Raw genomic sequence first — 288,358 nt, 5'->3', positions numbered from 1 at the left:
GCAAAAATGACAAGCACATAACCGAATGCTGAAAAATCCAGCAATTCGAAAACCGATTGCTGGTTTCCAGCAAAAATTTGGATTGCTGAACGTTTCCAGCAAATTTTTTTGCTGGAAATCGAGGCAAAAATTTACAGTGTAGGAATTCGGGTTTAAACCGGCTGTTTAGACTACGGATATAGGTGCTCTTAGAATGTTCAGTCAGTTACCAGCTGGCCAGGTATATCCGTGGAATACCTGTAAGGTCGAATTCACAGTGAGCGCGAAGCGAAGTGCGAAGCGGATTTCCAATTCGCGCGAAAAACCGCTTCTCATTGAAACACGTTGAAAAAAACATCGACCGGCCACAGTGCAAGCGAATTTTCGTGCGAAGACCCGGCTGGATCGCGTGAATTCATCCTGTTCATCCGGACATACACTGAAAATATTCTCTCGGATATTTTTTATCGTAAAATGATTTATCAAAAAAATCTTTTTTCAAAGTTTATTTATTTAATTATTATTGTCGTTTCTGTGTTGGTGAGGAAAAATGCATGGTTTTTAGCGGAGATTTTCGAAAAAAAAAACGTGGTTTCAGTCTTTTTCAATTGAAACAAATTCTAACTAGCAATAAACGACCGGTGGCATGAAAGCCCCAAAATATGTGTATAGAGTGAAGGGGCTGAACGGATAGAAGTTGGAATTTGTTATCCGACGCCATCTTGAAATCCAATTTGGCCCCTTCCTTTCAACTTTAAAATGCTGGAAGTGACTGAAAAGCATATGAAACTCCCACAATATGGGTATTGGATGAAAGTACTCAATAAGTAGAAGTCGATATGGTGCCCGACGCCATTTTGAAATAAAAGATGGCGGTTTCCGCTTAATTCAAAATGCAATAAATAACTGAAAATCGTATGGTCCATCCACAATATAAAAAATGAGTAAAAGGGATCAAAAAGTAGATGAAAAATTACTGACAAAAATTTAACAAAAATATTGAGAACACTGCAAAAAGCACTGACAAAAATCTATCAAAACTGTGGGAAAACAGGAATAAATATGACAAAAAAAATAGTGACAAATGACAAAACTTTGAATAAAACACGCCAAATGTGGTAAAATAATTATGCTTAAAAAAAAATATTACAAAATTAGACAAAAATATGAGAAAAAATTCACAGAAATGGCAAAACTATGACAAATCAGAAAAAAAAATTATGACAAAATTATAATCCAAATTTTACAATAAAACGACCTGACAGAACTAATATAAGAACCAATATTTGACAACAAATTTACAAAAATGACAAAATAATAACAACAAATTTACAATAAAATCACAGAAATCTGACAAAAAATAAGGCAAATGGGCTTAAATATGACAAGTTCTGCAAAAAATATGACAAACATTTGTCAAAAATAATGACAATAATCTGACAAAATTATGAAAAACGAGATAAAAATATAACAAAAAACTTTCAAATATATGTAAGAAAAATGACAAAATATGACAAATACGACATAAAAATCACAAAATTAAAAAAAAAATGACAAATCCGAACATATAATGATAAATATGATAAAAATATATCGCAAATACGACGAAAAAATGACAGAATCTAAACAAATCTATGGGCTTGTGATATGTGTAACTCAGTTGGCAAGTTAGTTCCCTTCTAAGCCAATGTCCGTGAGTTCAAATACAAGAGTAATCATCGAATGCAGTTGTACTGGATAAGACTTTCAGTATAAAGAGAAGATGGTAAAACGACTATAATCGAACGAAAAAAGACAAAACTATAAAAAAAAACTTACAATCAAATGAACAAAAATCTTACAGAACTATGACAAAAATACGCAAAATGAAAACATGGCCTAATTATGACAAAAATTAAAATAAAATGACAAGAATCTTACAGTACTATAACAACCTTTGTCATTCCATCCCAGTCGCTTGGCAAGTGCGGATGTATTTTCGTTTCGCTACATATCGGTGCTTTATACACGCAGAAGTGAAAAAAAAAGTTTAAAGTTTCCACAAGATAAATCCTGCATCATTCGGTCGTCAATTGCCGAATCCATTCAGCAACGGAAGTGACAAGCTGTGTTTCCCCCGGCAGCGCTGGTGCGCAATCCCCAAATCTGGCTGGAAAATCAGGTTGCCTTGCCGTCACCATCAGCACCAGGACCATCAGCAGAGGAGTGCAAATTGTTTCCTCCCAATCCAGGTTTGATTACTGTGTGGGCGGTTGTCCGATAGATCCGGTAATAATAGCCGTAATCGGATAACGGAAACATAGCACGAGTCTGAATCCGATTGGTCATTCTCTCCCGGTGAATCGAACCATCATCAATCAACCGAGGAAAAAAAAACATCATTGCTGTCGTCATCGCCAGGGCCAGCTGCGATCAACAGAAGAACACGTGGTTGTGTACCAAGAAAAAACACTCAAGAAAATTAGCTTACTAAGAAGTGCTTGAAAAAATTGTAAGTTCTTTTTTCATTCTTTTTCACTTTTTCTTTTACTATCTATTTATCTTTATTTCGACCATTGTTTGCTTCGTTCATATTTTAACATTGGACATTCGTGTTCGTGTGAAGAAATATGAGCGAAGGCGGGGGGTTGATCCCCTCAACTGAGGATGACGAAGATAGCGTCTATGAGGATGAGGAGCATTTAGAGGATTCGGTTGTTGCGGGTCCTTCTAATGATTTTCATTCTCCAATGGATGATAATTCTGAGTCATCCTCAGTTGAAAGTAAAGCATCCCGACTCCGAGTTTACACAGAGAGCCCAACTTTCACTGGTCCTTGGGTGGTTTTCATCCGGCCCAAAAAGAATGGAAAGCAGTTGAATGTGGTTCAGATCACAAGAGATCTGGCAAGGTGGTCCTCCGTAACCTGCATTAAAAAGGTGCGACCAAACAAATTGCGAGTTGAAGTGGCCAACCGGAAAGCCGCAAATGAAATCGCTGTCAGCAATTTTATAAACTTAGAGTACCACGTGTACATTCCGTCTCGAGACGTAGAGATCGAGGGCGTGATTACAGAAATGAGTTTGAAGGCAGATTACGTGAAATCCAACGGCGTTGGTAAGTTTAAGAGCCTCGGTTCGGCTTCGGTCGAAATCTTGGATTGCCGCCAACTCAGAACTGCCACCGTCGTAAATGGAGTCAAAGGGTACTCACCTTCAGGCTCATTTCGTGTGACCTTTGCGGGAACCGCCCTCCCTCATTACGTCTTGATTGACGGAATTTTGAGGCTGCCTGTGCGACTCTTTGTTCCTCGCCCCATGGATTGCAAGAATTGCAATAAGTTGGGACACACTGCGTCGCACTGCTGTAACAAGCCACGGTGTCCCAAATGCGGGGAGAATCATGGGGCTGGAGCGTGCTCAGCAATAGAGCAGAAATGTGTCTATTGCGGGGGCTCACCCCATGAAATCTCCTCGTGCGAGGCATATAAGAGTCGCTGGGATAGCCAAAAGCGCTCTTTGAAGGAACGCTCAAAACGGTCTTATGCCGCCATTTTGAAAAGCGCGGCGCCTCCGATCCAACCTCATTCAAGTAACATTTTTACTGCGCTGTCAGTTGTAGACAATGTAGAATCAGATTCTACCGACGAAGAACACCCGGTCATCTTTGTAGCCAACTCGCGAAAACGATCAAAACCAGCACCGAAGACCCCCAAAATTCCAGCAAAAATCCCAACATTTAGTCCCTCAATTGGTATTAAGCAAAAACCGACACCTATAGTGAAAGAAAAACAAGTCCCTCCTGGATTCCGTATGAATATGACATCTCAGAATACTCCAAACATTGCGGAAACTGCTAAGTCTTTCATTCCTAACGTTATTTCGCCAGAATCAACATCACAATCTGGAATTTTTAAATTGTCCGACATTTTAAATGGGATATTTACTTTTTTCAACGTCTCGGAATCGATCAGGAGTATTGTTACCTCTATGCTCCCTGTAGTAAAGACATTTTTGAAGCAATTGATGCAAACTTGGCCCCTTCTTTCAGCGTTTATCTCTCTCGATGGCTAATTTAAGCCGAGAGGTCGGAGATATCACTGTGTTACAGTGGAATTGTCGTAGCCTAATCCCTAAACTGGATCCGTTCAAATTTCTTCTTCATGAAACTAGTTGCGATATTTTTGCCCTTTCTGAAACATGGCTTTCTTCTCAATCAAACATCTCATTCCACGAATTTAACATCATTCGTTTGGATCGCAATGATTCTTATGGAGGGGTGCTTTTAGGGATCAATTAGCGCCACTCTTTCTATAGAATCCACCTCCCTTTGTCAGGAGGAATTGAAGCTGTTGCTTGTCATACAACTATAAGGGGTAAGGACTTATGTGTTGTCAGTTTATACTGGCCTCAGAGAGTTGCAGTGAACCAAAGCCACCTAGAGGACCTGTGCTCAGTGCTACCTGAACCAAGGTTGATCCTGGGTGACTTTAATTCACATGGGACTGTGTGGGGGGAGCAAACTGACGATAGTCGTTCTACTCTTATCTATGACATTTGCGACAGTTTCAATTTAACAGTTTTGAACACGGGTGATAAAACACGGGTACCTAAACCTCCTGCTAGACAAAGTGCAATTGACCTCTCACTCTGCTCAAATTCACTATCATTGGATTGCCAGTGGAAGGTAATCCCTGATCCCAATGGTAGTGATCACCTGCCTATCAAAATTACAATCACCAATGGGGTTAACGCTTCAAATTCAACAAATATGGTATATGACCTCACAAGACACATCGACTGGAAAAAGTACTCGGACGCAATTGTTTCAGCCATCCATTCTGTGGAAGTGTTACCTCCGTTGGAGGAATATACCTTCCTTGCTTGCTTGATCCATGATAGTGCAATTAAATCTCAAACGAAACCCATCCCAGATCCATCTGTTCGCCGAAGGCCTCCCAATCCATGGTGGGACAGTCAGTGTACTAAACTTTACGTGGACAAATCGAACGCTTTTAAAGTTTTTCGGAAACACGGAACCCTGGATAACTTCAACGCGTATTTTTCTCTTGAGCAGCAATTTAAAAACTTGATCAAGGGGAAAAAACGTGCGCATTGGCGTAATTTTGTGGGAGGTTTGTCGCGGGAAACATCCTTAAGCACTTTGTGGAATGTGGCACGCAGCATGCGTAATCGTTCTCACACGAACGAGAGTGAAGAACATTCGCATAAATGGATTTTCAATTTCGCACGGAAAATCTGTCCAGATTCCACACCAGTGCAAAAAATCATCCGAAGTGTGTCTCCGAACAGATGCGATCTGGATTCCAGCTTTTCAATGATGGAACTCTCACTTGCTCTCCTCTCTTGTAACAATTCAGCTCCGGGAGTTGATAAAATCAAATTTAACTTGTTGAAAAACCTTCCGGATGCCGCCAAATTTCGCTTGTTGAATTTATTTAATCAATTCTTGGAGCATAACATTGTTCCCGAAGATTGGAGACAAGTGAGAGTTATTGCCATCCAAAAGCCTGGGAAACCAGCTTCCGATTTTAATTCTTACCGTCCAATAGCGATGTTGTCTTGCATTCGGAAATTGATGGAGAAAATGATTTTGTTCCGATTGGATAAATGGGTGGAAACAAATGGTCTTCTTTCAGATACTCAATTTGGGTTTCGAAGGGGCAAAGGGACAAACGATTGTCTTGCTTTGCTGTCTTCAGAGATACAAATGGCGTACGCAAAACGTGAGCAAATGGCTTCAGTGTTTCTAGACATAAAGGGAGCTTTTGATGCAGTCTCAATAGAGGTTTTGTCTGACAAGTTGCACTCCCGGGGTCTGCCTCCCCTATTGAACAACATCTTATACAGCTTGCTTTGTGAGAAACATCTGAACTTTGCTCACGGAGATATTTCAATTAGAAGGACCTCTTACATGGGCCTCCCGCAAGGTTCATGTTTGAGTCCTCTTTTGTACAATTTTTACGTAAGTGACATCGACAGTTGTATCTCCGAAGGTTGCACACTAAGACAACTTGCAGATGACGGCGTAGTGTCTGTCACAGGATCTACTGAGTCTCATCTGCACAGACCTTTACAAGATACTTTAGACAGATTGTCAACCTGGGCTTTGGGGCTTGGGATTGAGTTTTCTCCACAGAAAACGGAGATGGTTGTTTTCTCTAAGAAGCGTAGACCTGCTCAACCTAAGCTTCATCTCCTAGGCAGAACGATCACTCAATCGAGGTGTTTTAAGTATCTTGGGGTTTGGTTTGATTCCAAGTGTACCTGGAGAGCCCACATTGAGTATCTGAAAGGAAAATGCCAACAAAGAATCAATTTTCTCCGATCAATCACTGGCACTTGGTGGGGAGCTCACCCAGAAGATCTTTTAAAATTGTATCAAACAACAATTCTCTCAGTTATGGAATATGGTAGCTTCTGTTTCCAGTCAGCTGCTAAAACTCATCTCATCAAACTCGAGCGTATCCAATATCGTTGTCTCCGCATCGCTTTGGGCTGTATGCCTTCTACGCATAATATGAGTCTTGAAGTTTTGGCAGGCATACTCCCACTAAAAGATCGATTCAATTTGTTATCACTCCGGTTCCTCATCAGGTGTGAGGTCATGAACCCATTGGTGACCGCAAATTTTGAAAGGCTTCTTGAGCAAAATCTTCAAACCAGATTTATGTCTATATACCATGTCTTCATGTCCATGCAGGTTAATCCTTCTTCATATTCTCCAACTCGTGTTTACATCCCAGACTACGACAACTCTTCTGTCCAGTTTGATTTGTCTATGCAGCAAGAAATTCGTGGAATCCCTGATTCACATCGTCCACTTCTGATTCCAAGAATTTTCGATGCTAAATATAGACACGTCGATGCTGACAAAATGTACTTTACAGATGGGTCGCTTATAGAGGAATCAACGGGATTTGGAGTTTTTAACGAAATAGCTACTGCCTCATATAACCTCCATCCACCATGCTCGGTATACATCGCAGAATTAGGAGCCATTTACTGGGCGTTGGACAGCGTCGTTTCAAGGCCAGTAGGACACTACTATATTATAACGGACAGCCTCAGTTCTGTTGAAGCAATCCGTTCAATAAGACCAGGAAAGCACTCACCGTATTTCCTCGGGAAGATACGGGAAACTCTGAGTGCTTTATCAAGACGTTGCTTTGCCATCACCTTCGTTTGGGTCCCCTCACATTGCTCGATATTGGGTAATGAGAGGGCGGACTCTCTGGCAAAGGTGGGGGCGATGGAAGGCGACACATATCACCGTGAAATCGTCTTCAACGAATTTTACTTCATAGTTCGAAGGAACTCTCTTGTCAACTGGCAGCGCAAATGGGACGAGGATGAGTTGGGTCGATGGCTCCACTCGATTATCCCAAAGGTAAGCCTCAAACCCTGGTTTAATAGATTGGACCTGAGTCGAGATTTTATTCGTTTATTTTCCCGTCTCATGTCCAATCATTATTCCTTAGACGCGGTATCGTTTGAATATTGCTAGCAGCAATTTGTGTAGTTGCGGCCAAGGTTACCATGACATCGAGCATATTGTTTGGTCGTGCGAGGTCCATCTTGTCGCTAGAACGAATTTGATAGACTCCCTTCGGGCCCGAGGAAAACCACCCTATGTTCCAGTGAGAGATGTGCTGGGTGTGAGAGACTTGGACTACATGTTCGAAATATATCTTTTCCTAAAAGCTATTGATCTTCGTCTATAATTTCTTCTTATTTTCATATTTCCCTATCTATCTTCTTTTTTCTTTAAAAGTGATCTAGATATAAGCACACAATTGTTATCAAACAAAACGAGTTTGGCTCCTTAAAGCCTAAAGGTATGAGCCGTTTCAAATAAAGAATTTACAAAAAAAAAAACAACCTTTGTCAACTGTTTGTCATAGTTTTTATCGTAGTTTTATTACATTTTTATCATATTTTTTTCATAGCTTTGTTGTTTTAATTACATTTGTAACATTTTTGTCATAGTATCGCCAGATTTATGTTAATTTATTGCAAAATTTGGTCATATTTGTACATTTTGATTAGTTATTATATTTGTCATATTATTATTTCAATTTTCATATTTTCCATAATGTTGTACAATATTTGTAAAAGTTTTTTTTTCGAGTTTTGGAATTATTGTTAATTTTTTGTTATTATTCAGTAAATTTTATTAATTTTTGTCAGATTTTTTTAAAATTTGGTTAAGGTTTTGCCATTTTAATGTCAAATTTATCAAAGATTTGGTATATTTTTATCATATTGTTGTAATATTTTTGTCACCTTTGCCATATTTATATCAAAGTTTTGTCAGCGTTTCGTAATTTTTGTTGTTAATATATTATAAATTTTTTTCATTATTTTGTTATTTTTTTGTCATAGTTTTGGTAGTTTTTTTTCTTGCGATTTTCAGTCATTTAAAATATTTTAAAGTTGAGTGGAATCCGCCGTATTGGATTTTAAGATGGCGTTTCATAGCGTCAGACTGAAAATTTCGACTTTTTCTAATTGATTCCTCTCACCTAATATCCATATAATGCTTGTTTTATACGATTTTCAGTCACTTAAAGCATTTTGGCGTTAGGCTGAAGCCGCCATATAGGATTTGGGTGTGAAAAATCTATTCTCCGACGTACTCATAAAGTCCAGGCACCGAGTATTCATGACTTTAAGATTCCTTTTCATAATCCCTGCGGTCCTAGAACGAGCAAGGTTTTTTTCCACGGTTCTCCGGAATTAACGTGGTTTTTCGGAATTAACGCGGATTAATTTTTTTTGGCGCGGTACGTATCCCTCGCTCACAGTTTTGATTCTGCAAATTAATTTGCAAAGATTTTTTCACGAGTGATTAATTTTTGCAAAACACCGAAGGTTTTTTTCAGTGTTGAACCGCTTCGCAATTCGCTTACACTGTGGCCGGCCTTCAAAAACGAACTTGCGAAATTCATCCGGTGAATGAATATTTCGCTTCGCGCTCACTGTGTTCGTACCCTAAGGCTGATGTCATGCTGAGGCTTCAAGCAGCGCTTTGGTGAGCAACACGTTCACGCGACATACCTGCTTTCATTTGATCTCCATGGAAAAAGTGTAGACCTGTCGAACTGAGCGCTTTGTAAAGCGCGACAAAGCTTATGCCAGTGTGTTTTGAAGCGCGTCAAATAGGAAATCCAATGGAAATATTGTTTTTTCTCGGGTTGAAGCAGTGATTCCGGGTTTTAAGCACAATAGTTCGAAGATCCGTCCGAACTTGTGATAATAAACTAAAAAATATCTTAATCGGCGAGAAAATTTTAATGAATTCTAAGTTCCGGCAAAAAACAAGAAATTTTGTCGATTCAAATTTCGGCATTCTTGCAATCCGGGCATGATTTTATGAGTTTTTAATGGTTCCCGATAGAAAGGAGACGCTTCCAAGCATTATCAGATGTAGAGAAGTGATGATTTGTAGTGAATTTCAAAGCGACATGACGCGCCAGTATGTCATTCCAATGCGTTGCATTGCTTTCTTATTGGAACGTAGAAGGCAAAGCGCTGCTTTGTCGCCTCAGCATGATATCAGCCTAAGTAAACTAGCCCACACTGAACCCAAATTCACTCTTAAAATACACATGATTTTTTACTTTAAATCAAGGATCCAGCTACCTTCCTCCATTCAAGTGCGACATACACATTTCACTTGGCAGTCAATTAAATTTCAAGTGAATTCATCCACATACACTTCAGTCTTCACTTGAATTTGAAGTGAGAAAAAATATTCACTTATCCATCACTTGAATTTCAAGTGAATGTCGGGTTGTAATTTCGTTTATTTTCAGAGTTCAAAATGGCAAATTCTAAAGAACAGCATTTAAAGCTTTTGCTGGATTTGGATTTTTCCAATTATTTACTAGGCGATTTTGGCGGTATTTAGTTTGTGTTAAACGTGATGTAAGAAAAAGTTATTTAAAGGTGTTATCATGTTTCAGCTTGTGGGTTGGACTGACAGATTTTCTGGTTTGCAGCAGGGAAGATTTAGAAGTCGCACTATCCGCAGTAATCGATCTGCCTTGGGATTACGATGGAATTTCCCTATCAATAAATTTAAGACGAAAGCGTAATGTAAGTATTTGAAATCGAAGTTGTGTTCTATAAATGATCTTTTATTAAAAACGCGAGAGATAATTAACTTGAAACTTACTTAGAAATTCAGATAAATTTCACTCAAACGTCATAGTGTAATTCACTTGACCGGTCACTTAAAATTACGTATGGCGAGAATTTACTACAGATGTCACTTACTTTTTAAGTGAAAATTATTTGTTCTTCCAAAATAAACCTACATAAACACAAAACATTCACTCCAAAACAGTTCATACGAAGCCATGGGGTCCGAGTATGGTGCACGCGCGCTGCATTGGAGATTTGTCAAACTTAACCCTTCACTTCAATTTTTTTTTCTTGAAAAAAAAAATAACAATAGTGCGCAATGATGAGTACATTTGGGGAAAAATAATGAAAAAATATTATTTTCACATACATATGTATTTCGAGTATTTAGCCAAAATATGAATTGTTGCAAATTTGCAACAACATGAAACAGGCGCGGTCCTATGGGAGGGGTGATCAACCCCCCCAAGCGGCAAAAAAACCGTTACAAAATACTCGCGAACGCTAGAATTTCTACAAAATCTTAGAACTTTTCCTAGAATGAGTACTTTTAAATTTTCAAAATTTTCCACTCCGTGGGGTGTCTGTTAAATAAAAGAATATAAAAACTAAATACTTAAAGGCTTACAATCTTCTAATATATAAAGATGAGTTGGGCTATATATGTTTGTATATATATGCACCTTATACAAATCCACGCCGCTACACAGAAAAAAATTTAACTATTACGTGTCACTGAAAACTGCAACCTTTAAAATAAATCACCTGTAATTAACGAAACCTGTAATTTTAAATTGTTTTCCTTGATAGTTAACGAAGATTCGTTTATTATTACAGCAAATGTCCTGTATAAAAGTTGTACACTAAAAATTATATGTCACGTAATCATGTTCTCGACCTGTAAAATTGCGGTAAATATCCTGCTCCTTTTTGTTACAGGACATTTGCGTAATTTTACAGGAAATAATTTTTGCTGTGTAAACCGATCAGCTTAAAATTTGGTACAGTGATGCAAACGGACATGAGAAAGGTCGAGGTAATAGTTTTGGGCCCATCCCACCAAAGAAAAGGGACTCTCCCATTCAACTTACGTTTTTATTCCCATGAACTAAAAGTCATGGCACCCATTTGTCAACCGATTTTCGTTTCCTTTGGCGGGATTGTTTTCACCATCACCATGCAATGAGGTACCGTAAACTGGGGGAACTTTGATCACTTTTTTCTTTCATTTTCGAATATTTTGGAAGGGGTTGCTCTTTCGTAATACCTCAAAGCTTTCAAACCCTTACTGAGGTGAGGAGTATTAAACATGATCATTGATTGCAGTAAATTCAAACGACATTGGTGGTTATAATTAAATGAATGTTACAAAACCAGATTTCGAGTTTCGGGGTAATTTTGATCTCTCTGGTTTTTACGTATCTCAACAAAATCAAATTTATTGTTTTGATGCCATTAAGCACAGAAGGCTCAAAACATTGATAGCTGTATTTTTTTGTTTGGACTCAATTGAATTTTTCAACGTTTTCTTTCAAAAACTGCATACATGTTGCATGTTGCTGCATACATTTAGGGGCAAAAATTATAAACCTTTCCTAATATTTTTTGGCCTCAAAAACAAAAAAAAATTTACCTTCATGCAATTCCCCAAGTCCTCGTACTATTTCCATGTTCTTTATTTCTTCAAAATGAACCATTTGATAGGGGTTTTAGCCATTTTTTCTATTCGGGCTTTTTCATGGAAAATGATCGTTCGTTTTGAACATCCAAAAATTATCATCAAATGACCATAAAAACACCACTTAAACTAAACCTATACCAAGAAAAAAGTTGAACTTTCACATAAAACAACCCATTTGCTCCTAAATGCTTAAATTTGATCAGGAGAGATGTTTGTTTGTAAGCCTTCAAAAAACCAGATATTCCAAGATTTTAAAATGATTTTTTAAGTAATATAAAAAATCTCCTAATAAAAACCAAATTTAGGTTATTGGTAACTCAATTTACAGGCTTTCAAACGTAGTAAACAGTTTTTAGATATTTGAACTTTATACATAGTTAATGATATTATCTGCAAAAAAGTTTCCCCAGTTTACGGTACTCTTTCCACCACATTGATCACCATGGGCCAGACATTAGAAACGACCATCCAAAGTTCACGTGTACTCGAAAGCACATCAAAGCTTGCTGAGAATAAAAAATTTGAAAGGAGAAATTTTGGCGGGTGTTTTTTCCTTCTTTCTACTGTTCAAAGCACGTGGTACCGGTGCGAGACATTTGATTGCAATAATAAGCCTTCATCTTATATATAAAAATGGAGGCGTTTTCTTTGTAAGGGCTGTCCCAACGGTGTATGCAAAACACGGTTTTCGACCACGCTAAAACAGTCCGTCCGGCACCGGTGTCGTAAATTGATGTTTTAGCACAGTTATCGATTTCTAAATTCCCAACAGTTATACGCTTTTGTTCCAAATTCATGCAAATTTGGAACAGGATTTCGAAATATATGACAGACCGATTTAGACGTTTGGGGTTCACGTTGAGAAAATTTTAGCCAATGATGATTATTTTCACTCATGTTTGGATAGTATGGGTATAATAATTGTTTCTTTTTGCGAAATTATTTGAATGTTTTTTCCCGCCAAACCGGTCAATACGTAACATAAATTGATAAAACATGTTAACAAAAACCATATCAAGTATAAAAAATTTATGTCACACTATTCTTGACTTTATATTTTAATAAATAGATTTTGGACTCAACGATTAGTGAGCCCAGTCAGCGTTTCTCTAGTTCAAACGTTATGAATAAGAAAAGGAAAATAACAGAAGCATCCTAATGAAATTAACGCAAAACAACAATAAACTTTAAAAAAAATTAAAAAATTTGAATATCAGTGTAATGACCGATTTTTGTCAAAAGTTGTTAGCAATATTTATAATCTACACGAACAATATATCATTGACTAAACTGACATGATTCTTAGAAAAACTTCCTTTCAATTTCTGGCTCAAAAAGCCGTCTGCTACATTACAAACTACTGATAATCATGAAAATTTTACTTAAGAATACATAAAAGGAGCATGTTTGCCAATCTTTTTAGTTTGCCCAAACAAAAGCGAAAAAATGTTTAATGATTTTTTACCTATTTTCAAAAGGTTTCTCGAAAACAACAACTGGTTAATTAAATTAATATTTGGAATCAGCACCCCAAAATGAGTCAATTATTAAAAGAAAAATGTTTTTTTTGTTTCAATTAATGTTTTCAAAAATGTTTTTTTTTGTTTCAATTAAGCTTTTTTTCTCGCTGCGTACAGTCATTTAGGCTTTTAAAGCTTCAATCAATCATAGATAAAAATCGGTTTCAACTGGTTTCTGCCAACTGGTAGTTGTCAATGAGCCAATTTTTTGGTCGAAACTAGTCAGGTCGTTGTCAATGAAGCAAGTTGAAACTAGTCAAAATGGTGAAAACCGATCCATGTTACGTCCTGGAAGAAATCTGTCGAAGTCAATTGGACCCCCGAAGAAGTCATAGGGGTCAAGTGTTAATCACGTGCACATCTGTATCGCCGGCTTCAGCAGTCGACAACAGTCTTCAGACTAATCCAACTGCTACAAAATTGTTAATAAATAAATAAATAAAAAAAAAAAGAAAGGTATTCAATCATCAATCCATTTCTACTTGTTTCGAACAAACTTAATTAAGAAGACTTTAAGGGGGGAGTGGGGTCTAACACTTTCAAAAAATCGATTTATTTTCTTTTATTTTCTTATTGTAAAACATTTCGAGAATGTTGTGTCAAACTTTCATGTCAATCAAAGCAAAACTGTAGAAATTATAGGCCTTTATCTCCTATTATCTAATACTGCAAAATAAAACAAGCAGAAACTTCAAACGCGTTTTTCTCGAAAGCACATTTTTAAAGTCAGTGGACATCATCATTTGAAAACTACTTAGGGGCCGTCCATAAATGATGTCACGCAAAATTTGGAAAAAATCTACCCCCCCCTCCCCTCTCTGTCACATATTGTCACAACTTCCGTACCCCCCTTATTGTATTACGTCACGTTTTCCTAACCCCCCTCCCCCCCCCCCTCAGTCCCCATGGAGTAAATTTTTCAACCCTTCAGAAATTTGATAAAAACTGTTGCTATTTTAATATCATCATTTTTATTCAAAGAATTGAAAAAAAGTTAACAACTTTTAACAAGCCTTCAATAATTGCTTAAAACACATTTCAATCCTGAGTCCAAGAATTATGTTGATGACTTTCCGTATCAATGACCGGGAAAGTCGAGGCAGTAGCTGCAGCATCAGCGACGATGTCGAAACCATCCAAATCTGTTTCTTTTTCTCAATGCATTCGCAATCCATATCTTCTCCACCCACAGGTTAGAATAGCTAAGCAATCCTGTTCACGTTTTGCCACAATTTTAGTGGGACGGACTTTCCTGAGTGTTGCAGTGGAAGTGTTGTTGTGATCTTTCTTATGCTCATAAAATTTACCAAAAGTGATTACGTGAGTATTATTGTTCATGAAATGAATGATGCAAGTATAACTTTATCGAATTCAGGATAATATTATTTGTTATTGATTTGCTGTTTTCTATTTTTTTTGTAATGATAAGTGATGTCACGCTCAACCTTAACCCTCCCTCCCTCACATGTCACAAATTGTCACAAAAATCGAAACACCCCCTCCCCCTCAAACGCGTGACATCATTAATGGACGGCCCCTTATTAAAAAAAAACGCTTAAGAACAATAATTATTTAAAAATTTGCGTACAGTGATCGTTTATTTTTAAGATAATAAAACACAAAATAAATTAGACAAATAGAATAGTAGAGGCTTATTTGACAGTGTGGAATTCAGATCGATAAAACAATGCGCATTATGCGGATTGAAGTAAATTCAGCTTTTTAATCTTTTTTATCAGTCTCTCTTTTATTGTGTTCTTGGTGAGTTCCTTCTTCGTCTCATGTCTCATGTCTCAAGTCTCATGTCTCAAGTCCCATGTCTCATGTCTCATGTCTCATGTCTCAGGTCTCATGGCTCATGACTCAGGGCTCATGTCTCATGTCTCAGGTCTAAAGTATCAGGTCTCATGTCTCGTGTCTCAGATCTTAGGTCTCATATTTCAGATCACAAGTCTCAGGTCTCAAGTCTCAGGTCTCAAGTCTCAGATCTCAGGTCCCATGTATCACGTTCTTAGTCTCAGAGCTAAGATTTTCCCAACTACAAAATGATTCAAAGTGTTTTCCTTTGAAAAAGATTAGAATATTTTCTTTAAAAACCGTCTTAATTCGCGAATCCGTGTAAAAAAAACCGTGTTAATTCGAAAATCCGCGTTAAAAAAACCGCGCTAATTCGAAAATCCGCGTAAAAAAGTCGCGTAGAAAAACCTCAGTGTATGTCAAATTGACACAGACAGATGGGTAAAAAAATCTGAGACGGATTAGGGTTAAAGGGTGATTTTAGGCGGTCAATGGTGTCTGGCTATTTGATAATAAATGTGAGTCAGTAATACCCAAATAGCCTTCTTTGTCTCAATCAGTGTTCTGAATATCACTCATTTTCAATGAATGTTTCTGATTGCACTTCGCACCTGAACGTACAGCGGTCGGGTTTCGTTATTGATTGCTACTGGACCTACCCGATCATCGATCGTTCAATTCATCGCTAAAATACAGATCACCTCGCACGATGCTTGCTGTCAAAACAGTGCAGCACCATCATCAAATTGGAATATCACCAATGCGCAATGCATATGGCGAATCTTGTTGGTCTTCGATCAGGAGTGAATGGATCAGGCAGTGAGTGAATGATACATGAAGCCGATCATTAGCGTATTTTGTTTGATTTGATATAAAGCAAATTAATAAATTTATTTGTTGTTATAACGTTTTTTAACATCAGTATGATCAAAATCAAATTGCAGTTGTGTTTGTGAGGGAAAGATGTTCACTTTCGCCGTGTTTTTCAATTTTCACAAGTTCTCTTATTAAAATGTCGTACGTCACGTTAAAACTACTGAGAATTTATGGTGTCCCACACAACTGTTTGATTTTTCTCGTCCTGCAAAAAATAATTTTGAATTTCATATAATTCAGGCAGATACTGAGTGAGCTACATTCAGAATGGATCAGTTTGTATCTCACTCATCTCCGATATGCGATGTTTGCTGAACCGATGATTCTGAATGATGCGACTCGGTTTGCATAGCTGATAGGAGCGCTGATCGAGATTGCATACCAGCCAGGCGAAGCAGTAGCGAGAGGCGCTATCCCATTATACAATCGGAATGTTTCCAACAGGAAACGCATCCTGAGTGTTTGTTTTGATTGATTTTCGGACCATTGGTCTCAATCCTTTATTAGATCATGATAATCCTTTCATAGATGTTCGCAGAAGCTGTACAAAAAATGCATTGAATGAGAATAATTTTCAACATCAAATGATTTTCCTCGGTTACACAGAGACTTGAACAAATGTGCAGAAGATATAAAAACATTGTCATTCAACACATGATCAAGTGATAAAACTCTAAAATGGAAAGTATGTTCAAACAGATACCAAATTATAAGATAAACGCAATGGTATAAATAAATAAATTTTTCTTCGAGCTCCATCAGTCGCATCTTATCAAGTCAATAGAATGAAGTTGATAGGGTTCACATTTTTGGCCCTATTTTGGGCAACAGCTTATGCAGCAACCTGTAATTTGTGCGGATGTCCGGTGGACTCTAGATGTCCAGCATCTGACGGAACACACGCGTTACACTTGCCTCATCTGACAAACTGTTCCAAGTTCATCACTTGTAACGCAGGAACAGGATGTGAAATGGATTGCCCCCCTGGGCTTCACTTCAGCACTCTAACACGAAATTGCGATTTACCCGCATTGGCCTGCTGTGATGCTACAATTCAATGTCAAAATAGAGATGACGGTAATTGTGAAAGTTATGTCGACCCTCGATGCTCCATTGTCAATATTTTTGACCATCCGAACTGCGCAAAATTCTATCAGTGTAATGAAGCAGGAAAGCCATGCGTACAAGATTGTCCAGCTGGATTACATTTCAACAAAGATAAGGGAGTTTGTGACTGGCCATTCCTCGCATGTTGTGATTCATCAGTCGTATGTAGGGAGCCATGTATTCCAGGAGTAACTTGTCCACCTGGACCGACACCAGCTCCTCCAACACCAGCTCCGCCAACTCCTGCTCCGCCAACTCCTGCTCCACCAACACCGGCACCACCTACTCCCGCGCCACCAACCCCAGCACCACCAACTCAAGCACCACCACCAGGGGGTAAGTTTTCCGGATCCGCATATGGATCCAAAAATGAACCTTCGTCTTCTACTAGACTAAGCTTTACTTTATCCATGGTTGCCTTTTTGCAGATTGCGTTCTCTGTCCAGAGTACTGCACACCAAATGCCTTGTGCCCCGCGGTCAATCCTCAGAAACCGGTACTTCTGCCCCACCACCGCTGTGATTTGTTCTACAAGTGTAACTCCGGAAGAGCATGTGAGGTCGAATGTCCACCAGGGCTACATTTCAACGAGAAACAAGGTGTCTGTGATTGGCCATGGTACGCTTGCTGTGATTCTTCTGTAACATGTGTAACACCATGCATCCCAGGAGTCACCTGCCCGCCAACTGGCTAGGAAGCGCTCCTTTACGCTCGTTACGCCTAAATTTGTTGAACTAGCATATAAGGTTTATTTTTGAAATGTGTGCTTTGTTTTAAACATTAGAATGTTCAAATTACAAGTGGAAGGTTAAAATGCTTATTATTCTCGTCTACCGAATGTTGAATAGGCTGAAATAAAATGGTCCTTTTTCATAAACTGTAGCTAGTTGGTTTTTTTTTCACACGATGGGTTAGGGCTAGTCAAATATGGAGGGGTTGTCTAATCAGATGAAAACACATCTTTATTTTAAAGCATGAAGCACGATAAATCTGGACGCACTGTTTATTATACTATAGTGCTCCTAGTTGTCAGATCTGGAATGTTTTGACAGTACTTTGTTTTGGTATGTGTCCTCTATCAATGTTGAAAATTTCATTACGATTCGTTTTGTTTCTAAAAAGTTACAAAACGGATTCATAAATCGCGAAATCGTTAAAAATGGTCAAATCAACCACGGTTGCAGCGTTCTCAAACGTTTCCGTGAGATGCATACTATCATGCCAAGCGTCATAGTGGAATTAAGGATCGAAAACTGCATTTGAAGGTGTTGAGAACGATCAAGGCAAACACAGGGTAGTCAGACTACGACATCGCCAAGAAATTCAACGCCGACCGGTGCACCGTCAGAAGGATTCGTCTGCGCGAAGGAATACGATCCTATCGGGCCAGTAAGCAACCAAACCGGACATTGAAGCAGAATTTAGTAGCCAAAGGACGTGCCCGGAAGTTATACAACAAAATTCCAACGAAGTACGACGGATGCACCCTCATGGATGACGAAACGTACGTGAAGCAGAATTTTGGGCAGCTTCCAGGCAAAAATTTTATAAAGTCACTGCAGTGGTGCACTGCACTGGTCGGGGTGATGTCCCCGGCAAGTTTGAATTCGTTTTTGCCGATGAGTTTGCAAGAAAGTGTCTGATCTGGCAAGGTATTTGCAGCTGCGGGCAAAAAACCCCAGTTTTTGTGAAAAACATGACCATGGATTCCAAAATGTACAAGGAGGAGTGCCTGAAAAACGTTTTTTTTTTCGTACATTAGATCTCACAAAGGACCAGTCAAGTTTTCGCCAGATTTGGCCAACGGGTGGATTTTGTCGAAAAGGACATCAACCCACCCAACTGCCCTCAATTCCGCCCTATCGGAAAATTTTGGGCAATTGCCAAGCTAAAGATGAAGAAGAAGGGATGCAACAGAGATGAAGAGATTGTGGAACATAGTGGCAGCTGAGCTCAGCGAAAAGGGTGTCCAAACTATGATGAGTGGTACTCGGCGAAAAGTTCGAAAATTCATCAAAACATTATCTGAATATATTTTTTTTTATTTTTCCTTTAAAGTGCAATAGAAACCCTACATTTTAAGTACAAAACATTTTTATTTCGTTTATATAGCTCCGGATAGACCCGTTTTAATGCGTCTAGATCTATCGTGATCCATGCTTTAGTATATGAACCTTATTCGTAAATTCATTGACTACAACTCTGCTCAAGACTGTATAGCGTTTCATTGTAAACATTGTAAAAGCCTTTTTCTTCATAGTTGCATGATTTGAAAGGACAACACAGAAAAAAAATCTGAATCCTTAACAACACTGAAATTGGAAATCTTTAATGTTACATGACATGGAACGCGATTTATTAATGTAAATTTACAGAATAAAACAAGATTGAATCCTTAACAGCACTGAATTCTAATGGCATAAATATTACTTGACACGGAACGCGATTATTTGATGGAAATTTACATCACATATGATGTAAATAAAAAGAAGCATCACATATGATGGAATTTTCAGTGCGAATTGAATATTACACGTCTTTGATATTTTACATGTCTTTCAAATTCCACACGCCTGTAGATGTTTACAGGCTTGTAATATTCAACTCGCACTGAAAATTCCGTCACATGTGATGTTTTTTTTTATTTACATCATATGTGATGTAATTTTACAACTTTTTTCTGGTCACACAGAATTCTTAACAGCACTGAGATAGAAATTTCTTAAAATTACACGACATGGAATGTTATAGGACATTGAATTAATATTCAATGAATATTTTAAAACACTGAAAGCGTTAATGTCATGTAAAAATACAGACTATCGAAAACAGGCACACACAAATGTCAACAAAGTGTTAAGTCAAGTCGTGCACCATATATAATATTTTATAATTTTTTATTGAAGCAGTTTTCCCGCGAGTGAGTTTATCGATCTTGCTGGTTGCTGGAGATCTTTGATGCGGATCTGGAAGTGGCTCCATGTTATTAAATTTAGGATCCGGTACTTCGGGGAAGAAAAGAAAAGTATGGATGTAACTCCTAAAGACAAACAAAATTTGTGAGATAAAAAATTTTGCCGTTTAATAAAATGAATTATATTAATTACAGAAAGATTTTATTTTTTATTAGGAAATGAGAAAATTCCATTATTGAATCATATTAACGATAAATTAAATAAAACAAATTCCAATTGGAAAGTTTTTATTCCAGTATTCAGTGATTTTATAATTTACATCATTTTGATTTGACACGTTGCAAAATTTTACATCACTTTTATTTTACACGTTGCAAAATTTTACTGGCGTGTAATTTCCAACTAGCACTGAAAATTCCGTCATATATGATGCTTCTTTTTATTTACATCACATGTGATGTGATTTTACAGATTTTTTTCGTTGTGTGAAGATTACAAGAACCTAAAACTACTGGTAGAATCTGTCATTGTTGGTTATTTTCAGGTAGTCCTAGAGCTCACCGATGGGGAGAAATCTCTTGTTCTATTTTTCAGAATCATTCATGTTATTAAAACCTTTGATATAAAACTTGCTGGTTTTGGTCCCGCTGACTTTCCAGCAATTTAAATAGCTGAAAACTATACAGAAAAAAATCTGAATCCTTAACATCACTGAAATTGATAACCTTTAATATTACATGACATTGAAATCGATTTAATAATGTAATAATTTATAGATTGAACAAAAGTTGAATCCTTAACAGCACTGAATTCTAATGACATGAATATTACTCGCCATGGAACGCGATTATATGACTTAATTTCATTCACATATGATGTAAATAAAAAGAAGCATCACATATGACGGAATTTTCAGTGCGAATTAAGTATTACACGTCTTGAATAATTTACATGTCTTTTCAAATCCACACGTCTGTTGAAGTTCCTGACGTGTAATATTTAATTCGCACTGAAAATTTCGTCATACGTGATGCTTTTTTTTATTTACATCATATGTGATGTAATTTTACAAAAATTTTTGGTCACACACAATTCTAAACAACACTGAATAAAAAATTTCGTGAAATTACATTTCATGGAATGTGATGAGGACATTGAATTTGAATTCAATCAATATTACAATACACTGAACGTGATAATGTCATGTTAAATTATAAACTGTCAAGCAGTCTTCCGAAAATCACTCGGAAGAAACGCTCATGATAGGTTTCTAGTTGGAAACATTCAAAGCCGATTGCTGCTGCCTGTTGTTCCCTAGAGAATCGGCAGAGCGACAATGCGAAGTCAATGTAAACAAGATTCAAATGCGAGAGCGGACTCGCATCTAAGTCGATCTCTCAAGCTCACTACCTGGTGTATCAGAAGTGATTGAGACACTGACTGATACAAGATCCAATTCGAAAATCCACTCACTCACTCACTCAAACTCAATCAATGCGGCCTTGCATCGGTTCATACTGCCTGCGTGCTTTCTGGCAAAGCGGCAGAAACATATGTTCATACGTACTGCCTGCGTGTTTGAATGACTATTTTAATCCTCCCCAACAACAGCAACAACAAAGCAAGATGTATCAGGCAGACAGCATTCGATCATCGATCAGTAAACGAGTGAGTGAGTGAGTGATTGAGCAAGAAAAGTTATTGACTGAAAAAAGAAACTGAAAATCAGGTAGCTCCTCACTCAGTTGAGAATTCCAACTGGAGAAGAAACGTCTCTCCTCAAATTTTATTTCTTTGATTCTCGGAGCAGCGCTGTCGAACACAATTTTTGCCCCACTGGGAGATAAACCAACCGACAATTTAGGTTTTGCTTTCGCTGTTGAAAACGTTTCAGTGTCTCTCATGAGAATTGAGTGATATTCGGAACACTGCTGTCAAGAACAAGAACAGACAAATGTAAACAAAGTGTTATGTCAAGTCGTGCACCAAAGTATTTTGTTTAAGCACTTTTCCCACGAAAGGTTTCTCGAGATCTTCGTGAAGCAGGATGTGGTTCTGAAAGCGGCTCCAAGTTACTCTACTTTAGATCCGGTACTTCGAGCAAGAAAATAAAAGTGTGAATGTGACTCCTGATAAAAAAGTGGGATAAAACAAATATTGTGATTAAATAAAATAAATTAGGGGAGATGAGGGCATAACGAGCACCCAGGGCATAATGAGCACTCCTTTTTTCTACATAAGTACGTATTTTCTTAAGCAAGTTTTCATAAGGACTTGTTTCGTACTACCCATAGTATTAATTTTTCACCACAAAAGAAATATCCTTTTCATCTTTACAGAAATATTAAATAGTAACCAGCTAGGTTCTCAAGTGATGAAAATATTATAATTTTTGAGCACCACCAAATAAGCTTTTATGACCTTTAAATCATCTTGATCTGAAATGTACGCACTGCAATATGATCTACACATTGTTTCTCAATTTTCAACATCATAAAATTTTTGATTTTTCACTTAAATCAATTTTAAAACGCTTTTTTACTTTAATTTGTTCACTAGAGGCGAACAGAGCAATATCAATGAAGGCATAATGAGCATTTTCTGCCGGGGAATCTAGCAACGAATTCAACTGAATAATAGAGCTACAGCTTGGCTTGTTTCGTCTGCCGATTTGGCCTATTGGTAAGGTGTCGGAGAGGTAATCAGTAGGCTCGAGTTCGATTCCTGTTCGAGGGGATTTTTTTTTGGCACATACCATTCATGATTGACTTTTTTATTGTTACATTATACGGCTAATAGCATCAAAGCATCATCCGTCAAACAAAACACCAGAAACATAATGTATGAGCATGTGTTAATTCTTTGAATTCTACAAACAGACCTAGATTATTTCGTTATTGCTTTGTTTGATGAATCTACGCCTCACCGTTTAGTGCAATCATGATCATGAATGATAAATGAAAAAAAAATCACTTCCACCAGGAATCGAACTCGAGCCTACTGATTACATCTCCGACATCTTTCCAATAGGCCAAATCCTCAGACCATACAAGTCAAGGTCTATTACTCAGTTGACTTCATCAAGTCGAATTTGCAGCTAGAATCCCCGGCAGAAATCGCTCATCATGCCTTCATTAATGGTGCTCATACTACCTCGGGGGGTTTCTCATTATGCCTCTACAGTGATTGGTTTTCAGCTTACGGTTCTCTATGGTTAAATAAGCGTTTTGCTTAAGGTGGCCATTATGCCCCCATCTCCCCTAAATTAATTATAAAATGGTTTTATTTTTATGAGGGGATGAGATAATTCCATTATTAAACCACAAATAACAATAAATAAAACAAAAAAGATCCAATTGGAAAGCATTTCTTTCAATATTCAGTGACTTTATAATTTAAACATTTTTATTTTACACGTTGCCAAATTTTACATCATTTTTTATTTTACAAGTTGAAAAATTTTACTGACGTGTAATTTCCAAATAGCACTGAAAATTCCGTCATATATGATGCTTCTTTTTATTTACATCACATGTAATGTGATTTTTTTTCGTAGTGTGTACAGCAAAATCAATAGCCAGAAACTAGTTATCTGAATTGCTGGAAATCATTTTTTTTTTCAAAAACACTACCGGAAATTATTAGAAGTTCGTTTGTTCATTTTTCTTGAACTTCAGTTATTTAAATTTTTAAAATCAAATAAAATGATATCTGCCAGTGGGTTGACCACTTTTGGTCAAGTTCTGGACATCAAGCTCCATCTAAAATAAATATAAAATAATTAATTTCATTATGAATCACTTTATCTCTTCAAATAAGTTTCATTACTCATACTGATGCATATTGTTATCGTTTGTCGGTTTTATAATTACCCGTTTTAATGTGTTTTTCGTTCGTTTAAATATCGAAGTCTAACTCTTCTCTTAGAGAAATCTCTATTAAACTCGGATAAAATCGAATGCTCGTGTTTAACAAAAAAACAAAGTGATAATTCGTGTTGAAGTTACTGGGAGTGCTATCAGTTCGTTTTGTTTACACTAAAGACGCTTAAGTAAACACCCGGATCGTTTTATTCCTACGGTTGCGACATCTTACATCAAAAATTAGAACCTTGCATCGCATCCGTATAAAGCTTTGGTCAACAATTTTTCATTGTATACCTGTAGGCGCAATGGAGCCTAACTGCTCGAAATCCAACGAAGGAATCACTGGAATCGAGCACATCGCTTGCAAGGGCGTCTGCAATAAGCGATTCCATATTGCGTGTACGGGCTTAACAAAAAGCATGGCTAGGCAAATGGACACGTTTTCCAAAAATTCCTTTTGGTTTTGCGATGACTGTGCTGCATTGGTTTCGAATGCTAACTATCGTTCGGTGGCATTTGGCGCTCCGCCAGAAAATAACGCTCTTATGCTGCTTACGAATGCAATCACGGAACTAAGATCTGACATTCAACAGATAGCCCGTAAACCGATTCGTGCCCCATTGTGGGACAAATCGACGCCTACGCCTGAGCTGAGACGACCTTTGAAGCGTACTCGGATCCCTAGTGCAGCATCCACCGGACCTTGCAAATTGGGTTCCAAACATGCTTCAGAAAACATCGTATCCATCCCACTCTGCGACGACGATAATCCTAAATTATTTTGGATTTATCTGTCGCGGATTAAACCTGACGTCTCCGAAGACGCCGTTCGGGCCATGGTTCAAACCAACCTTGGAATTGAAGAGGCCAACATCGTGAAACTGGTTCCCAGAGGAAGTGATATAAGTTCCTACCGGTTTATATCATTTAAAGTTGGGATTTCGCAAGACGCCAAGCAACAAGCGTTAGATCCTGAATCGTGGCCAAAGGGAATGTACTTCCGTGAGTTTACGGATTATAATTCCAGACAATTTCGTGGCCCTCAATAGTGACCAATTTCAACCACCTCATTATTGGACATCGGGACGCAACAACCATGCCAATTCGGAAGTTCTCTTCTCTGACCACCAACGACCGTTCGTTCCTGCCGCAAGTCGTCCCGTTTATCGGTCAGGTGGTTCAGGGGGAGACTTCCAACTGCCATGCCATGGCAAGTATTCAGCTGTTTATTGTTTTTCCCCGAGTCACGCACCTCTGCCTTCCAGCCCCGCACCATATGCCTCAACTCAGCCTCATTTTACCCGTTATGTTGCACATTTCACCACGGATGTCAACTCTTTGCCACTACCTGCTGCTTACGATGCTTTGAACACAGAAACCAATCTGGCAAATCTCTTCTGGATGTCGGGACGCACCAATCAAGGCAATTTGGAAGTTCTTTTTCCTGGCCACCAACGACCGATGCGATCTTTTTGCCCGGAAATTTTCAAATATTTTCACTACAGCTTCCACATCCCCAGAGCATTTGGCTAGTGTTATCAGGAATATTTCGCCACTGGGCTTTTCATTGAACGGTATTGCAATCGAGGATGCAATCATCTCAAAGGCAGCGTCGAAGCTCAAGAATTCCTTTTCTACGGGTCCGGACGGGATACCAGCTTCGTTTCTAAAAAGTTTCATGCCTGTTTTGTTGACTCCTATTCGTCTTAGTTTTCAAGCTTCGCTGGACAGAGCTACCTTTCCGCTACTGTGGAAAGAAGTTTATATGTTCCCGGTCCACAAAAAAGGTGATAGACGAGATGTCAACAACTACCGTGGAATCTCAGCCTTATGTTCGATAGCCAAACTATTCGAATTGGTGGTCCTGGATCCCATCTGCTCGTTTTGTAAGAATTACATTTCTAATGACCATTACGGATTCATGCCTAAACGCTCTACGACAAGCAACTTGTTAACGTTCACTTCTTTTGTGCACAAAAGCTTTGCTGCAAAATCTCAAACTGATGCCATATACACCGATCTGTCCGCTGCATTCGACAAGGTGAACCACGAAATTGCCATAGGGAAACTTGGACGCTTGGGGTTCGGTGGTACTTTACTTGGCTGGTTTCGCAGTTATTTGACTGGGCGCAAACTGACTGTTCGGACTGGTGATACCTTTTCCAAGCAGTTTTCTGCCTCCTCCGGTGTGCCACAAGGAAGCCATTTAGGACCGATTATTTTGCTAATGTATTTTAACGACGTGCTTTCACTCCTTGACAGCCCAAAACTTTGCTATGCTGATGACCTCAAACTGTTTTACACCGTAAACGACTACGACGATATTAATTTTCTGCAAAATCAGTTCAACCTCTTCGCTCATTGGTGCGACATCAATTGCTTGCCATTGAATCGTAACAAATTCGCAGTTATCAGTTTTTCTCGTAAGCGGCAGCCTTTGATTGCGGAATACTTCCTTGAAGAACAGCCCATCGCACGCATGGACCATATTAACGATCTGGGCGTCATCCTCGATAAGCGACTGGAATTCAAGACACATACAAACTACGTAGTCAACAAAGCATCCAGAAGTCTTGGTTTCATTTTTAGAGTAGCGAAGGACTTCAAGGACGTGTATTGCCTGAAAAGCCTATATTGCAGCATTGTTCGTTCCATTCTTGAATACGCATCTGCCGTCTGGTGCCCCTACTACCAGAACGGTGCTGAACGTCTCGAGGCTATCCAGCGGCGCTTTTTACGATACGCCCTTAGGCATCTGAACTGGCAAGACCCTTTCCGCTTACCAAGCTACGAAAATCGATGCCGCTTTATAGACATTGACACTCTTCAAGCCCGTAGACATGCAACCCGTGCATCTTTCGTTGCTGATCTCCTGACATCGCGAATCGACTGTCCCACTCTACTGGAAGCTATTCCACTAAGTGTGCGACCTCGTGGTATTAGAAATCAGGATCTTCAATTGTATGTTCCCATCCGAATGAACAATTATGGAGCAAACAGCGCCCTCATCGGTGCAATGAAATCGTTTAACCGCTTTTCCGAGCATTTTGACTTCGACGTTTCGAGGGATGTTTCCAAAGAAAAGTTCTAAGTGCGCTGAGAAGCCCGTAGCTAGACCTAAGTGTTTTGTTTTAATTTAATTTTAATTTTAATTTTAAGTCATCATTTGGATCTATATGTGATCTGTTAATCAGAATAAATAAATAAATAAATGAATAAAAAATTTACCTTTGGTTAAAAAACTTCATCGCTGGAATATAGAAAGAAATAAAATTCGATGTCTTCGACGAAATATGTGTCTTCGTTGCATACACGAGAAACAAACAAACATATTTCGCGAGCAACGAAAAATAACTAGCTGGAAATTGATGCAAAAATTTGCTGTGTATTATGATTGAATTAAAACAAAAACAAAAAGATACGATTTGTGATTACTAAAAAAATAAAACGTTTTAAAAGAATGGGTTTATGCATAAACAAGCAAAGATTAAGTTTTTTTTTATTTAAATTCATAGGAATTCTACTCTTTACCGAGCGGGAAAAAACAAAAATGAGACTTATGCAACGTTTTTCTCTGAACTCAATAAATATTTCCAGAGTCTTCAAAAAGTCTTGTTATTGAAAATCTTTGATTTCAATATCTTAGATACATACTTGAAAATTGACAGTTTTTTTTTACAAATTTCTCGAATAGATGTTTCCTGTTTTTTATTTTTTAATAAATGGTTGCATCTCAAAGACCGCACATGTCCGTGTTGCATGGTTAAAAATCAAATAGTTGTTGAATTGAAGGTCCTTGGTATACATATGTGATGAATGAGATGAGATGAAAGTATCAATGGATGCATGAGAGAAATATCATCATCGAATTTCATAATTGACCATAACAATACATTTTGTTATTTGTTCAAAACATGAGCTGCGCAAAGAAATCCGCTAAATCGGTTTGACTCAAACCTTTATTTCCAGATTTTTATATTTTCTTAATAGATAATCGTTTGAAACAGTTGGAAATGTGGGTGTACAAAAAATTATAAAAAAAGAATTTTAACTATTTTTACACAAAAACTATTAAAATTTGTTACTTTTTGAACTGCAGGGCTAAGGGTGCGTTATCTTGATAATCGGCATTGGCAGAAAGACTATGCCAATAAACTTGCGTTTGATATCGGACTAACAAGATAAAATGAGATGTTCCAGTGAGTTCGATTCTCACTATATTTTTGATGAATTATTCATACCAGAAAATATTTTTCTTGTTTCGCTTGAATATAGTTGTCATGCATAATTTGTTTAGCTTGGGAGCTAGAGTATTTATGCTGTAGTGCTTTTCCAATCATATCATCTTTGGTACAGTACTCTGTTCAGCACATTTATGGTACAGAGATTTGCTAAATAGGCATTGGATTTTTGCAACCTCTTCTATGGGTGTACAATAAAATGTTTGGTTCACGCTTGTGTGGTACACAAGTATGCTGTCAGATGCGTACTGTATGGATGCTCCCTTATGTAAAGCGCCACGCACACTAACTGGACTAGGTGCTATCCTTCACATATGCGAGCATCGTTCCTGTCATTCGTGCGTCGGCATTCGACTGACAAAGTCGTGCGAACTGGTGGTGTGCGCTCCTCATGCCAAGGGTGATTTCCTGGTAGCGAAATAGACATTGCACATCGGCGACCTAGATAGGACGAAAATTCCTGCTCCAGCTCCAAACAAAGATGAATTTAACTAGGAAATCACCCTGACACGAGGAGCAAATTGTGTGCGATTAGTGATTCGGGCGTTTTTTTTTCTTCGTGATGGGCAAAGGCATTCTCATGTGTATGTAAGTATAAATTTTAATGGTGACTGAATTCATAGCGTGCTTATGAAATTCAGGGGAAAAAGTACAGTTGTGAGCGAGTTGAGAGTCCGCTTATTCGACGAAAGCGCGCTGAGAGTCCGCTTGTCGAAGATGCGTGCTGGGAGTCCGCATTCGACTGAAAACATCAATATCAAGTGCGTTGAGAGTCCACTTGTTATGATGCAATGAAAAAGCGCGCTGAGAGTCCGCTTATCGGAAATGCGTGCTGGGAGTCCGCATTCGACTGGAAAATATCAATATCAAGTGCGTTGAGAGTCCACTTATTATGAGGCAATAAAAAAGCGCGCTGATAGTCCGCTTGTTCAAAATGCGTGCTTGGAGTCCGCATTCGACTGAATATAATCGATAACAAGTGCGTTGAGAGTCCACTTGTTAAGGTGCAAAAAAAGCGCGCTGAAAGTCCGCGTTTGACACCTCAACAATTCGGGCTGAGAGCTTGGCCGTTGGAATGCGTGCCGGTGGTACGCATTCTAAAAAAAAAACAAAAGAAAGAGAAAAGAAAAAATCAATAATAAGAAACATGACAGAGAACCGAGAGTTCAATTATGAATCGAGGGAAAGTGTTCAGTGGAAGAACTGAAAAAAATTTAAAGGAAGTTGAAAATCCACTTCTTAAAAAAAGTGCGTTCAGAGTCAACTTAATATGAAAATATAATGGATAAAATTTGAAAAAAAAAGAAATAAAAAAAACACAAAAAGCATCCTGGAAGTCTATTGCTATTCTTAGTTTTTGAAAAGAGATCGGAATGAGCAGATCAGCTTTCACAGTATGCACAAATGTTTAGATGAAGGTACTTGATCATAAGCTTCCTTGGGAAAAGCGTTAAATTTTCAAGAGAAAAATGAAAGAAAGAACGAAATGTAAAGGAAATAAGCGGAGAATAACATTACATGCCAGAAAATGTACAAGGGTAAAGAACACAAAGGTACAAATTGTTAATTTGCCTAAAGATAACAAAAACGATGAGGTAACTTTCTGAATCAGTTGATCTATCCCAAACAAAGAGTTGTTTTTGACATTTCGTACGCACACTTACCGGCGGCGGCTCACTGGCGGGTACGAATAAGAAAGGGAATATTAACATCCAAAAATGGCAGTGTAAAAAAAATCGGGCAGCCAGTCGACAAACACGGTTATTTTAAAGATTATTTTTCCGAAAATTAAACAAAGAACACCTTGATTATGATACGAATGCTACTAGCGGCAAATAGGACTATATCCTCCATCGATCCCACGAATCTACGCGCAGCTTTTTTGTGCTCGTGAGGTGATGTGTAGATTAGATACAGTGAAAGTAATACTAGCATGAAAGTGTCGATAGTAACATGAAGCTTTATGTGTTGCTAAATGAGAACATATCGGTAGCAAATTTAGAATAGGGCGAAAGCGCCAAATGTAAATAAACTGAGTTATCAGTTGGATATAAAAGTACGTTCAAAGGCCTACATCTTGATTGTACAAAGTTATCTAAAGGATATTTGGTTTTTGAGAAATAAAGGAAACAAAATAATATTTTTGCTGGGAGCTTCTGGAGCTGTCAAACTTTGAACGCGTTTTTCTTGAAACAGCGATGTTGGCACATTCGCCGTATTCAAAATTCGAACCGATTCTCTTGCTTTTCGGGAACCAAGCCAGGGTTTAGGATTGGCAAAAAGGGGCGAATTAACATCGCATCGAAGAATTATGTATGTATTTGATTACCTTATTAAATTGTTGTTTGGCTACTGATTGAATTAGATCACACGAGGGAATACATAAAGCATCAGGTAACCCTTTGAAATCGAGCTAAATTACGTTGTTGGAAGAAGGAAGTTGAATATAATTTAAAAGTATTTTATAAGTTCTGATTTCGATTTCCAACTTAAATTAACTATCCTTGTTTATGAAGAGTGCATGACACCGCAAGTGGAACATTTGCACAATATTTGACACGTTTGTAGAAGTGCTAAAAAAAAAACAGGACAGCAGAGGATAGGAAAAAATAAAACCATTAAATATTTAATATCTCTACTTCGGTCTTGGGACAAATATTGAAACCACGACAATCCGAACGTTTGTATTATTCTCAGAGAGAAGAAGAGAGCTCACTGCTAGGTCAGTGATTGAAAGAGATGGTTTGATCGAACCAAACACAATTACCACCATTGGGCTGTGCACATTGTTAAATTTATGGCACATGGTTTATAATACAGTTTTTTCCACTGAAGCACCGATGTATGAGGGTCCTTGCTAAGTGCGACGTGGACGAAACATAAGCATTCAATAATACATCCCCTCTCGAAAAGCATCCTTATCCGAGAGACATGATACGTTTGCTTGCACTAGGAATGTATGTGTCCCTCCTACCAAAAGCTCTAAAGTAAAAATGACCAGACATATTGAATTGCGTTTGTGTTGGTTACTCGAAGCGGCCGGTGGAAACGGTGGACGTGAAGCGTGAAGCACATGAAGAAAGTTTGTGGTAACGTTGTGTTGGACGTGTAGCTATTTATTGTTCAGAGAGGAGTAGAGGGAATGACACGGAAAACGTTGAGAGTTTCTATCGTTGGCTTTATTGATGATGCGCTGCATCTGAACCATATGCGCACTAATTTTATAAAATTTAGTGAGGTAAGGTTATCTAATTCTTGATTATAAAATAATATAAAAAACTGTTGTAAGAAAATCAGAAAACGGAATAGAACGAAATTTATTGAGTTTCCCCTCGATTTACTTAGAGTCACTGACTAGTTATCACAAAAATTGATATATAGTATTGACTTTGATGAAAGCGAGATAAGATTAGGAAATAGAAGCCGACAGTTTTGTGATAGATTACTCTGAAAGCCATTAAATTAGCACATGAGTATTCAAATAAAATGTTTCAGGAGTTATGATTTGAGCTATGGATTGTAAAAAAAGTACCAAAAAAAGAAAATATCTATGACCATAAGTATTATATTATCAATGCAGTTGAAATCTGATTACACTGTGATTGTGCAAATGTTCGATGAACACATAAAATGAAATCTGTTATCGAATAAATACACATATTTACTGTACTAAGGACTTATCAAAACGTGGTTGCGTGATTGGCATGTTTTAGTAAAGTTTCAGTATCAATGAGTAACTGACTGAGTTGAGTCTCATTTATGGCGATGTAAGTCACACTAGACGTGTGCTTCATCCTGAATAACTGATCTTATTTACTTTCCATTGAAAACTTGCAGACATGACATACTGCGAAGCAAAGCGAATAACTTTGTTGGTTGTATTAACCTTTTGAGAAAAAGGCTCCCGAATGAAAGGGAAAATCACAAGCAATAGCATGTTAGAAAAGTTAAATTATGAAGCAGAATCATGTCATCAACCTTAGTCGTGTTAGAGCCATGGAAAAGTTCAAAAGAAAGTCACCACAACTAAATTCGCCTCCGATTTTACAGGTTTACGATTTTACAAGAAGATGGAACATTACGAATACATTGACTGATGATAAATGTTTAAAGCAGCCAAATATCTCATGCAGAATATACATATCATTCAGATCTGGTAATAATTGTACGAGCGACAGATAAGAAGAATTTAGCACAACATACAAGATAGTCTATTGAATAAGTTATATGGAATATGAATGCAGGATTGTTCATCCCCACCATAAATTGGTGAGTTGTTCCAAGGAAAGTACGTAAGCATTCTTTCTTGTAACTATTGAATATTTAAGAATGAAGGGAAATGAGCGGAACTATGGAAATGCTTGTTATCGCGATAGATCTGAAATAAATAGTAATTTGCCCCATTGACGGTTGGTTTTATTTTGGATTAAAAAGTGGTCGTATTGTGTGGTCAACTTAGAGGTTATAAGTAATTGAACCGCCTCGAACCCAACATGAATTATGATAGCGGAGGAATTTTTTTTTTCTTCGTTTTCTTTAGAGAAGAAGGAAGATGTGTGGTACACAAGTATTTTTTTTTTTTTTTTTTAGTTGGTAACCACAGGTGGTAAATCCCGGTTTACGGATTGTATTCCAAGGCACGGCGAGCCACCGCGTCCCCCCAGTTTGCTACTCTGGGTCCATGGGTACAATGGGCAGACTCATGATATACTCCGTGTATACCCCCTACTCCCTAAACTCCACCTGGGGCCGCAGACCTGGTTCCCACCTCGAACTGTTTAGTACACTATGCTTCAATAGTGGGAGGTCTATTCGCGCTAATGCGCTCAAAGGCAATACTCATTAACGAGACCACTTTCAGCAAAACCTCTCATCCTTACGACTCGACGCCTGAACTCTCCTCTAACGACTTGAGAACCGACATCTCCTCGCAATGACTCGAGATTCCCACACAAACCTCTCCTCTTCGCGACTTGAGGCCTGATCTCTCCTCTGACGACTTGAGATCCGACCCCTCCTCGCATCGACTCGAGGTTTACCTCTCCTCTGCACGATTCAAGGCCCGATCTCTCCTCTAACGACTTGAAATCTGACCTCTCCTCGTAATGACTCGAGGTGACCACTTGTATCCCTCCTCTTGTTGGTAAGGGGCCAGATCCCTCCTCTTACGACTCGGGACCCGACCTCCTATCATAAAGACTCGGGGTTGACCACACAAACCTCTCCGCCTGAAGGTTTGAGGCCTGACCTCTCCTCTAACGACTCGAAGCCCGACCTCTTATCTTCAGGGTTCGAAGTTTGCCACCTTGCCCGTCGTGTGCCAGATCGAGAGCAGCTTATCCTGGACTCGCGCCTGTCACGGCACACGCGCGGGACTTAACGCAGATGCGTACTGTATGGATGCTCCCTTATGTAAAGCGCCACGCACACTAACTGGACTAGGTGCTATCCTTCACATATGCGAGCATCGTTCCTGTCATTCGTGCGTCGGCATTCGACTGACAAAGTCGTGCGAACTGGTGGTGTGCGCTCCTCATGCCAAGGGTGATTTCCTGGTAGCGAAATAGACATTGCACAACGCTATTGACGCTTGCTTTGAAAAGATGTTAATCAAAAAAAAATCTTCTATTCCAAGTTACACAAAAGTTCTTTCGTTCTGGCGACTAACACTAATGTCTGAAATCAATAAAAAAAATGGAAAGCCTGAAATTCTTGTCAGCAACCAAGAAACTGTGTAAAAAAGTGATGATTGTGGTGAAAGCTGTGGTGAAAGTTCCTCATATCTCATTCAGATCTATATAGGTACATGTAAGTATGCATGTAAAAACAACCGTCCTTAAAGTTAGCCGTTTATCGAGGCCTAGAGGATAACTATAAAGTCTTCTTAGCCAGAGGTCATAAGATCGAATCTAGGTCACGACATCTGTGTAGTTACTTGGATTTTTTTTTTCGACGCCAGACGCCAGCTTATTATATGATATTTCTCGCCGCCTTAGTGGTGCAAGGACTAATGCAAGAATGCCGCTGAAAGACCGAGCTGCTGACAGATCGAACAGATCAGCTCAAGCGTTGGACTGAGCATTTTGGACAACTTTTCCGAGTTACAAATAGCAACAGAACCCGCAGCTCGAGGCGCCCACAGTAAGTCGCATAAATGGCGTCAACTCGGAAGCGCCCTCGCTGGCTGAAATAGAAGCGGCAATCAAGGACATGAAATACAACAAAGCGCCTGGAATCGACTGCATTCCTGCTGAAATGCTCAAAGCCGACCCTGCCTTGTCAGCACAAATGTTGCACCGTCTTTTCGCTGACATTTGGGATACTGCAACATTCCCGGCCGACTAGAAAGGAGAGCTGACAGAGTGCGGTAACTGGCGTGGCATAACTTTGATCTGTACAACCCTCAAAGTACTCTGCAAAGTGATCCTGAACAGGATCGAAGCACAGTACGAGGCATTTTCGTGCAAGGTCTTGCACGACGGTGTCTTGTCCGAACCAATCCCGGTAACTGCTGGAGTGAGACAAGGATGTATTTGTCACCGCTGCTTTTCTCATCGTTATGGATGAGATCTTGACTGGATCGATAAACTGTAGACCAAACCGAGGATTGCCGTGGAATACGACTTTGACCTGCCAGACGATATTGTTTTGCTCGCCCAAACACAACAAGATATGCAGAGCAAACTCGGCGACCTCACCGAAAGCTCCAAGGCAGCAGGTCTCAAAATCATTGTCGGAAAGACCAAGTCGATGGAAATCAACACATAAAATCGTTTCGTGGTAGCTGGACAACAGGTTGAGAAAGTGGAGTGCTTCCAGTATCTTGGTAGCCAGATTACGCCTGATGGTGGTATCAAGAAGGACATCGAAACCCGGATCAGAAAAGTCCGATTTGCGTTTGCGAGTCTCTGAAACATCGGGCGCTCACGCCAGATCTCTCTACGAATTAAGATCCGAATCTTCAACTCAAATCCGTATTGCTGTACGGGTGCGAAACTTGGTGCACATATGCGGTGACGACGTGAAAACTGCAAGTTTTTGTGTACCGCTGCCTGCGGAACATCATCCGCGCTTGGTGGCCTGGCAACTGGATCTCAAACGTTGAACTTCATCGCCGGTGTCATCAAAAGGCGCTAGAAATCGGGATTCGGAAACGTAAGTGGAGATGGATTGGGCACACGCTGCGAAGAGATGAAAACGAGATTTGCAGAGAGGCGCTTGACTGGAATCCAGATGGGCATCGAAGAAGAGGCAGGCCCAAAAGCTCGTGGCGGCGAAGTCTAGCCGCTGAAATCCGCACAGTTGACGAGAACCTTGGCTGGCAGCAAGTGAAGACGCTGGCTCCGGATCGCCAGCAGTGAAGATCTTTTATCTCAGCCCTATGAGCTGGTCAATTGGCGCCGGACCCTTAGGTAGGTAGGTAGGTAGACGCCAGCAAGAAGCGAAGTTGCTTCTTGACCGTTGGTCGTTTGCGGGAAAGGAATTGGTTTGTTTTTGTAAAGGCACGAGTCTGCAACGTTATACACCCCTTGTGACAAACATCTCACAGATTCAAGCTTTTTCGATCAGATTTAAGCTTTTCAGGTGTTTATAAGCTTTCAGCTCCAATACTATCAAAGCAAAAAAGCTTATATCTGTTAAAAATGCATAAAAATGAGAATCACTAACACTTAACAAAATGATGTTGGTCGCGCGTTTTTATAGAGTAATCGTGCAACGTTGCATACCTACTCTACTACACGTGGTTTGCTGGTTGTTTGGCAGTTAATCTGGTGATGGGATATCGAACGTTCGGACGCCGTTTCATCGAAAAAGGTGACCTGCACTGTCACTTGCAGCCGAGCAAGTGACTTAATTACCCCAAAAGAATACCAAAAACTGTCACTCAAAGTGACTGACTGGCTTAGTCACAATGTAAAGGAATAGCCCCATAGTCTTCCAAAAATTTTTTCATTACAGGAACTTAAATGGTATCAGTTGGTATAGATTTTTTCATAAAACATCCATTTTATCAGAAACATAAAAAAATCGTGGTGAAAATTGTGCTCATTCTAATTTTTGTAACCGACTGTAAGAAGTCAAATGGAAAGTCTTGTTTCTTAAATGATTTTCTACTCGTTAGGCTAAGAACACATTGTTCTATATTATTCAGTGCAAATCAACGACATAGTTAGGTTGATTACTTTTACAAAACGCATCTTGCACGGAAAGGATAATCGCACCAGTTGTTTTCCACGCTCCAGTGCTGACCGGCGGGACAATACTTCTCCACGGTTCCTCCACCAACGCAGACCAAATACTTGGAGCAATCCCTGGTGTGCGGCAAGATGATAGGGTTGTCAGGATCAGCACGGATCAAGCAACGGACGTCCGGATTAATAACTGGATTGTAGGGTTGAAACTCTTGACCGGAGACGGTTTCTTGTGGCGGAATGATGACGGAATGTTCAGGCATCGGCAGAGGTTGTTGAGGTGGGACAATTGGCACTACGGGAATCTGCGGCATGTTGATGGGAGTTTCCCATTGAGGCCGATTAAATCCGTTCTGCTCTTGGTGAGGTTTTTCCACAGGGGAGTTCGATTCAGTCAGATAGGGTTGCTGGCAAATCAGTTCAGTTTCGAAATCACATTTCTGGTTGTGAACATCGTAGGCCAAACCCTCTGGACATCTAAGAGCGATGGCTCTGTTTTGGATGCAAATGATATAAGAGTGACAATCGTTCCTCTGGGGTAAAGTTGTTCCGGACGGAAGATCAGCACAGGCCTGTAAAAGTAATCAAACAAGTATTCAGATTAGCTTCGTTCAATTAGGGTCATATAGACCCGGGTTTTTCTGGATCACCACACTTACAAGAGCATTAGCGTCAGTGGCAAGTTCGGGGCTCTCTACTTCCGGTTTAACTGGCTTGACCTCCGGTTGAACGGGCTTGATCTCTGGTATGAACTCTGGTAATGCGGGCTTGACGATTGGAAATTTGTTGTTGAATTCAGGCTCGATCGGTTTTACGATTGGAACTTCTGGCAGCACTGGCTTGACAACGGGGACTCGGTTGTTTACTTCCGGCTGCACAGGTCTAATGACCGGGATGTATCCCATTCCAGAACAACTCGAATCATCGAACGAGCAAACTCCCTCGGCAACGCTGTAGAAGGTGTTCGGGGGACATTGCATTTCCATAGCATTTCCAACCATGTCACACATGTAGAATTTGGAACAATCGGATCTGTGAGGAAGCGTTTTCGCCTCTGAGTTAGAGCTATATTGAGTGCATCGTGGATCTTTGACGGCAGAAGCCGATGCGATCAAAAGCGGCAACAGTACCAGCAACATGTTCTTCACCATGACAAAGGTGTCTATTAAGATACTGAACCGTTGCTAACTATATGCGTTCTATTTATACTTGTTCAAAATGATGAAACGGTTCATATCTTAATGGAAATCACTTTTCAGTACAAATCGCTTAATTCAAATGTTAACTGAACAAGCTAGATCAATTAGCGATACAACACTTGCGCTAATGGCTTATCTGGAGAGGCGTAGAAAAATGTAGCTTTTTATAACAACTTTCATTGTGCTGTTTCTAAGATAATGGCAAAGTTTGATGCCACGATTCATTGTCAAGGTCGATGATGAAAATGTTCAATCATTTACAAATACCTTTAAAAGTCCTCAACTATGCAAACACTGCACTGTGGTCCGAAAGGGCAGAAAGTGGAACTTTTTTTTGTAACGCCTCTGTCTTTCTTCTTATTTCTTAAGTAACATTTGCTTCTTCAAACATGCTTCATAACTTGAAAACATCAAAAATTAGTCGAAGTTCACTATAAAAAAATTGAAAATTTTTACTTTTTTATTTCAATAGATAAAGCTTTTCTTTGTAAAACAAAGTTGTAGAATTTGTAAAAATATGAAACTTTGTTGAATTCATCAAAACTCTATTTCTTTTCAGAGCAGAGTTATAAAGTTTTTATTATGAAAGTTATTTAAAAGTTAGTTTTTTAAACTTAACTATAGTTAGATAAGGATTTTACTGAATAAGGTGTTCTAAACATTTGTTGGGGCATCAAAATCACACGTTTTGCACAAGATTTCAACATTATATGACGTTTCCTAGCCAACTTATTGTAACTTAAAGTTTTATTTTTACTCAACTTCACGAGCGTTTATTGCAAAAACGTGCAAGTGGAATTTTAAAACTAATAAACCACATTGAAGCTTGAACTTAGTGCAAAAAATTAGTGTTGGCGCCATTTGTCTCCACGCGCTTATATTTGAACACAACAAGCATATATTTGATATGTTTTACGTGTTTCCATACTCTAAGAAATCGTTTTGTAACGCAACATCTGAACATTTCCAAAGAGATATTTGATTTTTTTTATTTAGCAAATAATCTGAACAAACTCGGGTAAAATCCAGAAAGAATAGAAGAATATCTGGCCATCCCGGACAGATTTAAATTTTTTCGATTTTTCTATAGAATTTATGGGCAAGCAAGAAAATTTGGAATAAACGATTAACAAAATACATATAAAGCTATCTACAGTGAAAGATACACGGATACAACTTATTTTTTACTGAAACCATAAATTGTTGATAATTTTGAAGGATTTTCAACCTTATCTTTTAAGAACTATCCAATATCTGTTGAAAATTTTTAAAAGTTTATCATTGAATAAGTTTAAAAAAAGAAAGATTCGGCCTATTCGGCCCAATACTTAGCTCGACTAAATATTCTGTGAGCGAATAATCGGCACAGCCAATTTTTGGCCCTATTTGGAGCCGAATATTCGCACACCGAGTATTCGGTACATCTCTAATTGCATTTGCATTTGTCTGAAAGAAACCAAATAAAACATATCTCAAATCCTATCAAAGATAAAGCCAAATAGATACAATCAACCAAGGCTGCAAATCTTGATTTGATTTCTTGTGATCATTTTCTTGCACTCGTTCACAGTTATTCAAAATCATACTAACAAGGAAATCAAATCCCTTCGAAAGAAAATGAAGTGAGCACCAAAATCAATCAAGTTTGCTCATGCTCACACATCATCACAACTGGTCGTGATGGTCGGTGAGCGGATTTTTTTCGAGCTTGATTTCGATTTAAAAAAAATCCTGGTGAGCTCGATTCAAATCAAATCAGCTCGATTTTTGTTCAACAATTTCAAATGGGCTTCCGTCGCATGCCAAGATTTTTTCTTTAGAAGGAACAATGAAAGAAGTAGGTATAATATGATTCATTTTATTTTGTTTAAATGCCGATGCTAATATGTACATACCATCGGTGATTCTTAGTTTAAAAAAGGTAAATTTTTATTTGCTAAGGATTTTCGTACCTACATTTGTTATTACCACAAATGTTTACAATATGAATGTTCAATTTCTGAATTAAAACTCAAGATCAGAATTTTTAATATGAGCCTTTGCATTCATCATTTAAATTACCGGTTAGTGAATCTGAATTTCATTATGAAATTCAAATAAAGAATCTTATTCTGTTTTTTTTTTTACTTCGGGATCGCCATTTTAAAGCTTGGTTTTGTTTCAATTCTAAATAAGAATTTAGTTTAAGAAATTCGAATTTGAAAAAAAAAATAAAAACTCAGAATTTTGTTTAACGTTCTTGTTTCATATTTGGAAAATTATTATCTAGATGTTGAAAATGCATTTAAGTTATGAAAATCATGAATCAAATTTGGAACGAAACTCAAAATCAAATTTGAACCAGAGTTTAAATATAGCTTTTCGTTTCTTTTTTCAAATGATGATTCGAACTATAAATTATGAATCCTGAACTGGATACAGAATACTAACTATGAAAACAAAAGTTCAACTTAGATTTTGGTATAACGGAGCCAAAACTTCCTAAATGAGTTGAACCTCATTTCTAAATTAATATTCGAAACTGCGATTCCATCAACAAGTGAGAAAATTTAAAAAAAAATCATAACAGAACGTGTTTGATTTTATTAAGCAATAATTAAAACGTAATCCAATTTGATTTTCGAATTAAAAACCCATATCACTAAAATTGTCAGATTGCCCGGTTTTATACGGGATTGTCCGGATACAAAATTTGACAAAAGTCCGGTCCGGTCCGGTTGCACGGATTTCATTGACAATAGCCTGGATTTTGCCCGGATTTATTCACTTCATTTGCCAAAACAAACAAACAAAGAAATTGTGTTAAAAAATTTGTCATTTATGCTTCCAAAACGAAATTTAAAGCAAGTTTTATAAAAATAATCATGAAAAGTTTTTTAAAAGCCTTAAATACGATTTAGATGGAAATTTTCACAGAAATTAGAAATTAGAATTTATTCGACGCGAAGGCGAAACGCCGAAACCAATAAAAACAATGTTCGATTCGAGTTTCCTCATCATACTACCTCAGAAACCATGTGGATGATGTTAGATCCATGATTGAAAATCAAGCAGTCGATGACCGTTTTCAAATTCTGATCACGGTTCGATCACTATTTTATCTATATATGACCAATTCCAGCGTGACGTCACAACGTTTGCAAAACATTTTTTTGGTATATTGTATGTAAGATTTACAGGACATTTCTCACATTGTTAAAAATTTTACATTATAGGGTCAAAATTTAATTCTCTACAATTTGAAACCAAAAGTATTTGTATAGAATAAATAGTTAACAAAATATAAGCAAAAGGAATCGTGACGTCACAACTCGCCTCTTTTCCCACTTTTCAGTTTTTTTTACAACGCCGCAATTTTCTGCTCTTCTATTTTATCAAATATTATGAAAATTTCAGGAAAGTATCGATTCATTACAATCAACAAATCGCTGTTTTTGATTTTTTCAAATTTTGATTTCAATTTATTTTAGAGCGATTCAGTTTCGTGACGTCACAACGCACGATTTTTTTAAAGCAGGGTTTTGCAAAGCGTTGTGACGTCACGAAATTTTATGGTTAGCTACATGAAATAAATCAAAGTATAATCTTAAAATGAATGCTTGATTTACCTAAAATGCTTAAAAACTTAATAAATAATGTGATTTGGTGATGAAATCGATCCATTTATTCCCAAAAATTAAAAGGAATAAAATCTCAAAGGCCCATATAAGCAGATAAGGTTTGCAACACTGCTCACATCAATTTTATTCGAAGTTTTTTTGTGCGATCATGTGAATATTATATAGGACAAAACTAAAACTAGGAAATATTTATTCGTAAAAGCGTTGAAATGTGTTTCTGCATCTTTTTAATCATTAATTGCAAAGGAAAGGAAAAATAAATGATAATTTCAAAGCCTTCGATCTTTTCAAAGACAATTAATCGACACTAGAGTGCCTAAATCAGCCATCTAATGAAAAGCTTATAAGTTGCAAGCTTAAATAGATCCTAGGCCTAACACAAAGTCCAGTGCCAAATTTGAGGATTGGCCCAAGGAAATAGAGGGCACAATGAGCCTAAAATTTGTATGGTATTATGAGAAATTGGGTTTGGAAGGACATTAAAACCAAGTTATGCACCAATTTCTGAAGTCCCTATCGGCTGATTTGTTTTAATTATAGTCGTTCACAAAACTTTCATTATGACAAAAAGTTGATCTCAAGATCCCATTTCGACAATGGTTTAGTTAAAAATGTTAACTAGCTTCTGATGGGTCAAATACAAAAAATACCTGAATGGTCGTTAATCGAAGCTAATTTTGAACGTTATAGCTGTTTTATGATAACTCTAATCGAAACGCGTTCCTCAGATGAAATATTGTCATAATCAAAGCTTTAAAATACTCAAATTAAAAGAAAAATTGGTTGATAAAGACCTAAATTATTGACGAAAAACGGTTTTTTTATCATGCCGAACAAAATCTACATAATTCCATACAAACTTCAGGTGCGTTGCGCAACCCCTTCCCTTAGAATAATCTAACTCAAATTTTGCATGAGACCTTGTGCTAGTGCACATTTGAATTTATTTAATTTTGTAATTCAGTTCAAAGTTTCTTTTGTGAGATTTTATGTGAACACGGGGTTCGATTTGGATTTTCTAGTGACATTCTTTGAGATGGAAATTTCAATAAAAGCAGTTTTCTATTAAAATAATTTGATTTATTTTATTAATTAATTTTCTATGAAAATCTTATGAATTGTTAAAAAAAAGGTAATCTATTAAATTTACCATGTTCAAAGATTTTTTGAATCTCATTACATTTATTTCATGGAACTTATGTTGTTTGAACATAATGTCAGAAAGAAATAGAAGCTACTAGCGGAGTTTTTCATTCCAACATAGATATATGAAGAACTTGATCTTTTGCAAGATTTTTATTCAAATCACAGATAACTACTTGTTTTATGATTCACAAATATTCTCTTATAAAATCGATGAGGATTTCATTTGTTTGATAGTTTGTTTATTCTTGAATCAAGCGTTTTTAAGCGCTGTTTTATATGTTTTATTAGAAATGTTTAAAAACAACTAAATTAATGCAAAAAAAAATTTAGTTTTTTTAAAAACTTGATAATAGAATTAGTTTATTGAAGCACATTGTTGTGTTGAACTTGTATTGAAGAAATACTATCATAGTGTTGAAGTAAAAAGTCTTGAATGTTTTCGAAAAAAAGTAAATAAATTTTCGTGACGTCACAACGCATTCTTTACCCGGGTGCAACTCACAACCTGCTAAACCGATTTTCAATCTAAAAATTGCATTAAATTTCACTCAAAAACTTTGAAGAGACCTCCAATTTTCGACAATATGTGAAATTTCAGTAAATCATCAATTTAAAAACAGTAGAATTTTCGTGACGTCACAACGCTTAAAAATAGATACCTTTATCAACGATTCTAGAGCGTAAACTTGCAATAACTGTTATTTATCTTATATCATGCTTAAAAGATGGATTTTCTACCATCATTTTGCAGTAATTTTTTTTGACGTAGCTAGATTTTTGACAAAGTTATGTTATAAATAAAGAATATTTGCAAAAATCAATTTAATTTCATACTAAAATTTTTAAATTTCAACGTTAACATACTCAATTCTAAAAAAAGGTAGCTGAAAATCTTTTAATGGAAAATGACACTCAAGAAATAACCTTTCTAACGCTATGTAATTTATTTTTGGATAATGAAAAATAAAAATCGGTTCTCCAGTTGAGGGGTGCTTGGAATGGGTCATATATAAAAATGAATTTCTGTCTGTCTTTCTGTCTGTCTGTTTGTTCCCTATAGACTCGGAAACTACTGAACCGATTTGCGTGAAACTTGGTAGGTGGGGGTATTGGAGCCCGGGGAAGGTTCCTATTGTGGTTTGAGACCACCATTGTGGTTTGAGGTTTCTCCCTTTCTCATGAAGGGGGGGAGGGGTCTCCCAAACAAAAGACAATTTTTTGCATAACTCGAGAACCCATCAAGCAAATGGTATCATATTTGGCATGGAGTGGTATTTGGGAACGAGGAATATTTCTATGAATATTTGGTACCCCTCCTTCCTTTCAGTGGCGTGATAGGAAAGGAGGAGGGGGGCTACCTTACAATTTTTCATATAACTCGAGAACTAATCAAGAGATTGGATCCAAATTTGGCATGTGAAGGTATTTGGATACGAAAAATATTTCAATAATTATTTGAGACCCCTCCCTCTTTCCAGTTGAAAGGGAGAGGGGCCTCTTTCATATTTTTTTTATATAGTTCAAAAACTAATAAAGCAATTTGAACCAAATTTGGCATGGGAGGGTATTTGGATACGAAAAATATTTCTATGATAATTTGAGACCCCTCCCTCTTTCCAGTAGGGAGATATAAAGGGGGAGGGACCTCTTTTATAGTTTTCAACATAACTAAGAGAGTAATTAAGCAAATGGAACCAAACTTGGCATGGGCGGGTATTTGGGAACGTGACATGTTCTAATGATTGTTTGAAACCCCTTCTGTCTTACAGCGGGGAGGAAGGAAAGAGGGAGGGGAGTTTCATACAATTTTTACTGCATAACTCAAGAACTAAAACAGCAAATGGAACCAAATTTGGCATGGAACGATATTTGGGTACGAGAAATGCTTCTATGAATATTTGGTATCCCTCACTCTTTCGAAGAGGTGGATGAAAAGGGGGAGGCGAGGTCTCCCTTACAATTTTCAGTATAACTGGAGAGCTGATCAAGCAAATTGAACCATATTTGACATGTGAGTGTATTTGGATACGAGAAATGTTTCTATTATAAATTGAAGCCGTACTTTTTAAGCGGTAAGATATAAAGGAAGAAGGGGAGGTTTCCATTTTTTTCCATAACTCGAGAATTAATCGAGCAAATGAAACCAAATTTGGCATCAAAAAGTATTTGAGTACGAAAAATACTTTTATGAATATTAAGTTATCACCCCTCTATTGAAAGAAGAGAACGGAAAGGGGGATGGTACTCCCTTTCAAGTTTATACAAAACTCAAAAATTTACTACGTAAATTAAACCAAATTTGGCATGGCATGGAATATAGAAAGGGAAGAGGGAAGCTTACATTTAACTTTTATTTTACAAAATCCGAGAAATGGACAATACTTAACATGGAAAATCATTTTGGTATGACTCTATGATTATTTGACACATCATCCTCCTTTCAGTGAGAAGGTACATAGGAGGAGGGAGGTGAGCCCAATACAATTTTGTTAGCATATGTTCTCAATTTATGCTTACGAAGCCATCAAATGGAAACAAATATGGCATGGAAAGGTACTTGGTTACGAGATATGTTTCTACGATTGTTATAGACTCTTATGCTTTACAGTGTAGAGAGGGAAAGAAAGAAAGGGGCTCCATAAAATTTTTGTGGTAAAGCTTAAATACTTATCAACCAATGGAACTATATTTGATATAAGAGGATTTTTGGGAACTAAAAAAATATTTATTACAGATTACAATCTCCATTCAGCAGGGGGTGAAGGGAAGGACAGGGGGGGCTCTCTAATCAGTTTTTTAGCATAAATCCAGAACATATCAAGCAAAAACAACCATACTTTATAAGTTAGATTATTTACGAAAGATTAATTTGGGACCCTTATTTTTTAGGGCGAAACTTAAGGAAACAGATGAAAACTATCAGATCTTTAAAACAAATTTATAAATCAAGATTCAGAATATAAGTTATGGTTTGTGTTGCAATTTGAAACTCCAGCTGAAGCTCTCATTTTATAGTGGTTGCTTATTAATTTCGTCATAATTTGATTTAAAATAATACCAAAAACAATAAAAATTTGTATGATTTCTGAAAATATCATTTGATTCTGAAAGGTGTAGCAAAGCACACCGGGTCAGCTAGTTATGAAATAAAAATGAGAGAAAAAAACCGCTCACTAAGCAATCGCATGATTTGTTTTGTTATGATTTAGATTTTTTCTGTGAGCGATTTGCTAGATGTCATGCATGATCATAGTACATGGAAAATAACAGGTAGGCCATTGCGCTTAACCTCACTTGAAAGCTCCGTGTATGTACACAGCATGCTTGCATACCAACAAAAATAGTTATGAAAATTTGGCAGTTTTATATAGAATGGCAATCAAAATTATTAATTTCTCCGTCAATAGCCATTCGATTCCTTTGAAAAGGGCCTCAGATTAAAGATTGATTCTTCAGGCACATCGGAAACTATTTTTTGCTTTGGATTTTCGGATCTGAACCATAAATAATCAGCATTCAAAAGAAATTTTCATCACCGTCCCTCTTTTTTGAGGGCAAACAATTAAATATTTTCTTCTGTCTATGATCAAAATTTGATAAAGATGTAAAATACTTCATATTTCTGTGATAAAAAATCAATTTGTTTGAATTTTTGTTCAAACTGCACAAGAAAAAGACCACACAAGGAAAAATAATCACCAAATTTTAGTTTTAAATCAACCAAAAGCCCGTTGCATATTACTTTTAGCGATTTTGAAAAGCCAAATATTGTTCGTTGCATTAAAATGCATCAATTCATATTTTTCTAATAATTTTGATGATTGTCAATTTTAAGAAAAAATTGATTTTCTGAAAAATTCCATACATTTGCCAGTTTTTTCCATAACTATTTTTGGGGCCTCTTACCAATACGTTAAAAGAGAGCGGAATAGCCTACCTTGTATATTTCAAAGTACTATGATGCATGATGAAGTTTTCGAAGTGATCAAAATTAGAGTGCCTATAAGAGGAGTGACGCCAACTGTCAAAATTGGAATAGCGATGAGCTGTCAGTGTCATTCCAAACGAACAAATAACCTGTCAAATTCAGCCTGAGAAGCAAAGTTCTTCGAAATAACAGGTTACCTCATCCGCCATATTGGTTGGCAGGTTTCCAGAATGATGACGTAGTTGTTATGAAAAATGACGAGCATTGTATTGAATTCTAAAGTTTTTCCAAAAAAAAAATATTTTTGATGACAGTAATTTGTACGCCACTGTCCTCAAATGCATAAATTCGACTTCCCAGATTTATGAGCTTCCTTAAACAATACGATTTGGTTTGCGGTTCTGCATAAAATGCGAATTAACCTCGGAAATATCCAAATTTTGGTAGAAATTGTAATTATTGGAAACTATTTCCAAGCATATTGTAAGCTTAAAAATGGAAAATATTGCATGAAAACACATCTAATAGTCCTAATAAATCATTTAACACGCAAATTTCGAGTTTATTAACAGTTAAAAAAAATTAATTTATAAATCATCTTTTCTCGTATCTATTTTCTTATTCGAGTTTTGGAATGATTCCAAGCTCTTTATCTATCTATCTATATCTATATATATAAAAATGAATTTCTGTCTGTCTGTCTGTCTGTCTGTCTGTCTGTCTGTCTGTCTGTCTGTTCCCTATAGACTCGAAAACTACCGATCCGATTTGCGTGAAACTTGGCAGATGGGGTATTGGAGCCCGGGGAAGGTTCCTATAATAGTTTGGGACCCCTCCCTCTTCCTGGAAGGGGGGAGGGGGTCATATAAATAAAAGTGATAAGTCTTCATAACTCGAGAACTGATCATGCAAATGGTACCAAATTTGACATGGTAGTGCATTTCGGTACGAGGAATGTTTCTATGATGGTTTGGTACCCCTCCCTCCTCTCAGTGGGAAATAGGAAGGGGGAGGGGGCCTACCTTACAAATTTTTACATATCTCGAGAACTAATCAAGCAAATGGAAACAAATTTGGCATGGGAGGGTAGTGGAATACGAGAAATAGTTTAATGATTATTTCACACCCCTCCCTTTATCCAGTGGAGATTCATGAAGGTGGGGAGGGGCCTTTAACCCCTTTTTTATTATATAACTTGAAAACTATTCGAGCAAATAAAATTACTAAACCGATTATCGTGAAACTTGGCAGGTGGGGTTATTTGAGGCCGGGGAAGGTTCCTATTATGATTTGAGACCCCCCCCCCCCTAACATAAAGGGGGGAAGGGAGTCTCCCAAGCAAAAGACTGATGATTGTATAACTGGAAAACCGACCAAGCAAATGGTACCAAACTTGACATGGGGTGGTATTTGGATACAAACAATATTTTTATGATTATTTGAGACCCCTCCCTCTTTCCAGTAGGGATATATAAAGGGGGGAGGGAGCCTATTTTTTAATTTTTCACGTAATTTAAAAACTAATTAAGCAAATGGAAAAAATATTTCTCTGATTATTCGAGGCCCCTCCCTCTTTCCAGTAGAAAGGGGGAGGAGGCCTCTTACAAATTTTGTTGCCTGACTCAAAAACTAACAAAGCAAATGGAACTAAATTTGGCATGGGAGGGTATTTGCATACGAAAAATATTTCTATGATTATTTCAGAACCCTCCATCTTTCCAGTAGAAAGAGATGAAGGGGGAAGGGGACTGCTTCTATAAATTTTCAAATAACTGGAAAACTTATTAACCAATGGAACCAAATTTGACATAAAGGGGGACGAGAAATGGCTCTATGATAAATTGAAGCTCAACCTTTTTTCAGTGGAAAGTTATAAAGAGGGAAAGGAGGGCTTCCATCCAAATTTTTTGCATAATTCGCATTTTTTGCATAAATTATTTGAGCAAATGTAACCAAATTTGAGATCAAATCGTATTTGAGTACGAAATATACTTCTATGAATATTAAGTTCTCACCCCTCCATTCAATGGGGAGAATGAAAAGGGGGATGGTACTATTACTTTTATTTTATTAACTTCTTCTCGACTTCGATCTCTGGAACAAGAGACCCCTCGAGCTGGGTCTGAGGGTCTGCCTGCTACTAGGTAACTGTGAGGACGTCGCGGACTTTCGAATGTTCACCTTACTAAGTTGGGCTATTGCAATTAATTGAAAACTGTTTATTGAGGAAAACTATGATTTTATTGAAGAAAATGAAAAAAGACCAAAACTATTTCTACTTAACTGTGTTTATTGTAAAGTGTATGTGTGTGGGGTGTGTTTGCGCAAACTTTTGGTACGTACCGCTGCTCCTGATGACTACGATGACGCTGCTTTCATTCAAAATGGCGAGCTCGTCAGCTCCTATGCCACTCTGACGTGCACCGACGGAAATCTGTGCACCGGAACGATGGGTGGGAATGACCAGTCCGATAATAACGGTTGGACCAGGTCGCGTGGAGTTCTGCTATGCTAGGCGCTTCTCTCATAAGCGTAATCGACTGACCCAGGCTGGCCCGATTGGTCAAGCCGAGAGAGGCCCTCCTTGGGAATTAGGACCCTTTTTGGTCCGAGGGAATCCTCCTTAATAATTATGGCCCGCAGACCAGAGGATGTCGATGATCCTTTACGGGTTAGACGTAACGGAAGCAAAGTTGGACGTAACGGAAGGCCGTGGGAGTGTGACGGGTGAGTTAATTCAATATTTAACCTTCCAAAGCCGTTCGCTAAATATCCGTTTCGGGGAAATATGCGTTGTAATTTGATTTCGTTCTCCTGGCTGTAAATGTTAACCGATTATGATGTTATTATATTCATTGTGTAGGTAATTTATTCTTATAACTCATCATTTCAAAATAAAGTCGATATGTATTACCAGGATTTCAGAAACTGGTTCAGAAAGTTAAAAGTCCGAAAAATCAATTTTATTTTTAAAATACTCATAACTTCTGACAGCTTTTCTGTATTTAATTATTTCATTGATGTTTGAAATTGTCAAGAATCCATCTATCCGACAATGTATAAATATGTTGGGGTCCAATGAAAGTTTTTACCGCTATGACAGATTTTCCGGTAGAAAAAAGTCTTACTTAAAAAAAACGACATCCAGTTTTTGCTTTGCTTAGCTGTATTTCATTTCTCAATGAACCGATTTTAAAAACTCAAATTTTAGTTTTTTGACGTTAATTTGATCATTATTTTCATAGAACATACTTGGTCTGTCAAAACTACCAGTTCATCAGTATATTGAAATGATGATAAAGATGTTTGAAATGTGCGCTTCGGGTCATATTGACCCGAACGGCTTTGGAGGGTTAAGAACAACCAAAGGTCCTCTAGACGTATAAAAAAAACCGTTACCAAATCGCATAAACGCTGCGGCAACTTTCCAGCATACTAATGCTTCTTGCAAAGGCCTACCTGAATGCTTTCAACAGCCCGCAACTTCCAAAATCACTTCCACCTTTCAAAAAGACTTTGAGAATTTTTCAACTCACAACTCCACTTTAACGTTTTGTCACACTCGCCGCCTAGATTCAAATGGCTGAGTATAGCCAGGGAAAACCGCCAATTTTTAAATCAAAATGGGGAGTTGATAATGCAGAGTAAAATATATTCCACACCCATGTTCCACACCTTTTCTTACTCCGACAATTTTCCTAAGTCCCACATGTGTTCTTGTGTACAGTGTGTTGACAATTTTCAGTGTGTTGAACATTAATTAAAATTACAATTCCCAAACTAAACTAATAACACTATTGACATTCTAATTAACAAATTTTAGCAATGTGAACGTTCACTCAATTATTTAAACGGCACCAACAAAAAAAACATAAAGTTTTTGTAACGAACGGTTACAGTACTTCCTTTCAAGTTTATGCATAACTCAAAATTTACTACGCAAATATTACCAAATTTGGCATGGGATGGTATTTCAATACGACAAATATTTCTATGCGAAACCATTCCTTTCTTGCATTAGGAGGATAGAATTTAGAATATAAAAAAGGAAGAGGAGGCTAACATTTAACTTTTTTTTTTACAAAATCCGAGAAATGGACAAAACAAAATGGACAATGGACAAATTTGGTATGATTTTATGATTATTTACACAATCCTCCTTCCATTGAGTGGGTACATAGGAGAAGAAATGTGAGCCAATACAATTTTGTTAGCAATTTATGCTAACGAAGCCAACACATGGAAACAAATATGGCATGGAAAGGTATTTGGTTAAGAGATATGTTTCTGAGATTGTTATAGACCCTCACGCTTAACAGTGTAGAGAGAGGAAGAAAGGAGGGGGCTCCATATAAATTTTGTTGTAAAGCTTGAAAACTCATCAACCAATGGAACTATATTTGATATAAGCGGATTTTTGGGTACGATGAAAATGGGTATGATTATTAAAGACCACGACCTCCGTTCAGCAGGAGGTGATGGGCAGGACATTTGGGCTCTCTTTTCAGTTTTTTAGCATAAATCCAGAACATATCAAGCAAAAACAACCATGTTTCATAAGTTAGAATGTTTGCGAATGATTAATTTGAGACCCTCCTTTTCCAGGGCAAAGCATAAAGAAACAGATTAAAACAATCAGATCTTTAATACAAATTTAAAGATCAGGATTAAGAAAATAAGTTTAAGTCATCTTTGTATTTCAGTTCGAAACTCTAGCTGCAGCTCTCATTTCATAGCAGTTGCTTTTGAATTATGTTATTAATTGATTTGAAATGACGCCAACAAAAAATTAAAAGTTTGAATAATTTCTGAAAATAACAATTATTTTTGAAAGGTGTAAAAAAGCACACCGGGTCAGCTAGTTTAATATATTTCATACTGAAATCAATTGATTCAACGCTAACTTTAGTTCCTTAACACCAATCACTGAACTTTTTAATGCAAATGACAAAAAACGTAGATTTAATTTTTTTCCTTTGGAATGTATGGAGAATCTCATAACAACTACGTCATCATGCCCGGCTTGGGGTACGTTCACGCATGATTACGGTACCCTATAATTCAAATACTCTGCCTGAGAAGGCTGAATTTGACAGGTCATTTGTTCGTTTGGAATGACACTGACAGCTCATCGCTATTCCAATTTTGACAGTTGGCGTCACTCTTCTTAAAGGCACTCTAATTAAAATGTGTTGATGGAGTCCGACCGGGCTATTACACATGATTCAAATTTGAGCGATTTTTTCTTAAATGATTTGATTTTTTGCAGCCTTGCAATCAATCCGCAAGGATAAGGGAGATAAGGGCATAACGAGCACCCAGGACGTAATAAGCATTCCTTTTTTCTACATAAGTACGTATTTTCGTAAGGATTTTTTTTTTGCACATACCATTCATGATTGATTTTTTTGATTGTAACTATACGGCTGATAGCATCAAAGCATCATCCGTCAAACAAAACATCAGAAACATAATGTATGAGCATGTGTTCATTCTTTGAATTCTACAAACAGACCTACATAGATTATTTTGTTATTGCTTTGTTTGATGAATCTACGCCTCACCGTTTAGTGCAGTCTTGATCATGAATGAGAAATGAAAAAAAAAATCACCTCGACCAGGAATCGAACTCGAGCCTTCCGATTACCTTTCCGGCATCTAACCAATAGGTCAAATCGTCAGACAATACAAGTTAAGCTGTAGCTCCATTACTCAGTTGACTTCATCGAGTCGAATTCGCTGATGGATTAATTATGCCTCTACAGTGTCTGGTTTTCATCTTTCGGCAAAATTTTTTAAATTGCATTTTTAAACGTTTTTATCTACTTTTTCAAGTTTCATCAAATTAGGCAATAAACTATTTGAGTTTCTAAACACGAAACAATGATGTAATTCACATATTACAGCTGTTCTCTATGGTTAAATAAGCGTTTTCCTTAAGGTGGCCATTTTGCCCTTATCTCCACAATTGTCGAATAATGTACCGAGCGCGACGTGTCGCTAGTAGGCAAGGCTGCTTTGGTTATTAGCGATCATATTTTGGTTTTTATCTACATGTAAACACATATGTTGAACGGCATTAAACAAAAATTCTTTGTTTCCAACTGACGCGATGGCAAAAAAAACCCAGCCAAGATGAGCTGTGCGTATGTATATGTAAACTGATCGGCAATAGATAACAGTTGCTTGTTTCCCATTCCCACCGAAAAACACCGACAAAACGGCAAGCGTCCAATGCAGTGCGCTTTTTTGGTATTCTGCAGTGGCAGAAACACTATGACAAAAAAAAACTAATTTTTTTGGGATGCATTATCCAATATGATGAAAGTCCCTTACAATGTTTTTCCTTGTTTCGCTTGAATGTAAGGCATGCATCATTTTGCTTGGGAGCTCGAGTATTTATGCCAGTAGTGCTTTTCCTATCATACCATCTTTGGTATACCTAATACATGGTACAGAAATTTTTAAAACAGACATTGGACCATTTGCAACCTGTATGTACATTTGACACTATTAGAGCACCTGTATCCATGATTCAAACAGGAATCTCATCAATAAATACATTCTGAACATAACAGGTTTTTTTTAAGATAAGCACTCATATTAATAGTCAAGCAAATCAGCAAATCAACGACAAAGGTTTTTAAAATCATTTCCCCCACAAATAAAACGTAGACATAGGTTTATAATAAGGAATATGGATACGTCCACATCCACATAATTCAAACTATTTTCCATCACCAAAAGACTCTTATTTTCGAAACATAATCATCCTTCATCTACCATGTTCGAATGAAATCAATTTACAAACGCTTTTAAACCTTAACCAAGAACATCAATCGTGCCTCATGAGGAATGTGGAATCTAATTGTCGTTTATTGTCAATCAGATGGCTTATCTTTTAATTCACAAATTTGTTTCTTGTTATCGGCAGATATTATAAATTAGCGAGTTAATCTATCGTAAGTCTTATCGGTCTAGAGTTGTTTTGCCAATTAAGGGCATGAGTAGCAGGTGTACTTGGTTGAGCTGGGGTAGTTTCGAAGCACTATGGCAGAGAAGGGACAGTGGGAACTCCCTCAGTCGGTACAGTTGGGACACCAACAGTTGTTGTAGTGATGGCTTCCGTTGTGGTTGTGACGCCGGGTGTTGGCGCCGTGGGTATTGAAGGTGCCGGGGTTGGAGCTGTCGGGACGACAATGGTGGTTGTGGTAGGTGCTAGGGTAGTCGTCGTTGTTGGTTCAGGTGTCGGTGCTGGTGTTGGCGCTGGTGTCGGAGCCGGTGTAGGAGCCGGTGTTGGTGCTGTTGGTGCTGGTGTAGGCGCAGGTGTAGGAGCTGGTGTAGGTGCTGGTGTAGGTGCTGGGGTATCAGCAGGGGCAGGTGTGGGAGCAGGTGTTGGAGCCGGTGTAGGAACAGGTGCGATTGTAGTTGTTGGCGCTGGAGTAGGAGCCGGAGTACTGCATCCACTACATGTTTGCACCGGAAGAGAACACTGTGCAGTCCACGGGAATTCACATCTTCTCAGAGCGACCGAAAAATGTTGACCAGCAGGACAACACATCAACCAAGCTAGTCCTCTGTCACATTTATAGAACAAACAGCACTCCGTTTCATGCGCCAGATGCGTTGGATTATTCGGGTTCTCGTTAGCTGGACAATCTGCTCGCTGCACTGGATTTGCACTGGTTAGCGCTAATACGCACGCTACTAAAAGGACGTAACACTTCATGTCAAACAAATTCAATATTCACTGCCTTTTATGACTTCTGTACTACTAAATTGGAAATAAGCATTTTTCTGAGTCAATTCCTATTATATAGGCTGATTTAAGACGTCCAGATAAACTTATCACATAAACCGCTCGATAAGAATTATCAGAAGTTTTTAATTGCCCTATAATCTGGAAATTCAAAATCGCAAAATTTCACGAAAATGAATGAAACAACCGATCACCAAATACCGCTAGTATATCATACGGAGCGTGCTTGTTAATAAAAAGATGAATGCATCCTTCATTTCTGCAATATACATTTTTGCACTCCTTGTAGCGATAAGGATTCGGAGTTTCCTGTTTTCCTGTCCTCTTCTTAATGTAGGTACTTTTTACGATTACAGTTGAAGCTGCAAAAGTTCTCTAACGACCAAAGAATCTTACCAAATTCAAATTTTAGTGCATATTTATACCAATGACCATATTTATACTATTAGGCATTAGAACTAAAGTTAACGGAAGGTTTTCGCGAAACTTTCAATTAATAGTAGAACTTGCTTGTTATTTAACTTCTTCGATGTTGCTCTTTGTAACTCACATCAATATTTCAAAGTAACACTGCATGATGTATTACTTTAATTTTATTTACTTCTCGACTTCGATCTCTGGCACAAGAGACCCCTCAAGCTGGGTCTGAGGGTCTGCCTGCTACTAGGTAACTGTGAGGACGTCGCGGACTTTCGAATGTTCACCTTACTAAGTTGGGCTATTGCAATTAATTGAAAACTATTTATTGAGGAAAACTATGATTTTATTAAAGAAAATGAAAAAAGACCAAAACTATTTCTATTTAACTGTGTTTATTGTAAAGTGAATGTGTGTGGGGTGTGTTTGCGCAAACTTTTCTTGGTACCGTAATCCGGGGTAAGATTGATCACTTTTTTTCAATATTTTTCGATTATTTTTTCTGTTAAGGGGAATATGGCATGTTTTATATTTTTAAAACCAGTACTGGACTCCTACGAACGTAAAACATAAATGCAAAAATTTAATAGAGGGTGATTTGCCAATCGTTGTCCCCTTACCCATTGTTGCACAGAATGACTCAAATTGTCAATATTTCAGCTGTTTTTCAACTTTTTCCCAAAAATAAAACTGAATCATGTTAATTGGAATGTTTACGGGTGAAATCATGCTTTGGCGATATTGTCGGCTGTAATGTATGCATCTAACGACAGTTTTAATTTTTCTTGTTTTTTCGCGCTTTATTTGTACTATTTATTAAACAAAACCTTAAGATTCCTTGAATGTTTCAACAAGCAAAGCCTGTAATTTTACAATACTTTTCAATTCCCTTTTTTTGTTTTTTGTTTTTTGTTTCGATTATAGTCGTTTCACAATCTTAATATATAACTTTTTTCGCGAAATACTTTCCTTCTTCTCATGTTGGCAAAAAAAGAAGCGTAAGGTTTGGTAAAATCAATATCTAATCGAAGACAAACTTTATTTCTACCTTATTTGAATTTTCTGAAAGATTTCAAAAGCAAAAGTTTCTTCTTTCACAGAAATTTCCATTCAAAATTGAACACGTTTTTTGATAACATGCAACTGAAAAAAGAACTCGGATTGTCTTTTAATATGACATGTTTGTTTTTTTTTTGCTAAATACTGGATATTTACGTTTAACTTTTAATTTTAGTAATTTCTGTGCTCTTATAAACTGTTTCCCACTCAGAATGATTATATTCTATGCACTCAATGTTGATTTTTAATAATTAAACCATTTTTCAATGACACTTCATATTTCTATAAATATATTTTATCCATCTTTAAGTATTAAAATTGAAGTTTTGAGATTATTAAACTCGTTGAAAAGCATATCTTTGTATTAAAAAGTCAGGCAACTTGCAACGTCTAAAAAATGTCAAAGTTACTTAAACTGCTTTGGTTCTAAGGGATTCTTTTTTAATCAGATTGATTTTGAAATCCTTTATTCCGACCATTTTTCTTAAAAAAAACCTTGTTTCTCAAATTTAGAGACGACAAATCTTAAAGTACTGTGTTTCATGTCAACAGCGAACCCTTTGATTTTGATAATAATCTTGTCAAAACATTTTACAGAAGGAAAACTTCGCCCTTAAATCCCAAAAACTCGAAGTCCAAGGTTTGAAGATCCGAAATATTACTCATCATGTGCAATTTTATCAGAAATTCAAATCTGCCGTCGAGCTAGACCCAAAACATTTGAGTGAAGCTTCATTGGCTGTTTTTATTCAGAAAAATAAACAGTCATAGCTTCGTGAAACTTAATTTGATCAAAAAAGTTTTTTGGCTGGAAAATTTTAGGGGAAGATTTCAATGTGAAATATCGGCAAATAAGTTCAAATAACACTTCACTCAGTTGACTCAGGTTAAATTCAGAGTCTTATTTCAGTTTCTAAGGAAATTTCACGTGTGATAAATGCGATTCCAGATACTCAAACCAGCGGCTTCGTGTTTCTTTTTTATTTTTTATTTTGGGTCCGAATTTTCTTATTGAGCTTGGGACGGTTTATATGGAAGACCCCCCTCAAGAGGGGCCGTCTCTAAATTAGATTTCATTTGAACTAGAAGTTCACATAATAAACTTCCGTAACAAATTCCGTAATAAGCCTGTTTGAACTCATGGTGGCTGAGCCTTAAGAAGATTTTTGAAATGTGCAACCATTGGAAAAAATCAGACAGCATTAGGTACAAAATAAAATTTGCCTGTGCAACTATTGGGCACAGACAAGCTGTTTTAAATGATTTTTTAAATTTTCACTTCACTTTTTTTGAACATTTGAACTGTTGGATGTTGTTGACCAATCCTGTATGAGTGCAATCGACAAAAAAATCGAGTGAATTCGGTTGAAATGACTAAAATACAGCACAAAAACCAAAATGATGTGCTTAGCTGTTCAACGATTGGCAAATCACCCTACTTACAATTTGATTTAAAAGTCGATTTCGTCTCTGTTCAGAATTTGATACTTTGGGGTGACATTGATCAGTCTCTGTTCTGACGGGTTTAAAGAGTTTTCTTGATCATAAAAGATACAAAACGACTTCATAATATTTACATATGCTAATTTATCAATATACTTTGATTTTTAACGTTTTATTTTAAAAATAATTAAAATCGAAAAAAGAACCATGATGTTGCCTACATTTAGGGGCAAATATTATAAAAATGCTAAATAGTTTGAGCTTCAAAATACAAATGAAATTTCACCTTCACACGTTCTCCTAGATCAACCCACTATTACCTTTTTCCTTTTTTTCTTGAAAGTTACCCATTTGATAGGGTTCCTATCCATTTTTACAAAGGGAGCTTACTCTTGGAAAACGTCCTTTATTTTTAAACATAAAAAATTTATCATTAAATGACTATAAAAATAGCACTTTAAATACACATATACAAAGAAAAAAAGTTGTTCTTTCACATTAAAAAACTCGTTTGCTTCTAAATGCTTTTTGATATCATTTGGAGAGCTGTTTGTTTGTTATTGATGATTATTTGGCACAACTCCATGTTGATCAAAGCTACCCCGGTGATCAATGTTACCCCGTTTTACGGTACGTACCGCTGCTCCTGATGACTACGATGACTCTGCTCCTCTGTCGTTCAAAATGGCGAACTCGTCAGCTCCTATGCCACTCTGATGTGCACTGACGGAAATCAATGCACCGGAACGATGGGTGGGAATGACCAGTCCGGTAGTAACGGTCGGACCTGGTCGCGTGGAGTTCTGCTTTGCTAGGCGCTTCTCTCATAAACGCAATCGACTGACCCGGGCTGGCCCGATTGGTCAAGCCGAGAGAGGCCCTTCTGGAGAATTAGGACCCTTTTTCGGTCCGAGGGATTCCTCCTTAATAATTATGGCCCGCAGACCAGAGGATGTCGATGATCCTTTACGGGTTAGACGTAACGGAAGTAAAGTCCGTTAGGCCGTGGGAGTGTGACGGGTGAGTTTATTGAGCTTGAGCTTGAGCTTGAGCTTAGATAAACCGTACATTTCAGTAGTTGCTACTCCGTGATTGACGAGAACCATCAAAATTGCACATAGATCCAAATAAATGGGGCTTGGGATTAGCTTACCATTTTCTGTGTGCACGTTTCGAAGGTTCCTTATCTTATATGGTCAATAACGGCGCCGGCCACGTCCTTACAGTTCATCGGGGAAAGGGAAGGATTGTTAGTTCGACTTCCGTTGCTACTAGAGACCGAATACACCTCTAAATCTCCACGGTCGTCACAGGAAGGGTGGTTTGTTAGTGGGGAGGGTAAATAAGATCTGGATTCCCTTTGGGAAGGGATGTGATCAAAGCAAAGTTAAAAATCGTCGCGTCGCACACTATCGAGTCCTAACGTGGCATTGTCATACCCGTGCAATGTTCTTAGCACCGGTGCAACTCACCGAATTTTACCGCGCGCTTATAACGAGAAGAGCAAAACATCCTAACGTGCATTGGCATACACATTTAGCACCGATGCGATTCACCGAATTTTATCACGAGTAAAAACGTTCTAACGCATTATGCAAACGGGGAGAAGAAGAGAAATAAAAAAACGAACGGAATTTAACCGCATTGGAAAATTTTTATATTGAAATCATCATACACGTACAAAACACTTTTATCGCGCGCTGTAAACCACGAGAAAATATGTCCAAACGCGGCTTTGCAATGTACGTACGAAATAAAACGCGGAAAAATTATCCATCATCAAACGCTGTACAAGCCTTCGATTTCACGGCGGATAAGCGTTCTACGTACCTAACAATTCACTTCTAACAACTAACTGCCGAACTTAATATCTCTCGAAATCGTAGCAAGAAAATTTAATCTGTCAGATTCACATATTTTAAGCAATTAATTAATAATATGGTTCGAGTTTGAATTGAAATGAAAAAAAAAATACTTATCTTAGTATCCAGTTGTAAGACTTTCCTTAACTTCTGTGGGCAACGGTATCGGGTGAAAATACGCCACTCGTCGTCATCAAAAAGCCATAAGGATCATCAAATTTTCATGAACTGGCAGCACAAAAATATTGAGCTTTCTTCAAAAGCGCTGTAGATGTGCCATCTCCATTTGAAATTGATGAGTTTTCGGAAACCCATAACAGCGCCATCTCGGGAAGAAAATCTCTTGAGAAAAAAAGGCCTAACAGCGCCATCTTATATCAAAAAATTACTAGCTACTTTTCTAAAGGCTTTTCGAACTGCGGCCATTTTCGCTTCTCACAAAGAAAACAAATCATACACATATTAAAACATAAATTGCGCTTCACAGATAACACTTTTCACTGGAACTTCACAACTCTTCTGAACACAATATCTTCAAAAATAGCTCCAACAAATAAAACTCAACGAAAAACAATAACTTCACCGTAAAATCAACCTTTTTTCTTCCTCTTGTGGGAAGTAACGCCATCAACACAGGGTCGGAAATCAACTCCTGTGACGGGTGAGTTTATTTTATAAAAACAACCAAAGGTCCTGTGGATGTACAGAAAAAATTACCAAATTGCGTACACGTTGCAGCAATTTGCAGCATATCACTGTTGCTTTTCGCAAGGCATACCTGGATAGCTTCGACAGCCTGCTACTTCCAAAAGATTTCCATCTTCAAACAAACTTTCTACAATGAACTCACAACTCCACTCTAATGTATTGTCACACTCACCGCCTAGATTCAAATGGCCGAATCTGGCCAGGGAAAACCGCCAATTTTTAAATTCAAAATGGGGAATTGATGAAGCAGGGTTGAATAGTTCCCACACCCATGTTCCACACCTTTTTCCTTACTCCGACATTTTTCCTAAGTCCCACTTATGTTATGTGTACAGTGTGTTGACAAATTTCGGTGTGTTGACGATTAATTAAAATTACAATTCCCAAACTAAACTAATAACAATATTCACAACATAACTAACAAATTTCAGCAATGTGAACGTTCACTCAATTATTTAAACGGCATTAACAAAAAAAAACATAAAGATTTTGTAACGAACGGTTACAGATGATATCGTTTATGTGCTTGGTTACCCGTGCATAAGAAGTAAACCTTAATTATGTCTTGGATAGGCGTCTACTCTGACGTCACTTCCTTTCATCACATCGTAGTCGATTGCGATACCATCTTGAAAGCGACTTCTAAGCTAAAACACAGTCATTCAGCACGTCCGGATGGCATACCAGCGACTTTCCTAAAGCGAATCTCCTATGAAACGAACCTTCCAAGCATCGTTCACGGATTCCACGTTCCCTTCCTTCCATTTGGAAAGAGGCTTTTCCGGGTCACAAAAAAGATGACAGGAAGATTGTTAACAGTTATCACGGAATTGCCGACTAATGTGCGATTGCAAAACTGTTTTAGCTGGTGGTATTAGATACATTTTTCTCGTATTGCAAATTTTATTTCTGTAAAGAACAACATGGGTTCATGCCTAAGCGCTCCACGACAACAAACCTGTTGACAACTAGATAGGGTGAGTGCTCCTACTTTGGACCTAGAGCCTACTTTAGTCCTAAAATGTCGAAAATTGTAAATAGTTCTTTTTGCTAACATAGAAATAATATATTCCTATGCACAAAATGAACTCTTATTCTTCCTGAATCCAACCATTCCGTTTTTTGACATTAAAAGTCTTCCTGATGAAATTTTCAACGTTTTTATAAATGTACCCCCACATCAGTAGTAAATCAGACAGCACATTTAGTGGTGCGCGTTTTAAGAAGTTAGAGTGTTTAAGGAAAAATCACATTTTTTTACTGTCCAAGCCAAAGTTTTAAGGAAAATTCTTTCACTGTGAAGAATATGAACCATCCTACCCATTTTTCTTAAAATTCATGAATAACAATGAAAAACTCGGAAAATTTGCAACGGGTCCAAATGTAGGAAACTTTCGACTTTGATGTTCCATGTTTGGACCTAACATCACCAAAATTTTGTATCAATACCAACAAATCAACAAAGGTGCGAATTTTAGATTGAGGCATAATTCTGAACCGATATTGAATATTTCTAACAGTTTTTGCCACCTTTACGTACATAAACTGCAAGTAAGTAGACACAAACAAGTTTCAGCTAATGTTCTGCTGATAGAGCTCACGGGGAATGAAAGTGTTTGTGATATTCATAACAGAAATTATTTTTAAAAAAGTTTTTTTTAAATGTTATAAAGGTGTAATACTTTTGTATGATAATAATTGATTGAAGATTACATTTTCAATAAATTTGTTTATTTATTTTCGAAAAATCATACTTTTATATGAATTTTAGTACTAGGTCCATTTAAAGGAACCGGTTCAGTACCGAAATAGGAACAGTAGGTTCAATGTTGGAACTTTGGATCATCCTTATCTTTGCAAATCTCTCAATAACGGCGAAACCTATGTTGAAAATTTTCTGTAAAACTTGCAGATAAGATCATGACTTATAAATGAATTCCCTAGAAGATATAAATGCCCAGCCCATTTTAGAGAAAATCATGATTATTTAAAAACCACCGCTTAAAGGGTCCAAAGTAGGGCAACTAACCCTAGTATTGGCATTTGCGGCTCTTTACTGGAATGGTTTCGTGACAACCTCGTAGGATGGAAATGGAACATAATGTACGAAAAGTTGAATCATTTTCCAATCAATGGATCACTAGGAAAAGCTAATTTCCGAGTGGAATCGCCACTAGCGCTCAGAGCTGTCAAACCATGATCTAAGTAGCATAGAAAACACAGAAATATCAATGAAACATGGCACTGTGTTGCACTATGAGAGATCACGCGGACAAAAATCGAAAAAAATCATCTTAATATTTCATAAAAGGAGACACTTTGTAAGAAAAGCTTAAATTTTAGAACTTTCCTCTTGGTAATATATTGTAAAACGAAGAAAAACTACACAAATATATATGTTGAAAAAAAACTAAAAAAGCACACTTCTGCGTATAATATATTGTTGTTAACGTTAATCTTTATAAAAATTAAGCGTTGAATGGCTTCAGAGTCATTGATAAGAAGATAAAGCATGAGTGAATCAGAAAGTTTTCGGATGGGATCATTTGAGTCCGGCTAATGGGTTACCTATATTGTCCTAACTATTCAAACGTGTTTTTTTTTATAATTAGAGCTGGCTAGGAGTGTTTAAGCCACCGGAAGGTAGGGGCCTGAGTTCCGCACAAATACATGCAGGATTCCCCTCATTTTTATAAACATACTAGCTGATCCCATACAAACTCCGTTTCGCTTCATCTTGGAATATTTCATGAACAGTTTGTATGAAAGTCAATTGCCAAGCATTTTCCATAAGCACTTGCGAATCCATTGTTAAGTAATAATTGCAAAAATATTAGACGATCACTTTTTTCTGTCGTCCCGCATGATCAAATATGATACGCTGAATCTTAAGTATTATTTCGTTCTGATTACCTGAATAGTAACGTTTCACATTGTGTTTTGGCTAAATGTGCCTTCGCTAATATGGATAAAATATCATTTCGGAAAGATACGGTTAATACTTTAAGGAAATTGATTATTTTTGCAACACGTCGATATGATAAAAAAATATTCAGGAAAGATAAGATTAATCATTTTGGAAATAAAAGATTTTTTTTGCAACGCGCATCGTATTTTCTGCTGTTACGTCAACAAACATGACCACATTTTCACCAATTTTTTTCCTGTTCCGGAATTGTGGGAGCTAGCGTACGGAACCTCCGAAGACTACGCGGAAGCCGCCGGGGATGACGATAGGTGCAAGTGATGAAGGTAAAATAAAAATCTTTTTATTTAGAGGGAAATATATTAGTTGAATCCATTCTCTCCCACCAATAGAATTCGGCAAAGAAGGAATACCGGAAGCTGTGTGGCAAGCTGAATTCAGACCAAGCACAGCTTATGGAACATTTAGAAGGCGAAACGGTGAACATCTGGAGAATGCTTGCAATTTCAGGCGAAGACGATGGAACCACGGCTGCAGGTGACCTCAAGACAAAACCGGCAAAAGTTCAGAGGAGGAAGACGTTCGCGGACTTATAGGCGAAAGTTACAATGTGGACAATCCAACAATCCGGTTTATCTACCTCCGCCACCATATAAACATCAGGAGCAGTAGCACACGCAATCATCGCATATTAAAGGATTTTTATTTAAAAAAGGTGATAATTGTTTAGTAAAAGTTTAGTGAGTGTAAAATAATATGAAAAATAAAAGTGTATAAAGCTTATTTTGGATATTAATTTTTATCTTTTTATCAATACAACAAGATATGTTGTATCGTTCTTTTTCTTATGAGACGATCATTCACTAAAGATTCCACGTATGATCCAACTCGCTTCAGAACGAGTAGAAAAAAGCAAAAAAAATGAATGGTTACTCTACTTAACGACCCGTTCGCTGTATCGTAAAGTGCGTCCAAACGATTCCATTTCATGGAAAAAAGACTACCCTTATCGTACATTAATAATCCAAAACTATAAAGCTAATCTTTCGTGTGTCTTAGGAAGAAGATAATGAAAATCGTTACTGTATAATACTGATTCATGCGGGGTCTACTACTAAATTTAAAATCAGGAATCATTTGACCGTCCAAAAAACGCCGTGTATAACTTTTAACTCGATCGTTGCATATCAAAACAATTATTGCCAAAAAGTTAAACTCCTTTCGGTGGCCTCTTATACAATCTTTGATATTTTAAATCGATTATCCGTTCCTTCAAAACTCCCATGTGCAAATTTTCAAAGCAATCCATTGCATCATAGCGTCAATATAGCTAAAAACAGGGAAAAATTAATTAATATGGACGGCCCCTTCCGTCGAACCCTGGCAAAACATTTGACATTTGAAATCAATTGCCCGTCCCTGAAAACTACCGTGTGCAAATTTTCATTCCAATCCGATGTATAATAACGACAACATCGCAAAAATATTGGAAAGATAATATGGACGACCCCTTTCGACGGCCCCTTAAACTAAATTTGATGCCTCAAATCTATTGCATGTCACTCAAAACTATCGTGTACCAATTTTCACCTCCATAAGATGTATTATAACGTAAATATCACAAAAACAGCGAATAGTTAATATAGACGACCCCTTTGGCTGACCCCTAACACAAAATTTGACACATGCAATCGATTACTCGTCTTTCAAACCCCTCATGTTCAAATTTTTAACGCCATCCGACGAAAAATAACGTCAATATCGAGAGAACAATATTTGTCTTCTATGGACGACCCCCTTCAGAAGGGGTCATCCGGAAATCGGAAAACATTTTTCATCTTTCCTGGTCCTAATGAGCATCCGTGCCAAATTTCAGACCTCTAGCTCTTAAGATGGCTGAGTCTATAGAGGACAAACAAACAAACATACAGAAACTGCTTTTTATATATGGGTCATTCCATGTCAAGTGTGCACAGCGAGAAAAAAAACTTATCGAAAATTCACCAAACTTAGCCGAATGACTTTCTGAGGCCTACAAAACAAATCCTCAATTTTTAAGAAACATCCACTCACCTTTCGTTCCAGGACCCTCCCATCTTTTTACAAGATTTTGAAAAATTCATCATTTTTTAAATACAATATCTCTGGACTGAAAAATCATACAAAAATGACAAAATATGCGTTGTATAGATTTTGTTAAAATCTATCGATTGATGTTATTCATTTTTCGAATAAGTGAAGTTTTAAACGTCAAAACACAGCTCTAAAAATAAAACGTTAATTTTCTCAAGGAGGGGCACCGCTTTAAATAAATTAACTTCAAATCAAATCTATTTCATTTCAGAATAACCGACCTAAGGCGGATCGCAGAGCGTCAGCAAAAAAAAACTTTTTTTTAACACTGTCACGTTTTTTAACCAACGAAATCGTGAATAACTGGCCTAACATCCGGCGCAGTTTTATGTTAACAGTTTTAAAATGGCCGACCGTTCAAAACACACGGATGCAACACATTTTAGTTCGGGGCCCATTGTCTGTTCTCTGAGATTTAAGTCCCGTACATATAAATGCACTTTTGCAACTTTAAAATTTAATTAAGGAGTACATATATTTCACTCTTGATAGTTGGGTAAAATAAGTCTCCTACAACTTACATATTTATAAATCATTTTTGCAATTTTCAAGTTGATCAATGAGTGTATACAATTTACTCAAGGGAACAGGGCAGTTGTTTCTCTCAAAATGTAACTTACAAAGCCTTCATTTAAGAAAATATGTGACTTTTGGTTGATTGAGATTGCGCTTAACTTGTTTAATGTATTTTTCTATAACCCAAGTTCTGTGTATGTAATTGAATTTAAAGTCTGTAGGTAAAACATTTCGATGATTTCAATTCAGAATAACACCAACGCACAGTGGGGCAGGACCTATGAAAGCTTGGCCAAAACCCCTTTTTTGTAAATTTCAAAAATTCATCATAAATTTATGCTTTTCAGAAACTGGACATTACACCGATCACAAATCTGTGAAACAAATTTTAAAATTCGTTGTTTCATACAATTATTTACGTAGGTGAAGTTGGGGTATGATGCTGTTGGATTTTATCGCAAAAACAAAAAAATATTTTCAATACTCCACTAAAATTTTATTTCTTGAAGAAATAAAAAAAAAATAACATGTATGTGTTTAGAATAATATGAAATTTATTTATTTGAGGTTGAAGAGTTGAAAAAAAATCTTAATTTTTTTTACGAGCATAAACGTATAATGTTAAAAAATTACGAATTTTCATCATATTGGGACATCTGGAAAACATGTTACCCCACGTTACCCCACTCTCATTTCTACTCGAACATTTAAATGGAAGTCTCAGCTATCCAAAAAAACAAAAAGTAGTTGCCACTTTTTGCCTATTCAAAAGTTATTCACGTTTTGGTGAAACATGTTTTTGGACAATTATCGTACTTGTGGAATTGCTTTTGATAATGGTTTTTGCTAGAATAACTTGAACTCAATCGAATTTGAAATTTTAAAATTTATTTTTTTTCTAAATTTATTTTCCTCTTAGTTTGAAAATACTTTATCGGTTTTTTTAAAGTTATATTTATCTACAGACAAGCAGATCAGATTCTTTGGAATATGAACTTTCTATAACCTTCTCAAATCCTTTTCGGTCAGATGTTTAGTACCTATCTGTTAACTAACTTTTATTCAAAAAACTTTTCTGTTAAATGTAGAGATTTTAAAGTTTTACTCAAAAATTAAATATAAATTTTCACACACTGAATGTTTGGATATTTAAAAAAAAACAATGCAACCATGTTTTTTGCTGTCATATTGAGTAACAGCCTACTTGATCCATATGCTACTTATATAAGGTACCAATATGAGTTTATGGCTTTATTATATGAACTTATTTGTTCTATTACCACTGATCACACTGACATGACCCTTAGAACAAAATTCCGTTCATATTTTTCATATTTAATTTGTATAGAAGCATTCGTTTCATAGATGGAATGAGTTTTGAGCCATCATAATTAACGATTTGTCGTATCCCGAAATCCTCAGAGGTCAGATTCGGTTAAATTTGTTTCAATTTGCTTGTTTGTTCCTTGTCAGGTTCCTACCAGTTGTTATATCTTTTGTGGTTGCTTGGTTAGTTTTTTAAAATGTAGAAATTTGGTACCATTTCTATGAAATTTTCTTCTTCCAGAAAAGAGATTGGTCTCAAACTAGCGTTAAAATAACATGCATTTCTTTCTTGAAAAATTTGGGTCCATTTGCAATATTTATTCAAGAGTTTTGTAGATATTCAGGTAACATTTGTATGGGGACCCCCATTCTTGTGAGGGGAGGGATCTTAGAGCATCATTTAACTTATTAACGGTCCTAAAAACCCCTACATGATCATTTTCACGCCGATCGACTGAGTAGCTTTCAAGTTGATAAGGAAAATCTGCTGAACAAAGTTATCTAGATCAAATTTTACAACACCCAGATGAAAAAAAATTACATCAAATTACAGATTTCGATCAGATGAACAACTTTTCAGAAGACTTCAAACCAGTAGGATTTCATTTAAAAAAGTTATGAGGTTTTGACCATCGATTGGTCAGGTCTGCCCCACTGTGCAACGTTTGAAATTAAATGTAAAGCCCGGTTTACAGTTCTTCACACTCATTTGGCGCAACACCTTAAACTTGTAAAATTGACCCATTATTGCGAACAGCCGAGATCTGTCAAAAAAAGTGTCGTTTCATCGAGTCAATTTTACACATTATTTAGAAAAGCTGGCTTACTAAATAAAGGGTAGTCTTCTAACTTGTCATTCTATCCGAGAGTGATGGTATATACGGTTTGCATTGTGGATTAAGCAATAAGTTTAAAAGTTGTGTTTGAGTTTAAATGTGAGTTGTTGAAATGGAATCGCTAAAACCTATATTTTATAACACCAGCATGAAAATAAATAAATGACCAGCATGAATAAAGAAATTCAAAATCAGTTTTATTTTTATTATTTTCTTTCCATCCTTCTGACACTTTAAAGGGCTAACATCAAAGGGCTGACATCGCCATGCTGAGCGGGCTTCCAAAATAATGTGTAGATTTTACATGTTTACATTACTAATTTTCACCTCTGTTTGACGTACAAGCTGTGTACACTATAAAGGGTACAAGGCCTTTACATGAAAAAGGAGTTAACCCAGTCTTTTCCGATAACGGGTCAAAACTACATTATAAGGGGTTGCGCCAGATGAGTGTGTTGTGAACTCGAACTCGAACGTGAACGTGAACTCACCACAGTGAAAAAATATTCCGCAGTGAAATGTCAAATCGGTCAAATCTTCAAAATTAGTAAGAGGTTTGTTCAACTGCGGGTAGAAATTGATTTCGATCGGAAAATGACAGATCATTCAACCAATATTTTGATCGATACTTGTCGAACCAATGCTCAAATTTAAATTCAAATTTCTCAAAAAAACATATCGTTCTTCTTCAAAACATATTCAGCTTTGAAAACGATTGATTTAATCAAATAATCCCAAAGTTCTTATCTTTGAATACAATGAATTTAAATTAAATTTTATGAATTTAAAGTACTCCCAAGAAGTATTTATCGATCAAGGAGTAACGAGCTTTAGCGATTCGTTCCTTTTGAAAAACTTATTGAAAGGACGTTATGAATATAACTTCTACAAAATAGCCATTTTTTTCTTGATTAAAAATTGACAAACAAAAATTTCAAAATTACTTTTAATAAGTGAAACAATTGAAAAGGTTTTTATTTAATTAAAATGCATCAGTACTCTTTTGTTTGATAATTTTTCTGCTTTTCAGTTCTCCTTAAAACACATTATTTTTGAATGATTTTATAAATTTTTATAATTATTTCCATACCTTTTCTGAAACACACATTTGAACAAAGCGGAATCTATTTTTTTATTTCAATGGAATCTGGCCATTCGATGATCTTCGTTTACATTTATTCGTTGAGAAGCTCTTCCAACAGGTACATTTATTCGTCGAGAAACTCTTCCAACAGGTGCAATTAAATGATGCCCAAGCGGGTTTTAAAGTGAAAAAAAAATTTCGTATGCGTTTCATTTCAAACTCGTAGTATTTTTTTTTTCTTTATTTCGTTTGTTTTGTGGCAAAGAAGCTTAAAAAACTGTTGCAGCCACCACACTAGTGCATTATTACAAGTGCAAGTATCTTATACATTAATTCTATACAATTTAAATAACTAGCGAAATTCAATTTTCATTTTAACAAACTGTGCATCATAACAAAATTCAAAAAATATATAAGTTGCAATCAGAGAATGTTTCCACTATTCAATTATGATTTGGCAAATCTTGAATGTCAGTTATTTTTAAAGCTTTAGATTTTTCATCTTTTTTAAGAAACACAAATCCGTTTGAGAACCACACAAATTTGTAATGGTGATCTGTTTTAAATTTTCTCGCTATTCCTAGGAGACGTTGATTTAAGTGCGTCAGTCGTTGGTTGAAGTAAATCCGTTGATCGATGTTTAGTCCAATGTCAATGCAGCTCAGTGGTTTTTTCCGCGCCATTCTTATTATTTTATCCTTAAGTGCTATGTTCATGAAGCGGACCAGGATCGGAGATAGACCTCTGCCATTCGATGAAGACAGTCGCGTGATACCAATAATGTCATAAGAATTGCAGGATATTCCCAGACTACTTAATATGTTGTTTAACAGATGAACAAGATCCTCGTTTATAAGCTGCACCACATTCGAAATGAGCAGGTGACCCTCCATTGAAGATTGTTTGATCATATTAACTTCGAAGTTCAATTCTTCAATGTACTGTCGATTTTCTGTTTGATCATTCTTAAGTTCAGCTATCTCATTTTTCATAGATGAAACAATAGATTTATGATCATCTAGTGAAACTTTCATTTGTTCGAATTCGTTCGAAATAAATTGTTGAGAAACTTTCACCTCCTCAACCTCATGTTGTAGCTTTTCAATTGATTTATTTATATTTTCCGCAATGTTATCTATTCTTATATTTGTTGAGCTGCTAGCATTTAAAATGTCGTTTTTGATCATTTGGTGCAATTCTAAAAGAGTGATTTCTGGACCACCCTGATCGGATGTTGACTCACGATCATCGTCATTGTTGATCTCGATAGCTGCTGCCACAATCTTTTGTTTTTTTAGATTAGTATCATCAAGCTTGTCAGGTGACACTGTTTCATCAGTAGCACGGTTTTTGTTGCGTCGCGTCATTCTGTCACAACAATAGCCGCGACAATAAAAAACAAAATTCCACTCTTCGATGAATAAATCGGCAGAAAAAGGCTTCAAAATTCACTATTGACGGCTTCCACCGGATAGCCTGCAGTTGTCCGGGATAATATCAAGGCTATTCTGGAGATCAGCACGAATTATACCGGCGTAAGTAAAGAAATACACTTTTTATTTTAAAGATAATCTACGAATCAAAAAGCCGTACCGATACTTGCACTTTAGGTGTTTTTTTCACCTAAAGCCTTTTAAGCCTTTAATTGCCTTCAAATGTGCTTACAAATTAAAAAACTAATTTTTTATGAAGCAAAAATTTTTCCGTTATCGGTGAAATTTTTTTCAGAATGCTCATTGCCATTCGGACGTGAAAATGAACGCGGAATTTATATTCACCACTCTTGTTCGTTTTTCGTTTTCACGTTCGCTCAGTGCGTTTACACTTCGAGCGGAATGTCAGTGAACGCGGAAAAAATATTCCGCAGTGAAAATCGGGGGAATTGAAATAAAATTAATATTAAAGGGCTTTGAACAAGGAAATCAGTTCAAAAATAATCGTTCAACCATTCCGCATCTATTCCACCTAGTTTCTCAGCCATGAAATGCAGCATAGTCGAGTTTTTGAAGAATATAAGTTTTTTCATTTTCACGTTCGAAAGAACTGTAAATGCACCTTAAGGCATCAACCTTAGTCAACATTTCGGAAATTTTTGCCGCACAACGCAAACACGTGTATTGTACTATATCTTTACGATCTTCCTGAACGAGTGATGATAATGGCTATCAGGCCGGGCCTCACAGGCCGAAAACAAGTGATTAAATACTTTTCGTGGATTGGTTGTTATCGATTTCCTGTATGACCCTTCAGTACGTATCGATTATGTGTGTCAGACCTATTTCATTACCAATTTTTTTTGTCTCTGTGAAAAAGGTTCTTGAATTCCTTTATTTCATCTTCGTCGGATAGATCATTACCAAGTTTATCAAGATTTATACTGCCGGATAAAGATAAAGCACATTTTCTCACGAAGCGTCGCGAATAGGGCAATAGCAAATAAAGATCTACAAAGCTAAAAAAAAACCCTGTATTTAGGTTCCTGTTTGTACAAGCATATTACCTACTACTTGCTGGATCGTTATCAGTTCCGGGTTTCGGAGCCAGGGAAACTGCATCATGATTGATCTTGACCCATTGTATCTACAAGAAAATCATTTTAAATACTCCTTCACAAGAAAGAAATTCTTGTGAACTGAAGCTACTACTTTGTCAATAATAAGGCGTTATCAATCGTACACTACAGTATGACCCATAAAAAATGCGAAAATCTGTCATCAAGGTTCAAAACAGTATTTTTGATGGGCTTGTGATATAGCTCAGTTGGCAAGTCTGTTGTCTCCTGAGCCGATGTCCACGAGTTCGAGCCCAAGAGTAAACATCGAACACTGTTGTACCGGATAAGTTTTTCAATAACGATCCGCCAACTGTAACGTTGATAAAGTCGCGAATGCCATAAAGATGGTAAAACGACTATCATCGAAACAAAAAAAAAGTATTTTTGATATAAACATGATTTAAAAACTTTTTTATTCATTCAGGCACGTAGACAAACTCGTGAAGAATCAATCACTCGACTTGTCTACTTTCGTTCTCAACTACTCTCTCCAGGCGAGATCTTAATCGGGAGCATACCTTCGTAATATAAGCCTTCAGGGAATCGACATCGAGGTGGTTCAAATTCGGCCAGGTTTGGGTTTGCTTGGAAGAAGCAAACTGGTCACTATCTCCTTTGTGTACATCTTGCCGATATAGCGTAAATTGTGCATTGTTTACATCAATTGACAGATGAAGGTTAGAGCCAATACACACAAAAAAAAATATCAAAAATCTTCAAAACAACTGAAAACAGACTGCTAAACATTTTCGCATTTTTTATGGTTCGTACTGTACAAACGCAGTAATTGTCGAGTGAACCATTAGTGTATATAAAGCACTTCCTAGCTTTTAAACATAGCATCATATGTTGTTCTGTTATGCGTTTTACATCTTATAAAATGATGAAAGGTATTTTGTTGATTTTCGCACCCTCAATTTTTTTTTTATTGAAATTGATGTTTTTTTCTATTACAGCTATTATCCTCCTTTTGGCGGTGGTCGTCTTTTTTGGGTACCCAAGTCAAGCCGAATGGCAACAAAACCCTCAGCCATACAAGGTTGTACCCGGCATCGTTGACTCGCGCTGTCCACGGAACGACGATCCGATGAACCCGATTCACTTCCCAATGCGGGGCGATTGCAGCAAGTTCATGAAGTGCTACGCCGGAAGGGCCTATGAGCATCAGTGCCCTGAAGGGTTGGAATTTTCCGTGTCCATGAATCGTTGCGACTATCCCGATGTGGCCCGGTGCAGTCAGTGGTAGATTCCAGGCGGCAGTCGTCCCTTATAGTTTTCCATTCAAAAATTATTTTTTATAACTGAAAATTTACGGAAGCTTAGCTTTGAGAGAACATTGGTCACATGAATGAGAAAATCTTGATAAATTCAATAAAATTCAAAGTCTGTGTAAATAGATGAGTTGCCGTTTGGGTAACTTTCGTTCCATTTTATTTTTCATCTTCAGCTACATTGAATCCGCTAAATGTAGAGAGTATCGATCCACTGAGCTAGCATTGTAGCTTCAATTAGTTACAACATCAAATCGGTATCTCAGGAAATTTACCAAATTATAAAAAAATCTATCTGAAGTAAATGGCAACGCTGTAACTTTTTTTAAAGTATTGTCATGACGATGGTTGTTTTATATGTTCACTAGCTGACCCGGTAAACTTCGTTTTACCATTTACTTAAAAAATCGCTGGAATATATAACTTCATCTACACGTCTTTAACTTCTTCGAGCTTGTGAATTTTCTTTAAAATTGTCATAAAATTGTTCGAGTAGTGTTCCATTTCAAGTTGATTTAGCATGAGATCCCCTCTTCCATAAAAAGTGAGATTCTCGAGGCCATCTCTGACTCGACAAACTCTCGGATACCAAATTTCACTTCGTTACGATCATCCGTTTATACGTGATGGTGTTATAAAGAAATCGCTTCCATTTTTATATATATAAGATTAATATCGAAGACAGAATGCAGTTGTCGTCCTCCATGGATTTTTGTAGGTATTTCAGGTGTGACACTCGGGAAAACATTTGTAAAGATTAGTAGGCTCGAGTCAAAAGTGACGAGAATGCTTTTCCTTGTACTGGAACATTTCATTTTGTTTTTCAAAATATAATTTTTCAAATCCAATTCAAGATTTGTTCAATTAGAGACCCCAAGAAATGCTTACAATCCTCTCCTCAAGATCCCGGAAGCAACCTATGCATTTGTAGTGTTGACAGATGAGTTATCCGAGTCCTGACGTACGAAACCGAAACTATGTTACGATGTACTGCCCTTACAGCGGGTGTTCCACAGGGTTCCATACTCGGACCTGTGCTTTGGAATGCCATGTGCAATGAGGTGTGTTACGGACTAACCGTAGCAACAGTTTAAATACGAACCTTCATGTGCAGGGGCCTCGGATTTTGGATTATATAACGATTAGGGAAATTAGTAAATATACATAGGTCCCTCGTCCCAACAAATGTCCCCCATCCCTCATCTGTCAGAACTTAGCGACAACATCATCGTTCGGCCGAAATACTGGCAACCCTTCTTCGATGACGTTTCCGGAGCGAGCGAAAAGACGCGCTGAAAGAAAACGGGTCAATCAAAGTGTGGTCGCTGATCGGTGCGGACGTCCAAATCCGTCCGCCTGCAAACCAGTAAGCAAAAGGAACCACGTGGTTCGGAGAAGGCACAAGTCGCATCAGCTGCCTGACACCGATCGAAGCAACTTCCTCAGACCAGTCCGGTCCCCAAGGACATCTCTGGAAGACAACCAACGGGCCCAGCCATCTAACGGCACCATCCGGTCCCAGCTCCAAGGACCCTACGACCACACATAGATCTCGGTACAGCCGATTGATTGCTCCGAAGGTCCGGGCTATCACCCTGCCCCTAGTTCCGGCGCAGCAGACCGTGGAGGTAAGCTTGGCGCGCCTTCAACCGAGTCATCGGGAGGAGGAATTACCCTGCAATCCCGATAGATCCGGCAGTGCATTACCGGTCGGGAAAGTAGGGCGCGCTGGTAGTTCGGCCTCGGAACGGACCCTCCGTGGCGCTGGTATCACCACGTGCGTCCATGGACCAGGCATTCCCCGGGAGGATCACATGGCCCAACCATCATCTCGTCAAAGCGTTTGGCCGTCGATGTCGCTCAGGATCCCGCCATCATACGCCGGCAAGTAACCTGTTTGTAAATGGGCCCCAACGTTCCCTAATCCCTCAACCCTTTCCTTTAAAATGAAACCCAAAATAAATTGTTAGAGTGTATACACAGTAAACGAAAATTACCGAGTTCGGTAATTTTTTTACCGAAATCCTAACATGTGTAAATCGTTAAACTGTTCGGTAATTTTTTTCGGTAAAAAACAAACGAACATCGGTCAATGAAGAGTCGATTTACCGATGTTCGTTTATTTTTTACCATTTTTCGCAGTGAATACGAACGAGCGAGTGCGACCGAACTGCAAGTTTCCGCTTGTTGGCAGGGTTGCCAACTGTTTTTCGAAAAAGTCTGGAAGATTTTGAAAAAATGTCTGGAAATGTCAGAGCAAGTCTGGATAGCTTGCCTTCGGGAAAGTGGTGACCTTATTTTTTGGTCAATGGATCCCAATGTTGCAGATAGGCACTTATCGTTTGTTTCTGACTGTATCACTTACGTGTTCAGTTTGACTCTCAATTCATATATCTTCGAAGAATTTGCCATTATTTATTGCTTTCAACCACTGCATTCATAATTCATAAATTCTAATCATTTTCTGACAAATTATGCCATGACAGTTTTGGATTTTCATAGATTCTTACAACAATTTATGTCCTAAGCCAAAAGTCTGGAATTGTCTGGAAGAAATGTCAAAAGTCTGGTAGTCTTGAATCCTGAAAAAATGTCTGGAAAAAGTCCAAAAAGTCTGGAAGATTCAGAAAAAATCTGGAAGGTTGACATCACTGCATGTAGGGAGAATCACGCATGGCCTACTATCCGAGCTATTAACCAAATAGTAGCGCTACAAAGTGCTCCATACAAGAGTTTAGAGAATTTGGGAAGCTTTAAGGACTTACTTAGTTACTTAATGATCCCGCGCCGATCCTCCGGTGCATACCCGATCAAGAGGGAAAAACAAAATTATATCATAATGAGATATTTTGATACTTATTTTTTTCTATCTAAATGAGTTATAATTCAGTACTCGTAGGATGTTAAAATATCTCAAATTATATCAAAAAATCTTTACGGTCATAGCTAAATTATATCAGTTTTTGATATGCTCCTATCAAGATTATATCTCGTTCAGTTAGCATAGTTTGATATTAGACAGAACAAATTATATCAAAATTATAACTTATCAAGATATGAGTGCTTCGATAAAATTTTCTAGTGGAAGGTCAATAAACCACATTATTTGATAAAACCATGCCCCATTTTTGGTTTCCCGAAAATTTGATTCAATTTTAAGAATCTGTTGAGCGAAACTTGCTAATGTAAGGTTTGAGCCGTTGACTTCGATGTCCGTGTTTCAGAAAAAGTTGTACGTATATCAAAATAAGATATAATCATTTTATTTTAGGACAATTCGAAAAAATTCTTGATCATTGAATATAAGCTCAACCCCATTCAAGTTTGTCAATCAGAATAAGATATAATTCAGATTGGAAAAACTTTAAATCGAAAATTTGGAGTACTTACTTATAACAGAATCAGATGTAAATATCTTGGTGAGATACGTTTGAGTTATTATTTTGATATGCTCTCCTGATCGGGTAGGGCCGTCCCGATCAGGAGGGAAAAACAAAATTATATCAAGATGAGATATTTTGATACTCATTTTTTCCTATCTAAATGAGTTATTATTCAGTACTCGTAGGATGTTAAAATATCTCAAATTATATCAAAAAATCTATGCGGTCATAGCTAAATTATATCAATTTAAGATATGCTCCTTTCAAGATTATATCTCGTTCAGATAGCATAGTTTGATATTGGGCAGAACAAAACCTATCAAAGTTATAACTTATCAAGATATTAGTGCTACGGGAAAATTTCTAGTAGGATGACAATAAACCACATTATTTGCTAAAACCATGCCCCATTTTTGGATTCCATTAAATTGGATTCAATTTTATGGATCTGTTGAGCAAAACTCATTGATGTTCGGTTTGGGCCGTTGACTTCGATGTCCGTGTTTCAGAAAAAGTTGTACGTATATCAAAATAAGATATAATCATTTTATTTTAGGACAATCCGAAAAAAAATCTTGATAATTGAAAATGACCTCAACCCCATTCAAGTCTGTCAATCAGAATAAGATATAATTCGGATTGGAGAAACTTATAATCGAAAAATTGGAGTACTTAATTATAACTGAATCAGATGAAAATATCTTGGTGAGATATGTTTGAGTTTTTATTTTGATATGCTCTCCTGATCGGGGTGGTAAAAGACCTCCACTGTTGACGATCCGGAGCCAGCGTCTTCACTTGGTCCCAGTCAAGATTCGCGTCGACAGTTCGGATTTTAGCGGCTAGGCTTCGCCGCCACGAGTTTCTGGGTCTGCCTCTTCTTCGATGACCTTCTGGATTCCAATCTAGCGCCTCTCTGCAAATCTCGTTTTCATCTCTTCGCAGCGTGTGCCCAATCCACCTCCACTTACGTTCCCGAATCTCGATTTCTAGCGCCTTTTGATGACACCGGCGATGTAGTTCCTCATCCGAGATCCAGTTGCCAGGCCACCAAGCGCGGATGATATTCCGCAGGCAGCGGTTTACAAATACTTGCAGTTTTTGCGTCGTTTCCGCATATGTGCACCAAGTTTCGCACCCGTACAGCAATACGGATTTGACGTTTGAGTTGAAAATTCGGATTTTCGTACGTAGAGAGATCTGGCGTGACCGCTAGATGTTTCGGAGACTCGCAAACGCAAATCGGGCCTTTCTGATCCGGGTTTCGATGTCTTTTCTGGTACCACCTTCAGGCGTTATCTGACTACCAAGATACTGGAAGCACTCCACTTTCTCAACTTGTTGCCCAGCTACCATGAAACTGGAGGGATTTCCTGTGTTGATCTCCATCGACTTGGTCTTTCCGACATTGACTTTGAGACCTGCTGCCTTGGAACTTTCGGTGAGGTCGTCGAGTTTGCTCTGCATATCCGGTTGTGTTTGGGCGAGCAAAACAATATCGTCAGCCAGGTCAAGGTCGTTCAGTTGCTCCATTGTTGAAGGATTCCACGGCAATCCTCGATTCGGTGCACAGTCGATCGATCCAGTCAGAATCTCATCCATTACGATGAGAAAAAGTAGCGGTGATAAGATACATCCTTGTCTCACTCCAGCAGTTACCGGGATTGGTTCGGACAAGACACCGTCGTGCAAGACCTTGCACGAAAATGCCTCGTACTGTGCTTCGATGAGATGGACTAGTTTATCTGGGACCCCTCGTCGCCTAAGAGCCGCCCAGATGTTTTCATGGTTAAGTCGGTCGAATGCTTTTTCGAAATCAACGAACACCAGCAGAAGAGAGTCCTGGAGTTCGTTGATTTGTTCCAGTATGATTCGTAGCGTTGTGATGTGGTCCACACATGGTCGTCCGGATCGAAATTCAGCTTGTTGCCGTCGGAGTGTAGCGTCGATTTTCTCCTGGATCCTGTTCAGAATCACTTTGCAGAGTACTTTGAGGGTTGTACAGATCAACGTTATGCCTCGCCAGTTACCGCACTCTGTCAGGTCTCCTTTCTTCGGGACCTTTACGAGGATACCCTGCATCCAGTCGGCCGGGAATGTTGCAGTATCCCAGATGTCAACGAAAAGACGGTGCAACATTTGTGCTGATAGGGCAGGGTTGGCTTTCAGCATTTCAGCAGGGATGCAATCGATCCCAGATGCTTTGTTGGATTTCATGTTTTTGATTGCCGCTTCTATTTCAACCAGCGAGGGCGCTTCCGAGTTGACGCCATTTATGCGACTTACTGTTGGCGCTTCGAGCTGCGGGCTTTGTTGGCCATCGCTATTCGTGACTCGGAAGAGTTGTTCGAAGTGCTCAGTCCATCGTTTGAGCTGATCTGTTCGATCGGTCAATAACTGACCTGCTCGGTCTTTTAGCGGCATTCTTGCATTAGTCCTTGCACCACTGAGGCGGCGAGAAATGTCATAAAGTAATCGGATATCTCCATTGGCGGCGGCTCTTTCTCCCTCTTCGGCATGGGAGTTTGTCCAGGCTCTCTTGTCTTGTCTACAAGCGCATTTAACTGCCTTTTCCAGCTCCGCATATCGTAAGCGAGCGGCTGCTTTGGCTGACCCGGTACATGCCTGCTCAATTCCGACTTTCGCCATTCTCCGATCATCGACCATCCTCCAAGTTTCATCCGACATCCATTCACTCCTTCTTCCACAAACTTTACCGAGAGTACCATGGCTCGTCGTGATAAAGGCATTCTTGATTCCACACCACTGTTTTTCGACTGTTCCGTCTGTCGGCAACTCCGAGGCTCTGGATTCTAGTTGTTCAACGTATGCCCTTTTCACCTCTGGATTCTCCAACCGGCGGACGTCGTATCGACACCCGACTTTCTCCTCGCGCCGTTGGACACGCGCAACTCTCAGTCGTATCTCGCCAAGGACGAGGTGATGGTCAGATGCAATGTCTGCGCTTCGTTTGTTGCGGACATCAAGAAGGCTCCTTTTCCATTTTCGGCTGATGCAGATGTGGTCAATTTGATTTTCTGTTCGGCCATCTCGGGATACCCAAGTGACCTTATGTGCTGGTCGATGGGGGAAGAGCGATCCACCGATCACCATGTTGTTGTTGCCACAAAATTCTACAAACAGCTCTCCGTTTTCGCTCATCTGTCCTAGACTATGGCGCCCCATGATGCGCTCAAGGTCCTGATTGTCGTAGCCAATCTTTGCGTTAAAGTCGCCCAAATGGATTTGAATGTCACCCTTCGGAATTCTCTCAACCACGCTGTTCAGTTGACTGTAAAACGGCTCTTTCTCCTGCAAGTCGGCAACACTGGACCATTGTAAGGTTCTCTAACCCGTGTTCTGAATCTGGCTACGATTATTCTTTCGTTTATCGGTTCCCATCTAATGAGGGCCGCGTAGGCCTGCGGGCTTAACAGGAAACCAACTTCCCGTTCCCGAGTAGCATGTTCTCCTCGTATGCCAGAGTAAAGCAGGACTTTCCCGGATTGTGTCTTGTGTTCTCCAGTATTAGGCCAACGGGCTTCGCTCAGTCCCAGAATTTCAAGCTTGAGGCGGCTAGCCTCTCTAGCAAGTTGTTCCAGTTTGCCTTGTTGGGCAAGGGTTAAAACATTCCAAGTTCCAATTCGTGTCCGTGTTTTTATGCTAAAAGTCGTCGCCAAAGTTCCAGGTCGGTCATTTCTTTTGGATTCCGTAACAATTTCAAATCGGGAGCAGTAGGTTGTTAGCCTGAAGTCCCAATCCCGCGATGGGGCTGCCATCTTGGACTTAGCTGGCGGGAGCCGCATTTCATAAATTCAGCCGCTTGCTGCAAGACAGACGCTGTTTGAGCCGCCCCTGACCTGGGGAACAGACGCTCGGTTGTTGTTGCACGCCGCCCCTGACCTGGGGAACAGACGCGTGCGGCCACCTTCTCAGTCTGCATGCGACCAAAGCATCCACCGGGGTTGGGTACCCGATCTCCGCTTAGGTTACTCGCATCCCAGCCGGCACCACGGGGAGGTAGAGATAGGAGTTGTGAATAAGAGGTGATATGACCACTATGGGGTCTCGTGTTGCAAATTATCCACCGTTTACCAGCCAAGGAAGCTTTTAGGAACAGGCATATAATTATAAGGGAATTAGCTCTCAATGTTATTTTTTGATAGTTATTGGGCAAAATTTTGTCGTGAAAAGACACGTCGACGGAAATACATTACATTTTTTTACAAAAATTTTCCAAAAATGTGCAAACAGCTCTCCCATAAGAGCAGACGTTCCAGAAGTACATTTTTCATAAATGAAATATCACTCGTAAATAAATCTATAAAAAAATCTAAATCATTTTAATCTTCTTCCAGTACAAAAAACAACTCAAACACTCCATTGATTCTAGAAAAAAAAAACATCAAATTTGTTACTTTGGTTAACAAAAAACAGGATAAAATAACAGTTTTTTCATCCAGGTTATTTCCTTGTTAGAATGCTTTCCAAAACAGAACTTTCTTAAATTTAGCTTACAAATATCTCTAACAATTTTTTTGAATGAATGTTTTTGTGAAAATATCACTTTTTCATTCAAAAACTTTTAAAGTATTTAGGTGTATTTTCAATCGCAAGAAAAACACCAGTTTTTGAAACTCAGTTTATCGCTTAGAAGCTATCAATTTTTTTTCAAAAAAAAAATTAAAACACTAGAAGAAGACCTAAAAGTTGATTCTACTTACTTTTTAAGAGATCTCTGAAGTAAAAAGTTTTATGATGAGTTTTAAATTCATCGAAAATTTTCACCCTTTTGTTTACCTTTTTTTCCTAACTACAAAACGTCAAACATTTACCTGGCATCGCGGATTGTCTGGTGGTAGCTTAGATACAATTATATCTGTTTTTACCACTCATTAGTAGTAGGCCCGTAAGAGACAAAGAGATGAAATGGGATGAAATTTTTTTTCAAATGAAAAGTTACTCTTCTGCTCATTTTTAATATCTATCGTCTTATTTTTATCTTCAATATAAAATTTCACCGATATAGCCGATAAAATAATTTCAAGTATTGATTAAGTTTTTAACTTTTCGTCGAATACCTTTTATTAATTTTTGCATCGATTCAAAATCAACTGTATGGATTTTTTTTTTCCACCACTTTGCAATATCAGACGATGATTTCAGGTTGCCGAGTGTGGACGAGGCTTGAGACAGATGTTGGTCCGTTTTTTGATTTTTTGTTTTGTTTTGAAAAATCATAACGTCACAGTTGATTTTTATTTTGAACTGTGAACATTAGACATTAGACATGTCACTGGCCCTTAACCCGAGCTGCCCGTGAAGCAGCTCAAGTAGAAGAAGAAGAAGAAGACATTAGACATTGTTCAAATTAAATATTCGTTTTCAGTAGAAATTTCACATTTTTTCTCAGTTTAAAATGCGATGGATTTATAAAAACTCATATCTACCTAAATAAAACGTTATTGTGGCACATATCGTATAACTTCCATTTGATTTTGGCATCAAACACATTTAGATACTGCGCTGTCATTGCTGTTGTTATTCAGCGAACCATGAAATGCAAAAAAAAAATCTGTAAAAAATGAGACCCCGATACCTTCAGAAAGGTTTTACAACACTGGGCAGGAAATGGACTTTCAACATAAAATTACCTTTTACGATGGTTGATAAATAAGATTTTATTCGAACATAAATAAACAATGATGCTGGTTGTGATGCCGATTTTATTTCTTCTTGCCGCTAAAAATAAGTTAGAATCCCTGCACCATAAACTTAACCAGCTAATCCCATAAACCGAATTATCTCTAATATTTTGGCGTATCGACTACATTCGAACTGTACACTTGGCCACGTTCGGATGATCACAGCGATCGTACCTTATGCTCCAGTGCTGATCCTTTGGACACATGATCAAATATGCGCGACCATTGTAACATTTGTAGAATCTGTTGCAATCTTTCGGATGCGTAAGATGAATCGGGAAATCTGGATCATCTTCTTTCGGGCAACGGATATCGACCACACCGGCAATAATTTCTTTTTGCTCTTCGGTCCACTCGCTGGAATCCGCAGGGATGCTATCATCATCGTCGTCGTAATTCCAATAGTAATCGTCGACGGCTGCCTTTGCTAGTTTTTTCGATATACTATTGGCGGCCCTAGGCAAGGAGCACTGTGCGAATTGTGGAAAATCACACCGATTCAAACGAGCTCCAAACTCCTGGCCTGGTGGACAATCCAGAGGATAAGCTCGTCCGTCGAAACATTTATGGAACTTGCTGCAATCGGTGGCATGTGGTAGATGGACCGGCCGGAAAGGATCGTCATTTCGAGGGCAACGAGTATCTGGAATACCAGAGCTATAAACGAACTCAGCTTTCACTGGCATAGCTTCCACTTCCATTTGGGATTCGTCGATGACTTGTTCTTCAACTGTTTGTTCGTGATTTTCTTCCTCATCCTCTTCCTCTGGAACGTAAGGTCTGCTGATTGAACACATTGCAATGGATGGAAAATCGCATCGATTCAAGTGGTTGGCCCATTCCTGTCCAGGTGGACAATCCAGTTCAAAGCTCATACCGCTGAAGCATTTCATGAACTTCCGACAACTAGCTGGGTGTGAAAGGTGAGTTGGATTCATGGGGTTGTCGTTTTTTGGACATCTAGTATCGACTACACCATTCGTCATCACAAACTGGGCTGGATCCGGTTCAGCCAGTACACGTTTACACTGTGCAAACGAGGGGAAATCACAACGATGGATCTGGGCTCCGAATTCCTGACCCGGGGGACAATCGATCGTATAGGCGCGTCCATTGAAACATTTCAGGAACTTGCTACAGTCGGTGCTGTGCGGTAGATGGGTAGGATTGAACGCGTTATCAGCTGCCGGACATCTCGCATCGAGTACGCCATCTTCGATTCGAAATGTTGGATTAGCCGATGTCACTGCTATCAGCAGAAGTGGTATTATAGCTGTGAATACTGACAAAAAAAAAATTTTTTTTGACTGGTTACTGGTAAAGAACTATGGTAAAAAAAATGTTACCTTTCATGATGTATTCCGGCTTATATTTCCGATTTACAAACTTATACTTTGTTAGATGTATGTTTCTCCCACGACAATTATTTCAATACTGTCGTCAACGGGCAATCAATTCAGTTTTATATAGAGTACAAACATGTAAAATCATTTGAAAAACATTCCTTTGGATGATAGTATACGTTTGCGCAACACACAACGGTACCGAAATGTATTAGGTCATGATCGCATATTTAACTGGACTAGGAATCCCTCGAACAACAACGGTTCGCCGAACGTTCTTTGGTTGTTTTCTATTTCCGAGACGACAACAAGAACTTCCGGAGACTGCTGTGTACGTTATCGGTAATTCTGCGGTGGACATTGATTCAACATTAGCCGCTGAAGATGAACAGTCATGATAGTGACGCGGAGCTCTTCATAAATGTCGAAATAGTAAGTATGATGATGTTCGGGAAAATACGATTCATACACAGTGAGAAAATATTGAAAATTCTAACCCTTTCTTGATTCTAATGCGACAAAACATTAAGCTTGGATTTTTTTCTGATGTACACATAAATTCATGGAAAAAATATTTCGGCTAATAAATTATGATTATCCTCAAATCCAGATGTTTTCTTAAACCTGATTCTTAAAATAACAAAATCTGGGATTCAAAAGCATTCACAAAATTAGAAAATAGTCATTCAAACTTCTTGCTTGTTTTTCTTGAATCCCAACAAAAATCTAAAAACCGCATTTTGTCTTTTTTTAATTACAACTGTGTGTTATATTATCACGACCTGTGACAAAATAACCTTAACGGAAATGTTTAATTATAAAACATACATACTGTGGTTTTTATCTTTCCGGTCAATACTATGAAAAAAAAAATTGACTCATCATTATTGACCTCTAATCACAGATTTGTCAAATTCGTCATCTTACAAAATATAAAATCTATAAAATCCTCTGTAAAAATAATGTAAATGATGGCGAAAAAAACAAAAGCACTGTCTAACTCTAGCTTGAACAAAATCTTCAACAAATGAGTTGGACTATATATTTTTTTTTTTGTATGCACCTTATATGAATTCACACCGCTTAGAGCAAGTTCCCTGGTGTTGGGAAAAAGTGGTAGAAATTTTGACACTTGAAGCGAATTTTGAAAATTTTACCATGCAAAAATGTTTTCAAGATCTTTTTCCGTTGTATTTTTTTTACAGCACTGTTTCTATTCCAGCCGTATGTGATAGTAATATTGCTATTTTTGCATCACAGCATGCGAGAATACAACACGTGTTGTAAAAACTCTTAAAGGCCACACTGAACCCAAAATCACACTTAAAAAACACTAGAAGATTCACTTAAAAGTGAAAACTCAGTGAATTTCTTCTGTGAATTTTTGGTGGCTCATGTACCTTTCACTTGCCACTTAAGTTTTAAGTGAACGAATCAATATTCAGTTACTCATCACTTGAGTTTTAAGTAACCGACACTGAATGTCTTCGATGCTCACTTGAAATTCACTTGACCGGTCACTTAAGCCAATATTCACTTGCCCATCACTTAAAATTCAAGTGATTTTTGCATAGCGAATGTCAAAAAGGTCAGTATTGATTTTTTTTGTTGTTTGGAAAAGAAACAACAGAGGTTTGTTTGATTTGGTAGGTGCAAAATTAGAGTAATTTATATGTATTTAAACAATTATACTTTTCCATAGGTCGACAGAAACAGAATCGGTTATCACGTCACAGTGACCTTTTTCAAAGCAATCAGGTTTCGGATACGTTTTCTGATGATAATTTATTTTGGAAATATTCAAGTGAAGTGAAATTAAAGTAATTATTATGGAAAACAATAAATACTTGTTGAATTTAAATTTTCTTTATTATGATGAACCAAAGAAAGATGAACCAGAATGTCTCGTCAAAGTCAGAAAATGATTATTTTTTCAAGCCGAAACTTCTATTTGAACCTAAATAAGGAAAAAAGGGAGGGTTTTTTACGTTGTATTCATTTTTTCATAAATAATTGTTTTGAGAAACAAAGTTGATTCATGTTTGATATTCCGAAATTTCACCTAAAAACCACTACAACTGAAAGATATTAATGACCTGAGCAAACATTTGAAATTGACTTTGCCACTCACTTGAAATTCACTTGATCGGCCACTTAAGTGATTTCACTTGACGGTCACTTAAAATTCACATAAATTTACGTATGGCCAAAATTCACTCCAGATGTCACTTACCTTTAAAGTGAAAATTATTTTCAATGCACGGATCTTGAAATGTTTTCGCATGGGTGGGAGGTAGACTGGAATGATAACAGACAACTGTTCCTTCGAAGAGTCAAAAGTAGTACGTTAGCTTGGAATGACAGGAGAAACCCAATGGAGCGACGAGCATTGACCAGACTGCGGATTGGTCACACTGCAATCACCCATGCCGAATTCTTTTCAAAAGGGATACAAACTTGCGCTACCTGTAACGAGCCACTCACTGTTCAACATATTATTGGAGAATGCAGAGAACATGAAACTGAAAGACGAACCAGCGGTATTGGATACAACGTGGAAGCAGCATTAAACCCAGCAAATGAAGAAAACCTCATAAAATTTTTGAACAGTGCAAGTTTAATTCGAAAAATTTAATATTAAGTTGAAATGTAAGAAACACGTACAGAGGACGAATGACAGCTGCTGTTAAAATCCTCTCTAAATAAATCAAATTAGAATTAGAATTAGTTTTCGCATGGTAAAGTTTTTAAAATGTGCTGAAAGTGTCAAAATTTCTACCACTTTCGCCCAACGCCAATGAACTTGCTCTTAACCGATCAGCTTGAAATTTGGTACAGTGATGTATTTGGACCTGAGTAAGGTTTTAGTAATAGTTTTGAGCCCCTTCCACCTACGAAAAGGGACCATGCCATACAACTTTCGTTTCTATTCACACGAACCAAAAGTAATGACTGTTAATTGTGATGGTTAACGACTGACATTAAACGAAAATGCCAGCTAGATTGAAATCATCGTCACGGAAAATAAAAAAAGGTAAAATTTACCTTTTTTCGAAGTGATTTTTTTTCCACCCAGCTTTCTGGGTAAAATTTACCTTTTTTTCATTCACCTAGCAAAAAGGAAAATTTTACCTTCTTTCTAAATAATACCGTTATCCCGTACTCTGATTTAAGTAAATGTTAGCTGGTTTGGTTGGTTTAGTCAATGAAAAAAAACAACATTCGTTCAAAAATTGGTATTTATTTAGGATAATAGGGACTTTTACCATTACAATTAATGTTGCAATGCAGAAAATTATTTTTGAGCCAAGTCCAGGCTAACTTCCTAACCAGGTTCATGGCAATTCAGTGATCATTCAGTGAACGTTTTGCTTCGTTGTCGAACGAATTCTCCTGCTTCCTCACGGTCGCTTTCTTCGAGTTCTTCCGAGGAACCTTGGCCGCTGAATCCTCTTATATTGCGTTGACATTCATATCCCTCCTTCGATTGACCCGGTTAGGTCCTGCTTTTCCGGAATAATCTGTGGGATGTTCCGGAATCTCGGCCAATCTGTAGCAAAAGCAAAGTATTATGACGAGAACCAGCACTACTAAAGAAATCTAAGAAAACATTTACCGTTCTGTTCCGATTTTCACTTATTGGGCGCAAAGCAAAACTTGTTCCTGAATGACAAAACAGCTTAACCTCAATAAACGGGTTCAGCAAATTGTTACCTTTTTTCGAGATGAACTGTACCGTTTTGTTCAGCTCAATCCAGATCAACTTCACCTCACTACGAGGTAAGTTTTACCTTTTTTTGATTGACCTTTTTTCTGTGGGCTCGAGGCGCCTACAGTAAGACGCATTAATGGCGTAAACTTGGAAGCGCCCTGCTGGCTGAAATAGAAGCGGCAATCAAGTACATGAAATCCAACAAAGCGCCTGGAAACGATTGCATTCCTGCTGAAATGCTCAAAGCCGACCGTGCCTGCCCTGTCAGCACAAATGTTGCACCGTCTTTTCGCTGACATTTGGGATACTGCAACATTTCCGGCCGACTGGATGCAGGGTATCCTCGTAAAGGTCCCGTAGAAAGGAGACCTGACAGAGTGCGGTAACTGGCGAGGCATAACGTTGATCTGTACAACCCTCAAAGTACTCTGCAAAGTGATCCTGAACAGGATCCAGGAGAAAATCGACGCTACACTCCGACGGCAACAAGCTGGATTCCGACCCGGACGATCATGTGTGGACCACATCACAACGCTACGAATAATACTGGAACAAATCAATGAATTGCAGGACTCTCTTCTGCTGGTGTTCGTTGATTTCGAAAAAGCATTTGACCGACTTAACCATGAAAACATCTGGGCGGCTCTAAGGCGACGAGGGGTCCCAGAGAAACTAGTCCATCTCATCGAAGCACAGTACGAGGCATTTTCCTGCAAGGTCTTGCACGACGGTGTCTTGTCCGAACCAATCCCGGTAACTGCTGGAGTGAGACAGGGATGTATTTTGTCACCGCTGCTTTTTCCCATCATAATGGATGAGATCTTGACTGGATCGATTGACTGTAGACCAAACCGAGGATTGCCGTGGAATCCTTCAGCAATTGAGCAACTGAACGACCTTGACCTGGCAGATGATATTGTTTTGCTCGCCCAAACACTACAAGACATGCAGAGCAAACTCGACGACCTAACCGATAGCTCCAAGGCAGCAGGTCTCAAAATCAATGTCGGAAAGACCAAGTCGATGGAAATCAACACAGAAAATCGTTCCAATTTCGTGGTAGCTGGACAACAGGTTGAGACAGTGGAGTGCTTTCAGTATCTTGGTAGCCAGATAACGCCTGATGGTGGCACGAAGAAGGACATCGAAACCCGGATCACGCCAGATCTCTCTACGAACTGAGATCCGAATCTTCAACTCAAACGTCAAATCCGTTTTGCTGTATGGGTGTGAAACTTGGTGCACATATGCGGTGACGACGCGAAAACTGCAAGTTTTTGTGAATCGCTGCCTGCAGAACATCATCCGCGCTTGGTGGCCTGGCAACTGGATCTCAAGCGTTGAACTTCATCGCCGGTGTCATCAAAGGGCGCTAGAAATCGAGATTCGGGAACGTAAGTGGAGATGGATTGGGCACACGCTGCGAAGAGATGAAAACGAGATTTGCAGAGAGGCGCTTGACTGGAATCCAGATGGGCATCGAAGAAGAGGCACACCTAAAAGCTCGTGGCGGCGAAGTCTAGCCGCTGAAATCCGCACAGTTGACGAGAACCTTGGCTGGCAGCAAGTGAAGACGCTGGCTCCGGATCGCCAGCATTGGAGATCTTTTATCTCAGCCCTACGCGTCGGTCAATCGGCGCCGGACCCTTAGGTAGGTAGGTAGGTTTTTTCTAGGTGGATTGTAAATTTTTATTCAGCTCAATTCAGGTGAATTTCACCTCACTACGAGGTAAGATTTATCTTTTTTTAATTCATATTTTTTCCCGGTGAATTGTAGCTTTTTTCCAGCTTTTTTCCAGCAGATTCAGGTAAACTTTACCTCGCTGTGAGGTGAGTTTCACCTTGAAGAGGTAGAAGTTACTTTTTTGGCTTTCACGACCGTTCACCTTGCTATCTCGGTAAATTTTACCTTTTTATTATTTTCCGTGCATCATAACATGTGATTTATCAGTCTAGAGCAGGGGTGAGCAACCTTTTGAACTAACGGGCCAATGTTCATTCAAAGTCTTCTCGCTGGACCGCATTTCAAACAACAATCGTTAATTATTTGCAAAACTCTATAGATAATAACCAAAAGATTTGCTAAGAAAACATAAAAAAGATATATCTATCCTTATTACTAAACATTTTTGTCGATTTTCATTCTTAATAATATCAAACGAATTTGTTAATTAATTCAAAAACTAAAAAATGAATTTAACATCATTCTGCCATTATTCATCATCCATTTCTGCCATTATTCATCATCCATTTGCATAATTTTATTTCTTAAAACCAACATTTTTTAAGTATTTCTACAATGCATAAAAACTTTTAAGTTGTTTCTATACAAAATCTTTCATGTTTGAACCGGCAGTACCGTCAACTGGGCCAACATGCAACATTTTTCAACTTCAATGGCTTCTAAAATCTTAATGCTTACAGATAATCATACCTCTTGTACATAAAAAGTTTCAAGGTTGATGGGACACCAGATCGACGTAGTCAGAAAAATTATTGGTTTTACCCATTATTTTTAAATTTACAAAAACATGCGATTTTCACCCTACTAAGAAAAAGGAAAAGTTGCAACCAACTCTGTAATTAATGAAAAATCAAATGAAAACGTTTGAAAATTTAAAGTTTTTGATACATTTGTAATGTCATAACGCATAAAGAACCAATTGCAGTATTTTTTGGTTTTGTTCGAATTAAATTATACATTGTTTCTGTCAAAACTGTTTTTAAGAAAAAAGTGTTAATGTGCTGCATATATTTGAGGTAAAAAATACTACAAAATATTCTTTTATCTCAAATCATGTAAATAAATCTTAGGATGGATGAAATTTTAATGTTAACAAACGCATAAAGCAAAAAAAAACACATCCCAGCATATGGAAACGCGATTTATGAGATTTAGTTCTAATTTGCATTTTATTGCATTTTGCCCCAGTCAGCTAACTGAATTATAAAAATATTTATTTAAAAAAAATTTGATGGTAGTTTGAAAAATATTTATACACCAAACAGTGTTGGTATTGGATAATGGAAGCAATGTAAAGTTTGTAGGTGATATCATTAAGCCAATCCGTCATAAGAGGTAAAGTTTTTTACGACATCGAAAAATGTAAAAATTTGTGCATCTATTGCTCGATTTTTTAATTTTTTATGAGAATCAAAAACTTTAGTAAACTCTTTCACGATGTAAAAAATCTATGTCATCATCAATTTGTTATCATTCAATGATAACTTTATTACAGTATATTGAAATAAAAATTGAATGAGTGTTGTGGTATACAAATGTTGCATCTAACCCTGCTTTTGCATGATGCCCCGTTTGACGGTACCTTCTCATTACTTTCATTCGAAAGATGAAAAAAATCATCATCATGTGCTCATCTGTATTCATCCGACTTTTTCATTTGCTTTTGCCGACTTGCTGTTATTTAGATATTGATTTTAAATTTAGGTGTTAACACGTTCGTCGCCAAGAGCGGGTGACGGAAAATACGTACTAATTTTAAAAGTCAAAACACCTATTTGGATATAGGGAAGATGAGGGCATAACGAGCACCCGAGGCATAATGAGAACTACGCTTTTCTACGAAAGTGCGTATTTTCTTAAATAAATTTTCATGAGGATTTGTTTCGTACTTCCTATAGTATTAATTTTTCACAAAAAAAGGAATCTCCTTATCATCTTTACAGAGATATTAAAAAAAAACTAGCTTGGTTCTAAAGTTACGAAAATATTATAATTTTTGAGCACCACGAAATAAGCTCTTATGATCTTAAAATAACCTTGATCAATAATGTACGCACTGCAACATGATGTACACATTGTTTCTCAATTTTTACCATCATAAAATTTTTGATTTTTCACTTTTATCAATTTTAAAACACGTTTTTACTTAAATTTGTTGACTAGGGGCATATAGAGCACCATATTATCGAGGCATAATGAGCATTTTCTGCCGTAGAATCTAGCAGCAAATTAAAATTGATTTAAAGCGCCACACCTTGACTAGTTTTCATCCGACAATTTAGCCTATTGGTAAGGTGTCGGAGAGGTAATCAAAAGACTAGAGTTAGATTTCTGTTCGAGGTGATTTTTTTTCCATTCACAATTCATGATCGATTTTTTTATTGTTACATTATACGGCTAGTAGCATCATCCTCCGAACAAAGCACTTAATGTATGAGCGTGCGTGAATTGTTTGTATTCTACAAACAGACCTAGATTATTTTGTTATTGCTTTGTTTGATGAATATACGACTCACCTGACTTCATCAAATTGAATTCGCTGCTAGATTCCCCGGCAAAAACGCACATCTTGCTCTGATTAATGTTGCTCATACTGCCTCAGGGGGGGTTCTCATTATGCCTCCACAGTGACTGGTTTTCAGCTTTTGGCAAATTTTTTTAAAATGCATTTTTTAACGTTTTCATCTAGTTTTTCACGTTTCAGCCCGTTAGGGAATAGGCTTTTCAAGTGTCTGAACACGAAACAATAATGTAACCTCCATATTATAGCTATTTTCTATGGTTAAATAACCGTTTTCCTTAAGGTGGCCATTATGCCCCCATCTCCCCTATATATTTTTTGTTCGAAATTATCTCGGATCGTAGCCATATTATTCTCCGTTCTCAAGCCGATATTTAAAGCCGAATGGATATTTCCTGCTGATGTTTTGGTCTTTCGAAGTAGGACATTTTTGAGGTGGGTGTTGCTTGGCGACGAACGTTTTGAAAAAAAAATAGGAAAAATTTTATTTTAAATTAGAAAAAAAAACTCCAATATTATGTTTCTAACAATGAAATTGTATTGTACTTATCTAATTGAAAATAACACATTGAACGCTTACATTTCCAGAAAATCAGTTACCAATCTGAATAACTGGAAGTATGGCCCAAGTGCTGCGCAGTGGATGAAATCGAAATCGTGTGTTAACAAGTTGTGGTACGGAGGTCTAAGACAGAAATCTTGATAAATGAGCTTTCTTTGAAGTGGTATCTACTTGTATCTGAAACTTATCCGAAGCCTTGAAATCAATTAAGTGAAATTGAATCTTGAATTGAAAATAAGGGCCAAATTGGCTAGTATGGTTTATTTCATTTTTACTTTTGCCCGTACTAAAGAGACTGTAAACAAAGAGGCGCCATCTGATCCCTTTCAAAATAATGAGCTTGCAACCCTGCTGTAGGGCTGCCTTTAAAGTCTAGTCCACACTAGGCAACATGAACTGCGATTTTTGTTATGAGACGAACTTTGTTGTCTGTTGTTGTTGTTGGAAACCTGAGACGGTCTCAGTGTCTCCCGAAGAAAATGGGAGACGCTGAGACCGTCTCGAGACGAACCGCCTCCTAGTGTGGACTAGGCTTAAGATAGCTTGGTTCTGCTCGATTGGAATGACACTGACAGAAAATGAAAAATTCCAATCGTGACATTTCGCCTCTTTGTTTACTATAGGCTCATTAGCCCGTACGTATGTGAAGGGAGGCTCATACCAACGAAAAAACCAGACTGCTGTGATTAGTAATCAAATAATGCGCAACAGAAGAACATGCAGTCTATTCCCGGACTTTGGAGGCTTGGTCACATTTAAATTGGTGAGCCCGTTCCTTTTTATTATTTTTATTATTCTTTATTTCGGTTTTATTTCGGTCGAGAAGACTTAGCCCTCGCACGAAGTGTAACCTATATATGATGCTCATTAGACCGGTTGTTCTCTACGGGCACGAGACATGGATATTACTCGAGGAGGACCTGCGTACACTCGGAGTATTCGAGCGACGAGTGTTAAGAACCATCTTTGGCGGCGTACAGGAGAACGGAGTGTGGAGGCGAAGGATGACCACGAGCTCGCGCGCCTCTACGGCGAACCCAGTATCCAGAAGGTGGTGAAGGCTGGCCGGATACGCTGGGCGGGACATGTTGCGAGAATGCCGGACGACTGTCCTGCAAAACAGGTGTTCGCTACGAATCCGGTAGGAACAAGACGAGCGGGGGCGCAACGAGTGAGGTGGTAAGACCAAGTGGAGCGTGATCTGGCGAACGTGGGTTGCCCGAGAAATTGGAGAACGGTTGCCATGAACCGAGTGAATTTTAGGAATTATGTTCGTCAAGTTATGTCGTGAGACGGAATACTATGTAAATAAAAAAATAAGGGCCAAATTGGCTAGTATGGTTTTATTTCATTTTTACTTTTGCCCGCACGTGTGTGGAGGCCCATACCAACGAAAAACCAGACTGCTGTGATTGGTAATGAAATCATGCGCAACAGAAGAACATGCAGTCTATTCCCAGTCCATTCCTTTTTATTATTTTTATTATTGTTTCATTTTTATTTCGATGTCCTTCCATGCAAATAGTGTTAAGTTTCAGGATTTTACCTGGTCTTAAATTGTATGCTATTCGATTTGAATGATACACTCTTGTCATCCAAATTGTTCTAAAAATTTGTACCCCTTTCTCAGTGACGTTATTTTTATTTGCAATGAACAAATGTAATCAAGAACCGTTTAATGCCATGTCTTTTAGAAAAGGCATACAATCTAAAAGGTTTCAGTGTTTTATTAACCATTTCTTTGCTCTTTAAAATCTTTTCAAGTGCGAGTAATGGCGCTATAACCATGGTCGATGACCCGAAATGATGGTACAAAGAATCCAGAACCGAACAGGGTATAATTTTTAAGGAATTTTACTGAATTATTGTATTGATGAAATCTGGATTTCTGTGTAGAAAAACTTCATTCCCATCCATAGAAGGAAGAATTGCAAGGTCGATCATCAAGAAGCGTAGAAATATCTTAGCGTCTATGCTCCCAACGAATGAATATCATATTAACAAAGACACGTATGGGCCCGGCCGTGTCAAAATGAGTAGTAAATGTTCTTTCGCTACTCACCGGGGTGCTGACAAGATCTGGCTGTGTATGTATCATAAGCATAATCATCTGAAAATTTCTGTGATGGTTTTCTCTGATGGAAGTAGCATAAATTTCTTTGAAAATCCGTGAAAAATATGAGTTTTTTTACATTTTACGTGACAAAAATCAATACACGTTATCAATCTTATTATGTTTTTTTTCAAAATAAATGAAAATTTATGTTGACATATTGTCATAAAAATAATAACTTCGGAAATACGGATATTCGTGAAATCTGTGAATATTTCTGAAATTTTGTGTTCTGTGACACAGAATCTGTGAAAATATTTCTCAAAACTCTGTGAAATTACAGATTTTTCTGAGACTTTCGCAAGCTTGATTTAAGCAAGTCAGCGACATATCAACTATTCCCAGTGTATTGACTTCTGCAAGTCAAAGAAAGGTTTTATTGTAAATTTTAAAATTCTTCATTTTTTCTGATCATCCTAGTTCATGGGTAACTAAGATTTTCACCCAAAATTGTTTTATGTTGAAGCTAGCAGGCATCAGAAAACAAATTTCTTTATGAAAATTTCACATCATAAATCCGCCGATGGGAAGTTAATGTACATATGTAGGTATATTGGAAGAAAAAGGAGTAAACATATATTTGGAGGACTTAAACAGTCAAAAACCTAGCAGTCAAAAACAAACGATCTAAAGAAAAATTCGAAAAATTAACTCAATTTCGGAAAGGCTTCGCGGGCCGCACAATAGGGTCTCGAGTGCAAGGTTGCCGAAAACACAGAAAAATCTATTCCATTCCATCCATCCATCCATTGGAATAACTTTTTGGTCTGAGTGCTTTAAACTAATGTTCCAGCTTTAAAGAACCAACAATTTTTATATTTCTGGGATTCCTCATAGAGGAAGGAAAAATTATTAAACTCAGAATTATAAGTTAAAAGCTGCGATTTAAAAGCTGTATTTTAGTCAAAAAATAGTCATACTGAAATAGAATTAGAATGATAAGGCTATGAAAAAGGTACCTTATAAAATAGGTGATTTCGGTTCCGAGATTATGTGTTTTTCGATTACTTCATAAAACTATGAGTGGAACTTTCAACATCTAAGAAAAACTAAACATAAAACAGTTTAATGTTTAATGTTTATTGTTAGGAGTACGTGAGCCAGTGTGAAACTAAACAGCGAAGCAAAAGCACAAACAATTGAAAACCTGCAGAGTGAGTTTTTGACAAAGTTTCTGCGGAAATCTTTTAAGAAATTTCTAAGTAAATAAAACTTGAATATACCATTCTACGGGGGGTCGTCCATCTTGAAAAGTGGTATAATCTTCAAAAAAGGTCGTTCGCATGTGTTTACAAGCTTAAGATCCTGGAATGTTACTTTTTACAGTCTGTTTTTCTATACTCAGCACATGATTTTACTACATCTCTCACTGGAACTTTGGATGACTGTTCTTGGACTCGAATGGAAATTTTCAACGTCTAATTCTCAAAAAAAAATATCTTCGATTAGGAATTATTTCTTTTGTAATTTCACATCTGTAAATATTTAAATCTAGCAATTGAAATGTATGGTTTCGTTTACATATGTTTTTTTTTGTCGTAAATATGAAAGGATGTCATCATCATTCATTCATTAAGACGCAAACAACCAGTTGTGTCAGAAAAGGCAAATCAGCGCTGTTTCTGTTTTTAGGATGGAAATCTCATACGGCATGCTAAATGCAGCTCCCAGCAAAAAAGTTCCACCTCCCAATCGTACAATTAGCTTCCACTGCAATGCAATTGGGTTTCCCCCACACGGCAGAAGAGAAAGAAAGAAACTGGATGCTGAACTGTTAATATCACTTTACATTAATTCTCAAGTTTTATTTTCAATTGCATTTTGTAAGTTTTCCTTGCGAAGTATAACTTTACTGCTGTGTAAGTATGTATATTACAGTACTGGGATTTTTCATATCTCCTTAGGTAGCGTCTCTCCTTTAACTTGAATTGCGATTACATCTTAAGTCTGTCCAACTAAAAGCTAACATCATTGGCTTGTGCGGAAAGTATTATTTCCCCACATTGAAAACAAGTTCAAAACTGATCTGCGCCGAAAATTGACTGCTTTTGCATGCGGTTTTGTGAATCGATGCTTTTGTTTTTCTTGTGGAAAACATGGAAATATCACGATATCCAGCCCTATACGTGTAATTCCCAGATTTCAAACATCGGTTTTAGCTTCGTACTTTAGATCAGTTTCAAGTGAAAATATACATTTTTCATTATTATTACTATTCGTTTCAACGATCGCCTTCTGTCAGGAGTTCGCCATCAGTCATCTTAACACACTCTGTTATATCAAATTATTCTGCTTAATTTGACTCTACCATGTAAAAAGGCTCTAAAATTTAACGAAACAACGTTTAATGCTACTATTCCTTATTTCCAAAGTTCTTCCACTGAGAATAAATAATGAGAAAGCTAACATTTACATTGACATTTTTCTTATATTACAAGAGTCATACAGTTGTCCGAACTCATTTCTGCGGAACCAATGCAGTCCTCAAATGGTTTGACGATTACACATTCTGTTCGAAAGAATCTGCGGGCTCCAAGATATTGCAAATGACATCTTCGAATTAATTATTCGGTCATCATTCTTCTTCAGGGGTGTGTGTCGGTGGGAGAAAGCTTACAGCTGAAAACGATGAAATGGACTTTTGTGCCGAAATTTATCAACTACAAGAAGGTACAATTTACACAGGCCGGTAGCGGCTGAATTAGAACAAATCATTGCTATCTCCGGTGTTCGGTCCGATCAGCTCATTGGTGGTCAGCTGTCCATCCTTATTGGTATCCACAAAACGCTGCAATATTGTTCTGGCCAGCACTGGGTTGGTGGACATTTCGTTTGCAAACCATTCCAAGGGAAAGCTGAAAGTAGAACAAAGCGTTAAAAGTGCATTCACAGAAACGTTCTTAAATTACAGAAATCGCTAAAACAACGAGGTGATCTGGAAATGGAAAAAATCAATGTCTTAAACACTGGCCAAAATCATGGTTAATTTTCCGAATCAAATCCTTAGGGTCTGAAATCATTTTTTTTTTTGGCCTGCAAGAAGGCTCCATGCTTTCAGTTTCAGTTCATTCGGTTAACCCAACTTTTTTTCGTTTCGATTATAGTCGTTTTACCACATTTATGGCATTCGCCACTTTATATTACCGATGGAGTTGGCGGACAGTTATTGAAAAACTTATCCGGTAAAACTGTATTCGATGTTTACTGTTGGGCTCGAACTACGGGAATCGGCTCAGGAGGCAACTGATTTGCCATCTGAGCTATATCACAAGCCCAGGAAACCCAACGATGCTCAAGTTTGTATGAAAATTTGACATCATTTGTTCAATCTAAACTGTAACATCCACTCTATTATGTGTTGTGAGCCTACTTGGTTGAATAATTCTACTGAATCAAAGCAATCGAAAGATTTCCTTCAATTCAACCACGGTATAAGAATAGTTCAGATACCGGTATTTCGATAGCAACTTACTATCTTGTTCAGTGAGCGTTTTCGTTTGATTCGATTGGTCAATCGAAAACGCTGAATCGATTGGATGAAGCAATTTCAACATTGAGCTCATCGCCCCCCTGGAAGCTCTCAACATCTCCAAGGGGGCGGTAGGGACCACTTTGAAAACCACTGGTCTACACGTTCACTATCTATTTATGAAGAAAAATGATAAATTACTTTATCGTTTTTTACGATTCTTATGAATCTCAATTCAGAGATTCACTCAGACACGTTTATCACTCACAAGAATAGATCAATGACTGACTTTGTTTTGTTTGTTTTGCCTAATGTTGCCAAAATAACAAACGTTGGCATAGAAAATTCTTTTATTGCATTTATCTTCAGTGTTGCAGAATACAACTATTTTTTTTTTAATTTTTACTCAATTTGATTTATTTTCTGCACACCCTTTATCTCATCTCTGCATTCGACTTGCTTTTCAATCGGTGTGTTTATCTCTGGGTTTTGTTCTTGACTATGAAAAATATTTCAGAGCTTCGAAAAACAATTTTGCATCTATTTGACGAAATTTTGAAGAATAGTGTTAAGTGAAAGTGTGGCATGGATAGTGAAGAAATCAGAAGATTGAGTTATTCGAAGGAATCCTCGAATTAACACAAAAGCAAGGCAGGGAGGACTAGGATTACCGAACGGGAATTTGGATTTAAGATCGAGAATTTCTAATTGTGGATTCCACATGTTCCGGAGCACCCTCACAATGGATGAAAAGCTAAGTATATGAATATCAACATTACAAATCATTTTAAAAATATGTTAATCAGATAAACATGAGTATTTTGCCCAGGAAGTTAGAAGTAAAAAATTACAAAAATGACAAAACTTTCAAAATCCAAAAATGACTATAATAACACACAATTATAAAAAGGGCGAAAATCACAAAAATAACAAAAATGATGAAAATAACATAAATGTTAAGAATACCGTAATCCGGGGTAATATTGATCACTTTTTCCAATATTTTTCGAATACTTTTCCCGTTGAGGGGAATATGGCATGTTTCTTATTTTTAAAACCAGTACTGGACTCCTATGAACGTAAAACATGGTTGCAGAAATTTATTGGACTACTTTAAATTTGATTAAAAAATCGAATTAATCGCTGTTCAGGAATTGATGCTTTGGGGTTACATTGATCAATCCCCATTTTAACGGTTTTAACGAGTTTTCTTGATCATAAAGGATACAAAACACCTCCATAATTGTTCACAAAGTCAAATATATCATATTAACCTCGCGTTTTAAAGTTTTCTTTTAAAAACAATTATAATCGAAAAAAACAATGATGCTGCATACATCTAGGGGTAAAAATTATAATAATTGCTAAATAGTTTTAGCTTCAAAATACAAATGAAATTTTACCTTCACACATTTCCCTAGGCCCTCCCACTATTCCCATTTTCATTTTTTCTTCAAAGTTGATCATTTGATAGGATTCCTATCCATTTGTTCAATAAGGGCTTACTCTTGGAAAATGTACTTACTTTTTTAATATCAAAAATTTATCATTAAATAACTTTAAAAATAGTACTATAACTATACATGTACAAAGAATAAAAGTTGTTCTTTCACATTCAACCAGCCTTTTGCTTCTAAATACATTTTGTTATCATCAGGAGAGCTGTTTGTTTGCGAGCCTTGGAAAAATAGATATTTTAAGATTTTGAAATTACATTTTTACTTACAGAAAACAATTTCAAATAAATCCAAATTTTGTCTATTTGATGCTCAAATAATAGGCTTTAAAACGTAGAAAACAGTTTTCAAAAATTCAAACTATAGACTAAGTTATTGATGATAATGTGGAAAAATTTGTTGAAGGTCAAAGTTACCCCGTTTTACGGTAACCAAAATAACAAAAATGACAAAATTGACAACATTGAATAAATTGACCAAATCGACAAAATTAACAATAATTGACAAAATTGACCAACATGACATAAAAAGCGAAAACGAGCAATATGACTGAAATGACCAAAAGATAAAAATGACAAAAACTATACAAATGACACAAATTACACAAAACGCACAAATGACAAAAATAACAAAAATGACAAAAATGACAAAAGTGACAAAAGTGATAGAAATTACAAAAATGACAGAAATTATACAAATGATACAAATGACACCAAAGACATTTTGGTCATTTTGTTATTTTTATCATTTTCATCATTTTTATCATTTTTGTCATTTTTGTAATTTTTTTTATTTGTGTCATTTGTGTCATTTGTGCACGAATAAAAAAGGAGACAGTTGTGATCTGTTTTCAAGAACGCCCGGAACGATTACCACGACGTTAACAGCAGACAGTAGTGTCCTCTGCAACCAATGCAATCAGTATCAGCAATGCTTCGGGAAGTAACATCAACGCTTCGCAACAGGCCAGTTTATTATTAGCTGACCAAAGGGGCTAGCTACAACAGCCCTCGAATTCCTGATCAAGCCACGGGGATTCTGGTGAGGATGTGCCTCATGCGGCTTTTTTGGTTTGCTAACAGAGTACAATTACGAAGAACCTCGGGTCGACTTTGACGAGGGGGTGACACTAATCAAGAAATCCAAAAAATCGTGTAGTGTGTACCCGAAGAGGTGGTCGGCCAACAGGAAATGCTACTGCTGGATGTCTTGGGACTCTAAGATCGTACGTGGTGAACCGAGTGGCAATGGTGGTGCCGAACCTTCAATTTCGGAACTCGTTGAACTTTTACGGGTCCCAAATGTTGCTGAGCAATTGCTGTTGCTCGCAAGGTGGGTATTGTTGGTCACTAGCCGTTTCTCAAACCCTTTCACACGTTGGTGAACCTCCGGTAAGTGCAAGAAGAGCGATTGTTGGCAACTGGCGGATTAGGCTGCAGGCTTGCCCATTCCTGTCTTTTAAGTATTCCCGGAAATTATCCCTTTCAACATGTATCCTTTTCAAATGAAAAAGAGGTAAGATGTAAAAAGTGTTTTTTTTTCATATGTTCAAAGAGCTTAACTCTATTATGGGGTTCAGCGGGGGGTTGGACAGGACATCAAACGATCGGAAGACTGATATACATTGGATTGTAGGTTCAAGCCAGCCGGAGTATCTCGACGAATTTAGAATCATGAGAAGGTTATATGGGGGTTTCCGCCCGAAGAGGGATTCGGTTTCACGGGATTAACTTAGACGTGTTCACTATATAATGGTCACTTTATTACTTACTTAACTATTTACAACTGATCGGTTATTTATAGCTATGGATTGTGTGTGTGTGAGTGAGCGAACGCGAGAACGCTATTGGTTGTTTGCCGGTGCTATCGTTTGTTGTTGCTATTGTTGGTTTGCCGGCTATTGTCTGCTGGCGTCAATTGCGTGGCTGTTGTTGTTGTTGTTATTACTGCATGCGTGTGTTTGGTTCGAGAAGGTTCTCGACTGGACTGACTGATGGAATGTTCGGGAACTAGTTTGTAGTGTTAGTGTTGAGCTGATGATGATGAATGACGGTGAATGATGATGGAATGGTAATGATGGTGATGAAATGATGATGTGAGGGTAAGATGGTTTACGTCGCCACAATACTCCCCCCTTAATTTGTGCAATAGGGACGAGTAAATCGAACTTGTCTTCCTGATCTGGTTCGGTACTTGGGTTGTTCCTGTTCGTCCTTAGCATCAGATGATCTTTCACCGGGATCGGGTGGTTTCACGGTTGGTTCGTTGGCTTGCATGTGTGCAGCTTTTAAACGGTCGATAGAAATTGGCTGCTTTCGACCATTGATGTCCACGATGAAAACTTTCTTCTTTCGGCGCAACACTTTGAATGGTCCATCGTAAGGCGGTGTTAGTGGCGGTTTGATAGCTCCAACTCGGACAAATACGTGGGTACATGTGGCCATTTCTTTTTGAATGAAGGTCGCTTGTTTCGAATGGTTGCTTGTTGGCGTTGGTCGCAATTTTGCCATAGCCGCTTTCAAGTCGGCAACATATTCGGCGGATGGCGGTTTGCTTGAGCATGATGCGAAAAATTCTCCTGGAAGACGAAGAGTTGTGCCATAAGTAAGCTCAGCGCTCGATGCTTCGATATTTTCCTTCAGCGATGTCCGCATGCCGAGAAGGACGATGGGCAACGATTCAGTCCAGCGGGTATTCTGATGACACATGATGGCGGCTTTGAGCTGGCGATGTGTTCGCTCAATCTGTCCGTTAGCCTGTGGGTGGTACGGTGTCGTCCTCAGGTGAGTGATGCCCAAAAGCTTCGTTAATTCACGAAACAGCTCGGATTCGAATTGACGACCAAGATCCGTAGTTACGTTAACAGGGACGCCGAATCGTGCGATCCAACCAGCGACAAAGGCTCGGGCGATCGTGTGTGCCGTCATGTTAGGGATGGGAATTATTTCTGGCCAACGAGAAAATTTATCGATAAGGGTTAAGCAATATACGTAACCTTCTGATGGCGGTAATGGTCCGATGATGTCCATGTGGATGTGGGCAAATCTTTCGTTTGGCGTGGAGATTTGCACAAGCGGCGCTTTGTTGTGTCGGTGAATTTTCGCTCGTTGACATGGAATGCAGTTGTTGGCAAAATTCTTGCAGTCTCGACGCAGTGAAGGCCATACGAAACGATCAGAGATAAGACGATTTGTCGCACGAGTTCCAGGATGTGAAACGTTGTGGAATTTTCTCATGATCGAATCGCGAAACTGCTTCGGCACGAATGGACGGATGGCATCAGTTGACACGTCGCAATAGATAGGCGCAGACGAGAACGGGGACTTGAGCGCTTTTAGACTGATGGTTGTGTTAAGTGGAGGATTTTCCTCCACTTTTTCAGAATTCTTTATTTGTTTCGAACAGTTGGAAGGGAGTGAGATGAGTCAAACCTGTCCCAAGCCAGTGGTAACGGACCCCTTGGTTGTGCTGCAATTATTGTTGATGAGTTAAGCATGAACAATATTTGAATATGCGATCGAGACTTCCCGTACCGCCTCGGGTCGAAAGACCTATCAGCCACTGGTGGGTTTTCATACATACATACATACATACCCTTTATCTCATCTCTGCATTCCTTCTAACCTCTATTCACAATTAAAGCTTTTTGCGCATCGACTTTTGTTTTTATTTCTCTAAAACAAAATTTTATCTAAAAACTATCCTTAATTTTTATTCCATATTCCACATATTTATTCTCCATCTTACAAATTTTATTTAATTTCTGCATATTCTGCATCCCATCTCTGAATTCTTTCTCAAGTCTATTCTCATTCGAATTTTTTATTTACAGACTTTTTCTTTCTAAAATTCAAAATTTTATATTCAAAACACCCTTATCTCCATTCTACATTCCATTCTCAGCAAAAGCTTTTCAAATCTTAAAATTTTATTAATTTTCTGCATATTCTTCATTCAATCTCCAAATATTCTTCACAAAAGCCTTCCCAATCTGTGATTTTCCTGTCGCTCTGTTTTTGTTTACCAGAGCCAGAACAATCAGAAAACATTCTTAGTAACAGCTTTCCCAATCTGTGCTTTTCTTGTTACTCTGTCTCTGTTTACGAGAGCCGCAATAATTCGATAGTATTCTTAGAAACAGCTTTCCCAACCAGAAGACCAATTCAAAACAAACAATCAGCAGCAGTAGCCTTAAAAATACAAATAAAAAAAATCAGCAGCATCAGCCTTGAAAATCTGCGCTTCCTCAGCCAATTCCGTCCTTTTCCTCCGGAAGGCCAAATTAAAGTAAATGATCAGCAGAAGCTGCCTTAAAATCTGCGCTTCCAAATCCAAACCATTTCGTGTTTTTTCTACAGATGACCGAACGAAAACAAACAATCGGCAGCTACAGTCTTAAAAATCTGCACTTCCAAGGCCATTTTGCCTTTTTCCACGGGAAAGCAAAATCATAACAAACAATCAGCAACAGCAGCCTATAAAATTTGCACTTCCTAAGCTAATTCCGTTTTTTTTTCACCGGAAGGCTAAATTAAAGCAATTAGTAGAATCAGCTTTCACAATCTAATCTCTCCAAGCCAATTCCGTGGTTTTCCACCGGAAGGCCAAATCGAAGCAAACATACCAGGAACAAGAATTAGGAAAACAACTTAGTTTAAGGAAAATTTAAACACATTTTTTTATACATTTAAACTTTTTATCACTGCCTCAATGTTAGAAATAGGAGTTTCCTTATGAAAAATCTAGGAGCATAGGAGGTGTAGAAAAACTCGATCGCATCATTCACCAAAATGGATCCTGAACTATTGCCCCTCCCCTACTAGCACAACCCTTTGCTTGGATATTTAAATAGGGGAGAGTGGGGATACTTGATCCCCTTTTTTTATTTTCACCATATCTTTTTGGAAAAATTTAGCAACCCACCGTTTTTGACATTTTCTGACAGCTTGTAACTTCAAGTTTCTATGCTCCAAAAATTAGAACGATACTTGAACCCGTTGATGAACTAGAAGCATTTTCGTGGGAGTAAAAAAATTGCGATTTTTCTAAAGTTAGGGGAGACTTTATCCCCTATTGAAGGAGACTTGATCTTTTGTTTAGGAAGCCCTGATCCTTGTATGAAAATCAAACAAAACCCCAAGATAGAATGTTAATTGACTATTTTGGTCATGTTTGTTTTCATTTCACAATTTATAGCTGAAATAAGAAGAAAATTCTATAACTTTGTCTTAACGCTAATAACATTGCATACTTAAAGGCGCTATTTTCTATAGTTAAGAGAAAATGAATTATTTTTGTTCTTTTCTTTAGTCAATTGTTTGAAAAATATTAGTTTTTGGATAAATATTAGTAATTTCGTAATCAGCAATCATAACGATCAATTCAGAAGAAGAATATGCCGTTTGGAAGGGGGATCAATTGTACCCAACTCTAGGGGATCAATTGTACCCATAATCAACATTTTAGAAAACTTTTTCTGAAAAAAGTTGAGAGTTTTCCATTGCTTTGAAAATATGGCATTATGAAGTTCATTTTACGCTCGAACGATTGATACATTGGAACAAATATTTTTTTCATAATTTTCCCAAGTAAGGAACATTTTAAAGTGATGAAAAAAGATCTTCAAGTTACATTTTGTGAAATTTTTCAAACAAAGGTCAATTACTCAAACAATTATTTTGTTAAATTTTTTTTAACTACAAGCATTGATATTTTGCTCATTTTAGCACATTTTTCTAGAACATTTGATCTTTGTAAGACATTCCAGTTTCGAGATATAGCTAAGGAATCAAGTATCCCCAGGGATCAAGTATCCTCATTCTCCCCTAAAGATTCGCAGACGTATAGACGGCCTCTATAGTTGGTGATATTGACTTACCTTTGCTTCCGAATTTTTCAAAATTAACCAAGCCAAGCTAAGCGGAAGGCGGCCGAATCAAAGCTAAAAATCAGCAGAAACAGCCTTAAAAATCTGAGCTTCCTAAGTCAATCCCGTCTTTTCCATTGGGAGTCCAAATCAGCAGCAGCAGCCTTTGAAATCTGCACTTTCTAAGCCAATGCCGTCTTTTTCCACTGGAAGGCTAAATCATAACAAACAATCAGCAGGAGCCTCAAAAATCTGCTCTACCGGAAGGCCAAATCATAACACACAATCAGAAACAGCGGCTTTAAAGATCTGCACTTAATATGCCAATTCCGTCTTTTTCCATCGGAAGTCCAAATCAATGCAAACAGTCAGCAGCAGCAGCCTTTAAAATCTGCACTTTCTAAGCCAATTTTGTCTTTTTCCACTGGAAGGCTAAATCATAACAAACAATCAGCAGCAGCCTCAAAAATCTGCGCTTCTTTAGCCAATTACGTTTCATTCCACCAAAAGGCCAAACCAAAACAAACAATCAGCAGCAGCAGCCCCAAAAATCTGCGCTTCCAAAGCCATTCCGCCTTTTTCCTCCGAAAGGCCAAATCAACACACACAATCAACAGCAGTAGCCTTAAAAATCTGAGCTTCCAAAGCCAATTCCTTCTTTTCCAGTGAGCATATCAGAAACAATTTTGTTCGTAGCAGCAGACTTTATAGTCTGTGTTCCCTGTGCCAGTCCGTCTTTCTGACAGAGGCCAAAACAAAAACAATTTTTTTCGTAGTGACAGTCAATGAAATCTGTGCTCTCTGTGTGAACCCGTCTTTTTACCGGAGGCCGAATAAAAACATTTTTTGCAGCAGCTTTTAAAATCTGTGCTCACTGTGCCAATCCGTTTTTCTACCGGAGGCCGAATCAGAAACAATTTTTTCGCAGCAGCAGCTTTGACAATCTGCGTTTTTTCCATATTTTATCAACCACGCGGCTGACATGATCTTACGATTCTTTTGAATTCAGAGATTCACTCGGAAACGTCTGTCACTCACAAGAATAGATCAATGACTCACTTTGTTTTGTTTGGTTTGCCTAGTGTTGCCACAATAACAAACGTTACCATAGAAATTTGTTTTATTTCATTTATCTTCAGTGTTGTAGAATACAACTATTAGTTGCTTTGTTTTTTTTTATTATTATTTTTTATTTTCTGCATATCCGACATCTCATTTCTACATTACCTATGATTTTGGTGGCGTTTGAAAATTGAGCAGAAAGACAAAAAAGGGCCAAAAAGATGGCGTATTTGAACAAATATCATGACCATCTCGGTTCGATTAATGAAATTTTATTATGTCAGTTAAATTTGAGCTGATTTAAAGATTCATTTAAAGTTAAAACATATTATAGTTTCCAATACCATACGCCATGAAAAAAAGTTTAAGAAAAACTTAAAAATCAGTGATTTTATTCTTGAAAATCATTGTTTTTTTCGAAGAATAATCAACTAATATTCATTAAACTGGGCTGATCAATATATATTTTGTAAACACATCAAAATCAATAAAATATTATAAAACTTTAGTTTTTAACCATTACATTTAGGACCGCGAAAAACACACAATGAGAGATTTCCGGAGTACAATGTGCCTTATTTCGACATAAAATGAACTAAATAAACAGATTTTATATTCTTGAGTTAACTCCGAATGAGGCTGGAACAAATATCAATTTCTCCTTTTGTTACCTCTCCCTTCGATATTTCCAAATAGAAACCCCAAGAGGGGAATAAATAAATTTTGAAGTATTTTATATAAATTTCGAAAAAATAATAATTGAGTAACAAATAGACAAAAATTGGATTGTATTTGAAATTGTTTTCTGTTTGTAAAAAGTTAATTTCAAAATTTCAAATTTAAATATCTATTTTTTCATAAGCTCGCAAACAAACAGCTCTCCTGATGTATGTATGTATGTAAATAAGCCACCATGGGTGCACGGATTCACCGCAGTTTCGTCAACGTATGCGCTTAATTGCATTATTTAGATTATAAGTACGCAAATCTGCAATGCAACTAACCACATACCCAACACCATGGCTTGGTGTGAACTGTTATGAACTGAATGCTTGACGTGTAGGTGTATGTGTTTTTTGGATGAACGAGTCAATCATTTACTCAACCGTTTGAAAATTAACATTTTTTGGTGTTATTAATCTACGACAGGTATTACGCATACGTTTAGATAACTGTCCAATTGGCAACTGATTGGTCGTTCTAATACTTTTATATATGGTTATTTAATAAGGTTATCTTACCTTCTCTTACAACTTAAATCTTACCATTTTCAACTCACAACTTACCATTTTTACAAAAAATTGATTACACCATTTTTTCAAAAGCCAAATCTTACCATTTTTAAAGTCAAACCTTACCATATATGCGAAAATGTGAAATTTATTATTTGAAAAAAAGAAAATACAAAATGAATTAAACAAAAGTATAATTAAAATCGGTTTAGTGCTGATAAAGAATAAGGATATTGATTGAATGTATAAGAATTTAGGGAAAAAATCATCATCATTAACTTTGTAGCTTCAAAAGAAAGTAATAAAAATAAAGGGGCAATTTTCCCTACATACACCATTGGGTTATCATAACGTGTTAATCAATTTTTGAGGGGTAAAATTACGATAGTGAAAAAGTTGAATCAAATGCTTCAAAAGCTATCAGAAATTTAAAAAAATCAAACTTGTTAATTTAACTGGTAGTGTATAGGTACTTTTCCGGAATGTCTAAAGAAAGGGAAAGAAAAGGCATAAATTGGAAACTTCTCACCGAATATACGTTCTGCTCTCTGCTCTCTCTGCTGTCGCGCTACCCGTGCAACGCTTGCTTCGATGCTACTTTTGAATTTACCTACTGCTCAAACAAACGACACCACTAACCGTGAGACTTGTCTGGACATGTTTTGGCGCATGATGCACAATTTATTTCCAACTAAGCTTTCACTCTTTTTTCGTTTTCTTAACACCTCTTGAGCTACTTAGTAGGGGCTTTTAATAAAAGCCACTCATAGTTAAAGCCTACTCACATCCACAAACCAACAGTACCGCCTGCATCACCAAATCCGACTCGCAGCAACATGTTCGTTCCCGTACGCATACGCACAGACTTCAAGTTAAAATAACAAATTCGTGCCTTGTTGGTTGTTTTTTATGCCACTCCAAATCACCAAACCCAAAGACTTTCCAGATAAAATATTTCTTTAATCGTTCAATTTCACTTTTAATCGTACAAGAAATAGCAGCATAAAGACGAATTAAACAAACTATCCCAACCGGCGTTCCACAAAACCACACTTTAACCTTTAATCCTGCTGAACAAAACGCGCCACAAGCAATCAAACTAACACAGATTTGTTTCACTTCAAACATATAATTAAACATACCGTAATGAAATTCTTCTGAAAATCTTCCAGAAAGCCGAAATGAAACACAACAAATTTTCAGTACCCACTACCCAAAGCAACAGAACAAAAACGCGGCGAGCAAAATAAATCCAACCGTTCGCGATGAAAGCATAAAGCAGACCCGCAAACAAACAGCTCTCCTGATGATAACAAAAAGTATTTAGAAGCAAAAGGGTGGTTGAATGTGAAAGAACAACTTTTGTTCTTTGTATATGTAAAGTTATAGTGCAATTTTTAAAGTTATTTGATGATAATTTTTTTATATTTAAAAAGTTAGTACATTGTCCAAAAGTAAGGCCTTATTAGACAAATGGGTAGGAATCCTATCAAATGATTAACTTCGAAGAAAAAGTGAAAATGGAAATGGGAGGGCCTAGAGGAATGTGTGAAGGTAAAATTTCATTTGTATTATGAAGCTAAAACTATTTAGCAATTATAATAATTTTTTCCCCTAGATGTATGCAGCATCATTGTTTTTTCGATTATAAATGTTTTAAAAATTAAAACGTTAAAACGCAGGTTAAAATTGATAAATTAGAGTTTGTCAACAATTATTAAGGTGTTTTGTATCCTTTATGATCAAGAAAACTCGTTAAAACCGTCAAAATGGAGACTGATCAATGCAATCCCAAAGCATCAATTCCTGAACAGCGACGAAATCGATTTTTAAATCAAATTTAAAGTGGTCCAATAAACTTCTGCAATCATGTTTTACGTTCATAGGAGTCCAGTACTGGTTTTAAAAATAAGAGTTAAGCCACATTCCCCTTAACGGGAAAAATAATCGAAAAATATTGAAAAAAGTGATCAATATTACTACGGATTACGGTACTTGATTTATAGGAACGCCCCTCCTCGCGATGTTCAGTGAGTGACAAAAGAAGGATTTGAAATTCGTTCTGGCCTTATGAATTTTGAATTTTGGACTGAAGGTTGAATAATTTCCAAATTGTATCTTCTTCACGATATAAAAAATTTGTAATTTTGAATTGTAACGACTCAATCCACTCGAGTGACCAGGTTGGAAAACCGAGTCAGTCCATCTTCGCAATCAATATATTGTGTAAGACTCGATCGAAAGTCTGGGTAAATAGAGTAAACTTGATTACCTTTCTCGAGATTGTTGCACAGCGAACTGAAGTAAGACATTGATTCTGTTGGGAATCGGTAATCAAGGGTTTGACGGCAGTGCACAGACATTCATGTCTGGACTGGACTTTAGAAATTCTGGGAATCAGAAACGATATTGATCTTCAATTTTCAACGCATTATACATTTCCTGAACTAGCCGCAATTTACCGGTATATTTTCTCAGCACGAGTAAGTAATTTATCCAACCAGGCTTACCAAGTTGGATAATTACGTCGTTTGCTGAAAAAATCGAGTTTTGCAACTAGTTGCATATACAATTCTATGCAAATTCGGAACATTCCCTTAAAAATTCATTAATTACCCAACAAGAAGCGCATCTCAACAAATAACAACCATGTGGGCGACAGAGGCGGTCCTAGAGCTGGCTCTGGGGGGGGGGGTGATTTTCCAAATTTTCAAAAATCAGCCAAAAACGTAAATATATTGCGGAAAAAATCATTCATTTGGCGAGTGCGAGTGCGGGGGGGGGGGGGGGGGGGGGGGCTTGTGTGCAGTTTCAAATGAGACTTTAATATTTGCTGCACACCAGACCCGTTCGATGGACATGTCCTTGGCCATGGGTGAGAATTAAAAATTAGTTAGAAATTTTAACAATACCAAAAAAAAGGACAACAAATAGGCAAATTGATTTCTAAAAGCCAATTCAAACCCATAGTCATCACACCAACTCGAAAAAAAAGATGCTGATACGGATCAAAATAAATCAGAATCAAAATTTTAAATCAATTTTATTTCCGGTTAGGCATTAACAAATCATTCGAAATGTTGATTCTTATTCTGAACAAAAAAAAAATCAAGCAAGTATATTCAAAACATCAGAAACGGAATGTGAATTAAAAATTGGAATAAAGCCAGAATTTGAAGCTTCTGACATAACAATCCGTGCACAGAAGAAATATAGCACCAAATTTGACATCAAATTAAACTAGAACTCTTACAAAAAAATCCGATCAGGTCAGAATCATTGATAATAATGTAAATTATCAACCATATTCATTTACATTTCTTTTCTTCAATTTCAATTGTAGTTTTGGTTGAAAAATTCAATCATCATTTGAAAAGTGAATTATCGATTAGGAAAATATATCAATTTTGAACTTTAGAGAATTTATTCGAAATTAGCAGATGATTAATTTTAAAATGAAAATAATTAATTCTATCAAGTTATCAAGTTATTAAGTTATCAAAGATAAAATCCTTAATAAATATTGATGCGGGACAAAGGGTCTAGAACGCACCTTTGAAGCTTTCCATAAAAATATGCTCTCAGCTCACTTTCAACATCTTTCAATTTTCTTTTATTAAGCATCTGCTTTGTCTCTCCGTCATTTAATTTCAATCTGTAATTCTTCTATCAATTTTCGTAGTAAAAAGTTCACCGCAATACCATTAAACTATCATAAAAAAATAATAATCAACGGTGACTAACCGTTAAAAAGAGATAGCATTTTGGTGTTGTACGAACAATAGCTTATAGTGTAAATCAATTATTAGGTGTAACAATTTCATAGCGTGAGAGATAAATATTCAAATAAGTTTTGGTTGCACTGGTAGGCTGACGGCCCAGCAATGAGCCGTTATCGGAAAGAGAAAAATAACGGCGAGAGGAAAAGAGAAATCAATGTTTTAATGATTGAGTTAGTAGATTTTGATGCGCTGAACTCGAATCTTCAACTAGATTTTGTTTATCACTTCTCGTTTTGGTGATATGGAGTTTTGATAAGAATCAGTTTTGAGTGAAATCAATCATTGAAAACTGATGTACTTACAAGTGAACATGAAAAAAACTGGTTCTGAACTTGTTTATTATGTATTATTCAATTAAGGAATACTACTTTCATGATGAGGAATGATCTAAAAAAAATCTACAGTGTTTAAAAATTCTTTAAAAAAAAAACAAGAATTTCTTACATTACTGAAGAAAGTTTTAGAAAACAAAGATTTTATTTCATTTAAAAATTTTGCTGAAGTCTGAAAAACGATTTTATTTTAAATTAAGAAGTTTAACTGCTCTTTTTGATATCCTTTTAAACAGCTTATACATCCTTTTATAAAACAATGTACGAATCTTTAATATTCACTGCGAACAATTGCTGACAAAAAGATAATTTCCGTCATTTGTATATTGCGCAGTTTAAAAATTATCAATTTAAGAACTCTTTAAAGAATCTTCCGATATAAATGTAATTTACAAATGAAAAAATAAACACATGTGAAAAAAACAATTTATTTGATAATGTGTTAACAATTGCTATGAATTTAAAACTGAATGTTTTATTATTTTTCTAAAGTATTTTGCTGAATCGTGATTCGAAAAGCTAATTAATATAAACTCTTGTTTCGATTCTTCAATTTCTAAATATAAATTTAATTCTAAAACAAAATTATTAAAATCAAATTCTTAGGTATGCAGCTTTTGGAACTTCATTTTTATTTGTTTTCTCTCAAATTTCAAGCTCTCATATGCTTATGCTTATGCTTATGCTTATGCTTATGATACATACACAGCCAGATCTTGTCAGCATCCCGGTGAGTAGTAAAAGTACATTTACTACTCATCTTAACTAGGCCGGGCCCACTGTGCAGTATTGGACGCAGAGACAACTGGAACACAGGGAGGAAGAAACGTGGACAACAGTACCATACGTTTCGAAGGCTACTTATAACTAAGATTTTAACGTTGGAAGCACATATGCGAAATTTTCTGTACTCCTTGATGATGCTCCGTGTGGATTCGTCCTTCTGTGGATGGAAATGATTTTTTTTGCACCGATATCCAAAACCCCATGGTATAAGTAATATTTTCATCCGAATTTCCTATGATTTTTATTATTTTTAAATTACGATTTGAGTATTATATTAACGTGCATAGTAATAGTGAAAATTCAGAGTTTCGGATATCGATGCACTATCATTTCTGGTCTTTGACCTTGGATATAGCGCCTTTGCTCGCTCTTGAAAAGAAACATTAGAAGAACAAAAAAAACATAATTAGTGTTCCCAAATCCTCTTCCCCCAGGAAAACTTGTTCCAAAATATTTCAATGCCCACCAATCCCCTTGAATAGAGTTAAGCTTTTTTGTTTTACATGAATCTCTTGAAAAAATACTGTTTTGATTAAAATGTAATGAAATCAAAGGATACTTATCTTTAAGCCATCATGAGGCTTCAGCATTTTGTAGTAGATCCACATCACTTAGCAAAAATCTGCATGTTCTTCAGTTAGGTATCAATTTATTACCTATCGCAGCAATCTAGTATTGAATACCAGCCCGCCACCCATGCACGTGCGCGAAAACGGAAAAAAAATTTGCCACGATTGACCATAAGCAATCTTCAAAGTTCGCTGCACGCCAGTGCTAGAACTTTTAATTTGAACTACTTTAAACTAATCTTATAACTTAAGATCAGTTTCATCAAACACCACTTAACAAAAAACCGCATTTAATTTTCCGATTCAGATTCCCATAGGCGAATTTGTATACACAATTTTAACGCTAATCTTCGCCTTTTAGAGTGGCTACTTTTAAGTTCAAGCACTGCGTGTCACTTGGGTCATACGTTGGTATAACTTTGCTTCACATAACTTTTAATTTCCACTTGATAACACTTTTATCTCCGAAAGTGATTATTGAAACAGGAGAGAAAAATACCTGCGCGCTTAAACCGTTTTGCTTTTCACTTTAAATTCCACAAACATTTCCTGCTCTCTCCAAGAACACTGAATTCTTCAATATTAAAACTAGGAAAACTAAATCACTTTGAATATTCGCAGCATTTTAGTTATTGAGAATTTTCCCATTTGAAGTTTGTTTTACACAATTATTCAAATAATATTTCCACCGACGGAGCCCGAAAAAAAACGCGTCCGATGCAGCCAACAAGTCATGGCCTCCCTCCTCTCAAATTTCAAGCTCTCATAGATTTTAAAATTTATTGGAACTGAATCGAAAGATATAGTTACAAATTTGAAACAAATGATGTATTTTTGCTTCATGCATTCAATATTTTCAAACATAAGGTATAATTTAAAATGAAAAAGATTAATAAAGGATTCATTTCTTATAGCTAATAATATTTTTCAACGAAAAGTACTTGATCCCGAAAAAATAGGCGAGTTATGACGGGATATTATTATCACTGGTTTTATCTCATCTTAATACATAGGCAAGTTTTTGGAGCCTTTTTTAATCTGTTCTTGGAGGTATGTATATTCCTGAACTCAATTTTTATCAGGTAAGTTCATCACCTCACCATCACCAATTTCGAATTAAACACTGTAAATGCCTTAACAAAAGTAATTTGGTGAAAATTGTTACAGCTGTTTTAGTTCATAGGACCGATTTTTTTTTCCAATTTTAAGAATTTAAGAAATTAATAAATTATATTATTTAACAATCACCCCCACGGAGTGGAAAATTTTGAAAATACCAAAGAACACTCACTAGGAAATGTTCTAACTTTTCATAGAAATTCCAGCGTTTGCGAGTATTTTGTAACGGTTTTTTGCTGCTTGGGGGGGGGGGGGGAAGGGGTGATCATCCCGATCACCCCCCCCATAGGACCGCGCCTGGTGGGCGACCATGCCATCGACTAAACGTTTATGATGAGGTAGGTCGTGGGATGTACTTTTGACACTGAATAAAGTCCTGGAATGTAGCTCTTTCCGATACTGTTTCTAGTATCAAAATTTTAATTTCACAACACTGAATTGCATTAAAAAAAATTAAACACCAGAAAATGTTCCGAGTGACCAAACTTTCTAGAGTGACACTTTCGTGGTTTATTTTCATTTTTCAAAGCTCTGTTATACGGTCAAAAAATCACGTTGAATTTTTCTTTTCCATGCGTCGCAAAAACAACAGAACGAAAAAAATTAAAACAACAGGTTTACCTTTCCGACTCCACGCCGTTAACCATCTGTCCTGAATCGGCACCCTCACTCGTCAGCTCGTCAAGAATTTTGCTCACTTCTCGCTTCTCGTATGGCCAAGATGATTCATCCAGAGGGTGCTTGCCACTTCCGGCCGGCGGTCCTCCTCCGTAGTTGGCCCCAATCGGTGCTCGCCTCTTGCCGAAACCCCTGGCAGTCATCATTTCCGTGTTGCGAAACGGTGCTCGAATGGACCGGGGAATCTTTGAAGCACGCACCGCAAGGCTGGCCAACTGGCGCGCCGGACCGGCACTGGATGTGTGACAGCAGAGCAGGATTGACGACAGAACTACCACGAAGAGCAACTTACAGATCGACATTTTGATTAACTGTAAAAAGGTAGAAACAAAAACAGAAAGTATTGTTAGTGATTGATTTTTTTTTATTTTTCAATCATCATTCATTTATTTACATTACATATTTTTCTGTCAATAAAGCTGTTTCATTGTGAAAAAAATTTAAAATTTAAAATTGTTTAAATTTGTTTAAAATTGTTTAAAATGTGACATCCATCATTTTGATAAAAATTGCGCATTTTATCCCTCATCCGCTCTTGAGTGTCAATATGACACTATAGGAGGTTTGGCGGCTCGTAACTTCAATCGGCTGCATCCCAATAAAAAAACCTTTTAGGACTCTCAATGATTTGATGAAATTTTCAATTTTGCATCATTGCACACTGAATCTTTTTCCTTGTGGTAGGGACGATTTTGTCCTGTATTCTCAATAGCTGAAATTACATAACAATTGCTGGGCAGGAAAACCGCACAGGAAAACAACTGTCAAACGCACCTGTAGGTTCGAAATTGTATGTCCTGTAATTTGCAGAGTGTTTATCAGCATTCTTGAAGGTTCAAATTGTCTTCAACGATTTTTGAAATTTAAAAATTTATCGTTTGGAAAACAAAAAAAAATCAAATGCAAAATTTCATTTTGTTTTTTAAACTATATTATTCACCTTTTATTAAAGCTTTTTCATGCCCACATGTCCACATCGAGAGATGGAATCGACGCCTGATCGGCTAAAAATCTGCCGCTGGATCCTTCGGAACGCACTTAGATTGTCCATGATATCTGCGCAAGCAAACAAATAAGAAAATTTACCATCAAAAGACGATAAATTTTACAAAAAAAAACATTTACTTTCACGAACGACTGAGACTGACGAAACACACGAATGAGGAAGACTATGATATTTCGTGTTATTTACGTTATACAGTTGAAAATCATCCTGGATTTGTTCGTGCTACTGAGCTATCGAAACAGAATTGCTTCGAATTTCAGGAGCAAGGGATTGTACGTAATTCGCATAGATATTTTCCCGTGCCATAGGAAGTCCCCTTGTTTTTTTTTTACCAAATCTCGAGGTCAAATGTCATTTTTCCTATAATTCGGAGGATCATGGTCACGAGCGGAATAAATGCAATCTTAATCTTTAATGCAATCTTTAATCTTTTCTCCTGTGGTCGGGACGAATTTGTTCTGTTTAAGCAACAGCTGAAATTACAGAACGATTTCAGGACAAAAAGAAAAGGTCAGGAAAGCAACTGTCAAACTGACCTGTAGAGTCGAAACGGAGTGTTATTTATGTTGTTTTAACATTTTTCTGAGCCCTCGAGACGGATTCGTTCCGAGATTTGTAGGAAAGTCTTGGGGCCGCTTCCTTTTTTTCTAAATCAGTCCCATTTTTTTCAATAAATTATTTATCTTCAAATTTTTTTTTATTATTTTACAAACCTCACAAAGAACATTTAAAATTATTTCACTTGACGTAATTAGTCATGGAGGTTTACTGAATGATTGCCTGCCTGGATTGTACGGTAAAAGAATGCTTCGGACAAGGGATAACCTAAGTAGTGTCGTTCGATTGTTGCCGGTCGAGCCGGTCACAGAACTTAAACTGTTTAAAAGAAAAAGAACAGTTCTTATAAGAACGGGTTTTAAAAAGATTTTTTCTTCAATTCACTAACTGCGCCTCTTTTCCATGCTGGTTCGAAAACTAAACAATATACAATTGCGAAACTAACCGTCGATGAAATGCTCGTTGATCGCGATAAAAAAAAAGATAGACAAGAGCTGTTTACTGACCCATCGACAAGGAACCCGTATAATCAGGTGAGCCTCAAATGATAAGGCTACAATTTTCATAAATTCAGGACGATTGCTCGAGCACTCGTTTTCATTCCATCCTAGATTGCAGGAAAAAGAAACGTCAAATTACATTAATTTGAAGCATTTTTCCTGTTGTTCGTATAGTCAGTATCCCGAGCGAAATAATTGCAATCTTAGTTTGACCTTTTTTTTGGACGGCCAAACCAAAAAATCTTTCTTATAAGATCTTGAGTGTCAATCTGACACTCCTCGCTTATAATCGCTATATCTCTCTTGTTTCTCAATCGATTTGTAACGTAACTAAAATATGTTATGCTACAATCATTCGAAAAAAAAACTATAGACCTGCTATGCTACCAAATGCCCAAAAAATATTCTTTCATGGCTTAAGAAAGCTAAAGCTATGTATATGTTGCGCACAGAATATATTTTTTCATTTATTTTTGTTTAGATCATGACCACAAAATATCTAAAAATGTGGTGTAAGAACCGTACTTTTCAATCAATCAACCGTCATAAGCACAGCACTTACTTACTTAACTTAATGATCCCGCGCCGATCCTCCGGTGCATAGGGCCGTGGTAAAAGACCTCCACTGTTGACGATCCGGAGCCAGCGTCTTCACCTGGTCCCAGTCAAGACTCTCGTCGACAGTTCGGATTTCAGCGGCTAGGCTTCGCCGCCACGAATTTCTGGGTCTGCCTCTTCTTCGATGACCTTCTGGATTCCAATCTAGCGCCTCTCTGCAAATCTCGTTTTCATCTCTTCGCAGCGTGTGCCCAATCCATCTCCACTTACGTTCCCGAATCTCGATTTCTAGTGCCCTTTGATGACACCGGCGATGTAGTTCCTCATTCGAGATCCAATTGCCAGGCCACCAAGCGCGGATGATATTCCGCAGGCAGCGGTTTACAAATACTTGCAGTTTTCGCGTCGTTACCGCATATGTGCACCAAGTTTCGCACCCGTACAGCAATACGGATTTGACGTTTGAGTTGAAGATTCGGATTTTTGTTCGTAGAGAGATCTGGCGTGACTGCCAGATGTTTCGGAGACTCGCAAACGCAAATCGGGCCTTTCTGATCCGTGTTTCGATGTCTTTTCTGGTACCACCATCAGGCGTAATCTGGCTACCAAGATACTGGAAGCACTCCACTTTCTCAACTTGTTGCCCAGCTACCATGAAACTGGAGGGATTTCCTGTGTTGATCTCCATCGACTTGGTCTTTCCGACATTGACTTTGAGACCTGCTGCCTTGGAACTTTCGGTGAGGTCGTCGAGTTTGCTTTGCATATCTGGTTGTGTTTGGGCGAGCAAAACAATATCGTCAGCCAGGTCAAGGTCGTTCAGTTGCTCCATTGTTGAAGGATTCCACGGCAATCCTCGGTTCGGTGCACAGTCAATCGATCCAATCAGAATCTCATCCATTACCATTAGAAAAAGTAGCGGTGATAGAATACATCCTTGTCTCACTCCAGCAGTTACCGGGATTGGTTCGGACAAGACACCGTCGTGCAAGACCTTGCACGAAAATGCCTCGTACTGTGCTTCGATGAGATGGACTAGTTTCTCTGGGACCCCTCGTCGCCTTAGAGCCGCCCAGATGTTTTCATGGTTAAGTCGGTCGAATGCTTTTTCGAAATCAACGAACACCAGCAGAAGAGAGTCCTGGAATTCGTTGATTTGTTCCAGTATGATTCGTAGCGTTGTGATGTGGTCCACACATGATCGTCCGGATCGGAATCCAGCTTGTTGCCGTCGGAGTGTAGCGTCTATTTTCTCCTGGATCATGTTCAGGATCACTTTGCAGAGTACTTTGAGGGTTGTACAGATCAACGTTATGCCTCGCCAGTTACCGCACTCTGTCAGGTCTCCTTTTTTCGGGACCTTTACGAGGATACCCTGCATCCAGTCGGCCGGGAATGTTGCAGTATCCCAGATGTCAGCGAAAAGACGGTGCAACATTTGTGCTGATAGGGCAGGGTCGGCTTTCAGCATTTCAGCAGGGATGCAATCGATCCCAGGTGCTTTGTTGGATTTCATGTTTTTGATTGCCGCTTCTATTTCAGCCAGCGAAGGCGCTTCCGAGTTGACGCCATTTATGCGACTTACTGTTGGCGCTTCGAGCTGCAGATTCTGTTGGCCATCGCTATTCGTGACTCGGAAGAGTTGTTCGAAGTGCTCAGTCCATCGTTTGAGCTGATCTGTTCGATCGGTCAATAACTGACCTGCTCGGTCTTTTAGCGGCATTCTTGCATTAGTCCTTGCACCACTGAGGCGGCGAGAAATGTCATAAAGTAATCGGATATCTCCATTGGCGGCGGCTCTTTCTCCCTCTTCGGCTAGGGAGTTTGTCCAGGCTCTCTTGTCTCGTCTACAAGCTCATTTAACTGCCTTTTCCAGCTCCGCATATCGTAAGCGGGCGGCTGCTTTGGCTGACCCGGTACATGCCTGCTCAATTCCGACTTTCGCCTTTCTCCGATCATCGACCATCCTCCAAGTTTCATCCGACATCCATTCACTCCTTCTTCCACAAACTTTACCGAGAGTACCATGGCTCGTCGTGATAAAGGCATTCTTGATTCCACACCACTGTTCTTCGACTGTTCCGTCTGTCGGCAACTCCGAGGCTCGGGATTCTAGCTGTTCAACGTATGCCCTTTTCACCTCTGGATTCTCCAACCGGCGGACGTCGTATCGACACCCGACTTTCTCCTCGCGCCGTTGGACACGCGCAACTCTCAGTCGTATCTCGCCAAGGACGAGGTGATGGTCAGATGCAATGTCTGCGCTTCGTTTGTTGCGGACATCAAGAAGGCTCCTTCTCCATTTTCGGCTGATGCAGATGTGGTCAATTTGATTTTCTGTTCGGCCATCTCGGGATACCCAAGTGACCTTATGTGCTGGTCGATGGGGGAAGAGCGATCCACCGATCACCATGTTGTTGTTGCCACAAAATTCTACAAACAGCTCTCCGTTTTCGCTCATCTGTCCTAGGCCATGGCGTCCCATGATGCGCTCAAGGTCCTGATTGTCGGAGCCAATCTTTGCGTTGAAGTCGCCCAAATGGATTTGAATGTCACCCTTCGGAATTCTCTCAACCACGCTGTTCAGTTGACTGTAAAACTGCTCTTTCTCCTGCAAGTCGGCAACGTCAGTTGGCGCATAACACTGGACCATTGTAAGGTTTCTAACCCGTGTTCTAAATCTGGCTACGATTATTCTTTCGTTTATCGGTTCCCATCTAATGAGGGCCGCGTAGGCCTGCGGGCTTAACAGGAAACCAACTCCTCGTTCCCGAGTAGCATGTTCTCCTCGTATGCCAGAGTAAAGCAGGACTTGCCCGGATTGTGTCTTGTGTTCTCCAGTATTAGACCAACGGACTTCGCTCAGTCCCAGAATTTCAATCTTGAGGCGGCTAACCTCTCTAGCAAGTTGTTCCAGTTTGCCTTGTCGCGCAAGGGTTAAAACATTCCAAGTTCCAATTCGTGTCCGTGTTTTCATGCTAAAAGTCGTCGCCAAAGTTCCAGGTCGGTCATTTCTTTCGGATTCCGTAACAATTTCAAATCGGAAGCAGTAGGTTGTTAGCCTAAAGTCCCTATCCCGCGATGGGGCTGCCATCTTGGACTTAGCTGGCGGGAGCCGCATTTCATAAATTCAGCCGCTTGCTGCAAGACAGACGCTGTTTGAGCCGCCCCTGACCTGGAGAACAGACGCGTGCGGCCACCTTCTCAGTCTGCATGCGACCAAAGCATCCACCGGGGTTGGGTACCCGATCTCCGCTTAGGTTACTCGCACCCCAGCCGGCACCGCGGGGAGGTAGAGATAGGAGTTGTGAATAAGAGGTGATATGATCACTATGGGGTCTCGTGTTGCACATTATCCACCGTTTACCAGCCAACCAGCACAGCACGAAGCACATAATTTTTGACGTGTTTTCAAAAGTAGTTGTTTTTCAAACTTTTGATCAATTCGCAATTCCTCAGTATATTTTGCAAATTTTAGTATTTTAACGAAAGATTTTTGCAATAAAATTATATTGAGCAGGCCAATGGCATAATGGTTGCATTCCGTGATTGGTTCGAGATAATAAACATTGCACAATGAACCAAATGAAAGGTGCTGGGAACAAGCATCACAATCTCACTGCAAAATTGAGAGAATCTCACTCAAGCATAGGAACCAATAACGACGCCGACCAAGTCCATGTAGTCGATAGAAGGAAAGAAAGTGCTGCATATGTGCCACTTGAGAACTGCCACCCCGCAAACTTAAGTTCGTTATTGACAACTCAAGTTTGTAAAAAAATCACAGCTTGCCAATAAGCCAAACTTGTCCTTCAAGCGGAGAACTGTTTTTTTGGGGGGTTTTGTTGTAAGCGAATCCAATTCTATTACCTCCATCGTGGCAGATTTAGGTTTGGGCGGCAAGTTAAAAGCGAAGAAGTGTTTTTTTTGGGGGATAACTTTTATTCCCGCTTCGTACTGGGTTCGATTCCCGGTATCGGTAAGAAAAACTTTTGGGTTCGATTCCCATAAGTTGCCGACAGGTAATATGAGTATCATTCTATAACTGAGTATATAATAGGAATGTTCAATCAGTTGCCAGCTGGTCAGGTATATACACGGATGCCGGAATACCTGTAAGTAACTAGCCCACGTGATTGATTCGTTCTTCCAAAATATACCTACATCAACACAATACATACCCTACATAACAGTTCATACGAAGCCATGGGGTCCGGGTATGATGGCGCGCTGCATTGGAGATTTGTCGACGTATAATAATCTAAAGAATGCATGAGAGCACATACTTTGGCAGAAACTGCGGTGAATCCGTGCACCCATGGTGGATTACCAACATTGTACATACATAACTTTTATTCCCGCTTCGTTCGCAGAAAGTCTTGCATATACGATGATGCAGCTGCCTCTCTCAACAAAACTTCGGTGGTCGAGCGGTTAGCATCCTGTGATGGTTATCGCAGTGCCATTGCAGGTATGGAAGTGATTCCTGTACCTACAGTAATTTTTTTTTTATTTTGATTTCCATTTTATTGCGGTATCAGATTTTGTGGGATGAGTTCTCCTTTAAGAGCTTAACTTTGGGCTAAGCCACCATAAGCCAAACGTGTAAGGAGGGAGTTTCATTCGGGTTGACGGGGAAAGTTCTCAAGTTTGGGTACTTTCGAGGTTCAGTGTAGAGGTCTTTAAAATTTATTAATTGACAATTTGTGAATGGTACAAAGGCTTACTACTTTTGTTATTGTACAACATATGCCAAAATTGATTTTTAATGATTTTGAAGATACCACACTTAGTCTCAGCTCTGTTGAAGCAATCCGCTCTATAAAACCAGGAAAGTTCACGCCGTACTTCCTCGAAAAGATACGAGATATATTGACTACATTATCAAGAAGTTGCTTTTCCATCACCTTTGTCTGGGTCCCCTCATATTGCTCGATAGCAGGCAATTCACAGTGATGCAGAACATCAATCTAGCTGTACGAAATTATTAGCGCCCAGGGATGAAGAGATAGACATTTTCTTGTGAGTTAGTGGCGTAATGAAAGACGTCTGTTCAGATTGAACTCCAAAGTAACACTAAATATATTTCAACTAGTCTAGAAGTTTCTTAAAAGTATTCCTACGACTACTGTGATCGGATTACAGTTTTCCTCAACACTCCTCCTAAACGGTAAGACCGATCATTAACGCTAACTTCTCCATCCGGATCCTCGGAAGCGGCTTCGTTAATAAGTCTGCAACCATTTCCTCAGACGGACAGTAAACGCAGCTCACGCTCTTCTTCTCCATCAAATCCTTCGTGAAATGAAACCTTCCTGCGATATGTTTCATTCTCCGACTAAGCTTCTCCGTTGCCAACATCTTCAGACAACTTTGGTTGTCTTCCAGGATAACCAAATTCTCGGGTTCGTCGTTGAGTTCCTGCAGCAACAGTTTGAGCCAAAGTGCCTCTTGAACCGCCTCAGATAACGCAACAAATTCAGCTTCGGCAGTTGACAGGCTCACACACGACTGTTTGCGGCATGCCCAGCTCACGGTACCTCCATTCACCTTGAATACGAATCCGGTGTTTGATTTACGGTCCTCTCTGTTCTCCGCCCAATCAGCGTCCGAGTATCCGATGATGCCAGACTCACCGTGCTTGCTCAATCTAAAACGATATTTTTCGGTTCCCTTCAGATATCGTACCACACGCTTCATCTCAGTCCAGTCTTCATGTGTGCAGCAACTCGTTTTTCGACTCAAAATGGACACAGCAGTCGAAATATCGGGACGGGTGTTTATTGCGATGTACAGCAGCTTTCCAATCAGCTTTTGGTAGTCGGAGTTGTCTTCCAAAAGCTTACTACGAGATTCCACCTTAATGTACCCAGGATCCAAGGGGATCTTAGAAACTTTTGCGTCGGATAATCCACTAGATTTCACAACTTCCTGGATATACTTGCGTTGACTCAAGAAATAATCACCATCCGAGTTTCGTTCGATCTCCAAGCCAAGAAAGAATCGGATGTCACCCAAGTCGCTAATCTCGAACACCTTCCGCAGTCCAAGAACCAACCTTTCGATCATCGACGGATCCTCGCAGGCAATCACCAGATCATCGACGTAGACTAAAACGTAGCACCAATGACCATTTTCGTGTTTCCGATAAAGACATATGTCTGCCTTACACCGATGATAGCCGTTGCCCAACAACTCGTCATGAAGCTTCTGGTTCCAGGATCTGGCTGCTTGCTTCAGACCATACAAGCTTCGCTTCAGCTTGCAAACTTTGCCTTCACTGCCACTCCGAACAAACCCGCTTGGCTGACGCATGAAAATCTCCTCCTCAAGATCACCATTGAGAAATGCGGTCTTGACATCGTAATGCTTCACAACCATGCCTTTCTTCGCTGCAACTGCCATCAATGTTCGGAATGTGGTTTGCTGAACGACCGGAGCAAACACTTCGTCGTAGTCAGTTCCATACTGCTGACTAAACCCTTGGGCAACCAGGCGTGCTTTGTACCGCAGCACTTCACCAGTGGGTCCTCGCTTAACTTTGAACACCCACTTGCATCCGATCGGTTTGCGTCCAGGCGGGAGGTCAACCAGTGTCCAGGTGCCGTTGGAATGGATCGCCTTCAGTTCATCTGCCATGGCCTGCTTCCAGAAACTTGCATGTGGTGATGCCATCGCTTCGGAATAACTCCTCGGTTCCACTGCTTCCCCATCGTCATCGGATGCCTTCGTCTCGCACGGTACGTCGCAATATGCCTGTGTAAGTTTTGAAACGGGTAAACCCTTACATTTGACAGAATAATCAATGTACTTGCCTGGCAGTCTGTGCTCCCGACCGCTGCGCCTCAACACCTGTGACCGAGGTGGATTTGAGAATTGTTGCGGAGGGAGCACGGTCACATCGGCACTGGTAGAAGGAATTGGTTCAACATTATCGCAATCTTCAAAAATTTCTGTTGATGTATCCTGATCGTCATCAGAATTTTCGCCATCAACCTCAGCATCGCTTGCAGCGTTGATTCCTAAGGGTACAGTCGTTTCCTCACTGAGACCACCGAACGATTCGTCCAATGGTACAACGGTGGCTTTACGTTTCGATGACAAAGGACACTCGCCAGAACACTCGTCAATGAAACTCACGTCTCGGCTGATCTGGAAACATTTCGAAACCGAATCGTACAGCCGATAACCTTTCGAATCCTCTTCAAAACCAGTCAGCACGCATTCCCGAGCTTTCGGGTCCCACTTCCGTCGCTTAGGTTTGGGTACTTGCACCATCGCCTTCGTTCCAAACACGCGCACATGAGAGAGATCTGGTTTTTTACCACTCCACGCTTCCTCGGGTGTCATCGGATGGCCACTAGTGGGGGATCTGTTCACCAGATAAACCGCAGCAGCAACAGCCTCAGCCCAGAACGATTTCGGTAACTTCGCTTCAAAAATCATACACCGGGCTCGCTCGACTATCGTTCGGTTGGCGCGCTCCGCCAGCCCGTTTTGTTCCGGTGTGTACGGGACGGTAGCTTGATGCCCGTAGCCTGAAGATAACTTTGTAAGCCATTATTAACGAATTCCTTACCATTATCTGTTCGCAGGATTTTGATTTTCGTGCCACATTGACGCTCGGCACACGCTTGATACTTCTTGAAACAGTTAAGGACTTCATCTTGAGATTTCGTCTTCAGGAAGTACACACACATTCGCCGTGATTTGTCGTCAATGAACGAAATGTAATAGCGGTTGCCTCCCAGCGATGACTCCTCCATTGGACCGACTATATCGGAATGAATAACCTCCAATAGTTCTCGAGCTCTTGATCCAGACTTCCCGAACGGTAAACGAGTCTGTTTGCCCATCGGACAAATGGAACAATCACGATGCTCGTCGCTGCTGATTTCGACACCTGTTGCTATGCTGATCAGCTTCTTGATGTTTCCGAAACCCAGGTGACCCATTCGTTTGTGCCAAACCTCCAACGAAGCGCTAGGAGAACACAGCATTGCTTTTCCGGACAATTTGGATTGATCCAACTTGAAGAGATCATTCTCGATGACACCAGTAGCAATCAGCTTTCCATCCGGGTTAAAAATCTTGCAACCACAGTTATCGAACTCAACCTTGTAGCCTTTCTTGACGATTTGAACCACCGACAGCAGATTGGTGGAAAGATCTGGAATCAGCTGCACGTTGTTCACCACGATGCCTTGTGAATCCTTTTGGCAAACCGGATACAAAGTGCTCGATCCACAACCTTGGATGTGGATTGTCTCCTTATTGGCCGCAACCACCACACCACTAGACGACCGAACATCCTTCAGCAACGCTTGATTTTTCGTCATGTGGCGTGTGGCTCCCGAATCCAGGTACCAATCGTTCTCCCCTGATGCTTGGATGGTGGACAGAACCGTACAAAATGCATCCGCTTTTTTACCTTGACGATTTTCGGGACAGCACTTTGCAACGTGTCCTTACTTATTGCATTTTCGGCATCTCGGACCCTTCTGCTGCGAAAAATGTTGCTTCTGTTTGCTGTTGCTATGGTTACCACCACGTGTGTCGCTGTTTTTTTCCCTTAGCAACGAAAACTGTTTTTTCACTTGGCAACGACTCTTCTTGTAACAGAATCGTTTTCACCGAATCTCCCGTTATGGCCGTTCCCGAGTTCTTGAGCGCCATCACCATCGGTTGGTACCGTTCCGGTAGCCCGGCCAACAGCAGCACCCCAACGAATCTCTCAGGAATCGGAAATCCAATTTCGTTTAACTGGTGGCATGTTGAAATCATACGGTTCGCGTAACTTTCCATGGTCCCACAAGATTCCAGGTCGGTTCTGATGAGCTTGTAAAGCAGGCCAACTTCTCGCGTGAGTCCACCTTCCTCGAACGCGTTGTTCAGCTTCGTCCAAGCTTCCCGAGCTGTGGTTGTGTCTCGAACATGGTAATAGTTTTCCGGCTCCAAAAATAGTATGATCTTGCCACGTGCCTTCCGGTCCTTAACGGGATCAACATCTTCCAGTGTTCCGTCGGGTTTTCTACCTGGTTCGACTGCATCCCAAAGTTCTTCTACTTCAAGATACGTTTTTACGGCGAACTTCCAGGTACTCCAATTTTCCCTACCGACAAGCCTTTCGATTCCGGAATTTGAATTCGACATCTTCCAGACTGGTCCCAAAACCTCTTGTGAGTTAGTGGCGTAATGAAAGACGTCTGTTCAGATTGAACTCCAAAGTAACACTAAATATATTTCAACTAGTCTAGAAGTTTCTTAAAAGTATTCCTACGACTACTGTGATCGGATTACAGTTTTCCTCAACACATTTGATGTCTTCAGCAACATTGTTCAGTTTTACGTGGAGCATATTATAATATCAAAATTTTTGCCGAGGGGTCCACCGATAACGAAATAAAAATGATATTTTTTATGTTTTTCAAACTAGAGCTTTGATATCTTGGACAAAGTTGTATATCTGATCAAAATACATAAGTTTGTTGAATATGTTAAAGTCCAATCACATCACCCTCAGGAGTTACCAAAGTAAAAAAAAACTCTTGAAAAAACAGTTTTTTGAACCTGACACGTTGTAGAATGGATAAAAAGGTTCGCTGTCATTAAAACAAAGTTTCAACAAGCCACGTTCTACAATTGTCCATCCATTCTTCAACATTTCAGGTTCAAAAAACTGTTTTTTCAAGAGATTTTTTTTACTTGGACTTTAACTCCTGAGGGTTATGTGATAGGACTTTGACATATTCAACAAACTTATGTATTTTGATCAGATAAACAACTTTGTCCAAGATATCAAAGCCTTAATTTGAAAAAAAAATCATTTTTATCTCGTTATCGGTGGACCCCTTGGCAGAAATTTTGATACTAGAATATGTTCCATGTAAAACTGAACAATGTTGCTGAAGACATCAAATGTCTATCTCTTCTTCCCTGGGATCTATTAATTTCGTACAGCTAGATTGGTGTTCTGCACCACTGTGCAATGAGAGGGCAGCGTGGAATCGTATTCAACGAATTCTACTTCTTGGCTCTTGGCTTTTACCGTCTCATGTTTATTATTTATTATAATTGAATTCATCGAACATAAATGTTTAAATGAAAAGGTTTAGTTACAATCAAATTAGTAAAACAATTTGGACTGACGAATTCGACGAATAAATCGGCTGGATGATTCTTCGAACTGATGCAGGTGCTCAGCATCCTGAAACATACGCATCATTGCACTGAGTGGTTCATTGTAGCCATACGATGTTCGGTGGATTTGATGTGACAGCAACGAATTATATCGCAGAGTTCTCGATGGGGCACTGAGGTTTATCATCCTTAGAAGATTTGGCGATTGAACTTCTCCATTTATAATCTTAACAACGAAAGAAGCCTGTTGAGTCTTTCGGCGACATTCGAGGGTTTCGAGAACCAAAAGCTGTTCAATCATTATTCCTTAGACGCGGTTCTCCATCGTTTTGACATTGCTGGCAGCAATTTGTGTGGTTGCGGCCAAGGTTACCACGACATCGAGCATATTGTTTGTACGTGCGAGGTCCATCTTGTAGCTAGAACGAATTTCATAGACTCCCTTCGGGCCCGAGGGTAACCACCCTATATTCCAGTGAGAGATGTGCTGGCCGTGATAGATTTGGACTACCTAAATGTTCGAAATATACCTTTTTCTAAAAAATGTTGATCTTCGTCTTTAATTTTTTGGCTCCTTAAGGGGAGGGGGGTGGGGGTGGGTAGGATCTAACACTTTCAAAAAATCGATTTTTTGTCAAATTTTCAATTCAATTGAAGCAAAACTGTAGAAATTATATGCCTTTATCTCCTCCTATCTAATACTGCAAGAAAGCAAGAGCAGAAATTTCAAACGCATTTTTCTCGAAAGCACATTTTTAAAACCCGTGGACATCGTCATTTGAAAACTACGTATCCGATTCTTTTCAAATTTGGAACATATTTTCTACATATAAAATACCAGACCCCAACGTTTTTCTTTTTTTTTTTTTACTTTGGGGAGATTTAACAGATAAAATATGGCGGATTTTTTCGTGAAAAATTGTACTTTTTACTTCAAACAGCCACAAAAATTTCATAAATTTTTTTTAAAGTTAAATAAAAACGTTGGGGTCCAGAAAAACATCTATTGAAAATATTTTGCTCTGATTTTTTGACTTCAGATGATTCTGTGCTGAGATACAGTGTCCACCGAAAATCCTGTTTTCTAAAAGGCATCCTCGAAAGTGCTCCGTCACTGGCTCATTTTTCAATATTTTTCTACGAAAAAATTACTAAATGTTCTTTTAACAATGCTTTGTATAATGCAAAAAAATTGAATACATTTGTTTGAACAATAGCTCTAGAAAAAAATCCTGAAAATGGTGTTTTTTTTACCCGTTAGACCCTACCCCCCCCCCCCCCCTTGTAACGCGTAAGAGGAAAGCAACGGCTTTGCTTTCGCGCCAGGCAGCAAGCTGCCGCAAAGTCGCAAGTCTTAAAGGCCCGGTGAGACTCTTAGGGGGTCGTTTAAATCCAGGCACACATTAGAGGACCAACCAATAAGCAACCGAAACGATATTATTGAATATAACTCTGAGCGAATGCAAAAATCTAACCGGACCGATTCAGAAAACTAATTTCGGTAAGTCAAAACTCAAGTTCGGAGTTAAACGCCGGAATTTATTCTGGTGAAAGTTCGATAGGCTTTTTTTTTAACGTTACCTCGATCACCTGGTGTGTTACTCGGATGAGCGGTTTGTGTTCTCGACGACCGGCGATGTTTCCCGCGATGACTATGTTCTATGACGATGTAATGTTGACGATATTCACCACGCGGTGGGGGTGATGCACTTATGCTGTCGGCCGAGGGGGTTTCCAAAGACAATCCCAAAGTATCGGCTGGCGAGGATTGCAGGGTTTCCCAACGATGCTTCTTGGATTCTTCCGACCGATGAACTACTTAACGGCCTTGGCGTAACTTCTTCGGGGAATCTGCAATCCGTTTCCGTGCAGGAGGCGGGGCTCGTTGTTGGCGTTGAGCCCGAAACCAAAACCTTCGTTTGAAGGTTTTTCCTTCAAACGATATAATAATATTAGCTTCAAATGCGTTGCTAATTTTAAAACCACCTTTCTACCTGATTCGGTTACTTGTAACACTCGGACAAGCGTGGTCACTATCTTCCTTAGTGCTTCTTTGGGTTTTGGTTTCTCTAACACCCATTCACTTGAGAATGACCACTTCAAATGAGCCCCCTGAATCGGTTCTTATCTGATCAAACCCACGTTTCCCTATCCTTGTTCCGCGTAATTTCGTGTCAGATTGGTCAATTTTCTAAGAATGTGCTTGCATTCAAACTTTATTTTGGCGTTTGGCGCTAGTATCGCCTAAAAGAATCGAGGGATCTTAAGTCTTGCTTAGATTATTTAAATTCAAATCTTTCTACTAATCTTGGTATTTAGCTAACTAATTTGTAACACCGTTACACCCTCCTTAAAGCCTAAAGGTATGAGCCGTTTAAATAAAGATGTTACAAAAAAAGGTGTACAAACCATTTAGACGAAATTCATACTCCAGCTAGGTTCTACAGGGTCTGGCAATTGAACTGCTACATTACTCCAACAGTAGTTATTTCGTTGCACACGAAACAGTATTGAACGACCCCTCGCCGCTTTGTTTACATTAAGTCTTAGCTATCATTGGATCTAAGTGTTACTTTTGTAATCAGGTGTTATCCGGAAAAATGGATCTCGAACAGAAACGTAGCGCTGTGGTTGCCTTGTTCCTAGCTGGCAGTTAAAAGATACCTGGAGACCGGAAGTGTCAAAAAAACGGTATGGTGGGGAACGCCGACCTACTGTGGTGACACCTGCCATGGCGAAGATTGTCAAGAAGCGCCTTAAGAGAAATCCTCGTCGTAGTGCCACTCCAATTTAGAGGATCTCAACATATCGGATCGAAGTCTCCGTCGGATCCTGAGAGATAAACTTCAGACCAAACCCTACAAGATCCAAAAGGTTCAAGACCTTACGCAGGAACAAGAACGGGTAAAAAGAGCGAAGGCTGAAGAGGGCCACGGAAGGAAGGTTGATGAATATTGTGTTTACCGACGAGAAACTCTTTACTGTACAGCAGTTCGTGAATAAGCTGAAAGTCAGAGTTTGGTTACTAGACAGATCACGATGCCACGCCGACTTGCTGACGGCCACCCGCCCGGCGACAGAAACCAGCATCGGTGATGGTTTGGGCCGGAATCACCCGTGATGGCTGGACTCCGCTGGTTTTTGTCCCTGATGGTGTGAAGATCAACCAAAATACATATCGGGAACTAGTTCTACAGAAAGCTCGAACCGTGGGCACGTCGACATTTTGGTTCCAGGGATTGGGTTTTCCAACAGGACTCGGCGCCGGCTCACAAAGCGAAGAAAACCCAACTTTGGATTGCGCAACATTTTCCAGGGTTCATTTCGAGCTCCGAGAGGTCGGCGAGTTCGCCAGACCTGAACCCTATGGGCTTTGCTGTTTGGAGTATGTTGGAGGCCGAAGTTTGCTCTAAGAAACATGAAGGTGTGGAGGTCCTGAAGCGACATCTCGTGGCAGCCTGGGATAAAATACCAGAAGATCACCTGTGGGCCTCATACGATGCGTTCCTCGTCCGTCTGCGGCGAGTGGTTAAACTCAAGGGCAAACAAGTCGAACTTTACCAGTGAATTTTGAAGAAGTAATTTGTTTTCAAGAGAAATTGAATGAATTTGAAATAAAAAGTTGTTGTTTTGATCAATTTATATGTTTATTTCAATGAAGCTCTTCAATTGCCGGACTCTGTATAAACAATTGCGTGCTATTTTTCCATGAAACACACACTTTTATTGATACAAAATATTTAGAATGACCCCACGAACCGTTTGGGTCATAAAGACTTGAATAATTACACGTGGATTTTAATAAGCGATTTAAAAAAGGTTGCAAAATGTTCAAATGTTTTTTTTTCTAGAAACGTCATAAATGAACATAAACTAGGGTTGCCATTCGTCCCGCAAAAGCGGGACATGTCCCGCTTTTTTGTTGAATGTCCCGCTGCCCCGCTTTCTCCTCAAGATGTCCCGCTTTTTTTCTTGGAAAACTTTTACAAAGTTGACTGACTAATACTGGGAAAAATCAAACTTAAGTCTTAATTGGAATTCGGTGATGAACAGAAAATCCTCCAAATACGTCTTTTTCTCAACATTGGCAGGATTTTTCATAGTTTGTATAATACAATATTGAATAACTCTAAAGTTCTTAACATTACAGTAAGATTATGATTTAGTTAAGCACTCTTGGAGCACGTTCAACCAATGTATGAAGAAAAAAATGGTTAAGATGCTTCCAAAAATTATAAATTATAGAAATTTAGAGATTATTTTTTCCGCTGGAATCTTAGTTAAACTGCCTTATATTACAAACCACTCTTTTCGAGTCAATTGTTCAAACTATGTAATGATGGAAGTTTACTTGAGTTTTCAATTTTTCAAACAAATTGCCAAACAAACAAAATTTTATACAAATTACACAAATATTTTTTACGCGGTTTCAAATCCACCGTTTGCATGCAAGACTTGAAATATTTTCTCCCAAACTTTGTAATTCGCGAAAACCGTGGAAACGGGGCATATGGCAAAAAACCTTTGTAAATAGAAGCCATGTAAGAAAAGCTGTGCGAAATCAGTCAGCGTTAAAAACAAAACCTAGTGTACTTTCTATAGCTGATGGTAAACGTATAAGTTTATCTTCACAATTAATCACAATTAATCAATTAATGTCCCGCTTTTTTCGGCTGTGTCCCGCTTTTTTTTCGAGAAATGTCCCGCTTTTTTCTGAAAGTAGCTGGCAAGCCTAACATAAACCCTTCACGTGTTGGCACTGATACGTTTTTTAATGTCAAAGATTATTGAAAAAAGAGATTTAGTCTGAAAAATTCGATTCATTCATGTGATTTCTAATATAGTGAGCATTCTATTTCATATTTTATCGATAGGGAAAAGCATTATTGCTTATAAATGATGGAAAATTACGTCTTTTAATTTGAAGAAACATTATCCCCAAACATAGTTTAGAAGCTTTCAAAAAGCTAATGTTGACTTAATCTAATAATTTTAAATACCGACTTAAAGAAATGCCCCATATTCGTACTCCATACGGCTGAACGTCGCAAATCGATATCAGATAACGCCTTTTCAACTGGTACCTATATTATTTTTGTCTCCGAAAATCACTTCTGAATGGTCAAACTCAAATGTACAAATGTGCACTTTGCCTATCCGGAAGCAGTTCCACGAGAGATACGGGCACGATTTGGATCCGGTCCGTTTCTTCTGGCTGCCTCGGGTTGTGCCGTTCGAAAAGGATATGGTGAAAAACTTGTCGATAATGTTGGAATGGAAATGAAAAAATCATACATAGTTATTTTAGATTAAAACCAAAGTTTTTAACTAGATTTCAAACTTCACGAAATTTTGGCTATTTAAGCACAATTCCCACTGAACCACTCTAAAATCGAAAACAAACATTGCAGACGACACCAAATATTTAGAGCGTGCGAATCAGCGCATCAGTTTTAAAAAGTTTGGCTGCAAACTGTGAGGAAGTAGAACCACTTTTCCACGGTCGTATTTTCGTAGACTGTTGTTTGACCGGTTTCATATTTCTTTTTGTGATTTAAAAAGAGCCACTGGGCAGAAGGAGACGTTGACCAACATTCAACGACAGAAATAGCACAAAATAAACGTGAATGCAACGAGGGTTGAAATTGTTAGGCGATCCAATTTGTACCTACTTAAATAGTTGCTGATAATTATAGTTTAAGCTTCCACATTAAGCCTTTTACGCGCAAATGTAAAACTCCAAAATTACTAAGCTTGATCAGTTTTAATCTAAGTTCTACTCAGGAAAATTAAAGTTTCTTTGAATGAGTTTTACGGTTGAACGTTAGCTCATCTGGTGCAAGTTCAAAGGTCCTTTTCTAAATTAGAAACAAATTGACAAATAATATATGCAGTATTTTTTTTGTCTAATAAGGGGCAAACGGTCACATAAAAGAAAATGTCTCAAAGTCTGTCTGTTTGCAGAAAATGGCAAATAACTGTTTATTAATTCATTGGGCTCATCGGCGATAATTATGCTCTGAAGTAAGAACATTACCAAACTGATAATGTGAAATCTTAAGTTCCAACGAAATGTGAATTGAAGTTCTGTAAGTTCCCTGCACAAGAAGTTCTGATCAGAAATTTAAATTTAAGATTAAAAAAAATCTACTACGGCACACATTTTCTAAGACTAAAGCTATGATCATTTAGTATCCGGACACTTTATTTCGGTGATAGCTACATTACTAGAGCTCGGATAAAAGGACTATCTTGACTTTTTTTTCATATTTTGTTTTTAATTCACGTGTGTTTGAGATATTTACGATGAAAAAAGACATGATAAAAATAATTTTGCACAGTCGCCTTGGAAATTTTTCATTGTCGATTTAAAAACTCATGAGCTGTTGATTTTTTTCTGACATTTTTTTGGCTCATATCGTTAAAAAGTATAAGATGCCTCACGAAGTTCAAACCAAGCATTTTAGTGGAACCCTTGATCTCAGCTATGGTAAAAACACTTTTTGCCTGCCGGAAACGGATTTACTACATAGTTAAGGGGCCTGCATTAAGTTATCCCCAATAACCATACACAGTAAACGAAAATTACCGAGTTCGGTAATTTTTTTATTGAAATCCTAACATGTGTTAATCGTTAAACTGTTCGGTAAAAAATAAACGAACATCGGTAAATGAAGAATAGATTAACCGATGTTCGTTTATTCTTTACCGAAAAAATTGCCGAGCAGTTTAACGATTTACACATGTTAGGATTTCGGTAAAAAAATTACCGAACTCGGTAATTTTCGTTTACTGTGTATGGTTATTGGGGATAACTTAATGCAGGCCCCTTAACTATGTAGTAAATCCGTTTCCGGCAGGCAAAAAGTGTTGCCTGTCTGGTAGACACCCAGTAAATATGTAACTAAAAATGAGCAGTTCCATGGATCGCAATCTGTCCAACCGTTTTTTACGCAATGTGGCAGATGTGTTCTGATGTGTAACCGGTTGGTTACAAATCGTTTGATTTTTGTCTTCTTTTGTAGTTTTGAATGTTTAGCTCTAGAAAATTCATGGTCCTTGTTCAGTCTGACATCAAGATAGCACCACAGTAGGCTACACATGCTGCAAGCTGCTGTCAATGGAGGAAAAGGAGGATCATGTGGAAAATGGAATGAAAAAGTCGAAAAGGAAGCTTGCTTCCATATTTCGAACTCTCTTCTGTACCAGGCGTCCGTGTGTGAAGTCAAGTTCCTGTTAAGTGTTTGTGAACGTCAACGGAATTCACCCGGATACCGGATTGTCTTCGTCACGGCTCGGCCCGCAGACCCTTTGTGGTCTCGCGCCTAATACGTAAAGGACCAGCATCTTCGTCCTCGGGTTCTGCGGATCCCTAATTATTAAGGAGGACCTCCCTTCTCGGCCTGTCTGGATACGGGGCACTCTCGTGGGCAGGCCGATTAATAGTCAACGAAGGAAGACGCCTGCAACGATCGAGTCCAGCAACGCCCGCTGGCGCCGACGGTTTCGGCACCCCGTCGTTACGCCCTTAAATCGACGGCCCTTCTGCTTCCGGAACTGGAATTCTGGAACCACGACGTCGCGACGCAAGACCACCAGCAGCACACGCCACACAAGACACAGAACATTGTTTTATACACACAGACAACACGCCACAAGAAAACGTTAATAAAAAAACGCAAAGTAACATGAAATTTCACGATTTTCTGTATTTTATCCGTAAGTCCTTGGTTACCCAGTAGCCAGCCGGCCCTGAGGTTCCGTACTTTGAGAGTACCTTGCCTTGGCTGGTCTAGCCGCTGCTTAAATAATCTATCCGTAACAGATGGACAAAGAAATTTATGTTAAAACCGAATTTAAGAGGTCAAATTCTTCGAGATGCCTACTCATGAAAAGGTTCCAACCATATTCCAATCAGTTTTTCCAGGTGAATTTGTGTTAAATATCATGATTTAGCAAAGTTTTTGCTTCTGTGGTAAAAATAATAGATCAATATATGACTGAAAAAAGTGTGCAAAGATAAAAGATAAAATACACACTTTTGTGACTGCCCGGATTCTAAATGATCATAGCCTGGCCAGTTACAAACGTGTGTATTTTAAAAACTATTCATTTGATCGAAAATCTTTCTATGGAGGAAATGAAGGTGTTAATATGACATTTAATGTAAAAATATAAAAAATATATTTATCAATGATTTCAAGAAATACTCTAACTTTTTCATAAAATCTCTTTTTATCTTTGCACACTTTTTTCAGTCATGTATTGATTTATTTTTTTTACCACAGAATCAAAACCTTTGCAAAATCAAAATATTGTACACAAACTCACCTGGAAAAAGCAACTGGAATCTGGTTGGAACCTTCTCATGAGAAGAATTTGATTTCTTAAATCCGGTTTTAACATAAATTTTGCTGTCCATAAAAACACATCTGTCATATTGCGTAAAAATCGGATGCACAAATTGCGATCTTTGGAACTGATCATTATTAGTTATTTACTTGGTGTCTACTAGTCAGGCAACACTTTTTGCCTGCCGGAAATGGATTTTTTGCATTATTTAAGGAGTCTGCATTCAGTTATCCCCAATAACCATAAATTTTTTACCACATTTAAGATCAAGGGTTGCACTCCGATGGTTGGTTTGATTGAACATCATGTGGATCCTAGAGTGGCTTCTTATACTTCTTAACCATTTGGTTCGAAAAAAAAAATCAGAAAAAACCAACAGTTCATGAGCTTTCAAGTGAACAATGAAGAATGTTCGAGGCGCAAAATGCGTAAAAGGAGCAAATTTGTGCAAAATTATTTTTACCATGTCTTTTTGCATCGTAAATATCTCAAACACACGTTAACTTAAAAATCTACCAAAAATAGGCAAGATAGTCCTTTTGATAACCAACACAACGCTACTAAAGTTTTGCATATCCGAGCTCTATTAACGTAGCTATCACCGAAATAAAGTGCCCGGATACTAAATGATCATAGTCTTATGTTATATTATTCGTTGAAGATTACACAACCTTCATAAGACTATTTTTCTTGGAAGCTCGAGTCTTTACACCAGTAAGGCTTTTCCAATCATATCATCTTGGACTCGATTTTTGCATCCAGATATTGAATAGGCTAAGCTAAAGCACTTGGTTATCCCATTGCCTAGTCTTATGTTAATCCAATCACTGAATTAAATGAATGAACTTCAAACTTGAAGTCCCTGGATAATTAGTATTTAAGAATAATTGAACTTAATCAGCTGATTAACCTTTCCTCAAAAATCCAATAGCTTTTAACGTACTACCCCAAAGAACATAAAATTTCATCGTTGTCTCTAGACTTTCCGAGGATCTCTCCCAAAACCATCATGTTTCAGACGCTTCTCGATGGCAAACGTTTTACATGAACCATTTCATTGGATGGTCTCAAGTTAAATCGAATTACAATCCCCGGTCTAGTTACTCTTTTCCCACACATCGACACACACACAAACACATTGCTGATTGTCGGTTTGCGTTGCAAGGTGTAAATCTGTCGCATCACTTTTCAATCAATAGTTTTCTTACACCCGGATGTCTTTCCTTGCAGTTTAAAGGTAGAAGTTCCGGAATCCGTCTGTTGAAGCATGAGTTGAGGATTGTTTCACCAGAGCTGATGCGTATAAAATATTACTCACTCTTCAAGCAGCTGAATCATAAGTTTATATGCTCACACTTTTCATTTGCATAAATCTTTATAAATTCAACTAACTAATATTTGAAAATGAAACACCATACCTGAAATGAGGCATAAGGAAAGATACAGAAAATGTTCGTTAACTTAGTGTATAAATGAATTCCGCGGCGATTTCAGTGTTTTCACAATACCTTAAATCCAATCTAAAACAAAGCAGCACTACCCTAGAATCCTACTTATCTCTCCAGTGTATCGTAAAATCGAGATAGGTTCCTACAATTGAATGTATCCCAAGACACGGGAGCCGCAACTTGTTCAATATAAAATCTTTCCCCGTTATTATTGGGTGCCTGAAAATGTCGATTTCGTTGGAGACGATGCTTTTACAACATCTACCACCACTCGTCGTTATGCACTTTGCAAGATTTTCCAATTGATCCTACTTGTTATTCCAAGCCTACGGGAAATTCAATTTCGGCTGTTTGCATTCATAACTTGTGATTGAGTGTTCCTCCCGGGTGGGCAACCGAGATGTTTTACGGATGATTTCGTCTTTGTTTTTCTTTTTCAGAACATGCATTCAGAATTTTAATCGAGTTTTTGTTTGATATTTATTCGTAAAGCATGGACAGGTTTATTTTAGATCAACTGGAGAGTAAGAAGGTCCAGATGTTGTTAAACGATACACAAAAAGAGTCCCAAAAAACCTAATTGTAGCAATGAGTAAAACAAGAATATTACTTCTGGATAATTCATCCGCGTTGCTTAAGCCGACCCATCGAACAGCTTTCAGAAGCATTAACATTCTATAAAAATAAAAATAAAATTCTAATAATAGGTACATCCTATATAAAAATGGAAGCGTTTCTACTCGAGGATTCTTTGCCCAACGATATTGTTTGTACAGTATGACCCATAAAAAATGGGAAAATCGGTCATCAAGGTTCAAACACACTTTTCTTAATGTTAACATAATTTGAAAACCTGTTTATTCATTCAGGCATGTAGATGAAAATACTAAGAAACAATCACTCGACGTGCCCACTTTCGTTCACAACTACTTTCTCCGGGCGAGAACTGAGACACCTCAGAGATGGAAGCCTTTAAAAAATCGACACTTCCCAAGTAACACAGATCAAGCTAATTAGCATTTCGATGTTTTATTATGGTTTTATTATGGCTTTTTTGTGCAGCTCGTTTTATGATGGTTTTATTATGGTCATGCAAAATGCTTATATTCTTGAATCGACCATCTGTTTTCAGATAGTTTTGAAAACGCTCATAAATCTTCCATTAAACATACTGTTTTAGTTATTTAGAAAGAGTTAAGAATGCTATGTTTAAACTATAATAAAACACAAACTTAGAAGTTTGCTCCAAGATTTCTTTTGCATGTTCTATATGATTATTAAACCGCCATAAATCTTAGTGACAGTTTTCGATCAAGATGTCAATACAGGACACGCTGAGATTAGATAGCACATACATATTTGAATTGAAATTCCCATTTTTACACATTTTTGATAAGTTCTGTGTGTTGATTTTGAGTTAAAATAATAAAAAATTATAAAATTCTATGAAAGCTTCGAATTACCGGAAGCGGAATGAATAACTCTACAATATGAGTATTGAGTGAAAGGGTTCAAATAGGAGGAACAAAATTTGTTGCTGACGCCATCATTAATACAAGGTGGCGGCTTCCGCTTTTATTTTCAAAGTTGTAAATAACTGAAAATATCATGAAACCTTATTAATAATGTTATTAGGTGAAAGCAATAAACGAGTAGAAGTCGAATTTCGCTGTCCGTCGCCATCTTAAATTCCAAGATGGCGGCTACCACTCAACTTGAAAATACTGTAAATGACTGAAAATCGCCTCAAACCCTTACAATATGGGTATTAGTTGAAAGAGATGAACCAGTAAAAGTCGAAGTTCGTTATTTGACGCCATCCAAATTCAAGATGGCGGTTTCCGCTGAACTTTAAAATGTTGTATATGACTTATAATCGTATTAAACCCCAACAATATTGGTATTGGGTAAAAGGGCTAAACGAGTAGTAGTCGATTTTCCCTTTTTGCTTTACTCTGGTATGCTGTAAGTGACCCAAAATCGCACAAAGCAACCACAATACAGACCCCGATCGTTTTTGGCAACATTCGATTTTGGAAACATCCGATTTTGGCACATGTCCCTAAATCAAACAAATAACAAAAACAACATAACCTTATAGTTTGCGCTTTAATAGGACCAATACAATTTAGACATATAAGCATGATAGACATAACACAATGACATAAATAGCAAATATGGCAAAAAACAAAAACTATCGAAAAACACGAAAAGTGCTAAATGCACCAAAAATATGATAAAAAAAATGTAGTACTAAGTAAAAACAAAGTTGGGAAAAAAATCGTTCGATTTTGACAACACAAATTGTTCGAGCGGGTTTCCAAAAACAATCACGGTCTGGTTCTTCTAGATTATCCCTTTCAACGAATACCAATATTGTAAAGCTTTCGTGCGGTTTTTAGTCATTTGCAGAATTTTAATGCTCAGTGGAAGCCGCCATCTTGGATTTCAAGATGTCGTTTGATAGAAAACTTCGACTTCTACTCGTTTGCTCCTTTCACATAATGCCTATATTGTGGGAGTTTCATGCGATTATCAGTGTTTAACAGCATTTTAAAGTTCAGTGAAAGCAGCTGTAGTGTATAGTATTGATAGTAAGAAAACGATTATTATAATAAATATAATAAATAATTACAACTCCAAATAATTGTAAAAATAAATCAAATCAATATCATTGACGAGTAGAGTGCAAAAAAAAAGAAAACAGGCATGTAGAACTTGTAGAATTTTAGTCGAGTCCATCTAAGAAAGAGAGGGAAGAAATTGGAGAAAAGAATTCCCTATCAAGAGCGAGAGGGAAAAGAAATACAGGAAAAATAAGGTTTCAATGTGCTAGATCTTCAGTTTATTGAACAATTTAATGGAGGATAGACGTGGTAACAAACTCAGCGAAAAATGAATCCCGGACGGAAGTCCCGTCACGACAGCCGCCATTTTGGATTTCGAGATGCACCTGATAGCGAAATTTGACTTCTTCCAGGTTAGCCCTTTTATCCAATACCCATATTGTGGGGGTTTCATGCGATTTTTAGTTATTTACAGCATTTTAAGGTTCAGCGAAAGTCGCCATCTTGGATTTCAAGATGATCTGATAGAGAAATTCCACTTAAACTGATTAAGCCATTTAACCCAATGGCCATATTGTGGGAATTTCTAGTGACTTTCAATGATTTTAATCATTTTATAGTTCAGTGGAAGCCGCAATCTTGGCTGATAGCGAAATTTGTATTCTACTCGTTGATCCTTTTCAACTTATACTCATATTGTGGGAGTTTCATGTGATTTTCAGTGATTAACAGCATTTTAAAGTTCAGTGGAAGCCACCATCTTGGATTTCAAGTTGACGTCCGATAGCGAAATTCAACTTCTTATAGTTTAGCCCTTTCACCAAATACAGACCCCGTTCGATTTTGGCAACACGCCCTTACGTTTTGTGTTGTCAAAATCGAATGTTGCCAAAATCGAATGTTTTTTTTTTCTCAACTTTTTTTTCAGCTATTTTTACAAAATAACTTTTATTATAATCACAAACGTTATTTTTAGTCAATTTCCGACCAGTTGTAGTTAATATTTATTTTTTTCATCATGTTTTTGATGTATTTTGCACTTTTCTTGTTTTGTTTATAATGTTTGTTTTCATTTGTCATATATGCTGTTTTTCCATTCTTCATCAATTTTTAGTAGTTTTTAGTCATTTTCAGTCTTTTGTTTGAATTTGCTTTTTTAACTTTGGGAGTTTTTCATCTTTTTGTCATTTTTGAGTACTTTATAAAATTTTTAAAAAATTTGTGCTTTTATTGATGTATTTTATCACCATTTCAGAACATAAAAACGTATTTATGGTGTTTTTCTAAATTAAATTGGTCCTGTTATAACGAAAACTAAAAGGTAAAGCTGTTCTGAAAATCGTTCCCGTTGGCAACCGGATGTTGCCAAAAACGAACGGGGTCTGCACCAATATTGTGGACCTTTCATGCGATTCTCAGTGACTAACAGCATTTCAAAGTTCAGCGGAAAACGCCATCTTGGATTTCAAGATGGCGTCGAAAAGAAAAAAAATCGGCTTCTTCGGCCCTTTCAACCAATACCCATATAGTGGTTGTTTAATGCGACTTTTTGTCATTTACAGCATTAAAAGTTCAGCGAATGCCGCCATCTTGGATTTCAAGATGGCGTCTGATAGCGAAATACAACTTCTACTGGTTTAGTCCTTTCACCCAATACCAATATTGATGGGGTTTCATGCGATTTTAAGTCATTTACAACATTTGGAAGATCAGCGGGAGCCGCCATCTTGGATTTCAAGATGGCTTCAGACAACGAAATTTGACTTCAACTCATGAATTATTTCACGGGTGATTAACAACCAATCCGTTTTTATTTAAAATGTCTGTCCTGATTTACTGTACTAAGTATTAACAACTCAGAAATGAGGAACTCATCCTAAGCGTGTAATTGGTTGGCTTGCGAGAAAAACGTCAAATCGAATTGACTAACGCCATGTTGGTTGCAAAATCGAAGGGCACAAAATGACGTCATGTTGAGGGATTCACAATGCAAGCATTGGAAAACTTTTTTTTCAGACCCATTTTCCATCAATTCCATCATGATTGACCATCAGATTTGACGAGGCGCATTTATTTTAAGATACTATTTCATACACATTTTACCTAAAATCTTGGCTGTACAAAAGAGGCTCATAATTGGTTAAAACATTGGTATTTTGGCTAATAATTTTACCAGATCATAAATATCTCAATAATGCAATCATCATTCATCAACCATTGTGGTTGCTGGAAAAAATAAAAATGAAACTGCGAGAACTCACAGAATCGAAAAAAAAATTCCTAACATGTTTATTGATAGCTTTTTAAAAGCTTTGGTGACCAACATTGATGACCAACAATGATATGCCATGATGACGTTTCTAGGGTAGGGCCAAATAGCCTGATTTTGACTTTATTATTATAGTCCAGGTGATGTTATAGAATGCGCTTTAGCTTTTTATGAAGATTAATGCTACAGTCCAAACGAAATTTTGCTGACCATAATAAAGCTAAAATTGTTACTTGGGTTGGGAGAGAGGACCCACAGGCCTTTGCTTGAACATTCGCTCATACCAAATAGACGAGGGGGTTTAAATCCGGACTACACGGAGGCCAGAGATCCCTGGGCCAAAACTTTAAATTCTCCTCCAGGCAGGCTTGGGTCCGTTTCGAGGTATGGCTTGGCCTCCATCTTGTTGGAAAACAACATTCTCGGGTTCACCGAAGTTTTTCCAGCTTTTATGAAAACTGGAAGAATCTTAAATCCATTCTTAACAACCGCACCAAATACCATAACACCGGCGGGATGCTTGGTAGTAAACTTTAATTTTACATTCTCTGAAACATCCTTAGCATTCATGGGTGAAATATATCGATCCGTACTTGAATTGGGCCCCGGATCAACCGAGAAAAGTCTCTTGACTGAGAGAGAAGACGACGATCAGCCGCTTCTTTTTAAACTTAGATAAATAGATATCGGTTCGAGCGCTCAACTGGCAGTGCTTTAATTCGTTCTGTTATCAAATGGCACTTTGCTAAGGTGATATGGTGATAATGCTAAAGATGCATTGAGGTTATCTTTGAATAATCGTTGCATTGAAGAATTTGAGATATTCGCTTTCTTAGCCTGGATGCTAAGATGATTTTACTGAACTCCGCTTCACTTTTGTCTTGATCAATTTTACCACTTTCACAGTGCGTGAGGACTGGGATCTTCCACTTCCAGGCTTCCGTAGACATGCTCGATCAAAGAGAGAAACGTTTCACTCTGTAAAAAGTCGATAGATGGCACGCCACAGCCGCTAACATTTGCTTGGGATATTTTTGGGCGAAAAGTAAACTGGACACTATCTCATTCATGTACATCCTATATATCTATATAAAAAGCAATTTCTGTATGTTTGTTTGTTTGTTTGTTTGTCCTCTATAGACTCAGCCGTCTTAAGAGCTAGAGGTCTGAAATTTGGCATGGATGCTCATTAGGACCAGGAAAGATGAAAAATGTTTTCAGATTTATGGATGACCCTTTCTAAAGGGGGTCGTCCATACAAGACAAATATTGTTTTCGCGATATTGACGTTACTTTTCGTCGGATCGTGTTGAAAATTCGCACATGAGTGTTTTGAAAGACAAGCAATCGATTTTAGGTGTTTAATTTTGTGTGAAGGGTCAGCCAAAGGGGTCGTCCATATTAACTGTTAACTATTTTTGCGATATTGACGTTATTATAAATCGTATTCAGATGAAAATTGGTACACGATAGTTTTGAGGGACGTGCAATCGATTTGAGGTATCAAATTTAGTGTAAGGGGCCGGCAAAAGGGGTCGTCCATATAAGCTTTTCGAAATTTTAATGATATTGACATTTGTATACATCGGATTGGGATGAAAATTTGCTCTTAGGAGTTATTAGGGACAAACAATAGACTTCACTTATCCAAATTAAAGTCAGGGGTCGGCCAAGGGGTCGTCCATATTAACAATTCACTGTTAATGCGATATTGCCGTTATTATACATCGGATTCAGATGAAAATTAGTACACGATAGTTTTGAGGGACGGTCAATCGAATTCAGGTATTCAATTTAGTGTAAGGGGCCGGCAAAGGGGGTCATCCATATTAACTTTTCAATATTTTTGCGATATTGTAGTAATTTTACATCTGATTGAGATAAAAATTAGCACACGGTTTTCAGGGACGGTAATTGATTTCAGATGTCAAAAGTTTTGCCAGGGGTTGATGAAAGGGGTCGTCTATATTCATTAATTGTTCACTGTTTTGAGCAATATTGACGTTATTATGCAATGGATTGCTTCGAAAATTTGCACACGGGAGTTTTGAGGGACGAGTAGTCGATTTCTGATATCAAAGATTGTTTAAGAGGCCACCGAAAGGGGTTTAACTTTTGTTGTCTTGAAATTTATACACGGAGGTTTTTTTGGACTGTCAATTGATTCCTGATTTCAAATTTAGTAGCAGACGATAGAAAAATTATCGTCCAAAATTTTTGCAATTATTACTTAACAATTAATTCGGAAGTGCATCGGGAAAATGCTTGGCAATATACTTTCATAGTTCATGACATATTCCAAGTTGAAAGCGAAACGGAGTTCGTATGGGATCAGCTAGTCTTACCGATAAAACTTATAACTATGCAACTGCATTGTTTACGTCAATTGACAGATGAACGTTAGAGCTAAAACACGCACAAAAAAAACAGCAGTTTCAAAATGTTTGCATTTTTTATGGGTTATACTATATAACAGTTAAAAACCCCCTCGGAAGGTCTTATAAAAATTTAACAATAAAATAATTTTAAGTGATTTTCGTTATTCGTGAGCTAACTTGTGTGTACAATAAGTTAGCTTGGATTTGAGAAAATGAGTTATTAGGGGAGGAGCGGGCTATATGCGCCTATTAAGCCGAATACTGATTTTATCAAATATTTCATCGAATATGTTATAACATACGACAACCTCCTTCAGTTTTTGAGAAATCGATTTTATTATAACTGTTGTCAAAGTTGCCGAACCTTAAAACCGTGCGGGCTAAATGCGCCTATTTATATTTTAAGCAAAATTTCTATTTTTTGGCGATATTTCCGTAAAATTTTATTGGAAATGCTAGAAACCGGTAACTTTCATACGACAAAGCTGAAGATTTATAAAAATCTATTTCTTTTATAATTTTCTATAGAATAGAAAAAACAAAAGTTAGGGTTGCCATATTATGGAGGCAATTCATCCATAAGAAAATTTTTATCAAATATGTTTTGAGATCTTCAATTCTCTCTAAACGTCTTAATTAGAGCTTAAATTTGAAGTTTTAATGATCAAAATCATATATTTAACCTGTTATTTTAGGATAGCGGAATTTCACAAACATGATGGGGGCATACAAAAACACTTTTTTATTCCACTTTCTAATCGTTATGAAACCATAATAAAAGCATAAATTTGATTTACTTCTAAGGTTCATTTGAATTTTACACAACAACCACCCAGTTTTTTTTTTGTTTTGAGCTTCTCTACGGATAATTTTTAAAACTCAAAATATTACATCAAAAGGTATCAAAACCTTGTATGCATTTAAAAATTTTTTGAGTTGGTTTATCCATAAAATTCTTACTTGCCTTATGTTCAAAGCGTATTACCCTCAAAATGCATTGATTAGATATGTTGTCTTGTCAGCCATTTCGTTAAACGGCCGTAGGGTCATTTAACCCGATAGGCCCATTTAAGAAACCTTTCCCCTACAAGGATCAAACTCTTCTTTGTTTAACTCAAAGGGGGCCCATTTGAAATTAACAGGGGAGAGTGAGGAGACTGAGTGACTTGATTTCTTAGCTATATCTCAAAACCGGAATGTCTTCGAAAAAAATCAGATGCTCTAGAAAATGTGAAAAATGGAGTAATTTTAGCTCACAAAATTAAAACACTTTTTTTTTGAGTAATTGAATTTTCGTTTAAAAATAATACATTTTTACAATCATCATTTTTGGAAAAAAAAAATCAAGTAACTAACATATTTATTATTTTGGAAAAATGTTCAAAATTCAAAAAATTTGTAAATTTTTGTGGAATTTGTGAAAAATTTAAAAATTGTGTAATCTGTGACACAGATTCTGTGAAATTATAGATTATTCCGTGATTTCGCAACCTTGGTTGGGTTTGAACTACGCAATCGTTCACTACGATAAGGTTTAAGCCACATTTTTCCGGGTAGCACTTGATCATAAAAGTAACAAATACCTATCCACACCCACTAATAACTTAGACAAAGTGAAAAAGGGTACTCGAATTCAGTTTTGTATGATTCGTACTCTCATTCCTCGCTACTAAACTTAATTAGGTTATATTAGATTTCATATTATTTACAAATAAATAAACAATATCCACGTGTCCTCATACTGGCTCACATTGTTAATAGTTGAACAAACATTGAGTACGTCGAAATTTAAACTAATCATTCACTTCCGTAGAGAAAAGGCTGCAATAGTAGTACGGTTGTGAGTGAGAAGAAAAAACTTTTCTTGCTTTTCGAATCTTAAAACCTGATGCACATCCACAGCCACAAGAAACGCTTCAACAGTTCCGGCTAGAAGGATGTGTACCACCTACTCACTGAATAACAACCACCGTTGCTCTGGCTGGACACATCCGTTTTCAAAGAATGGCTGGTTGAATTGATTATCTAATAAATATTTATTGATCTATTAAATTTGTGCTGCATTCTGCCGTCGAGAAGTTGAAACGATATCATTGAGGCGCACTCAGAAGGATGTGATGATTGTTTTTGCCAGATTTCCCCAATTCAATGATAGCAAACAATATGACACTTCTTTGTGGCTACAAGGGAAAAAATGTGTTAAAAATTAAAAGGACAGCTAGCTCCTGGGAAAAACTACGATGTTTTTTTTCATTTGATGGCTACAATTAAATTTCAATTATAACCCAGATCAAGAAAAACTATTTGGACAATGTTAGTATGATCAAGAACATTTCAAACTACAGTGATTATCTCATCTATGAATATCAAATATTATGATTCTTACACGAATGACAAGTAGGTACTACATACTGTGAATAAAAAAATGTCCGTACTGCACTACTGCACGCCAAAACCATCAATGTTTTCTAGTGATCCACTGTTTATGTAAATTAAGGTTTTTTGAATTTTGGTGGTTGGTTCTGAACACATCTAAATGACATGACAAGATATGAAATTTTAACCCTCATCCGCACTAGATTTCGTTACCATTATCAAATTTAGGAGTGTCAATTTGACCCTCCAAGCTAAAATCGTTAAAACTCTTTTCATATCTAACCGATTACAACAAAACTTATATCCCAAGAAACCTTGCAATGTAAGTAAAATATGTTTGGAGCATTATACACAACTAAACCTAATAGTTGCCCATTATTTAGAGGGAAAGAAAAAAAATCCGAAAAACATGCCTCAGAAAATTTTTGCAGCTCAATTACCTACTCCAAAAAAATATCTAATTTGTGGGTGTAGTTGAATTTTTTCATCCTAAAAGTAGGCTCATTAATTCATCCAAGAACCTCGTGCTTATGCCCCGTGCTACAAACAGTAGAAGAAACAAAAAAGCCCCCAAAGATTAGCAGGCTTTGACTGCTATCTAGTATGTATGTATGTATGTAGATAATCCACCATGGGTGCACGGATTCACCGCAGTTTCGCCAACGTATGCGCTAAATTGCATTCTTTAGATAATAAGGTCGGCCAATCTTCAATGCAAATTAGCACATACCCGACACCATGGCTTCGTGTGAACTGTCATGTAATGAATGTATTTCGTGTATGTGTATGTCTTATTTGTAGAACGAGGAAACAGTTTCGCAACCGTATAAAATTCGTAACATTCTCAGTGTTATGAATCTACGACAGGTATTCCGCATGCGTGTAGATACCTGCCCTGCTGGCAACTGATTGAACGTTCATATATGATAAAATCAATAAATGAAATAATTATACAACAGAATAATCTCACCTTTATACCCAACTTACCTCAAGACACACTAAGCTTACCTTTAGCTGTAGCCCACCTTAATCACCTTAACCATATTTATTTCCATCTGATCTAAAATAAACAATTTTTAAAGTATTAAAAAATTGCGATGCAAAATATTTGAAACAAAACATTGAAAATGATAGATTCATTTTAAGCACAGAAAACTAAGAACAGTAAACATGACCACGTCCTGCTAATAATAATTCAAGGAAGTTGTATTGTTATAATAAACGAATAAAAAAATTGTTTTAATAAATGTTCACATCATGTTGGCGATGTACTGCAACTGTACATTCCATGAATATCTGAAAATAAAAGAATCCGGTGCTGAGGTGTATATTTCTGACGATGTCCAAGTCGATAGCTGAAAATTGAATAAATCACGATATTTCATGTATGTATGTATGGTAGCCACCTTGGGTGCACGTTTGTACCACAGTTGTGATTAAGGCTTCATCAACATATATTCAATTAATAACAGCTGGATGAGACGTTCAAGGGAAAGCAGGCTTTGACTGCTATCTAGTACACATAAACTTTGAACGGTTACTTCTGCTGCGGAAAAGCAAAGAAAAAATCGGTTGAAAATTGGGAGCCTGACTTTTGGTTTGTGCGAATAAAAACGAAAGCCGTATGGGAGGCTTTCTTTACATAGATGGAAGGTGCCCGCTAATAGTCCTATTTGCCGCTAGTACCCAGTAAACATTTTGGTCTGTATATTTCAGTTGTTTCTGAGATATACACCCTTTTGTACAATCTGAAAAAGTTGTATAGAATATTCAATATGAGCCTGTACGTACCAAAGTGGAGGCAATATACCGACCAAATTCTGCCCACCTTGAAAATATAAAACTTTGTATTGCGTTTTCAACAATTTGATAGCAACTTTGCTTTGCATAAAATCTTAGGATTGTACAACTTACAACTTTCTATTGCCTGCCCTACAATTTGATTACAATTTCCTTTTGTAGGTAGCCTGAGGTTTGTACAACTTTCTTCGCCATGTAATACAATTTATTGTTACTGTATCCCAAAGCAATAATATTTTTCCCTTATTACGATTTTACTATGAATCGCCTTGAACATTAATACAATAGAATTTAATGTTTACTGCGAAAAAAAATTGAACTTTATACAACTTTATGTGTATCCCTGTCTTTCGATACTTCCTCGGCGCCATTTCATGTTGATACAAACAAGCAAATTTGTTCATGTACAGTTGAGAGTTCTGTTTAAAAATCAGTTGATCGTATAAAATACCACTGACTGCATCATTTCGGACTTCAAATCTATTAATAGATGCCGTTTTTTGAAATACAACTTTGATCTATCTCATAGACGATTCTAACAATCAATAATTGTATTCAGCGCTGTGCGATCTTAGCTAGCTATTTACTGTACTGTTAAACAATTTGACACTACAGATTGTTTAAATTCCATTATACGATGATCTTACAATTACTGTACGACCTTTCATGGAAATAATATGTCATCATAGATCGCAAGCATGAAAGATTGCGTAATTGTACAGTGGGATATAATATTGAGCTTTACACAATTCTACTGCAATTCAAAACAACTTTAGTGATCTTTCTATACGATTAACAAAATATTACCGTATATAATGAACTATACAAACCATAAACGATAAAATATAACTTGGTTTAGCTACAACATGATTAATTAACACTGCCTTTATGTTTGAAACAAAATTTGTCAAGGATTTCCAATTTTTGCAATTGTTGTCATAAGATGATTACGATATTACTAAGCATAGGAATTGCATTATTAACAATTATTTAGCGATTAAGTTAATCTCAATAAGCGACTTTGAATGACATGTATGAATAGATTGTTTAAATTACACTTTACGATTTTCTCACAATTACTGAACAACCTTGCATGGAAATAATATGTCATCATAGATCGCAAGCATGAAAGATTGCTTAATTGTACAGTGGGATTAAATATTGAGCTTTACACAATTCTACTGCGATTCAAAACAACTTTATTATCTTTCTATACGATTAACAAAATGTTATCGTATGTAATGAACTATACAAACCATAAACGATAAAATATAACTTGGTACAACATGATGTTTATACAATTCCAATTCAAACTGGATGCATATACAATCGAAAATGAACACTGCTTTACGATTTCTGGTTATCTGGGTAGTATTCGTGTCATAATTCAGGAAGTGTCACTAATACTTTTCGATTTTGGGAACATTAACCTCAAAAACCACGCTCAGCAAGTGTGCGTAAGAAATATCAAAAACAACTCTATAGAGTTGTTTTTGACATTTTTCACGCACACTTGCTGAGCGTGTGCAGATGAGACGAGGCAATTAACCTCAAAAAACTCTCGGTACAAAAAACGGGCAGCCAGTCGACAAAAATGGTCGTTTTTTAGGTTGATTTTCCAAAAACTGATAAGCGTTGGTGAAACAACCAGCTTAATCTCATAAATACTACCAGCGGCAAATAGGACTATACCACGACGTTTCTCAGGTTCAACTATTTACTTCACTATGCCAAATGATCGGTTAAGCGTTGTGGATTTGTATAAACATATGAATATGTGTACAAACTGACAAACATATAGCGATGTGGAAAAAAAATAGCAAGCCGCTAAATGCTACGCGAAATACTTTTATCTCATATTAATTTGATTCATTAGAAATTTTTGAATGCACCTACCTACAGAACAGGTTGCGCTGAAAAGTGTAGAGCTAGGTGGGGTAGTTATGAACAAAATTATTCCTTATTTTCATACTATCGGCTCAAACAAGTAGCTCTTCAATGTTAAAATTCTGGAAAGTAACCAGAAATAAAATCCCTTCTTCATTTTAAGATTTTTTTTTTCTAATTTTTAAGTTGCAGCTTGTGGGCGTAAAACGGCTGTTCATAATTACCCCGTTTTTTCATAATTACCAACCTGTTCGCATATCTCAGGTGGCGATGGAAATCCCGTGCTAAGTGTTAGTAAAAGTTATTTTTTGTAAATTAACATTGTAACCAAGACAATTCGTGACGTCAATTGCATTTTCAAACAAACAAACATCATCGCTGTACCAGAGAAAACTAGAGAAAAAAAATCATTGCCAACTGCTGTTTACGATTCTCGCCTAGGATACATAAACATCCTGGCAAGTGACGTAGGCTTTGTTTACCTTTTTACTTTTTGAATAACGAGTTCTGGATTAGTGTGCGTGTTTGTTCATCACCTTCTTTGTACCACATTGCATTGTTACCCCCTTGTCTTCGGGGTAATTATGAACACTGTAACGATTCTTGTTATGTGATGACTTTAGATATTGGCTTTATTGCTAGATTGAAACCACATCTCAACAGTGCATTTCAGTGAGATTTGTTGATTTTTCAAATTTACTCTTGAAAAGTTATAGCTAATTTTCAGTTTATATAGCTGAGAGGCGTCTTTTCATATAATCTCATATCCACAATTCTGAAAAAATATAAAGTAATGTTTTAGGCTTATTTTCAAGATTTGGATGGTTATCGTGATTTTAAAGGTAAAAAGTTTTTTTTTTTTTTAATATGTCTTTATTTGTACCAATTCATCATTACATTTATATTACATTATTACATTAAATTAGGTGTTCAGTTCAATGATGAACTGTCCAGAGCCCTATAGTTTATTAATCACTATAATTTATTTATTTGCATTAATTTTGCTGAGTGCAATCAAGTATTTTTATGTAGGAGAACATCCTGTAATATCAAAAATATTTTAAACTTACTACTAAAAACTAAGACTATCATATATTAAAACTAATTATAGAGAGAACGAATCTCTGCGATGGAAGACTGCATCGATTTGCCTCTGAAGTTGGAGATGATTTTGTTGGCCATCTCTTCGATCGATTCAATGCCCGCAATCCGATGAAGATCTTCGGTGCTGTGCCAAGGTGGAAGCCGCAAAATCATTTTCAGAACCTTGTTCTGAATCCTCTGGATGGCCTTCTTCCTCGTTGCGCAGCAGCTAGACCAAATCGGAACTGCATACATTATCGCTGGTCGGAATACCTGTTTGTAGATTAACATCTTATTTCGCAGACACAACCTGGATTTCCTGTTGATGAGAGAATAAAGAGATTTAGTATATTTATTACACTTAGATTGAATATCTTCAATGTGATTTTTAAAAGTAAGATTCCGATCAAGTGTAAGTCCCAGGTACTTCACGTGATCAGACCATTCTAATGAAACCCCATTAAAAGTTATGGAATGATTTTCATTAGGTTTTAAAAATTGAGCTCTTGGCTTATGGGGAAATAAAATAAGTTGAGTTTTGGAAGCGTTAGGAGAAATTTTCCACATTTTCAAGTAATTCAAAAAGGAATTTAAATTTTGTTGCAATCTACTGCGTACCACCCGTAAATTTCGACCTTTGGCTGAAAGCAAAGTATCATCAGCAAATAATCTTCTACCTTTTCCTTCTGGTACATCAGGAAGATCAGAAGTAAAAATATTGTATAAGATTGGCCCAAGTATACTTCCCTGAGGGACACCAGCTCTAATGGGTGTCCTTTCAGAGCATGAATTTTGATAGCTTACTTGTAAGGTTCGGCTAGTCAAATAATTTTGAATAATTTTGGTGAGATATACAGGAAAATCAAATCTAGCTAATTTAGCTACTAAACCTTTGTGCCAAACACTGTCAAAAGCTTTTTCAATATCAAGAAGAGCAACACCAGTTGAATAACCCTCAGATTTGCTAGCGTTAATCATATTAGTTACACTCAAAAGTTGATGTGTAGTAGAATGTCCATGACGAAAACCAAATTGTTCATCAGGGAAAATAGAATTCTGATTAATGTGAATCATCATTCTATTCAAAATAACTCTCTCAAATAGTTTACTTAAAGAAGGAAGCAAACTAATTGGTCGATAACTTGAAGGCTCTGAAGCACTTTTCCCAGGTTTCAAAATTGGAGTTACTTTGGCATTTTTCCATTTATTTGGAAAATAAGCCAAGTGAAAACATTTATTGAAGATTTTAACTAAAAAATTTAAAGTGCTTTCAGGCAACTTTTTAATAAGAATATAGAAAATCCCATCTTCCCCTGGGGCTTTCATATTTTTAAATTTTTTGCAAATCATTTTAAGTTCATCAATATTTGTCTCATGAGAACTTTCAAATACATTTTGTTTAGAAAGAATATCATCAAATTCAAGGGAAATTTGAGCATCAATTGGACTTACAACGTTTAAATTAAAATCATGAGCAGACTCAAATTGTTGGGCTAATTTTTGAGCTTTTTCTGCATTCGTTAAAAGCAGTTTATCCCCGTCTTTCAAAGTAGGAATTGGCTTCTGGGGCTTTTTTAGAATTTTAGTTAATTTCCAAAATGGCTTTGAGTAGGGTTTTATGTCCTCTACTGCTTTAGCAAAATTTTCATTACGAATGAAATTTAAACGACGTTTGATCTCTTTTTGAAGGTCGCAATAAATTAATTTCAAATAAGGATCCCTAGTACGTTGATATTGGCGTCGACGAAGGTTTTTCAGTCGTATCAAAAACTGAAGATCATCATCAATTAAAGGTTGATTAAATTTATGTTTAACTTTAGGTATTGAAGCGGCTTTAGCATTGACTATTGAAATTGTCAAATTTTCTACAGCCAAATCAATATCTTCTATTGAATTAAGTGGAACGTTTACATCTAAATTACGTTCAATAAAATTCATATATCGCTCCCAGTTAGCCTTTTGAAAGTTAAAAGCTGATTTTAAAGGGTTTTCAATGGGACTTTGGGATAAAGAAAATGTTACTGGAAGGTGGTCTGAATCGAGGTCTGCATGAGTAACTAATTGACTACAATGCTCGCCTAAATCCGTTAGAACCAAATCAATTGTGGAGGGATTTCTAATTGAAGAAAAACAAGTATGCCCATTAGGATATTCAACAGTATAATAACCTGCAGAGCAGTCGTTAAATAAAATATTCCCATTTGAATTTGATGAAATATTATTCCAAGATCGGTGTTTTGCATTAAAGTCACCAATAATAAAAAATTTAGATTTATTTCTGGTGAGTTTTTGTAAATCTCCCTTCAAAAAATTTTTCTGTTCACCGCTACATTGAAAAGGCAAATATGCGGCAACAATTATAATTTTCCCCATAGAAGTTTCTAATTCAATTCCAATTGTTTCTAAGACTTTTGTATTGAAAGAAGGAAGAAGTCTAAATTTGAGACGACTATTGATGACAATAGCTACACCCACCTTGTCGATCAAGTCGATCATTTCGTAAAATTTTAAAGAAAGCATTGCTTTTCAAGTTATTGTCTGGCTTTAAAAAAGTTTCAGTGATGGCAGCAATATGTATGTTTTGAGTTTTCAAAAATAAAAAGAATTCATCTTGGTTAGCCAGCAAAGATCTAGCGTTCCAATTCATAATATTTAAACATCTATTTGGATCCATGAGGGAATCGCAAAGTCATAATAATTTTGTTAGCATAATTAAAAGAAGTTTGGAAAGCTTCAAACATTGAATTTGCTTTCAACATAAGTTGCATCATTTCCATTAAATTTTGATGCAAAAATTTTAATTTTTCCTCAGTAATCTCACCCAAATCAACAAAATTGTTAGAATCAGAAAAGGAAGGAGAAGAAAAAGTATTTGAATTTCGGGGATTTTCCCAAGCCTTCGCATGAACGTTGAGACTTGGTTTTTTCCCATTTTTATTAGTTAAACCTGAAGAAGGCAACCCATTTTCAACCACCTCTGAGAACGATAAACAACGAGTCTGTGGCGCAGAATCAGCCCAGGTAACATTAAAATCACTTCGGGTATTACCCAGCCGTGATTCCAATGTAGGCCGAGGCTGACCGCGAACAGGCAGGTTGTTTGCCGGCCCGACGTGTGAAGACGAAAAAGAGGAAGGGGGAGAAGAAACTTTTCTGGAAACTTTGGGATTTTTCCTAGAAGCAATAATTTTTGCCCTGATGGGACAGTCTAGCGAATTCGAGGAATGATTACCTGCGCAATTTGCACACTTAAAAAATTCTGTTTTTGGCTTATCACCACCAAAAAGGCATTTAGATTTTTCATGATCGAATGAGCCGCAAAACATGCATCTGGCATTCATTCTACAATTTTTAGTGCCATGACAAAAAGCTTGACAACGACGACATTGCGTAATATTTTGAAGAAAATTGGTAGAAGATTTACGAAAAGGTTCGAATTTGACTCGACAATGAAACATAAGACGAGCCTTTTCAAGAATTTGCAAATTATTAACCTGATCCTTTTTAAAATGGATCAAATAAAGTTCAGGAGCAAAACCAACACTACTGGTATTATTCGTGTTGGTTCTTTTCCTCATTTGAATTACTTGAATTGGAGAAAAACCTAACAAAGAATTTAATTCAGCTGTGATCTCATCCGGTGTCTGATCGCCAGTGAGACCACGAAGTACAACTTTAAATGGACGATCACTTCTAGTGTCGTACGTAAAAAATTGGTGTTTTTTATTATTCAAATAATTTAAAACCTTTTGAAAATCATTAAAAGATTCCGCCAATATACGAGCAGTTCCCCTTCGACCGATCTGAAAAGAAATCTTCACATCCTTGACGGAAGTGACGATTTCTTTTCGAAAGGCATTGAAGTCGGGAATCGTGACCGTTATTGGTGGAATCTTTTCGTTTTTAAGAGTATAAGAAGAAGAAGGTTTCTTAGTACTCTTATCAGAATTAAATATGAATATTTCCTCATCACCGATGTTATGAAGGACATCGAATGAATTGGAAATTTCAACTTTTTTGGGCGATGGACCTGAATTAGGTTCGGCAATCCGTTTTCTACCGGCCCTTGAGCCGGCCGATGACTTCCCCATGCTGGAAAGAAAAGAGAAAATATGAATAAAAGAAAATGAAAATAATTTTAGCACTGAAAAGTGCTGATTGAAAAACAGGTAAGCAAAAACTAAATAATGTAAAAATGTTCCTGCAGGTACACAGCAACGATACGATGCTCCGGCGTACGTGTTGACGGCTCAACGGTACAGATGGAAGTGAAAGGTAAAAAGTTAATTTCAATCATAAACCAATGCTGAGAAAACACGTTTTCATAATTACCTCGAATCTTGAAAATTATGGGGTAAATATGAACACTTCTTTGTGCGTGGGTGGAAATTTTTTCCACATAAAATCATACCATACCACATGGAGCATCAATTACCAAACGTAAAACTTTCGGAAACAACATTTTATATCCATTCACATTGACGAGGGAGTCAATTGATAAGACACGTCCCAAAACGATTTTCGTTTCTCAGAGACATACATTTTGTTAATAATTGTAACTACAAAATTTATTCAGTGGGGTTTGCAAGTTAAAACTGTAACATATCAAAAGAATGACAGACTATCACATTTGGCCACTTTCGAGACTCTACTATGACCCTAACGGCGCTTACGGCGTTTGTTCGGAATTATCGCTTGTTCATAATTACCCCACTTAGCCCTATTGCGCCAAAGATGATATTATGGGAAAAGCACTACTGACTTAAATATCCAAGCGCTTGAGCAAAATAATTCAAGCGAAATAAGAATCAAAATGTATGGGATATTCATCCAATTGGATCAAACTCACAACACCATTTCCAAAACAACATTTCCAAAGATTTATTTTAAAATAGTATACGTAGTTCTAGAATTCAATACATGTTTAGTTTAAGATATGTTTGTGTGATTACTATCAAAGACATTAATAATAAATAATAAATAAATCGTCTTGCCAATCCGACATCCTAACCAGTAAAAGACGAACACAAAATTATTGCGACACATTCAACAGGGGCATAATTTTTTACGTTTGGGTAAAAACCATCCAAAATGTGCACACTTACTGATTGATGTGTATTGTTTACATGCTGTCAAACACGAAGTCGTGTTTTCTCGATTCAACGAAAATGGAGGTGAACCAAAGCTAGTCGAGAGAACAAATTCTTTTCAAACACCTGGAATGAAGCGGTTCCAGGAACGGTTGACGTTGGACCAAAGCAAAGGAGCTCGAAGAAAACCGGGACCGGAGAACAAAAAGACGGAGGGAGCTACGTCCAGAGTGCAAAGAAGATAGCTGGACTTTACACGGAGAAAAAAGACGACAGTTGTTCCAATTATTTCAGCTTGTAATACCAATAATCGAAATGCAGTTGATTTTTTCACATTCAACTACTTATATAATAGATCCAACTACAAACTTCTAATTGTCCTTACCCAATTAACTATCAATATAATGCATTCAACTGTATGATTTTTTTTATGCATTCAACTATAAATACAATAGATTCAACTAGAAACTGCTGATTGACCTTATGCAATCAACTATGAATATAATAGATTCAATTGTAGTGGTATAACAGATTCAATTGTAATGGTATAATTGATTCAACTGTAGATATGATAGATTCAACTACAATTGTATGATTGATAATAGGCAATCAACTATCAATATAATAGATTCAACTGTAGCGGTATAGGCATTCAACTATAACTATAATAGATTCAACTGTAGTGGTATAATTAATTCAACTGTAAATATGATAGATTCAACTGTAGTGGTATAATTGATTCAATTGTAAATATGATAGATTCAAATACAAATGTATGATTGATTCTAGGTCTTGAACCATAAATATAGTAAATAAAATTATAATGTTATGATAGATTGTGTTATCAGGATATTCGTCATCAGGGAACCAAAATGCGGCTTGTCGACCATCGGGAATTGGTTGCTCACTCACCAACGAAGGCAAATTAAACGCGGCGGGTAATATTGAAAAATAACAATTTTTAATTATTTTCAGCGATTTATCATCTATGTTCCCCTCTTCTAGGTTCATCCCTGCATGGTGGTTATCCAGCTGGAAGAAAAATTTCGAAACGAAGCGAGGTCCCCGTGATTGTGTTCCTGGTACATGGAAAGCGGACCACCCAATGGCAGCGATGGTGTGGCAGCTTTCTGATCCTGCTGCTGAGATCCGAGGACCTTCAGGCTGGAGCAGTAAGCGGCAGTTCACCAGCTGGAAGGAAAATTTCGGATCGAAGCGAGGTCCCAGGTACATGCAAAGCGTACCACCCGATGGCAGCTATGGATGAAGTCAGTTCTTGTTAGTATTGTAAATTAAATCAATAATAAATGATTTTCTAGCATGGTATAGCAGCTAATCAATATTAAATATGATGACTTTGTATATATATATATATGAATTAAATCAAATAAAATTAACTTTTAATTCTATAAATCACAATAATTGAATCAACTATAAATATGATTGAATCAACTATTTTTGTATAATTGAATCAACTATATATATAATAGAATCAATTATACATTTATAGTTGAATCTATCATATTTACGGTTGAATGAAGAAATTCAATCATACATATGTACTTGAATCTATGATATTTTTAGTTGAGTGCGCAAAATCAATCATATCAATATAGTTGAATCTATTATATGTATTGTTTAACACATAAAATCAATTCGACAGTCTATTGTATATATAGTTGATAGTTGAAATGAAATATGATTGAATGTAAGTGGGTTATTGTTAAAAATACTATACTTTTTTCTCCGTGTATACATACAAGGTACAGAATTTCCCAAACCGCGATGAACGGCAACTATCGACGGCTACAACTCGGGCACGGAAGATCTACGAGAAGATGCTGACAAAATATCTTGTTTGGCATGCCATCTGCTCTTGCGGACTGAGGACTGAGCCTTTCGTGAGAAAGGGCACAGTAAATGGCGAGATCTACAAATCTGAGTGCCTCGAGAAGGACCTTTTGCCGTTCTTGCAGCAGCACGACGAAGCTCCGCTATTTTCGTCTAATTTGGCATCATACCACTATTCTAAAAGTGTCCTGAAGTGGTATCAGGCCAATTCTGTCCATTTTGTTCCAAGGGACATGAACCCGCCAAACTGTCCGAAGCAGGAGCTTCGGAAGAACAAGAAGACAATCAAAGACGAGAAGGACATGTTAAGAAAATGGAATAAAAACTGAGAAACATGGTACCGGATGACACTGTAAAGACTTCGAAGGAGGGCCTCTAGCGAAAATGCGTTCAATTTTAAACTCAAGGCTCCATGGCTTAACTTTTCTTTTGATTTTTGAAGTAAACATACATATGTATAAAACTACCCTTAAATTATGGTTTAATTCTAAGCACTAGAAGAAAATTGTCATGACATTTTCGGTGTCGCAATAATTTCGTGTTTGCCCTTTATACTACCTGAGCCGAATGGAGGAAGACGGATAATTGTCATCTTGGTACTGTGCAACATCTGTTGTTGTAAAATGGTTGTTATTTTTATATATTTGTTCGAAATCTCTGATGATCAACACAACGTCCTTGTTCAATTGACATGTTTTAAGCAAACCGAAACCAATATTCGAATTTTTCATCGTCGTTATTTTTTTTTTTCATTTTCGAACACATCTCTGGATTATTTATCAATCAGTAAGTGTTGCTAGTCGTAACGCTAGTAACATATCGAGAATGCTAGGAAAATATGCTTTTCAAAGTTGTAAAATTTGAGACACATGGCGGCGACGATATTGCACCGGCTCTTGTTTGAAGTGGAGGCATAAATTTAACTCTCGAAACAACCGGAAAAGTGTGGCAAATTTTTCCGGCTTACCTTACACGTCGTCGAGCCACCACCAACGCTGAACAGCATAATGCAGCGGATGCAAAAAATACCGAGCGAAACTTTGTTTCGAAATAATTAACCTTTGTCGAGATGCTTAGCGGCGAGCGGCTGGATGGTCTGGCAAAAGTGCAACCAAAACGACCGGATGCTGTAGCCCTATTAGAGTTTTTTGCGACGTTTTTCCACAAGGAAACTCCGCTTTACAGGTACTAGGTGCGTTCGGCCTCATGTTAAAGTGGTTTTTCGAGTAAATTGTCACTTTTTAGGTTGACAGTTTTGAACAAACTTATTTTAACCATTAACAGAGGAACTTTTTAATGTGATTTTTATTTAACGTTATTTACTTCTCTGATAGAAAATTAAAACTTTCAAGTATGGTTTTGCAACCAAGTTTTATCAATCATATCCCAGCTACAGGTAGATCTCTCGGAAGATCCCATCTGGACCAAGGAAAACGCTCACCTTCGCACACATACAATCAGGATGCTTCCCGTTCTTCAAGACGCTGCTGAATGAAAAACAGTCCAACCGGGCTAATCACACCGGTAAACAGGGTCATAAATTAGAATAAATTTTCCCTAGAGAGGTTGGATGTTGATGAAACCGACCGGCGGCAGAACTGTTTCCGCGTTCCTGGTTTTCACAGCCGCATGGCTAAACCGCACGCACAGGGCAATTAATCGACCACAACAAGGCGGGCGGGGGGTTGGAGCGGGCAAAAGTTAAACTGTTAGTTACATCGTGTTGGGGTTTCCGAATCTGTTAAAGGAGCACCTCCAGGGGGATATGAATAAGTCAGCCATCTGAATACGTTCTGCTTCCAACTCTTGTAGAAACTATCAAGCCTTGCTTGATGGATCAAGCAGTTCAAATAGTTTTTTTTAACAATATATTTTGCTATCATGAACTTTATTTTGTTCGATGATATGTGGAAAGCATTGAAAAGTTTAAAAAAATATATAATTTTAATATTTTCAGATAAAAAGACAGTTTTAAGAAAAAAAAAACAACATAAAGGTACCTATTGGCTGGATTTGGAAACAGTGCCCGATGACTCTCTCATGTTCGAATTGTATTATTTGATAATCAAGTTAAACGAAAAACACTAGTTTCAATTTAACCAATAACATTAACTAAACTAAGAACATGAAAGTATTATAGGTGGAAAGATCAAAGCTAGAGCGCTTTGGGTAGAAGAAATTGAATAGTTGGTGAAAATGTGAGCAGGGCTTTTGTTTTGTGAACAGCTTTTGAACTACTTGCGTGATTCTTTGCCGCGCGCCGTTTCAATGTTGATAGGAAGCGATGAAGAAACCCGAAGCGATTTTTTGCGCGGTCGGACACAATCTCATGTGTTCGACCCGTCCGTGTTTCAATGTGGGTAGGAATGCGATGGGTTTCTTCATCGCTTCCTATCAACATTGAAACGGCGCGCGGCAAAGAATCACGCAAGTAGTTCAAAAGCTGTTCACAAAACAAAAGCCCTGCTCACATTTTCACCAACTATTCAATTTCTTCTACCCAAAGCGCTCTAGCTTTGATCTTTCCACCTATAATACTTTCATGTTCTTTCTAAATATTCTACCTTGAATTTTCACAACTCGCCGAAATGCCAAAAATTAAATAAGAATTTACGAAAATGGAAAAGAGCGAAATAAAGTTTAAAAGTTGGCCTAAATTAAAAATGCATGCATATTCCTGTTCAGCATCCAAAATGTATGTAAACAATATGCTGCTTTTTTCTTTTTTGTCATTTTTGTAATTTTTGAATTTTTTGTAATATTTTTACGTTTTGTTATATCTGAAATTTTTGTAATTTTTGTAACTTTTGTAATTTTTGTAAGTTTTGTAATTTTTGTAATTTTTGTAATTTTTGTAATTTTTGTTATTTTTGTAATTTTTTTTAATTTTTGTAATTGTTGTAATTTTTGTAATTTTTGTAATTTTTGTAATTTTTGTAATTTTTGTAATTTTTGTAATTTTTGTAATTTTTGTAATTTTTGTAATTTTTGTAATTTTTGTAATTTTTGTAATTTTTGTAATTTTTGTAATTTTTGTAATTTTTGTAATTTTTGTAATTTGTGTAATTTTTGTAATTTTTTTAATTTTTGTAATTTTCATAATTTTTGTAATGTCTGAAATTTTTGTTATTTTTGTAATTTTAGAAATTTTCATAATTTTTGTAATTTTTGTAATTTTTGAAATTTTTGTAATTTTCGTAATTTTTGTAATTTTTGTAATTTTTGTAATTTTTGTAATTTTTGTAATTTTTGTAATTTTTGTAATTTTTGTAATTTTTGTAATTTTTGTAATTTTTGTAATTTTTGTAATTTTTGTAATTTTTGTAATTTTTGTAATTTTTGTAATTTTTGTAATTTTTGTAATTTTTGTAATTTTTGTAATTTTTGTTATTTCTGTAATTTTTGTAATTTTTGTAATTTTTGTAATTTTTGTAATTTTTGTAATTTTTGTAATTTTTGTAATTTTTGTAATTTTTGAAATTTTTGTAATTTTTGTAATTTTTGTAATTTTTGTAATTTTTGTAATTTTTGTAATTTTTGTAATTTTTGTAATTTTTGTAATTTTTGTAATTTTTGTAATTTTTGTAATTTTTGTAATTTTTGTAATTTTTGTAATTTTTGTAATTTTTGTAATTTTTGTAATTTTTGTAATTTTTGTAATTTTTGTAATTTTTGTAATTTTTGTAATTTTTGTAATTTTTGTAATTTTTGTAATTTTTGTAATTTTTGTAATTTTTGTAATTTTTGTAATTTTTGTAATTTTTGTAATTTTTGTAATTTTTGTAATTTTTGAAATTTTTGTAATTTGTGTAATTTTTGTAATTTTTTTAATTTTTGTAATTTTTGTAATTTTTGTAATTTTTGTAATTTTTGTAATTTTTGTAATTTTTGTAATTTTTGTAATTTTTGTAATTTTTGTAATTTTTGTAATTTATGTAATTTTTGTAATTTTTGTAATTTTTGTAATTTTTGTAATTTTTGTCATTTTTGTAATTTTTGTAATTTTTGTAATTTTTGTAATTTTTGTAATTTTTGTAATTTTTGTAATTTTTGTAATTTTTGTAATTTTTGTAATTTTTGTAATTTTTGTAATTTTTGTAATTTTTGTAATTTTTGTAATTTTTGTAATTTTTGTAATTTTTGTAATATTTGTAATTTATGTAATTTTTGAAATTTTTGTAATTTTTGTAATTTTTGTAATTTTTGTAATTTTTGTAATTTTTGTAATTTTTGTAATTTTTGTAATTTTTGTAATTTTTGTAATTTTTGTAATTTTTGTAATTTTTGTAATTTTTGTAATTTTTGTAATTTTTGTAATTTTTGTAATTTTTGTAATTTTTGTTATTTTTTGTGATTTTTGTAATTTTTGTAGTTTTTGTTATTTTTGTAATTTTTGTAATTTTTGTAATTTTTGTAATTTTTGTAATTTTTGTAATTTTTGTAATTTTTGTAATTTTTGTAATTTTTGTAATTTTTGTCATTTTGTAATTTTTGTAATTTTTGTAATTTTTGTAATTTTTGTAATTTTTGTAATTTTTGTAATTTTTGTAATTTTTGTAATTTTTGTAATTTTTGTAATTTTTGTAATTTTTGTAATTTTTGTAATTTTTGTAATTTTTGTAATTTTTGTAATTTTTGTAATTTTTGTAATTTTTGTAATTTTTGTAATTTTTGTAATTTTTGTAATTTTTGTAATTTTTGTAATTTTTGTAATTTTTGTAATTTTTGTAATTTTTGTAATTTTTGTAATTTTTGTAATTTTTGTAATTTTTGTAATTTTTGTAATTTTTGTAATTTTTGTAATTTTTGTAATTTTTGTAATTTTTGTAATTTTTGTAATTTTTGTAATTTTTGTAATTTTTGTAATTTTTGTAATTTTTGTAATTTTTGTAATTTTTGTAATTTTTGTAATTTTTGTAATTTTTGTAATTTTTGTAATTTTTGTAATTTTTGTAATTTTTGTAATTTTTGTAATTTTTGTAATTTTTGTAGTTTTTGTAATTTTTTAATTTTTGTAATTTTTGTAATTTTTGTAATTTTTGTCATTTTTGTAATTTTTGTAATTTTTGTAATTTTTGAAATTTTTGTAATTTTTGTCATTTTTGTAATTTTTGTAATTTTCGTAATTTTTGTAATTTTTGTTATTTTTGTAATTTTTGTATTTTTGTAATTTTTGTAATTTTTGTAATTTTTGTAATTTTTGTAATTTTTGTAATTTTTGTAATTTTTGTAATTTTTGTAATTTTTGTAATTTTTGTAATTTTTGTAATTTTTGTAATTTTTGTAATTTTTGTAATTTTTGTAATTTTTGTAATTTTTGTAATTTTTGTAATTTTTGTAATTTTTGTAATTTTTGTAATTTTTGTAATTTTTGTAATGTTTGTAATTTTTGTAATTTTTGTAATTTTTGTTATTTTTGTAATTTTTGTAATTTTTGTAATTTTTGTAATTTTTGTAATTTTTGTAATTTTTGTAATTTTTGTAATTTTTGTAATTTTTGTAATTTTTGTAATTTTTGTAATTTTTGTAATTTTTGTAATTTTTGTAATTTTTGTAATTTTTGTAATTTTTGTAATTTTTGTAATTTTTGTAATTTTTGTAATTTTTGTAATTTTTGTAATTTTTGTAATTTTTGTAATTTTTGTAATTTTTGTAATTTTTGTAATTTTTGTAATTTTTGTAATTTTTGTAATTTTTGTAATTTTTGTAATTTTTGAAATTTTTGTAATTTATGTAATTTTTGTAATTTTTGTAATTTTTGTAATTTTTGTAATTTTAGTAGTTTTTGTAATTTTTGTAATTTTTGTAATTTTTGTAATTTTTGTAATTTTTGTAATTTTTGTAATTTTTGTAATTTTTGTAATTTTTGTAATTTTTGTAATTTTTGTAATTTTTGTAATTTTTGTAATTTTTGTAATTTTTGTAATTTTTGTAATTTTTGTAATTTTTGTAATTTTTGTAATTTTTGTAATTTTTGTAATCTTTGTAATTTTTGTAATTTTTGTAATTTTTGTAATTTTTGTAATTTTTGTAATTTTTGTAATTTTTGTAATTTTTGTAATTTTTGTAATTTTTGTAATTTTTGTAATTTTTGTAATTTTTGTAATTTTTGTAATTTTTGTAATTTTTGTAATTTTTGTAATTTTTGTAATTTTTGTAATTTTTGTAATTTTTGTAATTTTTGTAATTTTTGTAATTTTTGTAATTTTTGTAATTTTTGTAATTTTTGTAATTTTTGTAATTTTTGTAATTTTTGTAATTTTTGTAATTTTTGTAATTTTTGTAATTTTTGTAATTTTTGTAATTTTTGTAATTTTTGTAATTTTTGTAATTTTTGTAATTTTTGTAATTTTTGTAATTTTTGTAATTTTTGTAATTTTTGTAATTTTTGTAATTTTTGTAATTTTTGTAATTTTTGTAATTTTTGTAATTTTTGTAATTTTTGTAATTTTTGTAATTTTTGTAATTTTTGTAATTTTTGTAATTTTTGTAATTTTTGTAATTTTTGTAATTTTTGTAATTTTTGTAATTTTTGTAATTTTTGTAATTTTCGTAATTTTTGTAATTTTTGTAATTTTTGTAATTTTTGTAATTTTTGTAATTTTTGTAATTTTTGTAATTTTTGTAATTTTTGTAATTTTTGTAATTTTTGTAATTTTTGTAATTTTTGTAATTTTTGTAATTTTTGTCATTTTTGTCATTTTTGTCATTTTTGTCATTTTTGTCATTTTTGTCATTTTTGTCATTTTTGTCATTTTTGTCATTTTTGTCATTTTTGTCATTTTTGTCATTTTTGTCATTTTTGTCATTTTTGTCATTTTTGTCATTTTTGTCATTTTTGTCATTTTTGTCATTTTTGTCATTTTTGTCATTTTTGTCATTTTTGTCATTTTTGTCATTTTTGTCATTTTTGTCATTTTTGTCATTTTTGTCATTTTTGTCATTTTTGTCATTTTTGTCATTTTTGTCATTTTTGTCATTTTTGTCATTTTTGTCATTTTTGTCATTTTTGTCATTTTTGTCATTTTTGTCATTTTTGTCATTTTTGTCATTTTTGTCATTTTTGTCATTTTTGTCATTTTTGTCATTTTTGTCATTTTTGTCACTTTTGTCATTTTTGTCATTTTTGTCATTTTTGTCATTTTTGTCATTTTTGTCATTTTTGTCATTTTTGTCATTTTTGTCATTTTTGTCATTTTTGTCATTTTTGTCATTTTTGTCATTTTTGTCATTTTTGTCATTTTTGTCATTTTTGTCATTTTTGTCATTTTTGTCATTTTTGTCATTTTTGTCATTTTTGTCATTGTTGTCATTTTTGTCATTTTTGTCATTTTTGTCATTTTTGTCATTTTTGTCATTTTTGTCATTTTTGTCATTTTTGTCATTTTTGTCATTTTTGTCATTTTTGTCATTTTTGTCATTTTTGTCATTTTTGTCATTTTTGTCATTTTTGTCATTTTTGTCATTTTTGTCATTTTTGTCATTTTTGTCATTTTTGTCATTTTTGTCATTTTTGTCATTTTTGTCATTTTTGTCATTTTTGTCATTTTTGTCATTTTTGTCATTTTTGTCATTTTTGTCATTTTTGTCATTTTTGTCATTTTTGTCATTTTTGTCATTTTTGTCATTTTTGTCATTTTTGTCATTTTTGTCATTTTTGTCATTTTTGTCATTTTTGTCATTTTTGTCATTTTTGTCATTTTTGTCATTTTTGTCATTGTTGTCATTTTTGTCATTTTTGTCATTTTTGTCATTTTTGTCATTTTTGTCATTTTTGTCATTTTTGTCATTTTTGTCATTTTTGTCATTTTTGTCATTTTTGTCATTTTTGTCATTTTTGTCATTTTTGTCATTTTTGTCATTTTTGTCATTTTTGTCATTTTTGTCATTTTTGTCATTTTTGTCATTTTTGTCATTTTTGTCATTTTTGTCATTTTTGTCATTTTTGTCATTTTTGTCATTTTTGTCATTTTTGTCATTTTTGTCATTTTTGTCATTTTTGTCATTTTTGTCATTTTTGTAATTTTTGTAATTTTTGTCTATGCTAATTTTGTTTATGGGAATTCGTTCGACAAAGCCTCTATTCTCATGTGAGGCATCCTGTAACTACCTACCGGGAGTTTAGAAGCATTTTATTTAGAAAGTAGTCTCTTTAATGCACATACGACCTTTTGGCTCCCTGAGCTCCATATGTAAGACCATTCAAAGCCTACTTAACAGTCCTTTTATAAACCAGCGAAAATCAAGCAAATATCATCAAATGTCTTCTACTTGTCACATGTAGGTATCTTTAACGAACGCAAACCATATCTGATAAAGTCACGTTCAGTCAAGCTGATTAATCCAATAAATCAACAAATAAATATGTAGGTATTGTTCCTAGAATATATTAATTCACATCGTATGCGGATGAAAATCTTTAGCAAATCGTTGATCTTTCGTTGCAATAAATCATATCTGCTGCCTACTCCCATGGAATGAAATCCTCTCTGCTAAGAAATCCTCAAAGCCTAATCGAAAATGAAGACCTGCCGAGATGCAGAAGAGGTAAATTAAAAGGAACAGAAATCATACGTGATAAACATGTGAATGTTACAAGCAACAGATAAAGGTAAGCAACATGGCTGGAATGAAAAAAAGTTTAGGCTGCGAGAAATGAAAAGAATCCCCAGCCTTAATCTCAAAACACCTGTTTGAAACCACTTGGTGGCTGCTGCGTGTTTCCGTTTTTGCTGGGGGAGTTAAGTTAAAAAGGGATTGTGCAACAATTACGTCTGACAGTTTCTGACATTTTTATAGAATCGCTTTTTTTCGCACAGAAATATAATCAATTTGGTTAAAAATAGATGTGATGAAAGATCAAACTCAAAACCAACATCTAGATTACGTAATCCGTGAATGGTCCCCTGAAGGTGATGAAATTCCTCAGGGCAATAAAAGTGCGGTCTTCTAAGTTCGTGTGCATTTTTCTATGTCAAAATAGCTCCCCAGTGGATGGAATATTTGGTGTAACCGAATCCCCCTGCTACTCGAAATAGGAACCACGAGCAAGATGTGGAGGCGACTTCAAGAGCTTGGGCTTTAGAGTTTTTTATTTCTTAGGAAAAATTGAACATTGAAGTGAAAAAAAGCCTAAATCTAGGAAATTGTGCTAATAAAAGTAATGTTAAAGGGCGGATGAACTTGATCAACCGACTTTAAATTCGACATAGCTCCGAGAAAATTCGATGCAATGATGAATATGTATTTAAACAAATTTTCATTCTGTCAACTGAAAGGTTTCTTTTCTAAAAACGTTCAAGTGAGACTAAATTTACAATAAAGCAACTGAAGGTTATAATGAAGTTGTAAATTATTTTCAATTGAATATCCACCATATAGGAGTTCTTTTTTGAGGAAGGGTTGATGAAATTTTAATTTACTCAAAATTAAATATTGCTCAAAGTTATCCGACAGCATGTAGTGAAGTATATTCGTTACGAAAAATGAACAACTGATGCATAGAAGTTTCCAAAATTTACCCATGAAGATAAGATGGATTGGTTTCATCCTTCGACAAATAGAGGCATAAAATTCCATTGCCAATTTTTCCAATTTCCTTTCAACAAGCGTACATCGCTCTCTACAAGTGTTATTGTATCGTTTCCGATATCGATAGAGAAAGGAAAAAAAACTCATCATCATCGAAGACCACTTTTATGTTGACTAGGAGAGCAGCTTCCGGTGAAACAAGAAACCCTCAAATAATCCCACTCAGCCTTGCTTGGTGAAGGTGAAAATTTCATGCATGAGGACATCCGTACCTACAACAATAACTACACATGTGTGCGGTCTTGTCAATCGACTGCAAACAAATATTCGAACGTACGAAAGCGTGAAGCCACATCAACATTTCATTTAGTTCAGTTACTCATGTAGATACTGTAGGTACCCACTTCTAGAGAATGGTTGTCAAAAATGGTTTTACTCTCCCATTCAGGTGTAGGTTTGTACTACCGTTTCTTTCGGGAACAATCTCGAAAAAAAAGTTTATTATAACATGAATGGAACAAAATTTAAAAAAAAGAACAAGTGTAAGTTGTTTAACTAGGAAATAAAATATCATTTTGCAATAGAATATATTTTTCAATAATTTTTCCTCAAGTTCGGGTTACATAAAAAGTATGATAATTTTTTTTATTTGCTTGAAAAATCGCAACAGGTATTGATATGTCAAGTGTTCGACAACTTTTTTTAAATTATGTTTCCCTTCTATTCCTACTATTTATTGCCGATGAAAGCTTTTTTTTTAAATAATTCCATCCCTATTCCATTGGAATTCTTGTCTACCTTTTTTCCAATTATCAAGAGCATCAAAAGCCCCCCTGTTTGTAAACTCATCACTCGAGCATAACAAATAAATGCATATTTCAGCGGTGCTTCGTAGTTCGAGCAAGTGAAACTAATAAAAATTCTATTAACTAAACAATCTGGGCCTAATAACTATACTTCGAAATTGGACACTGTAGAGTATCAAGTTGGAAAAAAAATTACGAGACAGAAACAACTTTTACAATATCAAACAATCAGTCATGATCCAAACTTCATTAAATTTGTTGCTTGTGCAAACTGAAATAGATAAATCCTACTTATTAAGGCTGTTCTATAGGCAGGGTGGCAGCCAAATTGATCATGTCGAATTTCATAAACCGACCATATACATTTTGTAGATTGGCCCAAAAAACTGACCCGTGAAAAGTTTCAATCAATCAATTAGACTTGATTTAGGGGTGCCCCAAAGCGTTCATGGTTTGATTTTTTTACCTTCAAAATCATCTAAGGGGGGCCAAGGGAAATCAAAATATTCAAGTTTGTTTTCCGAAAAGTCCGTCCCAGGAAGTCGATTTTTGGCCAAAATTTATTTTCGAACTTTAAAGACACCAGTTTTCGTCGTATCATGCATTCCTCAGTCATTTGCTTCAAAATTAAAATTTCGATTTTTCCGATTTCCTTAGGTCCCCCATAGGTGAATTTTGAAACCCTCAAGTCGATTTTTGACCAAAACATTTTTTTAGATAACACCATATCTTTGCATTTTAAAATCATTGAAATTAAAATTTAGATATTTCCAATCGTGCACAAATGGTGTACTTTTTCCAACATTTAGCTGAGCCAGTTGGCGAAAATGAAAGAAGTGAGAATTGGAGGCGGAAACCGGGTCCGGTGGACAAAACTTTGGACCGGAAATTCATGTGTGCTTAAGCCAGTTCACATACCACGTGGACAACTTAGGGGGGGAGGGGGGTATGGAAATGTTCACACTTGTCCACGGAGAGGGGGGTAGGGGTTTGGGTCATGTCCACCTGGACAAACGTACTTTCAAAATATTTTCTAAAGGTGAATAAATATTAAGATGTTTAAATCAAAATCTTAAAATGGTATACCTTTCCAGTTTAAGTTGAAACAATAAGTAGCTACTTGAAAGCAAGTGATAAATATCGCGAGTCTGGTAACCCAGGCGTACTGGGTTCGATTCCCGGTATCGGCAAGAAAAAACTTTTGGGTTCGAATCCCATAAGTTGCCGACAGGTAAGATGTGTTTCATTGTATAAATAATTATATACATGGCCGTAGGAACGGGGGGGGTTTTGGGGGTTAAACCCCCCCCATGAGGGTTCATCAAAAGCTAGCGAGGTGTTCTACTCTTCACTCAAAATTTGTTTTATTTTCTTTAAATTTTAATGATGGAGTAGGATTGTTCGATAGTAACAATCTTGACTCCGAACTGATGTCAAAACCTCAAAAACTAATAACAGCTTCAGAATTCGGCTACAGTTTTTCAAAATTTTCTCACTTATTGATAGTAATTCATTTCTGAATGCTAAATTTTAAATAAGATTTAACTCATTTCAGAGATTCTGGTTCCTTATAATCAAAATCGAAATTGTATTTGTGTTTTCATATTTCGGATTATGTATCCGATTTTGGATTGAAAATTGAAATGAAAAGCTGTGTTTGAAATCGTCGTTTTAATTTGGTTTGGTTTTTACAAAATAATTTTTTCTACAAAAATCGTTTTTACAAAAAATTTACTCATAATTTTCGAAACTCATACGCATTATATAGTTAATATTTTTCCGAATATGATGGAAAAGAAACTTTGAAATCATATGCAAAGTTAAAAAATAACAAAGCTTCAAAATGGCTATAAAGACTAATCATTCGAATTTTTTATTTTTATTTAGATTTGCAAGTCGGATTAAAAATACACAATTGGAATGAAGAATAATCTATAAAACCCAAAACATCCGAACTATAATTATGGATTCATGATTGAGGACCATGACATTTATTTAAACTCTTGGGCCATATTTCTAAATTGAGAAACCGTTGTACATGTACGTATTTTAGAAAACGTATTGAAATTCCGAAACAGATTAAAAAATCAAATTTTGAATTCTGGTTTTAAATTCAGATTCAGATTAAGCTCGTAGATGCGTTCCACAATCAAAATAAATAATTATCAAAATGACTATTTCGGCCAAGAATTTAAATTGCAAGTGATCGCAGGCTTATAATTCTGAATGTTGTTCGATTTTAAAATTTAATCAAAATCAGTTTGTTGGTACAATTCAACCGAAAATGACAAAAATTAAGTGGAATTTGAGTTCATTTCGCAAGTTTTCACTTATGAAAAACTTATTCAAAGAAACCACAAATAAATTCACAAAATTGATTTTTAATAGAAATTAATTGATGATGACACATGTATCTTCTCTTAAAGAAATTGTAGGAAATTCCGTATGGTTTGGCTTATTGTTCCACATTATTAATATTGCAGTTTTTTCAAGAACCAAATTTAAGGCCACATTTTTCACCTAGAATAGAGTTTGCATATTCGGAAACCAATTATCAAAATATTGAAAACGCATATTTATTTCGTCAATCAGTTGTAGACTACGTTTACAATTTGCTCATACAAAAATTGTCTTAACCACTATTTTGTAAATGTCTTCTGTTTAACACTTTTCTTATTGCAGCTCTGGACATGGTTATGTCAATATGTACACAATATTGATTATAAGTTTTCATCATTTGGTTTACAGGTTTGTTGCTGGCGTACATGGTTCGTTGAGACTCAGCTTGAAATAAGTTTCTGGTTCTTAGTATGCGTGAGGGTGTGTAAAAGTTCAAGTTTTCTAACAAGTATTCTGATTTTACACGTTGGGAGATAATATCGTTAACAAAGGAAATCATAGCAACGTCTCTTCGTTTTTCAAGCGTTTCAATATTGATTAACATGCATCGTGCTTCATATGATGGAAGAATTAAAGTGGAACTCCAGCCCAGCTTTCTTAGTGCAAACAGTAGAAATTGTTTTTGAACCGATTCTATTCTTGTAACATGAGTGGGCTGATACGGGCACCAAACTACACTACAATATTCGAGTATAGATCTTACATACGATATGAAAAGTGTTTTTATTGTATAAGGGTCCTTAAAGTGATAACAGAATCTTTTGATAAACCCTAACATACTGAAAGCTTTATTAATAATCGTGTTAAAATGTTCAATAAAAGTTAGTTTGGTGTCCAGTATTACACCTAGGTCCCTAATTTTGTTACATCTTTCAATCTGCTGCTGCCCTAAAGTTAAATTAAAATCATGATGGTTCAGTTTTCTAGAGTAAGATATAATGTTGCACTTTTTAATATTGAGATCTAGCAGACTTTTTGCACACCAAGTGTAAAAAATATCAATATCATCCTGAAAATGCTGTAAATCCATTCTGTTACGTATCTCCATGTACAGTTTCATATCGTCGGCATAAATGAGTACTTTGACGCTATTTAATACTAAATTGACATCGTCTACAAAAATTATAAATAACAAGGGGCCCAAGTGAGATCCTTGTGGAACACCAGAAGTGACCTGTATTTCTGTCGAGATTTTTCCTTTAAAACGGACTACCTGCGTTCGATCCGACAAAAATTCGCATTAATTAGCATAAATGCTATTCGAACGGCAAAATTAGAATCTTTAACTTTTAATGTGTAGAAAAAAAATTATTATAAGTTTTAATGTGGAAAGTTGGATTTCTTCTAAGGATTTTTTCGAAATTGAGGGCTTTCTTAAAAAAAACTTATTGTAAGTTCAAATCAAATTAGCTAAATCAAGCTGGCCAGATTACCCCGGCTCAGTTGCACAAATTTTGTTGAAAAATATTCTGATTTTGTCCGGATACATTCACATTTAGGGAAATCAAATAGAAAAATCGAATTGCATCGTTAAAATTATGAACTTTGTCGCCCGAAAATGAAATTTTTCAATCTATTAAAAAAATAGAATAAACGATTTTTTGGGGGTTCGAAATACAATTCAACATCTGGTAATGGTTTTCGATGCAAAAATGATACATTTTTTTCTCCATATTTTTGATGAATCGTTCTTAGATTTTTATCAAATTTTCCTAGGCAGTGTCCGGATTTTGGTTTAAAAATTTGGAAATAGAATGCCCGATTTTTGCCAGGCTTTAAATAAAATTGCCCAGATTTACCCGGCCCGGATACTTGAGGGAGAACTTTTGCAATCTTAAGCTAAGCTCTCCAGGTTTTTAAGCAAATTTTAAGACTTCAACCTAAGTTTCCTATTTTGTCACTAAAGGATTCTTTATACAAATCCTAATCATCATTTGAAAGATTTAGGGATGGATTTTCAAAAGTTTCTATTTAACACTAAAAACTATTTTTGATAAAGAACTTAAACATGAATAATCAAATAGTATTTAAAAATATTTTTTTTTAGTTCATACATTGTTTGAGAAAAAAGTCATAGAAAAAAATCGGTCACCAAACCCCCCCCTCCCCCCCCCCCATGAGTCAGTTCTTCCTACGGCCCTGATTATATATTTCAGAGGGAATGCATCTGGGGTTAATCTGAAGAGACTATTGCAAGCGGAGTGGATTGCCAACCATTGTAGGTCTCTGAAGGTTGGATGCCTTCTCTCGACGAACCATCGGCCGTGGAAGCCTGAGAAGCAATTCGAAGGCCAAGCCACACAGACATAGGCTGGACCTTGCTACCGATGGGGGAACCATACATACATACATACATACTTGAAAGCAAGTGATAAATATGATAATTAGAAAATTTAAAATTTATTTTTTTTTGTATCAGGATATTCTTATTCGGTTTTACAAAATCAGCCATTTCTATAACAAAAAGTCAAAAAGTGGTGTTTTCTAACTGTCAAATTATGAGTATTAAAAAAAAACTTTTTCACATGTGTCCACGTGGACATCCGTGGAGGGGGGTAGGGGTGAGCCAAATGTCCACGCTTGTACACGGAGGGGGAGGAGGGGGTCGAAAATCTCATTTTTCTGTCCACGTGGTATCTGAACGGCCCCTAAGGAGACTGCCTCAGTTCGGGTGTGGTCAAAAAAGTGGTATCGTGCTAAGGAGAGATTGCGCCTAAAGACATATAAGAAGCAGAAGAAGCCAAAGTGGAGTCAAAAACACCAAGAACTCGTAAATTATATGATCATCAGTTGTCTGGAAAATCGGTGTGCATTATCATCGACGACGAAACCTATTGCAAGTTGTACATATTACCAAACGCTTCCGGGGGATCAGTATTATACTGTTCGGGATGGACAAGTGTTAACGAGATGGATACATTAACTTTTAGCGGAAAACTCAGTGAAAATTTCATGGTGCATCCATGTGCAAATGTTTATCTCAATCAGATGTAAAGGGCGAACACGAAATTATGGCGACACATTCAACAGGGCCATTGGGTGAAAATCAACCAAATTTTGCACACTTTCTCCTTGATGTGTATTGTTTACATGCTGTCAAACTCGAAGTCGTGTTTTTCGATTCAACGAAAATGGAGGTGAACCAACGTGAGTCGAGAGAACAAATTCTTTTCAAACACCTGGATATTCCTGACCTATCACATCGGCAGTTGGAAAAAAAATGTTGAACGTTCACCATTCAACCGTCTCCAGAGTGTTAAAGCGGTTCCAGGAGTGGTTGACGTTGGACCACGGCAAAGGAGCTTGAAGAAAACCGGGACTGGAGAACGAAAAGACGGAGGGAAAGGTGAAACGGATGACAAAAGCAAATCCCAACGTCTCAAGCCGTTATTTGGCTAAAAAGATCGGCATGTCGCAGAGCTACGTCCAGAATGCAAAGAAGAGAGCTGGACTTCCCAAACCGCGATGAGCGGCAACACTCGACGGCTTAAACTCGAGCACGGAAGCTCTACGAGAAGATGCTGACAAAATATGGCTGCTGTGTGCTGGACGACGAAACGTATATAAAAGCCGATTTCAAGCGAATTCCAGGATTGGAGTTTTTCGCCGGCAAGAGCAAGTTTGATGTGGACGACAAATTCACGAAGAAGAAAATGTCGAAGTTCGCCTCCAAATGTCTCGTTTGGCAGGCCATCTGCTCTTGCGGACTTAGAAGTGAGCCTTTCGTCGTGACGAAGGGCACAGTAAATGGCGAGATCTACAAATCTGAGTGCCTCGAGAAGCGCCTTTTGCCGTTCTTGGCTGTTAATTTGGCCAGATTTGGCATCATGCCACTATTCTAAAAGTGCCCTGGAGTGGTATGAGGCCAATTCTACCCATTTTGTTCCAAAAGACATGCACCCGCCAAACTGTCCGGAGCTGCGCCCAGTGGAACAGTACTGGGCAATAATGAAGCGGAAACTTCGGAAGAGCAAGAAGACAGTCAAAAATGAGACGAACATGTTAAGAAAATGGAAAAAAAACTTAGAAACTGGTACTGGATGACACTGTAAAGACTTTGATGAAGCGAAAATGCGTTCAATTTTACACTCAATGCTCCATCGATTAACTTCTCTTTTGATTCTTGAAGTAAATATATGTATATAATTATTCTGAAATTTTGGTTTGATTCTGAAAATTATTAGAAAATTGGCAAGACATTTTCGGTGTCGCAATAATTTCGCGTTCGCCTTTTATAACAATATTGATATCGCTGAAACAGTTTTTGTTTTGTATGCACGAACCCTTTCAAAAGAGTCCATTTTCAAATCTGAAAACATTTTTCATCCTTTCTGATCCTAAAGAGCACCCATGCAAAATTTCAGCTTTCTAGATTTTAAGACGGCTGAGCCTATTGATTACAAACACACAAAAAAAACTAACGGCAATAGCTCTTTTCATATACCGTGGTCATCTGATGACGTGAGCCGGAGTTCGGAAGGATGCCACTCGGCAATTGTTGACTGGACTAGTACCATGCTTATAAATAGAACCATCTATGCAAGCTTGGGAGGACTTACAATCAAAGCCACTCCAACAAAGGGATGTCCCCAAGGTGGGGTTCTATCACCGTTGTTGTGGTCATTGATCGTGGACGACCTCCTAAACAAACTTGTATCTATGGGTTTCGAAGTTATTGGCTTTGCAGACGACGTAGTAATAATAGTTCGGGGAAAATATGAGAATGTGTTGTCAAACAGAATGCAATCTGCACTTAACCTTCCAAAGCCGTTCGCTAAATATCCGTTTCGAGGAAATTTCAGTTGTGGTTTGATTTCGTTCTCCTGGCTATAAATATTAACCGATTTTGATGATGCTATATTCATTGTGTAGGTAATTTATTCTAATTACTCAACATTTAAAAAGAAAGTCGATATGTTTTTCCAGATTATCATAAACTGGTTCAAAAAGAAAAAAGTCAGAAAAATCAATTTTATTTTTAAAATACTCATAACTTTTGACAGCTTTAATGTATTTAAGTGTTTTGTTGATTTTTGAAATCGACAAGAATCCATCTATCCGACAATGTATAGATATGTTGGGGTCCAATGAAAGTTTTGACCGCTATCTAAGATCTTCCGGTAGAAAAAAATCTTACTTTAAAAAAACGACTTTCAGTTTTGACTTTGCATAGCTGTATTTCATTTTCCAATGAACCGATTTTCAAAACAATAATTTTAGTTTTTTGTCGTTAATTTGATCATCATTTTCATAGAACATACTTGGTCTGTTAAAATTTACAGTTCTTCAGTATATTGGAATGATGTAAAGATATTTGAAATGAGCGCTTCGGGTCATATTGACCCGAACAGCTTTGGAGGGTTAACTACGCACTATTCTGGTGCAGGGAAGAGGGACTGAACATTAACCCTTCCAAAACTACTGTGATAGCATTCACTACGAGACGAAAAACTGCACTAAAACCACTAACATTAGACGGGGAAGTGCTAAACTTCGAATCACAGGTGAAATATTTAGGCATCATACTAGATTCAAAGCTATTATAGAATCCGCAGATAGAGCATGTAATAGCCAAGGCTACAATAGCTCTATGGGTTTGCCTCAAAGGAGTAGGGAAAAAATGGGGACTAAGGCCGAAAATTATCCATTGGATATTTACAGCTATAATAAGACCCAAAATCTCGTATGCTTCTTTAGTGTGGTGGACCAAAACTGTGCAAGCTACGGCCCGGAAGAAACTAGCGAAGCTTCAAAGAATAGCAACCCTAGCTATAACTGGCGCTATGCGAAGCACATCAAACGAGGCTCTGAATGCACTACTAAATATACTGCCACTACATCAATTTATTGAGTTAGAGGCAGAACGTAGTGCCTTGAGACTCTCCAAAAACAAAACTCTCTATGAGGGGGATCTTACAGGACACCTTAAAATCCTAAAGATATTTAAAATAAACTCACGATGACTGGATGGAACCCGTTTTCAACCTAGACATACCATACAATGTAACTATCAATAATAGGGACGTGTGGGAGTCAGGTGGACCTGCGGTTCCTTCCGGATCAATAAAATTCTTTACTGATGGGTCTAAAATGGATAATAGAACTGGGGCAGGGGTGTTCGGACCTAGACTCAGGATCTCAATTCCTATGGGAAACTGGCCAACAGTATTCCAAGCAGAAGTTCAAGCAATTTTAGAGTGCACTTTAGCCTGTTTGAAAAGAGGATACAGGTACACAAGTATCTATATATTCTCTGATAGTCAGGCCGCTCTTCGAGCACTAAGTACCTTCACATGTTACTCCAAGCTAGTATGGGAGTGTATTGTTGCACTAAGAAACCTGGCCATACGGAACAGAGTATTTTTATTCTGGGTTCCAGGCCACTGCGGTATCCTAGGGAACGAAGAAGCAGACCAGCTAGCTAGGGAAGGATCTCAGGGCCTGTTAATTGGACCTGAACCTTTCTGCGGAGTATCTAGGAGTGCCTTGAATATGGAACTCAAGAACTGGGAAAGCACCACTATTGTCTCCAACTGGAGAACAGCAGAGGGAGCAACTCAGGCGAAAAGATTCATTGAACCAAGCGCACGACTCTCCAAAAACATGTTGAACTTAAGTAAGCACGAGTTAAGTACTTACACTGGTCTATTGACAGGACACTGTCCAACAAAACAGCATCTCAATAGGATAAACATTATTCAAAACGACGACTGTCGGTTCTGCGGGTTCGAAAAAGAAACTGCAGAGCATCTCTTATGCAACTGCTGCGCCCTCCTTAAGAGGAGAGAGCGTGTTCTTGGGGCAAAGTTAATAAGCGCCCAAGACATATGGTTGCATATCAGCCCTAAGAAGGTTATATCATACATCTTTGATATCATACCCGATTGGGATAAAATGCTTAGTCAGCAATCAACTGTCACTTCAACCCATAGTGCAGGTGAGCCTGATAGCATACAGTAACGCGGGGTAATTACCACAATAGATCAACTACTGGTCGCAGTGGGCTCTCCCCTACAAGGAAAAAAAAAAACGGCAATAGCTCTTTATATGTAGGGGAGAATGAGGATACTTGATCCCTGGGGATACTTCCGGTTATTTTTCAAATGTTGAACTTGGTTTGAATTTATTTAAGGGGGGAGCAGGGTCTAACACTTTCAAAAAATCGATTTTTTTTATTTTTTTATTTTCGTATTGTAAAACATTTCAAGAATGTTGTGTCAAATTTTCAAGTCAATCGAAGCAAAACTGAAGAAGTTATAGGCCTTTATCTCCTCTTATCTAATACTGCAAGAGAGAGAGCAGAAACTTCAAACGCGTTTTTCTCGAAAGCACAATTTGAAAGTCCGTGGACATCGTCATTTGAAAACTACTTATCCGATTCTTTTCAAATTTGGAGCATATTTTCTACATATAAAATACCAAACCCCAACGATTTTGTTTTTTTTTATACTTTGGGGAGATTTTACAGATAAAAAATGGCGGATTTTTTCGTGAAAAATCGTAGTTTTTCCTTCAAACAGCCACAAAAATTAAAAAAAAAAAAATTTAGTTAAATAAAATCGTTGGGGTCCAGAAAAACATCTATTAAAAATAATTTGCTCTGATTTTTTGACTTCAGATGATTCTGTGCTGAGATACAGTGTCCACCGCAAATCCTGTTTTTTAAAAGGCATCTTCGAACGTGCTCCGTCACCGGCTCATTTTTCAATATTTTTCTACGAAAAAAATACTAAATGTTCTTTTAACAATGCTTTGTATAATGCAAAAAATTTGAATACATTTGTTTGAACGATAGCTCTAAAAAATCGTGAAAATTGTGTTTTTTTTTTGCCCGTTAGACCTTACTCACCCCTTAAGAAAATGTCACTCGAAGATCTTTTTTATATCACTTCAAAATGTTTCCTACATGATAAAATCATAGATAAGGTATTTATTGCAATATATCAATCGTTAAAGTATTATATGAACTAAATAATGCTATATTTTCAAAGCAATAGTAAATGCTCATTTTTTTAGGCTATGTGTTAAATTGATCTCAGCACGAAATTACTTATACTCATTAATTAACTAATATTCATCCAATAAGGCTGAAACAAATTTCAAATCCTTCTTTTGTTACTTCGAGTTGATACAATTTATTAGAATTTCGTATGATTTCTACTCTGCACTGCATCTTCATAAATCCAAGCAAAAAAGTTCTGATGTTTCAAGTCAACGTTTCTGTTATCAAACTAACTGAATTTCTAGGAGCTTTGGGAGCTACGAGTCGAAATCTCATTAAGCTTGATCACAGAAGATTATTAAAAAAAATTCATACTCCTAACCGTTTCACTTTGCTTAAATGATTTGAATTTGCTTCAACGTCTGAATCCTTCGTTATCCACCTTCATTAGTCAATTGCTCGCCTCCACATTTAATCGCTTGTTCTGATGGATGATTTTCTTAAGAATACTAAGCATAAGCTGGCACAGATCAGAGAAAGAGCGTAAGAAAAGCATAAGTAGGTAGGTACTCTTGCATGTGTTTTGACGGGATTCGGAAAATGATGAATGACGCATCTTTGGCATCCTCCGAATAACACCTCCACCTTCAATCAATGATCCCCTGGCCCTGGCCCTGGCCCTAGCCCCCTGACTCACCCCAAACACATGTTAGCAATCCATAAACGGAAGTATCAATCTGTTCGACAAATATTTGTTCGTGATTAGATGGCCTATCCCGTAATCTCGGACAAGTGCCATAAGTCGTCAGTGATCCGTCATAGCACTGTGCCTCCAACCGAAGAAGAAAGTCTGAAGGCAGACGCAGCGGTTTGAAGCCCAACTAATCGAAGTGGCTTACTCGTGTTCAGGCTTGTTTTTTTTTTCAAATAAAAATTTAAGGTTTTGGAAAACATTTAATTAAAAAAAACCCGCAAAATAAAGAAAATTATGAGCATCATAAAAAAACCCAAATCCCCTTAAAAAGTCGCTGTCCATCCTTAAATTACAATTGCAACCACTACGAATAGCCCTTATCTTCGTATGTATCCATCAAGAAGGGTCATTCAGGTATAATATCTTCGGCGTGCTTCTTCCTCAGGGGAAACAGCTGACAGGTCGACGAATTTCCCTCGCAAATTTAAGCGACGGTTACAAAAGACTTGTTTGATTGGCCTTCTGACGCGCGGAATTTCTGTTCAAAGTATAGACAGCAAAAACCAAGAGGGAAACCGAAAAAAAGCAAAAGTTGAAGCTCTACTTTTCGTAGGAAATGTAGCACATACCTTAGGTCTTCCGAGGGAATGTTTGCCTTTCCGGGGTTTCGCCCCTATCAAACAAACCAATAACAATCGCCATCTGATGCGATAAAGTTTGGCTGGGGCGCCAAAGATCAATGGCCACACACACCAGTTTCAAGGTTCCAAGGGACTGTGTTGGAATGAAGGACAAAAAAGAAGAAGTCGACCGGGGGAAACCATAACATAACCGAAAAATGCCCCGCACAAAGTTGACATACTTTATCAATTTAAAAGCCTGGTCAAAATGATAAAGGTATGTTTAGGCTGAGCAGACGGTGAAGATAAATAAACCACGAGAGCGTTTTCTGCGTCAAAACGAGTAGATTTACTGGGTAATTGTTCAGTCTTCAAAGGGGTCTCACGCAATCAAGCCACCTCGAAGAAATTGATAATTTAAATTTTTTTTAATGGTTATTTTGAAAAATTTATGCTGGAACAAATAACAATATCTTCTTTCAACCCCTATCCCTTCCCCCCCCCCCCCCCCCTGCGAAATTTCCAAAAAATCAGAAGGGGGAAATAAATAAAAATTGAAGTGTTTAATGTAAATTTCGGAAAAAAATTACGGAAAAATATTACAAGATCAAAAAACAAGTTTTGGAAGATGTGAGTTATTTGCCCTTTTGAATTCTTGATTTTATTGAATTTTTCGATGAAAAATTAGTTAATTTATAGGTTTTCTGCAATGCATGCAATTTTGTTGCGAGAGAGAAACGAACACAAACACATACAGGATGAACAATGAAACATGATGTTTCCTCGAAGAGATTCCTTTTTTCTTAACTCTAAGCGTACATCTTTCGAGGATATGATGGCTAGCATCTTACAAATGCTAAAACCACCAACCCTCCGAAAGTGTACTATGTATGCCGTGACCGGGATTCGATCTCATACCCCTTAACTTAGAAGCCTTGAAGGCTATCCTCTACGCCACGGGCGGCGGCAAATTTATTTGATTTGAAATTTGTTCCGGCCTTATTTTCATTTTTCATCGTTTGCTAATACTTACACTAGAATCTAAAACTACGGAAACATGAAAATTACCTTTTTATAAGATCTAGATCTTCTAATCCTGTTAAAAACTAGTTTGTTTTGACTTTTTAAAACTCAATCATTGAAAGACATGGTTTGTACATAATTTTGCAAAAGGGCAATAATGCCTGAACAAGTATCAAATTTTTCTGTTGTCACCCCTTCGATTTTTTTTAAATCTAGAAGGGGGAATAAAAGAAATTGATAGTTTTTTCGAAAGTCAAACAGTTGGAAGACCGGAAGCTAAACTTATAAAAGACGAGAATTGTATTACCTTTTGCATTGAAGATTTTTTCAATTTTTTCGATCTAAAATAACTCGATTTCCCAACCACCCAACTCCAAGTGACAAAAGAAGGGCCCTAAGAGCACCTGCAACGGTTCAGGCGTAAATATTGGTTTTAAGTATACCAGTTTTAGCACAATTTCAAATTTTAGAATCGGCTAAAACACCCACTCCCCACCGGTGTAGGAGCAAATTTAAAACGGAAACACTTTCATTGCAGACACTCAATAATTGAGAAGAAAAAAACCATTTTATTAGAAAAATTGCATAAGTTTTGAGTTTTACGGTTAATTGTCTTAAAATTAATTCTACGAATATTCTTTTCGACAGAACAATGATTTCAACTATTCTACCAGGATTTCATTAATTTAAAAGCAAAAATGACTACACAACGAGGAAAATAGGTCAATTGAAACAATTCTTCAATTAATTCAATCAAATTGCTTTGAATCAATGGAAAAAGGTTTTGTTGAAATGAAATGAAAAAGCAATTTTTTTTTCAAGTTATTGCTGACATTGATAAAGGAAACGAGAAATGTTCATCCCAAAGTCAAAGGAAATTTTCCTTTGATTTGTCGACATTTTTGTTTGACAAAGCTTGTTTCACTATTTGTAAATTTATGTATGGATACAGAAAAATATGCTGATATTGACGAAAACTCCGAGCAATCCATACGATACTAAAAATCTCTCAATATCTCGAATAAAACAAAAATTATAGAACAAACCAGAGTTGCAAGATTTCAGATAATCATTTGAAATTGATACTCACCGTGATGAGTATCAATTAAGCAGCACAATGAATTTCGTTGTGATGCTCAAAGCTTTCGATGTCAAACGAAATTCACTGAGCATCACATCTAGAAAAAAAATCAGAAATCCAGAATCCCATTAGAGAAATCTTCAGCTATATTCCCCACTTTTTCCCCTACTATTTTTTGACGATAGTTAAATTTGTAACGAATCTATGGAATATTTGAATGTATCATATAATGTGATTAGCTTTTCACACTAGCGACACGCCAAGTTGAACGACTCCAAACGCTTTGATATAAAGAAAATAAGAGCGCTTTAATGATTGGAGTTTATTGAAACTTTTTTTAAACGAAAGTGTTAAAGCTCGTGGTACCTATGTTTTAAAAAGTGTATATGTACACAACACACTACCTTAAAAATGTTGAGAACAACACTTTAATTTTATAATATTATTTGCAAATACGGCGCTTTGGTACTAAACAATTTATAACATAATTTCATAGTCAAGACGACTTAAATAAAAAAATATAAAATTCAGTCGTTGACGTTTTGTTGGTTTTCAAAAATAAAAGCAATAACATAATCGAACATTTCTAATCGATTTTCTGGCTATTTGAAATCAGTAAAATATGCTTAGTTAGCTAAGCATAGAATACATTAATAGAAAAATCGATATTTGTTTTAACTCTCAAGGGCTGAATTTTTTACAAAAAAAAGGTCAAAACTCAGATTTTTTTAGGTTTTTTTGTATTTTCTCGGCTGTTGCCATACAAAAAAAAAACATATGTTGAACTGTAATATGATCACAGTCATCAAATTTCATGCGGTCATTTCTTCAGAGCATGTTGTGTACGAGTGAAGGATATCTAAATTTGGAAATATTAATAAAGATCATATATTCTAACAAATTCATCAATATATTCAGAATTAAAACCTACTTTTTTATATCAACTAAATGAAAAAATAGAAGCCGTGATGTCAGTGATAAGCTGTCCTTTGTTTCAACTTTTATTTAATTCTTTTTTCAAACCATCTTTTTTTAAACGTACTTGGTCCTTGACATCCCTTCTCTGTTCCAAACTACTCATTGGTAGTGCAATTTTCTGCCGAATTTTTGACAGTAATAGTCACTTAGAGACTGAAAAAGATCCGGAACAACCGTAGAGAAAACCAATTTTCGAAACCAATCTTAACATTCCCGATTTCACAAAAACCACTTCAAAATGATGTACTAGGCTGTGAATGATCAATTAACAGTCTAAACTAGCCATTTTTAATAAAATTGAACAGTGTTTTTTCCAAGGGTTTCACGAATTTCTTTTGAAGGGATTTTTAAACGTATTCAAAAATCGTTAAAAAAAAATCCAGCTATGATAATAAAAGAACAATTCATCTCTGATGCATGTGTCTAAAAGCTCATAAGATAATGATCAAAAAATTAGAAGTAAGGCCGCTTAACAAAAGAAGCAATTTTACAATGGCACATTATTATTTCTGTCATATTCTTTTTTCTATTAAGAATTCTATAAATCTTCTGGAAACGCTCTTAATAGAATAAGTGAATTTATCGGACATTAGATAGGCTGGTATAAATCATATCCTACTTTTTGGAGCAACGATCATGTTTTCTACTTCAGAAATTTCCCACAGGGAATTTCAAACATCACGTGAGTCGAGATCATATTTGAAAAAGATCTGTGAACCGGTGCAAATAAAACCGGCTTTCCTTCTCTTGAAAAAGAAAATCGTTAAAATGCATAAAAATCATTAAGATGTCTTTTTTAAATTGAAATAAAAAAGATTAACCATAAGGATAGAAGCTACAAACCGCCGCTTTCATTCGAATGGGAAAATTTTGATATTTCTTTATTACTTTTTATTTGGTTGATAAATGCTTTTCACTTGTTGTCGATTCCAGCCGGTTGCATAAGCTGGGATGCCATGCGTTTTAATTGGAATGGTTATTCGTTGGTAACAATCTTTTTTTAATTTTTATATTTTAAAATTTAATTTGTTTGGAAGATTAAGAAACAATTTTCTTCATTTATATTAAAACTCTACATAGCTACCTATAAATTTCAACTTCGTTTTTAAGGTTGTCGCTACAAGTAAAAGCAAAGCATAGCTCGAATGCTATAAATAAAATCGTAAAACTTTTTTCTGCAAAATTGACAAAAAATCTTTCGGTAATTCAAAGATACTAAATTAGTAAAATTAGGGCCCGGTGGATCCTTATAATTTTAGTTCTGAATTTTAATGTTTCCCAGCTTAGTTGTCTTTGCGGTACTTTTTGTGTTAATATTTATAATAATCAAATATTTAGCAATTCAGATTTTGCTATATTTTTTTATAGTTTCTTGTAATGCCAGAAGATTTGAGATGTTTTTTTCTGGCAAGCACATTAAGCCATTGGGGGTTTTTTGAAGAATTTTGAGCCCAATTTCAATGTTTGCGGTTGTTTTCCATGATTGCAAAACTTTGCATCAACGTTTTTAAGAGATTTAAAAGTACATTACTGTAGGAAATACAATTTCATATCTTGCATGTCTTAAATCCTCTGAATACGAGCGATATTTGGTCATAAAAATTCTGTAAAACCTTCATTAAACTTAGACACAAATATAATAATCAGATTCTTACAAGTCATGATAATACATTCTTCAGAAAGATGTTTTAAAATCAAAACTATCATTCACAATCAACGTTAACGTTTCACACTGAGATTCAAAAAGGAAGAACCTCACTCGATAAAATATTAACTGAACGAGATTTCGCAACTTTGCTTAAGACATAAATAAAAAAAACAAATTCTTATCATCAACCTGATTGTACTGAGCTTTTAATAGTATGTTCTCTATAAAAATGTTTAAAAAAAGTTTAACTGGCCTATAACATTCATCAAGTATAACTGACAGTTTTTAAAAAGTCGTGGTATGTTCAGCTTTTTCTGAACTATAAAACTTGTTTCATTGTTCAAGAGCTTGCACAAATATTATTCCATGGCATCTCTGCCTTCCAAAAAGTAGTTTTTCTGCTCGTGATTCTCAGTCTGAGAAAGCGTTGACATTCAAGACAAGAACCGTTTGTGATACTCACGATGAGATTACCTAGCATCACACTGAGATTCAAAAAGGGAAAATCTCACTCAAAAAAATCTCAATCTCATGAGATTTCGCAACCTTGGAACAAACACAAAACATTTATTTTACCTCATCGAAAAAGTATTAAAATTTTCTTTTCGTTTATTTTTTTTTCAAATTTTAAAACGCTGACTCCATTCACTAATTCGTCGAGCCCAAATGAAAAACTATTTATTTAATTATATTAAATCGAGAAAAATGTGACATCTATTATTTATACTTGATATGGTTTTTATTAACATCTATTCTCAATTTATGTTACGTATAGGGTGGTTGAAGCGAAAAAAAACATTCAAATAATATCTCAAAAAGAAACTATTATCACACCAAATGTTACCCAAACATGTGTGAAAGAAATCATTGTTGGCTGAAATTTTCTCACCGTGAACTAAATCGGTCTGTCGTATATTTTGAAATTTTGTTCCAAATTTGCATGAATATGGAACAAAGGCGTATAACTGTTGGGAATTTTGAAATCGATAACTGTGCTAAAACAGCAATATACGCCACCGGTGCCAGCCGAAATGTTTTAGCGTGGTCGAAAACCGTGTTTTGCATCTACCGTTGGGACAGCCCTAAGGGCCTAAGTAAAATAATCCTTAAATTTTATATCGACTAAGTACAATTGTTATAAAAATAGGCGTCTGGTCATCTTGGCATGTTTTTTCTAATAAAAAGATAAATTGCGCAGCCGATTCAAAGTTTGCTTTGAATGATGAGTTTTCTTTACATTTACGACCGTCAGAAATTGGCAATTATGAAGAGTAACATGACAACTGTTTGAGTCTCCATCTTATAGTTGAAAAATTGATGCTTAATTATGCACGATTATGAGCTTGAACGTTATTAGACGTCATAAACATAAAAAAGTAAAAAAAAATATTTCGACGAAAATCGTCCTTCTGTAACAAAAAAAAACAGCTCTCTGTTTTGCCTATTTTATAAATTATTGCACGTGTAAAGAAATATGATAGAGATAAGCATTTTTTTTTACTATTTGATATCAGTAACAATAATTGATTCGGGACAACATGGAAAAAAAATTATTACACTGAACCCAAATCCACTCTTAAAATACACATGATTTTTCACTTAAAAACAAGGATCCAGTGATTTTCTTCCATTCAAGTGCGACATATACATTTCACTTGGCAGTCACTTAAATTTCAAGTGAATTCATCCACATTCACTTCAGTCGTCACTTGAATTTGAAGTGAGAAAAAATATTCACTTCCCCATCACTTGAATTCCAAGTGAATGTCGGGTCGGTTGTGTTTATTTTCAGAGTTAAAAATGGAAAATTCTAAAGAGCAGCGTTTAAAGCTTATGCTGGATTTGGATTTTCCCAATTCTTTACTATGCGATTTTGGCGGTAGTTTGTGTTAAACGTGATGTGAGGATAAGTTATTTAAAGGTGTTATCATGTTTCAGCTTGTGGGTTGGACTGACAGATTTTCTGGTTTGCAGCAGGGAAGATTTAGAAGTCGCACTATCCGCAGTAATCGATCTGCCTTGGGATTACGATGGAATTTCCCAATCAATAAATTTATGGCGAAAGCGTAATGTAAGTATTTGAAATCGAAGTGGTGTTCTATAAATGTTCTTTTTTATTTAAAAAACGCGTGAGATAATTAACTAGAAACTTACTTAGAAACTCAGATAAATTTCATTCGAATTTCCTAGTTTAATTCACTTGACCGGTCACTTAAGTGAATTCACTTGACCCATCACTTAAAATTCAAATGAAATTACGTATGGCGAGAATTCACTACAGATGTCACTTATTTTTTAAGTGAAAATTATTTTTGGTGTAGCAATAAATGAATAAAAAAATAGAAATAGAAATTGAGAAAACATAAAGTATAGTTACACAGTACTCGCTCGGTAATCGTATACTGTTTTTTAAGAAGCGGGGATAAAGCCGCAATAGCTGGTTACCTATTTAGAACCATTCTACCGTAGGCACCTCCTCACTATTTTTTTTTTTTTTCATAATTTGCAATATTTGATTTCAACATTATATCTTTTCTTACTACGACATAAAAAAGGGGTTGAGGTTAGGGTGTCCTACACGAGGTTTCCCGACCGGGAATTTTCGGGAATAGTAAAAATCGAAAATTCACGAATCCCGGGAACGCTTTAAAATCCCGGAAATTCCCGAAGCCAATAAAAAATATTCTAAATTTCTAAAAATTTACACGATCCTTATTGAAAAAAATGAATCAGTTTGAGCAAGAAAAATCGTAATTCTACCTTGATGTATGGCTTAGGGCTAAACTTTTTTTTCTATAATCGAGTTAATACACTGAATTTGAAAAAAAGTATTTTTGTTCAAAAATATAGTGTAAAGGTGAGAAACTACAAGAATCTATAAAACCCAACAATTTCAATAAGAAACGCTGCACTATTATTTTATTTTATTTTTAATTAAATTTGATTTATTTTCTGCATATCCTTCATCTCATCCCTACAGTTATTTATTTATTTATTTATTTCGCCAAACATTGTAGGCTACATATATAATAACTTAAAGCTAGGAATTACAATTTTCAAATAGGCTTAATAATAATGATTTTTCATTTTTCTTTACATTTACAAAGTCAGGTTCTTCGGTGCCTGTTAAGATACGGACCTTAATGTGTTAACAAAGGCAAGTTGTAATATTTTTTTTTTCAAAACTAGGTGTTGGAATAAAAAGGGACAAAGGTTGTTGATTAAACTTAAAACATATCCTACTAACATCCCTTCATGTTTCCCCCGTTGACTACAAGGACATGGCCAGCGCCGTTATTGATCTTAGCAACCATTGGCGAAGTAGAACTCGTTCTACTTAGCCACGATCATGGAATTGAAAATTCCTAAGTTGAACAAAGCCTGATAAAAATATGTTATCTAAAATCTTTTTCAATTGTTGGTGTATAAACATTTCTACACAGCATTTCGAATTCAATAATTAAAGGTAGATATGAGTAGCCAACCAAACTAAGCAAAGCTAATTAACGATTAACTAAAGAATTTGAAATCTGCACATTTTGTCCATTTTATGTCGAAATATAGCACGGAAAATCTTTGAAATCTCTCGTTATTTATTTTTGCGGCCATATTGTGATAAAAATATAGCAAAATATAAACTTAGTTAGATTTCATTGGTATCAATGAAATAAATCATTTATCAGCCCAGTTTTGTAAATATTAGCTTGAATATTTAAACAAAACAAGGTTTAAAGAAATAAAATAATTTATTTGTTAAGTTTTTCTTATATTTTCATTCATGACTTTTGATATAAGAAACTAAAAACTTTTTGATTAATTGAAATAAATATTCGAATCAGCTCAAATTTAGCTGACATAGTGAGTTTTTGACCATTTTGTCGGCTCAATTTAAGACACCAAAAAATTCAATGCGAAATGACTATAAATAAGTAAAGAACATGGAATTTAAATAAGTTAGCTAACAGTTTGAATAAACTGTATATGAAAACAACAGTGCTGTTCCACTAAATAGCCTATAATATATATAATCTAAAGTCCGACAAGGGTAATATCTTTCTAGAAAACATCGCATTTCTAAAGTTATAAGAATATGACTGATCAACTTGAAATTTTGAACCAATTCTAAGCTGCCGGAAATATTAATATCAAGTCTCTAGAACACGGATTTGTGCTAACATGACGTCACTTCTGCAAAAAAAATTGTTTTCTTAATCGTCGTCTCGTCACGTTTGTTTTTCTTGTATAACTTTCGAACAGCAAGCAACAAAAGATCAAAAAGGAATGCGTCGGATAGGAAATTTGAAATGCTTTAAAATATGTATAGTATGTGAGGTTTTATTGAAAAACTGAGTGAAAATCATGTCAAAAATCATCACGTTACGCTAAATATATGCAATAGATAGTCAAATTATGCAGCAACTCTACAATAAAAGAGCCACACGCGGATCGTGAGCTGTAAATTGCTTTTCTATGTATGGTCGATGGAGAAAACTTTTTCAAAAATTAGCACAGGACGCACCTAACTTTTTTTGCACATTCTTTATTTGATACGGCCCATACCTTGAGGCTTTAAGGAACCAAAGAGCACTTCACTTAAAAAAAACACTTATTTTTATATGTAAAACAGAGAGTCACACCAGTCAACCATATCGAAATAGATTAGAAATAGCTCGCAATGCCGACAGAGTAATTATTCGTGAATTTCTTGTACCAAGAAGCCTAATCTCCTTGATCCTTAAATAGCATAAATGCGATATTTCTCATTACCCAGTAACAGTTTCAGCATCAGAAAGACTTTTCGTCGCTGTAAGCAAAAACAAATCTCTCATATTCAAAAGAATTTCTAAACGATACTTTTCCTTTCTTCGTCACAAACCTAAATTGGATAAGTGAATCCCCGGCACAAAACTTGAAACAAACTTTAAGTAAACACACTGGCTTTCCTTTCCGTTTTTGTGTGTCTTCCTCTCGTTTTCAACTTCCAACGGTTTTGTGGACTAACTGATGTTCAGTTATGTTTGCCGAAACTCTTCCCGCGCATTTCCCCTAGGGACGAATCATCAGCATCATCCTCAATTGCATCAACAGCCGACATGCTGCCTGCCTGGGCCACTCCATCATTGTTGTTCCCGTTAGTTGGCCAAACTTCCTAAGTAACCACCCACCTCCGCCTCGACTGCTGGCCGGATCTTGGGAACCACTCGAGAGTCCGAACGACCGGTCTGAGCTTGCCGCCCCCGTCAAATGGAGCGAGGACGACGACGAGGACTCGAAGAAAAGTAAACGCCCGCGGGCAAAGTTTATTACCTACACAAAGTCCGTGCAACTGGTCGCCGAAAAATTGTTCCTGACCTGACAAATGGGTAGGGTTAGTGGAAGCTGAGCTTGAGCGAGAATTTCCCGGAAAATTTTACACGTTTTCTGCGAATGGTCAAACAATTGTCCTAGTTGTACCGAATGCTTTACATTTGGAATGCTTAAAAGATACATATATACTTTTTGGCGATGGGATATGGAATTTCAAATTTATAATTTTCAGTGAAGATGTTGTATTTTTATAACACAACACAACACGACCACAAGGTTAACGTAGAATTACGGCAAACTGTTTCCCGATTTCAGGTCCTGAACCCACATTCTGATTAGAGATCTTTATTCAGGATTAAGTTCCTGATTCAACATTTTTGTCCTGGGTAATGATCTCGATTCTGACAACATTTCGGATTATTCAATGCCGGCTTAAGGGGGGGGGGGTGGCAATAGGGCAATTGCCCCCCCCCCCCCCCCGGCTCAGGGGGGAAAAAAGTTTCTATAAAAAGAATAAAAACTAGAAAATCGAAACAAAGACATAATTTAAGGGGCCCCTGGAGTAAGCAGTGAAGAAGTTCTCCCGCATTTTTCTAGCTGAGAATATCAAAATCTTGGTATAAAAGTTTTCAACCCAAAATCTGGACAAAAATAATGTAAACCAAATTCAAAAAAAAATAAAATAACCAGAATATGAGGAAAAACAACTCAAATTTTCTTTTTTTTCTAACGAAACATGTCAGTAAGGATATTCTGTACAGAACAGGTAAAAAAAAACATCTTCTCATTTTCATTAGATACACACATCTTGCACAATGATGATGTTTATTATTACGTTATATTTCGTTTATCGTAGTGGTTACTGCGCTAAAGTAGCAGTTAATTTCTCCAAAATTGGCTCACACTGCTAAAAGAGAACAGAGGAACTTTACGAAAAATATTTCGGAATTTCACCCAGGCAGTATCCGGGTTAATAACGGGTATTATTATCACTTTTCAATCATTTTTCAATTTCAATAATTTTTCCTTAGGTTAATAATTTCTTAACCTTTTCCTTCTCTAGTTTTGAAAATAAAATCTTTAAAAAAACTGCAGTTGCTTAAATTGGACCAATCGACAGTACAGAGTTTCTTTATTGAATTTCCGTCCCAATTTCTGTCTGAGACTTGAAATTTGTATTGAAACATTTTCAACTGATTTAACCAAAATTATATCATCTTCTGAAGCAAATATCCTGAATTCAGCACATCATTTTCCAAATGATTATTTTAAAATTATCATTTGAACGATCTCATAGTTGAGTTTTTTAATATTATCTATTTCCAGATCCAATTCATTGAGATTTTCATGTCTTGTGTTATTTCTTCAGTTACTGAAGTTCAGTTTCATGTTTTTTCTGAATTTATAGAACTTAAGATCTTTGTTTTAGGTACTAAACTAGTTTGGGTACCTTATCTGTCTTCAATGATAACTGATTCTGTGTTTTGAACATTTAATCTCTAATCTGTATTTTTTTCAATCGATCATTTGGCTTTGGGGGCATCGAATGTAACTTTTGTCACATTTAGAATAACAATTTGATAACCATTTTTTTATCTGATGAAAATCATATTCATAAACATCTCATGAAAACGTTTTTTTTTTAAATTGAAATACACATTAGGTGTCATTTCTGCTTCGGCTATGATTGTAACTTTGCATCTCTCTGTTTTTATTTAATTGATATTTTGTTTCTCAAAACTTTATTTGAAATTATGATTGAGATTTGAGACACTGAATTATGGTTCTGGACATAACCTGATATGAAGTAATGAATTCTTAAACTCTTATATCTATAAGGAATTTTCATTTAGTTATTTTGTTTATTTTTTTAAATTTTGTATTTTATGTTTCAAATCTCGAAGATGCTTCCCAATTGTCATTAGGTGAATATTTCTCGATGAAGCATAAACCAGACGATAAATTATGAAATAAAAAAGATTTAAAATATCTATTTGGTAATTATTCTTAATAAGAAAATTTTAGTTAGTGATAAGGGTATTTAAAAAAATTGACAATTAAATTTTGCATTTTGCAGCTCAAATTAGAGATTCCATTTTTGAGAAATTTCTAAACTCTTGCGCAAAGTTTGCACGTGATTAATTAACAATTTTTATTTTAAAATACCAGAAACCATATTCTACGCAGAAAACATGGTTATTTGAAGACACTATACTGAACTAATCTCCAGTTCTTTTACACGTTTAAAATGTTATGTATTCTCTGGGATAGAATTTGAAAAAAAAATCGAATCATATGAGCCCCCCGAGGAAAATTGCCCCGGGCCCCCGATGGCTTAATCCGGTCCTGGGATTATCTAAGTATTACATCGGATGAGGAAGAATGACCCTAACGGGTTAAACTCCTGTCAAAAAAGAAAAAAAATTACATCGGATTCTGATATCGGATAAATATTCTGGATAACAATCCTCATCCTAGATCACTTCCATCTGTACCGTTGAGCCGTCAACACGTGCGCCGAAGCATCGTATCGTTCCTGTGTACCTGTCGGAACATTTTACATTATTTATTTAATTTTCTTACCTGTTTTTCAATCAGCACTTTTCAGTGCTGTAATTACTTTAATTTCTTTTGTTCATATTCTTCTTTTTCTTTCCACAGCATGGGGAAGTCATCGGTCGGCGCAAAAGCCGGCAGAAAAAGAATTTCTAAACCCAATTCAGGTCCATTGGCCAGAAATATTCATTTAAACATTTTAAGAATTCGCCGAAAACTGCTGCAAAGGATATCAAAACAACTTTAAAATTTGAATTTCACATATAAAATATATTGTCCAGGCTACAAATATTATAAATGGAAAGAAGTTGCTACTAGTTTATGTCAGTTTTAGTATTTTTCGTAATAAAACTCTTTGTTTACATTTTTTTTTCATACGACGTAATAGAAGCTCACGCGAGAATTGTGCAAATTGCTCAGGTATTCATTCCTCCAATTCCATAGACTGTCTTGTTAGGGCAAAAATTATTGCTTTTAGGAAAAATCCCAAAGTTGTCAGAGCATTTTCTTTTCCTTCTTCCTTTTTTTTCCTCGTTTTCACACGTTAGGCCGGCAAATAATCTGCCTGTTCGCGATCAGCCTCGGTCTGCTTTTGAATCACGTCTTGGTAATGTTCGAAGTTATTTCAATGTTACCTGGGATGATTTTGAAAATGGGTTGCCTGCTTCGGGTATAGCTGATGGAAAAAAAACAAGTCTCAACGTACATGCGAAGGCTTGGGAAAGTCTCAAAAATTCAAATAAAGGGAGATACGGTCAAAATTTGGCCGAGGGAAAACGCGTGTTAATCAGTGAAATCGTTTATTTAAAAAATCAAATTAAATTTCTTTTTCAAGTTTAATTAGTATCAAATTCAGGAAAAATATTCAGTTAGGCTTCCGCTTTTCCAAATTCGAATTGCCGGGCCTTACGCTTAACCCCTGCCATCAGATTTTGTACAGCCACCTTGTTTACCTTCTTCACCGCAGAAAGCCAGTTTGCCTTGAACTGCTGCTCGTCCTAAACAGATTTTTTGGTCTTCTTTAGGTTCCGCTTGACAATAGCCCAGTATTTCTAAATTGGGCGGAGCTCTGGCGTGTTGGGAGGGTTCTTGTCCTTGGGAACCACCTGCACGTTGTTGGCGGCGTGGCACCGTAATGGCAAGATGTCAAATCCGGCCAAAACAGTACGAAACAACCGTGTTTCTTCAGGAAAGGCAGCAGACGTTTATTCAAACACTCTTTCACGTAAATTTCTTGGTTGACAGTCCCGGAAGCTATGAAAATGCTGCTTTTCAAGCCACAGGTACAGATGGCTTGCCAAACCAGATATTTCTTCGCGAACTTTGACAGTTTCATGTGCTTGAAAATATCTGCTACCTTTCCCCTTCCTTTTGCCGTATAAAACTCCTGTCCTGGAAGCTGCTTGTAGTCGGCTTTGACGTAGGTTTCGTCGTCCATTACCACGCAGTCAAACTTCGTCAGCATCGTCGTGTAAAGCCTCCGGGATCGCGCTTTGGCCGTCGTATTTTGTTTATCATCATGGAATCACTACCTTCTTGTAAGTCGATAGTCCGGCTTGTTTTTTGGCTCGATGCACGGTTGTAGACGATACACCCAGCTTATTTGCGGCATCTCGGAGAGAGAGGTTAGGGTTTCGCTACCGGCTACTCTCTTTGTCGCCTCAGCGGCTTCCGGTTTTCGATTTCCCCCCGATCCAGACTTCCTGGCTGTTGAAAAACGTTCCCAAAACACTTTAATTACATTTGTAACGGTTGATTTGGCAACTTTTAGCGATTTCGCCAGCTTTGCGTGCGAGTATCTCGGATGTTCGCGATGCGCGAGCAAAATTTTGATACGCTGCTCTTCTTCCTTGGACGGCATTTTTTCAACTGAAGAGTGAATTCAAAAATCAAAATAGGAGCAACATTCTACACACACACCTTCAAAATTAGGGGTGTTCAGGTTTTTTAAATGCAAAACTGTAAGAATTACGTCAAGTTGATATTGACCAAATTTCGACCATATCACCTTTTAACTTTCCTTCTTCTCTATGTTTAACCCCCACAAATTTTGTTGATTTGGGTGAAATTTTCGAGGAATGCATCAATATTTAATGGAAATAATGCAACTTATGATTGAAGCTTTCCAAGCTTCTTTTAATTATGCCAACAAAAATATTATGACTTTACGATTCCCTCAAGGATCCAAATAGATTTTAAAATATTATGAATTGGAACGCTAGTTCTTTGCTGGCAAACCAAGATGAATTCTTCTTATTTCTGAAAACTCAAAACATACATATTGCTGCCATCAATGAAACTTTTTTAAAGCCAGACAATAACTTAAAAAGCAATGCTTCTTTAAAATTTTACGAAATGATCGACTTGATCAACAGCTATTGTCATCAATAGTCGTCTCAAATTTAGACTTCTTCCTTACTTCAACACAAAAGTCTTAAAAACAATTGAAATTGAATAAGAAACTTCTATGGGAAAAAATATAATTGTTTCCGCATGATTGCGTTTCCAATGTAGAGGTGAACATAAATTTTTTTGAAGGGAGAATTACAAAAACTCATCTGAAATAAATCTCATTTTTTTTATTATTGGTGAACAAATTTTTATGAAAAATGAAAACTGTATCTGAATTTGTTTATTATATTTTATTAAACTAAGGAATAAGTTTCACCTTGATATTTAATAGCAAAAATATAATGATGTTAAAAAGTAAAATATTACAGATTTCCATAATTGGAAGGGATATCATTACAAGTATTTCTAACATAACTGAAGAAAGTTAAAAAAAAGTTTTGTTTCATTAAACAAATTTGTTAAAGCAAGCAAAACAATTTGATTTTTACTTTAAAATATCAAATTAAATTGGTTTTGAAACTTCTTAAAACTCATTAAATTTCTTACAGAGGGTAAAAAATAAACAAAATATTAAAAAAAAATGTTCAACTTTTTTCGCAGAAGTGGAAACTGAAATGTAAAATTTTGTCCTTGTATTATTTATCAAAACCCATTTGAAATTGGTTTCTTGGTGAATATTTCTTATCAGCCTGAAAATCGAAAAAAATAAACGATTTTTTTTAAATCAAAGTGATTACTCATAAAGTAATGAATACTAGGTATAATTTTCTTTTTGCTAATTCTGTTGACTATCGTGAGTAGAAAAAATCTTTCACGTGACTATCAACAAATTGAAGTATTTGATTAGTGTTTGATGAATGAATTTTGAACTTAGAATGATTGGTTTCAAATTCCGATGTTGTTCAGTTAAAATTCTAAATGAATACCCATTCTTTAGACTTAGTAGGGTTTATGTAAGTCTAAATTTGAGTTTCAAAACAAAAGGTTTATTGAATTGCAAATCGAAATTTACAATTAGAAATAAGTTTCTATTTGTGAACGTCGTAAAGTGCCTTCAAATGAAATGACTTAGGCCTAGTGTGATTAAGGAGGTGGGCCAATTTTCTTAATAGTTTGTTGACACTTATTTTCAAATAGTTTTTGGAATAAAGTAATTTCTCTGTACTAAATACGGTAAATTAATTTTTTTTACTAAAATTTTTACTTGGGAAAAATCTCCATAGGGAGGGGGGGGGCTAAACCCCAACCCAGGCTTCCGAAAAGTACAGCTTTGCTATGACAGCCTTTTTCTTGTCGAAATAACTGTCTCGGTTTTCCTTATCACTCGGTTGCTGCTGTACCGTCGGTAACGAACCGAAACGCTTCGGCTACATCACACACGTGCGGGAACGCAGGCAGTATCTGAACAATCGGCTCAAAGCTTGAGCTGCCGAAAATGTTGTGCTTTAAGCTGTAGCGAACCCAACCGACAGTTCGGTTTTCATCCCTTCAGGCCTCCTGTTTCTAAAATAATTTCATCTAACTGTCGGCTGCAGCGCGTGGCAGTTTTGGGCAGGACTCGCAGGACTGTCACGGTTGACTGTCGTGCCCATACCGTACCCATGCTCCGGTGCAGGTCCATGAGCTAGATGTAGAGGTGTGGATGAACTCGGTTTGCCGTGGTATAGGTGATCGAAAAATCGTAAACATTGTGTGTATTACAGTGTTGACGTCATAACATCATCGGGGCTGCAGTGCGTAATACAGTTTACTAGAAAAGTTGTCAAATTAACATGATTAAAGTACTATAATACTGAAAATAGTGAACGTTCGTATAAAAGGTGAAACATATATCATTGTTGAGTGAATTTCCCATCTCAAAATGAGTATTTAATGGCTTTTTTCATCGTGGTTCGGTTGTTACAGAACGCGTTTTTTTACCGTGGATTGTTCCGTCGTCGTGAAATAACCATCTTAGAAGATCCTTTATTGTAATCGAGGGCGATGACTTCAACTGATCCCCAAGTTTGCATTTCTCTGTAGAAGTTCTTCGACCACTTGCTTCCTCACTTTAGCTCTGATGGATCGAGCAGACTCAGTTGGAGGGCAACGAACGGATGACAAAGCTGAGAGAAAAGACGAAACATAAAGAATAATGCGATAATGGCCTAAGTTAGAAATACTTATTAGATTTTATAAGAACCCTCCTTGCGTTTTCCATATAAACATTGACAAACTCCGTCAATTCGAAATGCTAGGAGCACACGTATATGCCGGATCCATCCTTACGGCCACAGAACGCGAGCCATTTTTTGCGTACCGCGGGTTCCTTCGGTAGCTGATGAAAACTCACTACTCTACTTTGCTTCTTAGCGTCGACCTGCGAAATTATGCAGGATTTTATGCAGCACTTGGTCATTTTTTCACTAAACAAAGTTATCTCAATCAAAAACTCTTCCGTAATTGCAACCCAAACAACTCTTATGACGTCATTGATGCGAATCAGACCGCATTGCATGCACACCAGTCTGAAAATACTGATGTATTTGTGACAGCATCAAAATATCTCCGCACCTTATGTAAAGCTCATGGGGTGCAGGTTAGGCGATATGATTACCTTCTATCCTATGGGGTCCTATGAGGAGGGTGATCGGGGTGATCACCCACCCTCCCCCCCTTAAGCGAGAAAGAAATTCATACCTACGCTCGTTCGAAATCAACTCGGCCCGAGCGTGGATGATAATCCAAAGCGAATCTCGGATACAGTCGGACGGAGTAGATAGTACTGCCATGCGAAATTCAACGCATTGAAAACTGTCACGAAGATTTTCCCAAAACTGTCACGAAGCTTATAAAACTTTCATACCCACGAACAAACTTTCGCATGAGGTAAAACGAGGCCTCGCTGTACATCGCACGACCGCTCCTTTTAGAACTGTCGGGGAAGAAATATTCGGAAAGATTTCATCGAGGTGCACGTGCGACGTTCGCAAGAATACTGTCGTTCGCCAGTACTTTTCAGAAGCCTGCCCCTACCCCCCTCCCCCTCACGTTCGCACGGCCTTCTATCTAACACGGGTCAAACGGATCTGCTGTTGCATGATGCCCCGTTTATTGTTGTTTATTGTATAAAAATCAACGAATCAAATTTAGATCCTAATGATATCTTAATTATAGGTTACATATAAAAATTAACGAAAATCTACATTTCTCTTGATTTGTTCAATATGTTTCTACGGAAAACATTTCTGGGAACGCCAAAGTCAAAGTACTCCGAAAAACGGTTGAAGGTTTTCAGGATGCCTATAAGAGCGCTGTTAGCCCCATAGTTATTCAGCCGAATAGGAACGTAGAGTTGCAGATTCTGGTTTCTCAATCCTCGCGGTCGCACGTTGAGAGGAATAGCTTCCAGCAGCACGGGACAGTCAATCCTCGATGTAAGAAGATCCGCAACGACCAAAGCACGTGTAGCGTTTCTTCGGACTTGAAGCGTGTCTTAATCTATCAGCCGGCAACGATTCTCATAACTGGGCAAACGAAAAGGATCTTGCCAGTTCAGGTGTCGAAGGGCATATCGCAAGAAGCGCCGCTGTATAGCCTCGATTCGTTCAACGCCATTTTGGTAGAAAGGGCACCAGACAGCAGAAGCATACTCAAGAACGGAACGGACTATGCTACAATATAAGCTTTTTAAGCAGTACACATCTTTAAATTCTTTAGCCACGCGAAACAAGAAACCAAGGTTTCTGGAGGCTTTGTCTACAACGTAGTTCGTGTGAGTCTTAAACTCAAGCCGTTGATCAAGAATAATACCCAGATCATTGATTTGGTCAACCCGAGAGATTATTTCATCCCCGAGAATGTACTCAGCATAAAGAGGGTGCCGCTTGCGAGTAAAAGATATTATCAAGCATTTACTGCGATTTAGCGGCAGGCAGTTGTTGTCGCACCAGTCAGCAAAAATGTTGAACTGCCGTTGCAGGAAATCGATGTCGTCTTTAACGGCGGCCTCGTTTAACGGCATTCAACATCTTTATTGCGTTGAGATAGACCCTTTGTTGTGTCCAGATCAGGCATGAAAATTTTCATTCATTCGCGTTGACGGTGAAATTTATTTTGGATCACTATACCCAAGAAAATATGATCAGTCATGGGTCATGTCATGACAGAAATATTCCGATCATGTGAATGTAAATACCATTCATATTCACGTGATGTAAATATATGTCACGTATGAGAAGAGTGGACAATGAATGAAATTTGGGAACCAAATGGAAATAATTAAAGGCATCCAGGAAGGTCATTTTTTATATTTTATGCTGGTCTGCCCCAATGGGGCATCGGGAGACCATGTGTATTGAGCCTAAATCACTTCTTGTCCTTACTGTCCAACGGTACAACTCGACTGGCTGGTGCTCTGCCTGCCAAATGTATAGCCGAATGCCGAATAAGCGTCGTCTCACTTCATGTAACCGAGAATTAATCTTCGGCCACACACTATGGTCAGTTAGAATTTGCCGTAGTATAACATTTGAAAATCTGCTTGGCAAACAAAGTTGCGAAAAATTACATTGGTGATATTTCTCATGACCCATTTTAACTATCATGTCATGACCGATATATTGGAGATTTCAATGATCAATGACAGAATGGAAAAATCTTTCTTTACCAAAATAATCATTCACAGCATGCTTTCATTTAAAAAAAAATCTTAAACTAACGACATGTGAGGAAAAGAATGGGTCACTAGTCGCAGTTTTTGGCTCATGACTATGACATTATCCCGTCCCTGGTCCAGATAATAAATAAGCTATGCTTTGCACGTTCTCAAAAACTGATTTCTTATTTTTGTAAAAAATTTAAAAATACCAATGAATAACTCAAAATGGTAACTCTATTGGTAGGAAAAAAACTTGTTTATTCTCGCAAATGACACACTTCCCGCCGAATCCTAAAGAGAAATGTTCCTGTCTGTCGTGAAAGAAGCTAAATTTCAGAGAGCCCCGAAGGATACGGTCGGTCATCCACAGGCTGTCTGTCAGGTGGATGATTTGGGGAAACCATGATTTGTGCCTTCCGTAACCTCGTCTAGGATTTATGATATTGCTTTCTTTTGTTATAATGTGCCCTATTCGGCTGTCTAAAATCTGATACTGCTTTTCGATGTTCAGCAATAAATTGGGGGTGAATGATAGGTTTTCAATTTCAATTTGGACAAATAATGAAAAGAGAGTTGTTTCACAAAACAGACAATAGTTTATCAGGAAATTGTTAAAAAATCAACTCAAATTTGGCTAATATGATCGACCAAAATAAAAAAAAATCTCTACTGCTGACCGTCCAGAGCCAGCGTCTTTACTTGCTGCCAGCCAAGTTACAGAATACACCGCCACGAGCTTCTGAGCCCACCTCTGAAATTTGAAAATTGAATTTTTAAACATACATTTCTATTCTAATGTGTATCTATGTGTCTCCTGAAAAAAAAAATGAGCCAATCACCATCGCAGCCATTGCTTATGAATGTCGGTATAATTCATATTTCGTCCTGAACACCAGGTTATATTGAATTTGAATTACATACTTTATTAATTTTTCGATAGTAAATATTTCATCAATAATCGACGTGGCAATTTTTTTTTAATCCTACCATCGCACACTTTAGAATGCATTCTGCTAATTGTGAAAAATTTGTTGCTCAATCTTATTTCGACATCGTACCATTGATGATTTAGGATCATTGTTGGTTTATTCAATACCTCAAGCATAAAAATGTTTAGAATTATTCAGCGGTACTGATTACATAGTCCATTCAAAAGTTAGCTTCTAAACGGCCTGGTTTTGTCAACGAAGAGCAACAATTATGCAACAGCATCCTATTGCCAACTACAGCCATTCGCTACCTCTTCATTACGCTTATCAAGGGGACGGCGAGCGATAGAGATTCTTTAGAATGCAAAAAGAGAGTAGCTAAATTGCCAGATATTAATTACTCGTCACCGCTTTTCCCCGTAACAGTTTTCCCAGTCTATTCGAATAGCCCGCGCAATGCACGCCGGCCGGCAACGGGAAAACGGAAAGAACCTCAAACACCGGAATGGAAAACCGGATGCGCCGACGACGTGTGTGGGTGGAAGAAAACTAGAACCGAACGGCAGCAATCGAGAAACCCGGACACCAGACAGCAGGAAACCCGTCAAACGATACGATAAATCACGGCCTTTGTCATTATTTGTCGGTTTGCCGGTAGTTTGATCTGGTTGCAAACTGTTGCTCATTTACTATTAAGTGGTGTTTTACGAGCATAGCATCCATAACTAGATGCTCTCAATCACGTTATGCAGTGTGGAGATATTTTCGGATTTCTCAGTTCTATAAAAAACAGCGACAAACAATGCTTGCAAAGTTCATAATCATTGTACCTACTCGCAATCAAAAATACCACCTTCTTAACGCATCGGGAGGATTCCACACAAACTCAACGACCCAAATGATTGACAACACCCTCTCTGAGTGCAGTGAAATATTTTTGGATTGAGCATTGCATAGATATTTGACCCGAATGATCCGGATGGTTAATCCGGGGCATTATAATTAATAGTTGAACAGATTGTATCCCAAAAGTTTGAAAACATTTACCCAGAATGATTTTTCTCCAGAATGCAAATACCCGAGATCAAACCCCAGAATGAACCATTCCCCAGAATTTTTTCCTCAAGAATGGAACATTTTCTAGAATGCCACAAAACCTAGGTTTTTTTTCCTGTAGTCTTTCCCCCCTAGTTTAATCTTATTTACTCTTGACTTACAATTGATTGAAAATTTCCAACTCAATTTATTTTTGGAACCAGTATTGTATATCGTTATAGGTTTGGGTATAGTTTTATTTTATGCTAACCAGTGTGCCTTTCAAAAATCATTTCAATAGCCGACCCCTCACGTTCACTCCTAGCTTTCATGCAGACCTAGGAAGCCCCGGCCGACCTAGACCACCTCGAATTCGGGAGCTTCGGCGCCTTTTTGCCTATCTATTTTTTTTTCAAACTCCAGTTTAGATAAATATATTTAATTTTCTGGACAATGGTAATTCAGGTGAAACATTTTGTGGGAAATGGTTTATTCTGGTGTAAAATTTTCTGGAAAATGGTTCATTCTGGCGAACAATTTTCTGGGAAATGGTTTATTCTGGGGAAAAAATTTCGGAGAAAGTAGTTTTCTGGTAATTGAAATTCAGGGGATTTTTCATTCCGAGCAAACGTTTTCTTGGAAATTGAGTACAACCGATTTGGGCTATGAACTTGAAAAAAGCAGCACTTTTATAAGTTTAAATTGGGAATTTTATGAAAGTACTATGCTGCTCATGAGTCAAAACTACAAATAATGATTACCATCTCTACACAGCAATTTTTTGCCTCAAAACCAGCAAACATTCTCCGTCTTGCTGATTTTTCCAGCACTTGATCTGCATTGCTGAAAAACCAGAAATCGATCTGTCAAAATTGGACCCCCTTTAAAAAACCGATTATTTGTAGGTTTCCAGAGTATCACTTTTTTCAGATTGCTGGTTTTCCAGCAATTTATATTCTTTAGCTAGAAAACCAGCGGGACAAAAACCAGCAAAATTTTTCTGGGTTCCGGCAAAAAAAAATTGCTATATTAAGTGATAAACTGAAAGGTCTTCCAAAACAATTACTTTATAAGTATTTCGTTCCATTTCAAACAAATTCAGTTCTTTTTCGAATACTTTTCTAAAAAACAATACTTTAATGAAACGTATTTTGTATTCAAATTTTACCCTTATTTTGCCCAAATTATACACGTATTCGACGTATTACACGTGTATTCTAAATTGAAATAAATTTTGTTTCATTTTTTTAAGCGAACACAAACACATACCGGATCTCAATGAAACTTGATGTTTCCTCGAAGAGATTCCTTTTTTCTTAACTCTAAGCGTAGGGGAGAGTGGGGATACTTGATCCCCTTTTCTTATTTTCACCGTATCTTTTTGGAAAAATTTAGTAACTCGCCGTCTTTGACATTTTCTGACAGCTTGTAACTTCAAGTTTCTATGCTCCAAAAATTAGAACGATAATTGAACCCGTTGATGCACTAGAAGCATTTTCGTGGGAGTAAAAAAAATGCGATTTTTCTGAAGTTAGGGGAGACTTGATCCCCTATTGAAGGAGACTTTATCTTTTATTCAGGAAGCCCTAATCCTTGTATAAAAATGAAACAAAGCCCCAAGATAGAATGTTAATTGACTATTTTGGTCATGTTTGTTCTTATTTCACAATTTATAGCAGACATAAGAAGAAAATTCTACAACTTTGTCTCAACGCTAATAACATCGCATACTTAAAGGCGCTATATTTTAAGAGAAAATTAATTATTTTTGCTCTTTACTTCAAACAATTGTTTGATAAATATTAGTTTTTGGATAAATATTAGTAATTTCGTAATCAGCAATCATAACCATCAATTCAGAAGAAGAATATGCCGTTTGGAAGGGGGATCAATTGTACCCAACTCTAGGGGATCAATTGTAGGGGAGATGAGGGCATAACGAGCACCCGAGGCATAATGAGAACTACGCTTTTCTACGAAAGTGCGTATTTTCTTAAATAAATTTTCATGAGGATTTGTTTCGTACTTCCTATAGTATTAATTTTTCATAGAAAAAGGAATCTCCTTATCACCTTTACAGAGATATTTAAAAAAAACTAGCTTGGTTCTCAAGTTACGAAAATATTATAATTTTTGAGCACCACGAAATAAGCTCTTATGATCTTAAAGTAATCTTGATCTATAATGTACGCACTGCAACATGATGTACACATTGTTTCTCAATTTTTACCATCATAAAATTTTTGATTTTTCACTTTTATCAATTTTAAAACACGTTTTTACTTAAATTTGTTGACTAGGGACATATAGAGCACCATATTATCGAGGCATAATGAGCATTTTCTGCCGTAGAATCTAGCAGCGAATTAAAATTGATTTATAGCGCCACACCTTGACTAGTATTCATCCGACGATTTAGCCTATTGGTAAGGTGTCGGAGAAGTAATCAAAAGACTAGAGTTAGATTTCTGTTCGAGGTGATTTTTTTCCATTTACAATTCATGATCGATTTTTTTATTGTTACATTATACGGCTAGTAGCATCATCCTCCGAACAAAGCACTTAATGTATGAGCGTGCGTGAATTGTTTGTATTCTACAAACAGACCTAGATTATTTTGTTATTGCTTTGTTTGATGAATGTACGACTCACCTGACTTCATCGAATTGAATTCGCTGCTAGATTCCCCGGCAAAAACGCACATCTTGCTCTGATTAATGGTGCTCATACTGCCTCAGGGGGGGTTCTCATTATGCCTCCACAGTGGTTGGTTTTCAGCTTTTGGCAAAAATTTTTAAAATGCATTTTTTAACGTTTTCATCTAGTTTTGAACGTTTCAGCCCGTTATGGAATAGGCTTTTCAAGTGTCTGAACACGAAACAATAATGTAACCTCGGTCGGGCTTCAAATGGTGAGTTGACAATCTGGAAGGAATGACAAACATAATTCTGGTCCTCACTCGCTCCTACCTCACGCCTCCACGAGTCATATGATCACAAATGACAGCCAGCTAAAAGTCTATACGCAGCTGGCGGCGAAGCCCGGGCAATGTTGTCAAACCGACAATAGCCAAGTGAGGAGGTGCCCCAATCCTAAGGCACCGTGACGATAGGATGTATGGCTGGAGGGAATCTCAGTCGCTAACGGAACCTATGGGGCACCAGGGCGCACCCCACAGTATACAGCCCTTACTGTGTCATAGCAGGGCACTGACACGGCTGACCGTTACTTCCCTAGCAACTCGTGGGATCAAATATGTACACAAACAAACAAAATCAAAACAATACGAGTGCCGACTGCTCGTCTCAGCCGGAAACCATGGATACGAACGAAAGTGAACTCGTAGCACAGCTCTCAAACGAGTCTTTCACAGGAGTGCCATCCATTTCCTCCTCCGCTTTAGATTCGCCCGCGGAAGGAGATGACGAGAGCAATGACGATGGGGTTAATGTCACCATCAAGGAGATGCAAACGCCGATCAAACCGAAAAACCTTGATACACGGCAACTTAGTGGTGCGGCGAAGAGACGACTAAGAAAGCTCATCGCGAAAAACGTGCCATATGTAGAGGCAATGCGCCTAGTAACTACTGCGAAATCTACACCCCCTGCCAAAAGTGCAAAACGGGCCCGCAGTGGGGACAAGGATGCCTCATGTAGTGCGGAAAAGTCGAAGGCCAAAAGAGCTAAGGGGCCAAACGCCCCAACAAAACGACAAGACCCGAAAGAGCAAAAACAAACTCGGACACAGAACAAAACGTCAAATGGACGATCTTATGGGGCCAACCACCCAGTGAGATCGGGTGAAAACAAGAAAAGGCCTTCTTACAAAGAGGTAGCCAGTTCTGTTAGGGTAGGCATACTCGCTAAAAACTACCCGGTCACACAGTTGACGACGGAACAACTCAAAATGATACAGCAGGCGATAAAAAAGGCAGTTCTTGGCCAAAGGCTTGAGAGACTGAAACCGAAATTCGCACAATGCTCATTCAAATCTGGGTTCATGGTAGTCACTTGTCTTGACCAGGCCACATCGGACTGGCTAAAACAAGTCATACCATCAATGAAGCCGTGGACAGGTGCAGAGCTAATGGCTGTCGGGGACAATCAAATTCCCAGATCAGAGATCCTGAAGGCTCATCTACCTGGAGCTGCCGAGGACGATATCGGTACAGTTCAGGCTACAATCGAAAGCCAAAACGAAGAGTTGAGCACCGAAAGCTGGAGATTTTACGATGTCCAAAAACGGAACGAAGCTCTCGAAGTGGTCTTCACTGTAGACGAGATTTCAATGAAAGAGCTGGAGAAAAGAAATTTCGTGATCTACTACGGTTTTGGTTCCAGTAAAATCTGGAAAGTAAACCGGAGGATTGAAAGCAGGGTTGAAACAGGTAGCAACATCAAAAGAATTGCTCAACGAGCTGCCTAGACAGGGCCTTGTAAAGGACCAGTCGGCAATAGACCAGGTCAATTCCATAGAAGGAGAGTCGATAAGTAAAGGAGATACTGTGGCAACTCTCGATCTCAATGAACCGGAGTCAAAGGACCAGGGCCAATCTATGGACCAGGGACCAGACCCCGGGATCAGCGAGAAAGAGGTAGATAGCCTCAGTAAATCCTGTGCGAATCGTTTACCGGAAGGGACTGGCACGTTGGACTTGGGCCTTACCATGGAACAAGATCAACAAAAACCAGGCCCGAGTGGAAAGAGCAGTTCTAGAGATAAAGATACCTCTAACAAACCTGCAAATATCAAATTCAAAGCTGCCAAAACAGCTCCAACAACCCAAAGCACATGGAGTAAACCGAGACGGGACAAACAAACATATGCAAATGGCAAAAAGCCGGTGTCTTGCCCCACCTCCCTGGGCAAAAAACCACAGAAATGAACACCTTAAAGTGTGTTCAGGCGAATCTTCACCACGCTGTAGGAACCTCGAGTACACTACTGAGAAGATTCGTCTCCGAAAACCTGGACCTTGCCTTTATCCAGGAACCTTGGATTAACATGGGTAAGGTACAAGGGCTTTATACGCCTAATGGTAAGATTCTCTACGACGAACGAAGCGCTCACCCGAGGGCTGCTTTACTAGTTAACAAAAGAATTAAATTTACTCCCTTTTCAGAATTTATCAACGGAGACATCACGGCTATACGGATAGAAGTACCAACACCGAAAGGTAAGCACACGGTGAGTGTAGCTTCAGCGTATTTTCCCGGAGATAGCACCGATATACCCCCACCGATGGTAGTAGAATATATGAGAAAATGCCGGGCACTTAACCAGCAGTTTCTCATATGCTGCGACGCTAACGCACATCACACGCTGTGGGGAAGTACAGATATCAACACTAGAGGTGAGTCCTTATTAGAGTTTCTTTCACAAAACAATATTGAAATTTGTAATGAGGGAAGCAAACCTACGTTTGTAACGACGAACAGACAAGAAGTCCTCGACCTTACTCTATGTACACCACTACTCCTAGGAAAAATAAAAAACTGGGAGGTAAAAACTCTCTATGAGGGGGATCTTACAGGACACCTAAAAATTCTGAAGATATTTAAAATAAACTCACTTATTGTAAAGAATGATGACTGGATGGAGCCCGTTTTCAACCTAGACATACCATACAATGTAACTATCAACGATAGGGACGTGTGGGAGTCAGGTGGGCCTGCGGTTCCTTCCGGATCGATAAAATTCTTTACTGATGGTTCAAAAATGGATAAAAGAACTGGGGCAGGGGTGTTCGGACCTAGACTCAGGATCTCAATTCCTATGGGAAACTGGCCAACAGTATTCCAAGCAGAAGTTCAAGCAATTCTAGAATGCACTTTAGCCTGTTTGAAAAGAGGGTACAGGTACACAAGTATCTATATATTCTCTGACAGTCAGGTCGCTCTCCGAGCACTAAGTACATTTACATGTTACTCCAAGCTAGTATGGGAGTGTATTGTTGCACTAAGAAACCTGGCCATACGAAACAGAGTATTTTTATTCTGGGTTCCAGGCCACTGCGGTATCCTAGGGAACGAAGAAGCAGACCAGCTAGCTAGGGAAGGGTCTCAGGGCCTGTTTATTGGACCTGAACCTTTCTGCGGAGTATCGAGGAGTGCCTTGAATATGGAACTCAAGAACTGGGAAAGCACCACTATTGTCTCCAACTGGAGAACAGCAGAGGGAGCGCTCAGGCGAAAAGATTCATTGAACCAAGCGCACGACTCTCCAAAAACATGTTGAAACTAAGTAAGCACGAGTTAAGTACTTACACAGGTCTCTTGACCGGACATTGTCCATCAAAACAACATCTAAAACGGATACACATTATTCAATACGATGACTGTCGGTTCTGCGGGTTCGAAAAAGAAACTGCAGAGCATCTTCTATGCAACTGCTGCGCCCTCCTAAATAGGAGAGAGCGTGTACTTGGGGCAAAGTTAATAAGCGCACAAGACATATGGTTGCATATCAGCCCTAAGAAGGTTATATCATACATCTTTGATATCATACCCGATTGGGATAAAATGCTTAATCAGCAATCAACTGTCACTTCAACTCATAGTGCAGGTGAGCCTGATAGCATACAGTAACGCGGGGTAATTACCACAATAGATCAATTACTGGTCGCAGTGGGCTCTCCCCTACAAGGAAAAAAAAAAACCTCCATATTATAGCTATTTTCTATGGTTAAATAACCGTTTTCCTTAAGGTGGCCATTATGCCCCCATCTCCCCTACCCATAATCAACATTTTAGAAAACTTTTTTTGAAAAAATTGGGAGTTTTCTATTACTTTGAAAATATGGCATTATGAAGTTCATTTTACGCTCGAACGATTGATACATTGGAACAATTTTTTTTTTCATATTTTTCCCATGTAAGGAACATTTTAAAGTGATGAAAAAAGATCTTCAATTTACATTTTGTGAAATTTTTCAAACAAAGTTCAATAACTCAAACAAATTTTTTTTGTTAAAATTTTTTAAACTACAAGCATTGTTATTTTGCTCATTTTGGCACATTTTTCTAGAACATTTGATCTTTGTAAGACATTCCAGTTTCGAGATATAGCTAAGGAATCAAGTATCCCCAGGGAACAAGTATGCTCATTCTCCCCTACCCATTTATACCGCCTGGGGTCAAATGACCGCTAATACTTTTTTTGCTAAAACTCTTTTGTTTCTCAACCGATTTTTACAAAATTTATAGTTTTGTCACGTTACAACTCAAATATGATTTTCATACAGTTTTCAGCTAAAATCTTTAATTTTAAAGTTATTCAAAGTTAAAAAAAAAATACGATAAAAAATTTGCTTCGGGAAAAAGGCTGTAAGTCAGTTGTTAAGTGCTCGAAAAAAGAATTCACTTAGTGATTGAGACAGCTGAAGTTAGAAGCTATATGATGCAAATATGGAAATATTCTTTAAAATTTCTTTAAATCATGGCCACAAAAAATGTAAAAGAATGGTGTAAAAACCGTACTTTTTAATAAATCAACCACCAGGTGTTGCAGGCACATTTTTTTTTTGAAAAGTAAATTCGAAAGTTGATGTAGTTTGTGATATTTTTGCTTCTTTTGATTTATGAATCACGAAACACAGATTTTTTACGGCTACTCAAAGGTAGCAGCTTTTTGAACTTTTAATCAATCTGCATTTTCTGAGACTATTTTCTGCTAGGGACTTTGCCACGAGCAGAAATGTCATAGGATTAAATTGCTTTGTATGAAATTAGCTTTTTGCCTTTTTAACAAGATGTCTCGTCCATTAGAACTCATCTGCGTTGCCTCGGCACTGGCTATACAACCTCAGAACTCAGGAACTACAATATTTTTTCTATGGTTTTAGGTTTTTTAGATTTGGTTTAGTTGGTTTATAGTCAGGCATCAGTTCTAGCCACCATGAAACAAATTTGCTAGGCATTCAAGCGATCTACGCTTAGTTTTCCGCTTGTTCATGATTAAAAATTCTGGAGTGAGCCTTGGACTTCCCTGATGATCCTAAACCGCAATAGCCAATCATGTGCTTCACTCCAATTCTTAGTTTGAATTTTTGACATACTTGACAGTTTTTGTAAATCACCACACCACTTAATAATGATGGAATTTGGAGGAATCTTTGAACATTTATTTTTTGGTTCTTTTCTGGCATCGTTAATATCTCGAAAAGGTGATAATTTCAAATTTTGAAAAAATAGGACGGATAGTACTTTTTACAGACAACACAATGCCACAAATTTTGGCAAGTCCGATTAGCAGCACCTTAGCTATCACTAACTAAGCTTATCTTTCATGCAAAAGACCTCCATTAAACAGGTTCTAACTCGGTTATCTGTACAGATACTAAGTTACAGTGTCCGTCAAAGTTATTCCGCAAATAAATCTTTTGAATATATTGTAATTTGGCACTTAAACGATTAGGTGGCTCGTATTCTGCGGTAAAAGGTAAATGATTTTCGTTTTTCTGATAAGAATATACATACCATTTTCTTATACAAACCTAACAGTTAAAATTTACTCATGTAAATGTTACTTTTGAAGTTTGGACCCAAACGAACTTTTCAGACCTCAGGGTTTGAGAAATTCGAAAATTACCCCAAATCGACCCAGTCTAATGATACAGTCAACATGATGCCGCAAAGTAATATGCTATTTTTTACAGAATCAGCAGCTTTGTGAGCCGCTCAAATAGATGCGGCTCTAAATAAATGAAACAGGAGTCGAAACAAACATATGTAAGTAGGTGGGTGTGCTTACAGGTAAAAAAATCATATCATTTCAATTTTCCCGTCAACGAAGCAACTTTGCAACGCTGGGCCAACAAATGAGAGGAGAAAGCAATAAAAAAAAAAAACAATCAGCAATGTCTACCTAGTGGAACAACATTGGCAAAATCGATTATTCAGCTAAGCAAATGATGGAAAAATTAGTTACATGCTCTTGTTTTTCACATTCCTCCTAGAAAGCCGAAAAAGCTGAAATAAATTGATTGAATTCGTGATAACAGGTGGCAACGAAGAAGGAAGATGTTAGTAGTGCTTCCGTGATAAATATTTGCACAAAAGTAAATTCTGGTTCATATGTATTTGTGAATCTAGGACAGTCTACCATTATGAAAAAACATTTTTTTTTTAATTCCCTAAGTCCAATGTTGGATACAAAAAATAAGAACTTTTCGTTTTTATCTTCAGTTCCAATTTTTTAACTGTCCAAAAGCAGTGCATTTAAAAAAAATAAAAATTATTCGATATTGTTATCTAGATTTCGAATTGTTAAGGCTGGGAATATTTTTGACAGAAATGAAAATCATAGAAGGTCGGGAAGATACCCCTGTGACGAAATTGAGACTGAAAACTTTAAACCTATGTTTCGAAGTTTTGAACAAGCTGAACTTATAATTAGTTCATGGTAGTAAATTTTTTTTTACCTCATCTATTCACCTGGCAACTGGTTAACCTCAAGGGGCAAATATGTTGGCACAATCTAAAAATTTCCCAAAACTGCCCATTAACTTTCCCATCACGAAGGAGCTGCTAGCACACAACGTGTGGGATGATAGAATATATAAAGATAGTAGGAAGGAGCACACGTTTAGCAATTATCAAATTTGCTGTGGGCCTTCCAGAGATGAAATGAGCAGCAGCTTGTTATGTATGGACAAACAGTTTTGACCCGTTCGACCAACAGACTATTGGTTATATTGGAAAACTGTTTAGAGAAATCGATCCTATTCAAATAGAGCAATTCCGTACGTTCTACTTTTAGCTTAACCATGTTCCATCGAAACTAATTAATAAAACGGGCTATGGTATCTACAAACACGTAAATACGAATTCTTGGAATCATTCTAGAGAGTACTCTTTTTCTAAAGGACTATTTAAAGGTCACTTACAACTACAAAACCCTCTTGTAACCATTAGCATGCTCGGTTCCACGGAAGACTAAAAAATGAAGCTATTTTTTCCGGACAAATTATTCAATTCTCCCATACAAACATTTCTAATTTACTCATGTAAACGTTACTTAAAAATTCTGCATTCCGACGAATCAAATCCTCTAGGCTTGCTTAAAAAGACAGGAAATACTCATCGGTTCTGACTAGACTGCGTATCGGTCACACGGCGATTACCCACGCCGAATTTTTGACAAAAAGAATCAGCAAATGAAAAAAAGCTAGAAATTTTTTTTTACAAAATGCTTATTTATTACGAAAAATTAAGTCTAAATCTAAAATTAAATTAATTCCTTGATTCAGAGGGCGAACGACCACGAAGGTTAAAATCCTCTTTCAATAAAAAAAAAATAGAATAGAATAGATTCTGTTTTGAATTTGGGAACTTCCTGCAAAAGCATATATAGTTTTTCAAGATTTAAACATATTAAATGTTGAAATATGTTATAGATTTAATACACTTTTAATATGTTTCCCATACCACGTAATATAATTGACATATTGACAGCTAAATACTTAATTTCACAGTTTTAAAATCTTTCTTTTTTAGTGAATTCTGCTTCGATAAAAGAGTTCAAACAATTCAAACCAAAATAAAAAAGCTCCTTTTATACAAGGTTTGAGCTTCATTTTCAGATTTTTTATTCCGATTTTAAATCTACGTGTTAATGATTTTTTTATAGTCTGACTTTGAATTCTTATGTAAGTGATGTGCTCTAAATTTTTTTTCCCGAAAAATACTTTGAATTATTGAATACTGTAATATTTCGATTTCGTTTTTTATCCTTCAACTGATTTCTCATTTGAATTCTTATTTTCTTCGAGGAAATGAAATATTTGATTGTTCTTTTGGCTTTGTCTATTACTTCAATTTCATATTATTAATTATTGTTTTTAATTTATCTTTATCTTTATTAATTTCTTAAATCTTTATTAATTTATCTCTATCTTTGTGATTCTGCTCATCGATTCTAAATTATGTTTAAGAAAAGTAACATCAATTTATGATATTATTTTAGATATCCAGACACAAATACCACAAAATTCGTAAAGTGTATCAAATAAAAAAATTGAAAAAAATTAAGTTTCTAATTATTTTAAAACTTATTTAAATTCCATTTTCTGAATTTGTTGATTTTCTATACCAAGCTTTGTGTAATAAATGCTCTAGATCGGAATTTTGCTTTGCTTAGCTTAGCTTAGCTTGATTGACTACTCACATCCACCTTAAAACATTGAACTTTGTGCAGACCAGTCCGCAGTCCGGAAACGACACTCGGGGGCTGCTGGACCACATCCGGCCGGGGGAGCTACATCCGACTTCTTCACTCGCACTGTCTTACCGTCTGACTGACGCACACGCTCGAGGCGAAAGACCAAGCATGATGTCTCGGTATAAACCATACGCACAAACTTGAAATGCAACATGAAACGAATTCCACATTGCCAATATTGTTGCTACTCCGTGATTGACCGAGGCCATCAATTTTGCCCAGAGGTCAAATGAATGGTATCTGGGATTGACAGCACATTCACAATGAACAAAACTGATGCTCTCTCTTTAAACATCAATAACAGCGCCGGCCACGTCCTAGTAGTCAATGGATAGTAGGAAAATAGAGAAAAAGGATTGAAAGAATAATAATTCATGCTTTGGGATCGAGGCAACCTCTGCATCCTAGCAAAACAATTTTTTGTGGGGATTGGGTAAAAAGGACATGATCAGGAAACACTTTTGACTAGTGTTATGCAATCTTGGTTAAAATTCTATCCTTCTAGGCTGCCTGATTTGGTATTGAAACTTTTCAATTCTGATGAAATTTGTTAATATCTACATAATTAAAATATGATATGATCCTAAGGGTTACCATTGTAAGTTGTCGCATACTTAACTCCCTGCCACAAATCAAATTTAGTATGAACGCCTCGAAATATGCTGATTTTAAATGCGATACTTAAATAATATTTATGATAGACTTGCTTCAAACTTCAAACTTCAGGGCCATCGAAACTAGCAACTAAAGCATGCTAATGCAATAACAGGGTGACAAAAAAGTCCGGTCACACTTTTTTGGGGTCGCCTGTAGCCTACACGTTGCATCTCTCTGGTGCCATCTATATGTCAAATGAAAGGGCTAACTTTGCTGACCAAAGTGGCAGAGTTTCGTTTCTGTGCAGTTTGTTTACATTGAGTTGTGAGCCAAGGCAGAGTTAAGAACAGCTGTTATCGCTGCTCGGTTGGCGCGCAGATGACGAGAATATTTTTCGGACGAGAAGCTGTTCGTTTTGGAGCAAACAGTCAATCGCCAAAATGATAGAGTTTGGAGTGTGAGCCTCCAGCAAGCTCCTGCGGACAAGCTGAACGTTTCCCGGTTCCAAAATAAGACGTCAGTGATGGTTTTGGGACCCATTTGCAAGAGAGGTAAACTGCCTCTTATTTTTATCGATAAAGGGGTCAAAATCAACGCCGCTTACAACCTGAACACGGTTTTGAAGAAAAATGATCAGCCTCAAGCTGAACTATTGTTTGAAGACCATTACTACTGCTTCCAGCAAGATGGCGCCCCATCCCACACCGCAAAGGTTGTTCAGGCGTGATGTGAGGAAAACTTGACCGAATTCATTTCGAAGAATGAATGGCCTCCGTCGTCTCCGGATCTGAATCCACTGGATTATTTCGAGTGAGGATACATGAATTCGAAGCATAACGACTATAAAATAACAAATTTGGAGCTATTCAAGTGATTTGTCACGAAAATCTGGGACGAAATGCCGATGGAGTACTTGCGCGCCGCTTGCAACGACTTTCCGAGACGTCTGAAGCTGGTTCGATCAGAGAAAGGTGGTGTAATTCCGAGATATCGTCTGTAAAGTATCTTCATGAGTTACTGAATAAAGCTTTGAAAGCCAGATTAAGATTTTCTTCTTATTTTTTGAAATATGGATATTTTCCTGTGTGACCGGACTTTTTTGTCACCCTGTAAAGCTTTTCTTGTAAACTTGCACACAAATTTAAATTCCTATAGTGAAATATTTCACACCTTACTGCCAACGATTAAGCTATCAAAAAAGAAATTTTACAGTTTGAAATCATTGACACATTAGAAATCCAAAATACTTAACAAACTCCACTTATCTTAGCTGAGATTCGGATCATGAGGGCCCAGCAAAATCCATTATATCGCGTTCATTTTTAGATTTCTTTCGTGGTCATAAAACCGTCTTCACTAAACCGATTAGGGGGGAAAAGTCTTCTAGGATTTTTTCGACGAAACTCCACTTTCACATCACAGAAAACATTAAAATATTGCACTTGAATCATAAACAAACTATTCAAAACGTATTTTCACCAAATATTTAAAATTTTCATCATTGACAGCTCTATTTTCTACGACCGTTTCATAAATGCTCTTTATCGGAATTTACATTCTACAAAGTAACTCTAAATATGAATACTGAATTATCGAACAATTATTACAATTTTTGATGCCGTGAAAAACTTTACCCAGTATGACGGATTGGATTAATGATATCACCTACAAACTTGCATATTGCTTTTTTATCCTATTCCAACACTGTTGGTATAAAAATATTTTTCGTACAATCACCAAATTTTTCAAATAAATATTTTTATAGTTCAGTTACCAGTCTGGGCTAAAATGCATCAAAATGCATATCAAAGATTCAACTTTCAAATCTCGTTTCCCTATGCTGAAATATGATTGTTTTGCATCATGCTTTTGTTAATTTCAAAATTTCATCCATTCAAACACAATTTTTTATGATTTCAGCTAGTATTATTTTCTGTAGCATTTTTTACCCCTAAATGTATGCAGTACCCTTAAGCTTTTTCTATGAAAATATTCTTGACTAAAAATGTAAAATTTAATTCGAACAAAATCCAAAATAACTTAAATGGTGCTTTATGCATTATGACATCACAAATATATTAAAAACTATAAATTTTCAAACGTTTTCATTTAATTTTTCATTAAAAACATGTTTTTGTAAATTAAAAAATATCTTGTGAAACCAATATTTTTTTCTGACTACGTCAATTTTATGTCTTATCCACCTTGAAACTTTTGGCGTGCAAGCGGTACGCCATCTGTGGACATTAAATTTTAGAAGCCATTGAAGTTGAAAAGTGTTGCATGATGCCCCAGTTGACGGTATACTTTTATATTTCACCAGAAAGCCAAATTCTGATTTCAGTTTTTACTCTGACTTTTTCAACTGAATTATTGTTATGATGATAAAAATTTAATCAGGATTGACGCCATGTAACCTTCTGGTAATTCCCTTCAATCATTCGGACTTTGTTAGTTGAGTGAAATATCCTGAATTGTCAAAAATAGTGGTTTTTACAAAAGATTGTATCGAAAATTATTTTTTGATTATTTACCGGAAAGTCGTTTTCAATTGCCTCACATCAAGTTTCACAAAGATGTGCGGCTTCAGAAGATCGAAAAGGATGGCAAGCGGAATGATGATGGAGAATCTGCAAGAACAGCTGCTGGCCGTTTGACAGGAGGTTCATGGGAAATTAAAAACCATAGCCAAGGAGGTCAGAGTTTCAAATTTTCGAGGATGCAAAGCTAAGTATTCAGATCTTATCATATTTATTTTTAAGGCCATTTGGAAAAGGATTCAAACATGTGTGCCTTATATTTTTTAAATTTCCTTCCTGCGTTGTACTCCCAATTTGTATGCATGATTTTTTAAATTAAGGTACACCGGAGCAAGTGCAAACTCGGGTCAAATGCAAACTTTTCTCTGTTACAAAAAAATTGAAAAATTATTTTTATTTTGCATATTTTGGCTACAAAAAAAGGCTTTCAAATCCAATTTTTCGTTGAAAGGTGAGTGTTTGGGACTAATATTCAAGTGTAAGCAGAAAAATTATGATAAATACACTCTGAAAGTTGTAGAAATAATATTCACTCTTGTCAACCCACACTGTGGGGCAAGTGCAAACGACACTACTGGGGTAAGTGCAAACGCATCTTTTAGACATATAACATCAGATTTTTCAGAAAAAATCATCTCCAAAATGGTTCAACATGATAAAAAATGGTCAGAAGTGGTGTCCAAAGTTTTGTATCTGAAGCGGATATTCAAAATTCCGTAATGCCTTATTAAATGGAGGTCTTTTGCTTAAAACGACAGTCAACAAAAATGGAGTCCCAAAAAGTAATTAATATTGCACAAATATATCATAAAAAGTTGATAAAATATACCGGAACATGTATTAAATTCGTTTTAGGACCGATACACTGACGCTTCTGTAAATTAGCTTGTAAAAAACATTGCGTTTGCACTTGCCCCTATAAACGGGGCAAGTGCAAACTTAGAAATTTTTTCACAAAAGTACCGTTGCTTTTTACCAACATTTCTCTCCTTTTCAACGGGAATTTGTTGAAAACTATTTTAGTGATGCAACGAACGATAATTGATAATTTTTGGAGACAAACATATTTTTCTAGGACATGTGCAAGTTGAACTATGGTGAATTCCGTTTGCACTTGCCCCGGTGTACCTTACGCACTTTTATCACTTTTTGTGAAAATACAATCCACAAACAAGTGTACTAAAGATTAAGGTTCTCAATCAACAATGAACTCGAAACATATGCCATGTTATGAAGTGCCTTTTGATTTTTTTGATTTTTTCACTTTAATTTTTTATTATGTTTGGAGTTAAGATTTTCCGACTACCTTATTAACTTGAACGACTTTTTGACTTTCTAGTTTTCTGGCCTGCTGCCTTACTGATCTCTTGCTTGTTTTATTTTCTGACTTTTTAACTTTCTGATTTGTATTGATTTTTTTTGTTGAAAATTTTTCCCTTTCTAAAAATTGTTGAAGTTGTTCTCAAAAATTGTGAATCTTTAAAGTTCCGGTAGAATTTGTCATTACAACGTGGAATAAAGTCGGATTTATTGTGGATGGCCGAGGTGATTTTGTACCCAGGTTTCCGAAGAAACCAAAAAGGTTATACAGAGTTATAATACATTTACACTCTTGGCAAGAATATTCCAGGTTGATGTGACCTAATTTGTAATCTGAATTTTCTTCTTAAAATATTTACTTATGAATATAATCAAATTAATTGAAAATTGAGTAAGTTTCGAAATTCTCGCATTCCTCACTATTTTAGTAAGTTTAGTCAAAAGCAATATTTGAAAATCATACCATTTAAAAAATGGTCCATCCTAAACAACTGTTGTAGTAAATACTCAACTTCATGTTTTCTCAAAAACGTACCCTTTGCAAAAATAAATAGAAACGACAAGAAATAAGGAAAATAGATAAAGGAGCAAATATCATTTATGTGTCTTTCACGAATTATGAGATGAAATATGGTTTTAAATCCTAAATATTAATATAGATTTAGTTGGATCAATAAATTTGCTAGACCAGGTAAAACTAGATAGGCACGGGAGTCTAAAGAAAAAATTCAAAATGGGTAATAATTTTATACGTAAAATTTGTACATCACGTGTAGAAATCCCCCTCTGAAATTTCATTTTCAGTATTTATTAATTAAAAACGAAAACTAAATTAGCGTATAACAAATATTATGCATTTTTTGCATTGAATTATGACCGTGAGAGTAAAACTTCAGTTTTCCAAGGAAAGTTAGAAGCTATAGGACTTAGGAGCGCAGGTTTTAATAAAGTGGTTCTGCCCTTCCTTTCCCTCTATCGACTACATGGACTTGGCTGGCGTCGTTATTGGTTCATATTAAAGATTGAGATTCTCAAAACTGCACAGTGAGATTGTGTAGCTTGTTCCCAGCTCCTTTCATTTGATTCATTGTGCAATGTTGATTATCTCGAACCAATCACGGAGTGCAGCCATTATGCCATTGGCCAGGCGGGACCGCAGGTGAACCGTAGTTGATAACGCTTGTCAAGCTCAAGATTGTATCGAAAATTATTTTCTAACTCATAGGAATAAACAATATGCTTTGTTTAATCTTACTAAAATCCGCATCTTTTCATGGTATCCGTATTCAAAAAAATCTAACGGAAAGTACACATTTTGCACAGTTGAAAATAAAATTAATTATCATTTTTTTAGCAGAAAGCTTACTGTTTTGAACTGTAATATATGTATATTTGGATTTTTATAAGAAAAAAAAACGTTTATTCTTAAATTGAAAAATAATAAATAAAAGTATTTTTTGGGGTTCAGAATTTTTGAAGATCACTCTTTTAAAAGGTGGGAGTGAGTTGACGAGTTTCTCAATTAAGAAGCCACTTACCCTCTTCACTCCGCTCTGCAGAGTAAAAAAGCTGTTCAAAAATTGATGGAATAGAAATTTAAAAAAAAATGCAGGGCCCCTCCCCCTAGAAAAATTGCCCCAAGCACCCTGAAGGCTCAATCTGGCTCTGCCAATGAAGCACTTCTCAATCGCAGTAATTTTTTTAAGAATCATTTTATAAGATCATACATTTTTTAAAAATTAGGTAATGAGTGTTAAGTTCTATGTTCCGCTTTTTCCATCAAGCAGTGCTATCCACTCGAAAAAGTCATAAGCGATCCATTCTTGTCGAAAAATCGCTTGATCAATAAACTGCTTCATTCAGATAGCTGTCGAGATTATTCCACCCACCTAACCATATTTTACTGTGAAATAAATCAACCACTCACCTTGGTGCTTCCACTGGCTGCAAATCGCACGAATTTGTCAGGTTTTATCACGATGCACTCGAATTTAGGGAAGGTACGGGTAAACGCAAACAGCAACAACACTTCCCGTGTGGGATTTTTCTGCTGTTTTTGAATCTTTTGCGCCCTTTTGCAAATCACCTACACGCGTTCCCGTCGGTCGGTTGGAATAGATTTAGTTTTTCTTCCTACCAAGCTCCTGGCAATCGCGTCGTGTTCACCGCAATTTTTCAGTTTGGCTGTTAAAATTTATTCATGGGCTTTCCGCGTCATAAATTCACTCACATGTAACGATGCTCACCGAAAAATATTCTGAATGGATTTGTCTTGGATTTTTTTTTCGCTCACTTCAACGGCCTTTGCAGAATATAGGAAAACGAAACTGACAAGTGGTTGGATTTAAGATGATCCTGAAACTAGAGGAAAATGTTCTTGTTCCAATCTCTATAGAATGATGAGGTTTATTGTTAAGCTAAAAAAAGCTCAACGCCTCGACTTTGCTTTTGTTGACGTATGTCTCTGAATATGCTCTTTGCAGGGATTTCAATGGAAAAATCAGAAAACAATAGCTTATGAGAAGACACCCTCTTTTAATAGATTTTGATGTGCAATGTGCTCTGCTTATTTGACGCCGGATAGAAAATGCAACTACGCTAGACAATGTTTTCCGGATTTGAATTCCCTTGATTTTTCAGCTCGATGCTCTCGAGAGCATTCTAATTATTCACCAGGTTTGCTGTTTCCGTTTGCCAAGTCCTTTTCCTTTTGAGTCACCCACGCACATGAAAAGCGGCCTCGTAAAGGGCACTGGGTCTGATATGTCCCTGCACGACTTGCACTTGGAAACAGGGCAATCGGAAACTTGCTCCCAAAGTTAAACTTCACTTGTCACTTTGCACTCTACCTGGCACCGGAAGATCACTTGACTGACTGACTGACTCAATCGTACAACGACTTAGCTACATCCACGTCCCTGGGGTTACCAAAAACGAGTGCTTACGGTCCAGCAAGATCAGTTCCTTTTATTTCCTTTCGCCCATTCATCACCAAAGTCATCTTCATTCATCTCGCCCGCCATCGTCTTCGTCGTCGTTGTCGTTACGGAATCATCGTTGGCTGCCGTCGTCGTTGCTCGGTAAAACCGGAAACAGCAGCATCATCATCATCATCACCATCATTCTCATTCGTTGTCGGCGCCATCATCTACTTTCTGCTTTCGTCATCGTTGTGACAACATCGTCCGGCGGACTGTGGCTGATGGCACAGCAAAGAAACGAGGACCCCCATTCCGTGCAAGGGCGTTTGATACATGGCCTCAAAGGAATTGTTGTCTGTGCTGGCCACCTTTCCTCGGTACATTGTTAGTAACAACCAAATTTACACATGGAAAGCCGATTTCCTACACTTCGGGTTGGATAATTAAAATGTTCATCTTTTTCGTCAGCTGTGGGGAAGAATCTCTCCTAAGCTCAAATCCTTCAAAGTTTGTTGAACACATGACTCATGAGCAACAGGGATCGGATTTTTATTATTGTTCAAATTTTATATATGTATGTAGATGCAAATTTTTGTTTCAAATAAATATAGGTAACAGTAGGACCAACCACTTTCTTTTGTGAATAACTTGATTGCGTTAGTGGAATTTAATGAAATTTTTAGCAAAGTTATGTTGTTACCTAGTAATTTATTATTAACACGCGCAAAATAGCCCATTTAAAAAATACATCATTAGCATGTTTATTTGTGTAAAAAGCATGTGAGCATGTGACAATCGATCTTGTGGTTTACGAGATAACTCTCAAACAAGAATAAGATAGAGCCAAATTTTGTGCACTACTGGCGCCACCTTTCTAACTTACAGTGAACCACATTTTTTATCAAATTCTGGACACTTTCGAAGATTTTACCTATTTCATGGAGCCTGGATTTTCAAGGAAAATATTGAGAAATACCCGCTCCGTTCCGGTTGCCCGGATATCGAGAAAAAATGCCGGGATTTTGTCGTGACTTTAGCTAAATTAAAACCTAAACTCAAATTTAGTTTCACAAAAAATTTTAATGGAAAATATCTGGATTTTAACCGGATTTTGCCCATTTTTTTTAAGTTTTAAATAGAAACCCAATGCCCGAGAAGTTGGGAAGTAAAATTGCGTTGGAAGGGCATAAAAATGGAATCCAGCTGATCATAACCCAAGTAACAATTTTAGCTTTATTATGGTCAGCAAAATTTCGTTTGGACTATCGCATTAATCTTCATAAAAAGCTAAAGCGCATTCTATAACATCACCTGGACTCTAATAAAGCCAAAATCAGGCTATTTGGCCCTACCCTAGAAACGTCATCAAGACATATAATTGTTGGTCATCAATGTTGGTCACCAAAGCTTTTAAAAAGCTGTTATAAAACATGGTAGAAATTTTTGTTTTTTTCGGTTCTGTCAGTTCTCGGAGTTTTTTTTTATTTTTTCCAGCAACCATAATGGTTGATGAATGATGATTGCATTATTCAGATATGATCTGGTAAAATTAATAGCTAAAAAAAGCAATGTTTTAACCATATATTGAGCGTCTTTTCAACTGCCAGTCAAGATTTTAGGTAAAATGTATATGAAATAGTATCTTAAAATAAATGCGCCTCGTCAAATCTGATGGTCAATCATGATGGAATTGATGGAAAAAGGCCTGAAAAAATATTTTCCAATGCTTGCATTGTGAATCCATCAACATGGCGTCATTTTGTGCCCTTCGATTTTGCAACCAACATGGCGTGAGTCAATTCATAGTTTTATTATGGTTTAATGATGACCTCAAAAAAAGCTACGATTTGACGTTTCTCTCGCAAGCCAACCAATTACACGCTAAGGTTGAGTTCCTCATTCCTGAGTTGTTAATCATTAGTACAGTAAATGAGGACAGACTTTTTGAATGAAAAGGGATTGGTTTTGAATGACCCGTGGAATAAATCATGAGTTGAAGTCAAATTTCGTTGTCTGACGCCATCTTGAAATCCAAGATGGCGGCTTCCGCTGAACTTTAAAATGGTGTAAGTGACTTGAAATCGCATGAAACCCCATCAAAATGGGTATCAGGTGAAAAGGCTAAACGAGTAGAAGTTGAATTTCGCTATCAGACGCCATCTTGAAATCCAAGATGGCGGCATCCGCTCAACTTTTAATGCTTAATGCTGACAAAAAGTCGCATTAAACCACCACTATACGGGTATTGGATGAAAGGGCTAAACTTGAATTCGATTTTTTTCTTTCCGACGCCATCTTGAAATCCAAGATGGCAGCTCCCACTGAATTTAAAATACTGTTAATCAATGAAAATCGCTTGAACACAACTTTTTTTCACGTAATACTACATTAAAATTACTATTTTAAGACAATTTAGTTCATTTTAAATCACTTTTATTATTTTTTCATTATGTTTCTAATGCATTTAGCACTTTTCTTGTTTTGTTTATAGTTTTTGTTTTTTTTGCCATTTATGTAATTCTATTATTCCTATCATGCTATTATGTTTAAATTGTATTGGTCTTATTCTAGCGAAAACTATAAGGTTATGTTGTTTCTGTTAACCGTCTGATTTAGGCAAATGTGCCAAATTCGATGTTGCCAAAATCGAATGTTGCCAAAAAAGAACGGGGTCTGTATTGTGGGATTTTCAGTCACTTACAGATTTTCAGAGAAACACAAAAAGAGATATTTGACTTCTATCATTTAGCCTTTGCACCCAATACAATATATTTGGGAGTTTCATGCTATTTTCATTCATTTACAGTATTTTTAAGTTCAGCTGAAGACACCATCTTGGATTTCAAGATAGCGACAGAATGCAAAAATAAACTTTTTATAGCTTATCCCAATTGACAAACACCCATATTTTGGAGGTTTCATGCGATATTCAATGATTTAGAAGGGTGAAAACTCTTGGTTAATCCCTCGTTAAATAAAACGTACAAAAAAAAAAAATGATTTAGAGCATTTTCAAAGTTTATAGAAAACTGCCAACTTGGTTTTCAAGATGGCATAAGATAGCAATATTCGACTTCTACTCGTTAAGCTCTTCCACCCACTTCCACCTGGGTTTCATGTCATTTTAAGTCATTCACTGCATTTTAAAGTTTAGCGGAAGCCGCCATCTTGGATTTCAAGATGGCGTTAGATAGCGAAATTCAACTTCTACCCCTATAATATAGGTTTTATGCGATTTTCAGTCATTTACAGTATTTTCAAGTTGAGTGGTAGCCGCCATCTTGGATTTAAGATGGCGACGGGCAACGAAATTTGACTTCTACTCGTTCATTACTTTCACCTAATAACCATATTGTGAAGGTTTCACGATATTTTCAGTAATTTACAGCTTTGAAAATAAAAGCGGAAGCCGCCATCTTGAATTAATGATGGCGTCAAGCAACAATTTTTTTACTACTATTTGGGCCCTTTCACTCAATACTCATATTGTAAAGATATTCATACCACTTCCGGTGATTTCAAGTTTTCAAAGATGTATTTTTTTAATTTTAACTCAAAACCAACACGCATACCCAAGTAACCATAAGCACTAAAATCTAGCATCAACTCTGCTCTAGCGTCAGCTATAGTGCTTGATTCTGTGCATCATTTTAGCTCTGTGAGCCAGGTTTGGCGAAATTAACTGCTGCATTAGTGCAGAAACTGGTATAACCCTACACAGCAAAAATTATTTTCTTTAAAATTACAGTAAATGTCCTGTAACAAAAAGGAGCAGGACATTGATCGTAATTTTACAGGTCGAAAAAAAAATTACGTGTCGTTTATTTTTAAAGTGACGATGTTTTTACAGGCTGCTTTAAAATTACAGGGCTGTAAATTTGGAAATAACGTTCCTATTGGATTTCGTTTTGTTTATTTTTTAGCAATCTGATTAAATTGTGATTTTTCATCTCAAAATTAAAACAATCTTTTTGTGATGAGTACTATTTATTATTATTTAGTCGTATTCTGTGAATTTTCTCCTACACATTATACCGAACTGGCATACGCTTGGGTGGGATCCCAATAAATAAAGATAATAAGCTGAGGTGAATTGCTACTTCTACTTCTTACCACTACTACATACAAAGTAAATTTTAATAAAGTCACGTTAGAAGAAAATAAAATCTCAAGTTAACCTAGCTCTGTATGAGAGACCTCATCACATATTTTGAAATTTAATTCGAGTTGAAATGATTTTTTCGCCTTGAAAAAATAGAAAACAACGAGCCTTATTAAAGTTATATCCTACAAATAAGTTACTGTTGTACAATGACACTCCTTGTTAAACTCCCATAACAAACAAAAAAAAATTATCTTCCTTAAACTCTTTAAATTCATATGCGTAGTATTCAGAAAAGTTAATAATCAATCGAGAAATCATCGAAACTTATAAAATCTGTGAAATCGATTTTCTCGATTCAATTTTATAATTTATTGCTAATAGTTAATATTTTAACCATTAGAAGCTATGTAGTATTAAATTCTAAATAAAATATAATTGCTTGCCATAAATAACGTTTTCAATTGAAAAAAGCATTCCAGTTTCTGAAGTTGGTCAAGCCACGCCAGCTGGTTTCGGAGCGTTTTGAAGCTCTTACAACATACGGGTTGTATTTTAGTGACCAGTCAGCATCGCAGTCAATAATCTAAAAAATTGCGAATATCGTTCGCTTGTGCCAGTACTATCACTTTTGATACAATCCTTCAAATTTACTGTAGTTGAGCTTGAGTGTTGAACCTCCTGCTCCTTCAAAGTTGTACTTCTACAATTAAACAATTCTCAACTGGATTCCGTTTCATTTACCTAAAAAGATAACAAAAATCTGGGTTAATTACAACTAAGCCTTTTTAAAACTTTTTTTTTACCTGATGATTTTTTTTTATTATTTTGCTACGAATAACTTTGTGTTTTCATGCGAAGTGCATCCACATTCTGCCAGAGCTTTTTTATTGTTGCGAAGTATGTTCACACCGTACTATTTAGTCTGGTTTTCCTTAGCCTTGCTTGTAATCACCACATATCCAAAATGCCCTGTCCAGTTCGATGTTGATTTCGTTCTTAAACAAATAAATGATGCTTCGCGAATGGCTATGTTCGACATCGGAACTACTGTTGCTAATCTCATTGCTAGTGCTATTTCGAAACGTTGGCTCAGAGGGCCTGTTAAACATTTACCACTGAAAAGTTCAAAGGTCAAATATAAAGTCTTGTCGAAATTAATTTAAGAATACTTACTTTTTTTGCCAAAGTGTCCATTGATAAGCTTTTTAGTGCATATGTGGGACTATAATGAGGACGATATTCTAGGGTTGGTGGAAACGGTGGCCAAAACATTCCTCCCACTAGTCCAGCATCTTGTGGCAACTTAAATTTATTCCGATGGGCAGCATCAATTTCGTATGGTCAGCCCAGAATGCGTTGCAAATGATAGTTATGTGATATACTTAAATGAAACTGGCTATAGCGGAACCATGGACGAGTTTCGATCTAGAAGGTATCGAAATCACTTCTCAACACCCGGTAACGAAGAGAAACCTATATAGGATAGGAATCGTTCTAGGTCCAGGCAAACAATGTCCAAATTCTCCGCCAGTACCGAATCTCCAGTAGTACTGGTAAAAGCTAAAAGTAACATTTTTAAAGTTCAATTGATAATAGAACAAAATTGAGGCTAGAAGTTACTTACTCGCGATCAACTTTGGAAGCAATTCTATAAAAGGACCATTGGAATCGCTCCCGGTGTACCCTGAGAGGAAATCCCAACCGATGCGGTTCCAAACTTCCAACGCCTCTGGGAGTCGCCAATCGAGAACCGGGAGGCGTTGCGCCGCATGCTCCTACTTCCGAGGGCAAACTCAATCGGTCCATGGACTATGAAGCCAGCGAAATTCGTTTCGCTTGAAATTTGACAGCCATCCGTTTAGTCCCGGATATTAAACGACACTTCCGCTAAGCTGTTTGTCTCACTGAAAAAACTCGGCTCGCTGCCTATATTTTATTTAGGCAACATCCATTTAGCAACGTTAGAAAAAAAAGTAGAGAGCACACAAGAATAATCTGACGAATTTATATACAAACTTTACCATTTATTTGTTGTTGTTTGTCGTTTTTGGTTTGGGGACCAAGTTTTTCCAGTAGATGTTTTTTTGTCAAGATTACGGCTGTGTTACGTATTATCGCTACGCATACGCGAAGCTTATCCAGCGAATGTAATTCCCGTTAGTCTCCAAAGCACGACCACTTTATGGAACAAACAGTCGATAAATTGCTAACACAGATAAATTTTGTTTTGTTTTGATTGACAAATCTTAGAAATTTCACAGTACAGTAATTTAAACCAACCTGTATATAATCTGCTCACTTAAGAATAATAGACTGTGACCTGTAAAACTACAGTAAATGTCATGCTCCTTTTTGTTACAGGACATTTGCTGTATTTTTAACTGAAATCAACTTAAAATTAAATGTTCTTTTGATTACAGGCTGTTTTATTTTACAGGGAAACCCTTTCAATGACACGTAATTGTCATTATTTTTTTCTGTGTATAAAAGCACTGTTATAGCATTGGTTGATGCTACAAGGTTGGCGGGCAAAATGCTGGGAAAATGCAAATGGCGTTCGAATGAGGTTCGACCATGCGAAAAAAAAATTATTTTGGATTTTTGTTCGGTTCATTTTTCGGCCATGATACTCAATTTGTAATTATTTTTATATTCGCTTATGCATATTGAGGAGATCTCTCGGATTGAATTTTCTACATGATATTTTTTTTATTTTTCAGCTGAAAATGACCTGGAATCGAACTCATGACATATGTGGCTCTGACATTTGACATTGATTCTGCCTGTGAAGCTATCAGGTCCGCGTTAAATCTTTGAAAAAAAGGCCTATTTGAATCAAATTTCTAGCAACCGGTGCCCTGAATTTGCATTGATTCAGCATCAATCAATGCTAATGTGCTTTGGCCTAATGCCACTGTAGTGCTTACATAGTGCTTAAAAGCATTAAAGCAAGCTTGTGTGATGCCAATTTAATGCTTAGAAAATATAGCATTTGTTATTCTGATTTAGAGCAATGTTGCATTTCAAAAGCATTGTGCAAAGCTGATAGAATGCAAGTTGCATTTTAAAAGAGTGGTATAATTCTACACCCAAAATAATTTTCACTTAAAAAATAAGTGACATCTGTAGTAAATTCTCGCCATACGTAATTTCATTTGAATTTTAAGTGATGGGTCAAGTGAATTCATTTAAGTGACCGGTCAAGTGAATTACACTATGACGTTCGAGTGAAATTTATCTGAATTTCTAAGCAAGTTTCTAGTTAATTATCTCTCGCGTTTTTAAATAAAAGAACATTTATAGAACACCACTTCGATTTCAAATACTTACATTACGCTTTCGCCATACATTTATTGATTGGAAAATTCCACCGTAATCCCAAGGCAGATCGGTAACTGCGGCTAGTGCGACTTCTAAATCTTCGCTGCTGCAAACCAGAAAATCTGTCCAGTCCAACCCACAGGCTGAAACATGATAACACCTTTAAATAACTTTTTCTTACATCACGTTTAACACAAACTACCGCCAAAATCGCCTAGTAAAGAATTGGGAAAATCCAAATCCAGCATAAGCTTTAAACGCTGCTCTTTGGAATTTGCCATTTTGAACTCTGAAAATAAACACAATCACAACCCGACATTCACTTGAAATTCAAGTGATGGGGAAGTGAATATTTTTTCTCACTTCAAATTCAAGTGACGACTGAAGTGAATGTGGATGAATTCACTTGAAATTTAAGTGACTGCCAAGTGAAATGTATATGTCGCACTTGAATGGAAGAAAATCACAGGATCCTTGTTTTTAAGTGAAAAATCATGTGTATTTTAAGAGTGAATTTGGGTTCAGTGTAACATGATGCAGCATAGCACTCGAAGGGCTGTTGTAATGCAAAATTGCACTTGATGTGCTGATATAGTGTAATTTAGCCTTTGAATGCTGGTGCTATCTAATCTGAGCGTGTCCTGTTTTGACATCATGATCGAGAACTGTCACTAAGTTTTATGGCGGTTTAATAATCATGCACTGAGTGCTATTATAGAACATGCAAAAGAAAGCTTGGAGCAAACTTCTAGGTTTGTGTTTTATTATAGTTTAAAAAGAGCATTCATAACTCTTTCAAAATAACTAAAACAGCATGTTTAATAAAAGTTTTATTAGCGTTTTCAAAACCATCTGAAAACATACGGCCGAAAAGAAATTATAAGCATTCTGCATGACCATAATAAAACCACCATAAAACGAGCTGCACAAAAAAATGTCATAATTTAACCATAATAAAACTTCCTAATGCTAGTTGGCATAATCTGTGTTACTTGGGAACTGAGAATGTGAATATTGTGAACAAATTGTGAAGTACGCTGTATCATATGGGAAATTCCCAAAAAGACGTGAGAAACGGTAAAACGGCTTCAGAAGCTTTGGTTGCAGTGCATTACGTTCCCGTATCAAAACATCATCAGTCCTATTCCTGCAAATAAAGACGAACAGATCCGAATCAGTGAAAATGTATCCCCTCGATGAAAACTTTTTTGGTGAGATCCAACCTTTTTACAGTTTTCGATTTTACATTTTATTATCTACAGTCATCTGAACAGCGTGGTAGAGAAAATTCCGAAGGGTGACATTCAAATCCATTTGGGCGACTTCAGCGCAAAGATTGGCTCCGACAATCAGGACCTTGAGCGCATCATGGGGCGCCATGGTCTTAGACAGATGAGCGAAAACGGAGAGCTGTTTGTAGAATTTTGTGGCAACAACAACATGGTGATCGGTGGATCGCTCTTCCCCCATCGACCAGCACATAAGGTCACTTGGGCAAGGTTGCCGAAAAAAAATCTGTGTTTTTGAGAAAAATAATTCTGACTTTCTGTGATTTTACCCAAAAATTCTGTGATGGATTTCTGTGATGCTATTTCTTTGAATTTCATAGAAAATTCATGATAAATTGCGTCTTTTTCACATTTTAGTAGAGCAAAATCAATTGACATTACTTATCTTACATACTTTTCTAATTCAAAGTAAGAAATCTTAGTTTGATGCTGTCCAAAAAAAATATAAATTCGGAAATCAATTCAAAATTCAAAAATTCTGTGAAATCTGTGAAAACTACAAAATTCTGTGTTCTGTGACACAGATTCTGTGATGAAAATTTGCTCAAAATTCTGTGAAATTACAGATTTTTCTGTGATTTCGGCAACCTTGCACTTGGGTATCCCGAGATGGCCGAACAGAAAATCAAATTGACCACATCTGCATCAGCCGAAAATGGAGAAGGAGCCTTCTTGATGTCCGTAACAAACGAAGCGCAGACATTGCATCTGACCATCACCTCGTCCTTGGCGAGATACGACTGAGAGTTGCGCGTGTCCAACGGCGCGAGGAGAAAGTTGGGTGTCGATACGACGTCCGCCGGTTGGAGAATCCAGAGGTGAAAAGGGCATACGTTGAACAGCTAGAATCCCGAGCCTCGGAGCTGCCGACAGACGGAACAGTCGAAGAACAGTGGTGTGGAATATCCGATTACTTTATGACATTTCTCGCCGCCTCAGTGGTGCAAGGACTAATGCAAGAATGACGCTGAAAGACCGAGCAGGTCAGTTATTGACCGATCGTACAGATCAGCTCAAACGATAGACTGAGCACTTCGAACAACTCTTCCGAGTCACGAATAGCGATGGCCAACAGAATCCGCAGCTCGAAGCGCCAACAGTAAGTGGCTTCAACTCGGAAGAGCCCTCGCTGGCTGAAATAGAAGCGGCAATCAAAAATATGAAATCCAACAAGCACCTGGGATCGATTGCATCCCTGCTGAAATGCTGAAAGCCGAACCTGCCCTGTCAGCACAAATGTTGCACCGTCTTTTCGCTGACATCTGGGATACTACAACATTCCCGGCCGACTGGATGCAGGGTATCCTCGTAAAGGTCCCGACAGAGTGCGGTAACTGGCGAGGCATAACGTTGATCTGTACAACCCTCAAAGTACTCTGCAAAGTGATTCTGAACAGGATCCAGGAGAAAATCGACGCTACACTCCGACGGCAACAGGCTGGATTTCGATCCGGACGATCATGTGTGGACTACAACACAACACTACGAATCATACTGGAACAAATCAACGAATTCCAGGACTCTCTTCTGCTGGTGTTCGTTGATTGCGAAAAGGCATTCGACCGACTTAATCATAAAAACATCTGGGCGGCTCTAAGGCGAAGAGGAGTACCAGAGAAACTAGTCCATCTCATCGAAGCACAGTACGAGGCATTTTCGTGCAAGGTCTTGCACGACGGTATCTTGTCCGAACCAATCCCGGTAACTGCTGGAGTGAGACAAGGATGAATCTTATCACCGATACTTTTCCTTATCGTAATGGATGAGATTCTGACTGGATCGATTGACTGTGCACTAGTGTGCACCGAACCGATGATTGCCGTGGAATCCTTCAACAATGCAGCAACTTAGCGACCTTGACTTGGCTGTTGATATTGTTTTGCTCGCCCAAACACAACCGGACATGCAGAGCAAACTCGACGACCTCACCGAAAGTTCCAAGGCAAGTTTCAAAGTCAATGTCGGAAAGACCAAGTCGATGGAGATCAACACAGGAAATCCCTCCAGTTTCATGGTAGCTGGGCAACAAGTTGAGTAGCCAGATAACGCCTGATGGTGGTACCAGGAAAGACATCGAAACCCGGATTAGAAAGGCCCGTTTTGCATTGGCGAGTCTCAGAAACATCTGGCGGTCACGCCAGATCTCTCTACGAACGAAAATCCGAATCTTCAACTCAAACGTCAAATCCGTATTGCTGTATGGGTGCGAAACTTGGTGCACATATGCGGTAACGACGCGAAAACTGCAAGTATTTGTAAACCGCTGCCTGCGGAATATCAACCACGCTTGGTGGCCTGGCAACTGGATCTCGAATGAGGAACTACATCGCCGGTGTCATCAAAGGGCGCTAGAAATCGAGATTCGGGAACGCAAGTGGAGATGGGTTGGGCACACGCTGCAAAAAGATGAAAACGAGATTTGCAGAGAGGCGCTAGATTGGAATCCAGAAGGACACCGAAAAAGAGGCAGACCCAGAAACTCGTGGCGGTGAAGCCTAGCCGCTGAAATCCGAACTGTCAACGGGAATCTTGACTGGGACCAGGTGAAGACGCTGGCTCCGGATCGTCAACAGTGGAGGTCTTTTACCACGGCCTTATGCACCGGAGGATCGGCGCGGGATCATTAAGTAAGTGAGTAAGTAAGTCTTTCATTTTCCAGGATGCTTATGTATGTTTTGGCTATGTTGGTGAAAGAAGAAGAATAAGAAAAATAGGAACCTAAACCCTGGATTTTGTCACATTTTTGAGTAAAAATGCCCGGATTAGCCCGGAAAACTGGAAAGCTTAATCTAGGGTATTGAGAGGACTGTGAGTAAGCACCTCTTTTGCTTAATTATTTTATTCAATGACGAATTCAAAGCCGATGTGGTCTCGTGGATAGGCTGGTGCGAGCCTGGTTTTGGTATACCAGGCGTACTGGGTTCGATTCCCGGTATCGCCAAGAAAACTTTTGGGTTCGAACCACATAAGTGACCGACAGGTAAGATGTGTTTTCCCCTTTAACTGACTATATAATGAGAATGTTCATCCAGTTGCCAGCTGGCAAGGTTTATACACGGATGCCGGAATACCTGTAAGTAAACTAGCCCACCTGATTGACTCGTTCTTCCAAAATAAACCTACATACACACAAATACATTCACTCCAAAACAGTTCATACGATGCCATGGGTTCGGGTTTGGTATACGCGTTGCATTGAAGATTTAGTGGAACTCAATCATCTAAGCTCAGCAAACATTGAAGAGGGTATATCGCAGAAACAACAGAATTATTCAAATAAATATACCAGATGAAAAGATTGTATTAAACTTACCAAAATAGCATATATGTAGCTAAAAAGTGGAGGCGATATATCTACAATGACAAGATTATAACGATTCGTTTTCCCCACAAAAAGCAAAATATACGATTTTAAGTAATTTAAGTAAAACGAAAAAAAAACCCGACCGAGAATTGAACTCCAGTCCTCCGAGTAGGCTGTCCGGTATCTTATCACGATGCCAACTCATCAGTTGAAATGATTCGCGCTTTAGCTCTATATGTAAGATTTTCTATTCACGAACCGGTCAAAGGAAGAAAGAAGGAAGGATCGCTCATTTATCGTAAATCAGTTCACTCAAATCGTAAGTGTCGAATTAGCATATTCTCCGAAAAATCTTCGATTGGTCGACACTGAGGCAGTTCGCCGGGTTGTGGTTCTTGGGTACAAATGGGATCGAATGGGTATTCAGGAAGGATTGTGTTTTTTTTTTTTGGCATAATGCGATGACGCTTTATCCGACCAAAACACGTATTGTCCATCTGCATGATGTTTGTGTAGAAACGGTATCAGAATTTACTTCAAACATTCATTCTGGTACTCATCTTGATTGATAACCAAACCAGACAGCTTGAACCATGGCTCAGAAAAACCTCTCTCGAAAATAGCGGTGTACAGCCACCGATGCCACACATACCGATTTTTCGGTATTCATATCGATTTTCGAGCAAAATTTTGACGAAGAATCGGTATATACCGATTACCGATTTTTGGCAAAACATACCGATTTCATACCGATTTTTAAGATTTTACTCACTCTCATAATTCGTTCAGTTGTTCGTGCTGTTTTGTTCGTTTGTTCTGTCAAATGATGCACTCAACCTCAAAGCCAATGGACTAAGCTCAAGGCTGATATTTGACCTTCTGCGACTGCCAATAGAAGTTCCTCAAGGTCAATCTCAATTGACGATCGCATTAAAGCTCTTGTCTCGTGAGATGCTAACTTTTCAAGGAATTACATATGGGAGAGTGGGGAATCATGGGCCACTTTTTTTCGTTGTTCCATAACTTCTTTATTATAAAAGATAAAATGAACATAGAAAATGGTATGGTTTTCTACATTTTCAAGGTATCATAAAGTTTTTTTTTAATTTTTAATAAGTTATTTTCCCCAAATTCTGACTGTTTGAAAAAAAAGCAATAATTTTTGGATTTTGAAAAATGGTGGGGAATTCAGGGCCACCAAATCCAAATTGACCAAATAACATGCAAAGTTTATGAGTTGACCCAAAACTGTGATTTCCTAATTCATTTCGTTATTTTAAAGCAATTTTAGATGATGAAATAAAAATGAGAGCTGTGTATGATCGCATAGATTCCAAAACCTGGCTCGCGAACGTTTTAGAAAAAAAAATCTTATATAGGATGGACAAAACATTTTTCATAACTCTTCATTTGGCATAAGAAAACTTTACAGATAGGAATTCTGAATGTTTATAAAAACATAAAAATATAGGTGATTCAAGATGTGTGGCCCACGATTCCCCACAAGCTATGAATTGCAAATTGGTTGCGTTTGTGTGATTTATTGATGTTTCATCAAAAATTCCTTTTCCACGTGAAAGATCATGACAAAACTGTGGGATTGCGTCACGGATAGCGGGATGTATACCAACCTTCAGAGCTTACCTATCGCAGATTTGGGGCGATTGGGGAACGGGGACTCCAGACAGGCCGACACACTTACGTCCGATGCGCGGGACGACGCTCGCCGAAGGAGGGGCAGGGATGCCAGTTGCCCTTACAAGCGAAGGGTGATATGATGATACACTGTCTATGAGATTTACACAATTCAATCCAATAAGTAATAAATATGTGCCCAGCATACTATTTGCTAGTGGCTGGCTTAAGGTATCCCACAAAAACTAATATCATAAGCGTATGAGCATATTTTTGTTATGCACTTTAGGTTCTCCATCGATGAAATTAGCGGGTGTTTTTTTAATTATGTAAGTAAATTTTTCTAACTTTTTTTAGCTTGATAAATAAAAGAAGCATATGATGCGTATTTCAGTCAACAACATACAGGAATATATGCTCACGCAAAGCGACGACGATGACAGTTGGTTTGAGATTTTTAGCTCAACACACATCCTAGATTTTAGAAGTGGCCCACGTTTCCCCATGGCCCACGATACCCCACTCTCCCCTACACCGTTTGAATATAATCATAATCTTTGTTCAACTCGTCGCCAGATGGGGTATGTCGAGATTTGAAGTGCAATCAGATACACGGTATGTAATATCATCGGTATAATTTTCAATCCTTCTGTTTTTCATAACTCTGTTGAAGCGGCTCTGTTGATTGAGGTTAAGCGCAATGTTATATATATTTTCAACTAACTATCTTGACGCATACTCACTCTCATTTTTCTCTGGGCATTCCATGTTTTTTTTATTTTCGTTTCTAAATTGTATGAAATTTTTCTAATTTATTCATAAGTCCAATCCTTATCTAGACAACCTCGCCCCAGGGAGAAATACTATATGCAGCGAATAAGTGCAATTCAGCATTCGCCACCTCATCCTGCATGTTCAATAGCGGTCATCATCAACGTCCAGCCGTAGCTATAATCATACCGTTCTGTCTTTCTCTCTTTGTATTTTTGAATATTGCCAAACGCCAAGGCCAAACGATTTTACGCAAGCGGCTATGTACGAGCATTAATCGAAAATAACTGTGTCAACAAACAAACTGTGATACAAAAACTGCTCATGATTTAGTTTTCTTATTATTCGGATTGCGAATTATGAATTTGCAATGCGAAGCTCAGCCACAAAAAAGATTTATCAGACAATGTTGAGCGGACTTGACAAGAAAATCTTCATTTTGCAAACGTAGGAAGGTCTCAATGCATCGGAATATCATATTAACCAAAATTTGATTAGTTACCTATTCATAACTTCATAGCTGTCTAACTTGCGCAATAAATGGCGTCGAACGACATGCCACCATCACTCACAGACAGCTTGATTATTGTTTACCTTTGTCGTCATGGCGCGAAACAATTGAACAACGAGGAGAAAGAATCCATATTATTGAAAGATTAGTTGGCAGATTTTCTGTCGTCAGCGAGGAATTAGCGTGTCAGTGGAAATTAATTTTGGTTTTCCCGCCAAAACTGTTGACGATGATCTAGCTACGCTGCCGATTCAAATGTAAACGTGTTGCCCCATGTTTGGGTTGGTGGGTAATGATGGGTGCCTCTTGAAGCCGCTTCGTGCGGGGGAGTCATGTTCGGTTCGGGTTTTCCATTCGTGCGACATTTTCCATTCCGAGCACCAATCACAGCTTGGGATGAAAACTGCACAATGAGGGGAAGTTTGCTTGGAAATTCATTCGGGATAAATATTGTTAGATTGTAATCGATATTACAGTTAAAAGAACGAAATGCTTCTTTTATAATACTTTAAAGTATAATAAGTATCGTCATCAAAGTCGATTGTGAAACTGGAAAGAACACATTTCATCTAAATCCCACGTGTTGTGGCATGAATGAACTTTCCCCTTCCAACATATTTCTTGCATCATGCGATGTTATCATTGACTGAAGTTGTATAGTGAAATGAACTACATTCAACAGTTGGTTTATTGGGATGAATTTATTTCGGAGGCAGTGTTGATGGCGTGATGCGCCTTTGAACCTTCAGAATCGTAAGGGGGAGGTGACCATTGGCTGTTCATTTAAACTTATAGGTCAAGTTTTCAAAATTCGGAATTCTTTATCTCAGAAACCACTGATTAAAATTTTGCATTACAAGTTTCATTTTAAGTTTCATAAGATTTACTCTAAATCCTTAGAATTTGTACCTCTATTTACCTTCTGGTTTGAGATTTACGTATATATTTTTTTAGGAAAAATGCAATTATCTTTTGGTAGATTGGGTCAATAAACGTATTTTACATGGATTTTACATGATCGCTTTGAGATTTTGCGCTTTTTGAGAATATTCCCTTTGACATTTTTTTGGGCCTATCACGAATGCAAACAGATCATGATGTGCGAAACTTGAAAAAAATATAGGAGACTATTTGAATTTCTCATTTCGTTCTTCGAGGCAGTTTCTAAATTCTGGGTTGCGGTAGAATTTGTGATTTTTTTTTTTTTCAATTTAGAGGGGTAATTGAGGAGAGATCAGAGTAGTTAATAAATTCAAAAACTTAAGAAATTCCTCTTACACATTTTTTGAACTGTTCAATTCAGTCTTGGAAATTCAAATTATAATTCTGAATTCTTAATTTTGGATTGAAGTCCTAATCTTGGAACCAAAACTGAATTTCGGTTTCCTTTTGTCAATTTTCCCGGTTTTGGGTCTAAATTCCCGGTTCGATTTTCAATTCCCGGTTTTCCCGGTTCTGTGGCCATCCTGGTGTCCCCATCTGGACGGCGAGTAGCTAAATCCCGGTGAGAAAGTTCCATTCATTCAGTTTACTTTTCTACAGATCTCTTCTTCTCCTTTCTACTCTGTTTCTCATACACTAATAATCTTTTCGCACTATAGTAAAAATGAATGAGCTAGATTCAGCCAACTTTAAAAACTGTAAAATGTTGTATTGTTAGAACATTTATCATAAAATGGATGGATTCACAAATTTTATTAGCTTCGTCCTATTCTCTAAAACCATCTATTTTAAAAAACGTAATCAAAACGTAGTAGTTCTTCATAAAATTTTCAAATAAATTCATTATTTCTTTATAAATTTTTTAACTGACCTAAAATCCTTTTTCTTTAATGCTGTATAACTGCCATTTTTTTAGAATGTTTTTTTAAATTTATTTTTCAATGGGGTTGAGGGAGGGCCATCCGGACACCATTTCGAAGCGATATGGAAGGTAGAGTGCACTGGGCAGTTACCTTTTCAACATGTCGTTGAGGATGGCGGGTTCGTCTATACACATCCTATGGAACATTCCACATCACAATGGCTGAACTTTTTATTTATTGGTAATGAATTGTGCTTTCGATGGAGACAATCTATCCTTTCCCCAAATGAATTGTACAGGTTACTCTACTTGTACCTTCACTCCCTTGAAATAGTCCACTCAAAGGCAGTTTAGAAGCAATAAATAGATAATTTGGATCAAGTTGTGATGCGAGATAGTTCGCTGCAAACGGGCTGTGCCACGCTACATAGGATGGAAGATTACATCATACATCATACATCACGAATGCAAACAGATCGGTTTTACCAGGTCATCCTATTTAGAAATTAGGTGTCGTAATAGAGACCTCTACTTATTAACCAAACCTAACATAATATTTAAAATAAAAATTTTTAATTCAAATTTGAGTTGGCCAGAAGTTTTTCCGGAAATGGAAGGACAGCCACTGTATGCATGTATAATTTTCCCCTTCTTTATAAAAAGAAACTTGATCTGAAGATCGTCACAAGAAGAGATACAGACGTTCCATTTTGGCAACACGCCCGTACATTTTGTGTTGCCAAAATCGAACGTTTTTTTCTTATCTGTTTTTCAGTAATTTTTCAAAATAACTATAGGTATTATAATTATCAAAACGTTATTTTCAGTCAATTTCAGACCGTTTGTAGTCATTTTTTCAATTTTTATCATCATGTTTTTGATGCATTTTGCACTTTTCTTGTTTTGTTTATAATTTTCGTTTTCTTTTGTCACATTAGCTGTTTTTGTCATTCTTCATCATTTTTAGTTGTTTTTTTTGTCATCTTCAGTCTTTTGTTTGAATTCGTTTTTTTTAACTTTTTTCAATTTTTCATCTTTTGTCATTTTTGAGTACTTTATAAATTTTTTAAAAACCTTTGGTTTTTATTGTTGCATTTTATCACCATTTCAGAACATAAAAACGTATGCAAGGAGTTTTTCTAAATTAAATTGGTCCTGTTACAACGAAAACTATAAGGTACGTCTCGGTGGCCGAGTGGATAGCGTGGTGACACGGTAATCGCATGGACCACCTGAGGCATGGGTTCAATTCCCATCTCGGTACTGGATGTTAAATGTTAATCTTAAGTTGTCCACGTTTATTCAGCCTGTGAGCCTAAATCGGCTAAGACGGTGTATGTCTTTTGTAATGTCGTTTCTAAAAACCGAATGTTCCCAAAATCGAATGTTGTCAAAAACGAACCGGGTCTGTACCAGTCGATTTTCTGGAAAAAAATGTGTAAATATGTCTAGGCAATTTCTTGACGATCACATGCTATCTTTTTGTCCGTATTTGCCGCGAGTTTTACATGCGGTTGATACTGTCTATGCATGAACAACTGTTTAAGAGTTTAAGGTAGTATCAACTCTATCTGACATTACTTGTCTAACATAGTACCTCCATACTGGGCAAGAATTAAATTTATGGTGAAAATGCTTCTCATAAAGTTCATTTTCAACACCTTTCATCTTCTTCTAATCTTCTATCCGTCCATAATTTTAAATTCTCTAAATGCTTACTTAAAGAAAATAAAATTTACCGATAAGGTTAAAATAAAATAAAATTCACGGAGATTAACTATCTTCATATCATGTAAAAGAACATTCGAACAGATTATTAATTGTGCTTCATATCAATAACTGAATGATAGTTTGCAACATGTTAAAAAAAACTTCTCTATTTCAAGAAAAAATCTTTTCTAACCATTCCATTGAGTATTTGTTGGCCACTTCCTGCTGCTGCTGTGATGTTATTGCCCTAACCCATAGGTCGACAACCAGCGGCTCGCGAGCCGCATGCGGCTCTCTAGATCACTGCGTTAATATTATATACCTATATTTATGAATAAAAATCTCCTCAATCCTATCTTAAAAATTTAATTGAAAGCGATATTTTTATTGTATCTAAATATATATCATTAACATTTCAGGTTGCCCGATTTAAAATACATTATGAAAAAAAAACTTAAAAAAAACCGTTGTCTTCTAAATTTACAGAAGATTTTAAATCGTATTTCGGGCTTCATGATAATTTTAATCAATCTTGCTCACAAAAAAAATAGTTTTTTAAGATTGATTTGAGGATGAGAATGAGAATAAACTTAGACTTTTTCAGTGACATCCAAGCAACCTGGCCGGACTGGATTTTTCCAAAATTTTATTGAAAACATCCGGACAAACCTGGATAAAACCGGGAAATCTGGCAACCTTATTTTAACCGGCTTGCCCTGATTTTGTACGAAAAAAATTGGAAATGCCCTGTTGGGTCCGGTGGCCCAAATTTCGCGCAAAACGGCCCAGTTTTATCCAGAACTATTCACAATTTTTACTAAATTTAAAATTTTCAATTTGTTTTAGCGGTATAAATTTGCATGCATTTTTCGAAATTGTACAATAAGATTTCGACGCCGCTGATGTGCCTTGGTAACAATCATTTTTCGTGTGTTTATTTTTCAGCTTTGCTCCAATTCCAAAACTAAGAATTTAAAATTACAAATTAAAATTTGACAGCTTTTCAAACTCGAATCAACATTGAGAATGAATAAAAAATTCTAGTTTAAAAATCTATTTGAAAACTTAATCACAGGCTAAATACTTGGAATCAGTAACTAAATTGGCCTTTACATCCCGAAGCAGCTTTTTTAAAAAATTAAATTGTATTTTTTGAAAAAGATTAACCTGCAGCCAATAGCCCACAAATTAAGAACGAAGTTTGAGTGACGGACATATTTTTTTCATTTTTAGTTAGAAATTAATCACCGTTGATTCATTTTTAATGGTTTTTGTTTGGAAACTGCAAAAGTATTCTTGAACTGATTTTGCCAGTGAAATTGTACTGTTTCTTTATTAATAATCACGATTTTCGAAGACTACAAAATTGCATCATTGTAGATTTAAACTGGTAAAACCACAGATTTTTTTTCCATTAATCAAAGCTTTAGCAAGCGTTGATGAATAATATACAATGTATTGAATTTCATTCTCCATTCAATTGGAAGCACAATACTGAAGAATCCAATGTGTCATAAAATAAGATTTTAGAATTTTCCAGATGCGTAAAATTCTGAAGACACCTTCGTTCGCTTGATATCATGAAATTTGAAAGTTCTTCCAGTATCCAAAAGCATAATTTTTTAAGATTAATTTGAGTTGAATTGAGCCTCATTCTTCTAGATTTTAGAAAGGATAAGCTCAATATGGGGAATGACATTAAAAAGATTGATAATTTTAAGAAAATTTATTTCCCTTTACTTTTTTTATTTAAATGCCGAAGGAATTATAAATATTTTGCTTATTTTGATATGTTCAAATTTTCAACTTTTACATCATGCAAAGTATTCGTTTAAGTTTTATATGAATTTAATATTTTCTTGACTTGATATTTGCCAACGCAATAAAATTGCTGTAAAATCATACCATGTTAGAAGAATTGACGATCCAGAAGGGAATCCAAATCAGAATGAGATTTAAAAGAAATATCTAAAAGTTAGAAAAAAAAACTCTAATGGTTTAAAATTATCTCCGTAAAACTAATATTTGTTGATGATTCATATATTAAGATCTTTATTTATAAAAAAAAAACATCTTTAATGTGGCTCTTCCAAACTTTGAAATTTTTGAAAATTTGAAGTTGTTGGCTCTTCTGACTCAAAAGGTTGCCGACCACTGCCCTAACCGAAACATGGCTGAACGCCAGGACCTTGACCAGTCAGGTTTTTAGTTCTGATTATGTCGTGTTTCGTTGCGATCGTGGCCCCAGTAACAGTGTGAAGTCTACCGGAGGCGGAGTTTTACTGGCCATCAAATCAACTCTGCAAGCTGTGTCTATCGACGACAATTCCTAGGACGATTTGGAAATTGTGTGGGTCCGTATCGATCTTGGTAAGCGGAAGCTCTTCGTTTGTGTGGTCTATATGTCTCCGGATCGCACACGAAATGTGAGTATTGCCGATTCGTTTTCCAGCTGCCTCACCAAAGTCATGTCGCTTGCCTCATCTGAAGACGACATATTGATCATCGGTGATTTCAATTTACCGGGTATTAAATGGTGTCCCTCTCAAGGCAGGTTTTTATATCCTGACCCAGCTCGTTCCTCATTCTCGACACTTTCTGGAATTATTTTTGACTCCTTAAGCACAGCCACACTTCGTCAGATCAATAGCATCGAGAATGAAGACGGACGTATGCTTGTTCTATGTTTCGTGAATGAAGGAATTAGAATGCCGACAATTGAATTAGCTTTCGGGGTACAAAAAACACGTGCTTCGATCCATCCATGTATCATTGTACAGATCAATGCAAAGTCAGCCTATCGACTTTGCTTCTTCTAGACAATAATACGGCGTGGGACAAATGGTCTTGTGCGGCAAGAAGTTTTCTCAAATCACGCTCTTGGCTCATTTTCTACACCTTTCATGCTTCCTAATCTAATCTATCCGTCTATAATTTTCATTACTTTCATTTGATATTCTTCCTATTAGAATGTATAGTTCACCGAATTGCCATTAATCATTCAATTAAATCATTAATAACATAATGTATTTTCTTCAAAAAAAATGTCAGTGAATGTTTGATTAAGGGCTGTGGTCTGATGTTTGACGCAACTTTGTCGTGATGCTCTCACAAGAACGTTGTACGGCACTTACGTCCATTTTCCGGATACAATTCCGGATTCTTGTAGTCAGTTGCTTCGTGTCCTTGGCCCTCCAGTTGTTTTTATTATATATCCTCTATTGGGCGGCACTGGGGCAAGTTTGTTGGGTTACGATCTTTCGGCACGAACGGTATCTTTTCCTCCTCAAGGTACGCCAGCGAGCCAGAACGAATGACGTCCCGCAGTATTTTTTGGTCATCCACCGACACTGTGATTTAACCGTCTCAATCTGCTCCTCCATGTACTCCGGTGACCTTGTCTTCTTCCTGCAGACGATTCCTTCCATCTTGAGGGTATGATGGATCAATACGTGAGAGCAGCCATATTTCCGACCAGCGTCACGCAGGCTGGTTGCGTCCTTGTTGTCAAACAGCTTCTTCAACGATGTCTTCCTCTGCTTCGTCATTATCGTCACCGGACGACCACTTCCGACCTTCCGCTCTACGTTCAGGGAACCCAGGTTACGATATACCGTACTGACAGGTACATTTTATTGCTTAAAATGGGCCACCGTGAACTTTTTTCCTTGCTGGAAATGCGTTTTGTAGAACCGTACAATGCGTTCGCGGAGCACGTGCTGTTTCGACGCCATCTTTGCTTTGACTAAATTCAAACTAGCAAAACCAAACACGCCTACTGTTTATAGGGAGCCCAAAGAGCAATTTTCTTGGAGGAAGAAAATTTTACGCTCTTTATTTGAGTTACTGAAAGGTATTGAAAACATTCTCATTTTTTATTTAACACCCGTTATTTGACGCGACTGCAACGTAACTTCAAGAAACGTCCCAAATCGTTCTGGAAACATGTCAAGGGTCAGCGGAATGAGTCTGGGCTACCAACCTCTATGTTCCTGGATGGCGAAACGGCTTGTTCGGACCTTGATATTTGTAATCTGCTCACTAAAAAAATTTCTAGTGTTTTCACTTATGAAACAATCTCTGCCGATCAAATAGTTAACGCTGTAAGAAATGTCCCTTTTCTGAACTTCTCTCTAAACAACATTGCCATAGAAGAAGGAACTATCTTGAAGGCGACTGCTGAAATGAAAAACTTCCTTTCCTCGGGCCCGGACGGAATACCTGCCACATTTTTGAAATGCTGCATGCCTCATTTATTGTTTCCTATTAAACGAATATTCCAAGCATCGCTCGAAAAAGCTGTCTATTCTTTGCTGTGGAAGGATGCTTACATGTTCCATGTGCACAAAAAAGGGGACAGAAGGGACGTGAATAACTACAGAGGAATTTCCGCCTTATGTGCCATTGCGAAATTATTCGAACTGGTTCTATTGGATCCTATCTTCTCTTTTTGTGAGCAATACATTTCAAACGATCAACATGGTTTTATGCCCAAGCGCTCTGCGAGTGCAAACTTATTGACTTTTACATCTTTTGTGCAAGACAGCTTTACAGCGGGTATCCAAACTGACGTAATTTATACGGATTTGTCCGCTGCCTTTGATAAGGTAAATCATGGAATAGCTATTGCCAAACTCGGACGTCTAGGCATCTGCAGTTCCTTATTAGACTGGTTTCGCAGTTACCTGAGCGGAAGGAAACTCACCGTTAGATCGGCTAATTCGTATTGCAGACAGTTCCCTGCCACATCAGGGGTTCCACAAGGAAGCCATCTTGGACCGATTGTTTTTCTAATTTATTTTAATGATGTTCTTCTTATGCTTGACGGACCGAAACTCGCCTATGCCTACGATCTAAAATTGTTCAACGCAATTAAAACCCCAGAGGACTAAAACCTTCTGGCCCAATACTCCCGGGAACTAGCTCAGTAGCAGGAGACCCCTCAGGGTCTCAGGGTCGGCCTACTACTGGGTAAATGGAGGGAACGCGGAACAAATTTTAAGAGGCAAACTGTGGAGTTTCTTGCTAAATGAGAAGTATGAAAATTAATTTTGGATCTGGGTTTTTATTTTTACTACAGTGTGGGTGTGGGTGTGGGTGTGGTTCAGGGATAGCATCACTGACTTTTGAGGGTGTACATACCGTCGACGGATTTTTCTCGTTGGCGCGCTTGCAGGATACTGGTCGTGGAACTGCTGGATGGAGCTCTGGTGTTTCTCAGGTAACTATGGTGACCGAGACGTGGCGATGTGTACCCAATTTGTAGCTTTTGGGCACTCGAAATGGTAAGCACTGGCGTCTTCCCTCTTTGACACTATCGGCGGACCACAGCAAGGCCGTATTGGTTGCGCCAAGAGGGGGTCTCCTTTATGATTAAGGCCCGTCGGGCCTGAGACTTCTCTCCTTTACTATGATGGTTCCACGGAACCAGAGAGTCGGGTCTTTTACGGATTAGACGTAGGCAGTCAAAGACTACCTAGGCCGAATCGTGTGCGCGTGTGAGGTCTCGGAGGACGTTTTTATGATCGAAAAATCGATCCGAGAATACAAGGCCCTGAATGATCTACGTTGATCTCAACCGGAAATGCCACAAAAAACGTACTTTTTATTTTTCAGACACTCACAACATTCACACACGAACGCCAAAATGAAAATGACCTATAGCGGAAGCTAGGTCATCTTCATCCCTTCCTTTTACCATTTCTTCAATAGTTATGCCACCCAACATGGCGAACCACCCCTACATGTTCATACTACTATGAACATTTTGTTGAACACCCCCGCTGAAGCCCGCCTGATTATAAACTAACAATAATGTGTATTTGTTATTCAAAATTCAAACCAAACTAGCTAATACATATAATTTTCCCTACACAGCAAAAATTATTTTCTTTAAAATTACAGTAAATGTCCTGTAACAAAAAGGAGCAGGACATTGATCGTAATTTTACAGGTCGAAAAAAAAATTACGTGTCGTTTATTTTTAAAGTGACGATGTTTTTACAGGCTGCTTTAAAATTACAGGGCTGTAAATTTGGAAATAACGTTCCTATTGGATTTCGTTTTGTTTATTTTTTAGCAATCTGATTAAATTGTGATTTTTCATCTCAAAATTAAAACAATCTTTTTGTGATGAGTACTATTTATTATTATTTAGTCGTATTCTGTGAATTTTCTCCTACACATTATACCGAACTGGCATACGCTTGGGTGGGATCCCAATAAATAAAGATAATAAGCTGAGGTGAATTGCTACTACTACTTCTTACCACTACTACATACAAAGTAAATTTTAATAAAGTCACGTTAGAAGAAAATAAAATCTCAAGTTAACCTAGCTCTGTATGAGAGACCTCATCACATATTTTGAAATTTAATTCGAGTTGAAATGATTTTTTCGCTTTGAAAAAATAGAAAACAACGAGCCTTATTAAAGTTATATCCTACAAATAAGTTACTGTTGTACAATGACACTCCTTGTTAAACTCCCATAACAAACAAAAAAAAAATTATCTTCCTTAAACTCTTTAAATTCATATGCGTAGTATTCAGAAAAGTTAATAATCAATCGAGAAATCATCGAAACTTATAAAATCTGTGAAATCGATTTTCTCGATTCAATTTTATAATTTATTGCTAATAGTTAATATTTTAACCATTAGAAGCTATGTAGTATTAAATTCTAAATAAAATATAATTGCTTGCCATAAATAACGTTTTCAATTGAAAAAAGCATTCCAGTTTCTGAAGTTGGTCAAGCCACGCCAGCTGGTTTCGGAGCGTTTTGAAGCTCTTACAACATACGGGTTGTATTTTAGTGACCAGTCAGCATCGCAGTCAATAATCTAAAAAATTGCGAATATCGTTCGCTTGTGCCAGTACTATCACTTTTGATACAATCCTTCAAATTTACTGTAGTTGAGCTTGAGTGTTGAACCTCCTGCTCCTTCAAAGTTGTACTTCTACAATTAAACAATTCTCAACTGGATTCCGTTTCATTTACCTAAAAAGATAACAAAAATCTGGGTTAATTACAACTAAGCCTTTTTAAAACTTTTTTTTTACCTGATGATTTTTTTTTATTATTTTGCTACGAATAACTTTGTGTTTTCATGCGAAGTGCATCCACATTCTGCCAGAGCTTTTTTATTGTTGCGAAGTATGTTCACACCGTACTATTTAGTCTGGTTTTCCTTAGCCTTGCTTGTAATCACCACATATCCAAAATGCCCTGTCCAGTTCGATGTTGATTTCGTTCTTAAACAAATAAATGATGCTTCGCGAATGGCTATGTTCGACATCGGAACTACTGTTGCTAATCTCATTGCTAGTGCTATTTCGAAACGTTGGCTCAGAGGGCCTGTTAAACATTTACCACTGAAAAGTTCAAAGGTCAAATATAAAGTCTTGTCGAAATTAATTTAAGAATACTTACTTTTTTTGCCAAAGTGTCCATTGATAAGCTTTTTAGTGCATATGTGGGACTATAATGAGGACGATATTCTAGGGTTGGTGGAAACGGTGGCCAAAACATTCCTCCCACTAGTCCAGCATCTTGTGGCAACTTAAATTTATTCCGATGGGCAGCATCAATTTCGTATGGTCAGCCCAGAATGCGTTGCAAATGATAGTTATGTGATATACTTAAATGAAACTGGCTATAGCGGAACCATGGACGAGTTTCGATCTAGAAGGTATCGAAATCACTTCTCAACACCCGGTAACGAAGAGAAACCTATATAGGATAGGAATCGTTCTAGGTCCAGGCAAACAATGTCCAAATTCTCCGCCAGTACCGAATCTCCAGTAGTACTGGTAAAAGCTAAAAGTAACATTTTTAAAGTTCAATTGATAATAGAACAAAATTGAGGCTAGAAGTTACTTACTCGCGATCAACTTTGGAAGCAATTCTATAAAAGGACCATTGGAATCGCTCCCGGTGTACCCTGAGAGGAAATCCCAACCGATGCGGTTCCAAACTTCCAACGCCTCTGGGAGTCGCCAATCGAGAACCGGGAGGCGTTGCGCCGCATGCTCCTACTTCCGAGGGCAAACTCAATCGGTCCATGGACTATGAAGCCAGCGAAATTCGTTTCGCTTGAAATTTGACAGCCATCCGTTTAGTCCCGGATATTAAACGACACTTCCGCTAAGCTGTTTGTCTCACTGAAAAAACTCGGCTCGCTGCCTATATTTTATTTAGGCAACATCCATTTAGCAACGTTAGAAAAAAAAGTAGAGAGCACACAAGAATAATCTGACGAATTGATATACAAACTTTACCATTTATTTGTTGTTGTTTGTCGTTTTTGGTTTGGGGACCAAGTTTTTCCAGTAGATGTTTTTTTGTCAAGATTACGGCTGTGTTACGTATTATCGCTACGCATACGCGAAGCTTATCCAGCGAATGTAATTCCCGTTAGTCTCCAAAGCACGACCACTTTATGGAACAAACAGTCGATAAATTGCTAACACAGATAAATTTTGTTTTGTTTTGATTGACAAATCTTAGAAATTTCACAGTACAGTAATTTAAACCAACCTGTATATAATCTGCTCACTTAAGAATAATAGACTGTGACCTGTAAAACTACAGTAAATGTCATGCTCCTTTTTGTTACAGGACATTTGCTGTATTTTTAACTGAAATCAACTTAAAATTAAATGTTCTTTTGATTACAGGCTGTTTTATTTTACAGGGAAACCCTTTCAATGACACGTAATTGTCATTATTTTTTTCTGTGTATTTCCCTTAAATTTAACAACATACACAACAGCTCACCTATAACAATTTAAAATATTTGAAAAACGAACTAATACCTTTTGTAACAACGGTTACAGGACACTGCTTCACTGCAAAGGCAATTCCACTTGTTTGCTACCTGGTGCAAGGACAACTGCCTGACGTTGAATCGCAGTAAATGTTCCGTCATAACTTTTTCGCGCAAACGGCACCCTATATCTGCATATTATTTTCTTTTAGACCATCCAATCGCTCGTGTGAACCACACACAGAAAAAATTATTTTCTGTAAATTTACAGCAAATGTCCTGTAACAAAAAGGAGCAGGACATTTACCATAATTTTACAGGTCGAGGACATGCAATTCATAGGCAAGTTTAAAATTACAGGCCTGTAATTGCAGGCGACCTGTAATTGCAAGCAAACTGTAATTACAAGCGACCTGTAATTTCAGCGACCAGTAAAATAATCTGCACGTAATTTTATTGTTTTGATTCATTATAAATTTGAGCAAAACAGAAAATTTCATAAAATTACTAGAATTTTGTAAAATTCAGATTTTAAATTACCCGTGTAAGGTTTATTGTGATTTTCCAATAAGTAAATGAGAAATACATTTTTTGGATTGATTTTTAATTTATTACGTACACGCCGGATTTACTTAGATTTTCACATTTTGAGTTTCATCTGGCGTGGAATTGAAGAGGGGATGGAACCGCACAGAAGCATAATGACAGCTTCCGCTATGCTTGCCGAAACATTCGCAGATGGTGTTTCATGAACACCAAAGAACCTGCTCACCTGGCTCACGGTACCCTGAAAATTGAAAAATAAATAAACATTAGTTTTATTTTTCATATTAACATCACATTTTATTCTTCTTACCATTGCAATTTTGTTTTCAACTTAGTGTCCAGTTGCCCATCATTGTCCTCCGCACACCTAAACCTTTCCTCCCGTTCATTACACGTATGAGGTACTTGTCCGTAACAATATTGATTGTCGCAATGTACATCACATATTTGCGTTCAACGATGAAGCTGAAAGGTTTTAGAATAAATATTGGTTTTTGAATGGTTTTTAAATAATATCAAATATTTATAAAGATTCTTATTTCAGATTTTACAACCATGTTTCTTTTTTTTTTTTTGTTTCGATTAGAGTCGTTTTACCATCTTTATGGCATTCGCGACTTACAACCATGTTTCGAATTTTAGATTTACACAACCATCTCATTTTAGAAACTAAATCTGAATTGAAATTTCAGGTTTCAAAAAGTCGATTTTGATAATGAATGCGTATTCAATTTGATGTTAGTTTTATTTTATTTTCAATTTCTTGGAATTTAAAATCTCGATGTTTTGAATAAAAACAAACAGCTACTAGAGAAACCAGTTATAAATCTAACATTTTTGATAAAAAAAATTGACTTAAGGATGGTTAAGTATAGAAAATTAATTGCAAAACTCAGAAACAGTTGTTTTAAAAAGCTTAAACAATTTACATAAATGCTTACCAGTTATTCGGCACTGCGCAACAGACCTTTCAATGTTGATCATTTTAGCCGATTCGGTAACTGATTAGTTTAGTCCATTTAATTTTTCTTGCAACTATCTGTAATAAAAGTGTAATTAATCAAAATAAAAACGACAGTGATATTTTCCATACGAACTTGCGTTCGAAGCATTGTAAGCCGCCGAAGAGCTACGTCAAGCCTGGTCCGAATCCGGTACAGTAAGGGTTTTGTTTGATTATCCTTTTACCGCCGTCTTCGTGCGACCCTCTTTAGTCTTCGCTATTTCCATGCAAGAAGATCGCTCGTCAAACCAGAAGATGATTCCAACCCTCAGAAAGTAGTAATCATAACGTATATAACCGTGCAGCTTTCGGGCGTTTCCGTCCTCTTCTTTAGAGATTTCCGCCTTTCTTGGCAGCGCATTCAGTTCCTTATCCGCTATGTTCTATCTAAAAAAAACGGTAGAGTAAAGTTTTCAAAATCAATAACTTACATAAATCTCGCTAGTATCAATTGGCTCAACGTATTTCTAAATTTGTTATCCTTTTTTTCTCATCCGGAAGTTTGATTTCGTATCCCGCATTATAGTTTTTTGGGAAGCAAGACAAACCAATACCATCAGATTGCATTAATCGAATGGTACTACCTTTCTATAGTAGCATTAAACGAATCGGTTAGAAGTGTAAACCTCCCAGAGGAAGGATTTCGGTGTCCGATTATTTTGAACACAGTAAATGGGACTCACCTTTCCAGCGACTTTGTAGGCCTTGCCGCTTGACTTTCGTTGATCGAAAATTTCTCCACTCATGTCGCTTTCAAATGAGCCGCTTTCTCGGCGTACCTGGGCAGAACTTCCCGGGAACGGCAAATAGAATCACCTTCTGATTTTGTTAACCAGTAAGTCCTCGGATGAGATGAGATTTTATCTTCGCATGCTGGTAGGATGCGCTGGTAATCCGGAATGGGGTAGTATCCTTGTCCACTCCCTACCTTAATGCCGATTGTCCACTATTGAAGTTTTTTTAGGTGGAACTTTTCTTTTCATCACTTTTTTCCCGTTTAAAAATCGCAACCGAACCGACCGACCGGACCGACCGAACGCAGGAAAAACAAAAACAAATGAAACCAGAAAACGACAACGGTTTGTGTCCATGCTAACATTTATTACTAAAATTAGTAGCAAATGGGTTATTTTTACTCAAATAGAGCAACCAACCAGATTCGATGAGGAAGTGCTAACTTGACAGTAAAAAAATATTTAATTTTTGCTAACTGGAAGTAACCGAATATTTTTAATAAGTTGAATCTCGAAATTTTGTGTGTGGTGCCACAAACACTGGCCACAATCACTCGAATTTTGCAGTCCTAAAATCCAAACCAGCCTGTAAATAATGTTCTCACTTAAAAATAATGCTTCCACCTGTAAAGCTACAGTACATGTCCTGCTCCTTTTTGTTACAGGACATTTGCTGTAATATCAAATGATTTATCATTTACTTTTCAACCAATCAATTGAAAATTACGTGATTTCGAAATTACAGGTTGAATTATTTTAAAGGTAACCATTTTCAATGACACGTAATTGTCCATATTTTTTTCTGTGCATCAAGGATTTAGGGGTGATTCTTGATCCAAAATTGGACTTCAAGACACATACCAACTATATAGTTGATAAAGTTTCTCGATGCTTGGGCTTTATATTCCGTGTAACGAAGGATTTTAAAGACGTATACTGTTTAAAAATCCTCTACTGTTCGCTCCATCCTGGAGTATGCATCGGCTGTTTGGAGCTCTTTCTACCAGAATGGCGCTGATAGGATCGAGGCTGTACAGTGTACAACGATGTTTTATGCGGCATGCTCTACGCCATTTGTACTGGTCTGACCCGTTCCACCTTCCAAGCTACGAGAATCGCTGCAGCCTTATTTGCCTGGACACGCTACAAGCCCGCCGAGGAGCCACTCGAGCATTATTTGTCTCCGATATTTTGGCGTCGAGAATTGACTGTCCTTCGCTTTTGGAATCGATTAACCTCGGTGTTTGTCCTCGAGGACTTCGAGACCGGAATTTACAGCTCTACATTCCCCTTCGTCAAAACAACTATGGGGCTAATAGTGGCTGATTGGCGATATCAGGACCTTCAATCGTTATTCCGAACATTTTGATTTTGATACATCGAGGGATTTATTTAAAAGAAGAATTTTGACTGCATCGAGAACAGCGTAGTGTGTAATCCCGTTTATAGAAATATAATTTAAACTATTTTGTTTTATATTGGGACTCCACCTGTGATCCGTTGTGATCCGTTGATATGTTATCAAATAAATAAATGAATAAATAAATAAAAAAAATTAATAAATTAATAAATAATTCAATTCTCATTGAGCAGCTGAGAGAAAAAATTTATAAAAAATATTTGTTCATAATACTTATATTTAATTTACGGTTGAATTTATCTCACATCTAAATTTAAAAAAAATAAATTTAAGAAAGATGGCAGATTTGTATCTCCCTAGCAGAAAACTGTGCATGAGGCGATTAAATGAATCCATTTCCAAGATAAATACTAATGTTATGATTTGTCCTGGTACATCTTTGTACCCTAAAAATAATCAAATTTTCGGAGGTCATGGAAAGTATTAGAGAAACATGAGCTATCAAAGAAAGAGAGAACATAAGCCGTAAATATCATGAATTTTTTGAAAATGATACAACGGCTCCTCGGCAGGACTTGAACCCGCTATCTTCACTTCAGTACAACGACGCGTTAGCCAATTTCACCACGGTGAACATGATGAAATCGACCGACACGGCGTACACGTCGAGCTCCGCCGATTAACTGCTGGACCTTCTATCGAAACATCATGTATGTATATTCCGCATGTGATTTTTCCCATTATTGATCTCTCTTGTTTCTCTATCAAGTCCTGCCGGTGAGCCGTTGTATCTTTTTCGAAAAATTCATGATATTTACGGCTTATGTTCTTTCTTTCTTTGATAAATCATGTTTCTGTAATACTTTCCATCACCTTTGAAACTTTCCAAAATGTTTTAAACGAGTGTAGCTTAGATTAGAAAAAGGTGGCTCCATAGAGCAAGGAAACTAAATAAATACTATTCCAGTCACTTTTTGAATCTAAGCTGAACTGCAATCAGTCAGTGTTATATAAAAAGCACAAAAACTGACCAAGGACTCTGTCCGCAGAAAAAAATACGCCTTTCACTGTTTAGGACCTTACATATTTGGAACCCATTTTTTTTTAAATAAAATATATTTGGGCTTTTCGGAACACTAATAAATAGAAGAACTTATCAAAAAGCTTCATTAATATAGATACAGAGCCGTCAATTCAAAATTAAAAAAGGTAATAATTAAATTCAAAACTAATTGAAATGCAACGTTTTGATTTATGGGTTCCTAAAACATTTCTTGATAGTTAACTTAGTTTGATAGCTTTCCAGTAGAACGAAAGTATCTTTTTGTTTGATCGGAATTCCAAAAGATGTAAAACTGCCTTAAAAAAGGTATACTTATTCATATACTTGTTACGTTTTAATGAAGGGGAGCTTGTTGTTATTAAAACTTGTTGTTGACCAGCAATTGCAGCTTCTACCCGGCTTTCGTTCAAAAGTCTCTAGTCAATCGAATTTGATACGAATTTTCGCATCCAACTCAAGCAATGTTCAATTTCATTGGGCACGTGTTTGTGTCTGCTAGTGCTATACCAACATATTTCTTTATTTACAGTCTGACATGATGGTCTAATGATATGCTGATTTGCAGCACACATCTTCAACTGCTTTGAAAAATGTCAACTTTGGAGCCAAGCGCCGTCATCACCAATGTATCCACCAATGTAACCACAACGAACATAAATGGCAGCTCATATGTTTGCATTGCGTTAAATTTGAATTGATGTCACGTGCGATTACAGTTGATTTGATGCACACATTTTATCACAATCATTTAAATTTTCAACCATTATTATTCGGTGCCAAAAAATAGTCGGCATCGCAATTTTGCATAAAGAAAACGTTTTTGTTCTTCAATGTAAGACGGAACATGGAAGTGTTTTTCATCCTCGCTCGACTTGGCGGTTAGGAAAAACACCCAGAAACTGCAAATGTTGATTAATTTCATTCAGCGGAATCTCTTCAGCTGTAGTTGACTTTGCTTTGCTTCTACTTAGCAGCATCCGCGCTGTTAGTAGTTGGACGCTCAAAGGGTATCTCATTTTACTTGCCAAGGTGAAAACAACAAAGTGAAGCACACCGGAGCCGGAGCCGGAAAATGTCGGAAAAACGACCATCGGATGGATGACGCCAGTACGCGTCGTCGTGGCCTAACAGACCTTATGCACTTGTGCTGTTCGCATCGTATTTCGTTAGCAAAGAAGAAACGGAAGATCGCCGTTTTTCATAGGGCGTCAGTACAAGTGCTGCAAAAATCTATGGTAATCAGTGTAAGTAACGTTAAGTAAATATCTTCCTACACTTCCAACGATGCGACGCAGCCCGAAGAAAGTTGTACGCTAGTCCAAGCGATAAATTATCTGTTAGGTTGTAATTATTTATTCGTTCGATTCAAAACCACATGAGAAAATTTACACTCAATGCAGGGACATTTCGCAATTAATAAAATTGGTCAATCGCACCGATAAATTTCTGATTACCATAGCACAAAATAACAATGACGCGATTTGGACGATGAGCTTCAAAAATATGAACAAAGAACGAATTAAAAAATAACACCACTTGATGTTTTTTTTACAAAATCAGTATTACTCTAATTTTGTTAATGTACCTATAAGGGTATATACGGGCGCCAGTATTGGCGAAAAATTGGCCTCAGCCATAACCTCAAACTTTGATGAGCTGACGGCCTCACCAGTGATGCTAGGCGCGTTACTAAAATCAGTATTTGTTTTTTTTTTAAACTAATTATAATATTTCTGAATTGATTAAATTTTTTAACAATCAACAGCTAATAGTTTGAATTCATTACGGGGCGTCTCTAATAAAATTGATAAAGATAAGCCATCTTCCGCTAATGAATTTTCAAGGTGAATTTAAAACATCTGAAATATATTTTCATGTACTGCTCGGTAAAGTAAAAAGAGTTGTTTCCAACTTCTAAACGAATGCAAAATCATTCACTGTTACAAAAAAAAAGTAAATTAATAAAAGCCACGTTGATGTTGACATGAATATAATAAAGCTTAGTTCTTTTAGAAATGGGACACTTTCTTTTGCTAATAGCTCGTTTACTAGTAATCGGACATTCAAAATTTTGACAGCATTTTGTTACCTTTGAAAAGTACTATCTGACCTATTTTTTTCAAATTTTAAAATCTACGCGTTTTTGAAATATTTACAATGCAAGAGAAAAAGGAAACAATAATTTTGCACAGTTTTATTCAAAATCCATCATTATCAAATTGATAGCTGACAAACCCGTTGATTATTTGAAGAATTACTGTGTGTGAGTTGTGGAAAAGTATTGCACACTGTCAAAAATGTCCACAAAGTTCAAATCAAGCATTGGAGTGAAGCATATGATCGGCAACTTTGGCTAAGGGTCATCGGGGAAGTTAAGTCTCATACCAGCATTTTTAATTTTCAATAGGCGAAAAACTAAGGCTAGATCACTGAAATTTCCAAAACAAAATCCTCCGATAAGCTGAAAGTGTTGCCTAGTAATGAGTCTTTCAAACCTAACCTCAAACAACAATTTTAAGCTAGTTCCACAGCTCGTAAGCGGTATAGCCGGTTCCGTGGCTATGGGACAGATGATTTCTGATGAACGACAAAACTTATGAAATACCCTATTGTATACAAACTCCAGCGTTTGAATCCAAAACCATATCTGCTCGTGGTAAGGTCCCGAGTATATTAAAGTATGTATTTGCTGATTATTTTGTATAAAATATATTGATTTGCCAAAATTCTGCTCCTGTGGAAAAAAACAAAAATTTTCAAAACGAAAACTAAGGTTTTCGCTGTTTTTAAAAGCCTAAAAAGAGTTATCTTTTATGTACCCTTCGCAACCTACGATATATACTAACAGATTATACGTTAAGTTTAATCTCATGATGGTTTTACTTCGTTAGCCAGATTTTGCCAGCAGAAATTCCATTATAAACGCTCAAAAATTGGCTCAAAAATAATCAAATTTGTTTATTTCGAAACAGCTGTATCCACTAAATTGCCCTCAGTTTCTTTTAAAAGAGAAGTATTGGTCCGAAAAGTGGCAGGAATTGAAAGAGGAGAATGTAGCCACCTAAAATACAGATTAGACGAAGTATAAGTTTGAAAAACTGATCAATATCATGACTGAAAAAAGTGTGCGCTGGCCGATGTGAGGTACCAAGAATGAAGTAGAATTTATTCTAACAAAAAACGATAAATATTTTTTTTCAAATTTTTTCATGAATTATCATAAGATTACCTTCATTTCCTTCATAGAAAGTATTTAGAACAAACGAAAGGTTTTTGAGATACACGCATTCATAACTGTCCCATTTCTAAAAGAACTAAGCTTTAGCCTGCATGCTCTGATTATTTATAACATTTTCACATAATTCGCTACATCGTTTAAGTGTGCGATACAGACAGTTGTTATTCAGTTCAGATAAATGTTGCGTTTAATTTCATATTCTAACAGAAATCTAGGGGAAAGTTGCAAATTCTCAGTACTCATGAAAACGTTTTTCAATAAAAATTCAATTTAAAATATAATCATTTCCAAATATCAATGCACTTGGCAGTCCTGACCACCCAAAAAATTAATACACGAGCATCTGTGTGTCGCTTTTCCACAGGGCGAATTTGTCGATATTAGTACCGCAAAATCGCGTTTATTGTGCGCCCTTCTCAAAAATTGATTCTGTTCTCCCATGGTTTGAGGTTAGAGCTGAGGCCTCCTGCTAAGGTGGTGTTCGTGTAAAACTGTCAATATATCCTAATTGTAGAGTATAAGATGATGTAGTAGACTAAAATTATATTTCTTTGATTTTTTGTTTTAATACCGCGATTGTTTATACTTCGAAGTTATCGACGTTTTACGGTGAATTTCTCACCGAAAAGCGTCGATAACTTCGAAGTATAAAATTATATTTCTGAATTCATCAATTTCTGTCATAATTTTGTTTGTTTATCCAGTTTTAAACTGAAATATTGGATTAAATGCATGGAGAAAAAAGTTGGCTGTTGTTCTAATTATTTCAGCTGGCCAAACGAATCATCAAAGCGTAGTTGATTTTTTTGCATCCAGCTTCAAATATATTGGACTTAACTACAAACTGATGATTGACCTTACTCAATTATATTCAATTATAATGGTATAATTGATTCAAATGTAAATATGATAGATTCAACTACAATTGTATGGTTGCTTTTATGCACTCAACTATGAATATAACAGATTCAACTATACATTTCTGGTTGACCTCTCACATTCAACTAAATATAAATATGATAGATTTAAATGTAATGGTATAATTTAAGGTTGCTAGATTGCTCAGTTTTATCCTGGTTTACCCGGATATTTTATACAGAATTTGGAAAATTTTGTTTTATAAAAATAGTCATGAAAGGTTTTTTGGAAGCCTAAAATACGATTTAAATTCTGTCGATAAATTTTGTTGAAAAACATTTTTTTTTTCATTTTTTTACTCGATTTTTGTTGTTGTTTGTTGAGTAAATTCGCGTTTTCTAGTCTCTCGATAATCGCGAATCCCAGCATCATCATCATTATAATCATCAAAAAATCGTTCTCGTCCGAGGCCGAGTCGAGACGTCGCAACCATCTTCAACCAACGAGGAAAGACCACGTGGTTGGGTCAATCATAGAAGGAGCCAATAAAAGAATAAATCAAGTTTGTAATACTTCTTTCTTTTTTCCTATATAGGTATCTTGTTCTATTTTTTCCCTTATTGTTATTTTGATCATATCGTGCTTCGCAAATATGAGCGAAGGCGGGGAGTCGGACCCTCGGACCCGCCTGATGTAGAAGGTTGTAACAGTACTTTCCAATAATAATGATTACTGTACCGCAAATCATCGAACACTCGGTAGCCGCTCTACTGAAATGGCTTCTATTGTCAACACAGTAACTGTCACATCGAGTTCCGCTACACTCAGAAAAATACTCTTATGTATGCCATAAGATTCTCTTATGAAGTGGCGCCATAAGAAAAATCATTGAAATTCATAAGATTGTCTTATGAGACCTATAAGGGTATATACGGGCGCCAGTATTGGCGAAAAATTGGCCTCAGCCATAACCTCAAACTTTGATGAGCTGACGGCCTCACCAGTGATGCTAGGCGCGTTACTAAAATCAGTATTTGTTTTTTTTTAAACTAATTATAATATTTCTGAATTGATTAAATTTTTTAACAATCAACAGCTAATAGTTTGAATTCATTACGGGGCGTCTCTAATAAAATTGATAAAGATAAGCCATCTTCCGCTAATGAATTTTCAAGGTGAATTTAAAACATCTGAAATATATTTTCATGTACTGCTCGGTAAAGTAAAAAGAGTTGTTTCCAACTTCTAAACGAATGCAAAATCATTCACTGTTACAAAAAAAAGTAAATTAATAAAAGCCACGTTGATGTTGACATGAATATAATAGCCTGCATGCTCTGATTATTTATAACATTTTCACATAATTCGCTACATCGTTTAAGTGTGCGATACAGACAGTTGTTATTCAGTTCAGATAAATGTTGCGTTTAATTTCATATTCTAACAGAAATCTAGGGGAAAGTTGCAAATTCTCAGTACTCATGAAAACGTTTTTCAATAAAAATTCAATTTAAAATATAATCATTTCCAAATATCAATGCACTTGGCAGTCCTGACCACCCAAAAAATTAATACACGAGCATCTGTGTGTCGCTTTTCCACAGGGCGAATTTGTCGATATTAGTACCGCAAAATCGCGTTTATTGTGCGCCCTTCTCAAAAATTGATTCTGTTCTCCCATGGTTTGAGGTTAGAGCTGAGGCCTCCTGCTAAGGTGGTGTTCGTGTAAAACTGTCAATATATCCTAATTGTAGAGTATAAGATGATGTAGTAGACTAAAATTATATTTCTTTGATTTTTTGTTTTAATACCGCGATTGTTTATACTTCGAAGTTATCGACGTTTTACGGTGAATTTCTCACCGAAAAGCGTCGATAACTTCGAAGTATAAAATTATATTTCTGAATTCATCAATTTCTGTCATAATTTTGTTTGTTTATCCAGTTTTAAACTGAAATATTGGATTAAATGCATGGAGAAAAAAGTTGGCTGTTGTTCTAATTATTTCAGCTGGCCAAACGAATCATCAAAGCGTAGTTGATTTTTTTGCATCCAGCTTCAAATATATTGGACTTAACTACAAACTGATGATTGACCTTACTCAATTATATTCAATTATAATGGTATAATTGATTCAAATGTAAATATGATAGATTCAACTACAATTGTATGGTTGCTTTTATGCACTCAACTATGAATATAACAGATTCAACTATACATTTCTGGTTGACCTCTCACATTCAACTAAATATAAATATGATAGATTTAAATGTAATGGTATAATTTAAGGTTGCTAGATTGCTCAGTTTTATCCTGGTTTACCCGGATATTTTATACAGAATTTGGAAAATTTTGTTTTATAAAAATAGTCATGAAAGGTTTTTTGGAAGCCTAAAATACGATTTAAATTCTGTCGATAAATTTTGTTGAAAAACATTTTTTTTTCATTTTTTTACTCGATTTTTGTTGTTGTTTGTTGAGTAAATTCGCGTTTTCTAGTCTCTCGATAATCGCGAATCCCAGCATCATCATCATTATAATCATCAAAAAATCGTTCTCGTCCGAGGCCGAGTCGAGACGTCGCAACCATCTTCAACCAACGAGGAAAGACCACGTGGTTGGGTCAATCATAGAAGGAGCCAATAAAAGAATAAATCAAGTTTGTAATACTTCTTTCTTTTTTCCTATATAGGTATCTTGTTCTATTTTTTCCCTTATTGTTATTTTGATCATATCGTGCTTCGCAAATATGAGCGAAGGCGGGGAGTCGGACCCTCGGACCCGCCTGATGTAGAAGGTTGTAACAGTACTTTCCAATAATAATGATTACTGTACCGCAAATCATCGAACACTCGGTAGCCGCTCTACTGAAATGGCTTCTATTGTCAACACAGTAACTGTCACATCGAGTTCCGCTACACTCAGAAAAATACTCTTATGTATGCCATAAGATTCTCTTATGAAGTGGCGCCATAAGAAAAATCATTGAAATTCATAAGATTGTCTTATGAGACTTATGACGCGAATGAATTCTGAAATGAACACCTACTCCAATAAGAAATTTTCGCTTTTCATAAGAGGGTCTTATGGAAACAGGAAATGTCACGTTTGATGAAAATAATCCAAGAAATTTGATGTTTAAAACTTTTATTTTATTATTCGGTCGACTTATTTCAAATTATATCGTGATCACTATCAGCAGCACATCAACACTCGGTACCAATAAAGTTATTCGGTAGCAACCGGTCTTTTCATCATATTATTTTAGCCGGTGGTAAGCATGCTGAAAAGTAAACAAAAAAGTACTTGAGTAAATAAATGTTTTCAACGATCACAAAAAAAAGAAATTCTACTCAAACTTACCATTTAGAAGATCGAAATCACATTTTACTATTACAAAAACTAATAACTCCACAACTAGTGAGTCCTTTGTATGACGATGAAAAAACAGACTAATGGAATGAATGTGTTCATTATTTTTCACAATGCCGCTTCTTGTGTTTTTTTCATAAGAACTTCTTATGAAAATAGAAAGAATTTCATAAGAATCTTATGAAACCCAATTTTGCACTCTAAAAAGCTGTTCATAAGACACATCTTTAAAAAATTATAATAAGAATTTGCCTGAGTGTATAAGCTCAAAATCCTAAAGAACCTCAACTTGGCACCATCACGTGAAAATCGCCCTAACAGAGGAAAAAGCCAATCGACAACTAAAACTACATCCTCAGGTGAACCACACCTTGTCGATTAACCGTCCGCCAAGGCACGAGTTTGATGCAAACTCTCCATAGCTCTCGGAAAGAAATCTAGCTGTCCTCAGAGCCAACCAATAACTACAATACATAGAGCGGGAAACGGTAAAGTTTAGAAATCCCAAGACTTGAACTGGAATACTGTCCTCCAGAATTTGGGGAATCCCAATTCGAGAAGGTTAGGCCGTGTCAAGTAAACCAGATAAAACGTTTAATCGCAAGCTTCAACCCTGGCCAACTCAGCCTGCATGAGTGCATGAAAAAGCCAGCGATAAGAATAATAGCGGAACAAACTTTATTGCATGAATGCCAGTGAAAGCGGAGACATAAACGATCCACGAACAATCATCTGACTACAGATCAGTTAACATCCTCGAGTATATGATCGTCCCATTGAGCAAGGAGAATAGGCAACATCACCGTGCTAAGAAAAGTGATTCTATCTGCACTCACACCATACGGAACCGTAAATAATCGGACTCCAAGAACCGGAGAAGGTCCTCGTCTACGACGCAGGATTTTAACTCTCTCGAGTTATTCATCCTCTAATCTGAAGGAGATCAGAAAGCGACAGAATATTGCCTTAACTGCATGCAGCTCGATCAGCTGATTGTCAACATTCGTTGTCCAGTGTGTGAGCGCCACAGTACTTGGTCGTCGATCAGCGCCGAAAACTGCGGAGAGGGAACTCCGACAACAACAGAACGACAGTGTTTGCCGAAGAGAGACGCTCCTTTGAATGTGTGCATGATACGAAGAGGAGCAAAACAGGAAGAGTGTTGTATGCATGTTCATACTCGAGGCAGAGGCAATAACATAGCAAGTGAGAAGCTATCACGGTGTCGGAGTGTACACGTGAGCTACGCGTACGGTGAAGGAAGCGTATGCAGGCGAATGCATGCGGAGAAAGCAGTCTACGATTCCGGGGCCCCGTCGACGTTCATCAGCAGCGCCAACTTTATGTGTAGCGGTACAGGTTCGATTAGATTATAAGGAATTATGATAGCATAAGAATAGAGTTTCAATGTGAAACCGTACTTATATGTCGTGCTTTGTATTCAATGTTTGTGGCAAGATGCCTCATGATTATTGAGCCAATTTAGCGCATCTCAAGCTTAAAGCTTTCGCATGAGAATCGAATCTTCGGCCAATTAATCCAATAAAATTACTGCTTTCTCAAATCATGAATTTGCGTGTTGAATTTTTATACACTCCGGGTAGGGCAAAGTTGTTACAAGGTGAGAAGGTCGTCTACAAAGATGAGGAGAATCTGGAGGATTCAGCTGTGGCTGGTCCTTCGAATGCTCATCTTTCTACTGCAGTTGATCTTTCTACTCGATCTGCAGCTGCGGAAAAGACAACCCGACTCCGGGTTTACATGTATAATTCACCCTCTTCTGGGCCGTGGGTGGTATTCATCCAGCCCAAAACTAAAGTAAGGACGAACAAAATGCGCGTTGTTGTGGGCGACCGGAAGGCCGCAAACGGTATTCGTGCTAGTAATTTTTTTAATTTAGAATATCAGCTCTTTATTCCGTCTCGAGATGTAGAGATCGAGGGTGTGATCACCGAATCGAGTCTGGAGGCTGAATACATTGAGTTTCACGGCGTTGGCAAGTTTAAGAGCCTTGATTTGACTTCGGTCGAAATCTTGGATTGTCGTCAACTCATAACTGCTTTCGTCGTTGATTAGGTTACATAGTATGAGCCTACAGCCTCGAATCGGGTGACATTTGCGAGAACAACCCTTTTTCATTACGTCTTGATTGACGGAATTTAAGGCTTCCAGTACGCCTTTATGTGCATCGCTCAATGCAGTGCAAGAATTGCATCAGATGGGGCAAACTGCTTCGCATTGCTCCAACAAGAAGCGATGCTTGCATTGTGTTGGAGAATCATGAGAAAGGAGCATGCTCAGCAGTATAACAGAAATGTGTCTATTTTGGGGGCTCACCCCATGATATTCCCTCTTACAAGGCATTTCAGGCAAGCTGGAATAACTAGAGGCGCTCGTTAAAAGAACGTTCTAAACGTTGTCGCCAAACTGGGTTTTCATGTTTCTCCCGAACAAAATGTGTCAAAATCGCATACAAATTTCAGGCTCGTTGAGCGACCCCTACCCGTGATCCGATCTGGCCCAAATTTGGCATGAGGCCAAGAATCAATTTCAGCCTGCAGTGCATAACATTTTACAGGTTTTGAATTTCCCATACAAATTTGGGGCAGTTTAATGTGCATACAGCCAATTGACGATATGGCTGGAGATTCATCATATCTAATTCGTGCAGTTTGAGGGTAAAACGCTTTTAACGCATGGCATGAAAATAATTAATTGTTATATAAAGCCAAAAAAAAATTAAAAATTCAAACAAGATTTTTGTCAGTTTTGTTAGAATATATTGAACTTCAAGTATCGTGCGTCCAGAATCTGAAAACAAAAATGTTAATGGTTTTTCTTTCTTGTTCATCTGGAAATCTGAAATTCAACAATTTGAAGTATTTGGCAAAGTTGCAAATGATCGGATATTGGAATGAGAGTCAAGTTATGAATGCCCATATCAGGCAGGTTATATGCCGTATCAAGAAAAAAATACACTAGTCTTATAATTTTTTTACTTTTTATCATTGAAACATTAAATCTACGTCCAAATCACAATCTTACAGTGGAAATAGAAGAAGAGCTTAATATTGATCCGATAAAAATACGATATGAACAAAATATTACCATACAATATGGCCATATGGCATACCTAACTATGTTCCATGCAAAAGAACTGGTGATAACTAAAATTTCGACAAAATTTCAGTCTTGACGTATGCTTAACATCCGTTTCTACCATTTTAAATCAAATAATATCAAAATATTGCAAGTGTAAATGAAATATAGCAAAAACATAAATATGCGCATTTAGACCGCCGATTTAGGAAATCGGCTATTTTGACTTCTTTCACTATAAAATTATTTTCACGAAAACTGTAAGAGATTTTAACTGGAAAATTGCTCTAACGTATACAAAACAGATTTTCGCTCATGTGCATATAGTTTTCAGACTCCTATCTATTGGAATATAGGACAAAGTGAGTACTTTCCTTAATATGCGCATTTAGCCCGCCTCTCCCCTAGTGCTTTTTCAAAAATATCATCTTTAGCACAGTGCACATTTTAGCGCATTTTCGGCACAGAGGTTTGCTAAATATGCATTGGATGTTTGCAACCTTTACTATGGGTGTACTAAAGTGGATGCAACATACATACTTAAAATTCATATCTTTCTAAAGCGACGAAAACTACACCAATTGTACGTTATCTGATTCCTTATTCGTTCTTGTCGGAAGAATGCATGAGAGCGCAAAATTTTGCTCTCATAGCCTTCAAATCATTGCCAGCGACAATATTTTCCAGTTCTCTCATGGGTCAATATTACTCGATTTCCATCTGATTTTAAGCCATTTGGATGCACTGCTGGTTGCAAAGAGAACATGACGTTGATTTTCTCAATTGAAGCCCGCGCTGGAGTAAAATCATTTCAAAATTTACAAACATGGCGGACTCTCTATTATACTCGATTTAAACTGACTTCAAACGAAATTTTATACGATATTTTCACTATGCTGTTGGAATTACGATTCGCAACATCATTTTAAACGACTAAAAGGTAGAGATTATGCTTATTCGGGATTTACGATTAAAGATATCCAAAAGTGAACTTATTTACGATATATGGGCGGCCCTTCAATTGACGCTCTATCCAGCCTCTCCCTACCTTCTCTTGACCGGTTCGTAAAAAGATAATCTCACCTATAGAGCTATAGCGTGACCCATATTAACTGATGAGTTGATATTATGGTAACGTGTCGGACAGTAAACTCGGAGGATTGGTGTTCAATTCTCGGTCGGGGATATTTTTTTTCATTTACTCAATTAATTTATTGCTTTTTGTGAAGAAATTTGTAACGTCTCGATTTCCTTCGAAAGTCGAAGCTGGAACAAGACGACAAAACTCTCAAAAACCAACAGCCACTGATTCTAATCAGGACTGAATCCCACTTCGTGCTAAAGGAAAGTTAAAATTTTATTAGCAAAATTGCATAGCTCAACTTAACAGCACTTAAGCGCCAACAACTAAAAAAAGTTGATGTGCTGAAGTCTCTTAAAACCCGGACTTTCTTCCCAGGGGTGGGCTTCCAAAGAAAACTAACCAAAATGGTGTTGGCGAAATGAGGAAAGTTTGTGTAGGTTCACGAACTTAGTCGCCGCGCAATATCCGTAGTTCTCCGCAGCATAAAGTGACCAAACACAATGCTTAAAAAGAGGTTCACAAAGGTAACTAAAATGCAAACTTACCGATAAAATCGTCCTTGCACCTGCACACAAGCTACCGCCAGAGAACTTCCCGGGCTGGGTTTGGATGCCAAAACGTATATGTTCTGTTTGGGAACCACTGTATTTTAGCATAAACCCGATTAAAGAGAAGCGGAGGTATTGGGAGATCAACGTGAAATGATCTAATGATATATTGTCAATTGCATGAATTTTTAGACTATTGAGAGAATCTGATTTGACAGGTAACAATTCCGCACTCACTAACACCATCATATTCTTTATATAAACTACCAGGTGCTAAAAGTTGAAAAGGGACTATATGAAAAAAGGACCAACATCAGAGTTCAGTTACTTCTAATTATTTCTACCAAAAACTCAACTTTCATACGCACCGTTGCCGTCTTCAACAAACTGCGCAGATTGCACCTTTTTAGACCCCCGTGCAAATAATTTGCGCGCAGTAAAATCTGCTCACAGACCTATACATAGACAATGACACATATCGATATTCTTTACATCTTTGGATAAAATTGAATTAAAAACAATTGCGACTGGTGTGTCAGTAAAAATTGTAAGTGAATCCATAATTTTTTAACTAATTTTTCAGTAATTCGAAAAACGCCCGAATAATGCATGATTTATTTGTTCTGTACATTCTTGTACCCGAATGTACAGAATGCATTCTGTTTTCTGTTCGTTTCTTTTCATTTGTTGATCGGTCAATTTTCGTTATTCAACTTCTTGGTTCGAATGCATTTGATAATAATTTTCGCCTAAACAATAACGATTATGCCGTTTGGAAATGTGATTCGAAAATCAGAAGCGAGCAACGGCTGATTTGAAAAACTGACACGGGTTGTCTATGTGTGCGTCAGTGTGAAAATATTTCTGCGTGGAAATTATTTGCACAGGAGTCTAAATAGGTGCAATTTCCGCAATACATAAGTACTCTCGCATTTCGGAGCTTAAGTCCCATGCATGCCCTTTCCTTCCACCGTACACGATAATAGGCGTCGTTATCGGAGGAAACGATCATCGATGATCAGCAATGATCGGCCGGACGAGTGATAAGAGCGTGAGTTCCTGATAACAATGCAATTGCTTCGAACAATACTTCTTACAACTGCAGAGCCGAGAACGACTGAACCGACGAGCGATCCACCAGTTGACCACCGACTACCGACCGATCGACGCGAACATAATTAAGCCCTGGCCGGGTAACTAAAAGGCCTTCTCGTTCTTAAGTTAAAATTTATACCTAAGTAAAACGTTAAGTAAACTTATACCGTTAAGTCCAAAAAATCCGCGAGTTTTAATCTATCCATGGAAACCCCATCCTACCAGGGGACTTGCATGCTGCACGAGCAATAGTGACTGGATTTTTTTGGGCACCCAAGGGACGGTTGGATCCAGGTTGGACGAACCATTATCGGACGGAGTTACAGCTGCCAGGTTGGTGGTAAGAGGCCCATCCGGACATAAACATTGGTCCTTCGAGCCGGATGAGGGCCTGAGACCGGATACGATACCGTTGAATTCTGGACACGAAAGGGGACGCCAACCATAGAATTCGCCATTTGCACGGGAAAAGGGACGCTTGCTGGATAGCGTCGCCATCGCGAATAGTGATCAAACACAAAGGGTGTTTTGTTCACTATTGATTGGGATCAATAGGTGATCTCATTCCGGATTTCGGTTATCGATTTGGACCAGGATCGGTGCATTTTGGACGATTCGGTGAGGTTCAATGCAATTAGCGCTTTGGAAATCGATTGCATTGGGATCGGTGCATGCTTGACGATTCGGTGGTGCTCAACTCAACAAGGGTTTTCGGAAATTGAACTGGATCAGGATCGGTGCATGCCAGACGGTCCTTTGGTTTTCAACCTACGAAACGGTCATCGAAAGGTGAGGCGCGGCTGTCCTGGTGGTTCCGATCGCCCCCTCCCTTTGGTTCAACAATACTACAAGCTCATCCACTGTTGGCTAGTTGCAATTGGTGCAACATCGGTGCTCGATCGACATCAGGTGCATGGTTGTCCTGATCATCGCTGTGGAGGAAAGGGTAGTCCTGTGCATGGTGGGCTAGCTACGAGATCCGAAGCGAGGTTTCAACAAGGAAGGCAACGGTTCGATCTACAGCGACGGCGAGTTGGGTGACACATTTATGCTACGATCGGTAAGCTACTATATAATCAGTGGTTCCTAAACAGTGATGAACTTGTGAGAAATTTTAAGATTATTTTTGATTCCAATATTTTTATGATATTATTCAATTTGGTGATTCTGGTTTTTAAAATAATATATGGTAAAACGAATTTTTGGTGGTAATTTATAACGGCGCATTTCCTTGAGATTAAACCTGTTCGTTAGAACAATTGTCTCTTTTTTCTCGGCCTTTACCTTGGTTTTTCTTCACCTTGCTCCCTTATTGCAACATTTTGGTGATACAAAGTTGAAATAATATTGGATTGATTTAATTGCGGATTTCTAACATGCCTACGGTCAAAGCTGTTAAGGATTCGAAGAATCCTTCGTTGAAGTATTTAATAGTCAAATTAAAAGAGATCCAGTCGTCCTTTTCTGATGTGTGGGAATTTGTGGAAACGTTTCAAGAGGATGCTACTCATGCGCAGATTTCGGTTCGACTTTCAGCGATTGATGATTTATGGGAAAGGTTTGGTGAAGTGTTAATTGATATAAAATCACATGAAGATTTTGGAGCGGATGTAGAACTTTACGATAAGGAGCGAAAAGAGCTCAGTGACCGGTATTATTTTGCAAAATCGTTTCTGATGGATAAAGCTAAGGTTCGTTTGGAGTTTTCAGAGCTTGATCAATCAGTTCGTGCAGGTGAACCTAATAATCGCAGTGGTTTTGATCACGTTAGGCTTCCACAGATAAAGCTGCAGTCTTTCAATGGAAACATTGACGAATGGCTTGGGTTTCGCGATCTCTACCTCTCTCTTATCCATTGTAAACCTGATTTGCCAGAGGTTGAAAAATTCCACTACTTGAAAGGTTGTCTCCAAGGTGAACCAAAATCGTTGATTGATCCTCTACAAATCACAAGAGCTAATTACGTAGTTGCATGGGATATTCTGTTAAAGCGGTACAACAACAGCAAACAACTAAAAAAGAGGCAGGTGCAATCGCTTTTCAAGTTGTCTTCGGTTAGTAAAGAGTCCGTTAATGATCTTCTTCAACTATTGGAAGGGTTCGAGAGAATAGTTAACACTTTGGATCAGGTATTAGAGGCAAAGGATTACAAGGATCTTCTTTTGGTGAACTATCTCGTGTCTCTTCTTGATCCAGTAACTCGTAGGAGTTGGGAAGAAGAATCAACCTCGAAGGAAGAAGATACTTTATGCGATTTAACAGATTTTCTGCACAGGCGGGTTCGAGTTTTGGAAGCTCTTCCACCAAGGTTGAATGATACTAAGGGTGTACCTCCACAAATGTCAGCTAAACAGAAAGTCAGTGTCAGAACATTTCATAATAATGTGAATATGAATGGGTTTAAATGTTCTGCTTGTAATGGTCAGCATCCCTTGCATCAGTGTCAGAAATTTTTGAAATTGTCTGTGTCAGAAAGGGATTCGGTTTTGAGAAATCACTCTTTATGTCGGAACTGTTTCAGAACATCTCATATGGCTCGAGATTGTCAGTCAAAGTTTTCGTGTCGGAATTGTGGAGGTCGCCATCATACTCTGGTGTGTTTTAAGAGTAAAAACGGAGAAATTTCGGAATCTTCAAGGTCAGGTGAAACCAATGGCACTTCTAAGAGAGGAGAAACATCTTGTCAGGTTTCTAACACAGCTTCATCATCATGCTTGACATCGGGTGTCGGGCGCAAGGCTAATTGTCGGGTTCTTTTAGCAACTGCCGTGGTTCTCTTAGAAGATGAAATGGGAAATAGATATCCAGCTCGAGCGCTGCTCGATTCGGGGTCAGAAAGCAATTTCATGTCGGAAAGATTGAGTCAGCGTTTGAAGATGAGTCGGAAAAGGGTAGATGTTGCGATACTTGGTATTGGTCGGACATCTACCAGGGTTAAACACAAGGTTCAAGCAGTGGTGCGATCAAGGGTGAACAGTTACGTTAAGGAAATGGAATTCCTGGTTCTACCCAAGGTAACGGTCGATCTGCCAACTGCTACAGTTTCAACGGATGAATGGTCATTCCCGAATGGTATTGAGTTAGCGGATCCATCATTTTTTGAGTCGAAGGTGGTGGATTTGGTGTTTAGTATAGAGTCGTTCTTCGACTTCTTCGAAACGGGAAAACGGATTTCCATCGGAGACCAATTGCCTACACTAACAGAGTCAGTTTTCGGTTGGGTTGTTTCTGGAGGTTTATCGCAAGAGACTTCAGCACGGATTGCTTGCACTGTTTCAACGACAGAGTCTCTTGATACTCTTGTCGCTCGGTTCTGGGCTTGTGAGGAGCTAGGTTCGGAAAACCTTTACTCACGAGAGGAAAAGCGTTGCGAGGAAATTTTCCAGAAAACGGTACAGAGAGACGGCGATGGAAGGTACACAGTCTCTCTTCCTAAGAACGAAGAGGTTTTCCCCAACTTAGGCGATTCGAGGGAAATAGCCTTACGGCGCTTGGGCGCAACCGAGCGCAGACTAGCTAGGAGTCCGGAATTGCGTGAGCTGTATACCAAGTTCATGGACGAATATATACAGCTAGGGCACATGAGAGAAGTAAATGAAACGTCAGATACTAAACGCTGTTTTTTGCCACATCATCCGGTCGAGAAGGAGAGTAGTACGACTACTAAGTTGCGTGTAGTATTCGACGCCTCGTGTAAAACTACAACTGGTATTTCATTAAACGATGGGTTATTAACAGGTCCGGTTATCCAGGATGATCTTAGGGCGATAATACTCCGCTGTCGAATGTGTCAGATCATGGTCGTGGCTGACGTCGAGAAAATGTTTCGACAAATCAACGTAGCAAAGGAAGATCGCCCACTTCAGTCAATTCTATGGAGGAATTCACCATCGGAACCAGTAAAGACTTTCGAACTGAACACGGTAACGTACGGTACTAAACCAGCTCCGTTTTTAGCTACTCGTACTCTAAAGCAGTTGGCGTTAGACGAAGCAGAGAGATATCCCCTGGCCTCGCGGGTATTTTCGGAAGATACATATATGGACGATGTTGTATCTGGTGCAGACGATGCAAACGCAGCACTCAAACTGAGAATTCAGTTAGATAAAGCTGCAAAAGCTGGAGGATTTCGGTTACGAAAATTCGCCTCAAATTGTGCAGAAGTCCTGCAAGGGCTTTCACAAGACAGTGTAGCTATTGAAGAGTCTTCAGATGGATCGGAGAAAGATCCTTCGATGAAGATACTTGGGCTCACATGGTTACCGAAATCTGATGTCTTCAAGTACAACTTCAACATTCCTGAAATTCCAAAATCCTCGGTTTTAACAAAACGCAAGGTGCTGTCGGTATTAGCTACGCTTTTCGATCCATTGGGACTTCTTGGTGCTGCAATAACAACTGCTAAAATATTTATGCAGCAATTGTGGACGTTAAGGAATAGCGACGACCAAAGATTGGACTGGGATCAGCCATTGCCTCCAACGGTGGGTGAGGATTGGCTGAAATACTACGAACAACTGGTTTCTCTCAACAACATTCGTATCAAACGGTGCAACATAATCCCAGGAGCCATCTACAAGGAAATCCACTGTTTTTCGGACGCTTCGGAGAAGGCGTATGGTGGCTGCGTCTATTTGAAAAGCGTCAACCCAAATGGAGAGGTTGAGATTTGTTTGTTGTCTGCCAAATCGAGGGTATCTCCGCTAGCAAGTCAGTCAATTCCACGTTTAGAATTGTGTGGGGCATTACTAACTGCCGAGCTTTTCAAATTTGTTCAAGACTCCATGAAGTTTGAATGTCCAGTTTACTTCTGGACAGATTCCACATGCGTGTGGCGATGGTTACAGGCTGTTCCATCTACCTGGACTACCTATGTGGCAAATCGAGTTGCCAAAATACAAAATCTCACAGAGGGATGTGAATGGAGGCATGTCCCTGGCGTCGACAACCCATCAGATCTGATTTCCCGCGGTATTTCTCCCGCCGAAATAGGTCATTCTTGTTTATGGTGGGAAGGTCCGTCATGGTTAGCACTTGAAAGGGAAAACTGGCCAGAACTACCAGATAATCACTTAACGGAGATTGGCGAAGAGGAAAGGCGCCGAACAACAGTAACAGTATTGGCAACAAACACTTCCAAGCATGAGTCAGATTTCAATTGTTGGTATTTTAGTTTGTATTCGGATTACACTAAAATGGTCAGATGTACGGCTTACTTGTTAAGATTTATGAAGCTGTTAAGGTCAAAGCGTCAGGTCAAATTTCAACCTTTCTTACAAACAGCTGAGATGGATGAAGCCGAAAGAGTTTTAGCAATGTGTGTTCAAAAAGAGTGTTTTGCTGAGGAGTTGAAGGCTCTTTCCAAGGGCGATTTTGTGTCAAGGCAATCGAAACTCAGGTGGTTCAATCCCAAACTATCCCCAGATGGGTTGTTGAGAATTGGTGGTAGATTGAGCAATTCGACCGAGTCAGAAGCTGCAAAACATCCGATAGTCTTACCAGCCCGTCACGATCTTACTCGACTAATCCTAGAACACTTTCACCGCCGATTATTGCACGCAGGTCCTCAGCTGCTTTTAGCTACGGTTAGGTTGAAGTTTTGGCCTTTGGGAGGAAGAAGCGTAGCTCGCCAGGTTATTCAAAATGTCACACATGCTTCAAGGCTCGCCCCACACCAATTCAGCAGTTCATGGCAGAACTGCCGGCTTCACGCGTAACGGTTTCGCGTGCGTTTAGTAAGACAGGAGTGGATTATTTCGGTCCAATATATATTCGCCCGGCTCCCAGACGCCCAGTAGTTAAGGCATACGTTGCTATTTTTGTATGCATGTCCACTAAAGCAGTACATCTTGAGCTTGTGTCAGATCTATCAACAGAACGGTTCGTACAGGCCTTGCGCAGGTTTGTCGGAAGAAGAGGAAAATGCTCAGAGATATTTTCAGACAACGGTACGAACTTTGTCGGAGCTAGAAATCAAATGTCAGAATTATTAAGTCTGTTGAAGAGTCAGAATCATAGAGAAAAGGTTTACAAGGAATGTGGTAGCGATGGAATCAAATGGCATTTCAATCCCCCTAGTGCCCCACATTTTGGAGGTTTGTGGGAGGCAGCGGTGCGTTCCGCAAAAAAGCATATTTTGAGGGTTATCGGGGAAAACCCCGTTAGTACGGAAGATTTTACGACGCTTCTGGTTCAGGTTGAAGCTTGTTTAAATTCGCGGCCCATTACACCACTTTCGAACGATCCTAATGATCTAGAACCTTTGACACCAGGTCATTTTATTATCGGAGAGTCCTTACAGTCCATGCCAGATAAAACCTACGAACAAACACCAGATAACAGGCTCAACCAAATGCAGCTGATGCAGAAAAATGTTCAGCTGATTTGGAACCGGTGGCGTAGGGAATATTTATGTCTACTTCAAGCTAGAACAAAAAGATGGAAACCTTCTGTATCTGTTGATATTGGTAGCCTAGTCATCATTAAAGATGAAAATGTTCCTCCCTGTAGATGGAAAATGGGCAGAGTTGTTGAGCTTCACCCGGGACAGGATGGTATCACTCGGGTTGTTACGCTGAAAACGGAGTCAGGTTTAAAAAAGCGACCTGTTGAAAAGTTGTGTCTGTTACCAATGTCAGATTGTAATGAAAATACAGATCAGAATGCGTCAGAAAAAGATACAGAGTGAGTTATGTCAGCTATCCGTCAGAACTGTGTCAGATTTTGTGTCAGATTGGGAAATGAAAATATTCAGATTGGAATATTTTTTGTCAGAATAATGTCAGACTTCTGGTTGGATAAAATGGAAAATATGTCTGACTTCAACGTCGGTTGATAATGAATATTGAGTTAAACGAGTACATAAAAATCAGTTCGAGTTTAGTCAGTTATTGAGTCAGTTAAGTTCACCAACAAATTCTCACAAGTCATTCTTAAGGTAAAATTTAATCGATACAGAAATTCATTATTAATTTCTGGGTGGGTGAGGATGTTCTGTTTGGGAACCACTGTATTTTAGCATAAACCCGATTAAAGAGAAGCGGAGGTATTGGGAGATCAACGTGAAATGATCTAATGATATACATAAGTACTCTCGCATTTCGGAGCTTAAGTCCCATGCATGCCCTTTCCTTCCACCGTACACGATAATAGGCGTCGTTATCGGAGGAAACGATCATCGATGATCAGCAATGATCGGCCGGACGAGTGATAAGAGCGTGAGTTCCTGATAACAATGCAATTGCTTCGAACAATACTTCTTACAACTGCAGAGCCGAGAACGACTGAACCGACGAGCGATCCACCAGTTGACCACCGACTACCGACCGATCGACGCGAACATAATTAAGCCCTGGCCGGGTAACTAAAAGGCCTTCTCGTTCTTAAGTTAAAATTTATACCTAAGTAAAACGTTAAGTAAACTTATACCGTTAAGTCCAAAAAATCCGCGAGTTTTAATCTATCCATGGAAACCCCATCCTACCAGGGGACTTGCATGCTGCACGAGCAATAGTGACTGGATTTTTTTGGGCACCCAAGGGACGGTTGGATCCAGGTTGGACGAACCATTATCGGACGGAGTTACAGCTGCCAGGTTGGTGGTAAGAGGCCCATCCGGACATAAACAGTATAGTTAGGCCGTTAACTCCCGAGATCGTCGTAGGCTCGAATCACAACTTGCGCGTCACGTACTATTAGGACAGATTTATTGGGGAAAATACTTGAAAGCAGTAGGGTAATAACCGCCTTACTCAGATTTACTCAAAACGCAGCTTATTTTACAAAGCGACCGAACAACTCCAGGATCAAAATGCTAAGACCCTCAGGTTTTCTTTTTGGTCTCCAAGAAGACTCCATTTTCAATTCTCCCATAGAAAAGCCACCATTGGTAGCTCGTGATGACTGTCAGAATAACGATAAGTTATTCCGTAGTCCTTATGGGTGGAATTTTCATTTTACCGAAATTTCACATTTCAGCACACAAAGATCCACTCCCAATAAGACTGACATGATACATGTTCAAATTATGCATTGGAGATACTACGGATATTCCCACTTTGCCTACTACGGGCCGTTACAAATTGAATCGTTGGAATCTTGTCATTAGGTATAGATATATCGCATCCATTTTCGTAGATATATTTATGCTATTTTGGTAAGTTAAATACAGTCATTTCAGCTGGTTTATCTATTTGAATTATTCTGTTGTTCCTACAATATACCTGCTTAAATGTTTGCTGGGATTTTTCACCACAATTGATATTTCATGAAAGAAAAATTCACGTAAAAGAGCAAGGCAAAACTATGATCATAAGAGTATGAGCATATTTTTGTTTTTAACCTTAAACACAAATACAAATGCGTACACAAATCAACAACTTATGTGAAATTAAGCTTGCGACCAGCGACAAAGATGGCAGTTGAAGTTGAATAAAGATTTTTTCTCGACACAATTCCGAAATGTTGAAGCGTTAATCTACGCCCACGATTCCCTACTTTCCCCTATTTATTTTCCCAATTAGTTGGTTTTAAGTTTTTCATTTTTTATAGTTTTTCAAACCACCTTGGACAATTTTTATGACACTTAATATTAACATTTCAATGAACAATTCGTCCTGAATGTCCCTGTTCATCCAGTATTTAGTACGGTAAAACAAAATCCAATGCACAGTGGTGCAGAACATCAATCTAGCTGTACGAAATTAATAGCGCCCAGGGATGAAGAGATAGACATTTGATGTCTTCAGCAACATTGTTCAGTTTTACAAGGAGCATATTCTAGTATCAAAATTTTTGACGAGGGGTCCACCGATAGCGAGTTAAAAATGCTAACTTTTTTGTTTTTTTAATTAGAGCTTTGATGTCTTCGACAAAGTTGTTTATCTGATCAAAATACATAAGTTTGTTGAATATGTCAACGTCCTATCACATCACCCTAAGGAGTAACAGTCAAAGTAAAAAAAATATCTTCAAAAAACAGTTTTTTGAACCTGACACGTTGTAGGTTGGATAAAATGGCTCGCTGTCTTTGAAACAAAGTTGTAACAAGCCACGATCTACATTTGTCTCATACATTATGAAGGGTTTAGAAGTTGCTGAAGCTGCTGCTGCTGAAAGCATTTAGTGTATTTTATTGGCCATTTTCGAAGGCTCGTCCATCGAAAAGTGCACATTTTCGCAACACCCTCTTTTTTGTGATTATTTTTGATGATAAGTGGAACCATTTCCATTTGAAATTAGTGCGGAAACCGGTGGAACTAGTAGAGATTTGAATGATTGAAAATACTCATTTTATGAAAAAATTGCCTATTTTACTTATAGAAAAAACGTTAAAACATTTAGTTGATTGATAAAATGTTGCAGTTTTCTTTTATATAGTTTGTTTGATTAAAAGACAGCGAACCATTTTATCCAACCTACAACGTGTCAGGTTTAAAAAACTGTTTTTTATAAAAGATTTTTTTTACTTTGACTGTGCCTGAGGGTGATGTGATAGGACGTTGACATATTCAACAGATCAGATAAACAACTCGCTATCGGTGGACCCCTCGGCAAAAATTTTGATACTAGAATATGCTCCTTGTAAAACTGAACAATGTTGCTCAAGACATCAAATGTCTATCTCTTTATCCCTGGGCGCTATTAATTTCGTACAGCTAGATTGATGTTCTGTACCACTGTGCAATGGTATTTCAAGTTAATCAGTAACTATTTGAACCGTATGCCATGACTGAGTCTTCTAACCTAGTGCTTACATACTCTATACCATGGGTGGCCAAACCATGGCCCGCGGGCCACATGTGGCCCTCGACCAACTTTTTGTGGTCCGCGAAGCTCTTTTTGGAAAAGCCATGTTCTAAGAATTTATTAGTTTTCATGGTCTGCGTATATATTTTGGAAAAATGTATCTAAATCTACTCTAACTAAATTCAAAACATCTGACAAACAAAAATCTGAAAATCTCTTTGAATTGATATAATCCAAAGGCGTAAAAGTGTAAAAAACTAATTTCGAGAACACACGCTTTTAAATGGTTGTGTTTGGTCGTTTTCAATTCATTTTTCGAACATTTGCAATTTTTTTTTCAAACGTAAAAGTTTGCGAATATAATTTAACATGGAGAAGAGTTTGGCATTATTTATTCAAAACTGATCATTTTTGCACTTATACTCCTTTGGCTCTGCGGGCCTCATATAATTTTACAAAAAATGTGATCGTCACTGTATAAAAAAAAACAATTACAATTACTATTTTAAACTATCAAAATTGTACGGTATTTGACACATTCCTTCACACATTTTTCATTGTTTCCCGATCGGGTTTTGATGACTACGTATCTTTGGTGTAAAGCGCATTCAAGCGGACTCTAGTTTTTATATTGAAGAGTTTTGGTAGCCTCTGAAAGATAGTTAGATCGTATCAAGATCATTAAAAATCGTAAAATTTAACCGAAGCATATAAACATCATTATTATAATTATACTATTGCGAGAACTTCAACCATTCGTAACATGAATTCCACCATTCATAACACTATTTTTCAAATGGAGCAAAATTTGTAAAAAAAATGCTAGTAACAATAACGATTTATTAAGATGAATCTATACTAAGGTTCCTAGAATTCTTTCAGCATGTATCCGGGCCGGACTTTCGGACTATTTTCATCTAAAAGCCGGGCAAAATCCGGACATTTGATTTCAAAATTAGCTACCAAAACTTCAGGCAATATCAAATCAATAGCAAAACAGAACTTGGAAAAAGTCCACCAAAAGTTATTAGCAGATTTTAAATAGTATTTTAGGCTTCCACAAAACCTTTCATGATTATTTTGTAAAACTTACTCAAAAATTCTCTTTTTGGATACATAAAAAAAAAATTTAAAATTCAATTTGATTTATTTTGTTCTGCTCGATTTGGCAAAAAAGGTGAAAACATTCTATCATTTTTCAATTAAATCCGGAGAACCGAGTCGGGCTGGACTTTTTACAAATTTTGTATTAAATATCCGGACAATCTGACAAGCTTAATTTTTACTCGATGTGACTTTGCCAATTGTTTTTATAGCGTTTTCAAAAATCTGTTAATGTTTTTTTTTTTCAATACTCCAGAACAATTTTTTTTTGGCCCGCCAGCCAATCTCATTTCTGATTATTTCTGAAATTTGGCCCGCCTGCTGAAACTGTTGGCCACCCATGCTCTATACAACACAATATGGCAAAACTTTAACACATGTAAATTACGGACAGTTTCATTCAAATAGGCGAATTATGGTTGCATGCTAAGTAAGAAAAGGGCACCAGCAAAAAAAAACAAACCATCCTGAAGCTGGAAAACTACCCAATCCATCTTGCTTGCGCTGCCACGGAATTGGGATAAAACGAACAGCTTCAGCCAGAAGACTAATGCGTTTGAATTTGTTCTCATCAATAAAGCGGAAGTCTTGTTACATGTTACTAGCATCGTTGTATAGCTCATCTAAAATTATGCTCCCAGTTAATATCTTTAAGCGGTTAACAAGGAAACGATTTTTTCTAATTAAGTTTCGGGTTCTTATAAAAGCATTTATTATTATCCTTAACCGTGTATATTATCAATTAATTTCATAACTTGATTACCATTTCTTCATTACTACACTTTAAACTGTAATTTATAGGTTTTATTTTTAGATTGTCAAACTATTTGAAAAAAGCTTCAATTCAAACGATGTGGAACAATTGTAAAGAAGGTTGATTTAACCATAATGATCTGGCCTACCGGCACAGCCAAAATGATTAATTTTCGCATGGAAACTATAGGGTTAATAATAGACCTGGCTAGTCTTACGTATGTAGTTATTCACATTGTGCCTCACATTTCAGAAAAAGAGGCTCGGAAATGTAGTCTAATTAATAAAAATGGAGCAAGGCCAAAAAGACACTGACCAAAGCATAAACCTTCTCGAGCTAGTCGATAAGGAAAATAGACAAAAGTCGTAAAAGGCAGATATTTCTAAAGCTACTCCTCCATCAACAGAATACATACGTTTGGGCCAGAAAAAATCGGGATTAAATTTTGAAAACATCTGTTTGTGTCCATTAAACCATTGTGTCCATATAAAACACTTTCAAAATGGTTTATATTCCAGAAAACAAAGATAATATTTTTTTTTTTGAAAGAAGCAAATCTATTTTAAGCTCAATACGCTAAAATATGGCAATTATCCATGTCTTACGAGAGTTAGAAAAATAAGGTTTACAAGAACATTGCTTAATGCATTCTCGAAACTCCGAGATTTCATTTAATTTTCATTGATTGAAATCCCTGCACATAGAAAAAAAAACTACTCTATGGAGCCACTTTTGTCATTCTTCGATCTGATCTTGGTTTTTCTTGTTTCAAACCATCGGCGAGTTTTTAAGCCAGTGATGCTTTTCCAATCATATCATCTTTGGTATAATGCATGTTTCAACGCATTTTTAATATAGAGTAAGCGCTCTTCTCTGAGAGTAACTTTGTAACTTCACTTGAAATCATATAACTAAACATCAAAACGAATCGTAATGTAGCTACTCGAATAACATTATTATTTAAAAAAAAATTAAGGATATAATTTCACAAGAAATATATAAAAATCTTTAAAAAGTGTTTAAAGTACCATCTGTATCACCAAACATTCTGCAAAAAGAACGATATTGTACACACTACTAATAATATCTTTAAAATTTCAACACATGTGCAGAAGCAATAAAAGTTTCAATGTGAGTTGAATATTAAACGTCTGTAAAATAATTCTGACATGTTATATAAAAGTGATGTAAATTTAAAAACCGCTGAATCAAAACAAAAAAAAGGTTCCTATTGGATTCTTGTTTGTTTCCTTTCTAGTTCAAATTCAATAAAGATTTCCCATTTATCGATTTAAAATCTTTTTTTTAATAAATATTATTAATTTTCTTTATCGACTCAAAAAATTTTGGGTACCAACATTGATAGTCAGCTACTTTTCCGATGTCCTCGATCTAAATTATAGTAACTAAAAGCGCCTCTAAACTTAGGCTGCTTCCGGAATCGTATCAGCTGTCGCAGCGTCTAAGAAACCTCCGGGAGCCAACAAAATGGATTTGTTGCACGACTTTAGTACCGTAAAACGGGGTAACATTGATCACCGGGGTTACTTTGATCAACATGAAATTTTTCCACACATCATCAATAACTGAGTCTAAAGTTAAAATATATATAAACTTTTTTCTACGTTTAAAAACCTTTAAAGTTTTTTTTTATAAAAACGAACACAAACACATACAAGATCTCAATGAAACTTGATGTTTCCTCGAAGAGATTCATTTTTTCTTAACTCTAAGCGTACATCTTTCAAGTATATGACGGCTAGCATCTTACAAATGCTAAAACCACCAACCCACAGAAAGTGTACTACGTATGCCGTGACCGGGATTCGATCTTATGCCCACTGGCTTAGAAGACTTGAAGGCTATCCTCTACACCACGGGCTGCGGCAGTTGAGTATCAACTTGGAAAAAGCTTAATTTTTTTAAAATTTTAAATGTTATCTTATTTTGCTGGAAAATAATTTACCGATATGCCATTAACTTAGATAAGAAAATTTTAAATGTTATTAAAAATGTAATTTCAAAAACTTGAAATACCTATTTTTTCGAAGGCTCGCAAACAAACACCCTTCCTGGTGAAATCAAAGCTTTTAGAAGCAGCAGGTTGATGTGAGAGTTCAATGTTTTTCCTTAGTTTATGTAGGTATAGTTTTGATATAATTTTTGTTGTATTTTGAGGTAAATTTGTGATATTTAAAAAATAAGGACTTGCCTTGTCTTGTCTTGTGTGCCTTGTCAGATTCCTTGATAAAGGCAAAATAAACATGCCGAAACGTCGAATGTAGTAAATAAACATCGTTTTATAATTTTTTTTTTTTTTGAGACTGAAATCGCCGAAAAACTTTTTCAACATTATTGGATCAGTCGATAGGAAATTTAAATATTTGTAAATATATTTTGTATCCTTTATGTTCAAGAAGACTAGCTAAAACCGTCAAAACAGAGACTGATCGATGTTACCCCAAAGCATCACATTCTAAACAGAAACGAAATCGATTTTTAAATTAAATTTAATGTCGTCTAATAAATGTTTTGCAACCACCTTCATAAGAGTCCAGCTCTGGATTTGAAAATATGAAACATGCCACATTACAAAGCAAAAATTATTTCTTGTAAAATTACGCAAATGTCCTGTAACAAAAAGGAGCAGGACATTTACCGTAATTTTACAGGTCGAAAAACAAATTACGTGACATTTAATTTTTAGTGTACAACTTTTTTACAGGACATTTGCTGTAATAATAAATGAATCTCCGTTAACTTCTATGGAAAACAATTTAAAATTACAGGTTTAGTCAATTACAGGTTGATTTATTTTAAAGGTTGCAGTTTCAGTGACACGTAATAGTCAAAAAAATTTCTGTGTACCCTTAACACAAAACATAATCAAAAAATATTCAAAAAAAAGTGATCAATCTTACCCCGGATTAGGGTATCCTTAGTATAGTCAAAACGTCTCGGTGGTCGAGTGGTTAGCGTGGTAAGACGGTAATCGCTGGTCCACTGATGGCATGGGTTCGATTCCCATCTCGGTACTGGGTGTTAAATGTTAATATTAAGTTGTCCACGTCATTTATTCAGTCTGTAAAGCCTAAATCGGCTAAGACGGTGTATGTCTTTTTCTAAAATTTTGGCAACTCCGTCAAATAAATCACATTTTGAATTATTGAGAAAATCTATCTTTGGCGCAAACCCGAACGATAATATAAAAATCCCATGGCACTTATATTGTTTAAAACTTATAAATCTCATCATTATGCAATGTTTTCTGCAAAAAACATATTTTTTCAACCTTTTTATCTTTTTATTTGAAAAGATTTATTCAAAATATTTTCAATCTGCGATAGTTTCCATAATCGTCACATTTTATCTTACAATTCCCTTCAATTAACATTCGCTCGCTTGCACCAAAGCCTAGCCTAATCCTACCATCAATGATTAATTCTGTTCTTAAAAGGTTATCTCCTATGGGATTTTTGCTGTCACGATATTACCTAAACATACAGAATCATCACATGTACAATAAAGGAATAAAGCCTGTGATAAAGCTAACTTCCCAGTTTGACTAAGATCTACAAAACCTGCCGTCTGGCAGAACTTTTGCCAGACAAATCACTGAAAGGTAAATTTAATTAGTGAATTAAAATTGGAGCGGATGTGCCGCCACAAAATGCCTTCACGTCCCCGAGTATCAAATTAATTTTTGTGGTTTTCGGTTTTACTGGTATAATAGCGATAGGAAACCCATCGATTGAAGCACTAAATATCTAGATTATGATATCCGACTATTGATTTGTTAACTTGCAGGATAAAATGACCCTTTTTGTCGTTTAGTTGAAATTTATTCTATCCGACGGATCATTCTGCGTATTTTCTCTTCAAATTATGAAAAAAGATCTTAAGACGTATTTATTTTTCTGAGCTCGTAATCAAACATGTTATAATCAACATTGATAACTCTCAGTATTCTTCATACACCTCATGGGGAAAGTTCTTAATAAAATAGTCAAGTTGGCGTGTTTCGTCGAGAAATTTCTTGATTTGTATTTTTTTTATCAGTCATTCTATTTTGTCAACAAAGTTTGCCTCGTCTGAAAAAAATATCGGTTAATTCAAATCCTATAATTTCATAAAGATTTTCATTTTTCACATAAGCATTTTAGATTATCGATCTTTGTGATCGATTGGAATGCTGAACGAAAATTAGAGAGAAATAAACGGCCTTGCATTTACTTCGAATGCAGTGAAATTACTAACGATGGCTTAACTTCGATCGCCTCAAGGTGGTTCATTACTATTAGAGCGAGTTCACTCGTGTTGGGAAAAAGTGGTAGAAATTTTGACACTTGTAGTACATGTTAAAATCGAGGAAATTTTTTGGTAATGGCTTTCGCATTCCGTTTATGCGGTTGGGCTAAGTTTTGATGCTCGCGTTGTTTGATTGCTTACTCTATTAATTTACATTTAAGATTTTTAGAAACGTTCTGAGTGCTTCAAGAGTAGTGAAAATCGTTTTCCATCATCAAGTTTCAACGCATAAGCCCGAATAACGCGAAAAATCAAGGTGGTTTCTAACGATGAAATGCGAAAAGCGTGGCTCCAGAGATTTATTGAAGCTTTCAGAGAAACTTTCATATTTTTATTTGCGTCCTCGTAATCAGCTACTGGATGCGTTAAGCAATTCAACAAAAAACAATCTGATGTGAATCTGAAGAAGTTGGAATATAACCTATTACATTTGCAATCGTGGCTCCAGAGAGCGTCAATATTCATGATTTTTTTTTCAATCGTTCAGAAAGGAAACAGAACTGCTTATTGGCATAAATCGAAGGTGTCAATAATCTCAAAACATGACATTAATATTATAATTTAAAGTAAATAAATCAATTTTTAAGGTTATATGAGAGATCCGAGGGTGAAAAAATAATTGCTTCAAAATAAATTGAACAAATGCACGCATTTGAACCCGGAAATGCTAATTTCGGTTACTCGAGCCTCATCGTTATCCATGCCATTGATTCATTAGTGCGCTCTTTTGTTAATCTAGTTATGGGTCCGGAAAAATCATTCATTATATTATTCGTTAAGCAGTCTGAAGAAGTTATTGGTGTGTTTTATTTATATCTAAAAATTTGATTAGGCAGTGCATTCGAAAAAAAAAATCAACACTCGCTTTGTGAATAGCTTTTAAATGCATGAATGAAAATTGATAAAATTTTCAGCGAAGCTTCCCAGTAATGTGATGTTTACATGTGCAAATTTTGGTAACGTTCTGTTAAATCGTTTTTGAGATAGCGTTCCTTAATGAAGTTCTTCGACTTCTATTCTGGGCACAACTTGCGCCATCTATAGAGTATACAAACCCTTACCAAATCTAGGCTGTTTTTTATAACATTTTCTGTTTCCTACTTGATGCTTGATCTTTAAAATTACTCAAAATTTTGGATTTGGTCGGAGTACTGACAAATATGCCAATTGTTCTCCTTGAGCACATAAACAACATATTTGACTTTTTATCACTACACCACAATTTTCGCGTAATGGCACAATTTCAGATCGAACCAAAACAGAGTGCTATGTAGGGAAACGGTCGCATTTGGAGGCAGACTTATTTGTATATTTAGCCATTCATCGTGTCGATTGTTATGAAACATTGACTGATTTGCAGCTTCCACAGATCGTCAGCCTCCTCAAGTACACGGAGAATAATAAAAAGGTAAAATTTACCGACACAGCTATCGGAACATTTCGTCCATGTGATTGAGCAGTGAAAAGCCGTGAGACCGACATCAAGGGTTCCGTTTCACTTATGGTCAGAAGTAAAGTTGATGCCTATAACAACGCTGAACTGTGATACTCTCACTATTCTATATTTAATGTTTTTATACGCCAAGGTATACCCATTTATATTAAAGTGATATAGATAAGCTCTCAATCATGCCCACGGTTCACCGATTTTTTTCTGAGATTTTCATCCTGTAGGATGATTCATCCCTACGCGGTTGACCGAGATGAGCCGTTGCATATATAAAGGGGACAACCAGAGCTACGCTATCGCAAAAACCGGAGCCATCCTGCTTGTGCGTTTAATTGTTTTATATGTTAAAAGATGCTACAAATGTTCGAAAACTGGTGTGAATTGAATAGGTCTTCAATATAATAGTTGCGCAATTTCCTTCGGCTACTAAAGAACTCTAACAAGTATTGACTATGCCAAGAAGTTTAAATTAATTAGGAATTTTCTTTTTTTAAACAATAACTCGACGATTTTATTCTTTATGTCTAGTTTATTTACTAATCACATCATTCGTGTTAATTCAGTGCCCTTCATCTACCATCTGAGCTTTGGGAGCTCTATAATCATAATTGCGGAGTTCTGGATGCTTTAACGCCAACTGATCGTACGCCTCAACTATTCGAAGGCACTCCTCGGTAGAAAGTTGAAACGATCGAGCCAACGGATCTACGTCCGCCATTTGAAACGTCAACTGCGTTAGTTCATCTCGCTTATCCGGCGGATACAAATTGGAAACACAACGGCGGCAATATTTTTGACGCATGGAAAAAATATGTCGCACAACTTTCTCAACAATATCGAAATGAACTGTGGTGAGAGGCGTTTTCAACGGAACAATCGTGACGACCCCTACATCGACATCCGGTTTGGGTACGAAAGCCTGTCCAGGAATAATAAATTTCAATTCCGGTCGACTCCAGATTTGATTCATAACAGACAACCGACATCGGTATTCGGAAAGCATAGGGGCAACTATTCTCTCGGCCACTTCTTTTTGGAAAGTTAAAGTTAAACTGGCTCGTCCCAAATTCCAGACACCAATGTGAAGACTGATATCGCGTAGCCAATTTATGAGCAGTCTTGTGGAAATGGCAAATGGTAAATTTCCGATTATGTTTATAGGTGCCCTTTTTCCATTCCAATCTGATTTAGGGCAATCTGGGAATGCCTCCGCAGTAGGATAGTCCAATATGTCTCCACGCACAATATCCATTTGAAGATAATCTTTGGAAACATCTGCCAGCAGTTCTAACGTGGGCAAAAATCGTCTGTCCTTTTCCACCACAACCAGATGACGAGGAAACTTGCGAATAATGGATCTTGTAATACCACCGGGTCCTGGGCCAACCTCCAATACGTATTTGTCCTTAATATTTCCGGCAGATCGCACAATTTTCCCTGTCAGATTTTCATCCATGAGAAAGTTTTGCGATAATTGTTTGATGGCGCGCAACTTGTAGAGCCGAACTAGATCCCGAATAGTAGGCAGCGGAGGTAAGCGCACGCCGCTCGCGGGAACCAGGGATTTAGCAACGAATGATGATGACATAGTAGAAATTGTTTAACCTGTAACAAGAAGCAAATAGTTGTTCATCCATTCCTTCTTACCGAGTCGAGATTATTATTCAAAAACCTACAAAACGTAACAAGCTGTAACACCTCCTTCCCCTCCCCTCCTTAACGCGTTACGTAAAATTTGAATGATCCCTTAGATCGAATCTAAACAGCCTGATACTTGACTGAACTTCTCTTGCATATTCTAGCTTTTAAAACCAAGAAATCACAAAACTGATTAAAATGCGAGGATTTGGTTATTACGAATATTTTTTTTTTTATAATTACAACTAGTCTAATAAAGGCCTTTCACTTTTACAAAAGTTTCAATGTGCCGAGTGTATTCGTTTCACTAGGTTAATAGGGAAGGGGGCCGTAATAGTCGCGACGACCCAACTGTTGGTTTTGATAGCTACGGTTTGGTATCAGTATTTATTACAAATAACATATTATTATTTTTTCTGTTATTCTCTACATTAATTATGTTCTACTGTATGTATTACGTGGTATTACTCTACATTTTTCTAGGGAAGTTAAACCGCTCGGTTTATTCATCCGAACTTGTATAACAAAAAAACAATCCAATTACACCATGTTGTTTAAACTTACCTTATAGCTCTAATAACCAAACAAACTTCCCAATACCTCAGGTTATTGTTTTTCTGGAACTTTTTCCACTTTCAAAGGCTCTTCAAAGTCATCAAGGAATCGCTCCTGTTTAACCGAGAACATCGAGTACAGGTAGATGGCCAAGACCGTGCCCCCTAGGGCAAATCCCGTCAGCTTATTATTTCTTCGCTGGCGTTGCAATTTCTGAACTCGTTGCAGATTCTGCTGCTCGATCAATCGCATGAAGTCAATTTCGGACTTTTTCAGCTGCCGGCCAGGTTCGTCGATTTTGAAACCGTGCTGTTGCTTTTCAGAACCACCGGATGACATGTTCTTGGATTGCGGTTCAGAAAAGGTTCGTAATTCCGTCCACCGTTTACAGCAAAGTTAACTCTTTTTCTGATTCAACAAAAATGAATGACATAACAAAAGAAAGCATGTTTCGTTAGGTTTCGTTCAGTCGGATCTTCAGCAGGGATGCCAGGTGTTGAGAATACATAAACAGTGCATTTTGAAAAAAGTCTGTGTACGTCTGTGCATAAGGGAAGATCTCAAATTTGGTATACCAAACAAGGGTTTAGGTGATGCGCGTGAGCAAGGGGGGGGGAGGTTATTGTGTGAAGGGGTGTTGGGTTTGAGTTAATAAATGTAATAAAACACAGTTTACCATGCCGATCTTACTAATAAAATTAAGTTTTAAGGAGTGGGCAGGAAAAAAGTCTGTAAAATCTGAGCACTCAGGGCAAAATCAGGGAAAATCTGTGTCTGAGCAATATCTGGCCGAAAGCAATATTAAAAATATATGCATCATTAAATAAACTAACGCTGAACTAATATAATCGCCCAGCTCGGTATTTCGTGTAACTGATGTAAATTGACTCTATCCTGTTTATAGCGGTACAAGTTTTAAAGACTCAATGCTAGTTGATTAATAATGTTACTTCTCAAAAGAAGCCTTTTTTTTCTCAAAAGAAGCCTTTTACACTATATTCTGTCTATTTTTTAGTATTAATCCAAATTTAATCTGCAAATTTAATAGCACTGACCATACTGACTGGACACTCGATTTCGTTTTCTGGATAATTTCCAACAGTACGCAATGTCGATTCCAGAGAGTGCATCGATCGATTTGAAGAAATGCTATCCCAGTTAGGAAATGCCACCCAACTTTAAAAATAAAACACGCAATTTCTACGATAAAATCGGGATAAACAGGACGATTTTTCCTACAGGGCATTTGTTGTCAAATTTTCCAAGTTCGCCATCTGCCGTCGGTATTGCGAACCTGCACAATCTGACAACAAAAAATTAGACAGAAAATGGTTGAATTTCTGTTTTAAGTGTCATGTCTGTGTGGTCAGTGATAATAGTTTTAATCCAAATACAGATTTTTCGCAGTCTGCGATGTCATGATCTGTTGGTAAATTCATAGGCAAGCATTGATAAAAAAAAAAGTTTTTAATTTAATGATTAATGGCATTTCGGTGAATTATACATTCTAATAGGAAGAATTTCAAATGAAAGTAATGAAAATTATAGACGGATAGATTAGATTAGGAAGCATGAAAGGTGTTGAAAATGAGCCAAGAGCGTGATTTGAGAAAACTTCTTGCCGCACAAGACCATTTGTCCCACATCGTATTATTGTCTAGAAGAAGCAAAGTCGATAGGCTGACTTTGCATTGATCTATACAATGATACATGGATGGATCGAAGCACGTGTTTTTCGTACCCCGATCGGCTTTGCTTCTTCTAGACCAGTGGTTTTCAAAGTGGTCCCTACCGCCCCCTTGGGGGCGTTGAGAGCTTCTAGGGGGGCAGTGAGCTCCATTTTGAATTTCGGGGGGCGTTGTAAGGGCTCCAGGGGGCGGTAAGGTCGTAATTACCATTTTCACAAATCACGAAACAATGTTGATTTGAAATAACAATTACGAATTACGTTACATAACTAAACATCAAGTTCAAGACTTAAATATCTATAATTTCTCGAAGCTGCAAGCAAATTTTTGTTCCGTTATCTCAATATTTTTTTTCTTAAAAAGTATCTACATTTTTTTTTAACTGTCACAGATTTTGTATACGCTCCACATGATGATCTGGTTTTGTAAGATTATTTTGGGTTATGCTTAGAAGGATTAATGGCTTGATTTTTAATTGATTTTAGAATGCTTCATAATCTTTAAAATTTATTATCTCAAAAAATCTGCTTAACCTTCGAAAAGATCTGTGTAAAAAGGCGTTATTTATGATTTAGTAATAGATTTTTTAGAAAGAAAAAATGAAAAAATTGGTTCAGGAAAGAAATTTTTTATTTTATGTTCTTATTTCAATCGATTTAAAAAAATCTATTGTGCCATTTGCCATGGATAATCTTTTAAATTAAAATTAAATGTTTTAATCTGTTCGGTTATCACTTACATTGCTGGAATTCAGTAACTAAAATCTTATTTAAACTTGAAGACCCGTGAATGCTGCATAACTTTGAACAGGATTGAAATTCAGAAATTAAGAAATAATACTTTTTTTACGTTGTTTTGCCAGCTTGACAGTAATTAGTTATTATTAGTACCTGATAATAATAATGCAAATCAATGTTGACTATAGAATTTTGTCGAGGAAACTTTACACAGAATTAACTGTTTGAGGCCCTTGAAGCCAAAGGGTATAAGTTCATAAAACCTAATTTCGAAAAACAACGCATACCTATGTTATCCCTCAAATAAATTTGAATGAATTTTTAGTTAAGTTTAACAACAACATATAGTCAAAAGCTAATGGTTTTTCAACGATCAAGATTGTTTTGTTTTCAAGATTTTCTAAAATTTGCCCAGGGGGGCGTTGAGCTCGAAAATTTTTCAAAAGGGGCTGTGAAGGAAAAAAGTTTGAAAACCACTGTTCTAGACAATAATACGATGTGGGACAAATGGTCTTGTGCGGCAAGAAGTTTTCTCAAATCACGCTCTTGGCTCATTTTCAACACCTTTCATGCTTCCTAATCTAATCTATCCGTCTATAATTTTCATTACTTTCATTTGAAATTCTTCCTATTAGAATGTATAATTCACCGAAATGCCATTAATCATTAAATTAAAATCATAAACCAGCGGTGATAAACTGTTAACACAAAAAAAAAGTTGTGTTGAAATTTATATAAACATTCCATATGAAGCCCTTATTCTGAAAATCAAAAAGAAATTTAAAGGATACTTTCAGCTTTTTTAAACTCTTCCCAATTGACAGTATTAATAGTTTTCAGTGTATCTTGTCTGCGTACATTTCATCGTTAAGTTTAATTCAACAAGTCGGACGCAGCCATTAAAAATGTTTTCAATCTCACCCGTAAATGTTTCATCTTGGCCGCAAATGTTTGTACACAAAAACATATGATTTCGGGAGAATTGAAGAGCTCACCAGAGAGTCAACTCGGCACAACTCAACAAAGGAATGCTGTCGATCTCCTGGTGGAGAAAACATCAAGAGAAAATACCACGCAAGAACGATTACTCTCTAAACAGGATAAACAGAGGCATGCAACGTTATACGATTACTCTATAAAACGTGTGACCAACATCTTTTTGCTTTTTGCATCATTTTTAAGTTTTTTTTGCCTTGATGGGAGTTAGGTATCAGCAAACACTGCGACACCATCTCCTCCATAGAAAAGTTTAGATTAGTTAGAAAGCTTTTGGGAACGGCCATATACATTTTCTTCTAACTACAAAACGTCAAACATTTACATGGCATCGCGGATAGCATTCGAGATGAAAGCTTAAATCTGATCAAAAAAGCTTAAATCTGACAAAATAATCTTAAATCTGAGATAATATCTCCACACAACTTGTATAAGGTTGCATCCCTCTGTTCTCTCCAGCGTTTTGATGTGTGAATTTCTACGTTTCTTCAATACATGAATACATAACCTCAAATCTCAATCGAATAATAAAATGAGAGAGGGAAATCTTTGCGTAGAGAAAGGAAATCCCGTTCAGTCAACCTCACCCAACCTATATACACATCTCAGGT

General features: G+C 36.8%; 10 protein-coding genes and 3 long non-coding RNA genes across 13 annotated transcripts; 3 read left to right on the top strand and 10 right to left on the bottom strand.

Moving 5' to 3' along the window:
* Positions 1-16,771: 16,771 nt before the first annotated feature.
* Positions 16,772-17,990, top strand: LOC129745721 (probable chitinase 10). The gene is made up of 2 exons (XM_055739037.1): positions 16,772-17,444; positions 17,537-17,990. Exons 1-2 carry the CDS (start codon positions 16,787-16,789, stop codon positions 17,800-17,802), a joined length of 924 nt encoding a protein of 307 aa, XP_055595012.1. The 5' UTR covers positions 16,772-16,786; the 3' UTR covers positions 17,803-17,990.
* An 18,258-nt stretch (positions 17,991-36,248) lies between these two features.
* LOC129745719 (titin-like) lies at positions 36,249-37,502 on the bottom strand. The gene is made up of 2 exons (XM_055739035.1): positions 36,982-37,502; positions 36,249-36,894 (listed from the first exon to the last, which is right to left on the bottom strand). The coding sequence occupies exons 1-2, from the start codon at positions 37,471-37,473 to the stop codon at positions 36,316-36,318; spliced, it is 1,071 nt and encodes a 356-aa protein (XP_055595010.1). The 5' UTR covers positions 37,474-37,502; the 3' UTR covers positions 36,249-36,315.
* Positions 37,503-53,067: 15,565 nt separating this feature from the next.
* LOC129745722 (putative uncharacterized protein DDB_G0290521) lies at positions 53,068-53,983 on the bottom strand. Its single transcript, XM_055739039.1, has one exon. It carries the CDS (start codon positions 53,942-53,944, stop codon positions 53,264-53,266), a length of 681 nt encoding a protein of 226 aa, XP_055595014.1. The 5' UTR covers positions 53,945-53,983; the 3' UTR covers positions 53,068-53,263.
* A 14,744-nt stretch (positions 53,984-68,727) lies between these two features.
* LOC129742643 (uncharacterized) lies at positions 68,728-69,651 on the bottom strand. The gene has a single exon (XM_055734572.1). The coding sequence runs from the start codon at positions 69,649-69,651 to the stop codon at positions 68,728-68,730; it is 924 nt and encodes a 307-aa protein (XP_055590547.1).
* Positions 69,652-71,638: 1,987 nt separating this feature from the next.
* Positions 71,639-72,232, top strand: LOC129745723 (peritrophin-1-like). The gene is made up of 2 exons (XM_055739040.1): positions 71,639-71,728; positions 71,795-72,232. The coding sequence occupies exons 1-2, from the start codon at positions 71,698-71,700 to the stop codon at positions 72,082-72,084; spliced, it is 321 nt and encodes a 106-aa protein (XP_055595015.1). The 5' UTR covers positions 71,639-71,697; the 3' UTR covers positions 72,085-72,232.
* An 8,968-nt stretch (positions 72,233-81,200) lies between these two features.
* Positions 81,201-82,638, bottom strand: LOC129745718 (chondroitin proteoglycan-2-like). Its single transcript, XM_055739034.1, has 2 exons — positions 82,544-82,638; positions 81,201-82,479 (listed from the first exon to the last, which is right to left on the bottom strand). The coding sequence occupies exons 1-2, from the start codon at positions 82,548-82,550 to the stop codon at positions 81,320-81,322; spliced, it is 1,167 nt and encodes a 388-aa protein (XP_055595009.1). The 5' UTR covers positions 82,551-82,638; the 3' UTR covers positions 81,201-81,319.
* Positions 82,639-94,966: 12,328 nt separating this feature from the next.
* Positions 94,967-219,932, bottom strand: LOC129742642 (uncharacterized). Its single transcript, XM_055734571.1, has 4 exons — positions 219,781-219,932; positions 218,556-218,700; positions 113,488-113,855; positions 94,967-96,047 (listed from the first exon to the last, which is right to left on the bottom strand). The coding sequence occupies exons 1-4, from the start codon at positions 219,930-219,932 to the stop codon at positions 95,894-95,896; spliced, it is 819 nt and encodes a 272-aa protein (XP_055590546.1). The 3' UTR covers positions 94,967-95,893.
* A 4,735-nt stretch (positions 219,933-224,667) lies between these two features.
* Positions 224,668-225,621, bottom strand: LOC129744038 (uncharacterized). The gene is made up of 3 exons (XR_008736786.1): positions 225,279-225,621; positions 224,828-225,214; positions 224,668-224,769 (listed from the first exon to the last, which is right to left on the bottom strand). It is a non-coding gene; the product is annotated as an uncharacterized LOC129744038 (long non-coding RNA).
* Positions 225,622-245,274: 19,653 nt separating this feature from the next.
* Positions 245,275-246,207, bottom strand: LOC129744192 (uncharacterized). The gene is made up of 3 exons (XR_008736846.1): positions 245,886-246,207; positions 245,435-245,821; positions 245,275-245,376 (listed from the first exon to the last, which is right to left on the bottom strand). It is a non-coding gene; the product is annotated as an uncharacterized LOC129744192 (long non-coding RNA).
* A 1,445-nt stretch (positions 246,208-247,652) lies between these two features.
* On the bottom strand, positions 247,653-249,297 carry LOC129744030 (uncharacterized). Its single transcript, XR_008736784.1, has 4 exons — positions 249,003-249,297; positions 248,414-248,706; positions 248,258-248,355; positions 247,653-247,781 (listed from the first exon to the last, which is right to left on the bottom strand). It is a non-coding gene; the product is annotated as an uncharacterized LOC129744030 (long non-coding RNA).
* Positions 249,298-266,146: 16,849 nt separating this feature from the next.
* Positions 266,147-272,137, top strand: LOC129742641 (uncharacterized). Its single transcript, XM_055734570.1, has 3 exons — positions 266,147-267,127; positions 267,377-269,464; positions 272,042-272,137. The coding sequence occupies exons 1-3, from the start codon at positions 266,147-266,149 to the stop codon at positions 272,135-272,137; spliced, it is 3,165 nt and encodes a 1,054-aa protein (XP_055590545.1).
* Positions 272,138-282,642: 10,505 nt separating this feature from the next.
* On the bottom strand, positions 282,643-283,721 carry LOC129745885 (dimethyladenosine transferase 1, mitochondrial). Its single transcript, XM_055739257.1, has one exon. It carries the CDS (start codon positions 283,719-283,721, stop codon positions 282,693-282,695), a length of 1,029 nt encoding a protein of 342 aa, XP_055595232.1. The 3' UTR covers positions 282,643-282,692.
* Positions 283,722-284,377: 656 nt separating this feature from the next.
* On the bottom strand, positions 284,378-284,763 carry LOC129745887 (cytochrome c oxidase assembly factor 3, mitochondrial). The gene has a single exon (XM_055739258.1). The coding sequence runs from the start codon at positions 284,663-284,665 to the stop codon at positions 284,378-284,380; it is 288 nt and encodes a 95-aa protein (XP_055595233.1). The 5' UTR covers positions 284,666-284,763.
* Between the last annotated feature and the right edge of the window lie 3,595 nt (positions 284,764-288,358).

Source organism: Uranotaenia lowii, chromosome 2 (genome assembly GCF_029784155.1).
Source record: "Uranotaenia lowii strain MFRU-FL chromosome 2, ASM2978415v1, whole genome shotgun sequence".
NCBI classification, from domain to species: domain Eukaryota; kingdom Metazoa; phylum Arthropoda; class Insecta; order Diptera; family Culicidae; genus Uranotaenia; species Uranotaenia lowii.
This window is presented reverse-complemented; position numbering and strand designations above follow the sequence as displayed.

Bases quoted from the DNA above. Each gene is read 5' to 3' on its own strand.
- LOC129745722 (XM_055739039.1), bottom strand. From the start codon at position 53,944: ATGAAGTGTTACGTCCTTTTAGTAGCGTGCGTATTAGCGCTAACCAGT.
- LOC129742643 (XM_055734572.1), bottom strand. From the start codon at position 69,651: ATGACGCGACGCAACAAAAACCGTGCTACTGATGAAACAGTGTCACCT.
- LOC129745721 (XM_055739037.1), top strand. From the start codon at position 16,787: ATGAAGTTGATAGGGTTCACATTTTTGGCCCTATTTTGGGCAACAGCT. The intron at 17,445-17,536 runs GTAAGTTTTCCG...GCCTTTTTGCAG, and splicing joins TCAAGCACCACCACCAGGGG to ATTGCGTTCTCTGTCCAGAG.
- LOC129742641 (XM_055734570.1), top strand. From the start codon at position 266,147: ATGCCTACGGTCAAAGCTGTTAAGGATTCGAAGAATCCTTCGTTGAAG. The intron at 267,128-267,376 runs GTCAGTGTCAGA...GTGTGTTTTAAG, and splicing joins AAATGTCAGCTAAACAGAAA to AGTAAAAACGGAGAAATTTC. The intron at 269,465-272,041 runs GTATCTCCGCTA...TTACAACTGCAG, and splicing joins TGTTGTCTGCCAAATCGAGG to AGCCGAGAACGACTGAACCG.
- LOC129742642 (XM_055734571.1), bottom strand. From the start codon at position 219,932: ATGTACCGAGGAAAGGTGGCCAGCACAGACAACAATTCCTTTGAGGCC. The intron at 218,701-219,780 runs GTAGATGATGGC...GATTTGCAAAAG, and splicing joins AACGATGACGAAAGCAGAAA to GGCGCAAAAGATTCAAAAAC. The intron at 96,048-113,487 runs GTAAACCTGTTG...TTCTACTTTCAG, and splicing joins AACGGCGTGGAGTCGGAAAG to CTTTCCCTTGGAATGGTTTG.
- LOC129745723 (XM_055739040.1), top strand. From the start codon at position 71,698: ATGCGTTTTACATCTTATAAAATGATGAAAG. The intron at 71,729-71,794 runs GTATTTTGTTGA...TTTCTATTACAG, and splicing joins ATCTTATAAAATGATGAAAG to CTATTATCCTCCTTTTGGCG.
- LOC129745719 (XM_055739035.1), bottom strand. From the start codon at position 37,473: ATGGTGAAGAACATGTTGCTGGTACTGTTGCCGCTTTTGATCGCATCG. The intron at 36,895-36,981 runs GTAAGTGTGGTG...TTACTTTTACAG, and splicing joins CCACTGACGCTAATGCTCTT to GCCTGTGCTGATCTTCCGTC.
- LOC129745885 (XM_055739257.1), bottom strand. From the start codon at position 283,721: ATGTCATCATCATTCGTTGCTAAATCCCTGGTTCCCGCGAGCGGCGTG.
- LOC129745887 (XM_055739258.1), bottom strand. From the start codon at position 284,665: ATGTCATCCGGTGGTTCTGAAAAGCAACAGCACGGTTTCAAAATCGAC.